Below are 288,358 nucleotides of genomic sequence, written 5' to 3'. Positions count from 1 at the left end.
GAAGAGTGAGTCCAACTGTCACGGCTCTAGCATATGTGTAAATAAACGTAATATAAACGACATTGCACGCTGTACATCGTAGAGAAGTTTACAAGTGCCACACATTAATACAAAATCATTTATAAGGTCATATACATTAGAAGTCCAGTTGAAATTAATGGACGAAACAATGTTAAGATACCAAAACTGTAGCACATAGTATTTGTGTACTCCGTTTTGTTTTATAAATAAATTTGGTTGCTATAGTTTCAAGTTGACTGTTGAAATAATAGTTTAACAAAATTCACGATCACTTACGCAAGTTGAAGAATTTTCACGACATGAAAAATACTTTAATAAAATTTGAGACTGAACTGAGGAACTTGGAATGTTTTGATGTGCTGAGAAAATTCTGACTTGATTTCAGATAACTCACAAATTTCAATATAAGATTGTAGTAGGAGAAATATGCTTACTGTCAAAGGAGATTTGAACCGGTTTACATTATAAGTTATTCAAGGCAACGTTAAGATTCTTCTGCTCTGCGATAGTGAAGCTTAAATTAGAAGACTGAGCTGTGTTTGGTTAGCAAAGTGTCAATACATTATATTCGAATTTCCATTCGTTTGAAAACAGACTGGAAGTATCATATTGCCAAGTAAAGGTACACTACTGGCCATTAAAATTGCTACACCACGAAGATGACGTGCTACAGACGCCAAATTTAAACCGACAGGAAGAAGATGCTGTGATATGCAAATGATTAGCTTTTCAGAGCATTCACACAAGGTTGGTGCCGGTGGCGACACCTACAACGTGCTGACATGAGGAAAGGTTCCAACCGATTTCTCATACACAAATAGCAGTTGACCGGCGTTGCCTGGTGAAACGTTGTTGTGATGCCTCGTGTAAGGAGGAGAAATGCGTACCATCACGTTTCCGACTTTGATAAAGGTCGGATTGTAGCCTATCGCGTTGCGGTTTATCGTATCGCGACATTGGTGCTCACGTTGGTCGAGATCCAATGACTGTTAGCAGAATATGGAATCGGTGGGTTCAGGAAGGTAATAAGGAACGCCGTGCTGGATCCCAACGGCCTCGTATCACTAGCAGTCGAGATGACAGGCATCTTATCCGCATGGCTGTAACGGATCGTGCAGCCACGTCTCGATCCCTGAGTCAACAGATGGGGACGTTTGCAAGACAACAACCATCTGCACGAACAGTTCGACGACGTTTGCAGCAGCATGGACTATGAGCTCGGAGACCATGGCTGCGGTTACCCTTGACGCTGCACCACAGACAGGAGCGCCTGCGCTGGTATACTCAACGACGAACCTGGGTGCACGAATGACAAAACGTCATTTTTTCGGATGAATCCAGGTTCTGTTTACAGCATCATGATGGTCGCATCCGTGTTTGGCGACATCGTGGTGAACGCACATTGGAAGCGTGTATTCGTCATCGCCATACTGGCGTATCACCCGGCGTGATGGTATGGGGTGCCATTGGTTACACTTCTCGGTCAGCTCTTGTTCGCATTGACGGCACTTTGAACAGTGGACGTTACATTTCAGATTTGTTACGACCCGTGGCTCTACCCTTCATTCGATCCCTGTGAAACCCTAGATTTCAGAAGGATTATGCACGACCTCATGTTGGAGGTCCTGTACGGGTCTTTCTGGATACAGAAAATGTTCGACTGCTGCCCTGGCCAGCACATTCTCCAGATCTCTCACCAATTGAAAATGTCTGCAACTGGCTCGTCACAATACGCCAGTCTCTACTCTTGATGAACTGCGGTATCGTGTTGAAGCTGCATGGGCAGCTGTACCTGTACACGCCATCCAAGCTCTGTTTGACTCAATGCCCAGGCGTATCAAGGCGATTATTACGGCCAGAGGTGGTTGTTCTGGGTACTGATTTCTGAGGAGCTATGCACCCAAATTGCGTGAAAATGTAATCTCATGTCAGTTCTAGTATAATATATTTGTCCAATGAATACCCGTTTATGATCTGTATTTCTTCTTGGTGTAGCAATTTTAATGGCCAGTAGTGTATATTTAATTGAACAGTATATATAGGGTATTTCTTATTAACGTTTAAGGGGGGTAGGACGTCAATCGGGCCGACTTGGAGCAGGAGAAGGACCACAGGACATTTTAATTTCCACTGTCTATACCTTTACAAGTAAATTCATAAAACCTTGTCAGCATGACCAGGAAGGATTCAGGATTCACACTCATAGCAGTGGAAGTGCAAAAACATAGCAAAATAATTTTTTCTTAGATATGAAATTTCATCATTTTTTTCACTTACTGTTGGCTGCATTTGTTGCTATAGGTACATTTTTCTTCACAAGTAAGAGAGATTCTTTGATGAATCTTGCACAGCATACAAACCATACTGACAGGTGTATGAAACTCTAGAATTTTCCAAATCTATTAAAAACTGTGGTAAAAATTGAGATAATTAACTACAAAATTTGATTTTTTTCTGATCACAAAGTTTAAAACGTAACAGCCCATTCATTTTTTCATAAATTAAATAGATTCTAGAGTTTCAGACACCTGTAAGTATGGTTTGTATGCTGTGCAAAATTCATCGAACAGTCTCTCTTACTTATGAAGAAAAGTTTTCCTGTAGCAACAAATGCAGCCAATAGTAAGTGAAAAAATGATGAAATTTCACATGTAAAAAAATTATTTTGTTATGTTTTTGAGCTTCCGCTGCTACGAGTGTGAATCCTGAATCCTTTCTGGTCATGCTGATAAAGTTTTATGAATTTACTTGTAAAAGTATAGACAATGGAAATTAAAATGTTTCTGCTGCTCCAAGTCGGCCCGTTTGACGTCCTACCCCCCCTTAAAACCTCCAAAGTGACGCAAATGGCGTAGAGACAACTAAGTTAACATAAGACACATGGGGTCGCAAATGGCGGGAAAAATGTTGAATATGCGACGTCACCAGATGGCGAACGTAACTGCAAGTGCAGCAGTTGAGGCTATCGGTCTTTCGTACCTGATCGTCCCAACACAAACCTAGTATTCACGTCGGTGCGGCTCTACGCCTATGTGGGCGACTTTAGCGCGTGGTGCTCATGTATTGAGTTCTGGCAGGAAGTATTTTTTCCATTGTGTTAGACAATATTGAGGTAAGATTTATCATTTTATTTACCGGTCTTGCAGTTTCCGTTAGTTCATTGCAAAGTACAATACGACAAAAACGTACAGTATTACGCCACAAATAAATGAGCATAAGCTTCCTAATCGCGCCGTTACCAGTAAATTTTAGGAAACAGCGGTCATGCGAAACACAGCTGGCCCTCTTTGTGCATGATATACAACAGGCTCTAGATACCGGCTCCCAGGTTGACGACATATTTCTCGACTTTCGAAAGGCGTTCGACTCAGTTCCGCACTGTCGCTTGCTACAAAAAGTGCGCGCTTACGGTCTATCCAATGACATATGCGGTTGGATAGAAAGTTTTCTAACAGACAGGGAGCAGTATGTCGTCCTGAACGGGATAGCTTCAACAGAAACAAGAGTAACTTCAGGTGTGCCCCAGGGCAGCGTAATAGGTGCTCTTCTTTTTACGATTTACATAAACGATCTGGTTGATGGTATTGACAGCGGCCTTTGACCGTTTGTCGATGATGCTGTAGTCTACAGGAAAGTAGTATCACATGAAAGTTGTGAACAAATCAGTGAGGATTTGCAGAAAATAAATGCGTGGTGTAATGACTGGCAGTTATCTCTCAATATTAATAAGCGTAACCTACTGCGTATAACAAGGCGAAAATCCCCATTAATGTATGAGTTCAAAATAAATTATCAGTCTATGGAAATGGTAACATCAATCAAGTATCTGGGTGTGACTGTTCCAAATGATCTCAAATGGAATGATCAGATTACACAAGTAACGGATAAGGCGAACTCTAGATTGCGGTTTATTGGTAGAATCCTGAAGCGATGCAGTCCTTCAACAAAGGAAATAGCTTACAATACGTTAGTTCGTCCAGTCTTAGAGTATTGTTCGTCTGTATGGGACCCTTACCAGTTGGGTATGATTCAAGAGATTGAGAAGGTCCATAGAAGAGCGGCAAGATTCGTGACTGGTACATTTAGCCATCGCGAGAGCGTTACAAATCTCAGTTTGAAGTGGGACACACTTGCAGGTAGACGACGCGCTAAACAGAAGGGGCTGCTCACTAAATTCCGAAATCCAATCTTGGCCGAGGATGTAGAGCCTATATTATTTCCACCAACCTTCAAATCGCGTAATGATCATCATTCAAAGATAAGGGAAATAAGAGCTCGTACTGAGGCGTTCAGACAGTCGTTTTTCCCTCGCGCGATTCGCGAGTGGAACAAAGGGGGGGGGGGGGGGCGGGAAATATGACTTTGGCGCGAATTGTGCCCTTCGCCACACACCGCTTAGTGGCTATCGGAGTATATATGTAGACGCAGAAATGAACTGGGATTTCTTTACTAAATAACGTCTTTAAACAAACAAGAGGGACAAAGGAAATAAACACAAAATGAGAACACCTTTTACTTGGTTACAGCGAGAACAATCATTTTGTAACTTTTAAATTTACAACACATCACGCATGAAATATTTTAGAAATTTGCACCGTTTCTCGAACGCAGGTATTGCATCATTCAATCATCCCTTCACGCCCAAGCCCAACGCTGGACGTGCAGTGAGATATATCATCGGTTGACGTTACACGTTCAATATATCTCAACCATTTAAGGTTATTTTGTGGTGTCACCGCCAGACACCACACTTGCTAGGTGGTAGCCTTTAAATCGGCCGCGGTCCATTAGTATACGCCGGACCCGCGTGTCGCCACTGTCAGTGATAGCAGACCGAGCGCCACCACACGGCAGGTCTAGAGAGACTTACTAGCACTCGCCCCAGATGTACAGCCGACGTTCACAGCAAAGGTTCACTGACAACTACGCTCTCATTTGCCGAGACGATAGTTAGCATAGCCTTCAGCTACATTTGCTACGACCTAGCAACGCGCCGTATTCAATTGATATTTATTATGTGAAGCATGTATCATCAAGAGAGATGTTCTACAATTGTGGATTAAAGTTAAGTATTACTTCATCTACGTACTTTATTTGCACTTCTCAAGATATTGTCCTGTTCCAGACCTTACGCCAGTCAGGGTGTAATTAAACGCGTGCATTTCGGCCTCCTCTAGAAAAACAGGCCGGTGAGCTTTAACTATTATATGACATGTCGGAAAGCACAGATACCATCTTCATATATCGATATGCTTCGTTTGCATGTCTCGAAATTGTACAGTAGAGGTGTATAAAATTATACGCACAACTAAACATAACAAATCAAACTCCTGGTGGAGACTTAGAAATTCCACATTACACGCGGGAGTCCCGATACTTTTGACCACATAGTGTAGAACTAGATTCTCCATGCGCAGCGACACGTCTACGCTGGGATTACGACGGGGCCTACGAGATACACAGGCCGTGCAGCGATTTGTGACGTCACACTAGTCGGCTTGTCCGCCACTCTTCGCGGACGCTCGGATCCGTGCTGTGCCCACAGGAAATCAATATTTAATTGAAAAGGTACCCTTTAAAGTTCTTAATTTTGTCGCGAGCTATCGAGAACTTGCATGCATTTAAATACGCGGTCGAGAATTATTAAAGTCGTCTGAAATACACTACTGGCCATTAAAATTGCTACACCAAGAAGAAATGCAGATGATAAACGGGTATTCATTGGAAAAATATATTATACTAGAACTGACATGTGATTACGTTTTCACGCAATTTGGGTGCATAGATCCTGAGAAATCAGTACCCAGAACAACCACCTCTGGCCGTAATAACGGACTTGATACGCCTGGGCATTGAGTCAAACAGAGCTTGGATGGCGTGTACAGCTTCAACACGATACCATAGTTCATCAAGAGTAGTGACTGGCGTATTGTGATGAGCCAGTTGCTCGGCCACCATTGACCAGACGTTTTCAAATGTTGAGAGATCTGGAGAATGCGCTGGCCAGGGCAGCAGTCGAACATTTTCTGTATCAAGAAAGGCCCGTACAGGACCTGCAACTTGCAGTCGTGTAGTGTCTGGCTGAGATGCAGAGTTTCGCATGGATCGAATGAAGGGTAGAGCCACGGGTCGTAACAAATCTGAAATGTAACGTCCACTGTTCAAAGTGCCGTCAATCCGGAGAAGAGGTGACCGAGACGTGTAACCAGTGGCACCCCGTACCATCACGCCGGGTGATACGCCAATATGGCGACGACGAATACACGCTTCCAATGTGCGTTCACCGCGATGTCGACAGAAACACGGATGCGACCATCATGTTGCTGTAAACAGAACCTGGATTCATCCGAAAAAATGACGTTTTGCCATTCGTGCTCCCAGGTTCGTCGTCGAGTACACCATCGCAGGCGCTCCTGTCTGTGATGCAGCGTCAATCAAACCGCAACCATGGTCTCCGGGCTGATAGACCATGCCGCTGCAAACGTCGTCGAACTGTTGGTGCAGGCGATTGTTGTCTTGCAAACGTTCCCATCTGTTGACTCAGGGATCGAGACGTGGCTGCACGATCCGTTACAGCCATGCGGATAAGATGCCTGTCATCTCGACTACTGGTGATACGACGCCGTTGGGATCCAGCACGGCGTTCCGTATTACATCTACATCTACATCTATACCCCGCGAGCCACCTTACGGTGTGTGGCGGAGGGTACTTATTGTACCACTATCTGATCCCCCCTTCCCTGTTCCATTCACGAATTGTGCGTGGGAAGAACGACTGCTTGTAAGTCTCCGTATTTGCTCTAATTTCTCGGATCTTTTCGTTGTGATCATTACGCGAGATATATGTGGGCGGTAGTAATATGTTGCCCATCTCTTCCCGGAATATGCTCTCTCGTAATTTCGATAATAAACCTCTCCGTATTGCGTAACGCCTTTCTTGAAGTGTCCGCCACTGGAGCTTGTTCAGCATCTCCGTAACGCTCTCGCGCTGACTAAATGTCCCCATGACGAATCGCGCTGCTTTTCGCTGGATCATGTTTATCTCTTCTATTAATCCAACCTGGTAAGGGTCCCATACTGATGAGCAATACTCAAGAATCGGACGAACAAGCGTTTTGTAAGCTACTTCTTTCGTCGATGAGTCACATTTTCTTAGAATTCTTCCTATGAATCTCAACCTGGCGCCTGCTTTTCCCACTATTTGTTTTATGTGATCATTCCACTTCAGATCGCTCCGGATAGTAACTCCTAAGTATTTTACGGTCGTTACCGCTTCCAATGATTTACCACCTATGGCATAATCGTACTGGAATGGATTTCTGCCCCTATGTATGCGCATTATATTACATTTATCTACGTTTAGGGAAAGCTGCCAGCTGTCGCACCATGCATTAATCCTCTGCAGGTCCTCCTGGAGTACGTACGAGTCTTCTGATGTTGCTACTTTCTTGTAGACAACCGTGTCATCTGCAAATAGCCTCACGGAGCTACCGATGTTGTCAACTAAGTCATTTATGTATATTGTAAACAATAAAGGTCCTATCACGCTTCCCTGCGGTACTCCCGAAATTACCTCTACATCTGCAGATTTTGAGCCGTTAAGAATGACATGTTGTGTTCTTTCTTCTAGGAAATCCTGAATCCAATCACAAACCTGGTCCGATATTCCGTAAGCTCGTATTTTTTTCACTAAACGTAAGTGCGGAACCGTATCAAATGCCTTCCTGAAGTCCAGGAATACGGCATCAATCTGCTCGCCAGTGTCTACGGCACTGTGAATTTCTTGGGCAAATAGGGCGAGCTGAGTTTCACATGATCTCTGTTTGCGGAATCCATGTTGGTTATGATGAAGGAGATTTGTATTATCTAAGAACGTCATAATACGAGAACACAAAACATGTTCCATTATTCTACAACAGATTGACGTAAGCGAAATAGGCCTATAATTATTCGCATCTGATTTACGACCCTTCTTGAAAATGGGAACGACCTGCGCTTTCTTCCAGTCGCTAGGTACTTTACGTTCTTCCAGCGATCTACGATAAATTGCTGATAGAAAGGGGGCAAGTTCTTTAGCATAATCACTGTAGAATCTTAAGGGTATCTCGTCTGGTCCGGATGCTTTTCCGCTACTAAGTGATAGCAGTTGTTTTTCAATTCCGATATCGTTTATATCAATATTTTCCATTTTGGCGTCCGTGCGACGGCTGAAGTCAGGGACCGTGTTACGATTTTCCGCAGTGAAACAGTTTCGGAACACTGAATTCAGTATTTCTGCCTTTCTTCGGTCGTCCTCTGTTTCGGTGCCATCGTGGTCAACGAGTGACTGAATAGGGGATTTAGATCCGCTTACCGATTTTACATATGACCAAAACTTTTTAGGGTTCTTGTTTAGATTGTTTGCCAATGTTTTATGTTCGAATTCGTTGAATGCTTCTCTCATTGCTCTCTTTACGCTCTTTTTCGCTTCGTTCAGCTTTTCCTTATCAGCTATGATTCGACTACTCTTAAACCTATGATGAAGCTTTCTTTGTTTCCGTAGTACCTTTCGTACATGATTGTTATACCACGGTGGATCTTTCCCCTCGCTTTGGACCTTAGTCGGTACGAACTTATCTAAGGCGTACTGGACGATGTTTCTGAATTTTTTCCATTTTTGTTCCACATTCTCTTCCTGAACCCGCCGATTCCATATTCTGCTAACAGTCATTGCATCTCCACCAACGCGAGCAGCAATGTCGCGATACGATAAACCGCAATCGCGATAGGCTACAATCCGACCTCTATCAAAGTCGGAAACGTGATGGTACGCATTTCTCCTCCTTACACGAGGCATCACAACAACGTTCCACCAGGCAACGCCGGTGAACTGCTGTTTGTGTATGAGAAATCGGTTGGAAACTTTCCTCACGTCAGCACGTTGTAGGTGTCGCCACCGGTGCCAGCCTTGTGTGAATGCTCTGAAAAGCTAATCATTTGCATATCACAGCATCCTCTTCCTATCGGTTAAATTTCGCGTCTGTAGCACGTCATTTTTGTGCTGTAGCAATTTTAATGGCCAGTACAATCGTCCCCCGTCGCAGACGGCTACTGGCACTCGTAAGGTCTGCAGTGTCACGTGCTGTGACGTACGCGCCACGGCCTGTCTTTCTCGTGGGCCTCGTATTACGCCAGTCTCACCGGACAGCCGCGATCGCATGCCCGCGGTTACGCTCCACGGTGGCGTCGTGTCGACGCGTCACAATCCGTGCCGTGGCGCCCCGGGCGCCCAATTTGGGGCTGTTGCGTGGTGCGGCGCGGGCTGTTATAGATTGAGAAACGCGCCGTGTCGGCGCAGCGGGCGTGTGTTTTCCATCAGCGCTTTAATTAGCTAATGCGAGGGCGTGGCGTGGCGTCTCATTACGGGCCTCGTTTATTTTAACGCGCGCCGACGGCCGTGTCTTGGCGGCGCGTGCCTCTTCTCTCGGCACAGCTCCGAGCGCCGGTGCTGGCCGCTGCGGCCTCAAGCTGCCCTGGCTCCACAGTACAACTAGGCTGACGCATGAAGTACAGGGTGTTTCAAAAATGACCGGTATATTTGAAACGGCAATAAAAACTAAACGAGCAGCGATAGAAATACACTGTTTGTTGCAATATGCTTGGGACAACAGTACATTTTCAGGCGGACAAACTTTCGAAATTACAGTAGTTACAATTTTCAACAACAGATGGCGCTGCAAGTGATGCGAAAGATATAGAAGACAACGCAGTCTGTGGGTGCGCCATTCTGTACGTCGTCTTTCTGCTGTAAGCGTGTGCTGTTCACAACGTGCAAGTGTGCTGTAGACAACATGGTTTATTCCTTACAACAGAGGATTTTTCTGGTGTTGGAATTCCACCGCCCACAACACAGTATTGTTGCAACAAGACGAAGTTTTCAACGGAGGTTTAATGTAACCAAAGGACCGAAAAGCGATACAATAAAGGATCTGTTCGAAAAATTTCTACGGACTGGGAACGTGACGGATGAACGTGCTGGAAAGGTAGGGCGACCGCGTACGGCAACCACAGAGGGCAACGCGCAGCTAGTGCAGCAGGTGATCCAACAGCGGCCTCGGGTTTCCGTTCGCCGTGTTGCAGCTGCGGTCCAAATGACGCCAACGTCCACGTATCGTCTCATGCGCCAGAGTTTACACCTCTATCCATACAAAATTCAAACGTGGCAACCCCTCAGCGCCGCTACCATTGCTGCACGAGAGACATTCGCTAACGATATAGTGCACAGGATTGATGACGGCGATATGCATGTGGGCAGCATGTGGTTTACTGACGAAGCTTATTTTTACCTGGACGGCTTCGTCAATAAACAGAACTGGCGCGTATGGGGAAACGAAAAGCCCCATGTTGCAGTCCCATCGTCCCTGCATCCTCAAAAAGTACTGGTCTGGGCCGCCATTTCTTCCAAAGGAATCATTGGCCCATTTTTCAGATCCGAAACGATTACTGCATCACGCTATCTGGACATTCTTCGTGAATTTGTGGCGGTACAAACTGCCTTAGACGACACTGCGAACACCTCGTGGTTTATGCAAGATGGTGCCCGGCCACATCGCACAGCCGACGTCTTTAATTTCCTGAATGAATATTTCGATGATCGTGTGATTGCTTTGGGCTATCCGAAATATACAGGAGGCGGCGTGGATTGGCCTCCCTATTCGCCAGACATGAACCCTTGTGACTTCTTTGTGTGGGGACACTTGAAAGACCAGGTGTGCCGCCATAATCCAGAAACAATTGAACAGCTGAAGCAGTACATCTCATCTGCATGTGAAGCCATTCCGCCAGACACGTTGTCAAAGGTTTCGGGTAATTTTATTCAGAGACTACGCCATATTATTGCTACGCATGGTGGATATGTGGAAAATATCGTACTATAGAGTTTCCCAGACCGCAGCGCCATCTGTTGTTGAAAATTGTAACTACTGTAATTTCGAAAGTTTGTCTGCCTGAAAATGTACTGTTGTCCCAAGCATATTGCAACAAACGGTGTATTTCTATCGCTGCTCGTTTAGTTTTTATTGCCGTTTCAAATATACCGGTCATTTTTGAAACACCCTGTATGTGACCATTTCCCTCTTGCATAAAAACGTTGCTGTCGAGACAAACTCAAAGCACCATACGAGGTGTGTGTGAAAAGTAATGAGACTCGTTTTGTATTGTAGCGTCTCCTGGCCAGTCGTCATAAAAAGCGTGTGATAGAATTATTTCCGTGTGTGTAAGATCAGTTAACATGTATCGATATAGTGCCACGCACACGGGGAAAGAGAAATAATTTAAACACGAATAAAGATGTTGTGTACATAGTTCCGCGTAGTCAGTGCGTACACAACTTTCCCACTAGAGCGCGCCTCGCTAAACACAACAGCGCAGGCGCAGCGCTCGTCCGTCTCCGCTCTACGAGATGGCGCCGCCATAAAGACGGACCAAATTCCGCTTCCGCCGATCCGCGTATTAATATGTAACGCAGCCAATGAGATTGCTGCTAACGTAGAACCTTTTCTCCTCGCGGACCACACTCGCGCAGTGATACATGAACGCGCGAGGTATTGCAACGAGTGTACAGACTTCCGATTAGTCAGTCTGCATCAGTCTGCATTAGTCTCCAGTCAAGTTTCAGTCTGCGCCTAGTGAGATTATGATATTCCTGTACATGGCCACGAAGAGAAATGTATAGACACTTTGTCAAGTATCAGACATATGTGAGAGTGGGATTGGCGTGCCAAGACCAAAGGAACTTCAGATTGTCAATTGTAAACAGCATCCAGAATCAAGATACGTAACGTCTACGATTTTAATTATTTAAATAAATGTGTGTGTGAAAATTAATCAAGTTCTGTTTAAAGTTGGTCACCGTCAATCTGCTACTCTAAGCGTGCAAGTGGTATTTCTGTCGTCTGACCTAACGGCGGAAGATAAACACGCCACAATAAGACCACAAGACATATTGCTGACACTCGCCTACTTCGTTAGAGCGACAAGTCAAATTATCTGATGGTGTGTGTACCGAAGGTCTTACAGTACGCACACCACAAAAGATGACCAAGTGAAGCAATAAAGCAAGACTGTGTAAACATTTAACGAATATATTATGTGTGTATGTAGAACATTCATAATTATTTGACGTTTTATGCATTTTTTAACTTTGAATCCATGACATATTATTATCTTTGACAATCGTATTCTTGTTAAATGAATTATTAATTATGATCTGTGCCTCAGATAAAAAGGACAATTCAGTACATGTATAAATAGTAAAAATCATTGTAATAATCTCTCTGTTCTGTTTGGGTTTCGTTACGAGTAACACTTGCGTGTTAAGCAAATGTAGATGCTGGCCGTGAGTCTTTTGTTCATGAAGCTTGAGATCGCCATTAGGCGAGTTGTTGTAAAAAGGTGTGTAAAATTAATGCATTTTTGTTTGAATATATAGAGTTTGAGCATATTTGTTTTTAAAATAATTTGTACCGTTGCCAGCCATTCGTCCCGTAAATAATTTAGACGTTTTCAGCATTTAATTTAGCGGAAGCTGCTGTACCAATCTGCGAGGACAACGGCCGCAGATGCGGCACATTTAAAAAATATTTATTTCAGGCATCGCAGTCGTCTCGACGGTATGCGAGGTAACATAATAATATTTAAGATTTTCTTACAGCTTCCAGACGCCGGCCGCGGTGGCCGTGCGGCTCTAGGCGCTTCAGTCCGGAACAGCGGGACTGCTACGGGTCCCAGGTTCGAATCCTGCCTCGGGCATGGATGGGTGCTTAGGTTAGTTAGGTTTAAGTAGTTCTAAGTTCTAGGGGACCGATGACCTCAGTTGTTAAGTCCCATAGAGCCCAGAGCCATTTGAACCATTTGAACAGCTTCCAGCAGAGCCGGCAGACTATATTATATTATTCAGTGCATTTCTCAGTTTGATTTGGAAGGTACTGTGCGACATGTTCTATGCGGGCACAAAAAATATAACGAATAACTGTGTTATGACTTTATCATTTTCACATTTTGTGGCAAGGTCTGCTCTGTGAAACTAAAGCAATATTTTACATTTTTTTCCCTGAGATTAAGAGAACGCGGGCTAGCCGCGCGCCTGTTCTAATTAACAGTATTCAAAAATCCACTGCATAACGTAACCAACATTCAGTGCTCTAACGATCATTTGACTTTCATTACTGACTTTTCTGAATACGATGCGAGATAGTGAGTTCAGATACAGTTTTCTGTCTTTCTTGATTACGTTACAGTAGCAAGCGAATGTTCCCTTCCTTGATTATCCAGAGCAGATGTGACTCATACAGCGAAAGTGAAATATTTACTCAACATTACTCAAAGTTACTTGCTTTTATGAAGAAAGAATTACCAAGTAAAGACAGTGTAATAACGTTGAATCAAAACCATAGCAACTTGTTACAAATAATTTTGTGCACTGCCATCAGCTCTCAGTTTCAGTTTTATATCAGTCTGAACATTGCAAATCTAAACTTTAATATTGTAAAGCAAAGTTACTAGTTACCATGTACCAACTTACTTGCTGCTACACATATATAACCATATCTAAATAAATAAAACCGCAAGCCGAATAAAATTAACTCCAGTAGTAAAAAAGTGAGAGGTGGGGCAAGGGAGACGGAATAGTATCTACCAAAGTTTTTATTTTCTTCGAAAAACAATACTGTCCCATTCAATGTAGTTTCCTTCGGCGGCTATACAACGGTGGCATCGTCGTTCCCATTGTTGGTAGCAGCGCTAAAACGCTGCAGCTGGTAGAGCCTTTAATATGTCGGTCAAACTCTTTTGAATGTTCTCTATAGTCCCAAAATGACCCTGTTAAGACATTTCGAAAAAAGAAAAGAGTCACAAGGACTCAGACGAAATGAACAGGGGGAGGGGGGGGGCGGCTGTAGAACAACCGGAATGCCTTTTGATGTCAAAAATTCCGTGATGGAAGTGGCAGTGTAATATCGTGCGTTGTCATCGTGCAGCATCCACTTGTCTGCAATGTCCGGTCTCACTCGATTCACCCTTTTCCTGAGCCAAATGGTTCAAATGGCTCTGAGCACTATGGGACTTAACTTCTGAGGTCATCAGTCCCCTAGAACTTAGAACTACTTAAACCTAACTAACCTAAGGACATCACACACATCCATGCACGAGGCAGGATTCGAACCTGCGACCGTAGCGGTCGCTCGGTTCCAGACTGTAGCGCCTAGAACCGCTCCTGAGCCTTTCAAGGACACCTTTGTAAAACACTTAGTTGAAAGTTTGTCCTGGAGGAACAATTTGTATATATACGATATCCTTACTGTCGAAAAAGCAAATCGGCATTGTTTCGCTCTTCGATTTGCTGGTTCGAACCTTTTTCGGTCGAGGGGATGTCTCAGTGTGCCACTCCCCACTTTGACGCTTGGTCTTAGGATCGTATCAAAAATCCAGGATCAATCACCTGTGATCGTACCACTGAACCATTCGTGGGTATTGTCAATCCACTCAAGATGATCAACGCACGCGTTTCTTCTTTTATCCTTCTGCTCAGTCGTGAGGCTCTTCGGCACCATTTTGGCACAAACTTTTCTCATGTGCAAATCATCGGTAGAAATTTGATGTACGGCGAAAGTGATTAAGTTTAACAGATCACCCGTCATTCTTATTGTTAAACGTCGGTCTGATTTCACAAAAGCATGCACACGCTCGACTTTTTCGTCGGTTTTTGAAGTTAAATCATGTGGACGTTTCGGGAAAACTGTTTCGTTTAGGTCCCACGAAAGAATGAAATCACATAGGTTGACATTTGGGGAGGCAACATTGTCCGTCATTGAAATGACCTGGAAATCTTAGTGAGATGACATGCATGTCAAAACGCTCGTGCAAGAAGTCCAACACAGTGCCCTTGCTCCACCTTGGATGAACCAACGCAGTAACAAGAAGCTGTTGAACGAAGTTAAGGAAAGGCAAACCTACGGTTCTAGCATTCGTAGACTTAGAGTAAGCTTTTGACAATGTTGACTGTAATACTCTCTTTCAAATTCTGAGGGTGGCAGGAGTAAAATACAGGGAGCGAAAGGCTATTTACAATTTTTACAGAAACCAGATGGCAGTTATAAGAGTCGAGGGGCATGAAAGGGAAGCAGTGGTTGGGAAGGGAGTGAGACAGGGCTGTAGCCTCTCCCCGATGTTATTCAATCTGTATATTGAGCAAGCAGTAAAGGAAACAAAAGAAAAATTCGGAGTAGGAATTAAAATCCAAGGAGAAGAAATAAAAGCTTTGACGTTCGCCGATGACATTGTAATTCTGTCAGAGACAGCAAAGGACCTGGAAGAGCAGTTGAACAGAATGGACAGTGTCTTGAATGGAGGATATAAGATGAACATCAACAAAAGCAAAACGTGGATAATGAAATGTAGTCGAATTAGGAAATGAGACACTTAGAGCAGTAGATGAGTTTTGCTATTTGGGGAGCAAAATAATCGATGATGGCCGAAGTAGAGAGGACATAAAATGTAGACTGGCTATGGCAAGGAAAGCGTTTCTCAAGAAGAGAAGTTTGTTATCATCGAGTATAGATTTTGTGTCAGGAAGTGAAACATGGGCGATAAATAGTTTAAACAAGAAGAATGTAGAAGGTTTAGAACCGTGGTGGTACAGAAGAATGCTGAAGATTAGACGGGTAAATCACGCAACTAACGAGGAGGTACTGAATAGAATTGGGGAGAAGAGGAATTTGTGGCACAGCTTGACTAGAAGAAGGAATCGGTTGGTAAGACATATTCTGAGACATCAAGGCATTACCAATTTAGCACTGGAGGGTAACGTGGAGGGTAAAAATAGTAGAGAGAAACCAAAAGATGGATACACTAAGCAGATTCAGAAGGATGGAGGTTACAGTAGGTACTTGGAGATGAAGAAGCTTGCAGGGGATAGAGTAGCATGGTGAGTTGCATCAAACCAGTCTCTGGACTGAAGACCACAACAACAAAAACATGAGAAAAAGTACAACTATACTTGTATCTTGAGAACATCTTTGTTCCATCATACGATTAGTTTCTGAGGCGCATTACCGTCATTCTCAGGACCCACCACAGCCTAAAGAGTATTTGATTTCCTTGGCGCATTTACTGAGGTATCCTTGTTACTAGCACACGTGGGCTAGCTTTCATCAGAAGTTTATGCTGGTGTCTAGTATAGACTGCTGATGGAAGCTAACCCACGTCTGCTAGCAACAAGGATCCCACAGTAAATGGGCCAAGGAAATCAAATACTCTTTAGGCAGTGGTGGGGCGTAAGGATGACGGTAGTGTGCTTCCGAAACGAGTCATATTATAGAACAAAGACGTTCTTAAGATACAGCTGTGGTAGTGGTAATTTTTCTTATATCATCAGCTTAAGTCCCTCGTCCATCCAATAATATGGACATCCACAAGATTTTGTGACATGTAGAGCAACTGTTTTCTTTTTGTAAATTAGTTTTTTGGTTGTGAGAAACCAATTACATTAGAAGAGCCTTATGTTAACTGTTGTACATTTAAATAAATACAGCAGTGTGTCGGCACTACCTTTATTTGTTTGTAATTTATATTTATTAGGGTAGGTGTTCCAATAATTTGTGGTGCCATTGTACCATTAACCCATTAATAAGTGAAGCAAGTACAAATTTTAGCTCCCCATCGTGAAGACTGCACTCACTCCTTCAGCCTCTATCGAAACAGCGCGTGCGGAATACCCTGCAGAACTTTCTCTACGTGAGCAAAGCGAGCTCTGCCCCCGATAGTGTTTTAAAGCGCGCGACACAGATTAATGCAAGCGCGTCGCACTTTACACTCAGGTCTGCGCTACACTCGCTGCCACGGAGGCAGCATTAGGCGGCTGTTGTCTGCGGAGACTCCTCCGGGCCGCGAGGTCACCGCCATCTCACGTGCAGGCCACGTAGCGCCGACATAAATCACAACAGTCGCGTTTTATGGGGGCGCGGTAAGCCGGCCGCGGTTCGGGTTGCGCTCCTTGTTAAAAATTTCGCCGACTCAGCCGCAGCCACAATTTTCCTCCCTTGTCTCGTCGCGAGGCGAGTTTCACAAACCCGTCACGCGCGGCGCGCCAGAGAAAACACGGCCGGTAACGGGGGACGGCGCCGGGCCCGCTTCCGAGCCAACGGCGACCCCACACCGAGCTGGTGACGGGCCGCGACTCGCGGATTTCGTGCCGTCGTTAACTGCATTTCTTTTTTCTTTATCGTTGTTCCATCCACCTCGCGCAATATGAGTGGGGTGGGGGGAAGGAGAGGCGAAGGGGGAGGAGACAGTCAGCGGTAGAAGCATCCAATTCTACAGCCAACGGATTTAATGCGAGGGAGGATCGGAAAGTAACATCTACATCTACATGGATACTCTGCAAATCACATTTAAGTGTCTGGCAGAGGGTTCATCGAACCACATTCACAATTATCCATTATTCCAATCTCGTATAGCGCTCAGAAAGAATGAACACCTATATCTTTCTGTACGAGCTCTGATTTCCCTTATTTTATCTTGGTGAACATTCCTCCCTATGTAGGTCGGTGTCAACAAAATATTTTCTCATTCGGAGGAGAAAGATGGTGATTGGAATTTCGTGAGAAGATTCCGTTGCGACGAAAAACCCCCTTTTTTTTTAAATGATGTCCACCCAAAATACTGTATCATTTCTGTGACATCTCTCCCATATTTCGCGATAATACGAAAATAGCTGACTTTCTTTGAACTTTTTCGATGTACTCCGTCAGTCCTATCTGGTAAGGATCCCACACCGCGCAGCAGTATTCTAAAAGAGGACGGACAAGCGTAGTGTAGGCAGTCTCCTTAGTAGGTCTGTTACATTTTCTAAGCGTCCTGCCAATAAAACGCAGTCTTTGGTTAGCCTTCCCCATAACATTTTCTGTGTTCCTTCCAATTGAAGTTGTTCGTAATTGTAATACCTACGTATTTAGTTGAATTTACAGCTTTCAGATTAGACTGATTGATCGTGTAACCGAAGTTTAACGAGTTCCTTTTAGCACTCGTGTGGATGACCTCACACTTTTCATTATTTAGGGTCAACTACCACTTTTCGCACCATTCAGATATCTTTTCTAAATCGTTTTGCAGTTTGTTTTGATCTTCTGATGACTTTATTAGTCTATAAACGACAGCGTCATCTGCAAACAACCGAAGACGGATGATCAGATTGTCTCCAAAATCGTTTATATAGATAAGGAACAGCAAAGGTCCTATAACACTACCTTGGGGAACGCTAGAAATCACTTCTGTTTTACGCGATGACTTTCCGTCAGTTACTACAAACTGTGACCTCTCTGACAGGAAATCACAGATCTAGTCACATAACTGAGACCCTATCCCATAAGCACGCAATTTCACTACGAGCCGCACACTTAATAATTTTATTCTCCCATGATGCTGCAACTGGAATATTTGAAGCTTGCGCTACAGAGGACACTTTGTTTTCATGCGCAACTCTAGCGAGAGAGGCCTCAAGTGCGAAACAAAAATGACACGCTTGTTACCGTCGTCAACTTTTGAAGAGCAGCAAAGTCTATATCGATATTCGTAGGCCAGAGGGCATAAACCGAGTGAAATTCACAGGGACATGCGTGGATTGTATGGGGATGACTGTATGGACGGTAGAATGCCTCCAGGTGGTGTGCATTCTTGAAAGAGTGCCGTGTGAACCTCAGTGATCCACTACGCTCCGGGTGGCTGGTAACAGCTGCAATGTCGCAGAATGTCGGAGCCACTGAGGCAGCAATTTTGAATGACCGGTGTGTGCAACTGCGAAACTTATCGTAGCAGTTCAACATTTGCTGTAGTGCGGTGCACAATATTGTTCATAGCTTGTTGGAATTTCGTAGAGTTAGTGGTCGCTGGGTGCCTAAGTATCTGACAGCCAACCACAAGGGCCAGCGAAAGATGGCAAGCTTGGATCACTTAACGCGTTTTCTGAAAGAAATGGTAACTGGTGATGAGTCGTGGACGTACCACTACAAGCCCAAAACCAAGCAGGCCTCTATAGAGTTGATGCATGCTGATTCCCCAGTACGAAAAAAATTCAAAGTGACTCAATCTGCTAGAAAAGTGCTTGTAACAGTGTTCTGGAACATGCATGGTTTGTTATTATTGGTGGACTTTGCTGAACACGGGACCAATGTGAATGCTGCAGCCTACATCAAAATTTTGGTTAAGTTGCGTCATGTCCTTCGTGACAAATGCCACAACATTAATGCTGACGGTGTCAAAAATGGCTCTAAGCATTATGGGACTTAACATCTGAGGTCATCAGTCCCCTAGACTTAGAACTACTTAAACCTAACTAACCTAAGGACATCACAAACATCCATGCCCGAGGCAGGATTCGAACCTGCTACCGTAGCAGCCGCGCGGTTCCGGACTGGAGCGCCTAGAACCGCTCGACCACAGCGGCCGGTGCTGACGGTGTCAAACTTCTGCACGACAATGCTAAAAAAATGGTTCAAATGGCTCTGAGCACTATGGGACTTAACATCTATGGTCATCAGTCCCCTAGAACTTAGAACTACTTAAACCTAACTAACCTAAGGACATCACACAACACCCAGTCATCACGAGGCAGAGAATGACAATGCTAGCCCCAATGCTGTTGCTCCTATTAGTGAGAACATCGCCAAAAGGAGTGGGAGATGTTTCAATATCACCATACAGTCCTGACCTCGCACCGTCGGACTGTTATCTCTTTGGTCCCATGAAGGAATTCCTGGCCAGCCAACGCTTTTCAACAGATGCGGAAGTGAAATCAGCAGTCTGCAGATGGCTGTGCTCCAACCAAAAGGACTTCTGCGAACAGGGCATGTTAAAAAAAATTGGTGCCACGATGGGAGAAATGTGTTGAGAACGTTGGTCACTTTCTAGAAAACTAGGTAAACTATGTAGTTCATTTGTGATTTTTTTGTTTGTTACCTATTAAACCTTTTGGTAACAAAATTACTGTGTATTACTTTCCGTTCCTCTCTCCTATTATTTAATAAAATCGAAACAATATCAACACTTATACATGTCATTAAAATTGCTAAAAGTGATTTTCATTGACGATATTAAAAACTAAATTGTTACATTGTATTCGGTTTTAGTTAAATAAACTCAAAATCTGTATACATAAAAATGTAAATGTTCGCCTGTTCAAAACCGTGTATCTCTGAAAGTTCTTGACTAATCAGTCAAGAACTTTCAGAGATACACGGTTTGAAACTTTTGATACAACATTGCATTCTAATACAGGCGTGTTTGTAGGTACCTAGTTTTTCAGTATATGATGTATAATATATACGTAACTTTTCAGATAGTTTGTAACAACAATTCCCTTTATTAAATTAAAAAAATATATTATATGTTAAAAAAATAGGTATGTAAAAACACGCGCGTATTCCAATGCGACGTTGTGTCAAAATTTCAAAACATTCTGAGATTGGCTGTTAGGAAAATTTAGTTTTTATGTAAGTATAAACATTTCGTTTCATCGAAATCTCAAATCCGGAAGTTCTTAATGCATTGCTTTGAAATTTTGACACAAAGTTGCATTCCACTATCCAAGTGTTTTTATACACCTGCTGGAACGTCAGATAGTACATCGTAATAGACATGTAATAAAACGGGAAACGTTATGAAATTGTAAATGTTGGTTTTGCAAATAAAAAACGCCTTCTCTCGCTGCACTGTATTTTACTTCTCCCAGACGGGTTTCGCCCTTTTTCACTTTAAGGCATCATCAGTGGAATCTAGAAAGTTACAGTTTTGTTTTGATATGTGTTGTTTGTAGACTATAGAACAGTTCACGTCTATATATGGAGTTGGCGAAATTCCTATGCCTTAAAGCGAAAAAAGGTGAAACGCGCCTGGTAGAAATAAAATACAGTGTAAGAAGAGAAGGCGTTTTTTATTTACAAAACAAATATTTTTATGCTTGCTGCGGAGGATGCACACGCAAACAAACTCTTATAAATGTTGGTTTGTTCAAAATCGTTAATCTCCGAAAGTTCTTGACCGACCACTTTGAAATTTTCACACAACGTTGAATTCTAATATGGGCGTGTTTTTAGGTTCATAGTTCTTTAGTACGACGGTAAGTCAATTATTATTCTCAATTTAGTTACATTCTTATTTATTTTGGTAGTACTGTCGTTTTCGTTGATGACACATGCTTTGTTTATTTGTTGTTACATCTTTGCAATTTTCAAGCTGCTACGTTAGTTTCGTTATCGCTGCCGTGCTGTAAATCTGGCTGCTCGGCTGTCTATTTGCACCAAAGAAGAGCAACGTTCAATGATCCGTTTTTTGTGGTCTGAAGGAGTATCAAGGGCCGAAATTCATCGAAGATTTTCCGTGGAGTACTGGAACAGTGTTTTGCCGCAACATAGTGTCTACGAATGGATTGAAAAATTCCGAAATGGTCGTACAAGTGTTACGCGCGGTGATGGAGCCGGACGACCGTTTACCGCCACAAATGAAGAAACATTTGAGCGTTCACGTGAAATGAGTCTCTTAGACAGACGATTATGTATTGACGAAGTGGCACATCGTCTGCAAATTAGTCACGGTTCTGCCTACGAAATCATCCACAACAGACTTGGGTTTCATAAAGCTTGTGCAAGATGGGTCCCAAAGCAACTCACATAGTTGCATAAACAAACGCGCTGGTACATCTGCAAAAAACATTTGGATCGGTATGGTAACGAAGGGGGGAAACTTCTTAGACAGGATCATTGCTGGTGACGAAACTTGGATCCATCATTATGAGCCGGAGAGTAAACAGCACAGCAGTGTATGGAATCCAAATGCACCGTGCAAGAAAAAGTTCAAGACCCAATCGCCCACAGGAAAACTGATGCTTACGGTATTTTGGGACGCACGAGGTCCAGTACTAGAACGTTGTGGGGAAAGGGGCACAACAATAAACAGTGTACGTTACAGTGAAATGCTTACTGCCAGGCTAAAGCCCGCAATTCGAAGCAAACGCGGAGGATTGCTGTCAAAACGTGTTGTGTTGTTGTACGACAATTCCCGTCCACACACTGCTGCCCACACTGCTAACGCTCCAGAAACTCGAATTTGAAGTACTGGATCATCCTCCATATACTGCCGATCTTACCCCTTCTGACTATAACTTGTTGGGTCTACTCAAACAGGCATTAAGGGGCCGTCGATTTGCCTCGGACGAAGCAGTGAAAGAAGCGGTGCATTCCTGGCTCGCAGCTCAACCGAGAACCTTCTTTTATGAGGGCATCAGGAAGCTTGTACAACGATGGACCAAGTGCGTTGAAAAATGTCGAAAAATGATGTTCTTGTAAGTTTCCTATTTGATTACTATAAAATTTTATAACTACTTTGCGGATAATAATTAACTTACCCTCGTATGTGTATACTTTAATACCTATAATGTATAAATATGTATATGTAATATGAAAAGAGAAAACATTGTTACCGAAAATCTCAATATGTACCTTTCCGATTTACTTCAAATTTTTACATGTTACTGTGATAAACGTTTAGACACATATACACTACATATTTTTAATATACGAGGTGCGACAATAAAGAAATGAGACTAATTCTCTTTGCAAGATGTGGCAACACTGCAGGCTTGCGTAGACACAACATCTTTGACCTTGGTCTATAAGCTGCTTCTACTCCAAGCAGCACATCATTGCAGCTGCTCAGTCGTGAGTTGTGCTGTAATAAGTTAACACGTGTTTGTGTCTTTCGTCACAGAAATGGAGTCCCATAATATTGTGCAACGGTATGTCATTTCTTTTTGCGTTAAATTGGGTGAAAACGCGAAGTCAACTTACGGTAAGCTTCAGAAGGCATTTGGAGAGGTGGTTATGTCAAGAGCTCAAGTTTTTCATTGGCATCAAATGTTTAGTGAAGGCAGAACGAATGTTGAAGATGAAGACCGCAGTGGACGACCGTCAACCTCACAGACGGATGTCAACGTGAACTCGTACGATCTGATCGAAGATTATCCGAGATAATGATTGCAGAAGAACTGAACATTAATCGAGAAACGGTTCGTCTAATAATAACTGAAGAGCTTGATATGAGGAAGATTTGTGCAAAAATGCTCCCCAATAATCTCACATCACAACAGCGAGACACACAGAAAAATGTGGCAGCCGATCTGTTAGAGCAAATGGAAATCAATCCAGAATTGTTGAACCGTGTTGTCACTGATGATGAAAGTTGGTTTTTTCAGTACGATCCAGAGACAAAACGCCAAAGTTCGCAATGGTGCTCAAAGGGATCACCCAGACCAGAAAAAGCTCGTTTGTCAAAGACAAAAGTGAAATGCATGCTTGTATGCTTCTTTGATTTCAAGGAAATTGTTCATAAGGAGTGGGTGCCTGTTGGACAAACAGTTAACCAATATTACTACAAAGAAATTTTAGAAAGACTTCGTAATAGAGTTCTTCGTGTTCGTGCCAACATTGCTAATAGTTGTATTCTGCATCACGATAATGCGCCGTCCTATACTGCTCTGTCAGTACAGCAATTTTTAACCTCAAAACAAATTTCAGTACTACCACAGCCACCTTATTCACCAGATATCGCATCCATGCGACTTTTTTCTATTTCCAAGAGTCAAAACGGCGGTCAAGGGACACCATTTTCAAACAACACAAGATGTCCAAAAAGCTGTGACGAGGGTCTTGGAGGATATTACAGAAGATGAGTTCCAGAAATGTTACCATCAAGGGCAGAAGCGCTGGAAAAAGTGTGTGCAATCAGAAGGGAACTACTCTGAAGGAGACAACACTAAACTTGACTAAAACGGTAAGCAACATTAGTTTTCGCATCAGTCTCATTACTTTATTGTCACACCTCGTATGTATAACAGTGGAACGTTGGTAGCAAACAAAAAAAAAGTTGTATTTACGGCTTATTTGCTTATGATTAGAATACTATAACAGCATCTGAATTTGCAAAGATAGTAAACCAGGCTCAAGGTCAGAGACAGGGGGGAAGGAAGAGGAGATGAATGGAGGGGGGTGGGAGGAAATGGACATAGAAAACGGGTAAGGAGGAGGAGGAGGAGGATATTGGTGTTTAACGTCCCGTCGACAACGAGGTCATTAGAGACGGAGCGCAAGCTCGGGTGAGGGAAGGATGGGGAAGGAAATCGGCCGTGCCCTTTCAAAGGAACCATCCCGGCATTTGCCTGAAGCGATTTAGGGAAATCACGGAAAACCTAAATCAGGATGGCCGGAGACGGGATTGAACCGTCGTCCTCCCGAATGCGAGCCCAGTGTGCTAACCACTGCGCCACCTCGCTCGGTAAACGGGTAAGGAGAGATGGACAGAGATAGGGGGCAGGAGGACATGGAGAGAGAGAGTCAGGGAGGAGAAGATGGACAGAGAAAGGGGGGAGAACATGATGGACTAAGAGAGGCGGAGAGAGAGGGGCCAGGAGGAGATGGAGAGGAGCAGAAGGTGGGCAGAGAGGGAGGGAGGAGATGATGGACAGAGAGAGGGGGGGGGAGGTGGGGGAGACGGGCAAAGAAAGGGAGAGGAGGAGATTACGACGTATATACATTTCCCATACATATTAGAAACGTGTGCTTTCTCCTTTCTTCTTTTAGATTCAAGCAAACTGAGCCATAGCAAAGTGTGGCCAGCTGGAGACAGTAAGAAATGAAAAGATGTTACAGACCAATGAAGAGCTTGAACTTGACTTGTCGTAAACTGTGAGAAATGTGGTTGCAGTAGACTTTATGGATTGTAGATTGAGCATAGAAACCAAAATGAAACTAATATTCTCCTTTAACCGTTACTAGTTTCATATTTATTAGTTAAGACTTCCGGGCTGAGAGGCCGTGGTCGATCTATAAAACTTCTTCTTCCAGACGTTTCGTTGCCAACTGCGGGCATCTTCTGAAGTGAGTCTACGACTGGACGACTGGCTGCCAAGCCGTGGAGGTCCCGTTTATATAGAGCGCATAGAGGGCACCACCATACGTCGTAGACAGTAAGTCTATCTCTGACTAAAGTCCTTATTCACGACTGTAAGTAATCGGTTGTCACGTCGTTGGTGCAAAGTAGACTACCATATCTTGTCTAACTTTAATCCTTCCTCTTTTCTATTAAAATTATTGTGGTGTTTCTGAGTCTCTATAGCTTTCCTATACGTACGTGCGTAATGCGATGTCCTGGCTAACTCGCTCGTCTCACTAAATTTTATTTCATGATCACCGTCATTAAAAACGTCAAGAAGAAGAAGTTTTATAGATCGACCACGGCCTCTCAGCCCGGAAATTTTAACTAATGAAAACGTCGGCCGTGAAAGTCTACACGTTATGAGTTTCATGTTTGTTAAAATCCATTGCCAGATGGTTCTAACAACATTTTATACGGGGGCCACGCTTTGCGCTCGTTAATAGTTTGGTCTTCTAAGGTAAACAAAAAAAGATTGCTTTTAATTCAGTACACAAATGCGAAATACTTTTAATTCGAGGAATCATATGAGATATATTCTTGAAGTTGATGAATATAAAATTCGCCAAAAATTTACTTGTTGTTCGTTCTTGAGCGATGCATTCATCGAATATTTCCGTTGTACTTTTATAGCATTTCTCTCTTTGCGCGTGCAGTAGATACGTTTTAACTGGATTAATAAGCAGCTTTCTAAGTACAGGGGCGCCACACACTACGGTCAACATTCGTGAAACGTGCCCCAGCTTCGCATGCGTAACGAAAACAGAAATATTATTTCCAAAAATATTAAAAAAGGTCGAATACAAAAGTACGGTACACAGAATATTTTATTTATTTATTTATTTAATTTGACAATATTAAGTCTGTCACGCTACCTAAAACATTTAAGCAGGGTTTCTACATATTTTACATTACTTTCATTACGACATGTATGTTATAAATCATATCTAATATCGAATACAACATTTAGAAATTACTGTAGTGGACTTAATAACACTTACGCGGAACTTATTCATTTTCTTCTGGAGTAATATTGCGCGATATGTGATTCTTACCAGATGGGATTGACAAAGGACATAAAATGCGAAAATATTTTGTTGACTCCTACCTACAGAGGGACAATTGTAATAAACGAAGAGAAATCAGAGCTCAGAATGTTCGGTTTACGCTTTCATTTTTTTTCCACACTCCATTCGAGAGTGGAACAGTAGAGAAATTGTCTGAAAGTGTGAATTGCAGAGTAATAATCTAGAAGTAGATGTAAGTATCACAGTATCATGGTCTTTCACAAACTAGGAATACTACTGCCACAAACTGCCACAAACCAAATACCGAGTGAGAATCAAGATCGACTATTAGTTGACAGTTGAAAACTCTGTAGTGAGTGAACTTTACGACTGCAAGTAACCTGGACCCCAACCATCAAGTTTACACGAAACCCAGAATCACTTTACGCAACAACATACATTCCAGCAGAGTTTCAAAATCAAGGAGCGGGTTCAGAAAGCAATGTAATAGCTGTGTTTGAGAGTCAGAGTAAAGCTGGTAGTATACGACACACCTAACATTTACGAGGTGCATTCAAGTTCTAAGGCTTCCGACTTTTTTTTCTAATTAACTACTCACCCGAAATCGATGAAACTGCCGTTACTTCTTGACGTAATCGCCCTGCAGACGTACACGTTTTTCACAACGCTGACGCCATGATTCCATGGCAGCGGCGAAGGCTTCTTTAGGAGTCTGTTTGACCACTGGAAAATCGCTGAGGCAATAGCAGCACGGCTGGTGAATGTCCGGCCACGGAGTGTGTCTTTCATTGTTGGAAAAAGCCAAAAGTCACTAGGAGCCAGGTCAGGTGAGTAGGGAGCATGAGGAATCACTTCAAAGTTGTTATCACGAAGAAACTGTTGCGTAACGTTAGCTCGATGTGCGGGTGCGTTGTCTTGGTGAAACAGCACACGCGCAGCCCTTCCTGGACGTTTTTGTTGCAGTGCAGGAAGGAATTTGTTCTTCAAAACATTTTCGTAGGATGCACCTGTTACCGTAGTGCCCTTTGGAACGCAATGGGTAAGGATTACGCCCTCGCTCTCCCAGAACATGGGCACCATCATTTTTTCAGCACTGGCGGTTACCCGAAATTTTTTTGGTGGCGATGAATCTGTGTGCTTCCATTGAGCTGAATGGCGCTTTGTTTCTGGATTGAAAAATGGCATCCACGTCTCATCCATTGTCACAACCGATGAAAAGAAAGTCCCATTCATGCTGTCGTTGTGCGTCAACATTGCTTGGCAACATGCCACATGGGCAGCCATGTGGTCGTCCGTCAGCATTCGTGGCACCCACCTGGATGACACTTTTCGCATTTTCAGGTCGTCATGCAGGATTGTGTGCACAGAATGCCAACTCTGGAGGCGATCTGTTCAACAGTCATTCGGCGATCCCCCAAAAAAATTCTCTCCACTTTCTCGTTCATGTCATCAGACCAGCTTGTGCGAGCCCGAGGTTGTTTCGGTTTGTTGTCACACGATGTTCTGCCTTCATTAAACTGTCGCACCCACGAACGCACTTTCGACACATCCATAACTCCATCACCACATGTCTCCTTCAACTGTCGATGAATTTCAATTGGTTTCACACGACGCAAATTCAGAAAACGAATGATTGCACGCTGTTCAAGTAAGGAAAACGTCTCCATTTTAAGTATTTAAAACAGTTCTCATTCTCGCCGCTGGCGGTAAAATTCCATCTGCCGTAGGGTGCTGCCATCTCTGGGACGTATTGACAATGAACGCGGCCTCATTTTTAAACAATGCGCATGTTTCTATCTCTGTCCAGTCCGGAGAAAAAAAATGGGAGGTCTTAGAACTTGAATCCACCTCGTACAAGTAAGGTGTAAACACTTGACGTGGGGGCCTGATACATTCTTTACAAAAAGTGGAGTATATTTCGACTGATCATCTTTTCTGTACTTGTATCATTGACAGCTTTGTAAAGGCCATACTGACGTCCGTTTCCAAGGCCCCAACGTCTACTATAGTCCGATAAAAATTACTTGGTAGTTGACATTTGTCACTTGCAGCTACAGTGTTTCCACGTTGGGTGCCGGCTACAGCTCGGTTATAGGTGACGAAAACACGTCGGATCACTTCACAAAGGCTGTTAGTGTATAACAAGGAGTAGTGCTGGAAGCGGCCGCCGGGAGGTTTAAGTGACCAATGACTGAACTGCGCCAAAAATGGTTCCAGCGGCTCTGAGCACTATGGGACTTAACATCTGAGGTCATCAGTTCCCTACAACTTAGAACTACTTAAACCTAACTAACCTAAGGGCATCACACACATCCATGCCCGAGGCAGGATTCGAACCTGCGACCGTAGCCGTCGCGCGGTTCCAGACTGAAGCACCTAGAACCGCTCGGCCACGAACTGCGACAGACGACCCGTTTTGTAGCCTTAAATGTACAAGGTGGAATCCAAAATTTTCGGGACTTTTGCTGCCATCTGGAAAGTAGGAGTATTAGATCTTCGCACCGCTAAGTGGCGAGAGCTGCATATCTGATGAGACAGTGGGCGGAGTGGCATTCAGCTGGGAGGACTTGCTGCGTGTCCATAGAGATTTCCGTAATACTCTGTGTTTGGTGTGTGGCGATTTTATGACGGATCCGCGAACAGAATAGCGTGTGTTGAAGTGTGCACGGACCTTCGTCAGAACGCATCTGATGATCCAACCTTCTTGTCACGGGTTATCACCGGTGACGAGAGCTGGATTTACGATTATGGCCCAGAGACATAGCAACAATCGTCACAGTGGAAGAGCCTGGGCTCTCCAAGACCCAAAAAAGCGAGACAGTTGAAGAGCAAAGTGAAGAGCATGCTCATCGTTTTCTTTGATACCAAGGGAATTGTGCACAAGGCTCGTCCCACCCAACCAAGCAGTGAATTCCGCGTACTACTGTAACGTTTGCGACGGCTCCGTGAAAACGTGCGGCGACGGCTCCGTGAAAACGTGCGGCGACGACGGCCCGACCTATGGCGTAAAGGGAATTGGCTGCTGCACGACGACAACGCGCCCTGTCACACGTCCTTCCTCACGAGGACCTTTTTGGCAAAAGACAACATGGCGGTTGTACCCCACCCACCGTACTCGCCAGATTTGGCCCCTTGCGACTTCGCGCTGTTCCCAAAACTGAAGCTCAAGTTGAAAAGCCGTCGATTCGACACTCTAGAGAGGATTCAAGAAGCATCGCTGGCGCTGATAAACACCCTCCAAGAACAGGACTTCCAGAAAACGTTTGACCAGTGGCTGAAGCGCTGGGACTGGTGTGTACGTGTGGATGGGAACTAGTTTGAGGGTGATGGTGACCATTAGTCCAAAGGTAAGGTTTTCAACAGATGGTAGCACCAGTCCAGAAAATTTTGGATAGCACCTCGTATACTTATATCCTAAGCTAACTACAACCTCGTGATGTGTAATGTGTTGTGACTTGGCAAGACAGCCAAGTCACTATGAGAGGAAGCCGAAAGGCACGCGTTTAAGCTCACGCAGGCTGAGGTCTGGAACAGGTAAAGTAATTGAGACTAGCAAATAAAGTACGAAGTTGCTGGAATACTTAACTTTAATCCATAAGCGGTGAACATAGCTCTTGACGGTACATGCATCACAAGATAAATAGCCTTGCTAGGTCGTAGCTAATGACGTAGCTGAAGGCTATGCTAACTATCGTCTCGGCAAATGAGAGCGTAATTTGTCAGTGAACCATCGCTAGCAAAGTCGGCTGTACAACTGGGGCGAGTGCTAGGAAGTCTCTCTAGACCTGCCGTGTGGCGGCGCTCGGTCTGCAATCACTGATAGTGGCGACACGCGGGTCCGACGTATACTACCGGATCGCGGCCGATTTAAAGGCTACCACCTAGCAAGTGTGGTGTCTGGCGGTGACATCACATAATGTATCCGAGAAAAAGGCGTTCAACAATCTGCGGTAGCGCTAAAATCACAATAGCTTTGTTTGCGACGACTAAAGCTAAACTCTACGAAATAACTCAACACAGAAAAAATCCGTTTCAGTGCTAAAAGCACACTGTAATTTCTCGCTATCGGTTGTTGCCCGAAATTATCCTCACACTGGCTACACGAGCTGCCGCGTTACCAACAGATGATCAGTCTTCGTTGGCATTTGGTTGCAGATTACAGGCGTCACAGGCAGATTCTAGACGAAAAAGGAAAGATAGGAAGAAAAATAAGAGCTATTAAAAAAGTCAGTACGATGATGAAAATGATGCGGCAAAGAATTATAAATGACAAAATTACATTCAAACCAGTTAACTGAAGAAGAATAATTTTCAAACTCTTGTGATTAGATACAAAAAAAAAAAAAAAAGTCGTTACATTTAACGCGAGTGGAACCTACGACCTTCTTTATTTCAGGTTAACAACCTAATCACCGCGCTATACCACAACACTGCGTGAAGTAAATATACTCGTATTTATGATTGTGATGATCCGGTCGCAACGATGACTTGCAGATTTCAAAAGTTCAGCCTCACGAAATGTCTTGCGAAGCTTATCGAACGTAAGCCGATCTCTGTGATTATGATAACTGTATACGTGACGCTGAACCACGTCTTTTGCGGAAGTTTCCAGTAGGGTTTGGTCTGTGCTGTGTATGAAACGTCTGTATTTCATTAGCATCGTTGTGTGTGTGTGTGTGTGTGTGTGTGTGTGCGTGTTGTTTAGGTGTGTTGATCATGTCTGATGAAATACGAAACAAAAGTGCCAGTCACATGACTTGGGATCCAAACACATCAAAGAATGCTGGACAAGGAACTGGAAGTGTACTGACCAAGTGCTGCGGCAGTTTGGCAACGGCGAACGGTTTTGTCTCAGACTCGTTACTTTGGTACATTAAATGTTAGTTAATGACGCAACGGTGGTGAAAGCCCTGAGGAGATGTAATATGAACTGTAATAACGGTCGAGTGTGCATGAATTCACCTTGGTTTCTGGTTAGACTGACAGATATAAAAGGTGTTACAAAGTGTGAAATAAGTTCAAATCTTACTGCAGGTACTTTTCTTTTTAATTTTTGCATTTGTAACATGTTCTAGGAGGTTATTATTAATGTAATAAATGGCTGCGACCGAAAAGACCACCAATGACATTTACATCCTTACTTGTCACAAATAACAGTTAATTTACGAATATGTTGAGATTCCCGGGGTAGCACCAACCACACCCTAATGAAAATCACACTTAAGTGCCTGGCAGAGGGTTCGTCGAACTCCTTTGCAATAATTCTCTGTTATTCCAATCTCGAACTGGGTGTGAAAAATAACGAACACCTATATCTTTCTGTGCAAGCTCTGATTTCCCTTACTTTATTATGATGATCGTTTCTCCCTATGCAGGTCGGCGTCAACAAAATATTTTCACATTTGAAGGAGAAAGTTGGTAATTGAAATTTCGTGAGAAGATTCCGCCGTGACGAAAAACGAAAACGCCTTTGTTTTAATAGTGTCCACCCCAAATCCTGTCTCATGTCAGTGACACTTTCTCCCCTATTTTGCGATACTACAAAACGCGCTGCTCCTCTTTTAACTTTCTCGATGTACTCCTTTGATCGTATCCAAGACCGGGCAGCACTACTCCAAAAGATGGCGGATAAGTGTATTGCAGGTAGTCTCATTAGTAAATCTGTTACATTTTCTAAGTGTACTGCCAATAAAACCCGGTCTCTGGTTTTCCTTCTCCACATAATTTTCTATGTGTTCTTTCCGATTTAAGTTGTTAGTAATTGTAATTTCTAGGTATTTAGTTGAATTCACGGCCTTTAGATTTGACTATAACCGTAGTTTAACAGATTCCTTTTAGCACTCATGTGGATGACCTCAGACTTTTCGTTATTTAGGGTCAATTGCCAATTTTTAAACCACACACATACCTTTTCTAAATCGTTTTGCAATATGTTTTGATCTTCTGCTCAGATTGTCTTCCAAATCGTTTAAATAGATAAGGGCCTATAACACTACCTTGGAGAACGCCAGAAATCTGTTTTACTCAATTTCTTTCCGTCAGTTACTACTAACTGTGACCTATCGGATAGGAAATCACGAATCGAGTCACATAACTGAGACGATATCGCATAATCACTCAACTTCACTACAAGCCACTTTTGTGGCACAGTGTCAGAAAGCTTCTGGAAATCTAAAAACACGGAATCAGTTTCAAATCCTTTGTCAGTAGCATTCAATACTTCGTTTGAGTAAAGAGCTACTTGTGTTTCACAAGAACGATGTCTTCTAAATTCGTGTTGCCTTTGTGTCAGTAGACAGTTCTCTTCGAGGTAATTCATAACGTTCGAGCAGAACATATGTTCCAAAATCCTGCTGCATATCGACATTAAAGATATGGGCCTGTAATTTAGTGGATTAGTCCTACTATCTTTCTTGAAAATTAGTGTAGCCTAGGCAACTTTCCGGTCTTTGCGTATGGATCTTTCGTTGAGCTAGTAGTTGTGTCTGGAACGGATTTATTAAGTGATTTAAGTTGTTTCGCTTCTCTAACGATATCTACTTCTAAGTTATTCACGTTGACAGCTATTGTTGATCCAAATCCTGGATTATTTACTTCGTCTTCTTTGGTGAAGGAATTTCGGAAGGCTGTGCTTAATAACTATGGTTTGACAGCACTGTCGACCATAGCTATCGCGCAGAGAAGGCATTGATTGAGTCTTGGCGCCAGCATACACTTTGCGATCAAAAGTATCTGGACACCCCCAAAAACGTACGTTTTTCATATTACGTGCACTGTGCTGCCACATATTGCCAGGTAGTCGATACCAGCGACCTCAGTAGCCATTTGACATCGTGAGAGAGCAGAATGCGGAACTCACGGACTTCGAACGTGGTCAGGTGATTGGGTGTCACTTATGTCTTACGTCTGTACGCGAAATTTCCACACTCTTCAAATGAAAATGTGTGTGAAATCTTATGGGACTTAGCTGCTAAAGTCATCAGTCCCTAAGCTTACACACTACTTAACCTAAATTATCCGAAGGACAAACACGCACACCCATGCCCGTGGGAGGACTCGAACCTCCGCCGGGACCAGCCTCACAGTCCATGATTGCAGCGCTCCACACTCTTAACATCCCTAGGTCCGCTGTTTCCGATGTGATAGTGAAGTGGAAACGTGAAGGGACACGTACAGCACAAAACAGTGCAGGCCGACCTCGTCTGTTGACTGACAGAGATCGCCGACAGTTGATGAGGGTCGTAATGTGTAATAGGCAGGCATCTATCCATACTATCACACAGGTCTGCATCAGAATCCACTGCAAGTACTATGACAGTTAGGCGGAAGGTGAGAAAACTTGGATTTCATGGTCGAGTGGCTGCTCATAAGCCACACATCACGCCGGTAAATGCCAAACGACGCCTCGCTTGGTGTAAGGAGCGTAAACATTGGATGATTGAGCAGTGGAGAAACGTTGTGTGGAGTGATGAATCACGGTACACAATATGGCGATCCGATGGCAGGGTGTGGGTATGGCGAATGCCCGATGAACGTCATCTGCTAGCGTGTGTAGTGCCAACAGTAAAATTCGGAGGCGGTGGTGTTATGGTGTGGTCGTGTTTTTCATGGAAGAGGCTTGCACCCCTTGTTGTTTTGTGTGGCACTATCACAGTACAGGCCTACATTGATGATTTAAGCACCTTCTTGGTTCCCACTGTTGAAGAGCAATTGCGGGATGGCGACTGCATCTTTCAACACGATCGAGCACCTGTTCATAATGCACGGCCTGTGGTGGAGTGGTTACAGTACAATAACATCCCTGCAATTGACTGGCCTGCACAGAGTCCTGACCTGAATCCTATAGAATAACTTTGGGATGTTTTGGAACACCGACTTCGTGCCATGCCTCAACGACCGACATCGATACCTCTCCTCAGTCGAGCACTCCATGAAGAATGGGCTGCTATTCCCCAGGGAACCTTCCAGCACCAGATTGAACGTATGACTGCGAGAGTAGAAGCTGTCATCAAGGCTAACGGTGGGCCAACACCATATTAAATGCCAGCATTACCGATGAAGGGTGCCACGAACTTGTAAGTCATTTTCAGCCACGTGTCCGGATACTTTCGATCACATAGTGTACTTTACATACGACCAGAATCTCTTTGGATTTCCTGCCTCGATTCAAGATAAAGTTTCGTTGTGGAAACTATTATAAGCACCTCGCATTGAAGTCCGCGCTACATTTCGGGCTTCTGTAAAAGATCGCCATTCTTGGAGATTTTGCGTTCGTTTAAAGTTGGCATGCATTTTCTGTTTTTTCTGCAACCGTGTTCTGACCCGTTTTGTGTACCAAGGGGGATCAACTCCGTCGTTTGTTAATTCATTTGGTACGTAAATCTCTGAATTGCCGTCAGTACTATTTCTGCACTTACATTGTTAATTTGGAAGGAGTGGAGATTGTCTCTTAGGAAGGCGAAAAGTGGATTATCATCTGCTTTTTTGGAATAGGTATGTTTTTCGTTTATTTTTGGAGAAACTCCAAGGTTACAATATTCAGTCTCGCTACGTCAACCCTGTGTTCACTGATCACTGTATCCGTTTTGATGCCCGTTATTAGCTCAGGATTGTTTGCTGCTAAGAGGTCTTCACAATCTTTTACTATTCGCCTGGGCTCATGAACTAACTGCTCGAAATAACTTTCAGAGAATACGTTTTGCACAATTTCGGATGATGCTTTATGCATACTTTTGGATTTAAACGTATTTCCGCCAACATATCGAGGGTAAATTAAAGTCACTACCAACTATAATTGTATGAGTCGGGAGTCGGGTACATATTTGAAACTAAACTCACGTTTTCTTTGAATCTTTTAGCAATAGTATCATCCGAGTTGGAGGTCGGTAAAATGATTCTATTAGTATTTTATTCGGGTTGCCGAGAATAACGTCTGCCCATGCTAACTCGCAGAAACTATCTACTTTAGTTTCGCTGCAAGATAAACTACTTCTAACAGCAACAACCACGCCACCGCCAACTGCGTTTAGCCTATTCTTTCTGAACACTGTTGAGTTCTTCACAAAAATTTCGGCTGAACTTATCTCCAGCTTTAGCCCGCCTTCTGTGTCTATAAACGAATGGAGCATCAGTGCTTTCTATTAGCGCTTGTAGCTCTGGTACTTTCCCAACAACTACGACAGTTAACAACTGTTATACCGATGGTTCCTGGACCTGCTCTTTTCCTGTGTTTGACTGGCACCCTTTGAGACAGAAGCCCTTTTTGTATTTTCCCGAGATACAGTAACCTAAAAAACTGCCAAGCCCACGACACACAACCCTTCCTACCCCTGTAGCCACCTATTTAGCAGAACCCGATACCCAACCACCCTATGGCGCAAGCCGAGGAATCTGCAGCCTACACAGTCGCAGACCGTCTGAGCCTCTGATTCACACCCTCCACTCGGCTCTGTACCAGAGGTCCGCAAATGGTCCTGTCGACTACGCTGCAAATGGTAAGCTCTGCTTTCATCTCGCAAGTAAGACTGGCAGCCTTTACCACTTCTGTTACCACTCGAGACCAGAGAGTACCTCTTCCGATCCAAACCGGCGCACATCGTTGAAACCGATGTTAGTCACCACCTGCAGTTGGTTGCACCCTATGCTCTTCATGGCATCCGGAAAGACCCGTTCCACATCTGGAATGATTCTACCCAGTGTGCACATGGAGTGCACATTGGCTTTCATCCCTTACTAGGCAGCCAGCCTAACACTGGAGCTCCCACCTACCAATAATCCCACACTCTGTGACTGCCAAGATTTTGTAGGCTGAGAGGTTTCCTCTGAAACAGTCAAACGACTGCAACTGGCCGAGGGACAATGTCAGCCACAGACAGCACCTGGAACCTGTTTGTCAGGCTAACTGGGGTGGCCTTAGGTGCGGCCCCCTGGGAAGTCTTTCGCCGCCTATCACGCCCCAAGGCGATCTCCCACACGACCATGTGTGAGGGGTCAACCTCAGTGCGAGTAGTAATTGTGCTTCCCACTGTTGTGGACCGATCGGAGGACTCAGACGCGCTGGACGTCCGTTGGATCCCCATGGCTGGCCCACAACAGTGACGCCCATCCACTGAAGCTTCAAGCTGTGTAACCGAAGCCATCACAGCCTGGAGCAGCAAGCAAAGTGTCACCAAATCAGCTCGCATCTGCACACAGCCATCACAGTCCCTGTCCATACTAAAGACCATGGAAAACTACATTACATAGACAAACACGGACTATCGACGCGCGCTACAGAATCTACTGTAGACACAGAGGAACACACAAGAACTGTGTCGAATAAATTAGATTAATATGCAGAGATTTAAAAACTGAACCACCAGAGCACTCAGGTGAGACTAAATAATTCGCATAATACAGTGGACAAGTAAATTTCATTTAACTCCAGTCCACAGCTAGTGACCACATGTGCACTGAATCACATGTTCACTGATGTTACATGCAAGTGTAATTATCAGTTACCCATATGTTTAATTTATCTAGTGATGATTTTCTCAGAGTACCCACACAGTAGTTACTCAAGTTGTTACTGTTATAGTGAGTTCATTTAAGTTTTTCAGGCTTCTTCTTGCCCTGGGGTTCCTGTAAGGTCCTAGCCTGGGAGATCACATCGAACAAAATAGTTTCCTTATTGTGTCTGTGGTCTATTTCCTTGCACTTCTTTGCCACTTGCTTCTGCCCAAGTTATTTTTTCCCAAGCAAACCAAATCACCTAACCCACAACTAAAGTAAATGACAGCTTATCAAAATACATTCTCTGCAGTATCTGGATCTCACTTGTACTATCCACGTTGCTTCACTACTGCTTATTTTGCTACGTGCTACGTGCTATTTTCGCAGTGGGTACTGTAACCCATATTAACGCTTCTACCAAAACGCCATACAGTACATAGCATGGCGTGGAAGATACGAGTGCAGCAAAGACCGTCAGCGTAGAAATGTAGTCCACTTTGTGAGAGGAATGGTTATTGAATGTTACGTGATGACTGAATACAGATTTGGTTCGTGAGGTACCCGATGTATGTTCTTTGTACCTTACTGCAAAATTTCAATCTGTTTGGCCAATATATATTTTCTCACAGTCTCTACATTGGATCTTATATACTCCTGATCTGGTAAATTTTTCATTATCTTTACTTATGGTGTGTCTTAATTTTTGTTGTAAAGTATTGTCACTTGTGAATGCTATTGTTATTCCAGAATTTTTGAATAAATTAGTAATTCCATCTGATATGTTTCCCATGTATGTCATCTTCATATATTTTTGATTACCTATTAACCATGTTGAGGGGACAGTAGAGCAGAAGCTAAAAGTTCTTAGTTATGCAAATAAAGGCTTACTTATGGATATCTTAGAAGAAATCGAGATATATGCTCATTTAAAAACCAAATCATTAATGCTGCTCAATGAACAATTAGTTTTTCGCGAAAAATATTTTTACGACCTTTTTGACGAAATTTTATAATGAAGATGCACCTACTCTTTTGTTTTAAAATATAAGATTAGTTATACCCATGGCAAAAGCTATGTATGAAAAATATGCTAAACAACGTATAACTTTTTTTATTAAATTGAGATTGATTATTATAAAAACTATTAGATCGATGAGTTCTAAATATCTAATCAGTGGTCTCATCAGTTATTCAGATATACAAAATGCGGAACGTACCCTTGGCTGCTACCCTACTGTTATAAAGAATGCCACTATGAAAACTACAGTTAAAGTAAGACGATTGTGCAACATCCATCAAAGATGCAATTGTGATGTAGACGACTCGGTATATCGATATATACCACAACTCCAAGGACTTTTACGTCTTTGATTTAACTGACACTGTAACAATAGTAAGGTTGCCCATAGAGGGCACAGCTATTACACATCGTAGTTTACCGTTTTTGTCTAAAATATAAATAAGTTTTACACATACTCTCTATCTGTTAATCAGACATTTTAAATGAATCAATTTTATGTTATTAGTGTATTTCGTACTTTTATACTTTGACGATAGCGTCATATTACGAACGCTGATTGGCAGTTGTGAGGTACTGTGAGAGGAAGTAGGCGGAACCTCTGCATATTTAAGCTCATTCTCAGCGCTCTTAACCATCAGTTGACTTCGTAGCAGCTTAGGAGAGCTCCGCCTACCATCCTCCAAGGAAGCCATGGGTATGATAGTTTTATTTTATGTTGTTGAAATTTTGTCGTCATTAGACACTTGTCATTTTATTTTAGGATTGGTCTCTAGTATTTTCTAAAACTAATTCACAGGTCTGAAGATGGTTATATAAATATAACCGAAACCGGTCACCTATGTTATTGAGATATAAGTGTTGTGATCAAGACTGAACTTTAGTTGAAATATAATACTTTATTGATCACTGTTGCAGAAATGTTTACCAAAATTGCAAAAAGATCTAATTTGGTTAGTATTTTAAAAGAATTCTGCTGAAAATGCAACTAAAGCAGTGATTTATTTTCGCCTGATTTTTTAACCATTTATAACTCTCATAGATGAGTTAGGAGTGGGTAATTTTGATTAAAACCCATGCCTCTTATTAAAATTTACTTCTTCTGCTAAAACACAGCGGAGTTTACACAACGTCACGTCACTAACAAATTGTGCAGATGCAATTCCGAGAGAACTCTGAAGCAGTGGTTTATTAACTGAGGAACTGAGGACAAGTAAGGTCAATAGCTTATGAAAAAGCACGTCCTCAGTACAAAAATAAACGTATAATGTCTTTATTTATGTTGCTCCAAAAACCACAGCATTTCTCTTATCACAAGCTATCGAAGGTCCTTGAACATTACATTCTTTAATTGAAAAAGTCTGCGTAGTTAGTGGAATAACACAGTAGATAATAAAGTTTCGCATAATAACCATATGGCGAAATACTGTCCTGTCTCAGTATTATCATTTCCCAAAATCTCTTTTAGATATCTCAAATCGTTTATAAAATATAGGGAATGTTATGGATATTTAATTCTGTTCCCCGTAGATAGTGAAGTTTCGCATAACAACCGTATGCCAAAACACCGTCCTGTCTGCGTATTATCATTTGCCAAAATCTCGTTTATATATTTCAAATCAGTTATGAAATATAAGGAACGTCATGGATATTTCAAAAATGGTTCAAATGGCTCTGAGCACTTTGGGACTTAACTTCTGAGGTCATCAGTCCCCTAGAACTTAGAACTACTTAAATCTAACTAACCTAAGGACATCACACACATCCATGCCCGAGGCAGGATTCGAACCTGCGACCGTAGCGGTTGCGCGGTTCCAGACTGTAGCGCCTAGAACCTCTCGGCCACTCCGGCCAGCCATGGATATTTCATTCTGGGTTTACGCTGGCGCGTGCGATCGCAAATGAGTGTGCTACATAAGATCAGTTTTCTCGAGAAACCTCCAACCAAGCCTAACGAAAAATTCAGCATGTAAGCTAAATTTCATGTGCAACAGCATACATTGTCGGGAAAAAAATAGTACACATGGAAAGACGATTAGATCCGATGATGGCGTATACCACCTGGAGGAGAGTAGATGTACTGATAAAGGTTTCAACGTCGTCCGCCAACAGATAGCTTAGTGCATAGCTACCAGAGTGCTATCTGTGTCTACCCTTTAATAGGGAATTCTTACAGCTAAAACGGTCAGTGTGCTGCAAAAATGTGAAGCAAGCAGGAAACAGAGACAGAAGATTTCTGCTTCTTACGGCCAACTGAGCGAGTTAGGAAGGGATCAAATTGCGGCCTTCTGAGTGGCGGGGTTGTAATGTTATGTGAGCCTCACTGCCCCCCTTTTTTTAACTAATTTGTGTCTGGTTTTATTCTGAGAAGCTCAGTAATGTGTGTGTGTAAATACCATAAATATAAATTTGATTCAAAAAGTACTTGAAGTGAAGTCAAGCGCAGCTAGACAGCAAGAAACTCTTTAGCGCGCAATCCCCGCAACGATAATAGTTGTGAATCTTTGAGTATGGGCTCTAAAAAAAAGACAATTGATTTATTTAAAAAAAAAAGAGAACTGTTAATCTGTAGCTTGCGGAAAGAGGATGTGTTAATGAAAATTGATATTTTAGTCATAAAACCGAGTAAAGTATGCGTAAGGGTTGTCAAACATTTATGTGTACAAATTTTCTGGAAGTGAAGAATAGAAATATCTTGTTTTTGGAAAAAGAGGTGAGTTTTATTGTCGTTGCTGTCTATCAATCGACAGAATTGTAGGTGTACAAAGTTCACTAAAATACAGGAAAAGAAATGCATTTTCTATAGTTTTCATTCAATACGTAACATCCTCTCGTAATTTCTTAATTACAGTAATTGGATTATGTTCTTGTACAATAGTATGGTGCTGAACTCCACTGACCAATTTTGATGTAGCAGGACCTGTAGTTTCAAGGAAGTTTGTGTGCTAAGCAATCTCCTTTTCTCACGAAAAGCCGTTTGCTGTTTGATCTTATTTACTTACAATAGTGGTCCCTCAGATATGAAAAGCTACGAAAACTTGCGCTCAAAGCTATCCGCAATACGGCCAAGTAACTAACAGAGTCGTATTTTAAACCTTAAAGAACAATAACTTCCTCCAAATTGCAATACGTCAACAACTGGTGCAGAAGCTGATCATTCAAGGAGGCAGCAACCAAAATTCAGGTACCAGTTGCGACTTAAAGTAAAAATCTCAATCAAAAATCAGTCTCTCTCTCTCTCTCTCTCTCTCTCTCTCCAAACACATATATAAATATTCATATTATTAAAAAAAAGGTCATTTTTATAGGGTGCTCCTTTTGGTGAATTGCCACACAAGTTGGACGTGCTGTGTCAGTTGTGCAACGATCCTGGAATCAGTGGTCACGTGAACATTCTCACATCCGTAGACGAGTTTCTGGATGTCCACGCTGCACAGACGACCGCCAGGACAGTCGTATTGTAAGGGCAGCAGTGGCAGATTGTATAGCGACCACAGTACAGATAAGAAGGCTTATGAGCCCAAACGTTTCAACACGAAGTGTTGAGGAAGAGTCACTATCAGTGGGACTAGGGCACGCACGCCTCTAGCCCGTCTTCCATTCACGCCACAGCATCGACGTGCACCGCACGGCTGGTGCCGTCAGAGGAACGCTTGGAAGACGGAACGGTGCGCCACGGTCTTCAGCGATGAAAGCGGACCCTGCCTGCACGCAGGTGATGGTCGTTTGTGCATATGATGTAAACCTGGTGAGTGCTGTCTCGTAGAGTGCATTTGTCCAAGACACACTGGTGGCCCCACCCCAAGCCTTATGGACTGGGATGCGATAAGCTACAACTCTAGTTCACCTTTGGTGTTTCTGGAGGGGACGCTAACCAGCTCTCGGTAGGTGCAGGATGTTGTTAGACCAGTTCTTTTGCCGTTCTTGCAAAAGGAGGTAATATGTTGTTCCAACGGGATAATACTCGCCCACACCCTGCCCATGACACTCAACGTGCTTTGCAAGAAGTGCAGCAACTTACGTGGCCAGCACGATCATCGGACTTATCTCCAGCCGAGCTCTTGAGGGATATGATAGGACAAGAAGTGCCTCGTCTGTCTCGCCAACGAACAATTCTTACAGAACTACATAACAAGGTCGAGCAGGTGTGGCATAACGTACCCCAGGACATTATTTGCCATTTGTGCGATCAACTGCATGCCAGTGAGCGCGTGCACCGCAACCTGCGGAGGCTACACCCCGTACTATTACGGGTTTTTCAGCATGGGTTGACACCTAGTACAGTACTGGCCATTAAAATTGCTACACCACGAAGATGACGTGCTACAGACGTGAGATTTAACCTACAGGAAGAAGATGCTGTGATATGCAAATGATTAGCTTTTCAGAGCATTCACACAAGGTTGGCGCCGGTGGCGACAGCTACAACGTGCTGACGTGAGGAAAGTTTCCACCCGATTTCTCATACACAAACAGCAGTTGACCGGCGTTGCCTGGTAAAACGTTGTTGTGATGCCACGTGTAAGGAGAAGAAATGCTTACCATCACGTTTCCGAGTTTGATAAAGGTCGGATTGTAGCCTATCGCGTTGCGGTTTTTCGTATCGCGACATTGCTGCTCGTGTTGGTCGAGATTCAATGACTGTTAGCAGAATATGGAATCGGTGTGTTCAGGAGGGTAATAAGGAACGCCGTGCTGGATCCCAACAGCGTCGTATTACTAGCAGTCGAGATGACAGGCTTCTGGCCGAACGGTTCTAGGCGCTACAGTCTGGAACCGCGCTACCGCTACGGTCGCAGGTTCGAATCCTGCCTCGGGCATGGATGTGTGTCGTGTCCTTAGGTTAGTTAGCTTTAAGTAGTTTTAAGTTCTAGGGGACTGATGACCTTAGAAATTAAGTCCCATAGTGCTCAGAGCCATTTTTGACAGGCTTCTTATCCTCATGGATGTAACGGATCGTGCAGCCACGTCTCGATCCCTGAGTCAACAGATGGAGACGTTTGCAAGACAACAGTCATCTGCACGAACAGTTCGACGACGTTTGCAACAGCATGGACTATCAGCTCGGAGACCGTGGCTGCGGTTACCCTTGACGCTGCATCACAGACTGAAGCGCCTGCGATGGTGTACTCAACGACGAGCCTGGGTGCATGAATGGCAAAACGTCATTTTTTCGGATGAATCCAGGTTCTGTTTACAGCATCGTGATGGTCGCATCCGTGTTTGGCGATATCGCGGTGAACGCTAGTTGGAAGCGTGTATTCGTCATCGCCCTACTGGCGTATCACCCGGCGTGATGGTATGGGGTGCCATTGGTTACACGTCTCGGTCTCCTCTTGTTCGCATTGACGGCACTTTGAACAGTGGACGTTACATTTGAGATGTGTCACGACCCGTGGCTCTACCCTTCATTCGATCCCTGCGAAACCGTACATTTCAGCAGGATAATGCACGACCGCATGTTGCTGGTCCTGTACGGGCCTTTCTGGATACAGAAAATGTTCGACTGTTGCCCTGGCCGGCACATTCTCCAGATCTCTCACCAATTGAAAACGTCTGGTCAATGGTGGCCGAGCAACTGGCTCGTCACAATACGCCAGTCACTACTCATGATGAACTGTGGTATCGTGTTGAAGCTGCATGGGCATATGTACCTGTACATGCCATCCAAGCTCTGTTTGACTCAATGCCCAGGCGTATCAAGGCCGTTATTACGGCCGGAGGTGGTTGTTATGGGTACTTATTTCTCAAGATCTATGCACTCAAATTGCGTGAAAATGTAATCACATGTCAGTTCTAGTATAATATATTTGTCCAATGAATACCCGTTTATCGTTTATCATCTGCATTTGTTCTTCGTGTAGCAACTTTAATGGCCAGTAGTGAGCTTGGGAACTGCCTGTGATATTGAGCTGTTCAAAAATGTTCAAATGTGTGTGAAATCTTATGGGACTTAACTGCTAAGGTCATCAGTCCCTAAGCTTACACACTACTTAACGTAAATTATCCTAAGGGCAAACACACACACCCATGCCCGAGGGAGAACTCGAACCTCCACTGGGACCAGCCGCACTATTGAGCTGTAAATGTAATTATTTTATGTACTCCATGAGCACTGTTGAATGAGCTGGAAACCTCTGAAAGGTTTACTGATTTTTTGTGTAGCAGTGTCTTATGTAATATGCACCAAACAAAATCGTAACGACCCCTATTTTTCATCGCAAACATTTTTTTTTTTTACTTAGCCGCAAATATCACAATAGCTATGACCATTAACGAAATGATGGGCACGTCATCACGCAAAACGTATTTTTTTACCGAATAGTTTCTGTAAAACCGTTTGAGAAAGATTGCACGGCGTGCGCCTAGATTCTGACGTCACAGCGTGTCGGCAACCGACTGAAAGCGGGCAAACAATATTGGCCTCCCATTCCGAACAAACGAATGAACTCGCCCAGAGCTTCAAACGAAAATAGGTCACTGCAATTGGGCCACAGTATCTCACCCAGACTCTATCCATCGACCGTGTCGAAAACTGTGGCTCCGCGCTAGTGTTCGCGCTATTGTCAGTGCGCCCCGTAGGTTTGTTTCCTGATGGCTGCCTAGGAGGTGCCTTAAAGAAACAGCCGCAAACCGGCTTTGGGGAAGCGCAAGGCGGAGAGCTGCCGGGTGCGTGGGATCTGTCGGCTGTTTATCTGCGCCCGCGGCAGCAATCCCAGGGAGGAGAGCAAGCGGCGGCGCGTGAGGGATGCAGCGACTGGCTTTTAACCGGCAGCGAAATTCAATTTGCGGCTGCGAGGCGCCTGCTGCCGCCCGGCTATACCTGCTGCGAGAGCTTTCACGTGTCGCGGCGGAGGCGCGCAGCCGGCTAACCCGCTCCCGGGGCGCGCTTTTAAGAAACTGTCTGCGGCCGCTGCTCACTCACTAACTTCCCCTGGTGATAACTGTGGCGCTGCAGGTTTGGTGTAAGGTGGACATCGCGATACTACGTCTTCTGTTTGGCCAGTGGCGTAATGAATAAGCTTACAGATGACGTAACTGACATGGTTGCTCGCTCAGTAATTTCTTCCGGCAAACTGTGCCGCTCCAAGACTGGGATGATGTGACGATTGCGATACATCGTGTTTAGTTCATTCAGTGATGTACTTAACAAGCCATCAAATGAGGAACCACCCAGGTGAGTATAGCGTCGTATGTCCGCTCGCCCACTAAGTCCATCTGGTGCAAACACAGCCGCTGTAAGATTAGAATAAACCGGAGAGTCCCATTTTGTTTGTTTTGTTTGGGCAGTGACGTAATGAACAAGCTGTCAGCTGACATAGCTAGCGTGACGAAGATGTCATCACTCGGCTGCTCACGAACTAATTTCCACTGGTGCAAACTGAGCCGCTGCGAGGTTGGGATGAAGAGGAGATTGCGATAGCAGTATTTTGTTCATTCAATAACGTATTGAATTAGCCGCCAGATGAGGTAACTACACTCATGCTCATAAATAAAGGATAATGCTGATATATGGCGAAACAACGCTCTGGTGAGCGGTTTGCGGGTTTAAATCACCTCGGAGTATGACCATGCGGTGCATTTAACCTCTTGTCGTCGCACGGTGGCGTCTAGCAGCAGTCCACATACGCAGAGGTTGAAACGTCCCCTTTGGAAAATTTATGAATTACTGTGCTGATAAGCCTCTTACGTCATTTGATTTTCAAACAGCTGAGCAAAACTGAACGTACTCAGACATTACTCTCTTTACTTACTCTGATCAACACTAAACTGACACACAATATTTTTAGCGCAACGCAATCTGCCTTTCAACAATCCCTACAAAAGAATGGCCGTGACTAACAATAACCTATACCTTTCACGAATCACTTACCTCACAAAAATCTTCGTTACTCGAACCACTGCAATACAGCGTGCGCCAATACTGCTAGCTAAATAAAAGATTCTAACTACTGAAGGCACTAACTACTGATAGGCATGGTTAGCAAATGAAAAATTTGATGGAGAACAAACAATGTATTTACCTTAATAGTGTTCAAAAGTCAACATATATATATCAGTTCATGATATCCAGTATTACAAATTTACTCTTTCTGATGGAAACACGTCCAGATCGACCGCTCTCAAAATTCTGCCATCTCTCTCCCACATCCACCACAGCTGGCGGCTCACCTCCAACCGCGCAACGCTACGCGCTGTTCACATCCAACTGCCCAACACTACAATAGCGAATATTCCAACAATGCCAACCAGCCACAGACTGTACACAGCACAGCCAGTGATTTTCATACAGAGCGCTACGTGAAGTTACCAACATAAAAACCTAAACAGTCTACTTACAAGGTGTGTTGGTGCATGTCAGAGTACAGTGCAGCGAGTAAGTGTGCAGACATTTTCAGACGTCCTAATGGTGACTGTGTTTTGAAAATGGCTCAAACAACATATATTGATGACGTTATGAGGGGTAGAATACGAGGGCGACTGGAGGCTGGTCAAACACAGCAGGCCGTAACACGGGCCCTCCGTGTGCCACAAAGTGTGAACTTAAGATTATGGCAAGGATTCCTGCAGACAGGAAACGTGTCCAGGCGCAACAGTACTGGACGTCCACAGTGTACAACACCACAAGAAGACCGATATCTCGCCATCAGTGCCCGCAGACGGCCACGGAATACTGCAGGTAGCCTTGCTCGGGACCTTACCGCAACCACTGTAACAGTTGTCTCCAGACACATAGCCTACAGACGACTGTACAGGCATGGCTTATTCGCCCGGAGGCCTGCAAGGTGCATTCCACTGACCCCTGGTCACAGAAGAGCCCGTAAAGCCTGGTGTCAAGAACACAGTACATGGTCACTGGAACAGTGGTCCCAGGTTATGTTCACGGACAAGTCCAGGTATAGTCTGAACAGCGATTCTCGCCGGGTTTTCATCTGGCGTGAACAAGGAACCAGATACCAACCCCTTAATGTCCTTGAAAGGGACCTGGATGGACGTCGTTGTTTGATACTGTGGGGTGGGATTATGATTGGTGCGCTTACATCCGCCCATGTCTTTGACAGAGGAACTGTAACAGGTCAGGTGTATCGGGACATCATTTTGCACCAATATGTCCACCTTTTCAGGGGTGCAGTGGATTCCACCTTACTCCTGACGGATGATAACGCACGGCCCCACCGAGCTGCCATCGTGGAGCAGTACCTTGAAACAGAAGATATCAGGTGAATGGAGTGGCCTGCCTGTTCTCCAGACCTAAACCCCATCGAGCACGTCTGGGATGCTCTCGGTCGACGTATCGCTGCACGCCTTCAAACCCCTACGACACTTCAGGAGCTCCGACAGGCACTGGTGCAAGAATGGGAGGCTATACCCCAGCAGCTGCTCGACCATCTTATCCAGAGTATGCCAACCCGTAGTTCGGCCGGTTTACGTGTGCATGGTGATTATATCCCATATTGATGTCGGGGTACATGTGCAGGAAACAGTGGCGTTTTGTATCATATGTGTTTCGGGACAGTTTTCTCAACTTATCACCAATACCGTGGACTTACAGATCTGTGTCGTGTGTGATCCCTATGTGACTGTGCTATTAGCGCCAGTTTTGTGTAGTGTAGGCGAGTGTAACATCGTATGTCTACTCGCTCACTAGGTTCCTCTGGTGTAAACACAACCGCTGTAAGATTGAGATAAATTGGAAAATGAGATACTGTGTCTTTTGTTCGGCCGGTGGAGTAATGAACAAACTGTTGGATAATGTAGCTCACATGGCGAATATAATGTCATATGATCGGCGATACTGACTTCCAAATCGAACAGACCAGTTTCGTTACGAAAACGTTATGCACAAGTGTCCAACTACATCGGCCATCCATTCGCCTCTTTTATTTCCTCTGCTAATTAACAAGGGTTAAAAAGAATGTAAGACAACAATGTAGTCTTTTGCCTCTACTGTTCAATCTCTGCAATGAAGAAGCAATGATGGAAATGAAAGAAACGTTGAAGAGTGGAATTAAAATCTAAGGTGAAACGATGTCGTAATAAGATTTGCTAGTGACATTGCTATCCCTAGTGAAAGTGAAGAAGAATTACAGGATCTGCTGATTGGTTTGAACAGTCTAATGAGTACAGAATATAGATTGAGAGTAAATCGAAGAAAGACGAAAGTAATGAGAAGTAGCAGAAATGACAATAGCGAGAAACTTAACATCAGGACTGATGGTCACGAAGTAGATGAAGTTAAAGAATTCTGCTACGTAGGCAGCAAAATAACCAGTGATGGACGGAGCAAGGACATCAAAAGCAGACTTGCACTGGCAAAAAGGACATTCCTAGCCAAGAGAAGTCTACTAGTATCAAAAGTGCTACCCTGAGATGAAGGAGTTGAGAAACCTAGCGCTAGCTGGCTACAGAACTAGGATGCATGGCTCCAAATCATGTCGGTACCTTTCAGAACTTCATTGACTCTCTTCCTGCACGTTTCGCGGCGGTCTACGCGCCAAAATGTGATTATTCAGGCTTTGGACAGGTGGTCACGTTGTAAGTTGTTTGCCTCTGTGATTGGCAGCGCTGTGCAGCGCTTTGCATTGGATCTCTGACTGCGCTTTCTTTGTAAGAGACTCTGTGGCTGGTCGGACTCGTTGTTGGAAGTTAATCGCCAGTAGTGTTGGGCAGTTGGAAGCTAGTCGCCAGCAGTGATAGAAATACTGTTGGGCAGTTGAGGTGAACAGCCATCAGTGATGGATGTTAGATGTGAGAAGTTAGCATTGATGGAGGGTAGAGGTCTGAAGTGAAGCGTAGGCTAACTTTCTGTACATGTTCGATTGGGAGATTGAATATTATTCATGATTATATATCTTTGTACTAGATGTCAATGACGATTTATGTTCGTGTTTGAACTGGATGTCACATTATTAAGGTAAAAAAATACATTATTTGGTTTGCAACAAAATCTTTCCTTTGCTAACCACATCCTTGTTAGTAGTTGGTGGCTTTAGTAGAGAGAATCTTTTATTTAGCTGGCAGTATTGACGCTCGCTGTATTGCAGTAGTTCGCATAATGAAGAGTTTTGTGAGGTAAGTACTTAATGAAATGTATAGGTTATTGTTAAGATTTCTTTTTAGTCAGGACCATTCTTTTGAATTAATTTTTTGAAGTCAGGTTGTAATTTTTTTGAGCAGTCAGATTGCGTTGCGCTAGAATACTGTGGGTCAGTGTTGACATGATAAGAAAAAGGAAAGAAAATGTAAGCTCAGTACGTTCAGTTTTACTCAGCTGTTTCAGAATCAAATAACGTAGAAGTTTCAACTTCTCAGTCATTTTGCAATTTAAGTACAGACACACTCATGTAGATAAAGAAGTTTCAGCGTCAATGTGACTGGCCATCAAGTGCGATTTGAAGGTAAGTGTTCCTGAGCGGCAGAATTAAGTTTCTAGAAGGGATAAACTTTGCATTAATCTTTCTGATAGTTGTCCTAGCAAAAATAACCCAGTAATGTGCCTCGCTGGGAAATCCAGTATCCAGTTGTAGCAGCGTGCGCGGCGGCGGCAGTATTACAGTGAGGCTGCCTACATGGAACGTCCGGAGCCCAAGAGTCAGAAGAAGAACTGCAATACGGGGGCGTGACGAAAAGTAATGCTTTTGAGTTTTTTGTGTGAAAATTTTTAAAAACTTTTTAAGTAAAACAGATGTTATTAAGATACCACATCTTCATTTCTACATATTTGCAGCCCTCTGCCGCTAGAGCACTCGGAATTGCACCGCGTAACCTGGCGGTGTGTAACGAACCGTGTCGCTGCCTGAGAAACAGCGTGCTGTAATCGAGTTTAGAATTCGTAGAGTTCGTCCACGCATGGAGCATCGTCTCCTTCAACATGACAATGCAAGACCACACACGAGCGCTGCGGCATTTGCAACTATCCAAAGCCTTGGGTTTTCTGTGAGCGATCATCCTCCATACACTTCCAACTTGGCTCCATCCGAGTTTCATTTTTTCCCCACACCTTAAAGAACACTTTCGAGGACTTCACTTTGATAGTAATGAAGCGATGCAAGCAGAAGTGATGTTGTGGCTCTGCCAACAGTCAAATATTCTACAGTGACGATATCAACAAACTGGTCTCTCGCTGGGAGAAACGTGTTCGTCGCCAGGATGTCTATGGTGAGAAATAAATATGTAGACATGAACAGTAAATATGTAGAACGTCAATTCATTGATTAATGTTATTCATAAAACTTTAAGAGTTTTCACACAAAAATTCGGGGGCTTACTTTTCAGCATTCCCTCGTAATTTGAACTGGATTAGTTAAAGTACAGACAGGAAAAGTCGTGGCGCATTGTCTGTATTAGTTATTTCAAGAATATACACTGATGCAAAAAAACGCAACACCAGGCTATAGTCAACCTAGAGTAATGAAATTTCGGGAATACATTTGTCTGTGTAGTAAATGTAACTGATTATCATTGCATAATGACAGGTTAATGTAAGCGCGAAATCGTCCATTGCAAATGTGAAATGCTTTTACCTTAATAATCGGTGCCACTGCCAGAACGTTGGATGCAAGCGTGCAGACGTGCATGATTTGTGTCGCACAGGTGCCGGATGTCAGTTTATGGGAAGGAGTTGCAGTTGGCCGGTCAGTAGAGGGACAGTTCGATGATGTTTCTGGAAGACAATTTAGTTAACGTTTCTGTACGTTTAAAACCAATTAACGCACATAACATTTGGTGACAGTTCATTGAATCATTTCTTAAAAGAATAGATAAAACTGTCCTGAATCCTAGGCCAGGTTTTAACACCAAAGTACCAGATGACCCAAAAGTCTGTTAACATACGCAATACTTCACGGAATAATGTAGGTAGAGACGTAAAAATTAACACAGATGCTTGAACGGACATAGGTTTTAGTGAAACCAAGGAGTTCACAAAATGACCGACAGATGGGGCTTCATATACAAAAGCAATAATTAGTATGACAATTGTGACTTCTGAAATTTTCCCGGCGTATTTCTTCTTCTAATAATTTTCGGGTATGCAGCCGGATCCCGTCGACATTCTGCCACGATATTTCGGCCCAGAGACGTCCGGCCATCATCAGGTGAGTACACAACTACTGAAGAGCCCAGGTGCGGTCGCGGTATTTATGCCGAATCTCGCGCATGCGAAATGTACTGGCATCCTACAGCGCATGCGTCAGGTGTTGACATGCGCGGCATAGCCGAGCTGTACGTGCTGCCCTCGGTGGTGAAAATAAAGTATCGAATGACACTGTCGATTCCGCTGTGACTGTATAATTTTAATAACAGGATTCCAATTTTTATCCAGCTGAAAGCCGTTGTCACGATTTATAAGATTATTGGCAAGACGTATTTCCACTGATTCCTTGATTGCGGAATCCCAAAAACCGGAAACCAGGGCTAAAATTTTTGTTCCATTGTATTCCATTGAATGTCCCAATGAAATACAGTGCTCTGCTACTGCCGATTTTGACGGTTGCCGCAGACGGGTGTATCTTTCATGTTCTATACATCGTTCATGGACAGTTCTTGTCGTCTGGCCAATATGTGCAGAGTCACATTCACAGGGAATTTTGTAGACGCCTGCTTTCTTCAGTTGTAAATCGTCTTTAACGGATCCAACCAGAAGTCACATCAAATACCTTTACGGGGAGGAGATTGTTCGGGATATCCACGTACTGGATAAATTACGTGAGAAAAGAGCTAGGTTGCTGTGTTCACTAAATTTTTTACTGAAATGTAGAGACAATAACTTGATTCCAACTTTCGCCAGAGTTGTTCATTTTATTAATAGTGTGGCCGCCAACAATATAAAACGCAAGGCGAGTCTGGATTTAGTAAGAGAACGAATCCGTTTTACGCGTCGTGAGTTAGACGCTGTCGCCAGGAATTTATATTATTTACATCTGAAGATTTCAGCAAGATGTTCTTCCCTTAGTTGGGACTGGATTGACGGTGGATTCTGGGCCAACGCAGACTGGGCTCACAGGGACAGTACGAACAGGCAAAATGCGAAGTTTAGCCAACTCGTAACACGAAAGCTGCAAGAAGCTATCTCTGGACGATCCGTGGTGAACCTCACGGAGAAATCTTTTGACGATGCGACGATGTCAGTGCTTGCGAAAGGTTTAAACTTCGCTCCTACACCAGCCTCACTGCCTTTAACGGATTTCATCAGTTCCATTGAGGAAGCCATTAGACGTCTCCCTGAGGATTCTGCAGACGAAATTCGACGTGAATCTTGCCGAACGTTGTTGAAATGTGCGCCACAACGGAGTAACATCTCGCCAGCTGAAAGAGCTGCTCTCCGCAGCCTGAGAGAAGATACTAGCACACTCGTACTGCCTGCGGATAAGGGTAACGCCACAGTTCTTCTGACAAGAGAAGCCTACAACGAGAAGATATATTGTCAGCTAAATGATTCTACGTACCGTAGAATTGAAAAGGACCCAACAAGCTGAATATCAAGGAAAACTGCTACCCTTTTGAACGACTGTTCTCTATCTGAACAAGTTATCAAGAGATTGAGACCACACAATGCAGTACCACCAAGACTCTACGGTCTTCCGAAGATACACAAGGATGGTGCCCCACTACGATTAATAGTGAGTAATATTGGTGCTGCGACCTATTCTACAGCAAAATATCTGGCCTCATTACTAAAGCCGTATGTGGGTAAGTGTTGCCACCATATACGTAATTCCGAGGATTTTGTCAGTCGCTTGAAGGAAGTTAAGCTTAGCAGCTCGGATTTATTAGTCAGCTTTGATGTGGTCTCACTTTTTACCAAAGTGCCTTTAATGGAATCATTACATCTTATTGGTAACTTATTCAGTGCAGAAATGACGGCCTTGTTTGAACATATACTCTCCTCAACGTACTTTTTATTCAATGACGAATTCTTTGAACAAACAGACGGCGTCGCCATGGGGAGCCCTTTGTCGCCTGTGGTAGCTAATCTCTTTATGGAGGACTTTGAGGAGAAAGCACTTGAGTCTGCTGTTTTAAAGCCTACGGTCTTCTGGCGGTACGTAGATGATACTTTTGTTGTATGGCCTCATGGCAGACAGGAACTGGAGAAATTCCTTCATCACTTAAACTCATTACATGACAACATCAAATTTACGATGGAGATTGAAAAAGGGGGCACTTTACCATTTCTAGACGTGCTAGTACGCCGTACAAATGATGGGTCATTAGGTCATTCTGTGTGCAGGAAACCGACTCACACAGATCTGTATCTCCAGGCGTCAAGCTGCCATCACCCAGCACAAACAGCCGGTGTTCTCAGTACCTTAATACATCGAGCGCATATAATATCGGATGATGAAAACCTCCACGCAGAATTAGAACACTTGGAGAAGGTTTTCAAAGAGAATGGCTACACTTCTCGCCAAATAAGGAAGGCCATGCGCAACTATCACAACAAGAAGCAACGCACTGAGGACGCAGATGACAACTTTAAATCAACTGCGTTCCTTCCATACGCCGGGAATGTGTCGTCGAAAATAGGCCGATTACTGAAGAAAAATAAAATCAAGGTTATCTTCCGTCCACCAGCAAAGAACCGGGCCCTGGTTGGATCCGTTAAAGACGATTTACAACTGAAGAAAGCAGGCGTCTACAAAATTCCCTGTGAATGTGGCTCTGCATATATTGGCCAGACGACAAGAACTGTCCATGAACGATGTATAGAACATGAAAGATACACCCGTCTGCGGCAACCGTCAAAATCGGCAGTAGCAGAGCACTGTATTTCATTGGGACATTCAATGGAATACAATGGAACAAAAATTTTAGCCCCGGTTTCCGGTTTTTGGGATTCCGTAACCAAGGAATCAGTGGAAATACGTCTTGCCAGTAATCTTATAAATCGTGACGACGGCTTTCAGCTGGATAAAAATTGGAATCCTGTTATTAAAATTATACAACCACAGCGGAATCGACAGTGTCATTCGATACTCAATGACTAGATGAACCTTTATTTTCACCACCGAGGGCAGCACGTACAACTCGGCTATGCTGCGCATGTCAACACCTGACGCATGCGCTGTAGGATGCCAGTACATTTCGCATGCGCGAGATTCGGCATAAATACCGCGACCGCACCTGGGCTCTTCCTTCCTCTTACCCAATGTGGCTTCCGGCCTTCCTTCTCTGCTGACGACCAGCTCCTTAACCTTACCCATCTTCTTTCCCTCCAACTTAACTCCCGTTGCTCTGCTATCTTTGTTTCCCTTGATCTCCAGAACGCCTATGACCGCGTCTGGCATCCCGGGCTCCTTTTCAAACTCCAGACCTATGCTCTCCCCATCAACTTCGTCCGTCTCGTTGCTTCATTCCTCTCCCATCGTCCCTCCTATGTGACAATCCCCAATTCCAACTCCCGTACTTTCTACCCCTCTGCCGGCGTGCCCCAAGGTTCTGTCCTTTCCCCTCTCCTCTATCTCCTGTACACTGCTGATATGCCCAAACCTCCCCCTCCTGTTCGTCTTCTCCAGTTCGCTGATGACACCGCCTTCCTAGCCCTTTATCCTACCCTTCAACGGTCCCAACGTACCCTCCAAACCCACCTTGACCAATTCACCGCTTGGTGCAACCAGTGGTTCCTCCGTGTTAATCCCTCCAAGACCCAGGCGATCATCATAGGCCGCACACCTGCTCCTTCCGCCTCCATGATTTCTACCTCACCATTTATGGCCGTCCTATCCCCCTCACTCCTACCCTCAAATACCTTGGCCTCACCCTCGACCGCCACCTCACCTGGACTCCCCATCTCCTTACCATCCAAAACAAAGCTCACAACCGCCTCCGCCTCCTGAAACTCCTGTCCGGCCGGACGTGGGGTCTGCATCCTTCCACAATCCTCCACACCTACAAATCCATGATCCGCCCCATCCTTTGTTATGCCAGCATCGCTTGGATTTCCGCCCCTCCCCGGTTCTATGACGCCCTCCAAATCCTCGAACGCCATGCACTCCGCCTCGCCTTCCGCATCCGCCTTCTGCCCCCCACGCGCATTCTCTATGACATCATCCCCTTCCCCCACCTTCTCCTTTTCCTTGAACACATCCGCACACTATATATTGTCCGCCGCCTTGATCCCCCTCACCCCCTGGTGTCTTCCTTCCTCTCCACTCCCAACCAGTTGCCGCGCCTTTACCGTTGTGTCCCTCCCTCTCTCCATCTCCACACCCTCCATCTCCTTTCCCACTACAACTTCCACCGTCTACCACTCCCGGATGATGAGCTTCGCCCTGACATCTACCCTTCCTACCAACTCTAACCCCCTCTTCCTGCCTCCTCCTCAGGGCTCCCTCTCCTCCCCCTCCCTCCTTCTGAGCGGATTTCCCCTCCTACTCCCCCTCCATCTCTTGTGCCTTCTTTCAGTGTCTCTGCGCTCCCTCCTGCCCTGTCTTCCCTTTTCCTCTCCTGCCCCATGTGTCTCCTGCCTCTTCATGAACCCACGGTTGCCCCTCCTCTCTTCATCCCGCCGCTTCCCCAGCTGCCCCATGCTCCCCTCCTTTTCCATCCTCTCTGACCTTTCCCTCGGCAGGTCCCACCTGGTAGTTTTATTCTTCGTCGTGTGTGCTCCAAGTGGGTTTTAAGTGTGTTGTTTCGGAGTGTTTTTAATACTGTGGCCAACTTTTAACCTGTGCATGCGTATCCAGTGTCTTCTCTGTGTCTTAAGAATCGCCAACTGTGTTTTTTAACTTTCTGGTGACTTTTTTAACTGTCCCCAATGAACGTCTACATTTCAGTGTATTTTTACCTCCATTTTCTCCCCTTACTCTGTTTTATGTTCCCCTTTTTTACCTCCTTATGTATGTATTATTTTATTCTTGTTTTAGTTGTCATGTCACTCGGCTGAAGAGCGGCGGATTGTGCTGCTGACAGCCCTGCCCTGCCCATATGGGGCAGGGGAATGAAATCACAATAAAGAAAAAAACTGGGCTCTTCAGCAGTTGTGTAATCACCTGATGACGGTCGGACGTCTCTGGGCCGAAATATCGTGGCAGAATGTCGACGGGATCCGGCTGCATACCCGGAAATTATTAGAAGTATGACAAGTGATTTTTAGCGAAGACGATGTTCTTTATAACAAATGCTCAGCCTGTCGGCCGTCATTCATCAACAATATCTGTAGTTGAGAGATAATGTTATGAAAGTGCTGTACAGCAAACCAATTTTTATGGTGAGAAACTGACGTCGGATATTGTGTTTTAGCATCCATAACGAGGTCAGACGATCACAGCACACTTGCGACTTCAGGTCAGGGTGCGATTTGTGCTTTTACCAGTGGGGGGGGGGGGGGGGGGGGGGATGTCTAAGGGGGTTAGTAGAATTATATATATAACTAGCTTGGACCGTGGCGTTTCGCATGGTTAAACAGCTATTTATAAATAGATGTTAATGCCGAAACTCACTATTGATGCGTATGCACTATCAGAAAAGCCATCCCTTGTAATATGTTTAAAAGTACATTATAGGTAAAGCTTATTTACAAAATCATCTACATATGGGTACAGATATACGAGGGGAATTCAAAAAGTAGAGGCACATTTGTGAAAAGTTGTACTTATTCTGATAACGTTGTTGTGGTCTTCAGTCCTGAGACTGGTTTGATGCAGCTCTCCATGCTACTCTATCCTGTGCAAGCTTCTTCATCTCCCAGTACCTACTGCAACCTACATCCTTCTGAATCTGCTTAGTGTATTGATCTCTTGGTCTCCCTCTACGATTTTTACCCTCCACGCTGCCCTCCAATGCCAAATTTGTGATCCCTTGATGCCTCAAAACATGTCCTACCAATCGATCCCTCCTTCTAGTCAAGTTGTGCCACAAACTTCTCTTCTCCCCAATCCTATTCAATACCTCCTCATTAGATACGTGATCTACCCACCTTATCTTCAGCATTCTTCTGTAGTACCACATTTCGAAAGCTTCTATTCTCTTCTTGTCCAAACTGGTTATCGTCCATGTTTCACTTCCATACATGGCTACACTCCATACAAATACTTTCAGAAACGACTTCCTGACACTTAAATCTATACTCGATGTTAACAAATTTATCTTCTTCAGAAACGATTTCCTTGCCGTTGCCAGTCTACATTTTATATCCTCTCTACTTTGACCATCATTAGTTATTTTGCTCCCCAAATAGCAAAACTCCTTTACTTCTTTAAGTGTCTCATTTCCTAATCTAATTCCCTCAGCATCACCCTACTTAATTCGACTACATTCCATTATCCTCGTTTTGCTTTTGTTGATGTTCATCTTATATCCTCCTTTCAAGACACTGTCCATTCCGTTCAACTGCTCTTCCAAGTCCTTTGCTGTCTCTGACAGAATTACAATGTCATCGGCGAACCTCAAAGTTTTTATTTCTTCTCCACGGATTTTAATACCTACTCCGAATTTTTCTTTTGTTTCCTTTACTGCTTGCTCAATATACAGATTGAATAACATCGGGGAGAGGCTACAACCCTGTCTCACTCCTTTCCCAACCACTGCTTCCCTTTCATGCCCCTCGACTCTTATAACTGCCATCTGGTTTCTGTACAAATTGTAAATAGCCTTTCGCTCCCTGTATTTTACCCCTGCCACCTTCAGAATTTGAAAGAGAGTATTCCAGTTAATGTTGTCAAAAGCTTTCTCTAAGTCTACAAATGCTAGAAACGTAGGTTTGCCTTTTCTTAATATTTCTTCTAAGATAAGTCGTAAGGTTAGTATTGCCTCACGTGTTCCAACATTTCTATGGAATCCAAACTGTCCCCGAGGTCGGCTTCTACCAGTATTTTTCAGCTGTGACTTATTAAACTGATAGTTCGGTAATTTTCACATCTGTCAACACCTGCTTTCTTTGGGATTGGAATTATTATATTCTTCTTGAAGTCTGTGGGTATTTCGCCTGTCTCATACATCTTGCTCACCAGATGGTAGAGTTTTGTCATGACTGGCTCTCCCAAGGCCATCAGCAGTTCTAATGGAATGTTGTCTACTCCCGGGGCCTTGTTTCGACTCAGGTCTTTCAGTGCTCTGTCAAACTCTTCACGCAGTATCTTATCTCCCATTTCATCTTCATCTACATCCTCTTCCATTTCCATAATATTGTCCTCAAGTACATCGCCCTTGTATAAACCCTCTATATACTCCTTCCACCTTTCTGCCTTCCCTTCTTTGCTTAGAACTGGGTTGCCATCTGAGCTCTTGATATTCATACAAGTGCTTCTCTTCTCTCCAAAGGTCTCTTTAATTTTCCTGTAGGCAGTATCTATCTTACCCCTAGTGAGACAAGCCTCTACATCCTTACATTTGTCCTCTAGCCATCCTTGCTTAGCCATTTTGCACTTCCTGTTGATCTCATTTTTGAGACGTTTGTATTCCTTTTTGCCTGCTTCATTTACTGCATTTTTATATTTTCTCCTTTCATCAATTAAATTCAATATTTCTCCTGTTACCCAAGGATTTCTATTAGCCCTCGTCTTTTTACCTACTTGATCCTCTGCTGCCTTCACTACTTCATCCCTCAGAGCTACCCATTCTTCTTCTACTGTATTTCTTTCCCCCATTCCTGTCAATTGTTCCCTTATGCTCTCCCTGAAACTCTGTACAACCTCTGGTTCTTTCAGTTTATCCAGGTCCCATCTCCTTAAATTCCCGCCTTTTTGCAGTTTCTTCAGGTTCAATCTGCAGTTCATAACCAATAGATTGTGGTCAGAATCCACATCTGCCCCTGGAAATGTCTTACAATTTAAAACCTGGTTCCTAAATCTCTGTCTTACCATTATGTAATCTATCTGATACCTTTTAGTATCTCCAGGATTCTTCCAGGTATACAACCTTTTTTCATGATTCTTGAACCAAGTGTTAGCTATGATTAAGTTATGCTCTGTGCAAAATTCTACAAGGCGGCTTCCTCTTTCATTTCTTCCCCCCAATCCATATTCACCTACTATGTTTCCTTCTCTCCCTTTTCCTACTCTTGAATTCCAGTCACCCATGACTATTAAATTTTCGTCTCCCTTCACTACCTGAATAATTTCTTTTATCTCGTCATACATTTCACCAATTTCTTCATCATCTGCAGAGCTAGTTGGCATATAAACTTGTACTACTGTAGTAGGCATGGGCTTTGTGTCTATCTTGGCCACAATAATGCGTTCACTATGCTGTCTGTAGTAGCTAACCCGCACTCCTATTTTTTTATTCATTATTAAACCTACTCCTGCATTACCCATATTTGATTTTGTATTTATAACCCTGTAATCACCTGACCTGTAATCCCCCCCCCCCATCCCCCCCTGCAAATCGCACACTGCTTCAGGTAACCACGTCTGTAGGTCTGGGGACCTGGAAGGCCAAAGGTGACGGAAGTGGCGGCTCAGCATGTGATACTCACCAACCGATGTACACAAGAGATCTTTCACATGTATAGCAATATGGGATGCAGCACCTGCATAAAGGTCGTACCTTCTAGCAGGTGTTTATTACCCAGCCTAGGAATGATACGATTCTGTAACATATCGGCGTACCTCGCATCAGTCACGATTCACACAAAGCGTCATTGATGTATTGCTATCCAGCGCCGTCTGTAGGCCGGGTTTTGCACTTGTCTTTGGTTTCAATGAAACCCCATGTCATTACAGTCATGTGCATCACGTTTTACTTCTCTACCTACATTATTCCATGAATCTGTACATTTTTAAATGTTAATAATCTACTGGGTCACCCTGTGCTTTACTAGTCGAGGTGTGTCCTAGCCTTCCTCCACCTTTGAACTGACTTACCCAGACAATTATAGGAGAACCCACAGTTTAACGGTGATTTTACTGACTTGCCTACCCAATTACAGGAGGACCCACAGTTTACCATTGCTTGGAACTGTCTTACAAAGCCAATCATAGGTGGATCCACAGTCTAACGATGTTTTGAACTTACTAACCTAGCCAGTTACAGGAGGATCCACAGTTTAACATTGGTTTGAACTGACTTACCTAGCCAGTTATAGGAGAACACATACTTTAACAGTGCTTTGAACTGACTTACCTTGCCAGTTATATGGGGACTCACATTTTAATGGTGCTCTGAACTGACTTATGTAGCCAATTATAGGGGGGACTCACGGTTTAATGGTGCTTTGAACTGACTTACTAGCCAATTATAGGGCGACTCACAGTTTAATGGTGCCTTGAGCTGACTTATGTAGCCAATTATAGTGGAACTTGCAGTTTAATGGTGCCTTGAACTGACTTACCCAGCCAATTATAGAGGGACTCATAGTTTTGCGGTGCCTTTAACTGACTTACCTATAGTGGCTAGCATGAAAATAGGGTTTCAAGGTAATCTCGCCGTCTTACAGCATTGCCAGTTTTTTTACAGTGATCATTTCAAATGTTAACAAAAAGTAAAAAAATTGGGAAACTATTTTTAGTCTAGAATATGATAGAGTACTTTACAAAAGAAAATTCTCAGTAGCTGCTAGGAGAAAAATGAAAACTAACGTTACAAGCAATTTTGGAGGAAAATAATTTTTTGCTTCAACCTGCGTTAGTAACAGAATCGCTAATGTAGTTGGACTGAAAAATATATGTGAATATCTTCAAAGCTTACAGATGCATATGCTGCGTCGTTTATTCTGGAAACATATAAGCATTCTGCGATAAAAAATAAAATATTATAATAGGTGTGAAACTGTACCGACTGTGTAGCGAAAAATGTAGTCGCTGATGAATTTTCGTTCTTTAGGACTGCGAAGAAAGTTTCCGCGAGAAAGTTGTTAAGAAAGGTACAAAATTATTTTTGGTAATGTTTCCGATATCATTATTGTATCGTATCACGTACAGAGGCAAATCACTTCCGCGATATTCCGTGCTCAGCAGCGCGTGAGTCGTTGTAGGCCGTCGCCAACAGTTTTGTTCGGACGGCTCGCTTTATTATGACCGAGAACATTCCCTACTTCCCAAAAATATTTTACTGGCTGCTAATACATATCCTTCGTCGTTGCATCCTTCACTCAAAACGAGAATATACGCTACGCAAAAGTAGTTGTGGTTATCTTGAAGCTAATATTTTCACTGAAATCGAGTAAAATATTTGTTCGAAAGGTTTTGTAAACCCAAGTTTTATCTAAATTTGCCGTAAGCCTACTTCTCAGCACGCAATACGTGCTTGGTACACAAAAACCTCGTTCTTACTACTGCAATGTCCCTGTCTTATGTTACAAATTTCGTCCATCATTACAGTTTCTGATTTAAAAACTAAGTTGATGGAGAAGACAGTGCATTGAAGTGACTGGCCAGAATAATCAATTTTATCACGGACATTACTCTCTGTTTCTCCAGCCATCGGATACTGTCCTCTGTCATACTAAAGTAATACAATTCTACATTCTAGCTTTTTGTAAAAGTCGTCAAATATCATAGATTTCTATGCTTTCCTCGGAGAGTCAGAATAGGTGCTGGGACTGTTCTGATGTTACTGCACTGTTTATATATACAGCCGATACATAACCACCTCAACGTTTTGTCATTTTATGAACTGCATTACCCTTACTACGAAACAGCCAGTAAATCCTTCTATGAAAAAAAGGAGTTAAATTTCGAATGTACAAGTAAACCGAATGCAGTAATATTATATCCAATGTAAAGACATTCGATACAGGTTTTTAGGAAAAACTGTTGTTAATTAATGCAGAGTTGACAATCTTATTTTAATTTACAGTTACTACTAATCGCCAACACTTGTGATAAATTTATCGGACGTCTACTGTAAGGGAAAAACATTCGCAGTATGTTCTCCAAACTGAAATGAATAGACAAACATTTAAATCAAGTCAGCTTCTTACACAGACGGCACTTACCTAAACTGAAGGATCTTCTGGCTCCGTGTCTTCAGATTCACTGTCACTTGTTTCAGCCAGGTGTATCATCACAGATTTCAGTATGGTGTCCCTTAAACCCTGACTCAGGAAATCAGTTTCTTGCTATGCTTCTGCTTGTTTTACGCACCTCTCCCAGTCCTGCCGAGTAAAATTGTCAAGAACTTCGTGTGTTGGCTTCTCGACATCAGCAAGTTTGAAAGTGGTATTTCTTTTTGCTGCTTCTCGCTTTACTTGGACCAATATCAATTCAAGGGTAGACGTGGGGTGTCCCATCTCGTTTGCCATTTGATCTAATTCGTAAGTCTTTTTGGCACCTACGATTTCTTTCTTAGACAGGAATTCAGCCTTCGTTTCATCGACTGAAAATGAAACATTCTTTCTCTTTAACCACTCCATAATATCTGCCTTGTGTCAATTTGAACGTGCAGCTTTTCTATCTGAATGGAGTGGTAGCTGGCGTAATCCATGATAATTGACCCTTCTTCCAGCGCAGACAACAGTCGAATAAACCAGTTCTTAAAAAACATACCATTCATTTCTGAATAGTAATCGGATTGGCAAGAACTTTTCCCACCACGAAAAACAAGTTTGGCTTCTGGTATGAAGCCTGTGGTTAATGAACCAGCGTGGGCGATGATTAATCTGCCACCTCTACCAGTAGGCACTTTCAAACCGCCGTTTCCTTTGGAGTCGTGTTATATGTACTTATTGGTGTGGTTCTGTGAAACCCAAGTTTCATCCAAGTAGACTACGGGCCTGGTGTCTTCAGCACGCAAGAAGTGCATTGTACGCAAAAGCTTCGCTGTTGCTGCTGCAATGTCTCTGCGTTCCATTAAGAATTTCCATCCGACATTACACTTCTTGAATCGGAAGCCAAGGGAGCGGAGAAGACGAAGAACGGAGGTCTCTGAACACGAGTAATTAATTTCTTCACGGAGGTCAGTCTGTATTTTTTTAGCCGTTGGATACGCTCCTCTCTCGTGGTATCCAAGTACAGTTCTACACGAGCTCTTTGTTAAAATCGTCCGAGTCGGTTGATTTCCGCTCACGTTCGTATCCCTTTCTTGGAGAATTGAAACACTCATTCATGTCTGGAGATTCTGCCAATGACACAGATTTGCTAATACAGCCTACAGTTGACTTGGAGATACCACATGTTTTAGCTGTAAGTTTATGAATTTGCGTAAAATTTTAGTCCTCGCTTCTTCATTGTCGCCCAGATCAATAAAAAACTTGAGTACATTCGATATGATAATTTTTGATTGTTTATGAATGTCTTCCGCCCTTTATGCACACCGACTGAAGGAGTACTACAAGTAGGCCATTGCTCGTGCTTTGTTGTTCACCACCGAACACAAGTCAAAGCACCTTTCTAAAGGCAGTAAGGCACTGAGATCAGACGTGAACACTCGAAATAGCATAGTAACACTGAGCTTTCACCTGCTCTGACATACGACTCCGATATCGGTACCTACATGGCAACAAAGCCGAGAGGCGGGCGAATCACAGCCCGCTGTCCCTGCTGGTGGCAGGCACCGGCCGTGACTTTGAGGACTCTACTTTTGTGCCGGCCACTATAGCCAATTATAGGAGAACACACACTTCAACGGTGCTTTGAGCTGACTTACATAGCCAATTGCAGGTGGACCTATAGTTTGACGGTGTTTTGAACTGACTTACCTAGCCATTTATAGGGGGACTCACAGTTTAACGGTGCCTTGAACTGACCTTCCTACCCAGTTATAGGAGAACACACAGTTTAATGGTGCTTTGAATTGACTTACAACTCAATTACAAGTGGATCTACAGTTTAACAATGTTTTGAACTGACTTACCTAGCCATTTATTGGAGGACCCATAGTTTAACATTGGTTTGAACTGACTTACCTAGCCAGTTATAGGAGGACTCACAGTTTAACGATGATTTGAACTTCCCGGCGGGGTCAGGGATTTTCTCTGCCTCGTGATGGCTGGGTGTTGTGTGATGTCCTTAGGTTAGTTAGGTTTAAGTAGTTCTAAGTTCTAGGGGACTGATGACCATAGATGTTAAGTCCCATAGTGCTCAGAGCCATTTTTTTTGATGATTTGAACTGATTTACCGAGACAATTATAGGGGAACCCACAATTTTGACAGTGTTTTGAACTGTTCTCCCTAGTCAGTTATAGGAGGACCCACAGTTTTAAGATGCTCTGAACATCGGTGCAATTCAGCATTTTTCACATTATAAAACCGCTGTCCACACAAAATGTGCAGTAATGGCCAGAAAAATTCTGAGATCCAACAAAGGGGTTTCGGTTCACTGTCTGATCCTTATGCGCTACGACAGTAAATCATTCACTAAGCTTGTTTTGCATGCGTATGTGTTGTGTACATAGTTCTGCGTCGTCAGCGCGTACACAACTTTCCCACTAGAGCGCGCCCCGCTAAGCACAACAGTGCAGGCGCAGCGTTCGTCCGCCTCCGCACTACGAGATGGTGCTGTCTTAGAGACGGACCAAATTCTGCTTCCGCCGATCCGCGTATTAATATGTAACGCAGCCAATGAGATTGCTGCTAACGTAGAACCTTTTCTCCTCACGGATCACACTCGCGCAGTGATACCTGAACGCGCGAGGCATTATAACGAGTGTACAGACCTCCGATTAGTCAGTACCAGTCTATAGTCAAGTTTCAGTCTGCGCCAAATAAGATCATATTCCTGTACATAGCCATGAAGATAAATGAATAGACACTTTGTCATGTATCAGAGATATGTGAGAATAAGATTAACGTAGCAAGACCAAAGGAACTTCAGATTGTCAATTGTAAATAGCATCCAGAACCAAGTTGCGTTATTTTTATGCTTGTTATTATTTTAATAAATATGTGTGAAAATTAATCAAGTTTTGTTTAAAGTTGGTCACCGTCAATCTGCTACTCTAAGTGTGCAAGTGGCATTTCTATCGTCTGACCTAACGGCAGAAGATAAACACGCCACGATAAGACCACGAGACCTATTGCTGACACTCGCCTAATTTGCTAGAGCGACAAGTCAAATAATCTGATGGTGTGTGTACTGAAGGTCTTACAGTACGCACATCACAGTATGCCATGTGCCTTACACAATTCAAGCATGGTATTTCCACAGCCTACATAGAAGCAAATGAGGAATTGCATAAAACATAAAAATGACAGTATGAGATCTATTAATTTTATTTATTTATCCATTCGCCCAGGAATCATCTGATAACGCAGTAGCTCAAATACAAGGATACATAGAGTAAATAAGGACATTGCATGGAAATGTGTCGACCATGATCTTGCTGGAGGAACAATTGTGACATTTGCCTGAGAAGATTTAGTAATACCACGGAAAACCTAAATCAGGATTGCCATATGTTGCGAATTGTATCCTCCTGAACAAGGAGTCAGTGTATTAATAACTGCACTGACTCATTCTGTTCATCCCTATTACACAGTCCGTGACTAGTCATCCTCCCCATTAATTTTATAAAGACACAATTGATTACAGTGCTTGTTTTGCTCTTTTTGATAACCTGGTATTATTTGTTGTAATCTGCTCTCTCCAAAATGAGTTATTTTTCTTTTACAAACATGATTTCATTTTGGATCGTTACCTATGTCTACCAAACATTGAAAGAAATGAGTTATTAGTGACATTTCTGTATGTGAATTTCATACCTTTATTATTGCCAGCACACTTTGGGGTATGTGTATTAACTGGGTTGCAGCTTTTGCACATACTCTGTATCTGTCCCCAGACATTAATTTCTACAATTCTTTTTGTTAAAACTGGGTATGGTTTCAGTAAATCAATCAGATGCTGCATGCGCTATACCGTCCAATTAAGCTTTTGCTTCAACGATTTTATTTGGTGATCCTAGGTTGTCTGGGAACTTTTCCAGAGGCAAATTAATTGCTTGGTATAATACATTCATTTAAATGAACTGTAATTTAATCAGAGTATTACAATAAAGTTTACAAAACACTTTTTGCCATTAATTTCAAGTACCTTATAGCACGTAGAGAATAATAAGAAACTCACATTCATTGCTAATCGCTGTAATGGTGATTCCAAAGTAGAACGAAATGACACATGGTGTAATATTATAATTTACACATGGAACTGAATATCCACACTGCTTACTAATCAAATAGTGTGTTTATAAGGTTGGTTGGTTGTTTTGGGGAAGGAGACCAGACAGCGTGGTCATCGGTCTCATCGGATTAGGGAAGGATGGGGAAGGAAGTCGGCCGTGCCCTTTCAGAGGAACCATCCCGGCATTTGCCTGGAGTGAGTTTATAAGGTCATCGCAGTAAGTAGTAATGATGTTCAGAAGTATATCTCAGAAAATTTAAAGGAAATAGAAGGCCATTTCCAAAATTTCCCTGTTAAAGATGGTATTTAGAATCACCTCATGGGCTTGCGATGGCAGATAACAGGCAAATAACAGGCTGATAACCGCTACGCATTCCCGCTGAATTTTGTCATGCAGCCATCGTTAGCGCACTCTGCAGTCCACTGTTTGAAGCAACGTCACTTCTTGGTGCCTGCTGACATCTAGTGGCACAATGATGAACTCGGTCAGCATATCATGCTCGACTCGGCTGCAGGACATTGGGACTTAGTTGCTGGTAACCCACTTGTTACTGCAAATAAGTGGTCATTACTGAGTAATTATGAGAAATGGGAGTCACGAAGGGACGAGTGGTGTATCAACTGTATATCATGAGGTTTTTGACGCTCATTTCCTCTCACTGGTCCAGGCTAACGGTACCGCTGTTCATTAAGTGATTCGGCCTACCTACAAAGCACTTAACGCTGCAGTCATAAAAATAAAGACTTGTGTGGTGCAGCTCTAACGCAAATCTGTGTAGTGTTAGTCTTAATACTTGCATAACTACTGCATCCTATACTACTTGAATACGCTCCCAGTATTCAAGCCTTGGCCTCTACACTTTTTGCCCTCACGCCCCCTCATCCACACTTCAGTATCTACATTTACATCGCTACATCACGAAATTAAATTTTGATGAAATGTCACATAATAATAGCAATCCAATGTTTATACGAGGGTTGGAACTTTAATAGTGACAACTATCTATTTATTTACATCTCGTAAAAAATAGATACGTGTTTCAAAGTTTTACTGATCTTCCAAGTAGTCCCCAGCATTGTTATAACCTGTTGGCAGCGATGTTCAAGTCGTAGGATACTCTTAGCCGTGCCAGTTGTGTTGACAGTTCGAGCGAGCCGGACGCTGGTGGCCGAGCGGTTCTAGGCGCTTCGGTATGGAACCGCGCGACCGCTACGATCGCTGGTTCGAATCCTGCCTCGGGCATGGATGTGTGTGACGTCCTTAGGTTAGTTAGGTTTGAGTAGTTCTAAGTTCTAGGGGACTGATGACCTGAGATGTTAAGTCCCATAGTGCTCAGAGCCATTCGAACCATTTTTTATTAACAGTTCGTGCGGCGTGGTCTATTGCCCGACGAATTTGTAGCAGTTCTGAAGCGAATGCCGTGAAGTAGTATCGTCAGTTTAGAAATTGAGTTGAACTTACGAGTGCTTAAGTCAGGGGAGTGCAGTAGGTGGTATAGCTCTTAGCAGCCTCATCAGTCAAACAAATCAGCAACAGCCTGCACTGTACGTGCGTGAGCATTGTCCTACAAAATGATGGTCAGGTTCTGCAGAAAGTATCATCACTTCTGTCTCTAAGCTGGTCGTAGGTTGTATTCCAAAAATGAACAGCATAGAGACAGAAGTGATGACACTTTCTGCAGAACCTGACCATCATTTTGCAGGACAATGCTCAAGCACGTACAGTGCAAGATGTTACTGATTTGTTTGACTGATGGGGCTGCTAAGTGCTGTACCACCTACTGCTCTCCCCTAACTTAAGCTCTCGTAAGTTCAACTAGATTTCTAAACTGACGGTACCACTTCACGGCATTCGCTTCAGAACTGCTACAAATTCGTCGGACAATAGACCGCGCTGCTCGAACTGTCAACACAATTGGCACAGTGTCCGGACAGTTGCCATGCCGGACATTTGCCACGATTTTACCTGCTCCGAAGGGTTCGGTCCCTTGTCTCCCCCTCCTCCTCTTCCTCCTCCTCCTCACCCGTCCGCCCAGTTTGCTTTCGAAGTTCCTAACGTGACATCAGTATGGAAGATATTACAACAAACAAGGGCAGGCCTCCTGCTCATTACAAAGGTTACTCGTATCTTAAACAGAGGGAATCTAAAGAAGGTGTTGTTACATGGATGTGCGTACGCCGAAAAGCGGATCATTGCAAGGGAAAGCTGCTTTCGAGGAACGTTAAGGGCGGAGAGAAGGTCTCGAGAAGAAACTACACAGTTATCGGAGATATTCGCAGATAAAATGGGAAATCTACATAATAAAGTTTATGACTTTGTTACAGTGATGCCTAATTCAGAATCTATGAAGAGAACCATGCGTCGTCGATGGACTCAAGAGCGGGGGAATCAACAAAACCCTAAGAACTCTAATGAAATTGATCTTCACGAACATCTATTAAAAATGGGAGATGGCAGCAGTTTTCTTCTGGAAGACGATAGATTAGAGGTGAGAATAATAATTTTTAGTGGAAGCAAAGGAAAAGAAAATTTAAAAACTTGTTCCCATTTTTTTATGGATGGAACATTTAAGAGATGCAGCAAGCAGTTTGTACAGATCTACACCATACACGTAGACTTAGGAGGCCTATTAAAGAAACAAACATTCTTCCACTGCTCCCTAATAAGAAGAAAGACGCATATTTTCGTCTGTTTCGTCTAATAAAGCAGGCAGTCTCTGAGTGGTGTCCTAAACAAGTAAAGGTAGGCTTTGAGGCAGCTGCGATATCGGCCATTCGTCAAGTTTTTCCCACAATTGAAATAAATGGATTCTATTTCCATATGAAGAAGAGTTTATGGAGAAGAAATCGAGTTCTCGGTCTAACTGAGGAGTACCGCTAGAACGAGGATTTAAGACTTCACGTCAGGATATGTGCAGCATTGGCAGTTGTAAAACCGGAGGACGTAAGCAGTGGATGGACTGAGATTCATGCAGAAGCTCCTGATAACGGAAGGTTCTCTCAATTTTTTGATTACTTTTTGGATACTGGCTAGAGAATGAGGATATCGCAGTAGAAATGTGGGACTGTTACGGAAAAAGGCACCGAACGACGAAAGCTGTTGAAGGGTGGCACAACAAAATAAATAGTATTATTGGAAACCCTCACCCTAGAATCAACTATTTGGTGGAGTGCTTGAAAAAGGAAGCAGAGCTCACAAACTGCATGTACATGAAATCGGAAATCAATCTTGTAGGTAAGAAGAGGAAGAAGAAGTACTTGAAGCTGGACGACAGGATAGAGAGAATCGTAAAGAGTTATGAAGAGACTGGCAACATTAGGCCTTGCTTGAAAGTCATTGCCCATATTCAGAAACTGGACTAAAATACGTTAAAAATAATGTATTAAAAAACTATGAAGACCACTGAGTCCTCGCAGATTATTGAGATAAAATTATCAGAACACTTAAGCAGCATTATCGGAGCTAATATTAAGTTGTAATTCTAAATTGAGTGTACATTAGTTCAACGTGTTTAGGCTAATTTTATGCACTCCACAATGGTAAATGGTCATTTATCATTTTGACAGCCCAAAGCCTGTGCAAAGTGTGAAGCGAATCAGCCTTTAATGTAAAAATTAAAAAGTTTTTCAAGCCTCACAAAAGTACCCCTATTTTTGTCACGTGAAGATAACTTTTTTCTACCTTCCAATATTATGGCCATACTATTAAATAATTGTGAGTTCTAAAACTATTTTCTGAAGCTTCAGAATCGCAACTATCACCTAAAATATGATGGTTTGTTAAACTGATAGTATACGCTTTTGTAAAAGAAAATGGGAACTGAACCTTTGAATTGCACCTAAAATTGACATCCCAAAACTGATCTGATCCTAAGGTTGACAATTTTGGCACCTCAAATATTTTTTATTTAAGTTTAGCTGCAAACATTTATAGCAGATGTAAATCTACTTAAGTACATTTAGATATAGTCCTTTAAAAATTAAAATTTCTTACTAAATTGTTGATTATCTTTAAACAGGTCAGTAAAAGCAAGGAGCTTACTACTGAAAATTAATTGTTACTAAAGAACATCAGAAACAAATATATTAGACCTACTTTTCTTATACATTAGAGACTTTTTGAAAAGATATTTGATCATTTCCTCTGTCACTGACAGTCTAATTTCAGTTGCTTTGCAACACTAGGGATATCTACTTCTAAATTAATTTTTCAGCTGTTCTCATTTCGAATTCAGGAATATTTGCTTCGTCTTCTTTGGTGAAGAAATTTCGGAAAATGCATTTACTAACTCCACTTTAGTGGCACTGTCATCAGTAACATTCCGTCACTGTCGTGCGGCAAAGGTACTTACTGAGCCTTTCCGCTGGTTTACTTAACATGGGACCAGTATCTCTTTGGATTATTTCTAGAGCGAGTTTCGTCGTGGAAACTATTAAATGCATCTCGCATTGAAATCCTCACCATATTTCGAGCCTCAGTAAAACTTCACCAATTTTGGAGATTTTGCGTTCGTCTAAATTATACGTGCTTTTGCGGTGCTCCTGCAACAGCTTTCTGTCGTGTTTTGTGTACCATGGGGGACCAGTTCCCTCTCTTATTAATTTGTTTGGTATGAATATTTCTTTTTCTTTGAACTTAAGCCACATCTGCTCTTCACTTACATAGTTTGAAAGAATTGGAGACTGTCTCTTAGAAAGACGTCACCAGAATTTTTAGCTGCTTTTATAAATAGATATATTTCGCGTTTAGTTTTGGTGAATTTCTTTGTTACGGTATTGAGCCTCACTACGACTGCGTGTTCACTAATTCCTGTATCCTTCGTGATGCTCAGGATTATTTGTGGCTAAGAGGTCAAGGGTGTTTTCGTAACCATTTACAATTTGAATGGCCTCGTCAACTAATTGTTAAAAATAATTTTAAAAAATTAGAACAATTACGGAAGTTGTTTTCTATTTACAATAGGGTATGAAAATTTATTTTTGTCAACATGCGGAAGGTAGATTGAAGTCACTGCCAACTATAATTGTGTGAGTAGGATACCCATTTGTGATGAGACTCAAGTTTTCTTTCAACTGTTCAGCAATTGTTTCATCTCAGACAGGGAGTCGGTAAAAGGGACCAGTTATTAATTTATTCCGGTTGTCGAATATAACCTCTGCCCATTCTAAGTCACAGGAACTATCTGCTTCAAAATGGCTCTGAGCACTATGGGACTCAACTGCTGTGGTCATCAGTCCCCTAGAACTTAGAACTACTTAAACCTAACTAACCTAAGGACATCACACACATCCATGCCCGAGGCAGGATTCGAACCTGCGACCGTAGCAGTCGCACGGTTCCTGACTGCGCGCCTAGAACCGCGAGACCACCGCGGCCGGCATATCTGCTTCAAAGTCGATTGTGAGCTTATACAGGGTGATTCAAAAAGAATACCACAACTTTAGGAATTTAAAACTCTGCAACGACAAAAGGCAGAGCTAAGCACTATCTGTCGGCGAATTAAGGGAGCTATATAGTTTCATTTAGTTGTACATTTGTTCGCTTGAGGCGCTGTTGACTAGGCGTCAGCGTGAGTTGATGCTAAGATGGCGACCGCTCAACAGAAAGCTTTTTGTGTTATTGAGTACGGCAGAAGTGAATCGACGACAGTTGTTCAGCGTGCATTTCGAACGAAGTATGGTGTTAAACCTCCTGATAGGTGGTGTATTAAACGTTGGTATAAACAGTTTACAGAGAATGGGTGTTTGTGCAAAGGGAAAAGTTCTGGACGGCCGAGAACGAGTGATGAAAATGTAGCACGCATCCAGCAAGCATTTGTTCTCAGCCCAGGAAAATCGACTCGCAGAGCTAGCAGAGAGCTGCAAATTCCACAATCAACTGTATGGAGAGTCCTACGAAAAAGGTTAGTTATGAAACCTTATCGTCTGAAATTGGTTCAAGCACTGTCTGCAGCTGATAAGATTAAAAGCTATCAGTACGCGTGAAAGGAATTTACCGTACAGGCAGAGGAATCTATATTTATACTTGGCAGAACTAATTACACACTGACATAATCGTCGGTATTGCTTTAGTTTTCCAAAAGTTATAAATATTTCGATTTCGGAAAAGAAGCTCTGTATTTGGCCAAGATTTCGAAGAAGACGGTCTCTTACATACTGGTTGTATCGAGTAAGACGTGGAGACGGCGTTTTGGAAGCGGACAGAGGTAATACGAGGAAGGGCGTCCCTTACCTGAGGGCTCGCTACTCAAGCTACCTGGCGAAGGGGCAAGTGTGGCAAATGTCCGGCGTGGCAAATGTCCGGCGTGGCAAATGTCCGGCATTCAACTGGGAATAACTGGCACTGTTAAGAGTATCCTACGACTTGATCATCGCTGTCAACGGGTTATACACAATGCTGGTGACTACTTTGAAAGTCAGTAAAACTTTGAAACACGTATCTATTTTGTACGAGCTGTAAATAAATAGTTTCCACTGTTAAAGTTCAAACTCGTATTTGTTGAGCTTAAACCAACTTCGTTGCAGTAATTTTTATTCTTTTGTTTTACGACTGATGTCGGCCTATCTCATCATCATCAGATACGTTTTTCTCGCTAAAACATAAACATCCTTTAGCCAAGACAGCACCTTCAAAAGATTTCGAAGAAGACGGTCCCTTACATACTGGTTGTATCGAGTAAGACGTGGAGACGGCGTTTTGGAAGCGGAGGAGTAGATACAATGATGAGGAGGAGGAGTAGATACAATGATGAACAGGGAAACGCAGCAGTGTGAATGAAAGTAAAATTGAATATGTGTGTGATAATAGTAATGAACTCGTGAAATATGTCAAAAAGGATAAGAAATATATCATATTGGAAAGTATAATGTAGGTGAAGTACTGCCAGGGCATACTTTTTCCTGACATTGTAGTACATCTGGCTTTACAGCCAACGTATTCAGCTACCAGAAGATCTTCTTACAAAGGAAACTCCCCATCACACGCCCATCAGATTTAGTGGTAAGATGGCTCAGTGGATATCCCGTCAAAAACTGAACGCAGATCTAATATAAAAACAAGAAGAAGGTGTACTGACCCGTGTAAAAAGAAGCAAAATCAAAACTGTGAACGGTCTAAGCTCAAGATGTACATTATCGAGAGAATTTGAAAACTCCTGACGTCGTGGTTATGTGCTCACGGTGTTGGTCCTCAACTGGGAAGATCCGTGTTCAAATTTCCGAAGTCCCCATTTTTTCTTTTTTTAACAAAATTATGAACTTTCCGTCCAGTCATTGATGTGTTTTACCCTGTATTGAAATTTATGTCTGTGTCGTGGTATAAGGAAGGCACCTCCTATTTGCTCCACACAAGTAACACACTCTTGCGTCCCCGTATTGGAAGTTTTGACTTTTTAGTTCCTTTGTTGTAACATTGTACTGTATTGTATGTTAACCGGGAGCCTAGAAACGCCGGAGAGGCTTCGTCCCCGCCGTAGCCACAGTGGTCCACAACCCCACGACGACTACCGCAGTCCACTTCACCCCTCCGCCGCCCCACACCGAACCACTCTTTCAAGGTTACTGTGCGGTTCGGCCTCTAGTGGAACCCCCACACCCCAGGGAACGTCTCACACCAGACGAGTGTAACCCCTATGTTTGCGTGGTAGAGTAATGCTGGTGTACGCGTACATGGAGAACTTGTTAGCGCAGCAATCGCCGACATAGGCGGAATAAGGGGAACCAGCCCGCATTCGCAGAGGCAGATGGGAAGCCGCCTAAAAACCATCCGCAGGCTGGCTGGCTCACCGGACTTCGGCTCAAGTCCGCCGTGCGGATTCGTGCCGGGGACTAGGCGCTCCTCCCCAGTCCGGAAAGCTGTGCGTTAGACCGCTGTGTTCGGAAGTAGTGCGTCAAATTGATAAACTTCTGTTATTAAATAGAAAAACTAAACAGCGAATTTACTTGCATTTCATATAAAAGCATCTCTGAGTACAAGGCTATCATTCCATTACTTAAAAAGTGTCAAGCACCAGTAGAATAATAAAAATAGCTAACCGAAAAGGTAGAAGAACTTCGGATATCTTCGGGTCGGGCCTAATTTGGATGGCGGGCGAAGTGGTTCGGCTGTCAGAAGAGAGCTCGATCGGTAGTCTTGGGCGACAGATGTGTTGTCTGCCGCGGTCGGTTTTGCTAAAGAACTTAATTACCAATCTCTACTTTTTGGATAGGTAATTGAGAACTAATTTGACACTAATTACACAAACACGTAATTCATTGTTTTCTTTATTCTCTGTGAAGGTGTGAAGAATGGGAATTATTTGAGATTGATAAATGGACTGTAATTTTGAAGTTTTTCAAATTCTGCTGATAAAAAGCGAGTTGCATCCAATTTAAACAAACCAGTTCAAAATTTAATTATTTATACATTAGCATTTCTTCGCTAACAGTTTATTACAGCATCAAGACAACGGACTCGCGACCTTCGTGGCGTTTCATGTCCAGGGGACAACAACTATAGCAGACTACAAATTGGTAAACATTATTCAGAACTTATGCATTCAATTCAGAGCGGTGGAAGCAAATAGGCAACTCGCGTGTTCTGCAGTCTTAGTACAAATGAGATCAGTGAAACGTCTTCTGTGGTGACACAGAGGAGGTGTGAACGAAGGAAATTTTCGAGGGAAGGGGTTGATTATACACACATAAATGCCTCTCGCCAAGTCTCTCTCTTTCACTTGTTGTTTTTGTGGTCTTTAGTCCACAGACTGGTTTGATGAAGCTCCCAATGCTATTCTAACCTGTGCAAGCTTCTTCATCTCCAAGTAACTACTACACCCTGCATCCTTCTGTATCTGCTTAGTGTATTCATCTGTTGGTCTCCCTCTACGATTTTTACCCTTCATGCTGCCCTCAAATACTAAATTGGTGACCCCTTGATGCCTCATAACGTGTCCTATCAACCGATCCCTTCTTCAAGTCAAGTTGTGCCACAAATTCCTCTTCTCCCCAATTCTATTCAGTACCTCCTCGTTAGTTACGTGATCTACCCATCTAATCTTTAGCATTCTTCTGTACCACCACCGTTCGAAAGCTTATACTCTCTTCTTGTCTAAACTATTTATCGTCCATGTTTCACTTCCATACATGGCTACACTCCATACTAATACTTTCAGAAAGAATTCCTGACACTTATACCCTTACTCTATGTTAACAAACATCTCTTCTTAAGAGACGCTTTCCTTGCCATAGCCAGTCTACATTTTCTGTCCTCTCTACTTCGACCATCATCAGTTATTTTGCTCCCCAAATAGCAAAACCCATACACTACTTTAAGTGTCTCATTTTCTAACCTAATTCCCTCAGCATAATCTGATTTAATTCTACTACATTCCATTATCCTCATTTTGCTTTTGTTGATGTTCACCTTATATCTCGTTTCAAGAGACTGTCCATTCCGTTCAACTGCTCTTCCAGATTGTTCTGACAGAATTACAATGTCATCGGAAACCTCAAAGATTTTATTTGTTCTTCAAAGATTTTAATTCCTACTCCAATTTTTTCTTTTGTTTCCTTTACTGCTTGCTCAATATACAGATTGGATAACATCGGTGGCAGGCTACAACTCTGTCTCACCCCCTTCCCAACCACTGCTTCCCTTTCATGCCCCTCGACTCTTATAACTGCCATCTGGTTTCTGTACAAATTGTAAATAGCCTTTCGTTCCCTGTATTTTACCCGTGCCACCTTCAGAATTTGAAAGAAAGTATTCCAGTCAACATTGTCAAAAGTTTTCTCTAAGTCTACAAATGCTAGAAACGTAGGTTTGCCTTTCCTTAATCTGTCTTCTAAGATAAGTCGTAGGGTCAGTATTTCTTCACGTGTTCCAACATTTCTACGGAAACCGAGCTGGTCTTCCCCAAGGTCGGCTTCTACCAGTTTTTCCATTCGTCTGTGAAGCATTCGTGTCAGTATTTTGCAGCCGTGACTTATGAAGCTAATAGTTCGGTAATTTTCACACCTGTCAACACCTGACGTCTTTGGGATTGGAATTATTACATTCTTCTTTAAGTCTAAGGGTATTTCGCCTGTGTCATACATCTTGCTCACCAGGTGGTAAAGCTTTGTCAGAGCTGGCTCTCCCAAGTACATCAGTAGTTGTAAAGGAATATTGTTTACTGCCGGGAGCTTGTTCCGACCTAGGTCTTTCAGTGCTGCGTCAAATTGTTTACGCAGTGTCATATCTCCCATTTTATCTTCATTTACGTCCTCTTCCATTTCCATAATATTGCACTCAAGTACATCGCCCTTGTATAGACCCTCTATATACTCCTTCCACCTTTTTGCTTTCCCTTCTTTGCTTAGAACCGGTTTTCCATCTGAGCTCTTGATATTCATACAAGTGTTTCTCTTTTCTCCGAAGGACTCTTTATTTTTCCTGTAGGCAGTATCTATCTTACCCCCAGTGAGATAAGCCTCTACATCCTTACATTTGACCTCTAGCCATCCCTGCTTAGCCATTCTGCACTTCCTGTCGATCTCATTTTTGAGATGTTTGTATTCGTTTATGCCTGCTTCATTTACTGTATTTTTGTACTTTCTCCTTTCATCAATCAAGTTCAATATCTCTTCTGTTACCCAGGGATTTCTACTATCCGTCCTCTTTTTACCTACTTGATCCTCTGCTGCCTTCACTATTTCATCTCTCAAAGCGACCTATTCGTCATCTACTGTATTTCTTTTTCCTGTTGCTGTCAATCGTACCCTAATGTTCTCTCTGAAACTCTCTACAACCTCTGGTTCTTTCAGTTTATCCAGGTCCCATCTACTTAAATTTACATCTTGTTGCAGTTTCTTCGTTTTAATCTACAGTTCGTAACCAATAGATCGTGGTCAGAGTGCACATCTGCCCCTGGAAATGTCTTACAATTTAAAACCTGGTTCCTGAATCTCTGTCTTACCATTATATAATCTATCTGAAACCTTCTAGTGTCTCCAGGCCTCTTCCACGTATACAGCCTTCTTTCGTGATTCTTGAACCAAGTATTAGCTATGATTAAATTATGCTTCGTGCAAAATTCTACCAGGAGCTCCCTGTTTTATTCCTTACCCCCAGTCCATATTCACCTACTATTTCTCTTTCTCTTCCTTTTCCTACTGTCGGATTCCAATTCCCCATGGCTATTAAATTTTCGTCTCCCTTCAGTATCTGAATAATTTATTTAATCCAATCATACATTTCTTCAATCTCTTCGTCACCTGCGGGGCTAGTTGGCATATAAACTACTACTACTGTGGCAGGCGTGGGCTTCGTGTTTATCTTGGCTACAATAATGCGTTCACTATGCTGTTTGTAGTAACTGACCGCGCTCCTGTTTTTTTTTATTCCTTATCAAAGCTACTCCTGCATTGCCCCTATTTGAGTTTGTATTTATAACCCTGCATTCACCTGACCAGAAGTCATGTTCCTCCTGCCACCGAGCTACACTAATTCCCACTATATCTAACTTCAACCTATCCATTTCCCTTTTTAAATTTTCTAAGCTACCTGCCCGATTAAGGAATCTGACATTCCACGCTCCGATTCGTAGAACTCCTTTTCTTTCTCTTGATAACGACTATATTATCTCCGGAATATTTTGCCCAAGAGAACGCCATCATCATTTAAGCATACAGTAAAGCTGCATGCCCTCGGGAAAAATTACAGCTTTAGTTTCCCCTTGCTTTCAGCCGTTCGCAGTACCAGCACAGCAAGGCCGTTTTGGTTAGTGTTGCAAGGCCAGATCAGTCAATCATCCAGACTGTTGCCCCTGCAGCTACTGAAAAGGCTGCTGCCCCTCTTTAGGAACCACACGTTTGTCTGGCCTCTCAACAGATCACCCCTCCCCCCCCCCCCCTCCCGTTGTGGTTGCACCTACGGTACGGCTTGCTGTATCGCAGATGCACGCAAGCCTCCCCACCAACGGCAAGGTCCATGGTTCATGGACTTACCGTAATATAAGTAGAGACAATGTAATTTTCTTTCTTTCTTTCTTCTTTCCTCCGGCGTATTTCGTAACACAATGGGAATGAGTTCGAATGAATATCCTAAAATATTATGACATTATAAAACTGCTTTTTCCCTCGGATTTGTAACTCTATAAGTTTCAGAACTGGTTGCTGAGCGCCTGCTGGAAGGTACCACTTTTACGCAGGATGGCGCTCCACCTCATATTGCTACACGTGAGAAAGATCTCTTGCTCACATCGGTTGATGAGGATCGACTGCTGAGCCGCCACTTCGTATTTGGCCTCCTAGGTCCCAAGACCTCAATCCGCGTGATTATTAGTTGTGGGGTTACCTAAGTTGCAAATCTACCGCGATCATCCGACCATATTTATTTATATAGCGTATAGCATTGCATATCAACAGCAACTAACAAATATGGATTACATAATTTTAGAAAATTTTTGAAAAATATATTAATTTCATGATTTGTAATATAAAAAATAAGTCTATAAATCAACATCTAATTTGTCGATCCATACAAGAGCTGCCTCTGTCACTTCAAAGAAATCTTCCAAGTTCCCATGGTAGTCTCTTGTGCTACAGCTTGTTATAATGTGATGGATCGTCTGGTGTTCATTTCCACAGTCACACTGAGAAGATGAAGCCCTTCCCCATCGGTAGAGGTTTTCAGCACAGATGCCGTGGCCTGTGCGGATCCGATTAATTGTTTTCCAGGCACGTCGCGTTAATTCCATACTGGCTGGTCTTGTGTCAAGTCTTTAGAGGGTCTGATGTTCCTCGTGGGCAGTAGTATTGCATATTTCTGTCCACTTTTTGTTGATACTGAAAGTAGCTGCCTGTAGTGATTCTGCTATTAGGACAGATGGTTGCCTAGCTTTTAATCGGTTCCCATTGCCTATCTCTAGTTCATACTCGTTCCACCAGATGGATGAAGTGATCTCCGCTGTGTCACTGGTTCAAATGGCTCTGAGCACTATGGGACTTAACTTCTGTGCTCATCATTAGTCGAGAACTTAGAACTACTTAAACCTAACTAACCTAAGGACATCACACACATCCGTGCCCGAGGCAGGATTAGAACCTGCGACAGTTGCGGTCGCGCGGTTCCAGACTGAAGCGCCTAAAACCGCTCGGCCACCCCGGCCGGCTTTGTCACTGGGCTATGACACAGTCATCTGCCCTCAGTTATCACTGTACTCTGTTGTGAAGATGTTCAGTTTTTCGTCTTGCTACGTTGTGTACGAATAAGGGGTTGATCAATGTTCTTGTAGAAGAGACTCCCATCATATGTGTTTGTCATGTTTTGATTGGTGTGATTGGGCAATAAGTATAGGCATGTTTCACTCTCAAATGTTGCAAGTACTTACCTAGTACATAGAGGTTCGCATGGTTGGCTGCTCCATGATGTTGGTTATGTTATTGTCGGTAAGCAGGCACCGTCCATTCCACACACAATTTATTTTTGTGGTGAATTTCAGAATTAAAACAGTGTTGGTGGCGACAAGTTTCCGTCGTAGCGTTGGTTTATCAAATCGGCAGTATGCGCGTGGCGTCCCTCTTTGCCCTGAGGCGTCGCTGTCAGATGGTTGGCTGGCTGCCGGACTCTTTATGTCTTAGGCGACACAAAGACTCTGGCAGGTGACAGCTCTGCTAAACCTTCTGGGAGGGGGCGGTGGTGTGCAGTGGCGGAATTCTCGACTGTGGAAAGGGATCTCTCCATAAAGAAGTATTTGTTTAAATAAAGTCTCAAGTGTTCTACTAATCGGTATAGAGTTTGGATTTAAACTTAGGGCAACAAGTCGATGGCTGTCATTTTTGTTTAAATAAAGAGGGAAGGGTTTGAATCAGAAGTTCAGACGGTTCTCCGACCGTGTAGGCTGCAGATTCTTCGACTTGCGCCATAGGGTGGTTGGGTAGCGGGTTCCGCTGAACAGGTCAGAGGGCCACTATACGCAGGAGGCAGCTACACGGGTAGCAGGGTCTGTGTGGCGTGGACTGGACTTTTTTAGGGTAGAGGGTCTCGGTAAAACACAAAAAGGGCTTCAAAGCGTGCAGGCCGAACACAGGAAGAACGTAGATACAGGAACCATAGGTATAACAGTTGTTAATTGTCGTAACTGTGATCGGAAAGTACCAGAGCTCCAAGCGCTAATAGAAAGCGCTGACGCTCAAATCGTAGTAGGCACTGAAAGCTGGTTAAAGTCAGAAATAAGCTCAGCCGAAATTTTTCCGAAGAACGTAACGGTGTTCCGAAAGGATAGGCTAAACACGGTTGGCGGTGGCGTGTTTGTTGCTGTTAGAAGTAGTTTATCTTGTCGCGAAATTGAAGTAGTAGATTGTTCCTGTGAGTTGGTGTTGGCATGGGTCATTGTTGGCAAACGGAATAAAATAATAATTGAATCCTTTCACTGAGCTCCCAACTCAGATGATACAATTGCTGAAAGGTTCAGAGAAAACTTGAGTTTGATTTCAAACAAGTACCCGACTCATACGATTATAGTTGGTGGTGATTTTGATTTACCCTCAATATTCTGGCGAGAATACATGTGTAACTCCGGAGGTGCGCATAAAAAATGATCGAAATTGTGCTAAACGCACTCTCTGAAAATTATTTCGAGCAGTTAGTTCATGGGTCCACGCGAATAGTAAACGATTGTGAAAACACGCTTGACCTATTAGCAACAAATTATCCTGAGCTAATAACGAGCCTCAAAACAGATATAGTGATCAGTGAACACAGGATTGTTGTAGCGAGATTGAATATTGTAACCCCCAAATCCCCGAAAAATTACGAAAGATATGCTTATACAAAAAAGCTGATAAAAATTCGCTTGGCGCCTTCCTCAGAGACAATCTCCACTCCTTCCAAACTAACAATATAAGTGTAGACCAGATGTGGCTTGAATTCAAAGAAATAGTATCGGCAGCAATTGAGAGATTTATACCAAATAAATTAACAAAAGAAGGAGCTGATCCTCCTTGGTACACAAAATGTGTCAGAACACTGTTGCAGAAACAACGAAAGAACCATGCCAAATTTAAACAGACACAATATCTCCAAGATTGGCGATCTTTTACAGAAGCTCGAAATTTAGCCCGGACTTCAATGCTAGATGCTTAAAATGGTATCCCCAACGAAACTTTGTCTCGAAACCTCGCAGAAAATCCAAAGAGATTCCGGTCACATGTGAAGTATGCTAGTGGCAAGACACAATTAATGCCTTCTCTGCACGATAGCAATGGAGATACTATCGAAGACAGTACTGCCAAAGCAGAGTTACTAAACAGAGCCTTCTGAAATGCCATCACAAAAGAAGAGGAAGTAAATATTCCAGAATTCGAATCAAGATCAGCTGCCAACATGAGTAACGTAGAAGTAGATATCCTCAGAGTAGTGAAGCAACTTACATCACTTAATAAAAGCAAGTCTTCTGGTCCAGACTGTATACCAATTAGGTTGCTTTCAGAGTATACTGATATAATAGCTCCATACTCTACAATCATATACAACCGTTCGCTCGACGGAAGATCCGTACCCAGAGACTATAAAGTTATACAGGTCACGCTAATATTCAAGAAAGGTAGTAGGAGTAATCCACTAAATTACAGTCCCATATCATTAACACCGATGTGCAGCAGGATTTTGGAACATATGTTGTGTTCGAACAGTATGAATTACCTCGAAGAAAACGGTCTATTGACACACAGTCAGCACGAATTTAGAAAACATCGTTCTTGTGAGAGACAACTAGGTCCTTAAACGCATGAAGTGTTGAGTGCTATTAACAAGGGATTTCAAATTGATTCCGTATTTCTGGATTTCCGGAAGGCTTTTGGCACTGTGCCACACAAGCGGCTTATGGAATATCGTCTCAGTTATGCAACTGGATTCATGATTTCCTGTCAGAGAGGTCACAGTTTGTAGTAATTGACGGAAAGTCATCGAGTAAAACAGAAGAGATTTCTGGCGTCTTAGATTGTTTGCAGATGACGCTGTCGTTTATCGACTAGTAAAGTCATTAGAAGGTCAAAACAAATTGCAAAACGATTTAATAAAGATATCTGTGTGATGCAAAAAATGGCAATTAACCTTAAATAACGAAAAGTGCGAGGTCATCCACAAGAGTGTTAAAAGGAATTCGTTGATCTTCGGTTACACGATAAATCAGTCAAATCTAAAGGCCGTAAATTCAACTAACTACGTAGGAATTACAATTACGAACACCTTAAATTGGAAAGAACACATAGAAAATGTTGTGGGGTAGGCTAACCAAAGACTGCTTTTTATTGGCAGGACACTTAGAAAATGTAACAGATCTACTAAGGAGACTGCCTGCACTACGCTTGTCCGTCCTCTTTTAGAATACTACTGCACGGTGTGGGATTCTTACCAGATAGGATTGACGGAGTACATCGAAAAAGTTCAAAGAAGAGGAGCACGTTTAGTATTATCGCGAAATACGGGAGAGAGTGTCACTGAAATGATACAGGATTTGGGATGGACAACATTAAAACAAAGGCGTTTTTCGTTGAGGAGGAATCTTCTCACAAAATTCGAATCACCAACTTTCTCCTCCGTATGTGAAAATATTTTGTTGACGCCGACCTACATAGGGAGAAACGACCTCCATGATAAAACAAGGGAAATCAGAGGTCATATGGAAAGATATATGTGTTCGTTCGTTCCGCGCGCTATACGAGATTGGAGTAATAGAGAATCGTGAAGGTGGTTCGATGAACCATCTGCCGGGCACTTAAATGTTCAAATGTGTGTGAAATCTTATGGGACTAAACTACTAAGGTCATCAGTTCCTAAGCTTACACACTACGTAAACTAAATTATCCTAAGGACAAACCCACACTCCCATGCCCGAGGGAGGACTCGAACCTCCGCAGGGTCTAGCCGCACAGTCCATGACTGCAGCGCCTGAGACCGCTCGGCTAATCCCGCGCGGCTTGCACTTAAATGTGATTTGCAGAGTATCCAGTAGATGTAGATGTAGATGTGGGAGGGGTTGGGGGGGGGGAGGGTTAATATTAATGGAAGGAAATCAAGGGACGATTACAGTAACCTACCTCGAATGGATATAGGTTGCAACAGTTTTGCAGAGATGTTGAGGCGTGCACAGGATGGACTCGTATGGAGAACTGTATCAAATCAGTCTTGGAACTAAAGGCCGCAACAACAGCAATATCTAATGGAATAGTTTTGTCGTGGTACGTTCTCACAATGATCTCAGTAATTCTTAGGAATGGTCGGCTGCGCTAGATGTTTTGTTACGACTTAGTTCTTTCAGTGGTTTGTCTAACTCTTCTCGCTAAGGAATCTATAACACAGAAATCTCTAATGTCTTAGGTGTCAACACTCATCTAACATGCATTGTTTTCGCTGTCTATAACATTGTTTCGCTGATGCAATTTCTGGCCCCGACGGAAAGAGGAAGTGGTCATTTTTCGCAGCTATAGCGAACGCTGTTTACACATATAAACTCACTGCAAACTACTCAAGAAAACAGTAAGCGTTCGTTAAAGTATGCCGATCTATACCTCTAAGCCACGGGTACCTGGTATTAACAATGGGGCCCTTGTCAGGTTAACGGACGAAATTTTAAGCGCAAACTACAACTGGATACGGCTATAAGGCTGAAGGCCTTTCATGCGTCACACCAATTTGTATGATGAAGCGTATTTGAAAGAGTCCTCATTACGCATGTGTAAACTGCAGATGCTTTGAGTTAATTACGGAGTGGAAATTACCGAGTCTGTGGAAGTGTGTATAACGTCCTGCAGAGGGAAATTCAATTTTATTACGAATGAGATAATTGCACTTACAATTACTCAGCGGTATCAGATAGTGAACGAAGAGCAGAATTTTTTTACAGAATGTAGGTGATCTTTCAGTGAGTTTGTGTAAATGTTAGTGTTCATGAGGTCATTACGACCATATTTATATAATCCATCGAAAAACCTGTACTGTTACTTGATCACTGACAGTACGAGTAAGAACGCTATTAGAATGAAACTATAGTTTCTGCGAGTTTGGAAGCTTTCATATCAACACGACAAATTCGCCAGCTCCTTAATCACAAATTTGACTGACTGTGGTGAGTGGAGAACGTGTTATACTATGTCATTTTATGACCATAATTGCATTGCTTTTGAATGTATGAGCGACGGTGAAATTTCAATATCATGACTAACACAGTGTTTGATCGATATCCCATGCGATTTGGAAATAATTAAAATTCACTCGGTAACTAATCCAGCCAGAAAGGTGTGCGCAGATATATCATGAATCCATTTATGTTTGTGAGCAGCTTCACGTAATGTGATTAAAGAATGCTAAATGTGGACTTAGTGGTGAAAGAAGGACTGCAGTGCCGTCAGTAATGGTAATACCAGTAAAGCGCTTGTCAACCTGAAGCAGTTTTATTCTCCAGGAAGTTGTAAAGAATAGGACTGTTGTCGATCGCACATCAGACCTGTGAAGTAGCTCGCCTTTGCCCTGGCAGTTATGGCATATTATACTATGAAAGCTCTGGGATTGAAAGAGGCTAGTTTTAACGCGCGGGAGGAACGGAATGGAAGATTAAAGCATTCCACAGTCCATTTTGTAAGTAGGCTGTTTAAGTTTTTATATTGGTAACGACATGTAGCGCTCTATATGAAAATCACTGACTGTACTGTGTGCAGTCTGAGGCTGGTCGGCATTGTTGCAATATTCGCCATTGTAGCGTTGGGCAGTTGACTGTTAACAGCGCATAGCGTTGCGCAGTTGGAGGTGAGCCGCCAGCAGTGGTGGATGTGGGGAAGTGAGATGGCGGATTTTTGAGAGCGGATGATCTGGACGTGTGTCCATCAGAAACAGTATATTGGTAAGAATGGTCGTCATGAATTGATACATATATTATGATTTTTGAACACTATTAAGGTAAATACATTGTTTGTTCTCTATCAAAATCTTTCATTTGCTAACTATGCCTATCAGTAGTTAGTGCCTTCAGTAGTTAGAATCTTTTATTTAGCTGGCAGTATTGGCGCTCGCTGTATTGCAGTAGTTCGAGTAATCAAGATTTTTGTGAGGTAAGTGATTCATGAAAGGTATAGGTTATTGTTACTCAGGGCCATTCTTTTGTAGGGATTATTGAAAGTCAGATTGCGTTGCGCTAAAAAATATTGTGTGTCAGTTTAAGCACAGTCTTGTACAATTTTTCTAAGGGGACGTTTCATAATTTCAAATAGCGTTATTCGCACAGGCCGACGCCGAAAAGGGACGTCATAGTCAAGCATCTCTGGGAAGAACGTTGTGATGTTGATGTTGATGGGGAGAGAGTGGCGTCGTCTGCGAAGATGGGAAGGTAACATACACTGCCTGACTAAAAGTGAAGCACACAGAGGGGGAAGAGGAAATGAAATGAAACTTCACAGAGGTTCGAGTCCTCCCTCGGGCATGGGTGTGTGTTTTCGTCCTTAGGATAATTTAGGTTAAGTAGTGTGTAAGCTAAGGGACTGATGACCTTAGCAGTTAAGTCCCATAAGATTTCACACACATTTGAACTTTTTTTTTTTTTTTTGAAGCTTCACGGGATGTGATCTTATTCAGTAACTACAAAATCAAATGAGATTTACAAAGAATTTGTTAGTATGAGTCCATTTATCAATATGACATTGCGTATTTTCTGATCTGTGTTCATGCGCTCATACAATTGGAAAGGGTGTCACAAAGCCATTCCATTCTCTCATGAGGTAAGCTGGCCTACAACTGTCGTAAATGGTCCTTTTTGTCGTCGTGGATACTCACAATAGAACGTTGTTGACGTCCTAGCTGGTCCGACATACACTGACAACCCAAAACGTTATGACTACCTGCTTAATAGCTTGTTTGCCGTCTTTTGGGACGAAATCTATCACTGATTCTGCGTACCACGGATCCGAAAGTATGTTGGCAGGTTTATGCAGGTATGGCATTGGTTCAAATGGTTCTGAGCACTATGGGACTTAACATCTGAGGCCATCAGTCCCCTAGAACTTAGAACTACTTAAACCTAACTAAGCCGGCCGTGGTGGCCAAGCGGTTAAAGGCGCTGCAGTCTGGAACCGCGCGACCGCTACGGTCGCAGGTTCGAATCCTGCCTCGGGCATGGATGTGTGTGATGTCCTTAGGTTAGTTAGGTTTAAGTAGTTTTAAGTTCTAGGGGACTGATGACCTTAGAAGTTAAGTCCCATAGTGCTCAGAGCCATTTGAGCCAAACCTAACTAACCTAAGGACGTCACACACATCCATGCCCGAGGCAGGATTCTAACATGCGACCGTGGCGGTCGCGCGGGTCCAGACTGAAGCGCCTAAAACCGCTTGGCCATAAAGGCCGGCTGGCATTAGATGTCTAGGCAAAGGTCATGTAATTCGCGTAAATAATGGGCCGCTGATTTGCGTACGCGGTGATGGCGCCGATAGCGTCCCAGATGGATTTCATAGGATTTATATCAGGCGAATTTGGTCGCCGAGACAGCAACGTGAGGTTACTACAATCCTCCTCGAACCACTGTAGCACTGTTATGGCTCCGAGACACGGACAATTCTACTACTGAAAGATGACATGGCGGTCGAGGAAGACATCAAACATGAAGGCACGCATGTGATTCGTAGCTGTCAGAGTGTCTTCGTTTACTACCAAGGTCCCATACAAGCGCAGGAGAATATTTTCCATAGCATAATACTGCCCCAGCATCTTGCGTCAGTGGCGTGCTGCATGTTTCGAGCAGCCGTTTGTGGAGACGACCGTCTTGTGTAGCAAAAATTTGATTCACCCGAAGAGCCGACACGTTTCCATTGATTGATAGTCGAATTCAGATGATGCAATGCCCACTGAAATCCTAATTGCGTCAACATGTGAACACGTCTGCTACGGAGCTACATGTTCAACAATGTACGATGAACGGTGTGCTCCGAAACGCTTGTGCGTGCACCAGCATTGTGCTCTTTGGGCAGAGATGCCACAGATCTCCATCGATCCTGGTTTACAGAGCAGACAATCCTCGAACCTCACGTTCTGTGAAGAGTCGTGGACGTCCAACCACATGGCGCCTAGTGGTAGTTTCACTGTCCTAAATCTTTCCGTAGATGCTCACGGCAGTAGCACATGAACATTTGACCAGCTTCGCCCTTTTCGAGACACTCGTTCACAGGCTCTGCGTAATAATAATCTTCCCTTTTTCGTAATCGCTTATTGCAATGGATTTTCCCACTTGCAGTCCATATCTTCGTTAGAGTGATCCCCTTCCGTGTCTGCTCCGTTTACATCCTCATGTTGCCGCGTCACGTGCCCGCAACGCCATTAGTCGGCGTCCAATGTCGCGGTGGGCAGTGGTTACAATGTTCTATCTTATCGGTGTATATGTATTGTTATGCGTTCCAGTTGGAGTTTGGAGTGACATCTTATGGCAGTGAGGGGAGCTACGAGCTTGTAGGCTGGTGGGAAAAACGGTAAAATAACAACAGCCAGAGAACAGCGAAACGTGGACGCAATCTCTCTGAGCTTGATGGTGCAGCAGCAAAACGACTGCCTGTAAAACTAAAGGCTTTTTACAGTTTCTGTTTTAACCTGCTTCATGATGTGGAAATTCATTAGAAAGGACACCTGATTCGGATTCCACGATAAACTCCAGGCCCTATTTCCCCTGTTGGTTAAATGGTGTAGGTTAGAAACACATAAGTCGTCGAAGTGCGGTCCAGTAGACAGACTTGCACCATGCCATTGAACAATACGAAATTGTTATTGCCGGTATACGCACATATTTTCTTCTTCTTCTGTACATGTTATAAAATAAAATCCCCAGCCACGTTTGTCTACCTGCATGGGAAGGCTAATCTCAGGAACTACTGTAGGGATTGTGATGAGGTTTTCACTAATAGGTAGACTGATTGACAAGGAATGTCAGCCGGCCGGGGTGGCCGAGCGGTTCTAGGCCCTTCAGTCCGGAACGGCGTGACCGCTACGGTCGCAGGTTCGAATCCTGCCTCGGGCATGAATGTGTGTGATGTCCTTAGGTTAGTTAGGTTGAAGTAGTTCTAAGTTCTAGGGGACTGATGACCTCAGATGTTAAGTCCCATAGTGATCAGAGCCATTTGAACCATTTTTGAAGGAATGTCATTTTACTAATTTATTGCCGTTACGCCCAGCCGTAGATACTTAGTGTTGTCCGCGCAAAGCCAGAGTGAATCGATAGTTGTACATAACATCCAAGCAACAACCGAATAGAAAACTCGGAAGTATATGCAGACGTCATATTCAATAATTTTCTAACCTCGCAGAATCCTACCAAATGGGATTAAAATCTTCGAACGCGTTGCGCTAAGCATCATAAAACGAAACTGATGCAGAAACGTTATTGTTTAAAGCGATTCAGACACACGTGTAGGTCAGGACATAAAGGAATTAAAGACATTAGCTGCCAGTGCGCGCTGATTTATACCAATGAGGCAAGTTGAAAATTTGTGGCGGACCAGGATTCGAACCTGGGTCTCCTTCTTACTAGGCGGATGCGCTGAACACTACGCCATCCGGACACAGTGGTCACTAAAAATGCACCGACTCCCCGAGCACGCCCCCCGCCAGACCCAAAGTCTCAATTTAAACTACACACTACTCATAAAGAAGTTTGTGGCACTTGCACGGAGACACACTTGTACGGAGAGGAAATGTGTTGACATTTGCACAGAGCCCAGGACACTGCAGGTAGTGGACAGTGTGTTCCAGAAGTAGGGTACAACGACCTATCCGCCGCCACCTTCTACGTTCTCTGGGAAAGGCCAAAGCCCGCTTCCTGCGCAAAGTTCCCTTTCCCCGCACCGGTTCGCAGTGTACGTGGCTTTCTTCCACAGTTCAGTACTGCAGTTGACCTCTGACTGGCAAGTAGCGGTCCGTGTTTTAGTGCTGAGATAATGAAGTTCACCGAGGCCACCAAAGGGCAGGCTTTACCGATTTACAACGGGCATAAATATATTGTGGATTATTCAAACAAACAAGAAGTGACTTACTGGCGTTGTGTAAACTTTAAAAAGAGTAACTGCAAAGGTAGACTATCCACAAAAAGTAACACAGTTTTAAGAGAAGGCAGAAATGTTTGTATTCCAGTTGAAGCAGCAAATGAAGTGCGAAAACATTTTGTCGGCGTAAAGAGCCAGGTAAAAGAAACAGACGCTACAGTTTCATCAGTTTATATTGAAGAAGTAGGACAGCTCTTCAATCGAGAATACGACTTAGTAACATCGTTACCATCACATAGAAATGCTTAGCAAACGTTACATTGCATTAGGCGAAAATTTATCTTCGGCATCTGTCGGTGTGCCATACCCCCTTATATAGTCCATATTTCAAACATTTCTTAGACGTACTTGAAATTCGAATACAGCCAAATCGTTTTTCGGTCTAAGACTAACACTCGAAAGATGTGAAATAGTCATTAAATTTATGTTGAAAAAAATTGGTTTTTGGGTGGAGTCTCCCCTTAAAATGGAATGTAGCTGTTTTCGGGTTAGGAATTTCAAAACAGACACGTCAACATCAATGTATCAGTTCAGGATGTCTAGTCTACATGTTTGCTTTATGTGATTGTATCTTGATTCGCTTAGTGTTGTATTAATGTGCTTCAGAACTTTGAACAACAACTTTACAATATCATCCTTGCAAAATATTATGGACACGTGGAAGGCGCACAGCAAGAAGCTGATGTGGAAAGAAAGGAAGGAGGAAAAAAAAATTTAAATGATATGACTGAAGAAAGTATTCATCATATGGCAGCAGAGAAATAAGGACCTCAATAGTTTTCCAACATTTTCACTACGAAAATACATATTTTGTTTTTTTGTGGAGGAACACTCAACGAATGAATCTGCAGTTAGATAAAGTTACGGTAAACTGCTTTTCAGCTTGCAGGGCGTCGCGCCCTTTCACTGATTTTCGGGTTATGCTGACAGTGTGGAAACTCGGCTACACCTACAACTTATTCTCGTGCAGTGTGACGTTTGGGTGATTAGAGTTTCATAGAAAAATTAGTCTCGTCGACTTCTGTTTCTTCGATGTATATTTTAACGATTTCAGAAGTCTGCAGGTACGATTATGTCGATGTTTAAACTTACAGTACACGTGATGAAGAGAACGAAGACCGCCCACATAAGCTCATTGGCAGACTTAAGAGCTTGGCATCGAATTAGCACTACTCGAAAAATGATACCAGACGTTGTTCCTTTAGTGAAAAGTAAAATAAGTGATATTTATTTATATTATATTCTGTGTTTAACGTTTAAATAAAATGGCAATGAAATATAAGTTTGTCAATTTAAATGTTGTCCTAAAATGACAGTCGTCATAAGGCAGCAACAGTTGTAAGAAAAGCCTTGTTTCTCACTTAGCTGGTCCCATTCATTGCCATTTCTCATTATGTTGAATTTCATTGCAAGTTCTCATTAATACAACATTCTTAAAAATAAATTTGTCACGAAACGCGTTAATGAACCGCCGTGAAGCGATACACAGTTGCTCAGTACTGTGATGTCGGCACAATCCAGCTCGCACGTGTAGCTGTGGTGAACTGCTAGACTTCTCGTTGCTGTACCTGTGACAAGCCGGCTACAGCCCCGTGCTGCGTGCAAGAGTCACTCCGTGCAAAGGTTACTCCGTGCGAGTGTTCCAACCCCCTCATGAAGTGCCGCTGCTCATTAGCCTTATTACTCGCAGCATTTCGTCGATTCATGTAAGACAGCGGTGGTCGACCAGTCCGTCGCCATGACTTCATGAGCCGATCTTTCAAATCCTTTGTCCGAAATCTGAGCTGTCTTTGCGAAAATCCAGTTTGTTGACAATTAGTTTCGCACGGTTTTTGTAAGCGGTAAATGTGACAAGCCTTGTCCCCGCCTCTTTCATCTCCGTCTGCATTTCATCGCTTTTAACGCTCGCACCAAGCAGTGCTCTTTTCACCTGCATGGTGACGTTAATACTTGCGAATTACAAATTAGGGCGCTGTGAGCGAGGTCAGAGGTCAGGGTTTGCTGCGGGACGAGGTGATATCTGCCGTGCGAAGGGAAACACCTCCGTCTCCAGGGCGACACAAACCTCTGTTTACGAGCTTCCACGAAACAACAATGTGCACGACGGAGATAGTGATCACTTAAATACTAGGTGTTGTCGAAACTGAGATTTCTGTTTCTACTGACATGTCAAGCTCCTGATCACTCACTTTCGAAACAATCGCAACGACAAACACTACAGCGACACCACAGTTTAGCGGCAATGAGGTCAACACCGGCGAACATTATGCCGTACAGTTGGCAATAAACATCTCCAAACCACTGCGGCGCGAAATCTCCCGAGCGCTGCCGAGTGCTACCGACTATAACTAGGGAGCTCACGTGCCGTGTTATAGCCCTCCCTTAGTAACGTGTTTGTGAAAATATGAATGCAGCTGAACATAGGAAAACACACTACTATCGTAGTGAGTGGGAACACAGTTTTTTGCTACGATGCATAAGGATAGGCGTATACGTTTTATATGTAATGCTACTTTAACCATACCTAAAAAGGGAAATACTTGAATGCCAATTTTGAACAGTACACATAGACTTCGACTCAGAAGCAGCTGTTGGTAGCGAAATGATGAGGAAGAAACTTTCTAATCCGAAACTTAAATTACGATCAAAGCAGTCGGTTTTTAAATCCCATACAAGAAGTCTTTCATCAGACATAGCATCATTTCGTGTGTCAGAAGTCTTGATTTAACACATTAAACTATTTGAGGATGGCACAGTTGTTAATGAATGCTTTCTGGCAGCTAGTGAGTCTCGTTTTCCACATTTAAAAACAAGTCAGAGACAATATCAGCCATCAGAGCCATGCATGTGTAAGATCTGCTACAAGAAAAAAAGTGGGATTAATAGCGTAAAATATAACAGTTCAACTGATAAGAGATTTGAAGTCCTGCTTGTGTTTGTCACTGTATTTAGATGAGTCAGTAGATAGAGTCCATACACCTGAAGCTATCAAATCGTTCAAATGGCTCTGAGCACTATGGGACTCAACTTCTGAGGTCATTAGTCCCCTAGAACTTAGAACTACTTAAACCTAACTAACCTAAGGACATCACACACATCCATGCCCGAGGCAGGAGTCGAACCTGCGACCGCAGCGGTCTCGCGGTTCCAGACTGTAGCGCCCAGAACCGCACGGCCACTCCGGCCGGCCCCTGAAGCTATCATTTTTGTAGGATTGATGTTAGGGTATTTCAGTTTAAAAGTAGACTTGCTTATAATTTTAACCTTGAAAGACACTACACAAGCAGAAGATATTTACAATGCAAGCAAACACTTCATTTCTGAACATATGACTTGCGTCGGTTACTAGTAATCGAGCGCCTTGCACGGTAGGCAAACACAAAGGATTTGTTACACTGTGTACAAACGACAAATGTATCCCGGTTTTCCTTTAAATAGCATTGTATCGTGCATCAGCAAGTTTTGTGGATTTATTTTGAAAACGGCACGTATTTGAGTATCGTCACAACAGAGAAGAAAGTTTAGAGAGCTATTAGAAGAACTGCATAGCCTGTATGAAGACCTGTTGCACACCGGAGTTCGATGACCTAGTAGAGGTATGGTTCTAAACAGATTTAGAGAACTTCTGTCAGCGATTAAATCTTTTGCATCTGAAAGAGAGGAAGATTACTCACAACAGTATTATTTGAACTGGTTGCTGGATCTGACATTTGTAACTGAGATGACAGTTAAACTGAATGAGTTAAAGAAAGAACTTTAAGGAAAAAACCATACCGCCATAATTCTTTTGCCTTCTATGAAGTGTTTCAAGCAAAAATTGACCTTTGGACAGAACAGTTACAGAAATTAAATGTGAAATACTTTACCCAAATATTGTCAGTACTGTCGGATCTACAAATCTCACTGGATCAAGAAGCTGCTAAGAAGCATACGACCGACCTGACAGCATTGGAGACAAATTCTGAAAAGCGATTTTCCGATTTTAAGGCAATGGAACCTGTTCTAACTTTCATAGATCAACCTTCAAAAAAGTGGATGTGGAAGATATTTCATGTAATGTGAAAACTCTATTCTCTTATAGCGAGAGCTGAAGAGGAAATAATTAGATTTCAAAATTAGATTTTCTTAAAGTCATAATAAAATGACGATAAATTTTGGAAATCAGTGAGTGTGAAAACCTACACTACCATTGTAAAAGTGGCATCATATGTTTTATTGTGTTTTGATCAACTTATCTATGAGGCAGTATTTCCAACGATGAACATAGTGAAACCTAAGTGTAGAAATAATCTGTCAAATCCTCATCTTTCAGACTGTGTAAGGTAGGCTTCGACAAAGTATTCTCCAAATTAAAATAAACTTGGCAATGATACGCAAATACAAGTATCTCACTAAACTTTTTTCAACATGTATGAACGTGTGTATTATATTTTTTTCACATGTGATATATATCGAAAATTGAGTGGTATGTCTACAACAACTCTTGATGAAGAGGAAATCACCTTTTATGTATTTTGTGTAATTAAAATGGTTAATTTTAGCTATACTGTTGACTTGTGCTTAAACCTTTATGAGTTTTTAAGTCAGTGATCTCAAAATGGGCTAAACTGCATGTAGTAAATCCAAACTGTAAAAGCTAGCGCTTCGTGTTGTAATCTCCTCCTCCCTCCTTTGTTATTATCACTATTATTGTCACTGGTAAGGTCTTCTCAAAAAATACGAGAGGAGTAATATTTACAATAAACTTATTACTTATCTTCTTTTGTCGTAGTTGGCTCCAGTTCTTAATGTCTAGGGGTCTGATTCTTGAAGTTGAAATTTTCACGTTTTAGGTTCTCATGTTCCAACTGACGTACTTAAATTTGATGAATGCTTGTGCAGATTTTTTAATTTTTTTAAATGTTTGTTTGCTTCACATTTTACTGGTTGGTTAGTTTGTGGGATTAAAGGGACCAGACTGCTACGGTCATCGGTCCCTCACATTTTACTATATAGGACTGTCTTTTGAATTTTCACATTAACGAATCCGAAATTACATTGTTTTTCCAAATTACAAAAACACGTCCGTTCACATCACACTTCCTCTCTGCGATAATAACAATATTCCAAAAGGGTTAACCAGTTTTCTTTACCAATAAATTTCCTTTAAATTATAAAGTGAATCCAGAAATAAACATAATAAACAGTACCAGATTGCGTAATTAATAATAGAAATTTTATGTGTGCCAAATATTTCGTAATTTCAAATGTTTCCAAAAAGAAAAAAAAAGAAAAGAGATAGTTTTAACTGTTCATACAGAGCTAGTATACATCGATTGTAACAGCGAAAATGAAGTAATTCGATTTTATATTTTTTAGCTTGAAATCTAACATATTGTGTATAAAACTGTACGATTTTTTTCAGATAAACAGTTGAGATAATATTGACCTGTCCAAAATTCGAAAATTGTTACTGGTGTTGAGGAGGGTGTCCCTTAACAGTGTGCATCTGCACTGAAGGAATCATTCGTCGTCATTGTTTTAATTATATATATATATATATATATATATATATATATATATATATATATATATATATATATCTTTCCTATCGCGCATGTCTGAAAACTCCTACAAGTGTAACATTTCCAAAAACGTGGAATACGAGGGAAATTAAGTTAAAAAAAAAGAAGTTAACAATGCTGCATTCTACAAGCGTCACCGATGTGCCGAAAGAGTAAAACTGCGCAGATCAAAGGCGCTCCTGGAGTAACGAGGTGTATGCGGTCAATTACGGCGCTGAAAGAATGGTCCGCGACCGAGGAAGTGTGGGGGTAAGGGGTCGCGGGTCGATTACGCGGGCAGTGCATAGTTTAGAGCCGGCCCTCCAGACGGCCGGGACGAGTAATCAGAGCGCGCGAAGTGGCGCACGCGCGCGCACGAGTGCCGCCGGCGGTGTAGAGTGTAGCGTGTAGCGTGTAGCGTGTAGTGTGTACTGGCAAACCACTCGCCGCGGAGAGCGGACGGCTCCTTCCCTCTCGCGGCAGCCCTCCACGCCAATCAGCGGGCCCATTGATTGCGTGACGCAACTGGCGCGCGCCCATGCGTGCCGCGCGCTCCTGTGGGTGTGGGTGTGGGTGTGGGTGTGCCCGGGGCGGGGAGGCTCCCTGGGGGAGCGCCCGTGCGGCATTCCCCCGTCTGCGCCGTCTCGCCACGGGGGCCAATTACGCGCGCGGCCAAACAGCAGCCGGCAAGTGGTGCGCTTCCTCGGGGGCTCGGCCGCGCTGCTGGCCATTTCGCGCGCTCTTCGCGAGGCGGCGGGGGCGGCCAAGACAGTGTGAACACCCACCTGATACAGGTGCTCCGTCTGACAGACCGAATCAACACCGGGTCGTAGCACATGCATTGATGTAACAAAAGACAAGGGATGGCAATATGCACATGTAGGACTGCGGTAGTATCGCGTACAGCACACTACTGCTACACCACGAAGATGACGTGCTACAGACGTGAAATTTAACCGACAGGAAGAAGATGCTGTGATATGCAAATGACTAGCTTTCCAGAGCATTCACACAAGGTTGGCGCGACACCTACAACATGCTGACATGAGGATAGTTTCTGATTTCTCATACACAAACGGCAATTGACCGGCGTTGCCTGGTTAAACGTTGTTGTGATACCTCGTCTAAGGAGGAGAAATGCGTACCATCACGTTTCCGACTTTGATAAAGGTCGGATTGTAGCCTATCGCGGTTACGGTTTATCGTATCGCGACATTGCTGCTCGCGTAGGTCGAGATCCAACGACTAGTAGCAGAATATGGAAACGGTGGGTTCAGGAGGGTAATACGGAACGCCGTGCTAGATCCCAACGACCTCGTATCACTAGCAGTCGAGATGACAGGCATCTTTCCGCTTGGCTGTAACGGATCGTGCAGCCACGTCTCGATTCCTGAGTCAACAGATGGGAACGTTTACAAGACAACAACCATCTGCACGAACAGTTCGACGACGTTTGCAGCAGCACGGACTATCAGCTCGGACACCTTGGCTGGGGTTACCATTGACGCTGCATCACAGACAGGAGCGCCTGCGATGGTGTACTCAACTACGAACCTGGGTGCACGAATGTCACAACGTCATTTTTTTCGGATGAATCCAGGTTCTGTTTACAGCATCATGATGTTCGCATCCGTGTTTGGCGACATCGCGCTGAACGCACATTGGAAGCGTGTATTCGTTATCGCCATATTGGCGTATCACCCGGCGTGATGGTATGGGATGCCATTGTCGCATTGACGGCACTTTGAACAGTGAACGTTACATTTCAGATGTGTTACGACCCGTGACTCTACCCTTCATTCGATCCCTGCGAAACCCTACATTTCAGCAGGATAATGCTCGACCGCATGTTGCAGGTCCTGTACCGGCCTTTCTGGGCACGGAAAATCGTCGATTGCTGCCCTGGCCAGCGGATTCTCCAGATCTCTCACCAATTGAAAACGTCTGGTCAATGGTGGCCGAGCAACTGGCTCGTCACAATACGCCAGTCACTACTCATGATGAACTGTGGTATCGTGTTGAAGCTGCGTGGGCATATGTACCTGTACACCCCATCCAAGCTCTGTTTGACTCAATGCCCAGGCGTATCAAGGCTGTTATTACGGCCAGAGGTGGTTGTTCTGGGTACTGATTTCTCAGGATCTGTGCACCCAAATTGCGTGAAAATGTAATCACATGTCAGTTCTAGTATAATATATTCGTCTAATGAATACCTGTTTATCATCTGCATTTCATGTGGTGTAGCAATTTTAATGGTCAGTAGTATAGTATTGCGGACACAAGGTATAAAAGGACAGTGCATTGGCGGAGCTGTCATTTGTACTTAGGTGATTCACATGGACAGGTTTCCGAAGTAATTAAGACAGCACGACGGCACTTAACAGACTTTGAACGAGCGATGGTAGTTTGAGCTAGGCACATGGAACATTCCATTTCGAGTATTGTTAGGGAGTTCAGTATTCCGAGGTGCACAGAGTCAACAGTGTGCCGAGATTATCAAATTTCAGGTATCCATCATTTTGATTTGCAGCTCCTTGTATTGGCCGTGTTTGCAGTTAAAATTGTTGAAAGTGAGGTCCGCTAGTTATGAAAAACACCGTTTGTCTCAGTACCCAAAAATGTTTCGACACCACTGTGCCATCATCAGTGGGTTTTCGTTTTTATTTATGCTTTACATTTGGTGTGCATGAATTTTCTGGTTCACCTGTGTATTAATTACTACAGGTAGCTTGTCATGTTTTCGTGTGGCAAGTACTTCCATTCTCCGCATAATACTGAGGTGTTGTGTTGCACACGGAACTACGAGTATAAGTATTTTTCACAAATAACGTAGTGTGGTCTGGTGAAGTGAAAAGTGTTTTACTACGTTATTTGTGAAAAATACTTGTTATAGTTACGTGTGCAACACAACCAACACAACAGCTCAGCATTATGCGGAGAATGGAAGTACCTGCCACACGAAAACATGACAAGCTACACTCCTGGAAATTGAAATAAGAACACCGTGAATTCATTGTCCCAGGAAGGGGAAACTTTATTGACACATTCCTGGGGTCAGATACATCACATGATCACACTGACAGAACCACAGGCACATAGACACAGGCAACAGAGCATGCACAATGTCGGCACTAGTACAGTGTATATCCACCTTTCGCAGCAATGCAGGCTGCTATTCTCCCATGGAGACGATCGTAGAGATGCTGGATGTAGTCCTGTGGAACGGCTTGCCATGCCATTTCCACCTGGCGCCTCAGTTGGACCAGCGTTCGTGCTGGACGTGCAGACCGCGTGAGACGACGCTTCATCCAATCCCAAACATGCTCAATGGGGGACAGATCCGGAGATCTTGCTGGCCAGGGTAGTTGACTTATACCTTCTAGAGCACGTTGGGTGGCACGGGATACATGCGGACGTGCATTGTCCTGTTGGAACAGCAAGTTCCCTTGCCGGTCTAGGAATGGTAGAACGATGGGTTCGATGACGGTTTGGATGTACCGTGCACTATTCAGTGTCCCCTCGACGATCACCAGTGGTGTACGGCCAGTGTAGGAGATCGCTCCCCACACCATGATGCCGGGTGTTGGCCCTGTGTGCCTCGGTCGTATGCAGTCCTGATTGTGGCGCTCACCTGCACGGCGCCAAACACGCATACGACCATCATTGGCACCAAGGCAGAAGCGACTCTCATCGCTGAAGACGACACGTCTCCATTCGTCCCTCCATTCACGCCTGTCGCGACACCACTGGAGGCGGGCTGCACGATGTTGGGGCGTGAGCGGAAGACGGCCTAACGGTGTGCGGGACCGTAGCCCAGCTTCATGGAGACGGTTGCGAATGGTCCTCGCCGATACCCCAGGAGCAACAGTGTCCCTAATTTGCTGGGAAGTGGCGGTGCGGTCCCCTACGGCACTGCGTAGGATCCTACGGTCTTGGCGTGCATCCGTGCGTCGCTGCGGTCCGGTCCCAGGTCGACGGGCACGTGCACCTTCCGCCGACCACTGGCGACAACATCGATGTGCTGTGGAGACCTCACGCCCCACGTGTTGAGCAATTCGGCGGTACGTCCACCCGGCCTCCCGCATGCCCACTATACGCCCTCGCTCAAAGTCCGTCAACTGCACATACGGTTCACGTCCACGCTGTCGCGGCATGCTACCAGTGTTAAAGACTGCGATGGAGCTCCGTATGCCACGGCAAACTGGCTGACACTGACGGCGGCGGTGCACAAATGCTGCGCAGCTAGCGCCATTCGACGGCCAACACCGCGGTTCCTGGTGTGTCCGCTGTGCCGTGCGTGTGATCATTGCTTGTACAGCCCTCTCGCAGTGTCCGGAGCAAGTATGGTGGGTCTGACACACCTGTGTCAATGTGTTCTTTTTTCCATTTCCAGGAGTGTACCTGTAGTAATTAACACACAAGTGATCCAGAAAATTCATGCACACCAAATGTAAAGAATAAATAAAAACTAAAACCCACTGGTGATGGCACAGTGGTGACGAAACATGTTTGGGTACTGAGAAAAACGGTCTTTTGCAGAACTGGCGGACCTCACATCAAACAAATTTCAGGTAATACCTCTCACCACGGACAACGTGATAGCCGACAGCCTACACTTAACAACCGTTTGCGTAGACTTGTCACTGCTAACAGACAAGCAACATTGGGTAAATAAACCGCAGCAATTAATGGCGGACCTGTGCAAGGTTCTTCATCTCCCAGCACCTACTACTAGGAACGTAGGTATGCCTTTCCTTAATCTATTTTCTAAGATAAGTCGTAGGGTCAGTATTGCCTCACGTGTTCCAACATTCCTACGGGTCCAAACTGGTCTTCCCCGAGGTCGGCTTCTACCAGTTTTTCCATTCGTCTGTAAAGAATTAGTGTTAGTCTTTTGCAACAGTGGCTTATTAAACTGATAGTTCGGTAATTTTCACATCTGTCAACACCTGCTTTCTTTGGGATTGGAATTATTATATTCTTCTTGAAGTCTGAGGGTATTTCGCCTGTCTCATACATCTTGCTTACCAGATGGTAGAGTTTTGTTAGGCCTGGCTCTCCCAAGGCTGTGAGTAGTTCTAATGGAATGTTGTCTACTCCCGGGGCTTTGTTTCGACTTAGATCTTTCAGTGCTTCAGTTAGGGTAGTGCAACGAAATGTGGCGTTAATGGGCTGTGGCAACAGATGGCAGACGCGAGTGCCTCTGCTAACAGCACGACATCGCCTGCAGCTCCTCTCCGGGGCTCGTCACCGTATCGGTTGGATCCTAGACGGCTCGGAAACCGTGGCCTGATCAGATGAATCTCGATTTCGGTTGGTACGAGCTGATGTTAGGGTTCGAGTGTGGCGCAGGCCCCACGAAACCATGAACCCAAGTTGTCAGCGAGGCATTGTACAAGCTAGTGGTGGCTCCATTACGATGTGGGCTGTGTTTACATGGAATGGAGTGGGTCCCCTGCGCCAACTGAACCGATCGTTGACTAGAAATGGTTATATTCGATTACTTCGAGACCATTTGCAGCCATTCATGGACTTCATGTTCCCAAACAACCATGGAATTTTTATGGTTGACAATGCTCCATGTCACCAGGCCACAATTGTTCTTGATTGATTTGAAGAACATTCTGGACAATTCGAGCGAATGATCTGGGCACCTATCGAACGTTTATGGGATATAACCGAGAGGTCAGTTCGTGCCAAAATCCTGTGGCAACACTGTCGCAATTATGGACGACTATAGAGGCAGCACGGCTCAACCTTTCTGCAAGAGACTTCCAACGACTTGTTGAGTCCCTTGAGTCCCTGCCGTGTCGAGCTGCTGTGCTACACGGGCAAAAGACGTCTGACACGATATTAGGACGTATCCTATCACCTTTGCGACCTTGTTGTGTTTTGTATCCCGCCTGGTAGGCGGCACAAGGGTTTCTCCTGTAAACTGAAGGGTAGGCCGAATGTAGGAAGCGAGTAGGAGCAGGAAAAGGTGAAATGCTTCGGTACTGCGTACAGGTTAAAACTCTTTTATTGAGGTATGAACATATACAACGGATACATAATGACGAGAATACCTAACTTTGCCTGAGGAGCACGTAGGTGCCAAGCCGGATCTATCAAAGTTCACAAAAGTTACACAGGCAAAATCTGTCGTGGCTCGCCCACTATGAAATAGAAACATTGTTGGTTGGTCGTCTACTCGGAATCAAATGGGCTGAATCTGGAGCGGCGCTCGTAGACCTATACAGCGCCGGCTAGAGGGCGCTGTCGTCGGTGTCTTAGTGCCAACCTAAGAACTTGTACCTATGCCGTGGCATCGTAGCTATCGATACCACAATGTGCACTAGCTGATCAAAAATATCCGGATACCAATACGTATTTTGGAATTCACCAATGTCACGAGTGATGTACTCGCCACTATGAAAGAAGTGGAGAGTTTTATGTTGCCAGAAGCGAAGCAGTAACAACAGAATGTGTCGGTCAGGAAAGCTGAGTGGCTTTGAACCTGAGTAACAAATCCATCAGCGACATCTCAATCCTTCTTAAGCTACGCAAGTCGGCTGTTGGTGCCTCGATTGTGAAGCGGAAAGGCAAAGAAAAAATCATAGCTGAACCGATACAAGGTAAACCTCATGTGCTGACGGGTAAAGATCTTCGAAAACTACAGAGTGCGGCTGTAAAAAATCGTAGAAAATCAGCAGAAGGAATCACTCGTGAGTTTCAAAATGCTGCCGACAGTATAGCTAGTAAAATGACTGTGTGTACGGAGTTAAGAAATGGGATAGAACGCTCGAGCAGCTCCTCATAAGTCATATTTCTGCAGTCAGTGCTACACGACGCTTGAGGTGATGTAAACAGCAGCGCCAGTCGACAGTGGATGACTGCCAACGAGTGATTTGGGGCGATGAATCCTCCCTATACCATGTGACAAACCGATGGAAGGGATAGGGTTTGGCGAATACCTGGAGTACGTTTCTGCCATAATGTGTAGCGCCCAACAAAGTGTATATTCAGGACACATACGAATTGAAAATCATTCTAGTGACAATACGGTTCCCAAGCTGTGATATCCACTGACAGAAGCAACCAAGACAAAATACAGGTTGCTATGTTCAGGCACCTCGGAAAGGGAAACCCGTAATCGGCAGGATGGTTGGCTGTTGGGGTGCTACTGCCATGAAGGAAGATGAAATAGGAGCAGGCGACAAGATATTGGAAATCCGCGCCTCATGACAGAACTTGGCTGCTGTAGGCCTGCCCGCTCTGTTAGGAAGAATGTGCAGCGACCTGTGACAGACAAGACGACAGAATACAATGCTGATGTACGTTCAAGTGTTTTGGAGCATATCCTTCAACGCACTGTGTTGCCTATCAGGCTCCGCAAAAGCAGTGCCGTATGTTCCCATCTTCACCTAACAACATCGACAATTACGAATGCAGAGATTGCGTCGGGGAACAACGGAAATGTGTGACCTTGTCGGATAAATGCAGTTTTTTCTTACACTGAGTCAATGGTCATGACCAGCAAACAGGCAAAATGCTGCTCAAAACATGCAGTGCGCCATGGAGACAAGCCAATGGGCTCTGGGGAACATTCACCTGAACACCATGGCATCTGAGGTAGTAATCGAAGTTGGAATGAGAGCTATGGATTACATGAACATGATTCCGTACCTAATGTATTTTGCAGCGGCGATGGCATCTTTCAGCACGATAACAGTCCGTGTCTAGGCCAAAATCGTGTCACAGTCAACTGGAGTTGATTTCTTAACCAGAACATTCACCTGATCTAGAAATTGTCAAAAGGGGAATGCCAAGGCTCAGTCTAGATATAGTGGTCGCCAGTGAAGTGAAATGGAAAGAAGACAAGGATTTCTGGTCAGAAGAGTACAGGGTAATATCAACAGCAGCGGAAAGCAGTATAAAAGGAGTAAGATTCGTTATAAATAGGAAGATAGGGCGGAGATTGTGTTACCCTGAACTGTTCAGTGACAGTGTTGTTCTCAACAGAATCGGCAGAAAACCAGTACTGACTTCGGTAGATTAGGTACACATTAGTAGTGGGACAAATTTTGTAAGGCCCCACTCTGCATTGTTACTAACTTTATTCAAGATGGACGATCCAAAATGGTGTCCATGGATGTGGCAACGTTGCAGTGACGTCATGGCGGCACATTCAGATATTGGCTGGAAAATAGGTCTGTTGGGCTACCTCCACTAATCTAACCCCCTCCCCCTCCCCTTCCCCACCCCTTCTCTCCCCCATCTGGAAATTGGCCAGGAAAGTACTGTCTTTGTCTAGCTGCAGGACTGCGAGGACGGATACAATTGTTTACTGTGTTCAATGGATGAGATGCCTGTGCTGGAGAAGGAGGACTATATTAGCTGTAGCCATGCGTGTGGGGACTGTGTCGATAGCAACGATATTTGGTGAAGACGAATGCCTTTCATGAAATAATGAAGACGCAGCAAGATGGGGATGAGCTACACTTTGCAGTTCATACTGATAAACGTGCGTGCTGTAACTGTAGATCATTCAATAGAAGTCCTGTCAGTCAGTCCACCGAGGCACAGGAGGCAAGATGTTGACCCAATCTGGCACATGGCCTCTTTCGATGGGTGCGCCAGCTCACAGCTCGGCCGGAAGGTAGCTGCAGGGCCGCGCACTAAGCACTTCTTGTCGCGTCGAAAATACCTGTGGCCCTCCTCCTTCTCCTTCTCATCCCTGGCGCACGGATACCCCTTCTCGTTGAACACGAACTGTATCAGGAGTTATTACATCGAGTGTTGCGAAATATTGACACTTACATAACTTGAAGATGTCACAGGGACTAAATATACCACTGCACAGAGAGAGAGAGAGAGAGAGAGAGAGAGAGAGAGAGAGAGAGAGAGAGAGAGAGAGGGAGGGAGGGAGGGAGGGAGAGAGACAACCTTGCAGGTGAAACGAGAATACTTAAACAATTGCGCGTTTTATCACGAGGCATGCCACCACCGTAACATTTGAACATGGTCTCTAAAAAGATCACTTGTGAAACCATCCCTGAGACATTTTGCAGGCTTTTGTGGAAAATTCCCTTGTCTTTGAGCACGAGCTGCTTCAGGAGTTATTAAATCCAACTGAATTCCTCTCTAAACGCACTTTCAAAAAGACTGCTACACAGTAGTTTGCTAGCTACGGTTTTGCGGTGTATATTGCCACAAAAAGATCGCGGCACGCTTGTGAAACCTGCCTGAGACACTTCACACACTTTTGAGGGAAACAGATCCCGAAACCGATATCAGCTGCAATATCTGATTTTACACTCCGGAACGACGATTTTTGGAAGTCGAAATAAATATCTCTATAACTCTAAACAACATGCTCACCACATTTTGATTCTTAGCTGCTTCTTTGAAGGTACTGCCAGAGAGAGAGAAAAATTTCTGAGTCCGACAATTGCTGTGTGTACATCACTTTTGTGAAACGTTGAGTGGGTTTAGTTTTGTACGAAGTTTGTCCAGAAAGTAAGTTTCGATCGGTCGCGAAATGGAAACCACAGTGAGAACCAGAAACGTTTTATTTGCAACAGTTAGGTACACCTTCCACCTACTTCTCCACATAGTCGCCGCTCCAACTTCGAGTGTTGTCGTAGTGTTGTATAAACTTTCCAATATCCTCGTCATAAAAATCAGCCGCCTGTGCTTTTGGCCAGTTATCTGCACTGGTCTGCAGCTCGTTGTCTGTGGAAAAATGTTGTCTTCATAGCCGGCAGTTCTTGTGAGCAGAGATAAGACTCAGGGGGAGCCAATTACGGACTGTATTATGGGTGATTAAACACTTCTCATCGGAAACGCTGCAGGAACGTCTTCATTGCCCTGCACTGAGCGGCCGAGAATTAGCGTAGAGAAGGAACTGCTGATAGTTGTGTTATGTGGGCTGCATGACACAGGCGAAATCTCTAACCAGGCCCTCATACTTGGCGGGAGACGCTATTCCCTACGCATCTTTACGTGCTCACTGTTCACTCAAATCTGAAAAGAGCGACGCAACATGGTCGACGGGCGTATTAGAGACACTGCCCAACACACTTGTCCAAAGCTTTACCGGATTTTCCCAGTAGTTTCCATTTCGTGACCGATCGGAACTTACTTTCTGGGCCGGCCGTGGTGGCCAAGCGGTTCTAGGCGCTTCAGTCCAGAACCGCGCGACTGCTACGGTCGCAGGTTCGAATCCTGCGTCGGGCATGGATGTGTGTGATGTCCTTAGATTAGTTAGGTTTAAGTAGTTCTAAGTTCTAGGGGACTGATGACCTCAGATGTTAAGTCTCAAAGTCTCATAGTGCTCAGAACCATTTGAACCATTTTTACTTTCTGGACAACCCTCGTATATGCTGCTGCTGGAGTCAGGGACGTTATTTTTTCCTCACTTCTCGATGCACACACTGGTGTCTTCTAAGCGCAGATGGGAAAATCAGAACAATTCGAAGCCTGTTCTACAGACGAGAAAAATGGCTGGAATTTTTGGTGTCCTACAGCTTCTGGTTTGGAAATTGGAAATTTGTGGTAAGTTCCTATGGGACCAAACTGCTGAGGCCATCAGTCCCTAGGCTTACGCACTACTTAATCTAACTTATGCTAAGGACGGGGGGGGGGGGGGGGGGGGGGAGCCACGGGAACTGTGGTAAGGCGCTTCAGACCCTGCGGCTACCTTGCACGGCTTTCTGGTTTGGAGATACTCTAAGGCCACAATGGCAGCTGAGGGACAGCATTGCGCCAGAGGTGGATGGGCTGCTTGGATGTGCCTCTGAAAACTCGAACAAAGAAGACATCACATAGATATCCCCATCTTGTTCTAACCAGGCTGTAGAGGCTCCCATGCCCCACATCAAGGATGTCTTGTGAATAAAACATTCTGATTGCTTCTTACTGAATTTACCCGCCACACTGCTATTCCTGCCGGTGTGGGAGCATTGTCTACTATTTTCTGCAGACGAGAGTTTCAACCACAAAACTATTATGTACGGATCGAAAATAAAAACATACAGCAGTCATAGTGCAGTGACAGTTAAACCCTGAAAAAGTGGTCTACAAATCATAAAATACGGAAATTGTACCAAATACACTTCCTCAATTACAGTGCTCTACTATTATCGAGGAAAGCTTGAATTTTTCGGTGTGAAACCTGCCAAACTGCTGTTGTTGTGGGTGTGGGAGCACTGTTCGCCGTATTTTTCTGCAGACAGACCAATAACGAGACTTTCAGTGACAAAACTATTTTGTACAGATCGGAAGAAAACATAAGTGAGCCATATTGCACTGACAGTTAAACACTGCAAAAGTGGTCTACTGATCGTGAAATACAGAGCCTACTGCCAAAGACACTTCCTCAGTTACAGTACTCTGCTATTGTTGAGGAAGCATTGAATATTTCAGCGTGAAACCAATCTCCCGCCTGGTTATATCACTACAGCGATGTAGTAAACACACAATTAGTACAACGCACCATAGAAAATCATCATTTGTGCAAGGCTGGGATGGTTCCCCTCGGCACAAAGGCGTTACTGTTTCTGGACCTGACCTGCTTGCTTGCTTGCTTACTGCCGTGCTTTCCACATCCATCTCCATACTCTGGGGTTACAAGAACACATGTATTTTCACATGGTTTGCCAGAGTATCATACCATTTATGTAACAGTTCTCGATATCAAGCACATAGCAATATAGCTTCCATAGCAGTATCGCATGCACAGTATAATTCCGAAGATAAAGAGTGGGAATTATTTCTCTAGAAACCCGAAACTCTGGGGAGGTGCAGCAAGGTTGAACGTGCTGCAAACCTCTGAGTAAGTAGAAACTTCTGTCATCTGCAAAAATCTTTACATGAAAACTCGAAAAACTAGAGGAAATGGTAATTCTACTCATGAATACTGAAGCCAGTGACAAAACAAATTCCACATCACCAATCTACTTTACAGAGTCAAGTAAGGCGTTTCCCATGTCTAGAGAACCAGCTAATCTCTCTTTCACCATCTAGATGCACACAAGACAAACCACAATCAATGTTGACTCAACCAAATAATGACAGGAAATGTGTAAAAGCAGTCAACCGGACAATTTACACGGGAGGGAATAACCGTCCAGCGCAAAACGCACTCATATTGCTTGTGTTTCCCATTGCATTTAGACGAGTCTGTAGATGGAGTTCGTACACCTCAAGTTATCGTTTTTGTAGGACTGACGTTTGGGGATTTCAGTTTAAAAGTAGAGTTGCTTACAATTGTGACGTTGAACTACACTACCCAAGGAGAAGATATTTACAATGTAGCGAAAATCCTTCATTTCTGAATATGATTTGCCAATTCAGAAACTTGGGTCTGTTACTACTAATGGAGCGCCATGCATGATAGGTAAACACAAAGGATTTGCTACATTGTATGCAAAGGACAAACCTATCCCGTCTCTCTTTAAGTACCATTGTATCGTGCATCAGCAACTTTTGTGGACATATTTTGAAAATGAGAAGAAAGTTTAAAGAGCTATTAGAAAAACTCGATAGCCATTATGAAGAGCTGTTGCAAATCGAAGTTCGATGACCGAGTAGAGATATGGTTCTAAACAGATTCAGAGTACTTCTGCCAGCAATTAATCTTCTGCATCTGAAAGGGAGGAATATTACTCTCAATTATATTACTTGAACTGGTTGCTGGATCTGGCATTTGTAACCGAGATGACAGTTAAACTGAATGAGTTAAACTCTTACGTCTTTTATAAAGTGTTTCAGGCAAAAAAATTGACCGTTGGACAGCACAGTTACAGAAATTAAATGTGTCAGAACTGTCGTATCAACAAATCTCATTGGAACAAGAAGCTGCAAAGAAGTATACTACCAACCTGACAGCACTGAAGACAAATTCTGAAAAGCGATTTTCAGATTTCAAGCCCATGGAACCTGTTCTAGCTTCCACAGATCAACCTTTCTAAAATGTGGATTTGGAAGATATTTCATGTAAAGTGGGTATTCCTTTCTCTTTCAGTGAGAGTTGAGGAGGAAATAATTCTATTACAAAATTACATTTCCTTAAAGTCAGAATAAAATAACGGTAAATTTTGGAAATTAATGAGTGTATAAACCTACCCTAACATTATAAAAGTGGCATCATATGTTTTATCGTTTTTTGATCAACTTATCTATGCGAGGCAGTGCTTTCAACGAGAAACATAAGGAAATCTAAGTGTAGAAATGCTGTCTAATCCTTATCTTTCAGACTGTGCAGATTAAAATAAACTTGCAAATGATACGCAAATACAGGTATCTCACTAAACTTTTTCAACACTATGATTGTGTATATTATATTTTTTTCACGTATGTTATATCTCGAAAACTGAGTAGTAGACCTACAACAACTTTTGATGGAGAGGAAATTACCCTTTCTGTAGTTCATGTAATTAAAATCGTTAATCTTAGCTACGGTGTTGTCTTGCGATTAAACCTTTATGAGTTTTTAGGTCAGTAGATCTCAAAATGGACTAAACTGCTCGTTGTAAATCCCTACTGTAAAAGTTCGAACTTCGTGTTGTAATCATCTCCCCGCTTCTTTTGTTGTTGTCACTACTATTGTCGATGGTGAAGTCTTTTCAAAAAATACGAGAAGAGTAAGATTTACAATAAACTTTACTTATCTTCTTTTGTCGTAGTTGGCTCTAATTTTTCATGCCAAGGGGTCTGATTCTAGAAGTTGAAATTTTCACATCTTAGGTTCTCATGTTCCAACTGACGTAAATAAATTTGATGAATGGCTGTGCAGATATTTTATTTTTTATGTTTATTTGCTTCACGCTTTACAATATCAGACTGTCTTTTGAATTGTCACTTTATCAAATCCGAGATTACATTGTTCTTCCCAAATACAAAAACACGTCAATTCACATCACAGGCGTGCCTTCTGCTACTTCCTCACTCTGCAGCAATAACAATATTCCAAAAGGGTTTACAAATTTTCTTGACAAATGAATTTCTATTGATCGTGAACCAATCTCCTGCCAGGCTATATCACCACATAACACAGTGCTGTAGTAAACACATAATTCGTACTCTGCAGCATTCAAAAGCATCACTTCTGCATCCTGCATATGGCTGTCGACGACCAGACTCATGTATATATACTGCAGAGACAGATAGATCTCAGTAAATAAATAAATAAATAAATAAATAAATAAATAAAATAAAACCTAAGCACATGCACCTTACATAGTCTGCACAGCACTAGCTATTTCCTCGCTGCGCGGGATTAGCTGAGCGGTCTAGGGCGCTGCAGTCATAGACTGTGCGACTGATCCCAGCGGAGGTTCGATTTCTCCCTTGGCCATGGGTGTGTGTGTTTGCCCTTAGGATAATTTAGGTTAAGTAGTGTGTAAGCTTAGGGACTGATGACCTTAGCAGTTAAGTCCCATAAGATTTCACACACATTTGAACATTTTAGCTATTTCCTGGATCAGAACGCTCTCCAAACTGTTGTACAAGGGCTCGGCTGGTTCCCCTCGGCACTTTAATGGCACCACAGTTTAAGATTGGAAAGTTAGATTCGGTGCAACATTTCTGAGTGCACAAGTTACAGCCAGGTGTGGGCCTGTTGACAGTTACGCTGACCTGTGGTTGCGAAGTAGAATGGAGGCCACAGGGCCATCGAACCACTGAAGAGAGTAAACGTAGCGGTTTGCATGCCGTGAGTTACAGGCAGAAGGGGCCCACTGGCGCAGCATAGGTGTTGTGCGTACGTGATTCGGAGTGGCGCGGTAGCAAAACAGAGGCGCACAGCCGCGTCTAAATAGGTGCTGGTTTTCTAACAAGGCATTCAAGTGTGGCAGCTCTCCTGGACGGCAGGGCATGTCACACCACCGGCTACACGCAGCAGCAGATGGGGCGTCAGTGTTCCAGTCCACGGTAGGTCGCTGGTTCGACCCTCTGAGGCCAATGTGGGGTCTGCAGTCAGCCAGCAGCGGGCCACACCACGGATTGCTACTGCGGGTAGACTTGCTGACTCCCAACACACGCTGGAGGCATCCCAAGGCGAGGGCCGCAGATTCGGACGTCAGATCGCAGGCGCTTGTCGTCGCCCGCGATCTGAACCACAATGGCGAAGAACCCTGCAGTGGGCCACCTGCAGCTCCCAGCGAGCAGTGCTAAGGCAGCAGGGGTGAAGACCAGTGAGTCAACTGTCGGCGCATCCTGACGTCGTGGTTGTACAAGGTCGACACACAGCAGTGCGTGCACAGGTCGCTGAGGCAGTCATTCTGCTCTAATCCATTTCGCAGACAGTGATGCGACGTCCTCAGCATTGCGGGACGGGTGACGCAGACCGTGAGGATTACGGCACTGTAGTTGGAAACAATAAATCACTTGGAAAGCTTAGACGAGTCTTAATATGGTGCGTTATACCTCTTCCCACTACATTTGGTGTTCCTGTTATATTTGGTGTCAGAAGTGGGATGTCATCTGTACAGTACGACGTTCAAGCCAACTGCTTGCATTACAGTGGTGAGTGTTGACCAATTTTTCTTTTTGAGTATTGGACGTTTTCTTTCTTCTTTGTGTTTTTGAGTATGGCTCAGGCAGGACATTTTAGATGTTTTGCATAGGCATATTAATTTTTTTTTTCAGAATAAGTGTTACTGTGTTTGTGGCAGTAAGATGCTGTTTTTCGCATTTAATTACTTTTGTATTGACTTGAGTAAGGTTTCACTGAGTATGATGATACTGAGTTGTAGGGAGCCAGGTTATTTTTGTACTTAATTGTTTTGTTTCAGGACTAACTGGGAATGAAAGCAACACAATGGTAGAGTCAGGGACACGAGACGTGTCGGAACCAGAAGCGGTATGGATTTTGATGGAAAAGGTAGCACAACTGACAGTGGACAATATGCAGTTTAGAAGTGAATTAACATCTAGAAGTGAGCAGGAGATTGATCCAGCTGCTGCGAGTTTGATTATTCCATTTTCTGGCAAGGCATCTGAGGATGCGCGTTCGTTTGTGGAGGACTTGGAAACTTCAGCTGTGATGAATGGTTGGTCTGATGAACAGTTGTTACATGTAGCCAAGATTAGATTAATGGGTGAAGCAAAGACATATGTTCTGAGGCCTTAAGGAAGGCAGGACAGTTTAAGCAGTTGAAGGAGGGGCTTTTACAAAGGTACAAGAAACAGAATAGCGCACGGTACTTCAGGGAGAGGTTGAGTACAATGACGAAGAGACAGCGGTAAATGGTAGAGAAATTTGCGGAGAGGATAAGAGAAATTAACGATTATAGTTACGAGTTAGGTCAGAGTGATGAAGCAAATGGCGTTCTGTTGCAGGAGGCCGAGCAAAGGGCACTTGATGTATTTTTGAGGGGGTTACCAGCGCTTATGTTGAGGAAAGTGCGTGAAGGATCCGAAAGATTTGTATTCGGCCATTCAGCTGACAATTCAGTGTGAGGAAATAGACATGGCAACGTGGGTACATGATAGATAAACAGTGTTTACAGCAGGTATAAAATGTTTGCAAGTGTGGTCGTATGGGACATGTGCAGAGGCAATGTACCCAGTCACCGAGGGATAGAGGAAGGGATGGAAATCAGGAGCATGGAGGATGAGGAAGTGGAGTTAGTAGAGGTGGACAACCGTTAAATGGCAGAGGGGGCCAAAGACCTACCTAAGGGAGCTCCCGTTTAATTTCAATGCTACAAATACGTATGCAGAAGTGGAATGTTCAGTGGTAGGATCCATACGAATCAAAACGTTTAAGATTTTGTTGGGACAGGGGCACAAGTGTCAGTAGCTGCTAAGAGTTTAATAGGACGAAGGAGTTAGAATCACCACGTTATAGGTTGCGTGGAGTGGGGGATAAGGAGTTCACACATTTGGGGTCAGTGACAGTTGACTTTCGGACAGGGAAAGTCCGATTTGACGCATGCATGGAGGTAGTACCATGGGTAAGTGAGGGCTACGACATGATCCTAGGAGTAGATTTCTTGCATCAACATCATGCGAAAATTGACCTTGGACAACGAACTGTGGAACTTGGTGGAATGTTATTTCAGCTAGGAGAAACTGTTGTTGATGCAGAGCTGTCACGAGGGGCGTTCAACGTAATGAACAAGCCAATTGAACCGCGTACATTAGCATTAAAGCTTAATTCGCATGAGTGTGTGTCTGGTGGCACCGGGAAGTCGCTTTGGGTAAGTGTGGAGTCGAATCTACCTGTGGATACAGTATGTGTTATTGAACCATTGGAGGATAATTAAACTTTTGGGTCCATTGGGTTGTTTTCTGAAACATAGTATTGTACGCGTACAGAAGGGGAACGACGGGCGAGTGGTTCCCGTGAACGTGGATAATTTTAGTGCTGTAGACGCAAATTTGAGAAAAGGAGTTTTAGTAGCAAATTTGGATGTGCCAGATGACGAAGACTGATGATCGAGAGGTAGGCGAGCGATCAACCACTAACTGCGGATAGAACTGCATTGCGTGACAAAATTAAGCATTTGAAAGGAGAAGAAAGAGAGCATATGGAAGAATTAATGTGGGAATTTAAGGATTTGTTTTTTCCGCAAGGACCGTTGCCAGAAACTCCATTACTTCAGCATAGGATACCAACAGGGAATGTAGCACCTGTTTACCGTAAACCATACAGAATACCGAGGTATTTGCAGCCGATTGTGGAGGATTCCATTGATCAGCAGCTGGTGTAGTAAGAGCAGATATGGACTCAAATCACAATTTAGTAATGATGAAGAGTAGGCTGAAATTTAAGATGTAGGTCTGGAAGAATCAATTTGCAAAGAAGTGGGGTGCGGAAATACTAAGGAATGGAGACACACGCTTGAAGTTCTCTGAGGCAACAGATACAGCTATAAGGAATAGCTCAGTAGGCAGTTCAGTTGAAGAGGAATGGACTTCTATAAAAAGGACAACCACAGAAGTTGGAAAGAAAACCAAAGGGACGAAGAAGGTAACTGCTACGAAACCATGGATAGCAGAAAAAAAATACTTCAGCTGCTCCACGAAAGAAGAAGTACAAAGATGATCCGTGAAATTCAGGAACACAGAAATATAAATCACTTAGGCATGAAATAAACAGAAAGTGCATCGAAGCTACGGCGAAATGACTGCATGAAACCGAAAAAGAGATGACTGTCGAAAGGACTGACTCAGCATATAGAAAAGTCAAAACAACCTTCGCTGAAATTAAAAACAAGGGCAGTAACATTAACAGTGCAATGGGAATTCCATTGTTAAATGCACAGGAGAGAACAGATAGCTGGAAAGATTACAATAAAGCCTCTATGAGGGGGAGAACTTGTCTGGCGACGTGATACAAGAAGAAACGGAGTCGATAGGGAAGAGATAGTGGATCAAAAGAGAATTGGACGACTTAAGATCAAATGAGTCAGAAGAGACAACATTCTACCGAAGTTTCTAAAATTATTGGGGAAAGTCGCGACAGATAAGGTCTTGTACAGCCACTGCTACCCATGGCACCGCCGCTTTGCCAGTTTTGTCACTTCCTCGTCGCACACCAAATTGCTCTCCATTGTCACTGACGGCTGTATGTCTCTTCATTTTGGCGTCGTGCTTGTCTGTTCTGTAGTTTCGTGCCTGTTCTGCGGTGGCGGTAATGCATCGCTAACGCTGGCGCTGGCGCCACCTGCCATTCAGGACAGGATTTTAACTGTGCCGTGAGTCGCTAATTCGCAGCACAAAAGATTCCAGCACGTCAGATTTTACAAGGATAAACTCTGAGGTGACAGAAGTCATGGGGAGCGATATGCAAATACACAGATGACGGTAGAATCGCGTACGCAAGGTATAAAAGGACAGTGCGTTGGCGAAGGCGTCATTTGTACTCTGGTAATTTGTGTGGAAATGACTCCGACGTGATTATGGCGTCACGACGGGACTTAACAGTCTTTGAACGCCAAATGGCATTTGGAACTAGACACATGGACATTCCATTTCAGAAACTGTTAGGGAATTCAATATTCCGAGATCCACAGTGTCAAGAGTGTGACGAGAACATCAAATTTCGGGTATTAACTCTCACCATGGACAACACAGTGGCCTACAGCCTTCACTTAACGACCGAGAGCAGCCGCGTTTGCGTAGAGTTGTCAGTGACAACAGACAAGCAACACTGCATAGAAAACCGCAGAATCAATGTGGGACGCACAACGGACGTGTCGGTTAGCACAGTGCGACGAAATTTGGCGATAGAAGGCTGTGGCAGCAGACGACCGAACGAGGCCGCCTGCTGCGCCGCTCCTGGGCTCGCGACTACATCGGTTGGTCCGTAGACGATCGGAAAACCGTGTCTGGGTCACGTGAGTCCCGATTTTAGTTGACAAGAGTTGATGTTAGGATTCGAGTGTGACACAGACTCACGAAGCCATGGATTCAGTTTGTCTACAAGGCACTGTGCAAGCTGGTGGTGGCTCCGCAATGATGTGAACTGTGTTTGCATGGAATGGAGTGGGTGGTCTGACCCAACTGAACAGATCATTGACTGGAAATCGTTATTTCCACTCTCTTGGAGACAATTTACAGCCATCCATGGACTACATGTTCCCAAACAACTATGTCATGGCACCTGGTCACAGTTGTTCGCGATTGATTTGTAGAACATTCTGGACAATTCGAGCGAATGATTTCGCAACGCAGGTCGCCCGACATAAATCCCATCGAACGTTTATAGGACATAATCGAAGATCAGTTCCTGCACATCATCCTGCACCAGCAACACTTCCGCATTTATGGACGGCTGTAGGGGCAGAATGACTCAATATTCTGTAAGGGCTCCCAAGGACTTGTTCTACATCTACATCTACATCTACATCCATACTCCGCAAGCCACCTGACGGTGTGTGGCGGAGGGTACCTTGAGTACCTCTATCTGTTCTCCCTTCTATTCCAGTCTCGTATTGTTCGTGGAAAGAAGAATTGTCGGTATGCCTCTGTGTGGGCTCTAATCTCTCTGATTTTATCCTCATGGTCTCTTCGCGAGATATACGTAGGAGGGAGCAATATACTGCTTGACTCTTCGGTGAAGGTATGTTCTCGAAACTTTGAAAAAAGCCCGTGCCGAGCTACTGAGCGTCTGTCCCGCAGAGTCTTCCACTGGAGTTTATCTATCATCTCGGTAACGCTTTTGCGATTACTAAATGATCCTGTAACGAAGCGCGCTGCTCTCCGTTGGATCTTCTCTATATCTTCTATCAACCCTATCTGGTACGGATCCCACACTGCTGAGCAGTATTCAAGCAGTGGGCGAACAAGCGTACTGTAACCTACTTCCTTTGTTTTCGGATTGCATTTCCTTAGGATTCTTCCAACGAATCTCAGTCTGGTATCTGCTTTACCGACGATCAACATTATATGATCATTCCATTTTAAATCACTCCTAATGCGTACTCCCAGATAATTTATGGTATTAACTGCTTCCAGTTGCTGACCTGCTATTTTGTAGCTAAATGATAAAGGATCTATCATTCTGTGTATTCGCAGCACATTACACTTGTCTACATTGAGATTCAATTTCCATTCCCTGTGCACCATGCGTCAATTCGCTGCAGATCCTCCTGCATTTCAGTACAATTTTCCCTTGTTACAACCTCTCGATACACCACAGCATCATCCGCAAAAAGCCTCAGTGAACTTCCGATGTCATCCACAAGGTCATTTATGTATATTGTGAATAGCAACGGTCCTTTGACACTCCCCTGCGGCACACCTCAAATCACTCTTACTTCGGAAGACTTCGCTCCATTGAGAATGACATGCTGCGTCCTGTTATCTAGGAACTCCTCAATCCAATCACACAATTGGTCTGATAGTCCATATGCTCTTACTTTGTTGATTAAACGACTGTGGGGAACTGTATCGAATGCCTTGCGGAAATCAAGAAACACGGCATCTACCTGTGAGCCCGTGTCTATGGCCCTCTGAGTCTCGTGGACGAATAGCGCGAGCTGGGTTTCACATGACCGTCTTTTTCGAAACCCATGCTGATTCCTACAGAGTAGATTTCTTGTCTCCAGAAAAGTCATTATACTCGAACATAATACGTGTTCCAAAATTCTACAACTGATCGACGTTAGAGATATAGGTCTATAGTTCTGCACATCTGCTCGACGTCCCTTCTTGAAAACGGGGATGACCTGTGCCCTTTTCCAATCCTTTGGAACGCTACGCTCTTCCAGAGACCTACGGTACACCGCTGCAAGAAGGGGGGCAAGTTCCTTCGCGTACTCTGTGTAAAATTGAACTGGTATCCCATCAGGTCCAGAGGCCTTTCCTCTTTTGAGCGATTTTAATTGTTTCTCTATCCCTCTGTCGTCTATTTCGATATCTACCATTTTGTCATCTGTGCGACAATCTAGAGAAGGAACTACAGTGCAATCTTCCTCTGTGAAACAACTTTGGAAAAAGACATTTAGTACAGGGTGATTCAAAAAGAATACCACAACTTTAAAAATGTGTATTTAATGAAAGAAACATAATATAACCTTCTGTTATACATCATTACAAAGAGTATTTAAAAAGGTTTTTTTTTTCACTCAAAAACAAGTTCAGAGATGTTCAATATGGCCCCCTCCAGACACTCGATCAATATCAATCCGATACTCCAACTCGTTCCACACTCTCTGTAGCATATCAGGCGTAACAGTTTGGATAGCTGCTGTTATTTCTTGTTTCAAATCATCAATGGTGGCTGGGAGAGGTGGCCGAAACACCATATCCTTAACATACCCCCATAAGAAAAATCGCAGGGGGTAAGATCAAGGCTTCTTGGAGGCCAGTGATGAAGTGCTCTGTCACGGGCTGCCTGGCGGCCGATCCATCGCCTCGGGTAGTTGACGTTCAGGTAGTTACGGACAGATAAGTGCCAATGTGGTGGCGCTCCATCCTGCTGAAATATGAATTGTTGTGCTTCTTGTTCGAGCTGAGGGAACAGCCAATTCTCTAACATCTCCAGATACTGTAGTCCAGTTACAGTAGCACCTTCGAAGAAAAAGGGACCAAAAACTTTATTGGCTGAAATGGCACAGAAAACGTTCACCTTAGGCGAGTCACGTTCATACTGAGTTCTTTCCCGCGGATTCTCAGTGCCCCATATACAGACATTGTGACGGTTGACTTTCCCGTTAGTGTGGAAAGTTGCTTCATCGCTAAACACAATCTTTGAAACGAAAGATTCATCTGTTTCCATTTGAGCAAGGATAAAATCACAGAAATCGATTCTTTTAATCTTATCAGCTGCAGACAGTGCTTGAACCAATTTCAGACGATAAGGTTTCATAACTAACCTTTTTCGTAGGACTCTCCATACAGTTGATTGTGGAATTTGCAGCTCTCTGCTCGCTCTGCGAGTCGATTTTCCTGGGCTGCGAACAAATGCTTGCTGGATGCGTGCTACATTTTAATCACTCGTTCTCGGCCGTCCAGAACTTTTCCCTTTGCACAAACACCCATTCTCTGTAAACTATTTATACCAACGTTTGATACACCACCTATCAGGAGGTTTAACACCATACTTCGTTCGAAATGCACGCTGAACAACTGTCGTCGATTCACTTCTGCCGTACTCAGTAACACAAAAAGCTTTCTGTTGAGCGGTCGCCATCTTAGCATCAACGGACGCTGACGCCTAGTCAACAGCGCCTCAAGCGAACAAATGTACAACTAAATGAAACTTTATAGCTCCCTTAATTCGCCTACAGATAGTGCTTAGCTCTGCCTTTTGTCGTTGCAGAGTTTTAAATTCCTAAAGTTGTGGTATTCTTTTTGAATCACCCTGTATTTCGGCCTATAGTCTGTCATCCTCTGTTTCAGTACCATTTTGGTCACAGAGTGTCTGGACATTTTGTGTTGACCCACCTACCGCTTTGACATAAGACGAAAATTTCTTAGGATTTTTTGCCAAGTCAGTACATAGAACTTTACTTTCGAATTCATTGAACACCTCTCGCATAGCCCTCCTCACACTACATTTCGCTTCGCGTAATATTTGTTTGTCTGCAAGGCTTTGGCTATGTTTATGTTTGCTGTGAAGTTCCCTTTGCTTCCGCAGCGTTTTCTAACTCGGTTGTTGTACCACGGTGGCTCTTTTCCATCTCTTACGATCTTGCTTGGCACATACTCATCTAACGCATTATGTACGACGGTTTTGAAGTTTGTCCACTGATCCTCAACACTATCTGTACTTGAGACAAAACTTTTGTGTTGAGCCAACAGGTACTCTGAAATCTGCTTTTTGTCACTTTTTCTAAACAGAAAAATCTTCCTACCCTTTTTAATATTCCTGTTTACGGCTGAAATCATCGATGCCGTAACCGCTTTATGTCGCTGATTCCCTGTTCTGCGTTAACTTTTTCAAATAGTTCGGGTCTGTTTGTCACCAGAAGGTCTAATATCTCCACGAGTCGGTTCTCTGTTTAACTGCTCAAGGTAGTTTTCAGATAAAGCACTTAAAAAAATTTCACTGGATTCTTTGTCCCTGCCACCCGTTATGAACGTCTGAGTCTCCCAGTCTATATCCGGCAAATTAAAATCTCCACCCAGAACTATAACATGGTGGGGAAATCTACTCGAAATATTTTCCAAATTATCCTTCAGGTGCTCAGCCACAACAGCTGCTGAGCCAGGGGGCCTATAGAGACATCCAATTACCATGTTTGAGCCTGCTTTAACCGTGACCTTCACCCAAATCATTTCGCATTTCGGATCCCCGTCAATTTCCTTCGATACTATTGCACTTCCTATCGCTATAAACACGCCTCCTTCACTGTCCAGCCTGTCTCTGCGGTATACATTCCAATCTGAGTTTAGGATTTCATTACTGTTTACGTCTGTTGAATTCATATCACTCCGAGTTACTGAACTACGCCGGGGTAAAGGAAGTCCGGAACGATTTTAGGAAGTGTATCACGACTTATGTCCTGTCAGCGTTAATGGGTGTACAGATATATGGAAACACGACAAACACAACAACTTACCATCATCAATAAGATGTAGGAAAATGGTTGGCATTCAAAAAAGCTTCCAGTCTTCTTGAAATGGGTGTACACATGTCCTGTACTATTTTCGTGTGAAGTCTATACATTTCTTCCTGCAAAATAGCGGAAAGTTCGGGTAACGAAATGGATGGGATTGCACACCCTTCTCTCAAAAGTAGGTCACAAAGGCTCAATAATATTGGAATCTACCTACTTTGGTGGTCAGGGGAGGTGCGACAATTCATCCCTATGCTCACAAAACCAGTCCTGGATGATATGAACTTTATGAATAGAGGCCCTGTCGTCTTGGAACACATCATCACCATCGGGGCACAAACATTTTACCATGGGACAGGCCTTATCAGCGTTGGCAGTAATATGATGCTGCAAGTGATCATGGACACCATGCAATATCAAAATATGGCTTCCTAAACCATTACCGAATCCTCACCGTGAAACAAGACTCATCTGACCAAATGACACCCTTCCATTGCTCCATACTCTAAGTTTTATGGCTTCGGCATCACATTTTCCGTAACAGGCATTTGTATCAGTGATGTGTTGTTTTGGAATTCCAGCACGCCCTACAATAACCAGCTCCTGGAAGTCTCTTCGTGTTGTGTTGGTTTTGACAGTGTTCGCAAGTGTGATATTCAGTTATGCAGTGACTTTTGCAATTGCTATCCTCTTATTATTCGTCACAATCCTCTTCAATGGCGGTCTGTCACGATCACTTAAGACACACTTTCGTTCTCGTTATGACTTAGAGGATGATGTTTTTCCACTTACTCTGCATGAGGTATAATCCTTTGATACGGTGCCTCTTGAAACACCAAACATGGTTGCCCTGATTACGGAAGCAGCCACCATAAAAGCACCAAGAATTTGCCCGGTTCACATTCTCTCAGTCCTGACATAATGCACTCGCGACTACACAGAACTCTGTTGTCACCTCAACTGACACTTGCAATTTACTAGGACTTTGCAAAGGTGCCGTTCACAATCAAATACAACAGCACAACGTGCTGAATTCATACTCAAAAACACGTTTCTCGCGGTTTTTCCGTGTTTTTATTTCCAACTCCTGGAGCTTTTAAATGTATGCAGATAAAATTTTGGAACACTTTTTACGGTTACTTTTACGATCGAAGATTTCATTTATCTTTCATGTATTTTCAATGTTCCCTGGATTAGATGCACTCCAAACATCCAGGCTTTAGTCAAACTTGCCCCAGATTTCTTATAGAATGGAGTTATCGGATTTACTGCTGTTGCTATACAGCATCGCAATTTGCCCAAAATCGTCCGAAGGAGAAAGTGATGATAGATGGAGCCTTTCATTAAGCTCCGCAAAAATAAATTGCATAACATGAGGTGGTACAATCTTGAACGTCAGTGAGGCAATATGATTTGAAAGGCTACAGGCGGCCCTGCGAGTAACCACTTTAACTAGTAACCTTTCATTTGTCTACCTGGCCCATGTGTCTGCAAAATTGATTTTGCCCTTAGACAGTGGTTGTTATTTTAACCTGTATTTAGAGGATATTACGTTTATCAGAATCTAAATGAACTTGAACGCTGAAATAATTTAATGAAATCGTGGCCCTGTCATTACTGTAGTCAATTATTGATGGCTGATTAATATATCAACATAGGATTGATTTTTTACAAAAAATTATCGCAAAAGTTTATTGATCATAAAATAGGACAAACAGTACAAGTTAATCATTATGGTAAATAAATCATGAACTGATGGCAGCAGAAATATGCAACAGCACTTAACACCTCCATGTCTGGTCGCTAGTTGACAAAGACTAAGGTTTGACTGACTGAACTATTTACTCTGCCTCAAAACATGGATAACGCCATTTGAAATTACCTAACGCTGAATAGACTTTGATGGATTTATTCCACCCATATGTTATACTACGTTAGTGCAAAATGGTTCAAATGGCTCTAAGCACTATGGGACTTAACATCTGAGGTCATCAGTCCCCTAGACTTAGAACTACTGAAACCTAACTAACCTAAGGACATCACATACATCCGTGCCCGAGGCAGGATTCTATCCTGCGACCGTAGCAGCAGCGCGGTTCCGGACTGAAGCGCCTAGAGCCTCTCGGCCACAGCGGCCGGCTACGTTAGTGTAGCTGAGAACAAGTGGCGAGACTGTGATTCTGTCTGGCCTAACAAGCCGAATTAGCAATACTACACCCCTTTCACGATGTGTAGCTCTGTCTCAGGTGATGGTCGTGGTGCGAGCATCTGTGGAGTAGCGATGTGTTTCGCCTGCTATTTGTTATCGCGGGCACAAAACACGCAAAGTCGCTGCTGGAGATCTTCTAGACGGATCGCAATTACTCTCTGTTGGAGCCCTGAAATCTAGGCAGATTCCAGCATGGAACAGTCCCATTCGCCAGTCATATCATGGAACAATTTGACTCACATATACGGCAGTGTGCATAAGGAGATCAAATGTCAAGTTGGTGGACCTGACACAAATAAGATTGCCCTCAGCACAGCGAGTTGTCCGAGATGACTGAGATCTACACTGTCAGTACAACAAAGCCCTCACCACAGACTCCACAGTCAAGACCAAAGCCAATGTGATGTCATGCTCAGGATGAGTATCCCAAGTGCAACCCACTCATAACAAGAGTCAAAACCAGAAATCTCCCCAGACTGAAGCCTGTTCAGAAGACCAAGTTTCTCCATTCTTCACTTTCCACCAAACCTCTGTAATCTCCCCAAAAGCACTCATGCAACTGTTCCCACAAGGTTTCGTGCCAATTACAAGACTCCATGAACTTCATGTCTCCCCTCTAACTCATCTGTTCTACCCATCAGCCAGTTATAATCAAAGTTATCAGTATTGGAGAAGCAGCCAATCTCTGACTCATGAATTACCTTGCAGAGAGGAGGAGACGTTGTGCTTCCGACTTGTTTTTTTCCCATGGCCACTTTAGGCAGCGTGTTTTGAGTTTCTGTTGAGCCCCAGAGTGAACAACACATTTATCACAGGGATCATTATCTGGACAGGCCGAACGTTACAGTATGTCCAACCAGGGGCCTCAGCTAATCTAAGAGAAGTGCGTTTGTGTACCATCATAGACCATTTAAGAGCCACCATAAATCTTGCATTACATTTTAAAATTCTTTCAAAGGTCTGAGGTTTTCCAAAAAGCTCAGGAGGCAGAGGGACAACAACAGTTGATGGCTCCCTCGATAGTGTCTGATCCATGGCGAACATGGAAACTCGTGAATTTTTATGGCCGCAATTCCTGTTCATAAAGGGCATTTACGACACTGTCGAAATTCCTTGGCTAGACAATCCAAATTTCTCTTGCGACCCTGCACTTTTTTCATCTCTTCGGCCAAAATCATTGTCTGAACACCGGTGTCAGAAATTCTTGGGACCAGCGTTCTTTCCCCAGTAAGTGTTTTGAGATGTTCCTGTCCCTAATATGGCTTCCAAGCCCCAAACGTCCACTGCAAGATTTACTGTTAAATGACCAAACTGACTGCTTGTTCTCAACTCCAGAAAATACTGATCGAAGGAAAGCCACCATAAAGATCCTGCACGCATTAGCAATGTACATGCCCTCATCAGTGCCTGCTCATGTTGATAATTTCCTGTCGTCTCACAAAAATAATGTCTTGAGTGTAAAATCAACATTAAAGAATAGTTTTGAATGTGAAAAGTAGTGAGAGTGAATTGTCCTCTCTCAAGATACGTACGCTCTTTATGGCATATCCTTCGTTGAGGCTGCATGGAGATGCCGTACTGCACTCTCTAGGAGAATCGCACCGCACTTTTGTAAGTGAGTTGCACCTGCTGGATCGGAGAATACGAAACGGCTTTTGTTGCTATGTTATCGTCATTTCGACGCAGTGCTCATTGGATAACGGAGGAGTACGTGAGTGATATAGCTGTACCACAGAGGCCCTCACCAGCAACTACATGAAGTGGCAGCTTACAACTGGCACCAAGGTAAACTTTTATTTTTGATGTGTCACTTAAAATGCACCCCAAGTTTGTTTCGTGTAGTGGACTGAATCTGTTAGAAACACCCTGTGTTATAGTACAATGCTTCCAACCTCTGGAGACTTGAAAACTGCTGGATCAACACCACTGTTTCACCAGTGCGAAATACCTCTACTTCACCTGCTTCAGTGAGCTTTGTGAGTGGCAGATTGCACTCCGAAATTCAAACGCAATAAAAGTTACGCAACGTATATAATTCATATATGGGAAGAGGGTTACCCTAACGTTGATTTCCAGATATTGGTATTCCCATAATTTACTCTAAACTAACTTCGTGAAAGGCATTTCCTAATTACAAGGCAAAAGCTTGGCGTAGGTAAATCCCAATGTTGTTGTTGTGGTCTTCAGTCCTGAGACTGGTTTGATGCAGTTCTCCATGCTACTCTATCCTGTGCACGCTTCTTCATCTCCCAGTACCTACTGCAACCTACGTACTTCTGAATCTGTTTAGTGCATTCATCTCTTGGTCTTCCTCTACGATTTTTACCCTCCACGCTGCCCTCCAATACTAAATTGGTCATCCCTTGATGCCTCAGAATATGTCCTACCAACCGATCCCTTCTTCTATTCAAGTTGTGCCACAAATTTCTCTTCTCCCCAATTCTGTTCAATACCTCCTCATTAGTTACTTGATCTACCCATCTAATCTTCAGCATTCTTCTGTAGCACCACATTTCGAAAGCTTCTATTCTCTTCTTGTCTAAACTATTTATCGTCCACGTTTCACTTTCATACATGGCTACACTCCATACAAATACTTTCAGAAACGACTTCCTGACACTAAAATCTATACTCGATGTTAACAAATTTCTCTTCTTCTGAAACGCTTTCCTTGCCATTGCCAGGCTACATTTTATATCCTCTCTACTTCGACCATCGTGAGTTATTTTGCTTCCCAAATAGCAAAACTCACTTACTGCTTTAAGCGTCTCATTTGCTAATCTAATTTCCACAGCATCACCTGACTTAATTCGACTACATTTCATTTTCCTCGTTTTGCTTTTGTTGATGTTCATCTTATATCCTCCTTTCAAGACACTACTGTCCATTCCGTTCAGCTGCTCTTCCAGATCCTTTTGCTGTCTCTGACAGAATTACAATGTCATCGGAGAACCTCAAAGTTTTTATTTCTTCTCCATGGATTTTAATTCCTATTCCGAATTTTTCTTTTGTTTCCTTTACTGCTTGCTCAATATACAGATTGAATAACATCGGGGATAAGCTACAACCCTGTCTCACTCCCTTTCCGACCACTGCTTCCCTTTCATGCCCCTCGACTCTTATAACTGCCATCTGGTTTCTGTACAAATTGTAGATAGCCCTTCGCTCCCTGTATTTTACCCCTGCCACCTTCAGAATATGAAAGAGAGTATTCCAATCAACATTGTCAAAAGCTTTCTCTAAGTCTACAAATGCTAGTAACGTAGGCTTGCCTTTCCTTATCTATTCTCTAAGATAAGTAAATCCCGATATTTATTGCAAATTATTAGCGTGCACAAAATGATAAAGAACATTATAAGCTTCGTAAAAAAGCACACAAAAAATGTCGAAGTGAGAAACGAAATTATGTGATAGTAAGCAATGGTGCGGATAGTAAAGATAATTTGACAGGAATGGGTTTTATGAAAAATCAATTTCCTGACGCACTAACTCTGCACAAAAGTACCACGAAATGAAGCCAGTGATTGCATGGTTGTGCCAGAAAGAGAAAATGAGATTATACTAACGGTGCCTGTCCGCCTGATCATGAAAAGCCAGCGTGATTTTTATTGAAATGGTAGCAAACGTTTAGCTCTGTTCGGCCCCGACCATACGATGCTGCACGATATTCTCACCATTATGCACGGATGGACGAGTAGACTCGTTGTTGCAGATGGATGCTTCGTCCCAGTCTGCTCCGCAAGGGAACTCTGTCTGTCTACCTATATGTCTGCAAAAAGCTGTCTGCAATCAGAGTGCCATCAGGATGAAGTCTCCTATCAGAGAGAAGTCTACTTCAAAAATGCTGATAGAGAATGAGAAGAGGACACGTCCCCTGTGCATGCTTTGCTCAGTATCACCAAGAAAAACATCACCTATCAATCAGCACGAAGTTCGCTTCAGGCTAGCCCGTGTTGTAATTTTTTATATCGTTAAATTCTATCACTATTGGCTGAGTAAAATCGTTCTCCAATCGTGCATTCTCCCACCTGTGCCGTTTCGAGAATTACACAGAAAAGCAGGCCTTCATCAGACCCTCGTGTCTTTAGCTACCAATCAGTAGTCTCCCTTCACAAAAACTTTTGGACAGTGGCCAGTGATCTCCATTTCTTAGATGTCTTTCCCAGCAAACACTAGGCATAGCTTTCATGACCGCTGAATAAAGTTTTACCGTCCGCTTCCGTAGCGTAAGGGCAGCATTACCGCCTGTCACACAGAGGGCCCGGGTTCGATTCCCGGCAGGGGACTAAGTGTTGTGTGATTTTCATCATCATTGACTGGCAAGTCACCGGAGTTGCGTCAACTAAAAAGGACTTGCAATACGGCGGCCGAACTCCCCCGAATGGGGCCTCCTGGCCAACAATGCCAGACAATCATTTCATTTCAAAGTTTTATCTCATTCCATCTGCCTTTCGTGAACTCGCCAGTCAGCGCACTGCCGATTGGTACACACTGTAAAACATCTATCACTATGGGACGCAAGAAATGGTTAAAATGGCTCTGAGCACCATGGGACTTCACAGCTGAGGTCACCAGTCCCCTAGAACTTCGAACTACTTAAACCTAACTAACCTAAGAACATCACACACATCCATGCCCGAGGCAGGATTCGAGCCTGCGACCGTAGCGGTCGCGCGGTTCCAGACTGAAGCGCCTAGAACCGTTCGGCCACACCAGCCGGCATGGGAGGCGAGTCGCCACAGCTGTCTTGTTAGTGTATTCGCTGTGTCCATCACTTTCCAGATTTCTCGGAAGAAGACTGCTGCCTCTAGCAACGCGGCGCCAGAGTGACAACGCAGTTCCGAACAGCTGCGTTGGATGGCCAGGAGCACCACCGCCTTGGTCCAGGTCCTGCCTTTTGAGTTGCCGCATGGGTCCCCTGGGAGCAACAGGCAGGGAGCACCAGTCACTGTCCCTCGTGTCCTGTTAGCGCCAGCTGTTCACATCTTCAACTTTAGCGAGAGCACTACATTCATACTTCAAGTCCCAGTTAGTAGACAGAAAAGAATAGAAAAAAAAAACAGCTTGACCTACACAGTCATTTTTGCAATCTTCAAATCACTGGTTACAAATTTCCGACTGGTACTCAACGGCGAGATCATTTTATACGCGACTGTGTTGTCGGTAGGGAATTGCTAATAGGCACTGATCACCGAGAACATAATGACCATCTACCTAATAGCCGGTATGTTCACGTTTGGCACGGATAACAGTGGCGACGCTTCGTGGGATCGACGCAATGAGGCCTTAGATAGTTGCTGGAGGGAATTGGTACTACACAGGTCAGCTAATTCCGAGTAAATTCCCGGGAGGCGGCGATGAGCTCTAACGCCACGTTCAGTCACATCACAGATGTGTTCGATCCGATTCAAATCTGGTGAGTTGTGGGGCCAACAAATCAATTGGAAGTCACCACTGTGTTCCTCGAAACAATCCATTACACTCTTGGCGTTGTCACGCGGCGCATTATCTTGTTGAAAAATGCCGCAGCAGTCAGGAAACATAAACGTTATGAACAGGTTACGTGGTCTGCAACCAGTGTACGATGCTCCTTGGTCGTCACCGTGGCTTGCACGAGCTCCACTGAATCCATGGATTCCCACGTGAATGTTATCTAGAGCATCATGGAGCCGCCGCCATCTTGTCTCTAATCCGCGGTACATGTGTCAAGGAGCTGTTCCCATGGAAGACGACGGATTCGCTCCCTCCTATCGGCATGTAGAAGAAAGTATCAGTATTCATCAGGCCATGAAACGCTCTACCACTGCACCAACGTCCAGTGCGGATGGTCACTTGCCCATTTCAGGCGTAGTTGCCGATGTCGTGGTGTTAACACTGGCACATGCATGGATCGTCGACTGCAGAGGCCCTTCGTTAGGAGTGTTCGGAGCATTTAATGTTCAGACACGCTTGTACTATGTCCAGCATGAAAGTCTGATGTTAGTTCCACCACAGTCGGCCGTCTGCCCTGTTTTACCAGTCTGCCCAGCCTACGACATCCGAAATTTGTAATGAGGTGTGGCTGCCCAACCCTAAGTGCACTGAGTTTGATTAGCCACAAGTTCTTCGAGTCAATTAGTCAATCACATATTACTGTAGATATTTCTTATGCCCGTACCAGGCCGCAAGGGATTAGCCGAGCGGTCTAGGGCGCTGCAGTCATGAACTGTGCGGCTGGTCCCGCGGAGGTTCGGGCATCGGTGTGTGTGTTTGTCGTTAGGATAATTTAGGTTAAAAAGTGCGTAAGCTTAGGGACTCATGACCTTGGCAGTTACGTCCCATAAGATTTCACACACGTTTGAACATTTGCTCATACCTGCATCTCTCTATAATGAGGTACAGTGTCAAACGCCTTTCGGAAATCTACTAGATGCCCAATCGCAGACGATGAAAGATTAGCAATCTTACCTGTTAAATTTGCTTGCCCGCGTTATCAGACTCTCTCTAGAGAGCCAGTCCCTTGCACAGCGAAAGAGATCGGTTTCAGTCAAACTACTTTCCAAAGTTATTTGTCTGGGATCATACAAATAACTTTTGAAAGTAGTTTGACTGAAACTGATCTCTTTCGCTCTTTGTCCAAACCTGTTTCCGATTTTTTCGTTATTTAATTTTCCATCTGCTGCCTGAATTTCGTCTCATAGTCAGCCACCATGTATTCGTATCTTTGTGGTCAGCAATAAGTTTGATAGTTTTCTTCAGATCTCTTTTACTTACAGATTGAAGCAATGATAATGGTTTTCAAGTGGCCATATAAGGATCAGAAAGTTCTCCATACAATAGACCAGAAATGTTCACAGGAGACTCAAGTGTCTGATATGGCCTAGCTTCGAAGCATCGAAATAGTTGCTAAGTAGCTATATGCCGATTGTATAAACGGTCCTGACTGGATATCAGTTTTGGTGTTAGTTCACAAAATGAACCCAGTTCACCAACACGCTGTGTTGTACACACATCAAAAAGTGTTTTGCATCACCTCGGTTCCGAGAGTTTCGGAACATGTACGGTACAGAAAACTGGAATAGAGGTCAACATAAACATCATTTCCGCCCTTTTTACTGCTCATGAAAACCACATGTACCACTATAAAGCAAGACCTTCAGAGGTAGTGGTCCAGACTGCTGTACACACCGGTACCTCTATTACCTAGTAGCACGTCCTCTTGCATTAATGATGCCTGTATTCGTCGTGGCATATTATCCACAAGTTCATCAAGGCACTGTTGGTCCAGATTATTCAACACCTCATCGGTGATTCGACATAGATCCCTCAGAGTGGTTGGTGGGTCAGATCGTCCATAAGCAGCCCTTTTCAATTTATAGCAGGCATGTTCGACAGGGTTCATGTCTGGAGAACATGCTGGCCATTGTAGTCGAGCGATATCCTGAAGGAAATCATTCACAAGATGTGCACGATGGGGACGCGAACTGTTAACCATGAAGACGAATGACTCGCCAGTATGTTGCCGATATGGTTGCACTATCGGTCGGAGGATGGCATTCACGAATCGTACAGCCGTTACGGCGCCTTCCATGACCACCAGCGGCGTACGTCGGCCCCACATAATGCCACCCCAAAACAGCAGGGAACCTCCACCTTGCTGCACTCGCTGGACAGTGTGTCTAAGGCGTTCAGCCTGACCTGGTTGCCTCCAAACACGTCTCCGACGATTGTCTGGTTGAAGGCATATGCGACACTCATCGGTGAAGAGAACGTGATGCCAATTCTGAGCGGTCCATTCGGCATGCTGTTGGGCCCATCTGTACCGCGCTGCATAGTGTCGTGGTGGCAAAGATGGCCCTCGGGAGTGAAGATGCGCATCATGCAGCTTATTGCGCACAGTTTGAGTCGTAACACGACGTCCCGTGGCTGCACGAAAAGCATTATTCAACATCGTGGCGTTGTTGTCAGGGTTCCTCCGAGCCTTAATCCGTAGGTAGCGGCCTGAGCGAGGCATGTCATCGACAGTTCCTGTCTCTCTGTGTCTCCTCCATGTCCGAACAACATCGCTTTGGTTCACTCCGAGACGCTTGGACACTTCCCTTGTTGAGAGCTCGTCCTGGCACATAGAAACAATGCAGACGCGATCGAACCGCGGTATTGACCGTCAAGGCATGGTGGAACTGTAGACAACACGAGCCGTGTACCTCCTTCCTGGTGGAATGACTGGAACTGATCGGCTGTCGGACCCCCTCCGTCTAATAGGCGCTGCTCATGCGTGGTTATTTACATCTCTGGCTGGTTTAGTGACATCTCTTAACAGTCAAAGTGACTGTGTCTGTGATACAATATCCACAGTCAACGTCTATCTTCAGGCGTTCTGGGAACTGGGGTCACGTAAAACTTTTTTGATGTGTGTATAACACTAAACTTAGTTCAGCTGCATGAGGTTCGATATTGGCCTGAATTAGCACAAGACACACTTCGCAACACCATTAAGTCGTATTGACACTTCATATTTTAATCGTACATCGTAGATAAGATGTAATTAGCATTGAAGGGTTGGTGTCGTAAACATGGAAGAATATAAGCGGAAGAAACATCTTTAATTTCTTCAGGATACTTATCTACAGTCAAAAACATTGAATTAGTCTGGTACCCATACAGTAAACGAAATGAAAAACGTGATTCTCGGCGCGTAACGCTCTTGAACAGAGAATTCTGGCACTACAGCGTTGCAAATATCAAACATGTCGAAGGTAACAAAAAATACTTCTGTTGGATCCATTCAACCACTTCTCCCTATCTAATCTGTTCTCCCTTACCTCTTCATTTCCCTCCATTAACAAACAGACCATTGTTTAATGTCTGAGGATGTGTCCTTTCAACTTCTTGTACTGAAGTTGCACCATGAATTTTTGTTCTCCGCAATTTGATTCCGCCACTGCTTGTTTGTTATCCAGTCAATTCTTCAGCATTCTATGTTTCATGACGCTTAACAACTTGTTCATTGTACAGACTGAATAACATCGGGGATAGGCTAATTATCTGTCTCTCGCTCTTCTCATTTACCGTTTCTCTTCCGTGTTCTTTACCGAGAGAGGTGCTGCAGTGGTTAGCACACTGGACTCGCGTTCGGGAGGACGACGGTTCCATCCCGCGTCCGGCCATCCTGATTTAGGTTTTCCGCGATTTCCCTAAATCGCTCGAGGCAAATGCCGGGATGGTTCCTTCGAAAGGGCACGGCCGACTTCCTTCCCTAATCCGATGAGACCGATGACCTCGCTGTTTGGTCTCCTCCCCGAAACAACCCCTCTCCCGTGTTCTTCGATTGTTAAAACTGCATTCTGGCTTTGTACAAGTTGAAGATTACGTTTCGCTCCCTCTATTTTATCCCTGTTTCCTTGGAAATTTCAGTGAACGTGTTCCAGGCAATATTGTCAAATGCTTTCTCTAAATCTACAAATGATATAAACGTAGATTCGCCTTTACTCAACCTTTCTTTTAAGATAACTCGTACGGTCAGTATTGTCTAGCATTGTTCTGCATTTATCCGGGACCTGAACAGACCTTGCCCGAGGTTGGCTTCTACCAGTTTTCCCATTCTTCTGCGAATAACTCATGATTTTACAGTCATGATTTACGAAATTGATGGTTAGCTAATATGCTCACCTGTTAAGGTCGCCTTCTTTTTAAATGAAATTGTTACATTTTTTTAGAGTCTGTGGTAATTTCATCTTTCATATATCTTGCACATAGGTGGAATAGTTTTGTGAGTGCTAGTCTCATTCACAATGAAGGGAAAACCCTACTTACACCCCCTAGTGGTGGGGAGCGGGCAATGCTTCAGCTGGCCAACATAGCTGGGGACTCAATGCCTCCTGGAATAAGGAGTCAACCGCTAGCAAGTGCCAACGGTCTGCTTGGAGGGTGGATGAACGGATAGAGGCAGGGCAACCTCTTGCCTCTGGAATGGGAAACTATCCAAGAAGACGGATGAGCCACCAATATCAACTGCAGGGAGATATGAAAAGCATTACATATCCCATGTTTAGCAGCGATGGCAGAATCTAATAATTTATGTGTCCTTACCGATCTTTGGTTTCCGATACCAAGCTCCGGCAGGAGAAGTGGTGAAGCTTTTCTGGTCGTCGTCCTTGCAGTGAAGGGGCAGAAAGACCAGGAAAATAAGGAAAAGATAAATTTAACATTGGAACATCCAGGGAAGAACTGAGTAGCTATTGTATTAACAAAGAAATTTATGCATAATGTATTGAACTTCTACCACGTGACAGGATATTAATGATGCAGTTAAAAGTTATCCCCGTTGAAATAACAATAATTCAAGTATGTCACCGACAAACAGTAACGATGAAGAAATGGAAAAAAATTAATGTAAATGATAAATATGAAAGACAGTATCTCATGGGAGATTTTAATCTGCGAGTAGTCATGTAAGAAAGCCACAAACGTACTGGGAAGTTCGTATTGAGATGAATAAAGTCAAGACAGCAAAAATTTGTTATGAAGCTCCAGAGAGAAGAAGCTACACATGGGAAGCACCTGGTGGTAATGAAGGTATATGACTTACTATATAACAGTAAGGTAGAGGTACAGGAACCCAGTGAAATCGAGTCATAGTTACCCAAACGCTAATATAGATAGTGACCATTCACGTATGGCAAATTGCAATACTAGTTTTAAGAAACAACAGTTAAAGTATTCAAAAAAATGGACATTACATAAATTCAAGGATGCAGCGATTGTACAGGAATTCAAGCATGCAGCACTATAATCATACAAGGAAGAACGAGTTGGCATATTATCAGGTCAAATATACGAAGGCAGCCACAGACGTACTGGGAATAACGAAGTTAAAGCCTAGGAAGCCTTATATGACCTCATAAATATTATAACTTATTGACAAAGGAAAAAGAAGGCTAAAAAAAGCCCTCATCCGTATAATGCAATAAAAAACAGCATATCGACAATGTGCCGCTTAATTGAAAAAAAGTGGCTAGCAAAAATTAACAAAGAAAAAGACGATTTTAAATAGGGAAAACAGAGTGAAGCTTACTCCAAGATTAAACATTTGCAACATAGCCATAGAACCAAGAATAACATAGTAAGAGATAGAAATGGGAAACTTATTTGACATAAAAGATGTAACTGATAGATGAAAAGAGTATATTGAAGACCTGTACAGCGCTGCTGAAACTGGTAATTTAGACAAGTGTATTGAAGATGAAAAAATAATTGATGGAAACAATAAGTGATCACCAGTGATAAAAGAGGAGTTCTACTGTGCACTAAACAGGTTAAAATCAAATATAGCAACGGGTGTAGATGACATCCCTGCAGAGCTCCTACAAAACAATAGTGACGAAATCAAAAGTAAATTATTTACTATGGTATCTAAATGTTGTAAGAAGAGCATCACACCACCTGACTTTATGAAAAATTAGAACTTTTCATTACCCAAGAGGTAAAATGCAAAGGAGTCATGCATCAATAATATTGTTGTCGATTCTTAAAGAGAGAATTAAAAAGGAGATAGATTGGTACTTAGCCAATGGTAAATTTGGCTTCAGGACAGAGAAAGGAACGAGAGAAGCAATATTGGCACTTCGTCAGATACTGAAAAAAATGTTAGACGTAAACAGAAAGACATGTACATCATTAAGTCAAAGTATTGAGCTGAATGTAGCTGGTAGCAAGAAATAAGCAAACAGCAATAGGGTAGTAAGACAAGGGTGCCCTCAATCACTCTACCTATTTAATATGGTCATCGAGGAGGCAGAAATAACAATGAAAGAAAAGACTTATGGAATCAAAGTTTATGGTATTCATATGCACCACAGCAACAAACCACTCGAGGAAGTAACCGAGTTTCGCTATTTCGGTAGTAATGGGGAAGAAAACAATAGATGTCTCAAGAAAACCAAGAGAAGAAACACGGGCCAAGAGTGCCTACCAAAATGAGAAGAACCTTCTACTGAATAGGCACATCAGCTACTACACTAAGAATGCATTTGTGAAGACGTTTGTGTGGTGGACCTAACACTCAGATGTGAAACCTGGACGTTTGCAAAGTAGATGAAAGTTCGCCTCGAAGTTGCAGAAATTTGGCCGGCCGAAGTGGCCGAGCGGTTAAAGGCGCTACAGTCCGGAACCGCACGACCGATACGGTCGCAGGTTCGAATCCTGTCTCGGGCATGGATGTGTGTGATGTCCTTAGGTTAGTTAGGTTTAAGTAGTTCTAAGTTCTAGGGGACTTATGACCACAGCAGTTGAATCCCATAGTGCTCAGAGCCATTTGAACCATTTTTGCAGAAATTTAGTTCTAGAGGAAAATTACAAGAACTAGCAGGACTGACAGAAAAACGAATGAGACGGTTCTGCAGGAAACAGGAGATAAGAAAGAACTGCTGGAAATTATAGACCAACGCAAAGCAAGACTCGCTGGACGTTTAGTCAGGCGTGGCATTCTTCTTCAGTAGGTCTTAGCGAGGATAGCGAGGGGACGATCAAGGTCACCCATTTTTTTTTTTTTTAAAGTGATAATTGTGTTGGGATGTCTCTCATATATGGAGATGAAGCTGACCACTGAAGAGACTAAGCTGTGGCTATAGAGATGAGGCTCAGCCTTTTGAAAGAAGAGGCTCTCCCAAGGACTTCAATGAATCTGAGTCTATTCCAGAGGCCTTATTTCTTGATCTTCCAGCGCTCTGTCAAATTCTTCTTGCAGTACCGTGTCCCTCCTCTCATCTTCGTCTGCTTCCTCTTTTCTTTCTTTAAAATTAGCTGGAAGTTCGTTTGCCTTGCGTAACTCTTCTACATTCAAGTTCCAGTTTTCGACATTATCTTATTTGCCATTTAAACTCTTAATATTTGTAAAGGTGCTTCTCTTTTCCTCAAAGGCCTCTTTCATTTTCCTATAGGCTGCATTTATTTTTGCAGCAGTCATGTAACATTCTACAGCCATTCCTGCTTTGCCGTTCTGCACGTCTTTTCAATGTAATTTTTTTACATGTCTTGTTTTCCTTCTGATCGCTTCATTTGTTGCGTTGTTATACACTGAAGCGCCAAAGAAACTGGTATAGACATGCGTATTCTAATACAGAGGTATGTAAACAGGCAGAATACAGCGCTGCGGTCGGCAACACCTATAAGAGACAAGTGTTTGGCATAGTTGTGAGATCGGTTATTGCAGCTATATAGGCAGGTTATCAAGATTTAAGCGAGTTTGAACGTGGTGTTATAGGCGGTGCACGAGCGATGGGACACAGCATCTCCGAGGCAGCGATGAAGTGGAGATTTCACGAGTGTACCGTAAATTTCAGGAATCCGGTAAAACATCAAATCTCCGACAACGCTGTGGCTGAAAAAAGACCCTGCAAGAACGGTATTAAAGACGACGGAAGAGAATCGTTCAACGTGACAGAAGTGCAACCCTTCCGCAAATTGCTGCAGATTTCAATGCTGGGCCATCAACAAGTGTCTGCGTGCGAACCATTCAGCGAAATATCATCGATATGGGCTTTCGGAGCCGAAGGCCCTCCCGTGTGCTCTTAATGAGGACACAAACGCCTCGGCTGGGCCCGTCAACACCGACATTGGACTGTTGATGACTGGAAACATGTTGCTGGTCGGACGAGTCTCGTTTCAAATTATATCGAGTGGATGGACGTGTACAGCTATGGAGACAACCTCATGAATCCATGGACCCTGCATGTCAGCAAAGGACTGTTCATGCTGGTGGAGACTCTGTAATGGTGTGGGGTATGTGCAGCTAGAGTGGCATGGGATCCCGATACATCTAGACACGACTCTGACAGGTGACATATGCGTAAGCATTCCGTCTGATCACTTGCATCCATTCACGTCCATTGTGCATTCCGAAGGACTTGGGCAATTCCAGCAGGACAATGCGACATTCCACACATACAGAATTACTACAGAAGGGCCCCAGGAACACTATTCTGAATTTAAACACTTCCGTTGGTTCTCAAACTCTGCAGAGATGAAAATTATTTAGCCTATCTGGGAAGCCTTGCAGCGTGCTGTTCAGAAGAGATGTCCATCCCCTCGTATTCTTATGACTTTATGGGCAGCCCTGTAGGATTCATGGTGTCAGTTGCCTCCAGCACTACGTCAGATGTTAGTCGAGTCAATGCCACATAGAGTTGCGGCACTTCTGCGTGGTCGCGGGGGCGGTACACGATATTGGGCAAGTGTACCTGTTTCTTTGGCTCTTGAGTGTATTTTCTCCGTTGTCAACTAGATACAATATATCACGCATCCCAAGAATTTCTATTGACCTTGTCTTTTACCTATTTTATCATATGCTGTCTTCGCTGTTTCACCTCTCAAGGCTACCTATTCCCTTTCTGTTGCATTTCTTTACCCTGGTTCGATCAGTCGGTACCCAACGCTTCCTTCCAATCTCTCAATGACGATATTGGTAACTCCTTCTCTAGAAGAATTTCCTTTAGTGGTACCTGTGAGAGTAGTGTGTAGGGATTACTGACTCGCATCTTTGGCTCGTCAGTAACAGTGTGCGGTGAGGTATGGAAGGCGACAAGAAGAGAAAGAAAAAGAAAGGAAAAGAAAAGGACGTGTTTTTCTAACTCACATCTTTTGTATTTTTGAAACAAAAAGTGACCAATACGTAGCCACATTTCCAAAATAATTGTGATGCAATATGGAGTATCGTCTCAGTTGTGTGACTGGATTCGTGAATTTCTCTCAGAGAGGTCACAGTCCGTAGTGATAGACGGTAAATCATCGAGTAGAACAGAAGTGATATCTGGCGTTCCGCCAGGTAGTGTCGTAGGCCCTCTGCTGTTCCTGATTTACATAAATGATCTAGGTGATAATCTGAGCAGCCCCCTTCGATTGTTTGCAGATGATGCTGTAATTTACGGTCTTGCAAAACATCAGAGGATCAATTCCAATTACAAAATGATCTAGAGAGAATTTCTGTATGGTGCGAAAAGTGGCAATTGGCACTAAACAAAGAAAAGTGCGACGTCATCCACAAAGGTACTAAAATAAATCCGATAAATTTTGGGTATAAGATAAATTACACAAATTTAAGGGCTGTTAATTCGACTAAATACGTAGGAAATACAAGTACGAGCAACTTAAATTGGAAAGACCACATAGATAATATTGTGGGGAAGGCGAAACAAAGACTGCGCTTTGTTGGCAGAACACTTAGAAGATGCGACAAACCCACTAAAGAGACAGCCTGCATTACACTTATCCGTCCTCTGCTGGAATATTGCTGCGCGGTGTGGGATCCTTACCAGGTAGGATTGACGGGGGTCATCGAAAAAGTGCAAAGAAGGGCAGCCCGTATCGTGTTATCGCGCAATAGGGGTGAGAGTGTCACTGATATGATACGCAAGTTGGGGTGGCAGTCACTGAAACAAAGGCGGTTTTCTTTGCAGTGAGATCTATTTACGAAATTTCAATCCCAAACTTTCTCTTCCTAATGCCTAAATATTTTGTTGACACCCACCTACGTAGGGAGAAATGATCATCATAATAAAATAAGTGAAATCAGAGCTCGAACGGAAAGAGTTAGGAGTTCCTTTTTCCTACGCGCCTTTCGAGAGTGGAATGGTAGAGAAGTAGTATGAAAATGGTTCGATGAATCCTCTTCCAGGCACTTAAGTGTGAATTGCAGAGTAACCATGTGGATGTAGATGTAGATAAAATGGCATCATTACCATTTATCGTGCAAATGATCAATGGAACATGAAACTATCTAACTAAATAAGTAACTTTGGTTCTTCCCATAGATCCCGTCTCCTCAACGGCTTGCAAATTAATGCCATTTTACAGCTATCCCTTGTGCTGAGGACAGTTTTGTTTAGATTACCATGAAGTGCGACCTCGACGGAAGTGGCGAAACTGCCGAGTCAAGAGTAGACACACTTGAAGAGAGGGAAAGTCGCAGGCAGGGCGTACGCTATATCTCTCTCAAATCGGGTTCCGCTTATGATTTTGAACAACAGGAAAGGGGATTTAAACGACGCGCTCGGGAAGCGGTTCTCGTCGGCGGGGTGGTTAACAGAGATACAGAGGAGCGCAATTGGAGGATTGTCGCAGCGCGCGGCGGCCGTGTCGTCCCATTTGGCACGCGGGCCAACAAACACGCCGGCGGCACAAAAGGGCGAGGCGCGGGCAAACAGCTGCGCGTAACAAATGAAGCGGCGTGCCACTTGACGGCGACAAAAACACGCGTAAATCAGCGCTCCGCTGAATCAGCGGCCGCCGCCATTGTGGGCCCGCTCTCAACACGTGTTTCGACACACGCGATTTGTCGGCGGGCCCTCGACGCCCCTGGCTGACAGCGCCTGTGCCCGGCACTCCTTGTCGAGAGGGGACCAAACAGTCGCACAAAACGCGCTGCCTCGGCCGATAGCCCGTGTAGTGTAGGTGCCACCGCGCAGCCACCGCCACCGCCTTTCTGAAGTCGCGCTTTCAACACGCCGGACAAAGGAGGCGACAGATGGAGACGTCGCTCCTTAGTAGCCAGCTGCGCTCGCCTCCAGCGGGCAAAAGCTGCAGTTCGTAGTTCTTCGCAACAGGTATCGGATTGACGAGGTTAAAAGTTGATGTGTATTGGTACCGAGCCCTTGTAATAGAATCTTGTGATCCGAATTTTAGGCCTTTCCTCCTAAGACCCTTTCCCAAGAGATGTCTGCGCAATGTAGCATACTTAAAGTTGCCAGATACCCGTTTTTTTTGGGGGGGGGGGGGGGGGGAGGGGGAGGGGCTGTCATAACACGACCCGTCACGCGTAAGCCTAACACCGGACTCCATGTCAGTACTTCCAGACACTGCTGTCTATGTTCACCATAAGAATAAACCTGATGTAAACATTACACTATGTATTCTTCTGACTTTGGTGGAACCTCACTGGATTTAGTTTCACGTGGAGCGGAAGCGAAACTGACTTGAGTACAGAAAAGTACGGCAATAAGGGTACGTTTTACGCTGTGCGTTACGTGTACGTCGAAAATAATAATAATAATAAAAAAAACACGACGAGCAGAGAAACAATATAGCTTCGAATGTCATTTAATTTTTAAAGAGAATGAAATAATATTCGGCAAAATTCCAGCAATCCCGCAAGCTTCTTAGGGGACCAGACACAGAGAATAACTTGCTCTCGTTCTTAGATAACATAGCATTCTAATTAAAAAAGAGAGTGATTGAAATTTCTAACTTAAACACAGTTTAATATTTCTGCGAGAGATACGTGTGATGCAAAAAAGTATTGCAGGGATTTCGCCGTATAGTTAAATACTGAAGCCACTGAAGAACTACTTACAGCCAATCGTCTGGTGTTAATTCCTTCCATAACCGAATCCGAGCAATACATTTCTGTATTGGAAATGTCATGTGCCGCATTGATAACAAGTAGTAAAAACAGTGGAATCAACGCAGCCATCCTAGCTCCACGTTTCCTCCTTTACAATGGGCGGTTCAGTATCCCGCCAACGTTGGGCAGCGATGTATGACAAATCTTCGTGCATTACTTACGGTACTTTTGGCAGCTAAAATGTCTTCTTATTTCTCTTGACAAATCCCTCCAGATTAGTTCTGCTGTGTTCATATTAAGGTGGTAAAAAATGCAGCATTTGAATGATGTGCCCAATGCTGTGAAAATTTTTATTGTCCTCATTTCCACGACGGTTACTACTCTGACCCTTGTGACACCACAACTGTGATATAAAATGCTGGACATAGTCCAAGTAACGATTATCTGATTTTTCAGTTTTGTCCTAAAAATTTAATTTATGTTTTCTTAATTCAGTCAACCTTCATTAACAGTCTTATAGAAAATATCGATAATCAAGAATTTTTATTTGCAGTAAAAACTGAAATTTTGAGTGCAGTATCTAATCGGAAACAAGAAGACTCATATCTTCAATTAAAATGATGATTAGATATGTGTTAGTTAACATATATTTGGCGAAATTTACGTTTAAAAGCCGTAGGTATTCCAACTTGAACAAAAAAATACAACGACCAGAGCAATGAATTGTACGGGATTAGTATTCTACAACGCTACCGATTCAACTGCACGTCCCGTATACTAAGCTTTCTTATCCAAACAAAGTTCCTCGAAAAAACTCAAAGCTGAATCTATTTCTCTGTAAACTAGTGAAAAACATTAAGATCAACCTGTTTTTCGTACTTTTTAACGGAGTTCCATGTGCGTGTTTCACTACGGAGCAAGCAGCAGCGTCAGCCATTTTCATACTTCTTAACAGCGCGCCATCAGAGCACAACAGTACAGAGACTGCTATTGTACAAGATGTTCGAAATAAAAACTGCACAACTAAAATATGATTAACAAAGAAGTTAGTTTCATCTACCATAAGACAGTAATATTTAATACACTATGTGATCAAATGTATCCGGACACCCCCAAAAACATACGTTTTTCATATTAAGTGCATTGTGCTGCACCCTACTGACAGGTATTTTATATCAGCGACTTCAGTAGCCATTAGACATCGTGAAAGAGCAGAATGGGGCGCTCTGCAGAACTAACGTCCTTCGAACGTAGCCAGGTGATTGGGTGTCACTTGTGTCATACGTCTGTACACGAGATTTCCACACTCCTAAACATCCCTAGGTCCACTGTTTCCGATGTGATAGTGAAGTGGAAACATGAAGGGACTCGTACAGCACAAAAGCGTACAGGCCGACCTCGTCTGTTGACTGACAGAGACCTCAGACAGTTGAAGAGGGTCGTAATGTGTAATAGGCAGACATCTATCCAGACCATCACTCGGGAATTCCAAACGGCATCAGGATCCACTGCAAGTACCATGACAGTTTGGCAAGGAGGTGAGAAAACTCGTAAGCCACACAACGCTCCGGTAAATGCCAAACGACGCCTCGCTTGGTGTAAGAAGCTTAAATTGGCTCTGAGCACTATGGGACTTAACTGCTGTGGTCATCAGTCCCCTAGAACTCAGAACTACTTAAACCTAACTAACCTAAGGACATCACACACGTCCATGCCCGAGGCAGGATTCGAACCTGCGACCGTAGCGGTCACGCGGTTCCGGACTGTAGCGCCTTTAACCGCACGGCCACTCTGGCCGGCTAAGAAGCTTAAACATTGGACCATTGAACAGTGGAAAAACGTTGTGTGGAGTGACGAATCACGGTATACAAGGTGGCGACCGGATGTCAGGGTGTGGATATGGCGAATGCCCGGTGAACGTCATCTGCCATCGTGTGTAGTGCCAACAGTAAAATTCGGAGGCGGTGGTGTTATGACGTGGTCGTTTCCATGGAGGGGGCTTGCACCCCTTGTTGTTCCGCGTTGCACTGTCACAGCACAGGCCTACATTGATGTTTTAAGCACCTTCTTGCTTCCCACTGTTGAAGAGCAATTCGGGGATGGCGATTGCATCTTTCAACACGATCGAGCACCTGTTCATAATGCACGGCCTGTGGCGGAGTGGTCACACGACAATAACATTCCTGTAATGGACTGGCCTGCACAGAGTCCTGACCTGAATCCTATAGAACACCTTTCGGATCTTTTGGAACACCGACTTCGTGCCAGGTCTCACCGACCGACATCGATACCTCTTCTCAGTGCAGCACTACGTGAAGAATGGACTGTCATTCCCCAAGAAACCTTCCAGCACCTGATTGAATGTACGCCTGTCATCTAGGGTAAGGGTGGGCCAACACCATATCGAATTCCACCATTACCGATGGAGGGCGCCACGAACTTGTAAGTCATTTTCAGCCAGGTGTCCAGGTACTTTTGATCACATAGTGTATATAAATAGGATATTCTCTCAAGTGCGTAACAACACCTGTGCAAGTGTGCTACAGCTGTTGACCAATCTTCATGTTGGCGTTTGCTTAACTCCGTTTTATTCTTATGATGTGCAGAGTAATACACTGCCGAAGAAGAACTGCAACTCCCTCACGCACAAGGTCATTTTATTGACGAATGACAGGTAGTTCATCATCGTAGCAGTATCCGATAAAAAATTCAGTCCAAATGAAATGCACATGTCACAGTAAAGGATGCCCAAACAGTCGCACCAATATAAAGTGTACCCTTCTCCACCCCGCCGCCGCCCCCCCCCTCCCCCCCCCTTCACCCTGCCACCTCCTCCCTTTGACGACAAAGCAAGTTTGTATTCTTGCTTGGAAACTGTCATAAAGGTTCCGAGTGGCATCCTGCGATAGACTGTCCCAAGCATCTTGCACTTTCCTTTCAATTCGACAATGGTGCCTGCAGACCAAAGAGAACGAGTAAATTTCCGATTTATCATGTCCCATACATGTATAATTGGCGAGTGGACCATGTCAAAAATTGTACGCCATGACGAGCTAGTTGCATCGTAACAGCCGTACGTGAGCGCGTATTGTACTGCCGAATAACAGCTTCCTGACGAAGAAACGGCAGTAGCACGGGGATAACAGCCTGTATAGTCTGTTTATTTATTTATTTCATTAACATTAGCCCTCTGCTTTGAAATGTACGGTGGGTCGGATGATATTAAATCTTATAGTAAAGACTTCTTATTGTTACAAACTTACTGGTATGATGTTGTTAATGCTATTTTAAATAATACAAAGAACGTAATATTTAAAAATTTCCTTAAGTTTACAGAGAATTTAATGCTTTACGATTGTTAAATTTGTTCTCTGTAATTTGTTTTTCCTTAGTTGAGGACAATGTAATTTATATAATGCAACATCAAAAAATGTAATACAATAACTGTGGTAAAAATAAGTTGCAATATGTATAGGGAAGTGATCTGCTACATTTAGATGTGTAATATGGACTAAGTAGCTTGTTAGTTTATCTATTTCAACGTCAGAAAGTCTCGGTAGATCCTCGAGCTATTCTCATTTGAAATGGTGTGTGTTTATGTATGCTTATTGTGTTCGCGTGTATTGATTATTACGTGGAGAGTTGCATCTCAGGACATTACATGGTATTGCTTAGTTGTTTGTTTGTGTAATTGGTGCAATTGTTGGTAGCTGTGGTATATTCTTTATGATACCTTAGATACGTAGACACCCAGTGTTATACATATTATACACCAACTGAACATTTGATACATGGAATACATGAATTTTAACTTTACATGAAGAATAAACTTATGGTTGTAAATTTATTAGTAAAAAATAGAATATAGTTGAGTGCAGTGTTCTTTAAACAACTTAATACATTACATTTCTAGTTTTATACATGGTTTATAAAGAAAATACGTGTGATATATAAAATACATTGATTTTAGCTTTACATAATGGAGAGAATATAGTTCTGTCTACACATAATAAGACGAATAAGGCATTACTGCTTGTGTGCAGTATACTATAAACAATATGCGATGTATCGTTAGGAAGGAGGAGCCTTCTACCAAGCGACGTCACCTTATTACTAGAGTGTTCGTATGTGGTGTCAATGCTTGTGTCGGTGCTTTGTTTATTTTATGATTCTCACTGCCTGTTGTGTTGTTTGTGGCTGTTTTATGGCACCCAGTGTCCTGTGTTGTTGGCTTGGATGCCTTAAATATTGATTCCCTCTGAGTCCTGTTCACTTAGTGTTCCTTCCTCGGTTTCGGAACCTGTGGTCGTGCTTGCGTCCTCCCATGTGGTTTGTTGTGTTGTTTGTGCTTGTGTACACCTTCCTCCATACTGGTTTTGTTGTTTGTGTTCTTCGTGCAGTGTGTTCCATACAATATCGGCTGAGCTATTCATTGTGTTCCACACATGGGACCAAATCAAATGGCTCTGAGCACTATGGGACTTAACTTCTGAGGTCATCAGTCCCCTAGAACTACTTAAACCTAACTAACCTAAGGACATCACACACATCCATGCCCGAGGCAGGATTCGAACCTGCGACCGTAGTGGTCGCGCAGTTCCAAACTGTAGCGCGTAGAACCGCTCGGCCACTGCGGCCGGCTCAGTCATGGGGATTGCGTATTATTCTGACGATGTCATTGTCGTTCTGTTTAGGTCTCACATGTGTGAGCGTGTTACATTGCAGTGTGACATATAGGGTTCCAGTTTCTCCGCAAATGCATATTTCATTGTTAGTTAATACCGTGCAGTTTAAGAGTAACGGGTCGAGGACAACATACTTCTTTGACAGCCTGCAATGGCGCACCGCGTAAAACGGTTTCTGGAAATCTAGAAACATGGATCCTGCCTGTTGCCCTTCATCCATAGTTCGCAGTATATCATGTCAGGAAAGAGCAAAAAAACTTGCTGATTCGTGGACATAAATTTATTATATTCGAACTGAGAACATGTTCAAGCATTCTGTAGCAAAGAGATGTTAGGGATACTGGTCAGTAATTTTAGCGGGTCTGTTCTTTTGCTCTTCTTATAGACTTATAGAGTCACTGCTTTATTCAACGTGCTTGGGACTTCTCGTTGGCAAGAAATTCGCGATAAATGCAAGCTAAGTAAGAGGCCAATGCCGTAGAGTACTCTCTGAACAAACGAGTTGGGATTCCATCCGGAACTGGTGACTTACCTATTTGTTTTCAAATCCTTCAGTTGTTTCTCTACGCCATAGACGCTTATTACTTCGTCATCCATTCGGGATTCGATGGTCAAACGACGGTGTGTTTGTATGATTCTCCTGCCTGCACGATTTCTTGAACATGAAATTTAAATCTTCATCTTTCGTTTTGCGATCTTCAACTGCCACACCAGTCTGGTCAACAATTAACTGGATGGAAGCCTTATCTCCACTTATCGATTTTACATAGAACCAGAAATTTCTCGGGTTCTCTACCAGATCTTTTGCTATGGTATGACGGTGGTAGTTGTTGTATACTTCGCGCATACATCTTTTTACAGACGCACGGCTCTGTACTAACCTTTGCGTGTCGCCATTTGCGCAATACCTGTTGAACCGAGAGTGCAGCAGCCTCCAATTGCTCGGCATTTTCCCAGTCTCGTTATTAAACCATGGTGGGACTTTTATGTCCTTAATCCACATACTAAGTAGATAATTCTCATCACGATTTACAATCTCCTCAAACTTTGCTCATAATTCCTCTACGTCCATCTTACCGGAACTAAGTGATGTCAATTCACTGCCTAAGTGAGATGCTAACAACTGCTTATGTGCTCTTTCTAGCAGAAACACTCTCCTAACCTTCTTGATTGATTTATTAACATTCGTAACCATAGTTAGTATAATGACATCATGATGGCTAATACCCGCTTCTATATGACGTTGTTGGTAAGACCCGGCTTGTTTATAGCCACACATTGATCAGCCAGAACCTTATGACCACCTACCTAATAGCCGGTATGTCCATCTTTTGTACGGAAAACAGCGGCGACGCGTCGTGGCATGGAACCAATGAGGCCTTGGTAGGTCGTTGGAGGGAGTTGCACTACATCTTCACATAAAAGTCACCTAATTCTCAAAAATTCTGGGGAGTGGAGCGATGAGGTCTGACGCCACGTTCAGTCACATCGCAGATGTGTTCTATCGGGGCCAGCTCATTGATTGGAAGTCACCATTATGTTCCTAGAACCATTCCATCACACTCTTGGTCTTGTGACATAGCGCATTATCTTGTTTAAAAATGCCACTGCCGTCATAAATGGGTGTACGTGGTCTGCAACCAGTGTACGATACTTCTTGGCCATCATGGTGCCTTGCACGAGCTCCGCTGGACTCATGGGCGCTCCAGTGAACGTTCCGCAGTAGAGGTGTCAATGAGCTGTTCCCCTGAAAGACGACAGATTCATGCCCTCCCATCGGCAGGATGAAGAAGGTGTGGGGATTCATCAGACCACGCACCGCTCTGTCACTGCACCAACGCCCAGTGCCGATGGTCACGTGCCCATCTCAGTCGTGGTTGCCGATGTCATGGTGTTAACATTGGCACATACACGGATCGTCGGTTGCGGAGGCCCATCGTTAGCAGTGTTCGGTGCACTCTCTGTTCAGATACACTTGTACTCTGCGCAGCTTTAAAGTCAGAAATTAGTTCCACCACAGGTTCGCTACCTGCCCTGTTTTACCAGTCTGTCCAACCTACGACGTCCGTCATCTGTAATGAGGGGTGGCCGCCCAACACGATGACGTCTGGATGTGGTTCACCTTGGGTGTGTTGAAGACATTGACCACAGCATTCCTCGAACACCCGACAACTCGTGGAGTTTGCGAAATGCTCGTGCCGAGCCTCCGGGCGATCACAATGTGACCTCGGTCAAATTCAGATTTATGTGGCGCCTTCCCCATTCTTCACACGGACAGCACGCTCACTGATACTACATGCATCATCGTGCGTGTGTCTGGCTAGCAGTCATTCCTCGCCAGCTGACGCTACTATCGCCTGGAGAGATTTATATCGTTAGTTGGTCGATGGTCATAATGTTCCGGCTGATCAGTGTGTTTCCATTGCGTGTGGGCAGCCGAACTAGCTGCTCAAGACAGTTTTGAGAAAACGTGTTCAAAAGTACATCATATGACTGTTTGTCTGTACTCCCTGCAGATAATTCATAGACCTCCTAGTGTATACTCGGTAAGTAAAAGTCGCCTCCAACTAGTAATGCATGATTTGATCATAGACATTATTTGAAAGACTGTCACAGTATTCATTCAGATATTACTGGAGCTACAGCAGCCTTCTGTGGTTTGTGAATGCTAATTTTCGAACACAGTGTATGTCTTATTATTACTGGAATTTAATTCGGAGTCGTTTAAATGTTCAGAGAACAATCTACCGTTCTTTGGAGGCGATCTCAGAAATTGCAAACAGATACTTCCAGTTTACAATAACTTTGTCTAAGGAAGCAGCTGTTTCGTTGGAGTAGCGGAGTATGTGTGTTTATGACAGACGTGGTACACCAGCCTTTGCCATCTATCAGTGAACTGAGTAAATGTTGGGGAACATTCCCTTGCAGGCGACTAACGATTTCTAAATGGCCCGACACGGTGTTTTGAACGTATGAGAAGGTGAAGAGAAGGAAGCGCTTAGTTTGGTGATGCAGAAGGTGTATAGACGGAATAGATCAAATTGAACGTATGAGGAGGCGGCTGCGGAACCGATTAGTTGCTTCAGACTGATAGCAGTTGCAGTGCCATGTTCGGACGTTTCAGGAGAACAATTGGATTTTGTATGCTTTTCCGAGCGGTCTAAGGCGCTGCAGTCATGGACTGTGCGGCTGGTCCTGGCGGAGGTTCGAGTCCTCCCTCGGGCATGGGTGTGTGTGTTCGTCCTTGGGATAATTTAGGTTGAGTAGTGTGTAAGCTTAGGGACTGATGACCTTAGCAGTTGTCCCATAAGATTTCACACACATTTGAACATTTTTTGTATGCTTTTAAATATCATACAGCGGCAGTCCTGTAGTTATGGCAGGTGGAAATATGGAGCCTACAATGTAGCTAGTCAAGTTAATGAAACTGCATTGTTAACTAAGAGGATACTACGAGTAATAAACGAGAACATAGAAGGTGTGTACCAGATAAAAGGCCTGTCAGTGTTACAGGGAATAACCTATTCTTTTGGCAATGCATCGCGGATGGAAAGAAGCACATGATAAGAGGAACGGGGATCAGGCAGTGAGGGTCAGCCGTCTCTGGGGGCGTGGAAGGCCAGGATCGAGCCAGCCCCCACACGTCGCAGACGGCGGCGGCGGAGGAGAGCCGTGTCGAAGCTTAACCTGAAATCTGAACCTCCACTTCTAACAGCTTTGTCCTCCGGGATTAACAAAAGACGAACAGCAGCACGAGACGACTTCCACTGCACGAGAAGTCCTTCACTCGCAGCTCGGATGCTACTCGATGCAGAACACTTTCATAATGAGTTCCTCTGATGACAGCATGAACACATAGTACACATTGTGGCCTACGATCTGGGACGCTAACTAGACAATGCAGTAGTGTAGCTGGCGTAGAAATACTCATTTTTGTTTTAATAAATATTAAAAACAGTTGCCGCAATATTATATCATTTACGCATGCAACAACTAGTTTGGCATCTTGGTAATATTGTCATCCAAAAATTACTACAGGAGGTATAAAAGTCTTCCTAAAAATAATTTGGCGTATTCTTAAGTCATGCTGTTGGGTAAGAGTACGCAGTGCGCATTTGTACATCCAACTGAAGAAAGGATGACAAACAATCACATTGAAAAACAAATTAAGGACTCTTCATTTTAAATAACACATAACATAATTACTTTATAATTAGTACACGCTTTTATGTAATGCAGTTCAACAAACTAAAACTAAAGTTAAAATCTTCTGGGTTATTAGGCCACGTCATGTTTTCTCTAAAATAATCCTCCTCTGGGATCTTCCTCAGGATCTTCCAGTCTCCACTGTTGCTGTAACACTGCCAGAGACCAGTGTCGCCTTCTCTTATAGAGGGGGGTATTCCCGCGATCTTGCTGGAGAAGTGGTTAGTATTGGTTAAAATTCTTGTGGCTACCATTGGTGCGCCATCGTCATAGGCTAATATTGCCGCACTGATGCAGAAGAAGGGGCGTTGTTGGCTAAACTCTTGTGGATACTGTTGGTGGCCCATCGTCATTTGATAGAAAGGCACTATTCCACACTTACGCTGGAGAAGGTTCATACGACGACGCCTAATAACCCGGAAGATTTTAATTTCAGTGACAATGGCCACGAAAGCCTGCAGACTTAGTTGAAACTGAAACTAGTTGACTAGTAAGGGTTATTGGGCCTAACTTTGAACATTGACACAACTGGTAAGGACAATGAAATAAAATAAAAATCATCCTAATGGAACAATGGAAATGAATTGAGAGGAGCCATTTTGCAATTAAGAAACTTTAAGGAAATATAAATGGGGATAGTAGAAAGAAAAGATGATACCTACGCAATGACACTTTAGTAAACAGGTAAGTGATTTGAAAATAGCAACACAAATTTGCCGAAACTAGTCTTTACTGTAAAAGCAAATGCGATTTTGGCGAATAAAGTGTTCGTATTAGAATATTTCAAGTTTGACACATTTTTGATTTTCAGATTTTGGAATCTCAATATGAAATGCCCCCGTGATACGGAATGCCTCTCCTTGTAGCGCCTTTCATTGGAGTTTGTTGAGCAATTCCGTAACGCCCTCGCGCGTTTTGGAATTCTTAGATCGTTGGTTGGTAGGTTGGTATGGAGCATGTATTTGACTAGCAAAATTAAAAAAAAGACAAAAATGCACAGGAAGGATGATGTAGTAAACAACGAGTATTGGAATAGAATAGCAGTGACAAGTTTTTTTTTTTTTTTTTAGTCCTCAGTCTTCTGACTGATTTGATGCAGCCCACCACGACGAATCCCTCTCATGTAGCAACCTCTTCATCTCAGAGTAGGACTTGCAACCTATGTTCTCTATTATTTGCTGGATGTATTCCAGTCTCCGTCTTCCTGTATCGTTTTTGCCCTCTACATCTCCCTCTAGTATCTTGGAAGTCAGTCCCTGGTGTCTTAACAGATATCCCATCATTCTGTCCCTTCTTCTTGTCAGTGTTTTCCACATACTCCTTTCCTCTCCAATTCTGTGCAGAACCTCTTCATCCCTTACCTTATAAGGCCACCTAATTTTTAACATTCATTTGTAGCACCACATCTCAATTGCCTTGATTCTCTGCTGTTCCGGTTTTCCCACAGTCCATGTTTCACTACCATAAAATGCTGTGCTCCAGAGGTATATCCCCAGAAATTTCTTTCACAAATTAAGACCTACGTTCGACGCTAGTAGACTTGTCTTGTCCAGGAATGCCCTTCTGCCAATGCTGGTTCAAATGGTTCAAATGGCTCTGAGCACTATGGGACTCAACTGCTGAGGTCATTAATCCCCTAGAACTTAGAACTAGTTAAACCTAACTAACCTAAGGACATCACAAACATCCATGCCCGAGGCAGGATTCGAACCTGCGACCGTAGCGGTCTTGCGGTTCCAGACTGTAGCGCCTTTAACCGCACAGCCACTTCGGCCGGCTCTGCCAAGCTAGTCCGCTTTTGATGTACTCCTCGCTCCGTCCGTCGTTGGTTATTTTCCTGCCTAGGTAATAGAATTCCTTAACTTCATCTGCTTGGTGACCATTAATTTTGATGTTAAGTTTCTCGCTGTTCTCATTACTTTCGTCTTTCTTCGATTTCTTCCCAATCCGTATTCTATACTCATTATAGTGTTCATTCCATTCAGCAGATAATATAATTCTTCTTCACTTTCACTCAGGATAGCAATGTCATCAGCGAATCGTATCACTGATATCCGTTCACCTTGAATTTGAATTCCACTCCGGAACCTTTATTTTATTTCCATTGCTTATTAGATGTACAGATTGAACAGTAAGGACGAAGTACTACATCCTTGTCTTACACCCTCTTTAATCCTAGCACTTCGTTCTTCTTCGTCCACTCGTATATTCATCCTTGGCTCTTGTACATATTGTATATTACCCATCTCTCCTTATAGCTTACCCCTATTTTTCTCTGAGTTTCGAACATCTTGCACCATTTTACATTGTCGAAAGCTTTTTTCAGGTCGAGAAATCCTATGAGTGTGTCTTAATTTTTCTTTAGTCTTGCTTCCATTATCAACCGCAGCTTCAGAATTGTCTCTCTTATGCATTTACCTTCCCTAAAGCCAAACTGATCGTCATCTAACACATCCTAAGTTTTCTTTTCGGTTCTTCTGTATATTATGCTTGTCAGCAACTTAGATGCATGAGCTGTTAAGCTGATTGTACGACAGTTCTCCCACTTGTCAACTCTTGCAGTCTTCGGAATTGAGCGTACGATATTTTTCCGAAAGTAGGGTGGTATGTCGCCAGACTCATATATTCTACACACCAAAGTGAATGGTCATTTTGTTGCCACTTCCCCCATTCTGACAATGTTATCTATACCTTTTGCCTTATTTGATTTTAAGTCCTCAAAAGCTCTCTTAAATTCTGATTCTAATACTTCATCTCCTATCTCTCCTAAATCGACTCCCGTTTCTTCTTGTATCACATTAGACAACTCTTCCCCCTCATAGAGGCCTTCATTGTACTTTTTCCACTTATCCGCTCTCTCCTCTGCATTTAACAGTGGAATTCCAATTGCACTCTTAATGTTACCACCCTTGCTTTTAATTTCACCGAAGGTTATTTTGGCTTTCGTACATGCTGAGTCGGTCCTTCCGACAACCATTTCTTTTTCGATTTCTGCACTTTTTCACGCAGCCATTTCGTCTTAGCTTCCCTGCAATTCTATTTATTTCATTCCTCAGCGACTTGTACTTCTGTATTGTGAATTTCCCTGAATATTTTTGTACTTCCTTCTTTCATCGATCAACTGAAGTATGGCTTATCTTACCCATGGTTTCTGTGGTGTCACCGTCAGACACCACACTTGCTAGGTGGTAGCCTTTAAATCGGCCGCGGTCCGTTAGTATACGTCGGACCCGCGTGTCGCCACTGTCAGTGATTGCAGACCGAGCGCCGCCACACGGCAGGTCTAGAGAGACGTCCTAGCACTCGCCCCAGTTGTACAGCCGACTTTGCTAGCGATGCTACACTGACAAATACGCTCTCATTTGCCGAGACGATAGTTAGCATAGCCTTCAGCTACGTCATTTGCTACGACCTAGCAAGGCGCCATTACCAGTTTATATTGAGATTGTAATTATGTAACATCAAGAGCGATGTTCTCCAATTATGGATTAAAGTTAAGTATTCAAGCAACTACGTTCTTTATTTATTAGACTCAACTCCTTTAATTGTTCCAGACCTCGCGCCAGTCTGCGTGAGCGTAAACGCGTGCATTTCGGCCTCCTCTAGCAACACGGTGTTGGCTCTTCTGCCAACACATCACAGTTTCTTCGCAGTTACCTTCTTTGTACGTATGTTTTTCGCCGCGCGGGATTAGCTGAGCGATCTAGGGCGCTGCAGTCACGGACTGTGCAGCTGGTCCTGGCGGAGGTTCGAGTCCTCCCTCGGGCATGGGTGTGTGTGTTTGTCCTTAGAATAATTTAGGTTAAGTAGTGTGTAAGCTTAGGGATTGATGATCTTAGCAGTTAAGTCCCATAAGATTGCACACACAAACATTGTTCCTATGTTTTCCCTTCCAGGTTCTGTGATTGCCCTTTTTAGAGATGTCCATTCTGTAAACTGGCTGTTTAGGTTTTTATGTTGCTAACGCCACGTAGTGCTCTGTATGAAAATCTCTGATTGCGCTGTGTGCAGTCTATGGCCGGTTGAACTCATTGTTGGAGTATTCGCTTGTGTAGAGTTGGGCAGTTGGATGTGAACAGCGCGTAGCGTTGGGCAGTTGGAGGTGAGCCGCCAGCAGTGGTGGATGTAGAGCGAGAGAGATGCCAGAGTTTTGAGAGATTACTATGTGAGCACGATCTGGACGTGTACCGTCAGAAAAAGGAAATTTGTTTAACTGGATTTCACAAAATTATATGTACGAGGTGCGGCTAGAAAAAAACCGGACTGATGCTGGAAAAAACATTTATTTACAATTATTTACAATTTCATGTTATCTCCTTCAATGTACTCTCCTCCTCAGTCTCTACACCGCTCCATACGAATTTTCCACTGTTCATAGCAATGCTGCAGATCATTTTCGGTAAATCCATACATTACTTCCGTCGCTTTTTCTTTTACTGCTTCAACAGTCTCAAATCTAGTTCCTTTCAAAGCTGACTTGACTTTAGCGAAAAGAAAAAAGTCACAGGGGGCCAAATCAGGTGAGTAGGGTGGATGATCTAAGATGGGAATGTTGCGTTTTGCCAAAAACGTCTTCACTGAGAACGCACTGTGAGCTGGGGCATTGTCTTGGTGAAGGATCCATGACTTTTTTCTCCACAGATCGTTCCGTTTTCTCCGTACTCGCTCACGTAGGGTAGCCAGGACGCTAATGTAGTAATGCCGATTCACTGTTTGTCCCTCTGGTACCCAATCAATGTGCACAATCCCTTTGATGTCAAAAAAAAAAACAATCATCATTGCCTTGAATTTCGATTTTGACATTCGTGCTTTTTTTGTCGTGGAGAACCAGGAGTTTTCCAATGTATCGATTGGCGTTTAGTTTCGGGATCGCAAGTAAAAAACCACGATTCATCGCAAGTAATAACATTTTGTAAGAAGGTGGGATCACTTTCAATGTTTTCCAGGATGTCAGAACAAATCATTCTTCGGCGTTCCTTCTGTTCAATTGTGAGACACTTTGGAACCATTTTTGAACACACTTTGTTCATGTTGAAACTTTCATAAAGAATCTGCCTAACACTTTCCTTGTCAACTCCTGTTAACTCAGACACTGCTCTGATTGTTAAACGGCGATCTTGTCGAACAAGTTTACCGATTTTTTCAATGTTTGCATCAGTTTTTGCTGACAATAGTCTGCCAGTGCGAGTGTCATCACTGGTGTCTTCGCGGCCCTCTTTAAATCGTTTAAACCACTCAAACACTTGTGTTCGCGATAAAAAATCATCGCCGTACACTTGTTGTAACATTACAAACGTTTCACTTGCAGATTTTCCTAGTTTGAAACAAAATTTGATGTTAACACGCTGTTCTTTCTGTACACTCAACATTTTCCGACGCACAGACAAAACGTCAACTACTTAAAACAGACGCCACGGGCAGACTGAGTGCAGGAGGCAGATGAAACTCGAGCAGTAGGCGGAGCGAGAGGCACGTGACAGGCCACGCGACTTTCAGCCTTATTGCATTCGTTTTATTGTTTCACCAGTACTAGTCCGGTTTTTTTCTAGCCACACCTCGTATATGATGACTTTTGAACATTATTAAGGTAAATACATTGTTTGTTCTCTATCAAAATCTTTCATTTGCTAACGATACCTATCAGTTGTTAGTGTCTTCAGTAGTTAGAATATTTTATTTAGCTGGCAGTATTGGCGCTCGCTGTATTGCAACAGCTTGAGTAACGAAAATTTTTGTGAGGTAAGTGATTCATGAAATGTATTGGTTATTGTTAGTCAGGGACATTCTTTTGTAGGTATAATTGAAAGTCAGATTGCGTTGCGCTAAAAATATTGTGTGTGAGTTTAGTGATGATCAGAATAAGTAAAGAGGAAACTGTTTGAAGAAAATGTTCAAATGTGTGTGAAATCTTATGGCACTTAACTGCTAAGGTCATCAGTCCCTAAGCTTACAGACAACTTAACCTAAATTATCCTAAGGACAAACACACATACCCATGCCCGAGGGAGGACTCGAACCTCCTCCGGGACCAGCCACACAGTCCATGAATGCAGCGCCTTAGAAACTGTTTGAGTACGTTGAGTTTTGCTCAGCTGTTTGAAAATCAAATAACGTAGAAGTTTACCAGCACAGTCACTCTTACTTTTTCTAAGGGGACGTTGCAATTCCTCTTCAACTGTGCTGCCTACAGAGCTATTTGTTATTGCTGTATCTCTTCACGTAACACAACACAAAAGAGACTGGGTATCCATAGTAATGATTTGATGTAGCCTACGAGCATAAAAGCAGTAAGGAGAACGAAGTGAAGTCCGCAACGTTGTCCACGGTTTGGATCACGGACCAACGAAATCTGTATCGTGGCTAGTATGGATAAATGGCCGTAAAATACAGAAATATAAGAGAATACTCTATTTTCCTTCGGACGATACTGGAAAAGACGAAATAGTCAGAAATTCCTGGAAGGGGTACAGGAGTAGTGCCAAAAATTTGAATTAAAAGCAATAAGGCAAATTGACAGCAATTATTCGCTTGGATAATGTCGAGAACTATACGAAGATTAAAATAATTTAGTGATTCACAATTCGGCGAGCTATTAGCCACTAGCTAATTGTAGTTCCTTTCGGAGAATCATGTGCTCGCAATGCCTGTTTTGTTGGTGCATGCAGCACCTTGTCAAGCTTGGCTGACTGTAACCCGAAAACGATGCCGCCCACAGCTGTAGTTTGTCAGTTGCACAGCTAGTTTCGTCGAAGTATATATTGACTTGGCGGTATCTGTGATGAATTTTTTGAGGTCTGGTGCGTGATAGGTTGCGATGGTTAAGCAAAAGAGAAGGTGTTATAACGTTGAAGAGTAGTGGAATAGTATAATTGAGACGAGAGCTTCGGCATATGCGCTGTGAAGAACAGACTGATAAAGATGCAATGAATTGTCTTAAAGTCATAGCCTGACTGGACCTCGGGAACACCAAAGTGACAAAAACAGGTCACATTATCCCGAAGCATTTGAGGCGTTGCAGTAAGTAAAGATGAATAACGCTACGAAAGGAAAGCAATATAGTCGTTCAGAGGGATATAATTACATGATAGTCCCTGAATACCTAGAGAAGATGTATTGAACTGAACTGAGAAGGAAACACGACTTCGAAAAAAAGAATGGGAAGATTGTTAGGACACACCTTGATGCAACAAGGGAAGGCTGCGATGGTTAATCAAAGGAGAAGGTGCTGATAAAGATGAAAAGTAGTGGAAGTGGAAGGAGGCTCGTTAGGTAAAAATTATACAGAAAGGCCAAACACAGAATACGATAAGCAGGTTCAAACGGATTTAGAGCGGTGTAGCTATACAGAGAGTGAGGGACTTGCAGAGGATAGGTTAGTGTGGAGAACTAAATGAAACCAGCCTTCGGACTGAAGACTACAACAACAATTAAAACCTGAATATACAACGACGTTTACAGAGATTTCATGTTATTTTTTGGAAAGGGTCTAATGTGAATAATGTGAAACAATTTCCCCTGCATTGAAAGTTTAGGGAAGCCAAAAGAAGAAAAGGTGAATCGTGGGACAGACTGGAATAATATGTAACTCAGCAGTATAATACTAAAACTCACCACAATACTAGTGAAAGGACCATAGAAATGAACGTTTTCGTTTGAACGTAAAGGAAACAAATACACAGTAGTTAGAACAGTATTAGAGCTGATACAAGACGTTCTACAATCACTCTGGGAAAAACTGTTGTTGACTGGATTTAAGAAAGTCAGCTTAACTGGAGCATGTAGAAAACACTTTGTGTTCTTATTCGAAGAGGAATTATTCCTGAGGAACTTTCCGTAGACGGGCGGGGTGGGGGTAATAAAGCAAAGCACTTGTATTATAATGCTTAAATGATAGAATAGAAAGACTGGTAGAATCGAATGTAAGGAAAGATCAATTTGGGTTCCGGAGAAATGTAGGAACACGTGAGGCAAACTGACCGTACGACTTGACTTATCGTGAAACATAGATTGAAGAAAGGCAAATCCACTTTTATAGCATTTGTAGATTCAGAGAAACCTTTTTACAATGTTGTCAGGAATACGATCTATGAAATTCTGAAGGCAGCAGGTTAAAATACAGGGATCGAAGAGTTACCCACAACTTGTAAAGAAACCAGACTGCAGTTATGTCCATGCACAATGTACAATGGACAAGGAGTGAAGGAAGCGAAGAAGAAATTTGGAAAGGAAATGTGAACAAAGAAATGAAAAAGTTTGAGGTTTGCCACTGAAATAGTAAATTTGTCAGAGACGGCACAGGACTTTGAAGAGCAGTTGACTAGAATTAACTATGTCTTAAAACAATTTCGTGAACGTCAAAAAGAGTAAACGACGAGTAATGGAATGCAGTCGAACTGAATCTGACGATGCCGAGGTATTTATAATAGGAAATGAGACGCAAGAAGTAGTAGGTGAGTTCTGTTATTTTTGTGCAGCTAAATAAGCGACGATAGTCAACGTAGAGAGATGTAAAACGCAGAGTGGTAATAGCAAGCAAAAGTATTTGAGAAAGACCGGAAATTGTTAACATCTTACACAAATTCAAGTGTTACCAAGTATTTTCTGAAACTCTCAAGCGCTCGTGTACAGAAGTGAAACGTGGGCGATAGACAGTTCAGACAAGAACAGAAGCTTTTGAAAAGTGGTGCTACAGAAGAGTGGCGAAGATGAAATGGGTAGATGGGATAACTAATGTGAAGGTTCTGAATCGAACTGGGCAGAAAAGCAATTTATGGCGCAACGTGGCTGAAATAAAGGATCAGTTGAAAGGTTGTATCCTGATGCATAATGTATGGATTCGTATGCTGAAATGAAGCGTGAATAGGAGTATCAAACCTGTGTTAGAAATGAAGACAAGAAAAATAACAAAAGGGTTTTGACTAGTCCACCTTCGAAGTCAGTGAGTTCTGCTGACTGATCCTTTTTACTGTAACTACTTCTCTACTGGATACGCAATATTCCCCGCCTCCTTTTGCGGTGGCGATTCCGCTTCTCGTGACAACTAGCGGTCAATTCCGCATCCCATAGAGCTGTCTGGATACTTTTGATTAGATAGTGTGTATGAAGAGATTCGAGCTCAACAGTCTTCTCATACATCATTCGTGACTATAGCACAGGTGGGTGGGAGGGAGGAGGGGGAGCGGGGTTTGATATTTGTGATAGTTACACTCTATATACCTTCCAGCACACAGCAGGATGTGGCTTGTGAAGTACTGTGAGTTTCAAACTCTCCATATACAAAAATAGTGCATTACTCCAATCTTCGACGTAAGTTGTGTAGATGATGTCAAAATGTTTCTGAGACGTTTAAAGGAGAATATTAACTGAAAACAAAACTTAGTTTTTGTATACAACCGCATCGATTTTCATTTTTGTGTTCTATTATAGTCTTTTCCAGGGTGCATTGTTCTATATGTCAAGAATGATTTTGTTGTTGAAACTTCCTGGCAGATTAAAACTGTGTGCCCGACCGAGACTCGAACTCGGGACCTTTGCCTTTCGCGGGCAAGTGCTCTACCAACTGAGCTACCGAAGTAAGACTCACGCCCGGTACTCACAGCTTTACTTCTGCCAGTACCTCGTCTCCTACCTTTCAAACTTTACAGAAGCTCTCCTGCGAGGAGACGGAAGGTAGGAGACGAGGTACTGGCAGAAGTAAAGCTGTGAGGACGGGCCGTGAGTCGTGCGTGGGTAGCTCAGTTGGTAGAGCACTTGCCCGCGAAAGGCAAAGGTCCCGAGTTCGAGTCTCGGTCGGGCACACAGTTTTAATCTGCCAGGAAGTTTCATATCAGTGCACACTCCGCTGCAGAGTGAAAATCTCATTCTGGATTTTGTTGTTGTTGATGTTACAAATAAGATACAACTTTCTTTGAATACCTTTTCACATCAGTTTCTTTTATTTATTCTCATTCGTATTCGCATTAGCTATACAGTACATTCACGACTATTTTCGTCTCACAAAATATGGAAAATTATGACGGAATAAAGTGCTATTTGAATCTTCCTAAAATGACAAAGACATGTTAAAAACATCAAAAAATGAAAACGTTGTCGAAACAAATCATTCTAAATCATAAGTTAGCTTCAAAGTATTGATTTATGACTCAGTTGCATTAGACAGAGTCGCTTCTGCTTATTTAACATACTGCAGCGCACGACTCTCAAATTGCAAATTATCAATAATGATGGACATACGGTTCTGCCTTGAGCAGACAGCATGGTACTTAAGAGTAACATTGCTGAGCAGCTTATGGACATGAATCACAGAGTAAAATATATAAATATTCAACTAAAAATTTTTAATTGCCATAAAGCCGCCACAGAAATTTATAATAGAAGAAAATTACAACATTCGAAAATCCATTGCAAAAAGAAAAAATCTGATGAATGACTATGTGACACTGTGCAATAGAACACTGTCCTCAACTGCAGGCATGATAAAGAGGAATGAGGCAAAAGTTTATATAACAAAATGGTTCAAATGGCTCTGAGCACTACGGGACTCAACTGCTGTGGTCATTAGTCCCCTAGAACTTAGAACTACTTAAACCTAACTAACCTAAGGACATCACACACATCCATGCCCGAGGCAGGATTCGAACCTGCGACCGTAGCAGTCGCACGGTTCCTGACTGCGCGCCTAGAACCGCGAGACCACCGCGGCCGGCAGTTAATATACCCATCTTACTTACACAGCCCGCCCATCCCATTCATCAAGTTACAAAGCTTATTCATAATCAACATATCTACACAAATTTCCGAAAAATAGCCTATTACTTTAGCTGACAAACGATAGTTAAAGAGCGAAACAACAACTCAGTGCTGACGGCAGATTAAAATACAGTGGTAGCACTATACTCTAACTTCACTTAACACAGTATTGGAAAATACTGACTGTATATACTGGAACAAAATATCAACTATGTGCGAGTGTCAGAGTCATATAAGCATCAGTAGGTGACACAAAGATAGATATTTTTCTGTTAATAATTTTATGAATGCAATTTATTGATCTGTTATTTGACATAAAATAAATGAACCCTCTGACGATGGTGAAACTTCACCGAAACGTGTGTTTGCTCAACGCAGAACCATATTTCCACGATAGACAAGAAGAATTTATAAAATGGAATTTTCACTTTGCAGCGGAGTGTGCGGCGATATGATACTTCCAAGCAGATTAAAACTGTGTGTTGCAATGGGACTCGAAATCGGTACCGAAGTTTTAAGAAGACTTTGTGTTTTCTCAAGGCAGAACGATATTTCCGTTACTATACATGATGTCTCAAACCTTCTAGGTCAAACTGAAGCAGGTGATAGTGGGTCTACTACCGATTATGTTGAAACAGGGAACCAATGATCGTAAATCTACATTTATTGTGTTATGGACATACAGAGCGTACACCGAATTAAAAGAACGTAGTTCATAGTAATTGTTCAAAGCAAAGACAACCAGTCTCAATGCATGTATTGGAGAGGTGCATGCAGTTCCGCCTCACTCTCGCAAAGATCTTGGATGTGTGTTGTACATTGGAACAGGCAGCGCGGGATAAATAGCGACCACCTCTGACCACCAGACATACTGTACACAACTTAACTCACAGCATGAGTGTCATGAGACGACCATATGCATTGCAGCGGTGGCTTAACCTGTGCTGTACGCACGTCACTATCCCTGGCGTCAATTGAGCATTGCATCAGACAGCCTGTGGTGTGCCCATGGTGAGGTGTGTCATTGTGCATAGTCCATGACGCGTAGTCAAAGATGGAACGTTACTCCTCACGATATTTGGCAGACATCCATTTAATGTACGATGCGGCAGATGTGGCGCCCATAAAGCAGAACCAATGTACAGAGAGCTCTTTCCCAACAGGCGTCATCCTAATTTGGAGAAGATTATCTCCGTGGATGTCAGCTTACCAGAGACGGGGTCGTTCACGCCACATAGAGCCGGCCAAGGTTCTCGCCAACGACATGTCCGAACACCAGACGATGTTGGATCATGTGACTGATCAGCCAGCAATAGACACCCATCAACTCGACAGTGAAACGCACACTTCGAATGATGCGATGTGGAGTGTAGTAGTGGAAGGGGTATTACACCCCTATCATAAAGAAAGTGTACAAGCACTGGGACCAACGGATTTTGAGCTTCGCGTTCATTTCTGCCAATGGACACCAGTGTTGTAGTGCTCAGCTTTGTACCGTTTGTATTGCTCTCTTCCAACAGCTGCAGCAGCCATGTCTGGAGTGAGGACCACATTGGTGACCACCAGCAACGATTCTCTCTCAACTTATGGGTGGGGGTTGTCCAAGGTTACTTAATAGGACCATATTTGCTGCCTCCCCGTTTGACTTGGCCACGTTACCTGGTGTTCCTGCGAGAATTGCTGCCGTAGTTCTTGGAGACTGTACCCCGTATTGTCCACGAAAAGATGTGGTTTCAACACGATGATGGACCAGCCAAGTTCTATGTTAATGTCCATGATCACCTGAACAATAAGTACCCTCATCGTTGGACTGGAAGGAGAGCTCCTGTGCAATGGCCAGAGCGATCGCCGGATCTCACAACTCTAGACCTTTTCCTCTAGGGTTACGTCAAGACGTTGGTATATGAAATCTCTGTAGAGACGGATGAAGTCTAGCTTCCTTGGGTTTAAGCTGCCTGTCTCCTGGTACCACAGACACAAGAGATCCTTGAGAGAGTGGGGCAGAACAGCATGCACCGTCCCCGTGCTTCCATTGATACTGTGAGGCGTAGCGCCGTATACCGATCCTGCCTTGGAGGCGGTTAAGTGGGAGATGTGTCTCAGAGGTAGATAGTGACAGATGGTGATGCGAGACTGGACGCGCACGTAGTTTATGTATCAGCCGATAGAGGACAGTATTGGATAGGGGAACTGTGATTTTAGTTTCGATTGTGCCCAATAGAGTGCACTAAAGTAATAGAATGTTTTTCATAAAGTGTTCTAGTATTTTCATAAAGTGTTATTATGTCTTTTTGTGTATGTAAAATGTCGTAAATGTGTTTTAGCAGTATGAATGATGCGTGAGTATGGTTTAAGGTTAATATGAAGATAATTGTTTAACGAGTTGTGTAGTAGAATTTAGTGTGGGAACATTTCGAAGAAGTGTGGATATGGACAAAGGGGATTTTTGTAGAATAGATTTGTAAAGTAAGTTTATGGTAAAGGGAAAGTTAATTCAGGTATAAATAACAATAGTAACTAACTTTATGCATAAACAAAACTTCAGCATATTAGGTAATTACGTCGGTAAAAAGTGCAGTCGTTAGGTTTACTATTTTGCGATTGGTTACTGATGAAAAGCGCCAATTGACGCGGCAGAATGTTGTTTTGCTGTTGGCTGTTGAGTAAACTGACCAATGGTAAAGCAATATTCTTCGTGCGCCTTTCTCTGCTGGTAGAGAAGACTTAGAGTATTGTAGAGAAGAGTGGGAGCCTAGCCATGAAACAGTTCGGACGTGTGTAGCAGTAGTTCCGATGGAGACGATCCGGATCTAGCAGTGTTTCATACATCAGAAGTGTTGGAAAGTGACGGCATAATTATTCCGATGGGCTTGTAGAAATTTCGGAATTTTTAAGTGAATTTGGTGACGAGAAAAGACATATATTCCGCGTGGCGTATTGAGCAGGACGGTGGCTAAAAACTGTGCATTTGGTACCGACAGACTTAATATTTGGCGATCATTCTCAATCAAAAAAATCAGTATTTTTTGTAGCTATTACGTTTTCGGGAAATGCAACACCATAAACTTGCTAACGTGAGTGAAAGGGATTGTGAGTGACTGTGTTAAGACTAGCACGGGCTTGGCAGTGATACTTGTTCACCTAAGTTTCAAAATATATTAATTGAGGACAAAATTTCCAACCTTTCATTTCGTGTGAAAACTTTCTCCCGAAACGTAGATTAGTGATTTTAATTGCAGCCTCGTTCACGTCGAAGTACAGTAGGTTTCGCTCGGCTTCCCTACTGATGATACGCTGAGACAATGTTCACAGGTAGATCCAGGTACGTCGTAAAAGGACGGAAAGAACCGCGCCGCCGAACTGGCGTCGTCACTTTGAACAGCTACTAGCTACGTTGTTGTTATGTGGTGTACGCTGTATGTCCATAGCACAATAAATATGGATTTCCGACCGTTGGTTCCTTACCTCCTTATAATCTGTCGTGGACCCACTATCACCTGTTTCAATTTGCCCCAAATGTTTGATACCCTGCATATTAGGGAGCAACTGCAAGGTGAATGTAAATGATCTTTTCAGTGCCCACCTCCCTATTTCAAAAACTAACTTAGTTCCTCTATTCCCCAAATCTCTACAATCTAAAAATGGTCTGACATCCCTGATTGCAAATGGTGCAGACAAATGCAAGTTTTGCAGTTAATAAATGCACTTAAATATAAATTAGCTACTTAAGCCGAGTGGTATAATGTGTACATCACGATATAAAATTTAGCACCCCAAGTATTCCTCAACAAAGCAGCAGTACGGTGCTTTGATAAAACGTGTTTAACGAGTTGTTTGGAGCTCCATCCGGTAGCGGGTTGCAGGGGCCGTTAGGAATGCCTCGTTGGGCCCACAGTGTGGGCGCGCAGTAGCGAGCAGCCGGTGTCAGCTGGCGTTCCGCTACCTGAGGGACGGAGGCGCGTGTCTGCCGGGCAGACGCGGACGCCGGCTCCCCGCGGCGCCGCCCCCAGACATTAGAATATATATTGTGGGCGGCGTGACGCGGGGGCCCGCCGCCTAATTGAATTCCAGCGCGTTGCGCCGGCTACCTGTCAGCTGCCACCGGCTGCTCTCCGCTGTGCACGCCGCAGCGCCGCGCTGCGTGCGTGTCGGGCGTCACCGCCTCCCCCCGGCACTGCCATTCACCAGCTGAAGGCAGCGCGGCGTCCCGCACATAACAGTGGGCAAGGTCTAGAGGCAAGCTTCTGTTCTTCCTCAACGACTTGCCCGAGTGCAGCATTTCTTGACTTCCGAAGAGCAGGGAGTGGCAACTGACCGTTAACATAGACAAATTGTAAGTAGGCTGCTTAGGTTTTTATATTGGTAACGCCATGTAGCACTCTATATGAAAATCACTGACTGTGCTGTGTGCAGTCTGTGGCTGGTTGGCATTGTTGGAATAGTCGATATTGTAGTGTTGGGCAGGCCAGCAGTGGTGGACGTGGGGAGAGAGATGGCGGAGTTTTGAGAGCGGATGATCTGGACTTGTGCCCGTCAGAGACAGTAAATTTGTAAGACTGGATGTCATGAACTGATATATATATATATATATATATATAAAATGACTTTTGAACACTATTAAGGTAAATACATTGTTTGTTCTCTATCAAAATCTTTCATTTGCTAACTATGCCTATTAGTAGTTAGTGCCTTCAGTAGTTAGAATCTTTTATTCAGCTGGCAGTATTGGCGCACGCTGTATTGCAGTAGTTCGAGTAACGAAGATTTTTGTGAGCTAAGTGATTCGTGAAAAGTATAGGTTATTGTTAGTCAGGGCCATTCTTTTGTAGGGATTATTGAAAGTCAGACTGCGTTGAGCTAAAAATATTGTGTGTCAGTTTTAGTGTTGATCAGAATAAATAAAGAGAGTAATGTCTGAGTACGTGCAGCTTTGCTCAGCTGTTTGAAAAACAAATAATGTACGAGGTTTATCAGCACAGTAATTCATTAATTTTTCTAAGGGGACGTTTCAAAATGTAATGTATTGCGAATACATAGAAAGAAGGATCCTTTATTGTATGATTATATAATAGCGGAACAAACACTGGTAGCAGTTACTTCTGTAAAATATCTGGGAGTATGCGTACGGAACGATTTGAAGTGGAATGATCGTATAAAATTAATTGTTGGTAAGGCGGATGCCAGGTTGAGAGTCACTGGGAGAGTCCTTAGAAAATGTAGTCCACAAACAAAGGAGGTGTCTTACAAAACGCTCGTTCGACCTATACTTGAGCATTGCTCATCAGTGTGCGATCCGTACCAGGTCGGGTTGACAGAGGAGACAGAGAAGATCCAAAGAAGAGCGGCGCGTTTCGTCGCAGGGTTATTTGGTAAGCGTGATAGCGTTACGGAGATGTTTAGCAAACTCAAGTGGCAGACTCTACAAGAGAGGCGCTCTGCATCGTAGTGTAGCTTGCTGTCCAGGTTTCGAGAAGGTGCGTTTCTGGATGAGGTATCGAATATATTGCTTCCCCCTACTTATACCTCCCGAGGAGATCACGATTGTAAAATTAGAGAGATTCGAGCGCCCACGGAGCTTTCCGGCAGTCGTTCTTCCCGCGAACCATACGCGACTGGAACAGGAAAGCGAGGTAATGACAGTGGCATGTAAAGTGCCCTCCGCCACACACTGTTGGGTGGCTTGCGGAGTATAAATGTAGATGTAGATGTAGACGTAGCATCTGACTCAGTACCTCACCAACGCATGCTAACAAAAGTTACTCTATAGGACCAAAAATGTACTAACACCCCTGTGTAATGCGAAATTGACCTCTGTATGTCACGAGAAGCGGACTTCCTTGTACACTAAAAGGCACGGAGTATTGTCAGTATAAAAGCAGTACCAGTAGAGAGGGCCAGTCACGAGAGCTCATGGACTTCGAAAGTGTCGTAGTCATTGGACGGGTGGATGGCACCTGAGTAACTAATCCATCAGGGACACTTCAACACTTCCATTGTCACGGGGGTCGACTGTTGGTGATGTGATTGCGAAGCGTAAACGAGAAGCAACAACCTCACGGACCGTCAATCATTGTGGGGGTGGTTGTAAAAAATGCATGAAATCAGCGGAAGAAATGACTCATGTGCTCCAAGGTGTTAGCAGCAGTTGAGCTGGCACAATAAATGCGCATGTTGAGTTTTAAAAAAAGGGATGCACTAGACTAACGACGCTTGAGGTGGTGTAAACAGGGCAGTGGATGACAGGAAACAAATGATTTAGAGATGGATCACGCTATACACTGTGACAATCCCATCACTGGGATGAGCCCTGATTAGCTGATGTATAAGCATTGCTTTGTTTATAACCTCAAAAATACATATAAAGATGGCGACTCCGCTTGAAACGTCCACATTAGTTGAACAACGTTCTGTTATTCGTTTTTTACTTGTTGAAAGCGAGAAACCAGTGAATATATACCGTAGAATGTCTAAAGTTTATGATGAAGGTTGTATGAATAGTGCAAATTTTTACAAGTGGGTAGAGCAGTTCAAAAATGGTCGTGACTCAGTGACTGACGAACACCGTTCTGGACGACCAGTTGCAGTTTCAATACCCTCACTTGAAGGTCGAATTCATAACATTATTCGTGCCGACCGCCGTGTGACTGTGGAAATCATAGTTGATAAGGTTCAAGTTAGTACGGCTACAATTCATAGCATTATCTGTAACAGGCTGTAGTACCGCAAAACATGTGCAAGATGAGTCCCAAAGGAGTTGACGCGGCTACGCAAGGAAACAAGGTTTGTGAGTGTCCACAGAGCTAAAGGAACATTATGAAAGAGGAGGTAAGCACGTACTCAACAAAATTTTTAACTTACGATGAAACTTATGAGACAGAATCAAAAAGTAAAGCATGGAGTACAAGCACACCAACTCACCTGCCAAGAAAAAATTCAAAACCCAAGCATCAGCAGGAAAAATCATCTTGATGGTGCTTTGGGATGCTGAAGGTCCATTTTTTGTGATTATCTCGAAGAGCAGCGTACATCGAACAGCCAATACTATTAGGATTTGCTTTTAAACAAGGTGAAGCCAGCCACGAGAGAGACGTCGTGGATCTCAGAGGAGAGGTGTGATTCTCCAGCAAGATAATTCACGTCCACATATTGCTCAACTAACCCGTGAAACCCTCGACAAAATGGGCTGGGAAGTACTGCCTCATCCCCCTTACAGTCCAGATTTAGCACCTAGTGATTTCCATTTCTTTGGTGCACTGAAGGAGGCATTACATGGGAAGAGGTTGCAGGACAACGAGGACGTGAAAAAGTTTGTGGGAAATTGCTTCAAACATCAAGATAAAGAGTTCTCTGCAGCCGGAATAAAAAAAGCTTGAACCCCGTTGGAACAAGTGCATAAATGTTCAAGGGGATAATGTTGAAAGGTAGAAAAAATATTGTTTTGTAAAAATAAACATTTTTTTCCTCCAGAACAATTTGTTTCTTTAATTATTGAATGACCCTCGTATTAGCACCGAAATGGGAACTAGCTGCGTGTTTGCTATCGTGCGACCCTTAACTGTTAGGGGACAGAAGTTAGGGGACAGAATCACGATGTTACACAAATCACACCCAAGTGGGTTTTTTATGAATCTACACAAGATGTGTAACACGATCTTATAATGGCCCTGATATAAATCCTACGTGGAGTGGATAGCCTCTCATACAATTTATTCACTAATTCATTGCAGGCCGGAGTGACCGAGCGGTTCTAGGAGCTACAGTCTGGAACCGCGCGACCGCTACGGTCGCAGGTTTCAATCCTGCCTCGGGCTGGATGTGTGTGATGTCCTTAGGTTCTAGGGGACTGATGACCTCAGAAGTTAAGTTCCATAGTCCTCAGAGCCATTAAATTAATTGGTCAAAGTTCCCCTCCAAAAATTATGACGGGAGCGTATTCCGTTGAGTTTAACTGTTTAACAGGCCGTCCTAAAAATTTACAAGTGCGTTTATTCTCTTTAAATCGATCCCAAAATTGATCATGACTTTCTGCAAGAAATAATCATGAATATTAAGGTAAATTAAACATGTAAATAGTTCTCACTTGATAGAGGTGTTGGCAAAAACCTAGTACAAACGACACTTTAGGGAATCTAGTGTGTTTCTTTACTACAAGAAAGGGCGGCAAAGAAAACACGTGAAACATATAACACTGATAAACAAGTGGATAATCGGATGCCCCCCTTCTTGCAGCGGTGTACCGTAGGTCTCTAGAAGAGCGTAGCGTTCCAAAGGATTGGAAAAGGGCACAGGTCATCCCCGTTTTCAAGAAGGGACGTCGAACAGATGTGCAGAACTATAGGCCTATATCTCTAACGTCGATCAGTTGTAGAATTTTGGAACACGTATTATGTTCGAGTATAATGACTTTTCTGGAGACTAGAAATCTACTCTGTAAGAATCAGCATGGGTTTCGAAAAAGACGGCCATGTGAAACCCAGCTCGCGCTATTCGTCCACGAGACTCAGAGGGCCTTAGACACGGGTTCACAGGTAGATGCCGTGTTTCTTGACTTCCGCAAGGCGTTCGATACAGTTCCCCACAGTCGTTTAATGAACAAAGTAAGAGCATATGGACTATCAGACCAATTGTGTTTGGATAGAGGAGTTCCTAGATAACAGAACGCAGCATGTCATTCTCAATGGAGAGAAGTCTTCCGAAGTAAGAGTGATTTCTGGTGTGTCGCAGGGGAGTGTCATAGGACCGTTGCTATTCACAATATACATAAATGACCTGGTGGATGACATCGGAAGTTCACTGAGGCTTTTTGCAGATGATGCTGCGGTGTATCGAGAGGTTGTAACAATGAAAAATCGTACTGAAATGCAGGAGGATCTGCAGCGAATTGACGCATGGTGCAGGGAATGGTAATTGAATCTCAATGTAGACAAGTGTAATGTGCTGCGAATACATAGAAAGATAGATCCCTTATTATTTAGCTACAAAATAGCAGGTCAGCAACTGGAAGCAGTTAATTTCATAAATTGTCTGGGAGTACGCATTAGGAGTGATTTAAAATGGAATGACCATATAAAGTTGGTTGTCGGTAAAGCAGATGCCAGACTGAGATTCATTGGAAGAATCCTAAGGAAATGCAATCCGAAAACAAAGGAAGTAGGTTACAGTACGCTTGTTCGCCCACTGCTTGAATACTGCTCAGCAGTGTGGAATCCGTACCAGATAGGGTTGATAGAAGATATAGAGAAGTTCCAACGGAGAGCAGCGCGCTTCGTTACAGGATCATTTAGTAATTGCGAAAGCGTTACGGAGATGATAGATAAACTCCAGTGGAAGACTCTGCAGGAGTGACGCTCAGTAGCTCGGTACGGGCTTTTGTTAAAGTTTCGAGAACATACCTTCACCGAAGAGTCAAGCAGTATATTGCTCCCTCCTACGTATATCTCGCGAAGAGACCATGAGGATAAAATCAGAGAGATTAGAGCCCACACAGAAGCATACCGGCAATCCTTCTTTCCACGAACAATACGAGACTGGAATAGAAGGGAGAACCGATAGAGGTACTCAGGGTACCCTCCGCCACACACCGTCAGGAGTATGGATGTAGATGTAGATGTAGATGAATACCACGATATCACCTAAGGAGGCGAAGGGGTTCTATGGATGCCACCACTAAAAATGTAAACGTCGTGTGACTAGGGCCTCCCGTCGGGTAGACCAGTCGCCGGGTGCAAGCCTTTCGATATGACGCCACTTCGGCGACTTGCGTGTCGATGGGGATGAAATGATGATAATTATGACAACACAGCACCCAGTCCCTGAGCGGAGAAAATCTCCGACCCACCCGGGAATCGAACCCGGGCCCTTACGATTGACATTCTGTCGTGCTGACCACTCAGTTACCGGAGTCGGACGATGCTACGACTCACAGAGCTTAAATTCGAATTTTGGGCGGCTGAAAAATCAACTGAAATCCTACAGGCCGGTGCTGCGTATATTATCGACAGTAAGGGGCTAGGTGGTGTGCAGTTGGCGCCTGCTGCTGGTGGTCGGCTGCTGCAGTGAGATGGGCTCCGCCTTGGAGACCGGGTGAAGCGCGAGCGCGAAAAAACATTGAATGTGTTTGTCCGGGTGGCTGGACAAGTGAAACTACGAATGAAATGCGCCAATGGCGGAGAAGTAGGCGACCGAGACCTGCGGCGGCTGCAACCAACTCTCCTCTCAATTCTGTTCTGCCACGCTCCCAGAGAGCTACCGCTCGGCTTGTGCCAGAACTTGACCAACTTCGCCGACAAACGAAGCTTTCGCCAGTTATAGCTTTACAACAAATTCATCCACACTCCTTCTACTGTACTCCAACAACCTAGGCGCCAATACCCCTCCTTCGCGCCAAATCCCGATTAGGACTACAAACATGTGCCGATGTGACAGTCTCGCCGCCTATCATAGCCTCAGCGAGGATTTTGCGGGGAAAGCTTACTGGGGACGGGCGCCAACGGAAGATCTACATCTACATACATACTCCGCAATCCACCATACGTTGCGTGGCGGAGGGTACCTCGTACCACAACCAGCATCTTCTCTCCCTGTTCCACTCCCAAACAGAACGAGGGAACAATGACTGCCTATATGCCTCTGTACGAGCCCTAATCTCTCTTATCTTATCTTTGTGGCCTTCCCGCGAAATGTAAGTTGGCGGCAGTAAAATTGTACTGCAGTCAGCCTCAAATACTGGTTCTCTAAATTTCCTCAGTTGCGATTCACGAAAAGAACGCCTCCTTTCCTCCAGAGACTCCCACCCGAGTTCCTGAAGCATTTCCGTAACACTCGCGTGATGATCAAACCTACCAGTAAAAAATCTAGCAGCCCGCCTCTGAATTGCTTCTATGTCCTCCCTCAATCCGACCTGATAGGGATCCCAAACGCTCGAGCAGTACTCAAGAATAGGTCGTATTAGTGTTTTATAAGCGGGCTCCTTCACAGATGAACCACATCTTCCCAAAATTCTACCAACGAACCGAAGACGACTATCCGCCTTCCCCACAACTGCCATTGTGTGCTTGTCCCACTTCATATCGCTTTGCAACGTTACTCCCAAATATTTAATCGACGTGACTGTGTCAAGCGTTACACTACTAATGGAGTATTCAAACGTTACCGGATTGTTTTTCCTATTCATCTGCATTAATTTACATTTATCTATATTTAGAGTTAGCTGCCATTCTTTACACCAATCACAAATCCTGCCCAAGTCATCTTGTATCCTCCTACAGTCACTCAACGACAGCACCTTCCCGTACATTACAGCATCATCAGCAAACAGCCGCACATTGCTATCCACCCTATCCAAAAGATCATTTATGTAGATAGAAAACAACAGCGGACCTACCACACTTCCCTGGGGCACTCCAGATGATACCCTCACCTCCGATAAACACTCCTTCTTCTGTACTCCATCGACCTAGGCGCCAGTACCTCTCCTTCCCTCCAAATCCCGATTATGACTACAAACATGTGCTACTGTGACAGTCGCGCCGCCTATCATAGCCTCCGCGAGTACTTTACGGGGAACGCTTAGTGGGCACGGGCGCCAACGGAAGATGATAATTGAGGTGTTACGTGTGACAGCGTTCGGTTCTGTTATGTCTATCCTGTGGAGCGCGGCGAGCCTTTCTCCGAAACGTCCCAGACAAATGCACAGCTGTGGTGCGAAGTTCCTGCCGAAAACATAAGACTAATGCGAAAAAAACTGCCCCCAGCCATTGTCAAAATAGCAAGCGTTCGTGGCATTGGCCCCTTGAGACCCAACACCATAAGAGAAACCTTCAGCCAGACTTCGAGATTCTGTCCATAATTCCCGGTGACCGGATGTCCCCCCCCCCCCTGCCCCCTCCTACCGCCCCCGCCTCCCCCTCCTCACAGCCCAAACTTTCTTGCTCGTCTCCTACGTGAAATGAACAGAATTATGATATGCTTGCATTCTACTCCCGATAACGCACATACCGGAACACAGCATCCAATTACCTACTTTGCATGACGGTGTAAAACAGTAGCGAAATGGCATTAATTGTCATCAGAAATGCAATGTAGGCTGATTTGATGGCCCTTAACAACTGTATGAAGAGACCAGATGGCCTACCGCCTGGCCACAATGTACCCTTTCACAAGGCAGCACCTGTGAGGCTACGGTTCGTAGTGGACAGTAACATTCCTGAAACGGATTGGCCTGCCCAGAATCCCGACCTCATTCCAATGGAACACTTTTGCAACGTTTTAGAATGTTGATTTGCCTCCAGACCCGAACGTCCAACATCACTACCTTCTCTGATTTCGGCTCTTGAGGAGAAGTGAGGCGCCATTCCTCCACAAAAATTCAGACTACACATTGAAAGCGAAGGGGTAACCAGCTTTAGAAGAAGAATCTATGAGTATACTACCACCCCTATACTAGGTTGTGTTCCAAAAATGAACATCATGGGGACGGAAGTGATGACTCTTTCTGCATGACCTGACCATCATTTTGCAGGACAATGGTCAAGGACGTACAGTGATATATCTGACTGTTGCGGCCTCTAATTGCTATACCACCTACTGCACTCCCCTGACTTAAGCCCTCGTAAGTTCACCTCGATTTATAAACATAAGGAAACACTTCACGGCATTCGCTTCAGAAGTGCTACAAATTCGTCGGGCGCCGCTCGAACTGTCAACGCATCTGGCACTGCTAAGAGTATCCTACGAATTCCACATCGCTGGCAACGGGTTATACACAATGCTGGTGACTACTTTTAAGGTCAGTAAAACTTTGAAACACATATCTACACTACTGGCCATTAAAATTGCTACTCCAAGAAGAACTTCAGATGATAAACGGGTATTCTTTGGACAAATATATTATACTAGAACTGACATTACATTTTCACGCAATTTGGGTGCATAGATCCTGAGAAATCAGTACCCAGAACAACCACTTCTGGCCGTAATAACGGCCTTGATACGCCTGGGCATTGAGTCAAACACAGCGTGGATGGCGTGTACAGGTACAGCTGCCCATGCAGCTTCAACACGATACCACAGTTCATCAAGAGTAGTGACTGGCGTATTGTGACGAGCCAGTTGCTCGGCCACCATTGACCAGACGTTTTCATTTGGTGAGAGATCTGGAGAATGTGCTGGCCAGGACAGCAGTCGAACATTTTCTGTATCCAGAAAGCCCTGTACAGGACCTGCAACATGCGGTCGTGCATTATCCTGCTGAAATTTAGGGTTTCGCAGGGATCGAATGAAGGTAGAGCCAGGGGTCGTAACACATCTGAAATGTAACGTCCACTGTTCAAAGTGCCGTCAATGCGAACAAGAGGTGACCGAGACGTGTAACCAATGGCACCCCATACCATCACGCCGGGTGAAACGCCAGTATGGCGATGACGAATACACGCTTCCAATGTGCGTTCACCGCGATGTCGCCAAACACGGATGTGACCATCATGATGCTTTAAACAGAACCTGGATTCATCCGAAAAAATGACGTTTTGCCATTCGTGCACACAGGTTCGTCGTTGAGTACACCATCGCAGGCGCTCCTGTCTCTGATGCAGAGTCAAGGGTAACCGCAACCATGATTTCCGAGCTGATAGTCCATGCTGCTGCAAACGTCGTCGAACTGTTCGTGCAAATGGTTGTTGTCTTGCAAACGTCCCCATCTGTTGACTCAGGGATCGAGACGTGGCTTCACGATCCGTTACAGCCATGTGGATAAGATGCCTGTCAACTCGACTGCTGGTGATACGAGGCCGTTGGGATCCAGCACGGCGTTCCGTATTACCCTCCAGAACCCACGGACTCCATATTCTGCTAACAGACATTGGATCTCGGCAACGCGAGCAGCAATGTCGCGATACGATAAACCGCAATCGCGATAGGCTACAATCCGACCTTTATCAAAGTCGGAAACGTGATGGTACGCATTTCTCCTCCTTACACGAGGCATCACAACAACGTTTCACCAGGCAATGCCGGTCATCTGCTGTTTGTGTATGAGAAATCTGTTGGAAACTTTCATCATGTCAGCACGTTGTAGGTGTGGCCACCGGCGCCAACCTTGTGTGAATGCTCTGAAAAGCTAATCATTTGCATATCACAGCATCTTCTTCCTGTCTGTTAAATTTCTCATCTGTAGCACGTCATCTTCGTGTTGTAGCAATTTTAATGGCCATTAGCGTATTTTTTACGAGCTGTAAATAAATAGTTGCCACTATTAAAGTTCCAACTCTCGTGCATATAAAGATACATCCTGGGCTGCGAGTAGACGTTTCACATTGGTAGGAAACTGTTGTGCACTGCGTACCGGCGTTCTGTGACTACGTAATTTGTCGATTGGAAGTATAAAGCAACTGTTGTTCTGAAGCAGAAAGGATAAGATACGAAGGGAATAATATTTAGAATAACTGAGAACATTACGTCTTTACCTGCCACTAAAAGTGAACTCCGACTTACAGCACTTCTTTTATATGGAGAAGTAATCTTGCAATTAGTCTGTGTATTAATCTATGGCCGTTTTTTTCCTGTCTTCTCGTCCTAAAAAGGACGAAAATGTTTGTGGAAAAACGTGTTGATGTGTTCAAATGGCTCTGAGCACTATGGGACTCAACTTCTGAGGTCATTAGTCCCCTAGAACTTAGAACTAGTTAAACCTAACTAACCTAAGGACATCACACACATCCATGCCCGAGGCAGGATTCGAACCTGCGACCGTAGCGGTCTGGCGGTTCCAGACTACATCGCCCAGAACCGCACGGCCACTTCGGCCGGCTGTTGATGTGTGTTGAGTATTTTATTTTGCATGCTGAAGGACGTTTCACTCCACGTTAAAGTCTTCGGACTATTTTATGTTCGCTGAAAATGGGAAAGACCCTGTAACATTCTAATGTAGGTATTCTGATAGTATAAGTACCGCTCTAAATAAGAACAACTTTCATTCTTTTAGTACTTTTCCCAAGCAGTAACATTCTCGAATAATGATTTACACAAGGAATCACTATTTTTTTAAAATATCATATTAGATGCGTAATCAAGCGCAGAAAAGACGGTTTGTTCTACAGAGACGTCCATGGACACAAACCACAGCATCCGTCCACCGAAACGGAAGATGACACAGAGAAGTCCAAGCCACCTAAAACGGAATGATCACATAAAACAAACTGTAGAAAGTCAGATGCCAGACTGCTATTCTTTGGAAGAGTCTTACGGATACATGGTTTATCCGCCATAGAAATGGCTTTCGATACATTCGTTCGATCTTGTCTTGAGTACTGCTCATAAGTCTGTGATCCTTGCCAGAAGGATGGAAGGAAGACTAGGGTTTTGCGTCCGGTCAACATCGACGTCATTATAGATGGAGCATAAACTGGGAATGTTTTAAGGACGGGGGAGGAAATCCGCTGCGCCGTTTCAAAGTAACCATGCTGGCATTTGCCTGAAGCTATTTTGAGAAATCACAGAAAACCTAAATCTGGATGGCGGGATGCGGATTTGAAACGTCGTCTTTCTGAATGCGCTTCCAGGGTGCTAACCAGGTTGAACTACTAGAAGAGGCAGAAAATATTCCACAAAGGGCAGCGCTTTTCTTCGCAGGGAAGCTTAATATGCGCTAGGGTTTTATGGAGATTGAGAGTTGGCAATACTGTCTTAGGATTTAAATGTTGGCTACAGCGCGCATACACAAGCTCTGGAATCTAAGATATTGTTGTCGCGCTTCGCAGCGCACGGATTAATGAGTGGCAGTTTGGAAGCCAGTGTAGGAGCCCGCCTGCTGTGGTGCGCACGAGTGTTGGGCGAGGGGTCGTCGCCGAGCTGCCGTACTGCCGTGTCCGCCAGCAGCGACACAGGATTTGGTATTTAGTTGATATTTTTTATAATTTGCAGCGCGCTTATTAATTTAAAGAAAAAGGTTTGTATATGTGCGTAGGAGCAGACGGTAATTTTGATAATGATAGGAGTTGAATTCTTAAGGGAAACCATTGTTAGGCGAATAGATTAAGTATTGATTTTTGTCATTGATTTCTTTTGTAATTGTCAGGGAATTGTTTCACTATGTATTTAATTGAGAAGTATTTCAGTCTATCTCAAGAGTTTGATTAATATGTAATAATGCTTTAATGCCACTGGAGGCAGATTTACATACAAAGCGATTGTTCAAAGAGCTTCTAGCGTTTTGTTAATTGAATGAGAAAGAATCGCTTTCAGAATACAGTTTTTGAAAAAAGGAATTACTTTTTTGGGTTATTATTTATCGAGTTTAGATTTGACCAAAGCCTTTCTCTTGAATTATATGTAGTTGCAATAAGCAGCAGCAGCCGCAGCAACAGGAGGAGCCGCCATACAGAACATGCATTGCACTCAGCACGAATAATAGGTTTTTTTATGTTTTTGTTAAATTATGGAATGCAGCAGATCAAGCAGTGGCAGCAGAAAGACCAAGTAAGTTATTTGTGCCGGCCGAAGTGGCCATGCGGTTAAAGGCGCTGCAGTCTGGAACCGCAGGACCGCTACGGTCGCAGGTTCGAATCCTGCCTCGGGCGTGGATGTTTGTGATGTCCTTAGGTTAGTTAGGTTTAACTAGTTCTAAGTTCTAGGGGACTAATGACCTCAGCAGTTGAGTCCCATAGTGCTCAGAGCCATTTGAACCATTTTTAAGTTATTTGTTGCGCACAGGACCAATTTAAAAAAAATAAAGTTTAGGCGATCCCCTGATAGTAAAGTTAACAAGAGTACAAGCACGAGATTTTCAGTAGATTACAGGAGATAAGAAGATAGAGCTCTCGACTTTCAAGATATTATAAAAAATCCGTAGGCAGACCCTACGAGAAGGGCATTGTGCATCACGGAGAGGTATGCTGTTGAAATTCTGAGAACAATACCTCCAACTACGTACGTCGGCCGATACTGACCACGAAGAGAAAACCAGAAAAAAAAGTCGTTCTTCCCACACGCCATTAACACACAAGTAAGGAAGGAAATGGATCTGAGCATTACGGCACTCAACTTCTGAGGTCATCAGTCCCCTATAACTTAGAACTACTTAAACCTAACTAACCTAAGGACATCACACACAGCCATGCCCGAGGCAGGATTCGAACCTGCGACCGTAGCAGTCGCGCGGTTCCGGACTGAAGCGCCTAGAACCGCTCGACCACAACGGCCTGAAATGGAAAAGTACGGATTAGATGTAGAAACGAACCGCTGGCGATCGATAGCTCGCGCCACGTTCCTAGAACACAATCTTTGGCGTGAAGGTGGAGTGGCGCGTTTGCCGCGAGCCCCGCTGAGACCGTTTTCCGGGTATGGACAGAAAGTGAAGCAGCGCGGAGAATACAGGTCTGCGGAGCAAGAGGCTGGCTGTTTATTCTGCCGCCGTACCGCCCGTGTGACTTCCGTGTGCTGAGCAACTCTAGGGACCTGCACTGGAAACGAGAGTGGACACATTATTCCTTTGGCTTGCCAAGTCTGGAGACGAGCGGTGGGTCGTCGTCATCCACACGTCTCGTGGCAGCTCCAAGTTTTTCCACTGTTTGTCATCCCACAGCAGCTTTGTACGCTCGGTGAGCTACTTACTTCGCTGCTCCGGTGCCGAGACGTAAAAGCGTAAAGACTGATCTTGCTCTCCGCTGTGAGCGTGATAACTGCAGCTGTTTCACTTCCTAAGCGTGTTGTTGCCCTGCTACTTCTATATGGGACTCGGTTCACCTTTTGTTGTTGTTCTCTATTCCTGCGTCTGGCCAGGCAATTTGAGGAGCGTGTCGCTCGTATCAAAACATTATAGTATCCATTTGGTTGAATAGAGATTTTATTTGATGGCGTGTTTTAAATTATTGGGATTTAGTAAATGGCTTTAATGTTTAATGCGTCATTATTCCCGACGTTCGAAGTATTTTCTTGTTTGGTACGTTGTGCACTAAATCGCCAAGTCGCTTTTTTAGTTATTTGGAGCCCGGAAACGTATGTGCCTTACTGGGGTTGTTGCATGTATTTTAGTGGGTTATACTTCCAAGCCAGCCTTGAGTGTCCATAGATGAGGTTCTTCAACTAACCGTTCGCGTCTTCCTTCCACCTATGTTTTACCGTTGCTGCCTCGTGGCGTGATTTGAAGCTGAACGTAGGTTGGTCGCTGAACTACTTCACTATCATGTGTAAAAATGAGGGGGGGGGGGGGGGGGGAGGAAGGGATTGGCCGCGCGGGATTAGCCGAGCGGTCTCAGGCGCTGCAGTCATGGACTGTGCGGCTGGTCCCGGTGGAGGTTCGAGTCCTCCCTCGGGCATGGGTGTGTGTGTTTGTCCTTAGTATAATTTAGGTTAAGTAGTGTGTAAGCTTAGGGACTGATGACCTTAGCAGTTAAGTCCCATAAGATTTCACACACACTTGAACATTTTTTTGGGGAGGGGTGGTTGCCTTCACTAGTTACCTCATTATCTTTTAGCAACTTTTCACAACTGTTTTGTCCGCAGTGCCAGGGTGTAATCTGATTACTTACGTTATTACTCGTTTTACTTAAAAATTACTTGTCTGTTCGTCAGGCTATCAGTGGATGTTTGTGCCTCGGGGCGTGGTCCCACTGGTTGCTAGGAAAAGAAGTGTGCTGAGCAACATATCGGGCCTGTCCTGAGTAATTTCGGGTCCATTCATCCGGACCCCATTGACCGACGTGTGGTGGTTCCATATCAAGGAGCTTTAATTGTTTTTGTTCCCTTTTAATGAAACTCTTTTTAGGTAAACTCAATTATATGTTGTATTTTAATCAAACACATTCAAGAAATGTTTGTGGACTACCTATTTGAAGACTGTTTTCTCAGAACCTTTGAAAAGATTGTTATGTAACCTTATTTGCTGAAATATTGTCTTGCTTCTCTTATTAAAAACCAGCTGTAAAAATATTTCAGAAATAATAATCAGTAGCACACAAGATTTGTATGCATTTTTTTTTTATAAGGAGAATAACATTGATGTAAATTAAAATTTTCATACTTCATGTTCCTTTCATTGTCTCATGTATGGTTTTTGGAGAGTTGACAGCAATTATTTGAATTAACACTATAACCTTATGTTAATTTGATCTCTTTGAAGTATTTGATAAATTGTTGATCGATTAACAGTAATTATCTTACATTGTTTTATTCAAATTAACAATTTTGTCGTAATATGTCAAGGTCCCGTTGGTCTAATTAATAAAATTATTTTTCTGGCAAGTGTTAATAAAAATTTTCATACAAATGATGTTCAACCCTTCTTTGGCTCCATCCTTCCACTCCTAGGCAACCTTACACCAGTAGTGCGTACCAAGGAGGATGTATACAAGCGTAAAGTGGTCACTTGTTCTTGTTTAGGGAATACGGTGCATAGCGGAGAGTAACCTGTGCTACGGCTAGCCATTTCCTTTCCCGTGCCACTCGCAAGTGGAGCGAGGGAAATGTGACTGTTTATATGCCTCCGTAGGAGCCCTAATTTCTCTTATCTGCGTGGTCCTTGTGCGACATGTTCAATGGCGGCAGTAGAACTGCTCTGCAGTAAGTTGCAAACCCAGATCTCAAAACTTTCTCAATAGTGTTACGCGTAAAGAACGTCTTATTTCCTCCAGGAATTTCCATTTAAATTCACGAAGCTTCTCCTTCTTACTTACGTGGTGATCGAATATATCATATCTGAATTGCTTCCATGTCTTCCTTTAACCCGACTTGACGAGGGCCTCCCACACACTTGAGCTGTAGTCAAGAACTGGTCGCACTAGTGTTCTATAGGCGTCTCTTTTACACATAGCTACGGTTTCCTAAAATTCTTCCAATAAGCCGAAGTAGACCATTCCCTATTGCCGCCCTTGCGTGCTCGTTCCATTTCATATCATTTTCAACGTTAAGGCTAGACATTTAATCGACACGATTGCGTCAAAAGGCAAACTACTAATGCTCTATTCGAACATTAAGGGATTGTTATTCCTACTCATCTGCATTACCGTATATTTTTTCACATTTACAGCAAGATGCCACGAGAAACACGGTCTAATTCGTCTTGTATCCTTCTACAGTCATCAAAAATTTTAGACTAGTGTATGTTCTTCTTCTCTAAGCTATCTGTTGAAGGTTTCGCTTTTCTGACCGTATTTAGATCGAAAAGGAAGTATTTCGTAAAAGGCCGGTAGTCGCTAGTTTTGTTTACGGTTTTTAGGCGGTAATTTCGCGCGAGTGTACATTTTAGTTTTTGACTAGAGTTATCGCTTCAAAGTCAAATTAATTCGTGTCGGTCATACAGAGTTTAGGTAGTTAAAACTTTCGGAAGTAAGTTTAAAAGTTTGTTTACATTAGTGTTTATTTACGGATTAGTAGGCTACAGGTTACGAAACTACTGTAGTCTTGTGCCAACTTATTTTCTGCTTTTGTGTTAAGTTTGTTGAACCGTGTGTGTCAAATGTAGGGTTTGTGGAGGTCTTTCAGCGCCATGATCAGCCCTGGGTAAACACTGCTATAAGGCATGTTAACACTGAGCTGAACATGATGCTCCAGACACCAGCAAAATCTCACATAAGAGTTGTTCCAGTAAATGCTATTGGTGGGTGAGGTACACTACAGATGGGCTGCAGCTGAACAGGATGGGGAAAAATAAGTTAGCATCTCTATTAGCAGAATCTGTAAGGGGGTCCATAGTCACACAAGAGGTGATCCCAGTGGTTAATGGGTCCAGGCAGACAGGTTTTTTAGGTTAAAGCCAAAGTCCAGACAGATGACAATCAAGATAAATAGAATAAAAGAACCTTCATGTACAGTAAATAGGGGTAAAGCTAAGGGCAGTATCAACTTACTCCATCAAAATATCAGGGGAATAAAAAATAAAGTAGATGACCTATTAGTGTGTTTATATGAACTAAAAAATGAGAATGAGATTGATATACTCTGTCTGTCTGAACACCATGTAACTGGGGGCATGGGTAGTGTCAGTATAATTCATCATCTTACACTTGTAGATCTAGGATGGATAAAGGAGGAGTTACCATTTTCATAAAACAAGGGTATAAATGCAAAACTGTGTAAGTAAGCAAATTTTGTGTTGATCACCACTTTGAGGTTTGTGCATGTGAACTTCACCTAGATAATGTAGTATTGATATTAGTAACAGTGTACAGGTCCCCATTAGGAGACTGGAAGCTGTTCATAAAAAAGTTTGACTCCCTATTATGCTGTCTGTCAGACAAAAAGAAGTAGTTATTAATCTGTGGCGATTTCAATGTAAACTTTCTCAGTAACTCTGATAGGAAAAGTGAACTAGAAGTGTTACTAACAATATAGAACTCAGAATCAGTGATCAATTTCCCTACACGTATAGCTCAAGACAGTAGCATACTAATAGATAATGCATTTGTTCAGAAAGAGGATGTAAAACAAACACATGCTTTCCCTGTGGTAAATGGATTGTCAGACCATGATGCACAACTCATTAACTTCCAAAACCTAACAGGATGTACAGTTCGGAAACCATTAAGTAAAAGTGTATGGTCGCTCAAACCCGTATCTGTAGAGCACTTCAGAGGGTGCTTGAGAAATGTTGATTGGGGAGATGTATATAATGAGCCAAAAGCTAATGATAAGTGCAACATATTTCTTGATAAATTTATATCCCTTTTTGAACATTGTTTCTCAAAGAAAATTACTAATTGTAACACCACACACTTTTCAAAGAAACCTTGGATTACTACAGGTATTAAAGTGTCTTCAGAAAGAAAAAGAAAGCTGTATGAGACAGCAAGATCTAGTAAAGATCCAGAAGTAGTTTTACACTATAAAAATAATTGTAACATACTGAGAAAAGTTGTAAGGAAATCAAGAAATATGCATGTTAGAGAAGAAATTAACAACTCCAGCAATAAAACAAAATCAATATGGAGTGTTGTTAGAAGGGAGACAGGAAAAGTAACCACTGGGGCAGGTAGTATTACTATTAAAGAGAACGAGACCATCGTAGCCAACAGTACACAAGTAGCTAATGTATTTAACAACCATTTCTTAAGTGTAGGAGAAACAATTGGTGAGAACAGTTCAAAAGAAAAAGGCAGGCAGTACATGGAAGAGTCTGTTTGAAAAAATTTTGTCAGATTGAGTTTCACCTAACAACCTCTTGTGAAATAAGTAAAATTATTAAATCTTTGAAAAATAAATGTTCTGTTGGAGTAGATGACATCTCTAATAAGATACTAAAACAATGTGGAGCAATTACAAATGGCTCTGAGTACTATGCGACTTAACTTCTGAGGTCATCAGTCGCCTAGAACTTAGAACTAATTAAACCTAACTAACCTAAGGACATCACACACATCCATGCCCGAGGCAGGATTCGAACGTGCGACCGTAGCGGTTGCTCGGTTCCATACTGTAGCGCCTAGAACCGCATGGCCACTCCGGCCGGCGGAGCAATTACAGCTGATGTTCTGAGTCACATATGTACCACATCACTAACCGGAGGTATTTTCCCAGACAGGTTAAAATATGCCACTGTCAGGCCTCTCTACAAAAAGGGGGACACCACAAATGTCAATAATTGTCAGGCAGTACCGTTGCTTACAGCATTTTCAAAAATCTTTGAGAAAGTAATGTACTTAAGAGTGGTTAGCCATCTCAACAGCAATGGGATACTTAGTAAATCACAGTTCAGATTTAAAAAAATGCTGTTCCACTGAGACAGCAATATGCAATTTCACCGTCCACATAGTAGAGTCTTTAAACATTAAAATATCACCAATAGGAGTTTTCTGTGACTTGTCCAAAGTATTTGATTGTGTGAATCATGCCATTATGTTACAGAAATTACATTTCTATGGTATAAATGGAATAGCATATGAGTGGTTTAATTCATACCTACAGAACAAGAAGCAAAAAGTTTCCTTGTGTTGGTCTAGTGATTTAAATAAGTTATCCACTTCATATAACTGGGGTGAAATAACATTAGGTATTCCACAGGGTTCAACCATGGGTCCCCTTCTGTTCTTGATATATGTGAACGACCTCCCATCCTGTCTGAAACAGGAAGCTGTACTGACATTGATTGCTGATGATGCAAGTATAATTATTAATCCAGCAAAAGAAACTCCAATTGAAAATGATACAAATAAGGTCTTTGAAAATGTAATTAATTGGTTTTCTGCAAATGGGCTTACTTTAAACTTTGAAAAAAACACAGTTCATCCAATTTTCTACTGCAAAAAGTACAGTTCCTTCAATAAATATAACACATCAACAGAAGTCAGTAGACAGGGTAGAGCATAGTATGTTTTTGGGTGTACATATAGATGAGAATCTTAACTGGGAAATTCATATTTTGGATCTTCTAAAGCGACTAGGTTCAGCAACTTTTGCAATCAGAATAATTGCCAATTTTGAGGACATGGAAATTAGTAAGCTAAGATACTTTGCATACTTTCACTCTCTGATGTCATACGGAATAATATTTTGGGGTAACTAAACATTTAGACAAAAAGTATTTACTGCTCAAAAGAAAGTGGTTAGAATAATGTGTGGGTTCATAGTCGCACATCTTGTAGGCTTCTTTTTAAAAGATTCGGAATTCTTACAACAGCCTCACAGTACATTTACTCACTAATGAAATTTGTTCTCAACAACATGGACCAGTTTAAAAACAACAGTGACATTTATGATTATAATACCAGAAAAATGGAAGACTTACACTATTCTTTACTCAACCTACCTTTGGCACAGAAAGCGGTAAAATATACTGCTACAAAAAAATAGCAGATGAAATAAAATGTCAGACAGACAGCAGTAATAGCTTCAAATATAAATTGAAATCATATCTCCTTGACAACTCCTTCTATACCATATATATATAATACTATAAATATAGTATATGCATTTTGTGCCATTTAAAGGAATGGGGTAAATAATAGAAATATTAATCTTCAATTCTGTATGTGCATTTCTTCTGCCCTTGACACATTCCACATCATAGCGGCTACTGTACCTTGCGATTGATCAATGGAACACGCAACCAACTAACTAACTAACCAAACAACGATACCTTTCCGTACACTACAATATTATCAGCAAAGAACCACAGATTGCTGCTCATCTTGTCCGTCAGATCATTTATGTAGGTGGAGAATAACGTCTGTCCTCTCACAACTCCCTGGGGCACTTCTGACGTTACCCTTGCCTCTGATGAACACTAGCTGGCTGCTCATATGTCTGGGAATCTTTCCGTATGCTCAGACCATCACTAACAGCCTGCAGGGGTGCATCGTGTCAAGCGCTTTCAGGAAATCTAAGAATAGACTGTAGAGTATGCCTGTTGGTCTTGATCTATTTGCAGTATGCCACGTGATAAAAGGGCAAGCCAGATCTCGTACGAGCGATGCTTTCTAAATCCGTGCTGATTTCGGGCAGAAGCTTTTCTGTCTCATGGAATTCTGTTATATTCAACTCAGAATATGTTCATGAATTCTGCAGCAAACTGATATTAAGGATATTAGTCCGTAATTGTAACTACGTAACGAAACATGACAATGTCTTCTGAGATTAAAAAAACCTTGGTATGAGGTACCGCTGGGTACACAGCACGATCACCTCAAGTTCACACAGCTGGTTATTTGCACAGCAGCCGTTATATTTATGACGTGATGATTATGCCCTATATTCGGGGTCTAACAAGGAGACGGTACGACCGTGGGGTCGGGGATTTGTCCGCAATTTTGTGTGGTGAAAGAGGACCCCTAACACCTCACGTGGTTAAAATATTAGGACGCACTACTCGGAAAATCCCGAGAAAAATCGATCCAAAGTGATTTGGTTAATGGGCAAATATACAAGTTATGTTTTTAACAATATTGGGAGCGATGAACATATTGAATACAAGATGTATATGGAGAATGAATTCGATAAAATACTTAAATATCAGAATCACAACAAGAAATATAGTAACATGCTCCGAAATGTCTTCAATAGAATGGGTATAGGTTAGGAACTGGATTCCTAGTAGAGAGGGAATGGGTTGGGTCACGTTCCCGACCCTAACCTCAACTGCAAGTCACACATGAAAAATAGATCAGTAGTACAGCAGATACAAGAACATGGCGACAAACATCTGGTGTCTGATATAAAGGAAGATCTTGAACTCCCTATGGATGCGTTTAGAAGGCTGGGACTGACAAAAATAACAAGGCAGTGAAGTATTTTGCGATGTCGCTGTTCGGGACTGCTCTTCTGTCCATGTAATTTACCCTGGAAGGAACACACATCAAGGATTTGCTGAATGATTAATTTGGGTCTGGGAAATGATGATGAGGAACCGGCTGCAGAAGAAGAAAATGTGCGTGCTGATCTGCCACCAGTTGAAGGTGACAGTGATGGTGCTAAACTGTGCTACTGCTAAAGACTCTTTTTTTGGATACTGTAAATTACTGAGTCCAAATGCTTCAGCCAGGAAAGAAGTGTAAATTTTTAAGATCAAAAAGATGTCCTCTCCAGTGCCTTAACACAACACCAAATGCAATCATAGAGCAACGAATTCCGCAGCGCATTTCGCCTGACTGCGCAATAGCGTATGAACCTGGAGACACGAGAGCTACTTTGTTTCAGTCTTAGGCTGTCAAGTCTATTCTACCGAGCAATTTTAGCGTGCGTCTAGAACATTTCTCACGTTCATCTAGTCGGTTATAGGCCTTAGACTACACTTTACATCACCAAGCCAAAAAATCTATTTTTCAGAATATAGCTTCTTCAGTTTTAATTATACCAGTCAGCATCAAAAAATATAAAATACGAAAGTGATGAAATAAAACCATTAACGCGATTGAGAAGCATTTTTAAGGAAAGAAAGTGCTGTAGGAGACGTCAAATCTATAAGCCTTTTCTTTTTTTTTTTTTTTTTTTTTTCAAAGTTTACAATCTGTTGTTCCACTCTGAGGAGTATTAATGTTGATTATGTCATTTGAAGTTCGACAGGATTTTCTCAGTCATTCTGACTTTTTCATGTTTCAGATTTTTAATTTTTGTTTAATATCATATTCTAATCGAGTAGCCACGCGGGATTAGCCGAGCGGTCTAGCCCTGCAGTCCTGGACTGTGCGGCTGGTCCCGGCGGAGGTACGAGTCCTCCCTCGGGCATGGGTGCGTGTGTTTGTCCTTAGGATAATTTAGGTTAAGTAGTGTGTAAGCTTAGGGACTGATGACCTTAGCAGTTAAGTCCCATAAGATTTCACACACATTTTTCTAATCAAGTAATTTTTGTAAGCATTTTATGCTTTATTCCATAACTCGTTGGATATCATGGATTTAATCACATGAGAATGAAATTGCAGATCAGTGAATCTAAAAGTTTATGTCCATATTCGTTTTAACAACATTAAACATGTAATTTGTGTATACGATTCTTAAGATATCAAAGTAATCTGCCTTAAAAATATTTATTAGGCAACTATGAATCGTTTGAGGTGCGATAAGTTTTGTGTACTTCCTGTCAAATTTTGTTTTCCAACTCACCGAAACAGTAACATAAAAAATGGCAAATTCATAATTTTGTCCCCTCTTGGAAAAATTCCTGCGGACGCCCACGGTAAGAACACGCAACTATGAAAGGCAGTCAAATAAACCCCCTAATTACCGCCACAGTGGGACCATGGAATGGTTGTACTCAGAAGTAATCACCAAGATATTTATCCCACTGGCAGACGAAACGATCAATTTGTGTTTCGTCGAATGCGGTCGGCCGCTGTCGGACCCATAACCGCATCCACTCTCGCACTTCCTCGTCCAACTGAAACTGACGTCCACCCATGTCTTTCTTCAGGGCGCCACCATGTCGAGCCGGAAGGCAAACGGTAAAGCCCACAGTGGAAACAACGCAAATCTCCCCATCCAAACAAATCCAAAGCTTGTTCACACAAAGTCCGGTAAGGTCATGATAACCTCTTTCTTCGGCTGCAGGGGCCCTTTGTTCGTCGAGATCCTCGAGCGTGGAACCACAACCAATGCACGGCACTATGAAGACACTTAGCAGGAACTGCGACGCGCTATAAAGTACAAACGGCCAGTACTGCTATCGGATGGAATCATGCTATTGCATTATGACACCTGTCCCCACGCTGCCAATCGGACGAAAACTACGCTTCAGCGATCTGGTTAGTACACAATGCAATATCCTCAGTAAAGCCCAGATCCTTCATCGTGTGATTTTCACCTCTTTGGCGACCTGAAGAAAGATATGCGTGGACGTTGATTTCAGTCAGACGAGGAAGTGCAAGAGTGGGTACGGTTGTGAATCCGTCAGCGGCCGGCCGCGTTCTACGAAACAGGAATTTATCGTCTCGTCTCAAAGAGGGAATTATTCCATGGTTCCATGAGGAGACAAAAGTCGTGGGGTACCACCTAATATCGTGTCAGACCTCCTTTTGCCCGGCGTAGTGTAGCAACTGGACGTGGCACGGGCTTAACAAGTCGTTGGAAGTCCTCAGCAGACAAACTGAGCCATGCTGCTTCTATAGTCGTCTATTATTGCGAAAATGTTGCCGATACAGTATTTTGTAGTTGAAAAAACCTCTCGATTATGGCGCATAAATGTTAGATGGGATTCATGTCGGGCGATCTGGGCAGCCAAATCATTTGCTCGAATTATACAGAATGTCATACTGTGGAGCAACTAGCAGCAAGTTAGGGCGTCTGCTGCAGAAACATGGGCTACGACCAGCGTTCCGGCCCGCCCCCAAGATACGAGATAGGTTGCGCCCTGTTAGAGACGACATTGCTCTTCGAGTGTCCGGCGTGTACGGTGTGCCCTGTGAATTTGGCAGCATGTATATCGGACAAACAATTCGCACGGTTGCGGAGCGTTGTACTGAGCACAAGCGCCATATAAAACAAAGGGAGTTTGACAAGTCGGCCATAGCGGAGCATTTCCTAGAAAACGGACGTAAAATACAGCTCGAAAATACAAAAGTGTTGGCTCATGCACCTACATATTGGGATTCCGTTATAAAGGAAGCGGCCGAGATTCGTTTAAAAATCAACAATTTAAACAGAGACCAGGGGTACACACTCAGAAGCGCATGGGGGAGGGCGTTGGGCATCGAAAGAAAGCAAAGACAGATGAGCGACGCGGGAGCGGCAGTTTCAAATGTGGCGCCTGCCCCTGGCATCACCTGACCTCACAGGTGCTGCCACAGGCAATAGCTCCGCTAGCTGCCCGGATCGACTTACGCGCGCGCGTGCGCCACAGTGGGTCTACCTGATTGGTTGCTGATGATGTCATCAAGCTTATATAAGCGAGAAACCGTAGCAGCACCGGCAGTCAGTGAACTCCTGAAGATTATAGCGGAGATGGTCATCGAAAGCTCGAGGATTTTATTCGAATTGATGCGGCTTGATGCCGTCGCGAAAGACTCTGAGGACACATATTCAGAATGTGCTTTTAACTAATCGCGAATAGTTGTGACCCAGTGACATGGCGCGTTGTCATCAATAAAAATGCTATCGTCGTTCGGCTGAAAATGATATTCAAGTAGCCGAACGTAACGGTTTACAGTCAACGAGCGGTTCGATTGGACCACAGGGCCCAGTCCATTCCATGTAAACACAGCCCATATTATTATGGCCCCACCATCGGCTTGCACAGTACATTGTCGACAACTTGACTCCACGGCTTGGTGGAGCCTGCACCACTCTCAAACCCTACCGTCAGCTCTTACCACTTGAAATGGCGACTCATCTGACGATCTCACGGTGTTACAGTCTTCTGGGATCCAACCGATATGGTCACGAAGCCATGAGAGGCGCTGCAGGCGATGTCGTGTTGTTAACGAAGGCACTCACATCGGTCGTGTGCTGCCGGAGCCCATTAACTCCACATTTACTTGCACTGTCCTAACGGATTATTTCACGCAGTGTTGCTTGTCTGTTAGCACAGGCAACTCTACAAAAACGCCGCTGCTCTCGGTCGTTAAGTAAATCTCTTGGGCACTGTGTTGTCCGTGGGAAGAGTAAAGACTGAAGTTTTATATTCTCGGCACGCTCCTGACACTGCGGATCGTAGAATGTAGGTTTTCCTGACGACTTACGTTATGCTACGCTCCGTGCATCTCGCTCCAGGTACAATTACGCGTTCAAAGTCTGTTAGTTCCCGTCGTGCGGCCATAAGCACGGCGCACACATTCTCGCAGGAACCACCAGCCTGCAAATGACAGCACTGATACTACCGCCACCTGTACATATGCATATCACTATCCCACGACTTTTGTCACCTTAGTGTAAATTTGTAGGCGATTTAGACACATACAGGATTTGAAACTTAGTACGCCGAACTGCCACCTTTGGCAGTAACATTGACTTTAACCCAGTGGGGCATCGAATTGAACTGAGTTTCGACGACTAATACTGATACGGCATTCCACGCCTCTTCAACTACACTCCTGGAAATGGAAAAAAGAACACATTGACACCGGTGTGTCAGACCCACCATACTTGCTCCGGACACTGCGAGAGGGCTGTACAAGCAATGATCACACGCACGGCACAGCGGACACACCAGGAACCGCGGTGTTGGCCGTCGAATGGCGCTAGCTGCGCAGCATTTGTGCACCGCCGCCGTCAGTGTCAGCCAGTTTGCCGTGGCATACGGAGCTCCATCGCAGTCTTTAACACTGGTAGCATGCCGCGACAGCGTGGACGTGAACCGTATGTGCAGTTGACGGACTTTGAGCGAGGGCGTATAGTGGGCATGCGGGAGGCCGGGTGGACGTACCGCCGAATTGCTCAACACGTGGGGCGTGAGGTCTCCACAGTACATCGATGTTGTCGCCAGTGGTCGGCGGAAGGTGCACGTGCCCGTCGACCTGGGACCGGACCGCAGCGACGCACGGATGCACGCCAAGACCGTAGGATCCTACGCAGTGCCGTAGGGGACCGCACCGCCACTTCCCAGCAAATTAGGGACACTGTTGCTCCTGGGGTATCGGCGAGGACCATTTGCAACCGTCTCCATGAAGCTGGGCTACGGTCCCGCACACCGTTAGGCCGTCTTCCGCTCACGCCCCAACATCGTGCAGCCCGCCTCCAGTGGTGTCGCGACAGGCGTGAATGGAGGGACGAATGGAGACGTGTCGTCTTCAGCGATGAGAGTCGCTTCTGCCTTGGTGCCAATGATGGTCGTATGCGTGTTTGGCGCCGTGCAGGTGAACTCCACAATCAGGACTGCATACGACCGAGGCACACAGGGCCAACACCCGGCATCATGGTGTGGGGAGCGATCTCCTACACTGGCCGTACACCACTGGTGATCGTCGAGGGGCCACTGAATAGTGCACGGTACATCCAAACCGTCATCGAACCCATCGTTCTACCATTCCTAGACCGGCAAGGGAACTTGCTGTTCCAACAGGACAATGCACGTCCGCATGTATCCCGTGCCACCCAACGTGCTCTAGAAGGTGTAAGTCAACCACCCTGGCCAGCAAGATCTCCGGATCTGTCCCCCATTGAGCATGTTTGGGACTGGATGAAGCGTCGTCTCACGCGGTCTGCACGTCCAGCACGAACGCTGGTCCAACTGAGGCGCCAGGTGGAAATGGCATGGCAAGCCGTTCCACAGGACTACATCCAGCATCTCTACGATCGTCTCCATGGGAGAATAGCAGCCTGCATTGCCGCGAAAGGTGGATATACACTGTACTAGTGCCGACATTGTGCATGCTCTGTTGCCTGTGTCTATGTGCCTGTGGTTCTGTCAGTGTGATCATATGATGTATCTGACCCCAGGAATGTGTCAATAAAGTTTCCCCTTCCTGGGACAATGAATTCACGGTGTTCTTATTTCAATTTCCAGGAGTGTATGTGCCAGAGTTTATGATTCATAGTGCCTGGCGAATGGTGGTGTGTCCGTCTGTCGACCGCAAATAACCAGTGGTTTCAATGGATCAGAGGTCTGGAGAACTTGATGGCCGAGGCAACAGTCGCACACAGTAAGTAGGTAGGCCATGACAGCGGATGGCATGCAGTCTTGCGTTATCTTGTTGAAAGATAACGTATCTTACAAGGAGACGGCACGACCGTGGGATCGGGGATTTGTCCGCGATTTTGTGTGGTGAAAGAGGACCCCTAACACATGAAGTGGTTAAAATATTAGGACGCACTACCCGGAAAATCCCGAGAAAAATCGATCCAAAGTTTCTTAGGTGACTTATGAGTATAAAATGTTAGTATAATGCCGAGCCGCCGTCTGGCCTCGGTGTTTAGGGTTCGGATTCTTACGCCAGAGGTCTCGTGTTCGATTCCTCCTCTGGCACCTTTTTTTTTCTTCTGTTTCATTTTCTTTGGTTATTCCACCAATTATTCAGAAAGTTTCCCAAACCTACATTATCTTTAACAAATTAGTTACATTATTGAATAAAAATTGTTTTCTTTTTGTCCAACAACACAATTCATGGCGGTGGGTTTTCCATTTTTCATTGTAAAGTATATGAGGAGAAACACTGCCTTTTTAATCAGAATAACAAAGTCGATTGGGGAACACTCAATTTTTATACATATAATATTTACAAACAAGTACCGCAGTGGTAATATCGTAAAAACAAAGAAAGCAATAATTTTTGCGACATCTTGCGCAACATATAAAAGCGGATTTTTTACAATCACAGGGCGTTTGCAATAAATCTGCACAAAAACATGCCCCATTAACATTTACGAAAATGTTTCGAGTTTCTGACAATTTTGAGGCAAACCAGACATATTAAATCATGTCTCGGAATATTGGTGACGATAATTAATGGTGAATTGTAGAATGAATTTTTATACAATCTCCCCGGGAATTAATTTCACGATTCTTCTGTAACAATGCGCTGCAATTTTGCAAGCAACAGAAGAAAAAAAAAGTGCCGGAGGAGGAATCGAACCCGAGACCTCTGGCGTAAGAGTCCGAACGCTAACCATTGTTTTTTTTAATTCCACAAAAACAGCAACAAGAATGGCTACAATGAAATGACATAAATAAGGTGACAGATAATTACTGAGGAAGCTGGTAACTGTCACAGGCTCGCATACTACTGCCACACGCATGTAGGAGGAACATGCACAGAAAAGATTGGCGGAAATATTTCAGCGCTATTCTGTAAAGGTTCACATCCATCTTGACTGCAGAATAACGCCGAACTGTCACCGCTACAAGGAATCGGCATACTTTTTCGTAACATCGTAATAACGAAAACAAATCCCAAAACAGGTGCCGGTAGTCCCTGATGAAGTCACAGTACTTCCCTCGCTCCACGCGATGTTTGTCTGTAGTTTAGCACCATCGCAGGCAAACAGTGCTGGAAATTCGAGTGTATTCTGTAATGAATTTGAAGCCTACATTAGGTTACAGGAAGCATTGCCTTTTGTTGTTAGTATGGTATTAGATTGGTACCTAAGTTCGTAGCGTTTTTGTTTTGCATGTTGGTGTTCCGTTTGGTAGGGGTTTATTTATCAATTGTTATATTTTATTTGTAGTTCACTACTGCTATTTGAGTTCTTTTTTACATATTGTCATCTTTTAATTTGGAGACAGTGTGTAGAGTTGTGGACGCCAGAAAATGGAGTGTTTGCATTCATTAGATAGGTGACAGCAGAGGAGACAGCCACTAACATTCGCGCCTGTACCAGGAGGATGCCATTGGACAGAGCACGGCAAGAAAATAATTTTCTCGTTTTAAGGAGGATCGTTTTGACATTAGTGACTTTCTACGTTCAGGAAGAACTTCGAAGTTTGACGAAGATTGTTTAAACGCGTTAATCCACAGTGTACTCGAGAACTGTCAAATGTGATGAACTGTAATCATTCCACGATCGTGCGACGTCTGCATGCAACGGGGAGGGTTCAAAAATCGGGTGTGCGGGTAGCCCATGCTCTAATTCAGACTCACAAAAACCAGCTGGTCTCCATATGTGCATCTCTGCTTGCTCGTCATCAATTGGCTCGTGAGCAACACCGACCATTGCTATCTTGCATCGTTACTGGTGACCAGAAATGGTGTCTTTATGATAACGTTAGAAAAAGAAAGGAATGGTTGAGCCCAAACAAAGCAGAAACTCCCAGTGCAAAGGCCTGCGTGCATCCACGAAAGATAGTGTTATGCATCCAGTGGAACAGCGACGGCGTGATGTACAACGATTTGCTTCCCCGAAGTGTAATTGTGGTGTCACCGCCAGACACTAGGTGGTAGTTTTAAATCGGCCGCGGTCCGTTAGTACATGTCGGACCCGCGTGTCGCCACTGTCAGGGATCGCAGACCGAGCGCCACCACAAGGCAGGTCTCGAGATACGGAATAGCACTCGCCCCAGTTGTACGGACGACTTTGCTAGCGACTACACGGACGAAGCATCGCTCATTAGCCGAGCAGATAGTTAGAATAGCCTTCAGCTAAGTCAATGGCTACGACCTAGCAAGGCGCCATTAGTAACATTGCATGTATCTAAAGAGTCTCACTTGTATCGCCACAATCTCCAGATGTACCAAAAGGATGGATTAAAGTTAAGTATTCCAGAAGCTACGTACTTTTCTTTATAGCATTCATTACGTATCCTGTTTCAGACCTCACGCACCCTGCTTTAGCTTAGCGCGTGCCTCTCGGCTTCCTCTCATTGTGTCTAGGCTGTCTTGTCTAGACACAACAGTAATCATCTCTGCTGACTTTTATTGTCAATAGCTGAGACGTCTTGGAGATGCATTCCAAGAACGACGAGGAAGACTGCGTAAAGTGATGCTATTCCACAATAATACCCACTCGCATTCTGCTAGATCAACAAAAACACAATACAGAAATTGGGTTGGGAAGTCATTCCGCACCCACCTTGTTCACCTGATCTTGTGCCCGCAGATATTCACCTTTTCCGCTCTCTATCGATCAGCTTTCAAGGAACTTCCTTTCCGTATGAAAATGCGTTCCAGTGTGGATCGACGAGTCTTACACCTAAAAACGCGTGATTTCTACACTCACGGAATCGAAAAGTTGCCCCAGAGTTGGCAGACTGTTGTAAATATTGAATATATTGTTGATGACTAAAGTCTCTGTTATGTGCTGTTGTTGTGGCCTTCAGTACAGAGGCTGGTTTGATGCAGCTCTCCATGCTACTCTATCCTGTGCAAGCTTTTTCATCTCCCAGTACCTACTGCAACCTACTTTCTTGTGAATCTGTTTGGTGTATTTATCTCTTGGTCTCCCTCTACGATTTTTACCTTCCACGCTTCCCTCCAATACTAATTTGGTGATCCCTTGGTGTCTTAGAACATGCCCTACCAACCAATCCCTCCTTCTAGTCAAGTTGTGCCACAAACTCCTCTTCTCCCCAATTCTATTTAGTACCTCCTCATTAGTTACATGATCTACCCATCTGCTCTCCAGCATTCTTCTGTAGCACCACATTTCGAAAGAATCCATTATCTTCTTGTCTAAACTACTTACCGTCCATGTTTCACTTCCATACAAGGCTACACTCGATACAATTACTTTCAGAAACGACTTCCTGACACTTAAATCTATATTCGATGTTAACAAATTTCTCTTCTTCAGAAACGCTTTCCTTGCCATTGCCAGTCTATATTTTATATCCTCTCTACTTCGACCATCATGAGTTATTTTGCTCCCCAAATAGCAAAACTCCTTTACTACTTTAAGTGTCTCATTTCCTAATCTAATTCCCTCAGTATCACCCGACTTAATTCGACTACATTCCATTATCCTCTTTTTGCTTTTGTTGATGTTCATGTTCAAAAATGGTTCAAATGGCTCTGAGCACTATGGGACTCAACTTCTGTGGTCATTAGTCCCCTAGAACTTAGAACTAGTTAAACCTAACTAACCTAAGGACAACACACACATCCATGCCCGAGGCAGGATTCGAACCTGCGACCGTAGCGGTCTCGCGGTTCCAGACTGCAGCGCCTAGAACCACACCGCCACTTCGGCCGGCGATGTTCATGTTATATCCTCCTTTCAAGACACTGTCCATTCCGTTCAACTGCTCTTCCAAGTCCTTTGCTGTCCCTGACAGAATTACAATGTCATCGGCGAACCTCAAAGTTTTTATTACTTATCCATCGATTTTAATTCCTACTCCGAATTTTTCTCTTTTGTTTCCTTCACTGCTTGCTCAACATACAGATTGAATAACACCGGGGATTGGCTACAACCCTGTCTCACTCCCTTCCCAACCACTGCTTCCCTTTCATGCCCCTCGACTCTTATAACTGCCATCTGCTTTCTGTACAAATTGTAAATAGCCTTTCGTTCCCTGTATTTTACCCCTGCCACCTTCAGAATTTGAAAGAGAGTATTGGTTCAAATGGCTCTGAGCACTATGCGTCTTAACATCTGAGGCCATCAGTCACCTAGAACTTAGAACTACTTAAACCTAAGTAACCTAAGGACATCACACACATCCATGCCCGAGGCAGGATTCGAATCTGAGACCGTAGCGGTCGCTCGGTTCCAGACTGTAGCGCCTAGAACCGCTCGGCCACTCCGGTCGGCAAAGAGAGTATTCCAGTCAACGTTGTCAAAAGCTTTCTCCAAGTCTACAAATGCTAGAAATGTAGGTTTGCCTTTCCTTAATCTGTTTTCGAAGATAAATCGTAGGGTCAGTATTGCCTCAGGTGTTCCAACATTTCTACGGAATCCATACTGATCTTCCCCGAGGTCGGCTTCTACCAGTTTTTCCATTCGCCTGTAAAGAATTCGCGTTAGTATTTTGCAGCCGTGGCTTATTAAATTGATAGTTCGGTAATTTTCACATGTGCCAGCGCCTGCTTTCTTTGGGATTGGCATTATTATATTCGTCTTGAAGTTTGAGGGTATTTCGCCTGTCTAATACATCTTGCTCACTAGATGGTAGAGTTTTGTGGGGCCTGGCTCTCCCAAGGGTGTCAGTATTATCTCTCGTATTTATTAAACTTATGGGAAAACGCTACGAACCTAAGCACGTCAATAGGCAAAATTTTATTATTTGTTATATTTTCTGGTGTCTTAATTGTGATGACCAGTAGTGTAGATCTGTGAGTAAGTAGAGACGTTGCGCACTCCACGTAACGAGAAACATACATCTCACTTTACATATTCTACAAAAAGGGAGTTTATCTCAATTTCCTGTTAAGTGCAAGCACCTTTCCTGTAGCTGCGCGCTCTCTGTTTACAGAAACCGTGTCAGACTGATACGTGAAGTGGAAACATATGGCGCTCTGATGCAGCGCGAGATGTGGGAAACAGCCGCTGCCTGTTCTCGTGCCGCTCAGAGACGGCCGCCTCTGTTTCGATGAAGGGGGTCTTGTCGGCCTTCGAGCGCTCCCGTTTCTCGTGCCTCCGGCGCCCGCAACACTTGCCGAGTTCAACGGCGTAATTCTGTGCTGCGTCTTATCCTGTGTAATCCGATTTGGTGTTCCTCTGAGGGGAAAGTGATGTGAATTCTGTATAACGCCAGCAGTATCATTAAGTGACAGAGAGCCTCCATTTACTCATGACTTGGACAGGATTTGTGATTGGTGTAAAGAATGGCAGCTAACTCTAAATATAGAAAATGTAAATTAATGCAGATGAATAGGAAAAAGAATCCCGTAATGCTTGAAGACTCCATTAGTAGTGTAGCGTTTGACACAGTCACGTCGATTAAATATTTGGGCGTAATATTGCAGAGCGATATGAAGTGGGACAAGCATGTAATGGCAGTTGTGGGGAAGGCGGATAGTCGTCTTCGGTTCATTGGTAGAATTTTGGGAAGATGTGGTTCATCTGTAAAGGAGACCGCTTGTAAAACACTAATACGACCTATTCTTGAGTACTGCTCGAGCGTTTGGGATCCCTGTCAGGTCGGATTGAGGGAGGACATAAAAGCAATTCAGAGGCGGGCTGCTAGATTTGTTACTGGTAGGTTTGATCATCACGCGAGTGTTACGGAAATGCTTTAGGAACTCGGGTGGTAGTCTCTGGAGGAAAGGAGTTCTTTTCGTGAATCGCTACTGAGGAAATTCAGAGAACCAGCATTTGAGGCTGACTGCAGTACAACTTTACTGCCGCCAACTAATATTTCGCGGAAAGACCACATAGATAAGATAAGAGAGATTAGGGCTCCTTCAGAGGCATATAGGCAGTCATTTTTCCCTCGTTCTGTTTGGGAGTGGAACAGGGAGAGAAGATGCTAGTCGTGGTACGAGGTACCCTCCGCCACGCACCGTATGGTGGATTGCGGGGTATATATGTAGATGTAGATGTAGATGTTTCCCGTAGCACTTTATACTTATGGGTATCAACATCCTAATTTAATAAAGCTTCAAGTTCACCCCTCATAGTTTTGTAGTGCGTGCTGGTTGTTCCCTACCGTCAAAAACATAGCTTCCTTACAAATAATGAAGGCGCGATTGAACGGACCACCCAGTTCCCAATTTTGTTCACAGCTGTCCAGGTGTAGCCCTGTCTTTATATTCGTCCAGGTTTCGATAATATATGTAGCAAAATGAAATCGTAACGAGAGAGAGAGAGAGAGAGAGAGAGAGAGAGAGAGAGAGAGAGATGCATTCATTAATGTTTGCTTGTATGTTTGTTCACTGCCGCTCAGTTCCGATTCTCAGTACAAGTCTTCCAGCAACTAGCTGGGTAAATGTCTCTAATATGTCGTCAGAGGGTAGGTTCTTACAATGTCCACGTAAGGTGGTGGGTTGTAATGTATCATATATTGAATAGTAAAGAATTTAAAAAAAATGCACGTTTTAATTAATACGGCCATTTCTGACCATTTCTGATCTGAGCAATCTTCGAGTTAGTGATGGTTTTCATTTCATTCAGTGCACAATGAAATGCAGCCCAGTTGTTGTTGGATGGTAACTGAGTTACCTTCGTCTTGTATAGGCGGTACAATTGCTTTTAGTTGTGCAGACAGAAAACTCTGTCGTAAGTAACGAACCGCATTTTTATAAGCGGTAGGTACAGCTGCTCCAAGTCCATACTGGATACAGGCCTCCTCTACGGTTTACCTGGAATTGTTATTCTTACACTCATGTTCAAAGAAAACAGATGTTGAACGACTAGAGATAGGACGTTGTAGTCACAGGACATGTATGTGAGTATGTTCTGCAGAAACGATTAGCATTTAAACCATGTAGGCCCGCTGGTTCAAGGTCAACATCGATATCACCGCGCAACAAATGGCTCAAATGGCTCTGAGCACTAAGGAACTTAACATTTGAGGTCATCAGTCCCCTAGAACTTAGAACTACTTAAACCTATCTAACCTAAGGACATCACACACATCCATACCCGAGGCAGGATTCGAACCTGCGACCGTAGCGGTCACGCGCTTTCAGATTGAAGCGCCTATAACGCTCGGCCACACTGGCCGGCGCAGCGCAACAGCACCTACCGATAAAATGTCCCTGCGGATCTCATTGTCGCTATAAACCCGGAAAAAATGGGCCACAGTGACCCGAGCAGTCGTGAAGGATGCCTCGCAGACGTAAGCGCTAACGGTACCGTCAAATCAGTGAGTTTGAAAGAGGATTATAGGCACGAGAGAATGTGACTCATCCATCCGGGAAATTGCTGTTCGCGTGAGTCGCACCACACAGACCACCTAAACGATCGACACGTCATTCGAAAGGCATTGCAGGACAGATCTGCGTCCTCCTCGGCTCTGGCGTAACAGTGGAACGATGTAACACATCGTACACTATCAGGGGTGACAGTCCGTCGCCGTTTATTAGGGCATGGGTTACATGCGCGTCGTCCACTTCTCCGCCTACATTTGACGAATCTCTGCGTACCTTTGACGAATGTGCAGAAACATGCTAGACGGCAGTGGTGTATGGAACGACGTCACGGGGCGTAGAATGGCATGAGTTAGTGGTTTCGGACAAGTCCAGGTTCTGACCGCATTTTGGTTCACCGCAGACGGGGGGGGGGGGGGGGGGGGGCATCACAATGACTGCATTCGCACACAGCGCCAACTCAAGGCCCTATGGTGTGAGGTGCTATTGGGTACAACTGCAAGTGACGGGTAGTGCGTCTCCAGGGCACTGTGATCAGTGTGACCTACGCGCGTGAATGACATCCTGCGATCCGGTGCCATACCCTTTCCGCACAACAAAAATGGCTCTGAGCACTATGGGACTCAACTGCTGGGGTCATTAGTCCCCTCTTGTCCGCACAACAGCCCAGACGTCATTTTTCAGTGAGACAATGCACGACCACATGTTGCTGCACGAACACGTGCCTTCTTGGTGTGACAGGATGTCAGCCTTTTGTCCTAGCCCAGACTTGTCGCCAAACGATAATGTGTGGGATACGGTGAAACGACAGGTGCAGCACAGCACTGTGACCCTGTGCCAACCACCACAGATGTACTTTGGAACGAGGTGAATGCACCATGGATGGCTATACCACAGGACGCCATTCACGTCTTATACATGTCAAGCATGGAACACGTTATCAGGGCCCATGGCGGACCCTGTGCCTAGTAGGTAACAGGACACATACTGAACCGACGTGACTGAAATGCTGCAGGAGATACTAATGTACATGTCCCGTGAATATGAACGTCTATCTGTAGTTGTTCAAGGAGTTCTGGTTTTTTTTCTGAACATGAGTGTATTATTATTATTATTATTATTATTATTATTGCTTCTGTTGTTGTTATGGTCTCGAGCCTATTGACTGATTTCATGTGACACCCCTCGGCAGTAAATCCTGTGCAAGCCTCTTCATGTCTGCATAACTACTGCAACCTACATCTATTTGAACCTGCTTACTGTATTCATTCTTTGGTTTTCCTCTACAATTTTTATTCCCCACAGTTTCCTCTGTTACCAAACTGACTATTCCTCCATGCTTTAGGATGTGACCTATCAATTGACCCTTTTTTTTTTAGTGAAAATGAGCCACATACTTCTTTTTCCTCCAGTTTGATTCAGTCCATTAGCTACTCGATCTACCCAACTAATCATTATTCTTCAGTATCACAACATTTCAAAAGATTCTGATTACTTGTTTTAATTGCATCTCGTCTCTTCCATACGGGGCTATACTCTAACTTCAGAGAAAGACTTCACAACTCTTAAATTTACTTGTGGTCTTACAAATTTCTTTTTTTATGAATATATTTATTGCTATTGTTTGCATTTTGTATCCTTGCTACTTCGGCCCTCATCAATTATTTTGTTGCCGAAATTGTGTAACTCATTCACTACTTTTGGTGAACCATACCATAATGTTATTCCCTCAGAATCACTAGATTTAATTAGACTGTATTCCAGTACCCTCGTTTTACTTCATCCCACAACAATTTTTCAAGACACTATCTATTCCGCTGAACTGTTCCTCAAAGTTCTTTGCCACCTCTGACAATCACAATGTCATCGACAAACCACGAAGATTTAATTTATTGTCCTTGAACTTCAATTCTCTTTCCATATTTCACTGTTGATTCTCTTTACTGCTTGCTAAATTCCTTGCATTAAAACCTTAAGTTGTGCATGTCCATGTTAGTCCTATGTGTTTCCCGTAATCTACCCAAGTTCTGTTAGGTCGTAGTTTCTGTATTTTTTCATCTCTTGAACTTCAGTAACAAAGTTCTTGATCCAGCTAGTGCCCATTTGTCTGGCTTCCTTACCTATCCACCTCCATTTCAGTTTCATTGTGTTCATAACTGCATCTCTCACTTTAATCTATTTGTTTTACGGTCACTCCCAGTAATTCCCAACATACACCCTTCCATTGGTCACAAAGATGAAACTTTTCAAAAACATCGGAATCTTGTCTTGAAAACCCAATTTAATTCACAGAAAATGCTCCATGTTATTAACATGGTTCCACTTATTTTGCTCTCTGTCCAGTTGTTTTCCAGTGCTCAAAATACTAAAACTCATCAGTTGGTTATATCTGTTCATTGTTTATTTGTCCAATTTATAGTATTTAAAGTGATTTATATGTCAATGTGCCCTCCTGTTTATACACCTGGTCAACGTTTCTTTTTCTCATACGTTCAGATACAGGAGTATTGGTGCAACATCTCCACGAACATGCGAGACAGACTGCTCTTTGTGGGCGGGGTGGAAAGACACAGCATTCTATTTCCATGCAGTCATAAAATGCTATACATTTTTTCCTGGTTATTTTTCTTGTACTGTGTAATGTGACAACATGCTGTCTAGTGAATGCCAGGCATAGTCAAGGCGCAACGGTAGAGAAAGTGGACGCTTATGCCATCTGTGGGGCAGAATCGAAGGCAAAGCGGAAGTGCTTCCGTCTGGTGGCAGCTAAATTAAAGAACGCTATACGGGAGACAGTGTCTGGATTGTGCTGCACTCTGACAGCGAAATAACATAAGAATTAATCTAAATAATATTGTTATGTGTAGTAAAAATATAAATGTAATCTTACTTTAATATATGAAAATGACTGTAATTGAATATTATAATGCTATGGTATGTTTAATTGAAAACAGAGAACTTGGCGTAATGTAAAATAGTGTTTAGGTGTGGGGGGGAATCCCTGAGAATGAGAACAGTGTAGAGGATGGCGTATACTATTGGCGGTAGAAGTAAGTTGGCGTAGCTCTGAGGCAGAACAAGTGTTAAGTGGCGTAAAAGTGACTGCCGGTGTGAGCTACAGTACGTTGCTAACAGACTGTTTATAAGTGAGCTGAAAACAGATATGGACTTCGTTTATCGTATGGCTACAAGCTAAATGGGCACTAAGGCTTGTAAGACGCGGTATTTCGACGGAGATGGGCTGTGAGCGGCAAAATAGTACGGTTTCCCGCTCTGAGATACATGGTACTGCATGGTGCAATGCTGAGTTAATTGCGACGAGTTGCTTGTGCCAACGGCGAGGTGTGAAGGGACCAGTAGCCGCATCCAACGGCATATTGTGGTCTCAATAACTGATGAGGTCCATTGGTGAGGTCACTTCGGTAGCAACGAACTAGAAGTTATCTTACAACAGTATTATAATGAACAGTGGTATTTATACTGACGCCATTACCAGTACATTTATGTTTTGTGAATAAGTTTGTGTAATAGTCAAACCAAGTTCTCTACAGTGTGTAAAGCTTAGAGGCAATAATAAATTTGTGGTTTAAATTGCATTCCCCGAATGTAATCAATTATTTAAAGGAAATAGCTCATTATTACCCCATATCCAGTGATTTCTATGTGCTGCAACACCAGTGAAAAGTTATGGTACGTGAGTATCGGCGTAGCTATATTACAAGGGGAAATAGTCGGAATTAACGCCGAAATTCCCAGCAGACGCCACTTTATGCATAGTCAAAAATTACTCGGTTCCGTCCGAGCAACGCGATTCTCAATTAGTGTTTTCAGTAACTATATTGACAAGCGGATCTATTTTGTTCTTTAATTAAGCGTTCAAGGAAATTGCTGCCACCACAGTACACATTGTGCCTTCAGCATGCAAGCTCAGTAACATAAATTCAGTAATTACGTTAACCTAAAACGAGTTCAAGTATTTATCATGTGTGTTTATGTATTGTGAAACGAGTTCAGGCTGTGGTATTATTTTACATGAATAATGTCCCCCTGGTAGACAATATCAAACATACAGAATTAAGTGCTCCCTGTTCAGTCACTTCAAAGAGATTGTCAGTGCTACTAATAATCAAATATAGACACAAAAATAAGTTTGTTACACGCCATTATCATTATTTATTCCAAAAATTCCATGTAGCAGATGGATCACCATAGGGTGTCTACTCAAACCTATTAAACGCGAGAGCCGCTTTCCGGAAGTCCGATGCCACATGGTCTAGTAATAATACAGCAAATTCGGGTAGTGGCATCGCAACTGCACAACAACAGTGCATGGAACACCAGCTGCACACCTGTCTTCTGCAAGCCCAACAAAACTGCACTTGACAGTTGTTACGACCAAAAACAGTGAGGGGTAGAAGTTGTAAAAATTTTATTACAACTCATGCACACTGCCACAGACAAAATCAAGTTATATCTAACACATAGCAGAAGCAGAAAGCGAGCCAGTATGTTACAAATGAGTCAGGTTGTCAATACATTTACGACACCGTCTGTCGAGTGAGGATATCCAATCAGTAGAAAGAAGACTGCTACAGGAGACAAAAGGAAGCGAGACAAGCTTATTCGTTAGCTCATAAGCCTTGTTGCAAGAAACTCTCCTTCACAGCAGCATATAGCGAGGAACTGGCGCAGTAGTTAAACAGCTGAATGTAGCAGATAAGGATGACACATGCTGTCATCAAGAATAGAGCCTTCTAACACAGCCTCTTTTTTTTGTTTCTTTATTGTTATTTTAATACCTTATAAAAGGTAGTCCGGCAGCAACCTATCTACGCCGCTCTTCGGCCACAGAAAAACAGACAGTAACATGGAGACAGAAAAACAGACATACATGAATGGTAAAAACAGGAGACATACATGAGAAATGACATGAAGGCGTTCGCGGAAGGCACTGGTTATACAAATAAGTTCAGCAGTGCACACAAACGTAGACAAACAGTTTCACATGGGAACAACGGAGCACACTGAGGAAGAACACTGATGCACTGCCGAAGGGAACACTGTAGCACATTGGTGATGATCTTCGGCACACTGAACACACTGAGGAGATGGGGGGGGGCTGCCACTGGGTGCAGGATATGGGCAGGGGGGAAGGAGGGGGGGATGAAGCCAGTAGGAGAAAGAAAGGGTGAGGGGAAGCGAGAGGGCAGGGTCAGTTGTGGAAGCCTGAGGAGGGGGGGAGGAAGTGGAAGAATTGGGAGAGAGGAGGGGGGAGGGGGGAGGGAGAAAGGAAGGTGGGAAGGAGAGAGGGAGCCCTGGAGGAAAAGGAAAGGGGAAGGAAAAGAAGGGGAGGATTAAAGCTGATAGGAGGGGTATATGGAAGGAACAAGGACATCATCAGGAAGGGGGAGTTGGCGGAAGCCACCTTGGGCAAGGGTGTGGAGAGTGTGAAGATGGAGAGCAGGTGGGACACAAGAGTACAGGCGTGGCAGCGGGTGGGGGTGAGAGGATGGGCGAGACAAGTAGGTGGGGAGGATCAAGCTTACGTGAGGTGTGAAGGATCCATATCCATTTGAGGAAAAGGTGGAGGTGCGGGAAAGGATTCAGGTCATAAAGGATCTGTGTGGGGTACGGGAGATGGATACAATAGGCGAGGTGGAGCACATGGCATTCAAGGATTTGAAGGGACCTATAGTAGGTGGGAGGAGCAGATATCCGGGCGGGGTGAGCATAACAAAGGATGGGGCAGATGAGGGACTTATAAGTGTGGAGGATTGTGGAGGGCTCCAGACCCCATGTTCGGCTGGAGAGGAGTTTGAGGAGGTGAAGATGTGTTCGTGCCTTGGCTTGGACTGTCTGGAGATGGGGGGTCCAGGAAAGGTGGCAGTCGAGGGTGATGCCAAGGTACTTGAGGGTGGGGGTGAGGTTAATGGGGTGGCCATAGATGGTAAGATAGAAATCCAGGAGACAGAAGGAAGGCGTGGTTTTGCCTGTGATGATTTCCTGTGTTTTGGAAGGATTGACCTTGAGCAACCACTGGTTGCACCAAGTGGTGAACGTCAAGTTGGAATTGGAGAAGGCGTTGGGAGTGTTGAAGGATGGGGGCGAGGGCAAGGAAGTCAGTCTCATCGGCATATTGGAGGAGGTGGATGGAGGGTTGGATTGATGGCACGTCTGCTTTATAGAGAAGGTAGAGAAGACAGGAGAGGACGGAACCTTGGGGCACACCAGTGGATGGGTAAAAGGTGTAGGAATCCATGTTATGGATGGTGACGTAGGAAGGACGATGGGAAAGAAAGGAGGCGATCAGTTAACAGGAAGGGCGAAGGTTTGGAGCTTGACATTGCCTCACGCTAGCTCCCTTTAAATACCACAGTTCTGCAACTCTCGTCATGAGTTGACAATTGTTGTCTATGGAATTCACAGTAATAGCACTCGATTTTATGATTACGAAGCTGTAGTGAGTTTATACTGATCGGTCAGAACACTATGACCACCGACCTATCATCTACGTAAACCTGTCTAAGCGAAATCAGCCTCACCTGGTGAGCAATGACTGCTAGTCAGACACACGCACGTGCTTGTAGTATCAGTGAGTGTGCTGTGCGTATGCAGGATGGGGTTCAAATGGTTCAAATGGCTCTGAGCACTATGGGACTTAACATCTATGGTCATCAGTCCCCTAGAACTTAGAACTACGTAAACCTAACTAACCTAAGGACAGCACACAATACCCAGCCATCACGAGGCAGAGAAAATCCCTGACCCCGCCGGGAATCGAACCCGGGAACCCGGGCGTGGGAAGCGAGAACGCTACCGCACGACCACGACATGCGGGCGCAGAATGGGGAAGGCACGCAGTCAGTCTGACCGAGGGCAGATTGCGATGGCCCGGAGGCTCGGCACTAGCATTTCGAAAACTGCACGACTTTTCTTGTGTTCGAGCAGTGTGGTGGTGAATGTCTTCAATACGTGACGAAACCAAGATGAAACCACGTCCAAACGTCGTGGGGCTGGGCGACCACCACTCTTTACAAATGTCGGACGTCGTAGGCTGGGCAGACTAGTAAAGTAGGACAGGCATTTTGCTGTATGCGTGTTATTGTCGACGCTCGGAAATAATGCGATAGATATAACTTTCTGAATACGGGCACCAAGTGCTGGAAATCGATAAAGAAATTAAATTTCTTTTATGCAAATGGTTGCTTATTATTTCGTTATATGCGACTACAGTTGCTGAGGATGGATAAAATACTAAAATGAAAGAGGTACGTTTCGAGAACGTGGCTCTTGTTTGAACAAATATAGAGGTTTGGACCACACAGAGAGATTCATTAAACAAAGATCAGGGAGGTAGATAATAATTTTGCAAGATGAACATTGTTTATATAGATAATAACATCTGTCATGGATAAATACAGTTCAGCAGACCATGTGCTTTTACACGCCCACTGGAAACGACAGAGAAAATAAAATTACAAAATATTATCATTAGTTCCTGAAACACTGTGAGATAAGTCGCTTGAAACTTTAGATGATTAGAAATGCTACGTGTTCTAAAGAAGTTGGGGATCCCACCAAAGACCTAACATTCCTCACGCTGAATACGACCGAAAAATGTACGTATTGTGCACAGAAATCCGATTCTCCATGGTCTGAAAGGTCACGTAATGTGTAATCACGTAAATGCACAGTAAAAGTGCAATCTCAGGAAAAATCTCACCATGGTCCAGAATGAAGTCGAATGATTGTGGGCATTTCACTACTACAGGACGAAAACCAGCACGTCCAGTAATCGCTGCAGCAGGGAGAAAGGGTGAGTACCTATGTGTGTGGGCCACGAGGCCTCGCAAAACAAAATCTGATGCATAGCGTTCCTATTGGGCGGCTTCATTTAAAGCACACACGACCCATCAAGCCATGCCTTACGGTTTCTACACAGAGATGCACTGGTCTAGCAGAAATAGGTGACTACAGCTCTTTGAAGCTGACGAACAACTATCATAGCGCGCATGAATACTCGAAGTGGAAGACGTTTTACAGTGGCTGAAGATGGTATTTCCACCAGTCATTCTATGGTTTACGGGCAAGTCAAGATATTCATGCAAACCACTCAGTTCACCCCTGCACTCTCTGAGGACTTGTTATTTCGAGTCTTCGTTGCGTGGCATTTAATTTTAATAATTAAACGTTTAACTTCTAAGCAATGTGGATTTTCTGCCTCGTCGCTTGCTATGTTTTAGGCTAAATGAAGGGTAGGTAGATGGCCGTGGTCATTTCAAATGCCAATAACAAACACTTATACACAAAAAACTGGAAAATTTACAGATATTACTTCATATATTCATAAAAAAAACAAAATAAGACTTCGTTCACAAAATTGAATTTCAAACGAATTACGAATTGTTTTTTAATTATGTAACACCTGGCCATTTCATCCGTATATCGCGGTCAGATGGCCAGATGCGCAACGGATGGATGTCCAGCTGACGAAATACTTCAGAAACAAAGATGAAATCCTATTAAAAACGAATCCAATAATCTTAACACGTTTTATTAAACTACTTGTTACAGATAAATTGTGAAGAAAAAATTATTTCAGGTTTCCGTACATACAGATCAGGATGTTTAGACAAAAAATCTCTAACCATTTTTTCCTGATTTCTATTTTTCAACATTAAATTTATGTTTTAGGTGAAGCTGTATTGAAAATTATAAGCCAAACTCCGTAGGCTCAGATTTCGCTCATACATATCACGATTAATCAACATTTTTTACTTTATTAAAAGCAATTTGAAGATCATCTTACCTACATCTGGCTCTAGTAGATTCAGTCTTAGAAACATATTTAGTTGATGTATGCAAAACAAAAAAACTGAAAATTGAAAAGGGTGGTTAACTATTCCAAAGATGGTATGGTTCTCCGAATCGGCAGGGAGATATGGCCATAGCGCATCATTAAATATAGCAGACGAGGACGCAGAGGACCACCAGGACTGTATCTAGCTAGACCTACACAGTCCTGTAATGTAAGTTTCCGTAACTACTCACAGCCTAACATACGGGAAAATTGAAAAGTATTGGCATGCTATATAATTTTAAGATGTATTACAAACTAAAATTGTGAGAAACATCTTTTGTTGAAATAAAGAGTCAAGGGAAGCATCAACGTGTCACTCACGATGAAGACTCACTGTCATGTGGCCGGCAGAGCTGTAAAGCAAATGGTTGGAAAACTACAGCAGTCGGTCATCTCTCCATTATGGCCATCTATCCCTGTTTTACCCAGTTCTTAGACGCGGAAGGTTTATCCCAGACTGGTGCTGTTATGCTACTGTTATACCTTTCACGCGTACGTATTGGACTCTGCCCGCATCTCGTGGTCGTGCGGTAGCGTTCTCGCTTCCCACGCCCGGGTTCCCGGGTTCGATTCCCGGCGGGGTCAGGGATTTTCTCTGCCTCGTGATGGCTGGGTGTTGTGTGCTGTCCTTAGGTTAGTTAGGTTTAAGTAGTTCTAAGTTCTAGGGGACTGATGACCATAGATGTTAAGTCCCATAGTGCTCAGAGCCATTTGAACGTATTGGACTCCACGGTATATTGTCGTGTCAAGTGGGTTTTAATTCAGCCACCGACTCACCTTGAAGACGATTGTATGGTTAACAGCTGAAATATCGAAAGATACTCCTAACCCGGATGCACGCCCAAGAGATGATTGAACAAGACACTTTTCTTTTTCTTTCAGTTCTCAGTATCGTGGAGAGTTCAACTTAGCAAACAACTTCGTCAAAAACTTCACTCCGAATTTTGCTTCCACAATTAATGAACTCCATTATCACTGAGCACAGATGTGTTCATACTGTGAAGAGTTTTCCTGGCCGACATTACTAAAAAGGTTCACACGAGCGATGCTTTCTAAAACCATGCTGATTCGTGGACATAAAGCTTTCCGTTCTCTAGGAAATTTATTATACTGGAACTCCAAATATGTTCTAGAATTCTGCAACAAACCGATTTTAAGGATCTTAGCCTGTAATTTTTAGGGGGCGGTCTTATACCCTTCTTGTACACTGGTGTCATCGGCGCATTTTTACAGTCGATTATGACTTTGCGCTGGGTGAGAGATTCGCGATAAATGTAAGCTAAGTAACTGGCTGGTGCCGTACAGGACTCTTCGCAAAACCAAATTGGGATTCCTCCGGACCTGCCGGCTTATTTATTTTCAAGTCTTTCATTCATTTCTGTACTCCATGGATCTTTACTACTGTGTCGTCCATATGGGAGTCTGTTCGAAGGTCAAACGACAGTATGTTTGTAAGATTCTACCGTGTGAACGACATCTAAAATGCGTAATGTAAAACTTAGTCTTTCGATTTGCTGTCTTCAGCTGCCACACCAGACTCATGCGGCATTCAGTTTCATGGCGGGTAGTGGTCATAATTTGTTGGCTTGTAAGTGTACAGTGATTAGCAAAAACATTATGACCACCGACCTACCATCGATATAACCCGTTCACGGGATAGCAGCGTCACCTGGTGACGAATGGCTGCTAGTCAGATACACACGTAGCGCGTAACATCAGTGAGCGTGCTGTCCATGTGTAGAATGGGGAAGGTGCGCGATCTATCTGAGTTTGACCAAGGGCAGATTGTGATGGCACGGCGGCTCGACACGAGCGTTTCGGAAACTGCACGACTTGTCTCGTGTTCGAAGAGTGCTGTGGTGAGTGCCTCCAACACGTGGTGAAACAAGGATTAAACCACGCCCAGACGTCGTGAGGTTGGGCGGGCGTCCATCATTAGAGATATCGGCCGTTGCAGGCTGGGAATACTGGTAAAACAGGACAGACGGCGAACTATGGTGGAAATAACAACAGACTTTAATGCTAGACGGAGTACAAGTGTATCTGAACACAGAGTGCACCGAACACTCTTATCGATGGGTCTCCGCAACCGACGATCCGTGCATGGGCCAGTGTTAACACCACGACATCGGCAACCACGACTGAAATGGGCACGTGACCATCGGTACTGGGCGTTGGTGCAGTGGCGGAGCGGTGGACGGTCTGATAAATCCCCACACCTTCTTCATCCTGCCGATGGGAGGGCGCGAATGCGTCGTTGTGCAGGGGAACAGCTCCTTGGCACCTGTACTGTGGGACGGAGGCGAGCTGGTTGTGGCTTTATTATGCTCTGGGGAAGATTCTTGCGGGCATCCAGGAGTCTAGTAGAGCAAGCGCAAGGCACCGTGACGGCCAATGTGTATCATACACTGGTGGCAGACCACGTGCACCCTTTTCACGGCAGTGGCATTTTTCAACAAGATAATGCACCGTGTCACAAGGCCAGGAGTGTGACAGAGTGGTTAAAGGGACACAGTGGCTAGTTCCAATTCATGGTGGCGAGTTCCAATTGATGTGTTGGCTCCCCACCTCACCAGATCTGAAGTCGATCAGACACATCTGGGATGTGATTGAACATGGAATCAAACCTTCCCTCCCCGGAATTTACGGGAATTTGGTGGCTTGTGTGTTCAGATGTGGTGCCAACTCCCTCCAGCGACCTACCAAGGCCTCATTGCTTCCAGGGCACTACGCGTCGCCGCTGTTATCACTGCCAAGGGTGAACATATCGGCTTTTACGTAGTTGGGTGGTCATAATGTTCTGGCTGAACAGTGTACGTAGTATGCCTGGTTAGAGCGCCTGATGCCCCTAATCTTTCTGCGTTAAATAAATAACGACATCACCGTGTAATGTCATGAGTCAGTACGCAATCGGTTCTAGGCGCTCAGTCCGGAGCCGCGCGACTGTTACGGTCGCAGGTTCGAATCCTGCCTCGGGCATGGATGTGTGTGATGTCCTTAAGTTAGTTAGGTTTAAGTAGTTCTAAGTTCTAGGGGACTGATGACCACAGATGTTAAGTCCCATAGTGCTCAGAGCCATTTGACCCATCAGTACGCAATAGCATTTTACTGCAGTAAGCTGCTTTGAAGTACGGGCTCGTAGCTTTGGAGCCGTTGGCGGTGGCAATATACAGCTGCTGGTATCTTAGCGTGACTCACTCGAACCTGTCGCTAGCCTAGCCGTGGGAAGCGCAACCAGTGTTAGGTCGAGCGACAGAATATTCAAGCCCCTAAGAATCTAAATAAACAGTATTAAATATTATTGAATTTTGTTAAAAGTCAATATACAGCCCCTTGTTATTAAAAGGAAGGTTTTATTAAATCCCAGCTATCTAGCTGAGATACTTTCAGATTTAGAGACAATTACCTAAAACACCAAAAACCAACACTTATAAGATTAAAGTCGGTTAGGATTCATAGCAGTTTGTCTTTTGGTATCATTTGGAATTATTACTGAAGTTCACTAAATGGCAGAACGATTTATTAAGATTTTTTATAATTAAAAACTTCCACTGTTTTTCATTTTCATGACATAGGATTTGGAAAGGATTAATGTTTATTTAATAACTATTTGTCTTGTTATGTGAATAAATGAGAGTGAGTGAGAGTGTATTGTGGGTCATACGCAAAGATTCAGTATTATCTGATGTCAAACATTATGTAACTATGTCATGGGAAAGTGTGAAGCAAGCAGTTGCAATGAAAGCTGTAATTTCCCTACCTTGCTGATGACGTATGTCCAAGGGCACTTGCTTTTGTAAGAAGGCAGTCAGAATAGCCATTTGCAGAGTAATAGTTTTCTTAAGTTATTTCAAGATTAGTTTTCTTTTCGTTTGGTTTTGTTAAACATGTTATTAATATTGGCATGACGAAGCGATGTAAATGCATGTGTGAATAGTGATTGGCGTAGGACAGTTTTTGCGCGAGAACAATCTCGAAGGATAGTTCTGATTGGCTAATAATTTCGATCAACCATTCAGAGCTAGGTAGTTCCCAGGTACTGCTAGACAGATATGCTGTGGTAGAAGCAGCATCCAGGGAGTCGCTAGTCAGCTATCGAACGTGCAGGTCATGTTGAACCTTTCCGTCTTTATTACTTGTAAAATGAAGAGATAATTGGCTTCTCGTGTCCAGATTGTGTGGCCGTAATAGCAGTTGAATTTACGGACGGTTTTGTGAAGTTTGGAAGTTTATGGATTGTTTTGTTGGAAAGAGAAACGCGCGTGAACTTTCGGCCTTAGTAAAAATTCCGCGTGGCATGTTTCGTATTCGGTTATGAAATATATGGCGAGCAGTTTTTTTTGATAGAAATCCACTGAAAAGGACAGAATATGAAACTCATGTACAGTAGCGGAGTATTTGACTGTAGATTACGTAATAATTCGGGTCAGACTTAAGTGCATTTCTGACTACTTTGCGTGTGAAATGTATTGCATGACTGTGAACTAAGAACAGTGATCTTGTTAGTTAAGTAAATTCGGGCTGATGGCAGGTGTTTTTTGTTGAACTAAGAAAATAAAAACACTCGTTTCAGAATTTTGACCTTTTACTAAAGAGATGAAGTACTCGCCCTCCACGCGAAAATTGTTATATTACAGGATAGTTTGCTACTAGAGTTTACACGGACTTTGCAACGTGAGTATCGATAACGTTTTTCATCAACGCTGATTTTAACGTCGTCTGAACAATACCTACGTATGCAGAGAAACGGGCTGGTGATCAGACGCCGGACTTAGGTAGGTGGAACTTTTTTAGTGAACAGTACGACGAAAGACAGTGAACAAACATTTACGACGCAATATTCTCATTACCCGCTCCGCCGCAACCGGCGCGACAGCAGTCAAGACGCGAAATAAGTGTATTTCAGAACAATATTAACAGTTGTAATCTTGTTGCATTAATTTGTTCTGAAAGCGGTGCTCATATTCAAGATAATAAAAGCGGGTTAAAAGCCGTGAGCTACCTGGTCTCACAAAGTACACCCCACGTGGGTTGAACACAAAGAAAAGTTGCTATATTGAAAAATATTGTCAAGATGAGACGTTATAATCTCACGCACATTCCCATTTAAGATTGATGATCTTAATTAGAGTTACGGATCATTCACACCTGGTTACACTTTACTCACAAAGTAGTGACAAAGCAACTACTGGAGGATATTCTGAACTTCACACTCGAATAACACTGCGTTGCAATTTAAGATAACATTAGATATTTTAGATCTAAATCTGAAATAAAGGTGATTAAATTTTCAGTTAGGCTGAACTTAAGAAATCCATGGTCCTACGGACTTAGCAGGGACGCGCTTAGCCGGAGATCTTACCATTTCAGACGCTCGCCGCGGACAGACTGCCTGGGCCCCTACCGAGGGTGCTTAACAGATACGGAAGTGACCAGAGAGGCAGCTTCCTATACCAACATGACAAGGAACGGACAGGACCATACTAAGAATAGAAACCTCTCTGCTTTTAGAAAGCGTAGCTACCTGTTCCGACATTGGTCCTACTGTTCTCTAGCAGACAGGCTTGTCTGCTACCATCAAGCATGCAACTAGAAATACATTTGCTCATTCATCCTCTCACACAGAAGGGTAGGGGGATGACAGTATCTTATCATATACAGTATATAAAAGAAAGCGGATGTAGTTTCAGCATGAGACTGTGTGACATGAATTACATATAAACTGTGTTTTAAAGTGTAGTAGTGTGACAGATCGTTCTTGTTTACGTGTAAAAGAAACACGTTCCACTGCTCAGTCTCCTCCCAGATAGTCAGAAACACCACAGTAAATTTAGAAGAGGAATTTATGCCGTAAATGGCAACAGATTTAAGAAATTAACATGAAAGGAATCCAACAGAGACCTTTCACAGTTAGGTAGTGGTCCTGAGCAAGTGCTAGGTACTATACATAGGAGTGGAGTGAACACCTCGCTGCAAGTTGGGCACATAGTCTGGCCCAGAGGATGGCCCTGATGACAGCATGTCTACTTGTCGCGTTCGGCCAGGATATCGACCGTTCCGCGCCTGGGCTCGAAGCTGCGCGCTGCATAATGCCGGGGCCGTATTTTACGGTCTGCGTGGGGTGTCGGCGCGACGCGTGTCGGGCGTTATCTGGCCGCGCGTCAATTTCCGAGCGGAACGCTCGCGCGCCGGAAATCAGTCGTAACTCGGCGCCGGCGATGCAATGCACCGCTCCGTCCGTACCTGCCGGAGTGCGCCACGGCGCGACTGGCAGCTGGTACCGGCTGCAGGCACGGGCGGCGCAAACACTGCGCCACGTGCTGTAGCATTCGTCGTGTGTGTTCGGGTCCTGTGGACACCGTTCCGTGCTGGCATTTTTTTCTGGGCACTAGAGTTGTATATCTACTGTAGGCCACCGTAGACTACGTAAGCAAGCGCAGACTACGGTTGTTTTCCTAGTAGCTGTGGTCGCCGGCCTCTGTGGCCGAGCGGTTCTAGGCGCTTCAGTCCGGAACCGAGCTGCTGCTACGGTCGCAGGTTCGAATCCTGCTTCGGGCATGGATGTGTGTGATGTCTTCAGGTTTAAGCAGTTCTGAGTCTAGGGGACTGATGACCTCAGATGTTCCATATTGCTTAGAGCCATTTGAACCATTTGAAGCTGTGGTCAGTCAAGGTTGTAAGGTGTTACATGTCCATTAAGTGTGTTGCATACCTATCAGGCGTTACCTGATAACGATTGCTTCTCTATGAATGCAATCAGTGTGTTACTAGATTCCCCTAAAAACCAGAAGTGGTGTACCATCCAGAATTTTTGTCAGGATATACGGGGCTTTCGGAAACTCTCGTTACAAACTTCTACGACTTTTAAGGGGGGTGAGTACATTATATTTCGAAAAGGAACCCATGTCCAGAAACGTACCCTGTCAGTTTGTAAGTAGGCTGTTTAGGTTTTTGTATTGGTAACGCCACGTAGCACTCTGTATGAAAGTCACTGTCTGTGCTGTGTGCAGTCTTTGGCTGGTTGGCATTCTTGGAATATTCGCTTGTGTGCTGTTGGGCTGTCGGATGTGAACAGCGCGTAGCGTTGTGCAGTTAGAGGTGAGCTGCCAGCAGTGGTGGATGTGGGGACAGAGATGGCAGAGTTTTGAGAGCGGATGTCATGAACTGATATATATATTATCATTTTTGAACGCTATTAAGGTAAATACATTGTTTGTTCTCTATCAAAATCTTTCATTTGCTAACTATGCCTATCAGTAGTTAGTGCCTTCAGTAGTTAGAATCTTTTATTTAGCTGGCAGTATTGGCGCTCGCTGTATTCCAGTAGTTCGAGTAACGAAGATTTTTGTGAGGTAAGTGATTTATGAAAGGTAAAGGTTATTGTTTGGTCAGGGCCATTCTTTTGTAGGGATTATTGAAAGTCAGACTGCGTTGCGCTAAAATATTGTGTGTCAGTTCAGTGACGATCAGAATAAGCAAAGAGAAAACTGTCTGAGTACGTTGAGTTTTGCTCAGCCGTTTGTAAATCAAATAACGTAAGAGGTTTACCAGCAAAGTTATTCATAATTATTCTAAGGGGACGTTACCAATTCTACGATGGTTTCAGTTCAGACGTATAACGCGTCCACGTCTGCTTAGGCAAAGAGAAAGTCTCAGAGTTGCTTACCCTAATGTGTTATAGGGAAGACAAGATGACGTGTACTAAGCCAGATGGACACTTGATATCACTTAACATCTGCCTTGCTGCGAGACTGTTTTGTATGTACAGTATGTTGGATTCTTTCTTGCTTTGAAGTAATCTTGAAAGGTAATGTTTAAAGCGATAATAAAACAGATGTGCTTAATTTATAAACGAATGCGATTTTGTCATATGATGACGTGGTTCGACATCGTGGCTGTTATTTGAAGGCAAATGTTGATGGTTCTGAGACAGCAACCAGCCACAAATTTATTTTAAGTTCCTACATTCAAAGGGCAGCGTTACCGGTTTCGAATCATTATGATTCATCGTCAAACTGCTTTCATGCTTTCGTTACAACGTATGCTGCATTTTTTCTTGATTTGTTATCCTAAAATATAAATAATACATAATTATAAGCACGTCACAAAGATGGCTGAGTTACAGATTTGCATTGGGATGTGACTCACTTGAAATGTCGGTTTGGAGTACTTGTTTTCATCTTTTTCGTCCAGCAGACAACGTTTGTAGTTTTCGCCGTATTCACATCATGTTAGAAGTCCGTTCTGTGACTAAGCTGAATTCCTCATTGATACAAATTTACAAGTGAAATGATAGAAATGTGGTGTAAATGCATTCAGTCACAAATTTGAAGCGCTCAATTATGAAAGTGTATGTGTACAATGATGCGAATACGGCGAAAACTACAAACGTTGTCTGCTGGACGAAAAGTATGAAAACAAGTACTCCAAACCGATATTTCACGTGTGTCAGATCCCAATGCAAATCTGTAACTCAACCATCTTTGTGTCGTGCTTATAATTATGTTTTATTTATATTTTAGGATAACTAATCAGTGAAAAACGCAGCACATGTAATGAAAGCATGAAACCCGTCTGACCAAGAATCGTAATGATTCGAAACCGGTAACGGTATCCTTTAAATAAAGGAACTTAAATTTGTGGCTCGTTGCTGTCTCAACACCATCAACATTTGCCTTATAAATGAATGTTTCTTTCGGTTTTATTTAGAATTTTTACCTAATAATTGTACTGCATCACATCTAATTCAACCCCTCAAGCAGAAGTGGATGAATGATACATAATATTTTGAATAGAAACCCATACCTGAAAATTTTCTACAGTGGTTTCAGTTCAGACGTTTAACTCATCCACTTCTTCTTGGGGAAATGAATTAAGCGTGATGCAGTACAGTTATTAGCTAACCGTTCGAAAGGAAACATAACGATGCATCCATTTATCACTTAAGCACATTTGTTTGTATTAACACTTAAACGTTATGTGTCTACATTATTCCAAAACAAAGAAGAACCCAACATATTGTCCACACACAATAGTCTCGCATCAAGTCAGACGTTAAGTGATATCAGGAGCCCATCTGTCGTAGTATACATCATCTTCTCTGCTCTATTACATAGCAGGCCAAGCAACTCCGAGACTTTCCTCTTTCCCTCAGCAGACGTGTGCGCGTTATACATCTGAATTGAAAACGTCGTAGAACGGATACGGTGCGTTTCCGAACATGGGTTCCTATTCAAAATATTATGTACTCACTTCCCTCTTCAAGTCCTAGAAGTTTGTAGCGGGAATTTCCGATCACTCTGCATAGAGAGCCAGATAACCTATGAAACATTTTTGGTCTACGTAGTTCTCCTCCTGTCTGTTACTTAAGAGCAAACAGTATTTACAGCAATAAAGAAAATGTCAATGTTTAATTCTGGTGTTATTCGAAAATGATTGATTTGTAACGGGAAACGAACTAGATGTATCATATAGCGCTAGAAAACTCGATTTCCTCAACAAAAATGTGAAATTAAAGAATACACAAACCAAAAATATATCAAACATTGCTTCAGTACTTCGTCGAACTTATATAAAACATTTTCTGTTATCCATAAACGACTTTCGCATTTGTCAATAACAAATGCGAAACTCTTGCCTTTGATCATGATGAAGAACGTTCTATTGAGAACAAAATAACAACAATAACTATATGTTTTTATCATTGTGCATGTAAACTGTACTTGCATCAAAAGAAATTACTCTGCTTACGTAAAAGGGCAGACGTAACGCGATCAACTAATTTGTGTTACTCATAAAATGCGATTTACATTCTGTAAGGATATAAAATACGCAATGGACTTACCAAACGATATGCGGTTTCGATATGTGCAAAACAAACAAACAAACAAGAAACTAAGAGAAATCGTCGGCTCCCAGTTTCTTTCTCACAGATTCATTTATGTTTCTTTCTCTACTAATTCTACCAATACTACGGGTAATCCTACCATTTCCTACGTCATTTATGTACTGTACCAAAAACTCCCGAATCCTAGTTTTGGTACGGCGCAACTCTAGACATGACTAAAGCTGGATTTCTACAGTCAGCTTACTTGCAGACTGACATGCCAACTCGTAACTTACGCATAAGTTACGAAAGTTACGTAACAGACGTTTAACACTCTCGCACGATGTCGCTTTCCCCACCATCGTCTGCGAGCTTCAGCAACTGCCAATCGGTGGATACTCTCATTCTGCTATGGTTCGTGCGACAGCACAGATCTAGAATCGTTTGTTTATGTACACGAAAAGTTAGTGTAATGGCAAAATAATGAGCTTAATCTTTAACTATGTAAATACGTACTTTCTAAAGTGGCAAAACTTTCTTCAACACTGCTTTAGGAATATCATTCTAGCACTCAGAAACCCCTTATAATCGCTTATTTGTAACAGGGTAACACGCATCGTTTGAAGTGACGAAATGGATTAAAAGTATTGCTTCTGAGTGTGTGAACTTGCCGAGGTTAGTAATACTGCGGAGCATATAATACAGTAAAGGTATTTTTTATTGCAGTATGGTAACAATTTTTATGTTATTCATTTACTGTGAATATTACCTTGAAATGGAGATTTATTCGTGACTTTGGAGATTTGAATCTACTCTTGACCCTCATTATGTAAGTATAACAGTTTTCGTATTGACTCTATCATTCAGTAATGACTTCTCTGACCAGTAGTACAAAGTTTCGTTACAAAATTAAGTACTGGTCCGGTAAAACAAACGTATGTTTTCTTAGCACCTGTGACCTATCAGAACCTTCACTAACTCTGAAATAAAAAGAAAGGTGAACCGTTGAGGCAAAAACTATATTTTCTGATACACCTTAGTGGATTGTAGATATAAAAAAAATTTAGAAGTAGTGATTTTCAGAATGCAACACTCACATTGCAGTGACCTCAGTTGCTAGATATTTCGGTATTATTTGTAATTTAATGCTACCCATCACGGAATTTCGTACACGTTTCTTAGACTTTTGCACGTAGCCAGAAATATGGCTCAAAAATATTTCAAACTTGAAAATTCGGAAGTGATTTTCGAACGAAACGTCGTTCTCGGCAGATAACCTCCTTATTAACGTATTGGATGTTCCCAAACGATTACTACGAGATTCCCCTTTCCATACCCAACATTTTTGTGGCCTTTTCTTCTTCGTCAAGTTCTTTGGCTCAAAAATTGAACAACTCCAGTACGAACAGTTTCACTTGTCGCCATCTTGAAAGTTCGGTAAGAAACGTTTCCCGCCGCGGCGTGTGGAAACCCAACCTGCATGTAAGGATAGTGGTGTGAAAATGCACGCATAAGAAATTAATGCCTGTGGAAACCCAGGTTAATAGAAAATTTATGTTACTGTTGTTGGTTAATGTGCAAAAGAGACAAGTGTTGTGCGATTAGCTTACATTTTTGCTTAGGCAAAAACATAAATCAGAAACACAGATACTGATTCGTTCACTATTTTGATATGAAATAGAAAGCACGATATACTTGTAACCACAGTCATTCCTACAGATAAAGACTGGTATGACAGTTCAGACAAGAAGTGAACAAAAGCATTTGGAATATGGTGCCACAGAAGAATGCTTGAGGTTAGATGGGTAGATCGAGTAAGTAATAAACAGGCACTGAATCGTATCGGGATGAGCAGACGTTTATGGTACAATTTGATTACAGGAAGGGCTACTACGACACATTTCTAGGCATCAATGAAGAGCTAATTAAGTAATGGAGGGACTGCGGAGGTTAAAACTGCAGAGAGAGACTAATGCTATAATATGTTGAACCGGTTCAAACACATGTAGGGTGGCGTAGTTATACAGACTTGCACAACGTAGACCGGTGGAACAGCGGAATCAGATCACATTTTAGGCTGCAGAGAACCTTCGACACTCGACTGAGGCTTTCGTTCAGCTCAACTGCTGGTCATCCTGATCTTTTTATTATACGCATTCCCCCTTTTAGCAGCAGTTTATTACACGTTGCTGGAGCAACAAGGGGTATCGAGCGAACCTTTTTTACCAAAAAGATACCGCAGCAAATTCCTGCTTCAGAAGTGTCAACGAACAGATAAACACTCGAGCGATTCCAATTTCTTCCATGCCAATAAAACTGAATTTGTTTTAACTTTGTCTCGTCACTAGCCTTCCGCACCACCGATACAAATAATTCTAGGCCTATAAGCTGACCCAATTAGGACACCTTGTCTAGGGATAGCTTCACTGGTAATTAAAAAAAACTATGGGTACCAGATTCGATAAGAGCTATTGCTTAAAGTATGACTAAAAATCATTAGCAATGGTGCCCAAAGACTTCTAGTATAAGGAGTCACCCTCGTACTGCAACAGCTTGTCGAAAGTGGCGGAACTCTTGTCTTTTAGGTGGGTACCTGCCCCTAAAAGGTGGAAAGATCAACACTGACTAACGGCAGGAGGATAGAGTCGGCAAAGGAAACCACTGCGTTTAGGAAACGTGAGGTGTATGCATAGGTCAAGTGTACTGTAACTGCGAATGTATCATGATGATACCATAATTCTCAAAATATCTAGGCAACTCTTTCTTTGGACCTCCACTAGGGGACTGCCAACGGGAAGAAACGATCAGAAAAAAAGATGGAATAACCAACAAATGGGTAACACACGAGTCACAACGTGGAGTATACAAAGTTTCAATGTGGTAGGGAAGCTCGAAGATCTCGAAAGCGAAATACAAAGAGTCAGTCTTTATCTTGTGGGGGCAACGGAAACATTGAAAGAAGATTAGGATTGATGGTCAGACGAATATTGATTAATATCAGTATCAACGGAAAACGGAATAAAGAGAGTAGGGTTCGTTATAAATAAGAAGGTAGGGCAAAGGATGAGTTTCAGCGAACAGTGCACTGATAGAGCTTTTCTCATGAGAATCATAGCAAACGAACACCAAAAACAATAGTTCAAATGTATCACAGAAGATGAAGAGATACAGAAAGTATATGAGGATATTGAACGGTTACTGTAGTATGTAAAAGGAGATGGTAATCTAATAATCATGAGTCAGTGGAACGCACCAATAAGGGGAGCTTCGGCAGAATAGGGGCTTGGTGGTAGGAATAAGAGACGATAAAAATTAATGGCATTCTACAATAAATTTCAGCCAGTAATAGCGAATACAGAGTTCAAAAATCACAAGAGTATAGTTGGAAAAGACACGGGAAGATTCCAGCCAGATTTCTCCATGGTTAGATAGAAATTCAGAAATCAGTTTCCAGATTGTATGGCGTGCCCAGGAGCAGATATAGACTCGAATCACAATGTAGTAATGATGAAGAGCAGATTGAAATTTAAGAGAATCATTCTCAAGAGTCAATGTGAAAAGAAGTGAATACTGAAGTACTGAGGAATAATGACAGGCATTTGAAGTTATCTGAGGCTGTAGAAACAGGGGTAAGGAAAATCACTATAGGCAGTTCAATGGAAGAGGAATGGATATTTCTAAAAAGAGCAGTCACTTAATTTAGACAGAGGAATGTAGGTACAACGAAGTTAACTGCGGAGAAACCTTGTATAAGAAACGAAATATATGGATTGATGGACGGAAGATAAAAGTAAAAACAAACGTTCAGGGAAAGACAGGTATACAGCAATAAAGCCCACCAGCCCAAAAAGTTTCGAGACTGGATTAATATCAAATGCAGAAAAGTTAACGTGGTGGTTTTAATGTTTCAAGTGTTCTGTGTAGTCTTCCCCCTTCCTGCCCCCTCCTCCCTCCTCACACAAACACATTTTACACAACTGGGCATTAAAATTGCTACACAAAGAAGAAATGCAGATGATAAACGGGTATTCATTGTACAAATATATTATACTAGAACTGACATGTAATTACATTTTCACGCAATTTGGATGCATAGATCCTGAGAAATCAGTACCCAGAATCACCACCTCTGGCCGTAATAACGGCCTTGATACGCCTGGGCATTGAGTCAAACAGAGCTTGGATGGCGTGTACAGGTACAACTGCCCGTGCAGCTTCAACACGATACCACAGTTCATCAAGAGTAGTGACTGGTGTATTGTGACGAACCAGTTGCTCGGCCACCATTGACCAGACGTATTCAATTGGTGAGAGATCTGGAGAATGTGCTGGCCAGGGTAGCAGTCGAACATTTTCTGTATCTAGAAAGGCCCGTACAGGACCTGCAACATGCGGTCATGCATTATCCTGCTGAAATGTAGGGTTTTGCAGGGAGCAGGGATTGAATGAAGAGTACGGCCACGGGTCGTAACACATCTGAAATGTAATGTCGACTGTTCAAAGTGCCGTCAATGCGAACAAGAGGTGACCGAGACGTGTAACCAATGGCACCCCATACCATCACGCCGGGTGAAACGCCAGTATGGCGATGACGAATATACGCTTCCATTGTGCGTTCACCGCGATGTCGCCAGACACGGATGCGACCATCATGATGCTGTAAACAGAACCTGGATTCATCCGAAAAAATTACGTTTTGCCATTCGTGCACCCAGGTTCGTCGTCGAGTACACCATCGCAGGCGCTCCTGTCTGTGATGCAGCGTCAAGGGTAACCGCAGGCACGGTCTCCGAGCTGACAGTCCATGCTGCTGCAAACGTCGTTGAACTATTCGTGCAGATGGTTGTTGTCTTGCAAACGTCCCCACCTGTTGACTCAGGGATCGAGACGTGTCTGCACGATCCGTTACAGCCATGCGGATAAGATGCCTGTCATCCCGACTGCTAGTGATTCGAAGCCGTTGGGATCCAGCACGACGTTCCTTATAACGCTCCTGAACCCACCGATTCCATATTCTGCTAACAGTCATTGGATCTCGACCAACGCGAGTAGCAATGTCGCGATACGATAAACCGGAATCCCGATAGGCTACAATACGACCTTTATCAAAGTCGGAAACGTGACGGTACGCATTTCTTTTCCTTACACGAGGCATCACAACAGTGTTTCACGAGGCAACGCCGGTCAACTGCTGTTTGTGTGTGAGAAATCGGTTGGAAACTTTCCTCATGTCAGCACGTTGTAGGTGTCGCCACCAGCGCCAACGTTATGTGAATGCTCTGAAAATTTAATCATTTGCATATCACAGCATCTTCTTTCTGTCGATTAAATTTCGCGTCTGTAGCACCTCATCTTCGTGGTGTAGCAGTTTTAATGGCCAGTAGTGTAAATATGGCAGGTGGCGAACCACTTTCTGGTCACTTTGCGGCCAGTGAGTACGGCGTCCTCCCACGTGGACGGTGCATGCGCCACAAGACAGGCCGCTAATGCGGCTAAACGCGACAATTAGGGCAGCGTCGCGGCGGCGGGCGGCGGCCGGCGGGTAATTACGGATTCCTGGCTGGGCGGGCCACGGCGACGCAGAGCCATCGATCATCGGTGGCCTTGGGGCCGCCAGAGGCGCGTGGCCCGCCCCCCGCTCTGCCGGCGTTTGCTCTGCTCTGCGTCCACCTCACAGCGGGCCTAGGATGCCCGGACGATTCCGTAATGTGCTACGTCAGTGGTAGTCAAACTTACCCGCTCAAGAGCCAATATTGACATTCTGGGGCGGCACCCTAGCTAATGGAAAGTGCTAGGTGATCCACATAAGCTGAACTGCCGAAGAAACTGGAATAAGCATGCGTATGCAAATACAGAGATATCTAAACAGGCAGAATACGGCGGTGCGGTCGGCAACGACTATATAAGACAAGTGTCTGGCGCAGTTGTTGGATCTGTTACTACTGCTACAATGACAGGTTTTCAAGATTTAAATGAGTTTCAACGTGGTGTTATGGTCGGCGCACGAGCGTTGGGACACAGCATCTGCGAGGTAGCGGGTGGGGATTTTCCCGTACGACAATTTCACGAACACCAATAGCTGCGCAGCAACACGAGAAAGAGGACGGGCAAGCGTAATAATAAAAAAAAGTCCGAACAGACCTTGCAGACCCAACGTTACCCGAACGGCTGCCGTGTTATCCTCTGTAAAGTGTTGAGTTTCCCGTACGACCATTTAACCAGTGTACCGTGTATCTCAGGAATCCGCTAAAACATCAAATCTCCGACATCGCTGCAGCCGGAAAAAGATACTGCAAGCACGGGACCAACGACGACTGAAGTGAACCGTTCAACGTGGCAGAACTGCAACCTTTGCTGCAGAGGTTTCAATGCTGGGCTATCAACAAGTGCCAGCATGCGAACCATACAACGGAACATCATAGATATGGGCTTTCGGAGCCGAAAGCCCACTCGTGTACCCTTGATGACTGCACGACACAAAGCTTTATTGGGCCCCGTCAACACCGAAACTGGATTGTTGATGACTGGAAACAAGTTCCGCGGTCGGACGTGTCTCGTTTCAAATTGTATCGAGCGAATGGACGTGTACGGGTATAGACACAGCCTCATGAATCCATGGACCCAGCATGACGCAGGTAACTGTTCAGGTTGGTGGAGGCTTCTCTAATGGTGTGAGGCGTGTGCATTTGGAGTGATATGGGACTCCTGATACGTCTAGATATGATTCTGACAGCATACTGTTTGAGCTCCTGCATCCATTCATGTCCATTCTGCATTCCGACAGACTTGGGCAATTCCAGCAGGACAACGCGACACCCCACGGGTCCACAATTGCTACAGAATGGCCGAACATTGTCGAGCTTATCTGGGATGCCTTGCAACATGCTGTTCAGAACAGATCTCCACGCCCTCGTACTCTTACGGATTTATGGACAGCCCTGCAAGATTCGTGGTGTCAATTCCCTCCAGCACTGCTTCAGAAATTAATCAAGTCCGTGCCTCGCCGTGTTGCGGCACTTCTGCGTGCTCGTGAGGGTCCTACATGGTATTAAAGAGGTGTACCAGTTTCTTTGGCTCTTCGGTGTAACTCCTAAAAGGAGTCCGTTAAACTTCGGTTACACGACCAGTCATTTAAATGTAAAGGCCGTAAATTCAAATAAATTCCTAGGAATTACAATTACAAACAACTTAATTTGGAAAGAAAATGTTGTGGGGTAGATGAACCAAAGACTCCGATTTATAGGCAGAACACTATAAGTAGGCTGTTTATGTTTTCTTATTGGTAACGCCACGTACCGCTCTGTATGAAAATCACTGGCAGCGCTGTGTGCAGTCTGTGGGTGGTTTGCATTGTTGTTGGCTATTGTAGTGTTGGGCAGCTGGATGTTAACAGCGCGTAGCGTTGCGCAGTTGGAGGTGAGCCGCCAGCAGTGGTGGATGTAGGGAGAGAAATGGCGGAGTTTTGAAATTTGTAAGACTGGATGTCATGAACTACAATATATATTATGACTATTAAGGTAAATACATTGTTTGTTCTCTATTAAAATCTTTCATTTGATAACTATGCCTATCAGTAGTTAGTGCCTTCCGTAGTCTGAATCTTATATTTAGCTGGCATTGCAGTAGTTCGAGTAACCAAGATTTTTGTGAGGTAAGTGATTTGTGAAACGTATAGGTTAATGTTAGTCAGGGCCATTCTTTTGTAGGGATTTTTGAAAGTCAGATTGCGTTGCGCTAAAAATATTGTGTGTCAGTTTAAGCACAGTCATGTATAATTGTTCTAAGTAAGAGGACGTTTCATATGTCGACCCTTAGCCGAGGATACCTCACTGGAACCTTCTGATTTTTTCTTGTAGTTTGTGTAATTAGTGTAGCTTTAGTTTATTGCTAGCGCGTAATTGTAGAGAGAATCTCCTTTGTAGTTGCAGTCTTTCATTGTTGTACAGTAAAACAGTTGTGGCATGCATGTAAATTTGCACCAAGTATTTCGCAGCTGCACTTGCAATTAACTAGATATTTTTTCAGTGCTATGTTAATGTGTTCTCTTATTTTTGCTCTTCAAATTGTGCTTTTCTGTGTTATCGTGTGAAATATTGTGACAATAATGGCGTGTGAAAAACGTAACACTAGGCTCCAAAGTGAACTGAGAAACAATAGTGACGACGAGCGTAGCTTACCAGCACCACTGTGTAATGAATTAACAGACATTCAAAGTAGTAATTTGGTAATTGTGCATAGGGAAATGGAGCGGGCGGCAAACAATGGCGTAGGCAGTGAAGCAGGTAGTGAACAGGGAAGCATTATCGATCGATCGGTCGGCAACAGCTCGCCTCAGGTATCCGAAATGACAGAACACAATATTGCAAATACTGTAGACTCAGGTTTTGGGTCCTCACCGTTTTCTCAAATAAGTCAAGACACATTTTCTGCTCGTCAAAATGTAAATGCTGCCGGTGCAAATGCACTGCCGAAAAGCATAGAGGAATAGATTCCAGACACTAACACATTATTACTGCAATTAATGCAGCAAATGAAACAAAATCAGAGACAAACACAGCAACAGTTAGACACAATGGAACAAAATCTTCAAAAGTTAGACACAATGGAACAACACCAGAGACAAACACAGCAACACTTAGACACAATGGAACAAAATCAGAGACAAACACAGCAAAAGCTTCAAAAGTTAGACACAATGGAACAAAAGCTTCAAAAGTTAGACTCAGTGGAATATACGCTTGAACAAACACGTGAAGATTTAACTACTGAGTTACATAAAATCGAATCGAAATGTCAAAAAGTCTGTAATGACGTAAAAACACAAATTTGTGAGCATTTTCAACCTATTTTTTCGCGGCATGAAAATGCATTACAGAATCACGAAGCAGCCATAAAAGAACTGCAAACTATTGGTCATGAAAGTCATAAGACCTTGCAAGCTAAAATTGACTCAGTTGCATCTACCGATTCGGTTACGCAACAGGCAAAAACTCAGGAAAACTTAAAGGACACAGTAGATACTCTGAAACTTGGTTCAGAAAGACACATGGAGGAAATTAGTTCACTATCAGAGAAAGTAGTCAAACTTTCGGATCAGCTAAATAATTTATCTACGAAGGTAGATGATAATGTGAATGACGCAAGATCGGTAGTCTTTAATGACACAGAATAGTACAAACAAATTAGAAAATTCAAACAAAATCAGAATCAAATTAATACTCAACACCATAGAGAAATCCAGGAAGTACAAGATCAGCTGACATAGGTAATACAAGAATTACGTACTTCAGAGGACGCTCGCGCTCCAACATGGGAAGAGGGACTTAGAAATACAGAAAAGCCGCAAAATAATAACACAGGGCATTTCGGAAATTATGAAATAATTTGGCAAGGTGCACCGAATTTTGAGATGGAACCGCCGACACGACGTAACAATGACCGATATGCTACTCGCCGACACGGTGATTTTGACTATAAGCTGTTCATTACTACACGTAAATTCAAAACATTTAAGAATTCTGGCAACGACATTCATCCACAAGCGTGGCTCCATCAATACTCTCATTGTTTCCCCCCCAACTGGTCATTAGAGCACAGATTAGAATTTATGTGTGGCTATTTAGAGAATGAACCAGATGTAAGAATGCGATTGGTCATTCACGATTGCCACAGTGAAGGAGAATTTTATCATGCCTTCCTCTCAGCATATTGGTCTCAAGTTACACAAGACCGAGTAAAACATAGCATCATAATGATGAAACATTTCGAACAGTCTGAATTTTCCAGTCTTGTGAAATATTTTGAAGACATGTTACACAAGAATCAGTACCTGTCAAACCCATAAAGCCCCTCAGAACTCATCCGCATTTGCTCAATCAAACTACCTGAACATTTACGACATATTATTTTGGCAGGACGTTGCAAAGACGACATTGAAGCTTTTCAGGGACTCTTACAAGAATTAGAAATTGACACTGCCAATCGCGGAACGCGAAAACAGGAACACAACAATTACAAGTCACATCCGTCGCAATTCCGCAATGAAAGAAATAATAACTGGACACGACAAGGCTATTCTCACAACTCAAATCGTGACCAAAACAGACATCACCCGTATGACAACCGTTGGCAGAGTAGTAATAATTACAGAGAAAGATCACCTCTCCGCGGTAGTAATGAATATGACAGAGACAATCATAGAAACAGACAATTTGGCAACCAGAACTATTATTATCACGGGAGACAGAATAACTTCAGACGCAACGGTCCACCATGCAGTGATAATTCAGGGAGAAATTCTGCACCACTTAACCGACAAGAAAGAAACTACAGGAACTACCGACATGATGACAGACGATGTAATCGGAACGACAGACCTGAATTGCATCAGAACTGGCGGGATTCAGATAGGGCAGGGCCCTCTCGACAAGGTGAATTTGTGGAAGTTAGGTCTCCTAATCCCGATAACGACGCGCGCCAACGAAGAGTCAGACAATGACTCGCGCCGTAGGAAGCCACGTGCGCCGGCTGGCTCAACGAAAAATAACATAGACGCTAATCTTGAAAAAAAAAATTAGCTTTCCTTACTGACGTATACTGCATGATAATTGCATTCAAGTTGAAACTCTGAGTACTATGAAGAGCAAAGGATTGCACTACACTTCACATGTAAAACCGCTTATTGAGAGATAATCTATTTTTTTAACTTAGTTTTTGCTATAAAATTTTTTACTTCACGTTACTAATATGCTTTGTCAGACTTAGAAACTGTTACCATGCAACAATGTTTGAAGTTAAATATCCAGTCAAGAACCAAGAGAACTTATTTAAACAGAAATTACGAATGCATTGTTATAGTGAACAGATGACACAGTGTTGCTTTTTGTACATTCTTGCTTGTTAGTTGCACGATTCCGTAACGACTATCAGGCTTACATACTCAGAACATATACTACTAATGGGATTTTAATGTAACATTTTGGTTTACTTGAAAAGACATTCTTTATTTAAAGTACTTTCTGAGAGATACCAGATGACACAGTGGTTAGTTTATTTGATAGCTACATTATTATATCATGACGCTACTAATGTGTGACACAATTTACATTGTTGCTTTTGCGGTGTATCTGTTTTATATCTGCACAGTTTTTATGTATTATTCTGGAAAGTAAAACATGTTTTAGTAGTAACTTTTGTGGTATAGCTACAATGAGACAGCCGTTTCCCTAGGACAACAATACGTTACATTATAGTACTTTCTTGATCACAGTAATGTATGTAACAACTACAATATCTATACCCATAGCATTTCACTTTTGTTTATGATGAGGTAAGTACATTGACTTCTGCAGAACTTAGATTTCGGAGGACGATAACTACGACACTTCCACAGAATTATCTTACAGCAAGACGCACATTTAGCGCTAAAGGACACGTGTTTGAGTGATTAATTTTGTACTTAAAACATTTATTTTTAAAGATTTTTGAATTTCAATGATACAAAGGTTTTCCCTGATACATTTCATTCCATTGCTGTAATCTGTAACACCTGAGTGTATAATTACATTAATCCTCAGGGGGGTACACGCTTACTTTGTGTACCATGTGTTTGGCAAGCACAAGGAGCCCTAGCTAATATGGTATTTGCTTATACAACATTACACATCGGTACCATATTTTTCTAACACACAAATTACACAGTTATCTGATCATTTAACTGAGAGATAAACATTTTTTTTACTACATCAGTGACACATGTTTACGTAATTACACAGTTGGATAAATTCACACTTATGAAATTGTATTTTGTCTGTACTTTGTGAACTGTTCATATTTTTTCGGAACCATTGTGATACTATGAGAGCTTTGAATGATGTATTTCGTAAGGGAGCATGATTTTAAAGTACATTGGAGGTAGATGACACTATTGAAATGAGCAGAGAATTTTTTTTAGGTTTTGACATTATTGCAGAAAGCTACGACGTTTTTGAGATTTGACTGAGGTGTTATGATGTTATTTTTATGACGACGATGTGCATTATGCTGTTGGGTATGTTTATGATCAATAAGATGATGCTACTGTATATGAGGAATTTGATTATGCTACGTATTTATTATGATGAAATATTGAAGAAGTGTCGACGAATACGTATATGAATAATGAGTAGTGGTTAGGGACTCTGATTTGTGGAAAAGGATGTTGGAAACCAAGAATCGTGCTTTAAGAGTTATGAAATGCATGTAAATGCGTGAATGTATCACAATGCCGACGAAAATGTTTTGAACACTGTTATATTCATAGGATTTTGTTTCTACACATTTGCAACGCAAATTCTCGACCTGTGAAATTGTTTATATGAGACTGTCACTCTAATGCAAACTGGTGTCGTAAATATTTCAGTACGAAAGTTAAGTGACCACCTCCACGTAATGAGTTGTGGGCACCCAGCTGCGCGACAGTCACCTGGAAAAAAGCCATTAGTGTGTGCCTTTCAGAGGCACAGGTGGAGAAAAAAAAGGAGGCCATTATCCTCGCTATTGACATTCCTATGTAGAAAGCATCGCAAATACGATACGCTCAAACTTGAAAACATATGATTATACTGTGGAGCTCTTAATTTATGATATTTACTAAAATGCCTAATGAAACGATGAGAAACATTTCACGGCTATTGTCTTGCTAGTTGAGAGAAATGTCATATGGCCTGCTTTATGTATGTATTTACTCGTTTTGTTTAATATCTAGTTTCTTGCTGCACTGCAGCATTGGTTAAAATAAAATTTAATAGATGTACTAATATAGTTATTTTATGCCTACAGATCCAGCCAATAAGAAATTTATGATCTACTTCCATGAAAAACTAGGGCACTTAAATAGACATTTCCCTTCACAGGAATTGCATAAATAATTTTTATACGATTTGGTGACTTATCTGCTAATATAAGTTCTCGTGATGCATCACTCTAGTGTTAAGATGTGACATAAGTATTAAACATGGCCATTTTTACTGTAATATTTTTTCTGCTTGAGCTATGTCATGTTTAGATATAAGTTATTGCATTTGCTGCTGCTGTTTGCCAGGCATAGTGCTACTAAATTTCACTTTACGTTACTCTGTTAAGCCAGTTTTACTACTGATTTATTTTTCCTGTTTGCTGCTCATTGCCTTATATTAGTTGCAATATTGCTGCTTGCTTTGCCAATTTGCATTTTTTTGTCATTGCCATTTGTGTTAATTGTTTTGTGCTGCTGCATTGCCTCGTCCCTTAGTTTAGCATCTGAGCTCAGTAGATTTAAGTTAGCTTAAGATGGGGTAGGTCATATAAGAGAACAAGTTGTGATGAATTGGAAGAAATGCATTGAGAGGCTATAAGAAAATGGTTTGGCCAAAAAAGTATATTGAAAGAGAATATGAACAGAAAAAGTAGGGTTTAGGGACAACAGGTTTAGGTAGGATTTTCTTGGAAATAAATGATGAGGTAAGATAATGGAAAATAAATAATGAGGTAAGAAATGTGTGAACATATAAATACAGAAAGCATGCTTGGATAGAATTTTTCTGGTGGAAATAAATGTTGAAATAAGAGGAAAGATATATGGAATGAAGTTTTGGGGTGGACTGCAGTACCAAATGTCACACTGAAAACAAACCTTGTTCTGTATTTTTGTGTTATTACACTATGTGAATTTGTGTTTTTACTGTCTTAATGTGTTTAGCTAATAAGAGTTACGTTGTAGAATTTTTCTGATAATATGTTATTTTCTTTGTAAAGATGTTTAGACATTATTTATTCTGTTCTGTTTTAATGCTCATGTTTGAAGTTGACGTTTCGAAAGTTATTCTGATCTTTTATGTGTGTACTCATTATTTTATATATTTACTTATGTCATAATTTTTGTAATACTGATCTGCATGTTTATTTCTATTCTTTTGTAAAGTCTGTGTTACTACAAATGTTATCTGTACTGTTATGTTCTTTAATGATGTATTTTGTATCTTTGTTATTCTATTCTTATGTATAAAATTGGAATTGACACCAGTTCATCAAATTAAGTATCATTTCACTGCGCATGTTTCCGTTGGTCATAGTATATGGACAATATGTGAGAAGTAGGGACTGGTAGTGTTTGCACGTGTGTTAATAATTCAGCAAGGGACTGGATAACAGCATTGCTGTTTCTAAAGACAAGTGCACAAGTGGTGGTTCATGGACTTGCTACATAGTACAAGACTCCTCGATGGTAATTGTGCACCTGCACAGTCGCAACAGATGGCTGCTGGCTGTCTCTACATGCACTACAGTGGATCTGCATCTTTGATGGCCCACCAATACCATTATTTCTACAAGGACTACAGTGGGTCTGCACCTCTGGTGGCCCACCAATACCGTAATCTCTACCAGGACTACAGTGGGTCTGCTCTGTGATGACCTACCTACCAGTATTCTTCAAAACTTCGACTGACTCTGCTGTGGGTTTGCTCTGTTGTGGCCCATTACCTGTCTGCATGTCGAGAGTCAGCACTGTCTTTCCGTTGGAAGGACACCGCTACTTCTTCAAGACTGCATGGAAATCCACTACTTCCATGTGCATTTTCTTTTACTGCTGAGACTTTGAGAAAACACTGGAATTTTACTGTGATGAACGATCAGGACTGTCTTTATGGACTGTGAGAAAATTTTAGATTTTGACCAACATTGTATCAATAAGTGTGTGCATTTGATATCTTTGTTATTGTAATTATGAAAAATTTTTTCAAATCTGTATTGGCCACTGCCCAAAACAATTTGTAAAATTTTTTGTGAGGAGCAGGGGGCTATGTAAGTAGGCTGTTTATGTTTTCTTATTGGTAACGGCACGTAGCACTCTGTATGAAAATCACTGGCAGCGCTGTGTGCAGTCTGTGGCTGGTTTGCATTGTTGTTGGCTATTGTAGTGTTGGGCAGCTGGATGTTAACAGCGCGTAACGTTGCGCAGTTGGAGGTGAGCCGCCAGCAGTGGTGGATGTGGGGAGAGAAATGGCGGAGTTTTGAAATTTGTAAGACTGGATTTCATGAACTACAATATATATTATGACTTTTGATGACTATTAAGGTAAATACATTGTTTGTTCTCTATTAAAATCTTTCATTTGATAACTATGCCTATCAGTAGTTAGTGCCTTCCGTAGTTTGAATCTTATATTTAGCTGGCAGTAGTGGCGCCCGCTGTATTGCAGTAGTTCGAGAAACCAAGATTTTTGTGAGGTAAGCGATTTGTGAAACGTATAGGTTAATGTTAGTCAGGGCCATTCTTTTGTAGGGATTATTGAAAGTCAGACTGCGTTGCGTTAAAAATATTGTGTGTCAGTTTAAGCACAGTCATGTATAATTTTTCTTAGGGGACGTTTCAACACTTCTCCTCCGTATGTGGAGGTGATGCCTAAGGACCGAGGATAACACGGCAGCCGGGTGGTACCGTTTTTTTTTTTTTTTTTTGAGAAGATGAAACAGATCTACTAAAGAGACTGCCTACATTACGCTTTCCCGTCCTCTTTTAGTGTGTTGCTGCGCAGCGTGGGATCGTTACGAGGTAGAATTAACGTAGTACATTGAGAAAATTAAAAAAAAAGCACGTTTTGTATTATCCGGAAATAGTGGAAACAGTGTGTCATGCACATGATACAGGATTTGTAGTGGACGTCATTAAAACAATGGCTTTTCTTGTTGCGGCGGGGTATTCTCACGAAATTTCAATCACCAACTTTCTCTTCCGAATGCGAGAATTTTTTTCTTTGACGTCGATCTACAGAGGGAGAAACGATCATCACAATAAAGTAAGGAAAATAAGAGGTAGTACGGAAAGATACAGGTGTTCGTGAAATGGTCGTGCGGGAAAATCCCCACCCGCTACCTCGGAGATGCTGTGTCCCATCGCACGTACGCCGACTATAACACCACGTTTAAACTCACTTAAATCTTGATCACCAGCCATTGTAGCAATAGTAACCGATCTAACAACTGCGCCATACCTTATATAGGCGCTGTTCATAGAATAATAGAGAATTATTGTGAAGGTGGTTCGATACAGAGATATCTAAACTGGCAAAATACGGCTTGCAATCTAGAGGCTAACCCTCCAGCTGCAAGTTTGGAGGGAGACCTAACTTCGTTTCAAGCTCTTCTATTTGTGGACTACTTCAAGGAGATCTCGTTTAGTACACCATCAACACTCTGCTATCCTTTGTAATTACTTAACTCTAATCACAACCAGACGGAATGCAAAAGTACGAATTGCATGAAAAACAGAGCGCACAGAGTAAAACCAATTTCAGATTTCAAATCAGCTTATCAAAAACATTAAGGGTCAGTAAAAAAATGTCATGCAACTTAGATTTCGAAAAAATTTTTTGACCAGTGTCAACTATAGTAAGGGCGCAATGAATTGACTGCTGATCACTAAGTACTGATCGTTAAGAAAACGGAACCCTTGGTGCAACTGTTATCTGTTTCAGATGGCTGTCATCCTCTGCGACTCCAGAGTTGTGACACTGTAACTGCCTGACGAAACGTTGTTGCGTTGTCTGTCTCAACAGATGATTAAGTGATTGATTAACACTTTAACTGCCAGCCACGTAAAGCTTGGTGTTCCTCAGAATGCAGTCCGTTCTTTACGGTTTTTCAATAGCGATCATTTAACTATGCTTCTAACCTTTTACGAAAGCCCGAAACTGCTTCTTCTGGACTACATATATAAATTGTTACACATTTGGTTCACATAGCATAATCTTTTGTGTCGTAGACTGTGAAACAAGGTTACTTGTACACGGTTATTTTGCACTCCGTGCACTGGTACATAGTGTCCTTTCTTGCAGCCTTTTCCGTTTGCCTGCAACAAATACAAAAATATTTGAGGTTTAAGAAAATGAAGAAACAGAAAGGACGCAACGTCGTAATGAACGTTTTAAGAAATCAAAACGAGAAAATACTCATTTGAAGTTTGAGAGGGCTTCTCGCACAAAGTCAGTATTATCATCTGAATCATGGATATCGTCATCCTCACTGTCATTATGAACAAAATCTTGCTCCAATTCATGCAAAATTTCGTCGTCCGTAAGACAACACAGAGACATGTCTTTCGTTTCTTTACGTACTGCACGAAAAGCTGCCCCTCTCCATCAGCTTCACTTCATACAACAAACGGCTGTTGCAGAAACTACATGTACCTCGCAATGCAATGGAGAACGATCGAGCTCATCACTATACATGGTTTCGTATTTAAAAGCAGAAGAAATTGTACCCCGTCTGATGTCGGGATCAGCAGTCTACTGAAATTTTCACGTCCCATCAGTTGACGTGATTGGCAGTCAGAATATTAATAACAATCACTTTACTTATATTTAAATGCAATATGAGACACAATCACAAATGTTGGCTAAATGTTTTGAATATTATTTTTGTGCTACTCATTGCGTTGCATTATAACAGCCTTTATTAATTTATTTTTTGCTACAAACGTGTATCGTGTTTGAAGATGACCGTCTCTGCCATGCGCATTCACGAATTCATGTTACTTCGTGGTCCGTGCAGTCGCACTATCTTCTGTGCCCTGGGTGACTCAGATGGATAGAGCGTCTGCCATGTAAGCAGGAGATCCCGGGTTCGAGTTCCGGTGGGAACACACATTTTCAGCTCTCCCCATTGATGTATATCAACAACACCTGTCGGCAGCAAAGGGTTTCGATTTAATTATCATTTTAAATGTCTGCAGTCCTGGTAACCTTTGAATTCCTCACACCACAACAGCCTGACACACCGCTGGACGACCCAAAACCAAATTGCACAACCCACTGATGTAAAGTATCTGCCCAGAAGTCGCTGGACACCTATTAGTGGACAGTAACACGGAGTGTGTCCCTCCCTTCGCCCTTACTACGGCCTGAACTCTGGTGGGAACACTTTCAATGAGGTGTCTGATTGTCTGTACAAGAATGGCAGCTCATAAGAGCCGAAACCAAAGAAGGTAGTGGCGTTTGACGGATGAGTCTGGACCGAAGTCGACGTCCTAGTTCATCCCAAATGTGTTCCATGGGGTTCACGTCGCGACTCTGGACAGGACAGTCCATTTCAGTAATGCTGTTGTCCAGAGTACATTGTCATGCTGATATAAACAATCATCCACTCCACCTTGTTCCTCTGTCGTACACAGTGCTGTGAAATGAGTTCATACCCTTCCACATTTAGGATTTTCTTAAACGCAATGAGGGGATCACCTCCTTACCACGAAACACCCCGCCCCTGTACCGTACGACGGTTCGCATCTGGCGACCGTTAGTAGTTTATGTTTTTTCCATGGTCATCGTAAAGATATTAGCATTTACAAAACGATATTGCTGAGAAGTCAAGTTGATTATGTATTTGTGCAAATGTTGCTAAAGAACTGTTGCAGAGAACCATTTATTGTAACGAGTCAAGCAATATCCATACATGCTGAATAAGGTGAAGCCTGAGCGATGGCAGCAGGGCGACAATACCGGCAGCCGAACAACGTCGGGACGCCACTGCTGCTGAAATACAAGAAACTCTTACTTTATACGTGAAATAGTTATACCATACTGTACTCCTGATAGAATGAAGTGAATCACTTATTTTGCGTCAGGCCTCTTTTAATTGAACTAACATTGTATTTGAATTACCTGAAATGCTTGAGATATAGTTTGGGACATACGAGGCGTTGTACCTGTACTGTTTTGTGGAAAATACATAGGTAATATGTTACAGCGCTATGTAAGTTTTTCTTCATAGCTTGAAGTGATTGTGTGTTGAATCAGAGCCGTGACTTTGGTTTATTAGTTAATATTCTCCAAAGCAGTTCATCTCTTTGAAAATAATTACGACGTGTGTAAGACTCTTACTCTTTGGAACTCTAATTATTCTCGGAGAACTTTTACATTACGCGTAAAGGAACGAACATCAATTTTACGCCGTCAGATGCAGATATTACTCAGCGCCATCATTTTCATTTGCCACGGCGCATTCACTGAGGATTTGTATTACGCCCCTGTTGTGTGTGACCTCACCGGGAGTGGACTTGACAATCTTTACGCTTCGGGGATCGGGAATGTGTGAAGAGAGAAAGAGAGTGTAAGGACGTTCACCTCTCGACAGGCAGACCGCCAGAACCGTAGCATCACTTTCTCCGCACTTAATTGTTCTCGCTACACATGATGGCATCAAACGTTCCGTAGGCATTCACCAAACGGATTGGCACAGGGTATTGCGTGATTCATCACAGTAAATGATTCGTTTGGTTTCATGTAGTGGCGTAGCTCCTTACATCATCTCAAACTTCGTTCGTGAGGAGAACAGGCCAAATGCCATAACCGATTTCCCACAAGCTTCGTTCAGTGGAAGAGGGGTCAAAATACGCGAACATGTATCTCAGCTTATCCTTAGATGTTCAACTGTTTCTGAGAAAGTTTTCGAGCTACTTTATGTGCCTTTTAGGGAGAGAACAAGGCAAACCACGTGGTAGCTAGTGGCTGGCGTTACGGATTGACGTTTTTCCGCCCCGAGTTCAAAACCCGGTTATTATTTTTACTTTTGTTTTCCATTTATCTCCACATGTCCGCAGAAGATTCAAATGGTTCAAATGGCTCTGAGCACTATGGGACTTAACATCAGAGGGCAACAGTCCCCTAGAACTTAGAACTATTTAAACCTAACTAACCTAAGGACATCACACACATCCATGCCCGAGGCAGGATTCGAACCTGCGACCGTAGCAGTCGCGCGGTTCCGGACAGAAGCGTTTAGAACCATTCGACCACCGCCGCAGAAGATTACTTCACGAATGTTTTCCAATATACACTATGTGATGAAATGTATCCGGACACCTGGCTGAAAATGACTTACAAGTTCGTGGTGCCCTCCATCGGTAATGCTTTAATTCAATATGGTGTTGGCCCACCCTTAGCCTCTCGCAGTCATTCGTTCACTCAAGTGCAGAAAGGCTTTTTGAGGAATGACAGCCCATTCTTCACGGGGTGCTGCACTGAGGAGAGGTATCGATGTCAGTTGGTGAGGCCTGGCACGAGGTCGGCGTTTCAAAACATCCAAATGATGTGCTATAGGATTCAGGTCAGGACTAAGCGCAGGCCAGTCCATTACAGGGATGCTATTGCCATGTAACCACTCCGCCACAGGCCGTGCATTGTGAAAAGGTGCTCGATCGTGTTGAAAGATGCAATCGCCATTCCCCAATTTCTCTTCAACAGCGGGAAGCAAGAAGGTGCCTAAAACATCAATGTAGGCCTGTGCTGTGATAGTGGCACGCAAAACAGCAAGGGGTACAAGCCCCCTCCATAAAAAACACGACCACACCATCACACCGCCGCCTCCGAATTTTACTGTTCCACTACACACGCTGGCAGATGACGTTCACCGTGCATTCGCCATACCCACACCCTGTCATCGCATCGCCATATTGTGTACCGTGATTCGTCACTCCACACAACGTTTTTCCACTGTTCAATCGTCCAATGTTTACGCTCTTTACCCGAGGCGAGGCGTCGTTTGGCATTTACGGGTGTGATGTGTGGCTTATGAGCAGCCGCTCGACCGTGAAATCCAAGTTTTCTCACCTCCTGCCTAACTGTCACAATACTTGCAGTGGATACTGATGCAGTTTAGAATTCTTATGTAATGGTCTGGATAGATGTCTGCCTGTTACACATTACGACCCTCTTCAACTGTCGGCAATCTGTGACAGTAAACAGACGAGGTCGGCCTGTACGCTTTTGTGCTGTACGTGTCCCTTCACGTTTCCACTTCACTATCACATCGGAAACAGTGGACTTAGGGATGTTCAGGACTGTGGAAATTTCGCGTACAGATGTATGACACAAGTGACACCCAATCACCTGACCACGTTCGAAGTCCGTGAGTTCCGCGGAGCGCTCCATTCTGCTCTCTCACGGTGTCTAATGACTACTGAGGTCGCTGATATGGAGTACCTGGCAGTAGGTGGCAGCACAATGCACCCAATATGAGAAACTTTTGTGTTTGGGGGTGTCCGCATACTTTTGATCACATAGTGTATATTGAAAAAAGTTGCCCCTATCAGTTTACTAATTTTATGTCTGGTGAATGAAGTTAAAGAAAAGGAGAAAAAGAAAAACAAAATAAATGAATGGAAAAATTATTTGAAATTGTTTTCGGTGACATTCCTGTAGTGTATCGTGATTCATAGTCAACTGAAAGCGCTACTTTTCGGAAAAGTGACTCGTTACGCGTGGTTCGCCGCGAAATTACTGCCAACGAGTGAAATCTTGAGCAGTGTTAACTGTGTTGGATACCTCCATCACATAATAACTATCAACGCTTCATTGGTGCAGTAACAGCAACAGCTAAAAAGTGTATGCCAAGAGGATGCCGAAAAGAATATGTTCCAGGATGGAATGATGAAAGTGAAACACTGTACCAACACTTCCAGCAAAGTGGTGACCCAGGGATAGCTACGGAACTATTGTCCAGCTTGGACATGTCTCGGAGGCATAAATGGGCAGAAACAGTCGAAAATATGGATTTACCCACTCGAGCAGGAAAGCATGGAGTCTTCTGAGAAAACTGGGAGGAAGTGCACCAGCATGCAGAAAAAAGTCCGAAGTAACACCAGACCAAATTGCTTCCCACATCATTACTACCTCAAGAGTACCTCCTGACAAGAAACACACAAGACATATCAGACGCCAGCTTCGTGACCTGAAAAAGAAGGCATCTCCCTCATCTGAGTATACCCATCCCTTCACAGTTTCAGACATTGACTCTGGACTGAAGGACCTCAAACCTCTTAAAGTGCCTGGATTCGATGGTATCCATCCAGAATTCATGATCCATATGGGGCGAAAAGCTAAGAAATGGCTGGCAGAATTCTTCACTGACATCCTGCTGCCTGGTCAACTTCCATTGGAGTTTAAAAAGGCGAAGATAATATCTGTTCTGAAACCTGGCAAACCCAGCAACAAGGTAGGAAACTATCGCCCCATTGCCCTACTTAGCTGCTGCTACAAGCTTTTTGAAATGCTAATATATAACAGAATAAGTAGCGCTTTCCTAGAGAACGTTCCAGTTGATCAGGCAGGCTTCAGACCAGGGCGTAGCTGCTGCGACCAAGTATTGTCTCTCACATCCTTCATTGAGTCAGGATGCCAAATGAAGCAGAAAACATCTGTGGCATTTGTTGATCTAACTGCTGCCTTCGACACTGTGTGGAGGGAAGGCCTTATCTACACATTTCTCCACATCATACCCTGCAGAACAATGGCTCGACTGATTAACAGCATGCTAAGTGGTCTGAAGTTCCAGGTAATCACTGGAAGCAACATAAGTAAAGAGAGGAAGCTGAACAACGGATTGCCTCAAGGATCGGTTCTCTCACCCTTACTGTTCAACCTGTATCTATCTGATCTACCTGACACCGCTATGCCGATGACCTGGCTCTAGCCGTAAAACGCCAGGAAAGGAAGACGACAGAAGAGATTCTAGCCAATGACGTGTCTGTATTAGGTAATTACTTCAAAATCTGGAGACTCCAACCCAGTATGAGTAAAACAGAAGTGTGTTGCTTCCATCTAAATAACCGGTTGGCGAACGTAAAACTGGAAGTAAGTTTCAAAGGCAGAATTCTTCGTCATAATTGGAACCCAAAATATCTTGGTGTCATCCTGGATCGTACACTATGCTTCAAACAATACCTTTTTAACTTAGATCAAAAGTTGAGGACTCGAAACAACATCCTCCATAAGCTATGCGGAACTACCTGGGGATCTTCAGCATCCACCCTGCGATCTGCAGCTCTGGGCTTGGTGTACTCAATTGCTGAGTATTGTGCAACTGTTTGGACGAACAGTCATCATACAAGGCTTGTTGACACCCAGCTGAATACGACAATGCGCATAATATCTGGCGCAATCAGATCTACTCCAGTTTATTGGCTTCCACTGTTAACCGGTATAATGCCTCCTGATCTACGCAGATGTACTGCCCTTATGAAAGAATTTCACAAGATCTCCAGGAATTCTAACCTACCCGTGCATAGCGACCTGCCACTTTTAAATCGCAAGAGACTGAAATCACGCCATCCAACTCTGTGTGACGCTGCTGACATGGTTGCTAAGAATTTCAAACCTCTTGAAAAATGGAAAGGTCGGTGGGAAGCAGTGACAGATGTGCACCTGCATAACATCTTCTCAGGTGCTAAACTTCCACGTGGATTCGGCATACCACGCAAGACCTGGACTACTCTCAACAGAATCCGTACCAGCCATGGCCGATGCAGGGATGCTTTCTTTAAGTGGAAGAAGTTGCCTGATCCAGCCTGTGACTGCGGGGCTCCATACCAGACTGTTCACCACATTGTCAGTGAATGCAGGATTCGAGCCTATCACCGCGCCAAAGAGGACTTCCTGCTAGCAACTCCAGATGCAGTGCGCTGGATTGAAGGACTGGATATTCAGTTGTAAAGACAAACTTAGGTTTCTTGTGTCTCAATATGTACATATGTATATGTAATTTATTTTCATGATATATCTGTATTAGCCATATTAGCCATACGCTAAATGGGTTTCTTTTCCATTGAAATTCATTCGAAGGAATGTTGCTGCGGCACACCTGCCCTTGTGGTGTTCGGTATTTCTATGTTTAGAATGTTTCTGCGATCGGTATCATCAAAGTGAGAGCGCCAAATATTCCAGAAGAATAAGTGTGAGAATAAAGAATACGAGTTGAGAAATGATATAACAATGAAATATAAGAAAATGATAATTTAGAAAGGTAATCCCTGAAAATACAGTACACACATATATTATATAATAAATGTATGACACTTATCGTGATACCTAGTTGTAATTTCACAGTTAATATATCGCCCTTGTATCCCCAGACTTGAAGACAAACATTTGCGTAGTAACCTTCTACGGACTTGAGTAGATAAATGAAAATAAAGTAAATGAAAACAATTACTGGGTGTCGAACACGGGACGCTACCCACTATGCCAGCAGAGCGACTGAGCACAAGCTTCCGCTAAAGGGCATCTAAAGTACGTCGAAAACTTTGACGGTCGTTTTCTCAGAAAAGGTCGAGTATCTACGGATAAGCCGAGCCACGTATTTGCTTATTTTGGCTCCTCTTGACCGAGAGAATTTTCTGAGAAATCGGTTTTGGCACTTGCCGTGTTCTCGTCGACATTGACGAGAGAAATATGTGACTTACGAAGTACTGATAGATCATCGTTCGCCATTCATTTAACTCTCTACGTACAGTTATTGTGCTAAGCGGACTGTTGGTAGCACTCTGGACTTACGAGTGATTCCTTCACTGATTTCATGCGATGTTTTTTATAATCAATTCCCGAAATACTCGACAGCCCCTATCTGTCAGTACCCGAGGGCTACCTTGTTAACTGTGGTCGTATTTTCTTCGTAATCATATCATCAACAACCGACTCGGGCAGTTTACAAGGCTTGAAACGTCCTTGATCGATGGTATCCATTCACTAGTCCACTTTCGAAGCCACTGAGCTATCCTGACCGACTCACTCTGCTGTTACAGCTTCTCCACTGACAACACAATACTGAAACACTCCATGCCGCGTTGGTGGAAGTGTACGGCAACGATGAACCGTCATATGGCTCGTTGGTCGCGTGGCACAGACTTTTACAGCATGGTCAAACAAATCTGAATGACGAAGAACGAAGTCGCAGACAATCTCTATGTGAAGAACAGTGAATCGCAAGAGATGTGAAGGCCCTGATGGTGGAACAACATCTTTTCACAATCGAGGCGATAGTGGAAAATGTTAAAATCAGCCGAGGGTCAGTTTTCATCGTCTTCCACGCCATTTTGAAAGTGACAAATGTCGGCGCTTGCTGATTACCGCGACTACTCACAGCAATTCAAAAAAGACCGTCGAACCAAAGCATAAATGCTGCAGCTGTGTTGGGCCAATCGGTATGAGGTCTTTATTTGTCTAATTAGCATGGACACGAGTTCCAGATGTCTCACAAAAACCCTGTGACAGAGAATGAAGCAAACAGAGGAAATGCACGGAATCATCACCTCTGAAAAAAGCGAGTCCATCTGTCATTACACAAAGTGGAGGAGGCGGAGATTAGTGTTTAACAATGAGGTCATTAAAGTCGGAGCACAAGCTGGGATGAAGGAAGGATGGAGAAGGAAGGCGGCCGTGCCCTTTCGAAGGAACCATCCCGACATTTTCCTTAAGAGAAAACCTAAATCAGGATAACCGGACGCGGGTTTTAACCGTCGTCCTCCCGCATGCGAGTCCTAATCACTGCGCCACCCCGTTCGGTATTGAGCAGAGAGAAGCTGCGTGTTGAGGCCGCCACGGTGTGGTATTTGTTGAGGATGTCGTGGTGTAACGCTTACAGAATATGCCCGGATGGGACAAACAGAGGAGCATCCTACCGAAACCCCCTGTCAAGATCATGGTGAGTTGTCAAGACTCAGCTTTGACAATACCCCAGTTTATTCCACACGAGACACAGCCAAATATGCTCCCTCTTTAGGCTGTGAAATTTTTCCTTCTCACCTCTTTCTCCTGACGTGGCATCCAGTGTCTACTTACCATTTCCTCAGATGTAGAAACCATTGCGTGGAGATCGTTTCGAGAAAGACGACGAGGTGATTTTCGAGGTGGAACGTTTCCTGAAGAGACAGAAGAGCACTCTTATTAAACTAAGGTCTCCGCCAAGTCATTCATCGCCGAGGAAAATGTGTCGCACTGAAGGGTGTATATAATATAGCGAAGGGCTGAAACCAAGATTCAGGGTCACAGCTTGAATTTGCCGAGGCGATAACTATTTATTAGTGACTACTGTTCGTAGAAGAACGACGCATCATTAAGGAATTATCCGAATGGGACTGAAAATTGTACAGACAAACAAATGATTACAAAAATTGAGCGAGTCAGTAAAGCGTTGACCCATCTCTGACCGTTATGCAGGCAGTCATTCGCCTCGGCATTGATTGACAGAGTTGTTGGATGTACTCCTGAGGTGTATTGTGGTGAATTCCATCCAGCTGATGCATTATATCGTCAAAATCTCGAGCTGGTTGGAGAGCCCTGCCCATCTCCAAACGTTCTCAATTGGGGAGAGATCTGGCGACATTGGTGGCTAATGTAAGGTTTGGCAAGCAAGAAGATAAACAGAAGAAACTCTCGTCGTGTGCAGGCAGACATCTTCCTGAATGTAAAACTAGGATGGCTTGCCATGAAGAGCAAAAAAACAGGGCATAGAATATCGTCGACCTACTGCTGTGTTGTAAGGGTGTTACGGATGACAAAAAAAGGGGTCCTGCTATGAAAGTAAATGCTACCTCTGACCATCACTCCTGGTTTTCGGGCCATATGCCGGGCGGCAGTCAGGTTGGTATCTCACAACATACGGAGATGTCTCCGGACAGGTCCTCACACGTCATCGGGTCTCATTTCGAAGGTGGACTCATCACTGAAGACAATTCTACTCCCGTCGATCAGATACTAGGCCGAAGACGTGTCTGGAGACACCCTGGACAGGGATGTGATACCATCCTGACTGTCGCCCACCGTAGGGCCCGACAGCCATTATTGACGGTCTGAGCTGCGATTTCTTTTCGTAGCAGGATCCCTTTGGTTGGCACCCGCGGCAGCCTTACAGGACAGCGGTATGTCAAAGATATTCTACGCCCCGTTTTGTTGCCCTACATGGCAAGCCCATCCTATGCTTGCATTTCAGGAAGATTACGCCAGCCAGCACACTGTGAAAGTTTCTATTGCTTGTCTTAGTGCTGCCAAACCGTACCTTGGCCAGCAAGGTCGCCAGATCTCTCCCCAATTGAAAACATTTGACGTCTTATGGACAAAGCCCTCCAATCAGCTCGGGATTCTGACGATCTAACGAGCCAATAGGACGAAATTTGGCACGGTATCACTCAGGAGGATATCCAAGAACACTGTCAATAAATGTCAAGCCGAATAACTGCTTGCCTAGGGGCCAGAGGTGGACCAATGCGTCAATGAATTGCTCAATTTTTGCCGGCCGCTGTGGTCGAGCGGTTCTAGGTGGTACAATCCGGAACCGCACTGCTGCTACGGTCGCATGTTCGAATTCTGCCTCGGGCATGGATGTGTATGATGTCCTTAGGTTAGTTAGGTTTAAGTAGTTCTAAGTCTAGAGAACTGATGACCTCAGATGTTAAGGCCCATAGTGCTTAGAGCCATTTGAACAGTTTTTTTTTTGCTCAATTTTTGAAAGTCTTTCTCTTGAATAAATCGTGCAGTTTTACTGAAACTCTAATCATTTGTTTTTCTGTACATGTACACCGCATCTACCGATTTCCGTCCAATTTGGATAATTCCTTTGTGGTGCGTCGTTTTATTTTTCTCTCTCCCATTTTTGTTACATTTTATATAGTATGGCCAACGGCTTTGCCGCAGTGGTAACACCGGTTCCCATCAGACCACCGAAGTTCAGCGATGTCGGGCTTGGCTAGCACTTGGATGGGTGACTGATATGCCGAGCGCTGTTGGCATGCGGGGTGCACCCAGCCCTTGTGAGGCAAATTGCCCCTCCATGACCGCGTCCAGTGACGTCTATAGGCTGAGGATGACACGGCGGTCGGTCAGTCCCAGTGGGTCTTCCGAGTAATATAGTGTCTCCGTAGATCACTTTTTTTATGATACTGGGCTGCTCATGGTAGCGTAACACACCGTCTTTGGCTTTGACCGATTGATCCGTGTTCTGATTTGGTCTTCAGTTCGAAGATAAGACATACAAAAGACAAAAAAAAGAGACATACAAACCTATATTTAAACATATGTATTTGTTACTATCGTTTTGGTAGTTTGGGAGCCGTGTTCATGATTTAGATCATTCTAAAATAGATAATAGTGAAAGTTACTGCGTATCATTAGTGCGCCTGAGAAGCTTCTAAAAAAAGCTCATTACCACTGTCACAACTTTGTCATTGAGTATGTTCTGCCCACGTTTTCTGTTGTGAATAAAAATTTCAACTTCCTCATAGAGGTTCAATTTGTGCCGTTTGTTTAGTCTATGAAACATTACTATATTATTATATATCATGTCAAAAGCATAACTTCTGTCGTTAAATTGAGTGCCTATAACAGATTTATTGGAGCTGTTGCACCTGGACGCAATTATGTATGCCTTAAATCTAGATCGAAAACTTCGTTCGGTCTGACAAACGCACTGTACTGGGCGTGCATTGCACTTTATCTTGTAGACGCCTGAGATGGAAAGTTTGTCTTTGTTGGATTTGATGTTGTATGACAGTCTATTACACAATTCTTGTTGGTGGAGAAAGTGTATCTTACATTATATGGTATCGATACATCAGCGGCCGGCCGCAGTGGCCGAGCGGTTCTAGGCGCTTCGGTCTGGAACCGCGCGACCGCTACGGTAGCAGATTCGAATCCTGCCTCGGGCATGGATGTGTGTGATGTCCTTAGGTTAGTCAGGTTTAAGTAGTTCTAAGTTCTAGGAGACTGACGACCTTAGATGTTACGTCCATAGTGCTCAGAGCCATTTGAACCATTTTTCGATAATTTTCTGTGAATGACACCAAAGTATCTCGTCCTGGTGTCTGGTGTCTATACTGGCGCTTAAAAACTTACAGCTCTAGACTGACAAGAATGCGCGAGGTGGCGGCTGAAGGCATATGGCAGAAACCATTCCGACATCTTCCTGAAGTAGTTTAGTGGAACCACAGGAACTCTGAATCAGAACGGCCAGATGGGTCTTACCGCCTCCAACTCTCCAATACATCACCCGTCCTATAATGAAAGTGCCGTATCGTTCGGTTTATCTTTGGAACATAACGCTGATTGGGTCAAAAATTATTGCAAAGAAGTTATGTTATAATGCAAAAGGCTAGTGCTAGATCGGCGTTGACGACACTTTGATTGAACGTGGCTGTCTAACTCGATTGAAGTGCGCACCCCATTTGTGGTGTCGCACGGATAAATATAGGTCCTATACGACTTTTCTCTTTGAAAAATAGTGAAGCTGATGGAGGTGGATAGCGATCAAGTAGCCTTACCTCCAAAGTAGACTATAAAGGTTCAATGATACTGAGATCTGGTAAATGAGTTGGCTATGATGCGACAACTCATCTTCCTGCTCGCAAAACCAGTCCTGGACGACGCCAGCTCCGTGTACGGGGGTCTTGTCGCCTTGGAACGCAGCATCACCGTTGGACGGGACGGACCTGATCAGCCAAAATGGTCCTTGGCAGTAATGCGATTTTGCAGAGTACCCATGGATCCCAGGAACTACTACACACATCATCCCCATGCTCCTGGGACACAAACTCGACCCCAAGTTTGAAACAGTTTGCAGCAAGACTCATCCAGTCAAACGACTTCCTTCCATTGCTCCATAGACCAGGTATTATGGCTTCAGCATCACGATTTGCTATTATGGGCGTTTGCATCACGGAGTTCAGACAATGTCGCAACGTAAGTATAGGCAGAAGAAGTGCTCGCAATTACTGAACGCTGCACACTCAACGACGACTTCCAACCTGGAGGTGAAGTCCAGAAACTTATATGTTCGCAACAGTACAGTGCCTAACTGTTCTAACTATAAACCCTCCTGAGAGCAAAGACAGCAAGTCCGTCCGCAGCAACAAAGCTGATATCGAGCGACCGTCACACACGGGCGCTCACAACGGAAGACCTCATCTCTCCAGCGCTGGCTTCCCAGCAAGGCTCGGCCCCCCACCCTCGTATTTCCGAAAACGAATCATATTCTCGAAACTACGGAATATTCTCCCTCTCTACAGATTCTTACGCCGACGAAACATATTTTAGTCTTTTGGCGTCCAGCGCAGGAAGTTTGCGAGGAAAAAGCTATACTCGTACAATGGTACGCTTCTAAGTAAAACTTGGAAATAACCCAGCCTGCGTGTTTTCCGAGGTGTTGCTTCATCGTTCCTCTCAGCTGCGTCCAAGATTTTCCTAGTTTCGAAGTATAATCCTCACCGTCCGACTACAATACCGCCCAGCCGCGACTCTATTGTGCTTCAGCGCTCAGCTGTCCCAACGTCCGTCTTGCTACTTCCTGTGTTTAAGCAGGACCAACACACCAGTGTGGGCGTTCCACCAAGGGGTTGAGTTTCGCCTGCCGTTTCATTTCCACTGTCGTTCCAACCTCTACTATTATAGGCAATCATTCATAACGCCGTTCTGATAATAAAGACACTCCGTCACCTTTTATGCAATAAGCGTTAACAATTACTTACAAGGCGCACGTGACAACGTCGGTCTCCTTTATATATTCATACATACGATGTACAGCCTATCACATGATACCTAATTGTAGTCGGCCGTTGTGACCGAGCGGTTCTAGGCGCTTCAGTCCGGAACCGCGCTTCTGCTACGGTCGCAGGTTCGACTCCTGCCTCGGGCATGTATGTGTGTAATGTCCTTAGGTTAGTTAGGTTTAAGTAGTTCTAAGTCTAGGGGACTGATGACCTCAGGTGTTAAGTCCCATAGTGCTCAGAGCCATTTGGACCATACCTAATTGTGTCTGTAGATCACGGCAAAGTATATGGACGAGTGCTTGTAAGGTGCGAAATTATGGCCACCTTACAAGTTTAGAGCAAGTATTTGAACTAACTTTTTTGTTATCTGATCTCACTGAAATATTCGATAACATTCTTGATCGATTATCAGTAATTTTTCTTAAATTATTTTATGTAATTACATAGTTCAGTCTTAATATGTCAAGATCCTGTTGATCTAATTGGTAAAGTTATTTTTGCTGAGGAGTGCTAATAAAAATCTTGATACGAATGATGTTCAATTCCTATTTGATCTGGTCTTTCCACTCCCAGGCAACCTTACGCCAATAGTGGGTGCCAACCCTGAAAGGGCTAAATTTCCAAAAATGTTGAAACTCGTACTTATTTAATTGTGAACGCGATACTAAATACCAATTTTCGTAGGTCTAGCTTGAAAATTGCTTTTATAACGACATATTTTCAAAAAACCTCTCATTCCTTATTTCATCGCCTTAGGGGTGGTATTTCAACAAATATCTTGTTAAATGTTACCTGCGGTATAAGATCAACATCATCTCCAATTTTCAAGATCCTGTCCTTAACGGTTTGTGCTTAGCGATGATGAGTCCACTAGTCAGGACACTGCCTTTCATGTACCAGGTGGCCCACGCAAGCCGTCCTCTGTAGATCTGTGTTTCCCGCGTATGTTAGTGCCTCGTCGTTGCTGTCCAGAGGGGAAGCGCACGTAGAAGCGAACGTCCACCGAGCTGTGCCGCCATCGGATAGCGTTTTCCTCCTGGCTCTGCTCTGATTAGGTCGCATGGGCGTCTGCCTGTAGTTCGAGTCAGGTCTTACAGTCAGACAGGTAACAGCTGCAATGTAATCCAGCGAAGACTATACCGATATGACACTGATCTATGGGGAGACTCACCGCAATGCAGCTGCAGCCCAAAGCCTTATTCACAACGTTTCCCAACACGACGTCTACCTTCTGCGCGAAGTGGTTCTCTTGTGTGCGTGCTCGGTCCCACGCTGAATTCTACGATCACCCTTGACGACCCATCCGCGATGCACCTGTTGTCGGTGGTCGTGTGGCTGGTTGATCTCCTCCCTACCCATGGTAGGCTGGATCTGAGGACTATGGGCCTTAACATCTGTGTTCTTCAGTCCCCTAGAATTTAGAACTACTTAAACCTAACTAACCTAAGAACATCACACACATCCTTGCCTGGGGCAGGATTCGAACCTGCGACCGTAGCGGTCACTCGGTGCCAGACTGAAGCGCCTAGAACCCCGCGGCCACACCGGCCGGCTCCCATGGTACGGTTCAGCACCAAAGGTGCCTGAGTGTTGAACAGGAACGTGGACCCCAAGGGGCCCTGTTGCTCGCTTTTGCATTGAAGTCTGGTATTGGCAGCACTTTACGACGTGGTGTTGTCGGAAGACAGTTTCTCCATAACGCCGGGTCGGCGAGGAGCACGAAGTTCATCCGATGAAGACCATCATCTTGAGTACATATTCGGCTAGTTCATAGGCTGTGCTGGAGCACCTAGGACATAGTTCACTATAGTATTGTAATCATGAAATCGAGTGCTATTAATGTGAATGCCATCGATCTCAATGATCAACTCATGACGAGAGCTGGAGTATTTAAAGGAAGTTAGAGTGAGACTGTGACTCAAAGTTCGGTTCGTAATGACCGAATATGTCCTCCTCATTCTGCTACATCCACTTAACAGGCTGTTAACTGCAGTGTCGTTCCCTTGATATGTGCGCTTGTGAAATAGATACAGCTTCTCGCAACATGCTTTACAAGCTACGAATATTATTGTCTCGTTTCCTTTGGTTTTCCGTCCTCTTTTTTGCTGAGTGCTTATTCCTTGTTAGGCAGACAGTGGTGTCGATTTGACCCACTTGTGACGTAATGGCTCGATTGCTGGTTCCTCCTCTCTCTCTGTGCATGACTTGAGTTTGCATGAGCAAATATGAGTGATTTTTTTCTAATTTCTGCTCCATACTATTCGGTACCGAAACAACTATATAAATGAATGGAGTTCAGTTTCTATCTAATAAATGGCTCTTAAATGTAAATGAAGCACGTGCTATATGTGTCACGTGGTAGCTGCTCTTAGGAAACAACCGACATGGTGAAGAGAGTAGGGCTTACAGAAGCATGTCGATGGTGTTTTCAATACTTATAATGAAGTAACTGATTTGTCTTTTTGTGATTCAGAGAGCCGCAAGCAGTAGTCCAAAGCGAATATAGTTCTGAAGGTAGTGGTGAACGTGACGATAATGCTGGTGTGTATCGGCCCGTTTGAAAGTTTTTCGTTGGTACAGGAGGCACTGTCAGACAAAACAGAAAAGACGTGCTCGAGCAACCATCAGCGAGTGCCACGCCTGTGAGACTTTGGGAGAAAACAACGCGCTCATTTTCAGACTCGTGTGCCCCTAATTGAGGAGAAGAAAAAGTCCCAAAAAGGTATGTTATGTGCTACTCCAGCGGAAAAAAGTGCAAGTGTATGGTAGTGTAAAACTGCGGTGTTGCTCTACAGTTAGAAAACATGCTTTGAAATCTGAATTACCCAGCAATCGTGCTAAGTGCTATGTATTAAATCTGATTTCACAGCAACCAGTAGAGTATTTAAATACAGTCCCACAGTGTTAATTACTAATTTCTTTCATTAATATCTCAGTACTAAAGTTGAAAAGAAACTTTTATTCTCTATCTTATTCATGTATGAGGATTCAGCTTCTTCTACGAAGTCGAGAGTTGGTTTTCGACATTGTTGCCCAAAGCATCGTGTTCAGACTTCAGGTTAATGTGGAGTGGGATAGGATTGTAGCAAATTTTACTTTCCGACAAGTTAGTTTCGTCCAAATGTGAGGAAGAGCGGAGAATGCTGAAGGGAGTAAAAATGGAGGTAGTTGTGTCTTTGCCTGTTGACGGGGTCTGAGCGTATTCTGTCGACCTTTACGACTCTAGCGCAGTGAGAACAAAGAGTGCCAGATGACTACATAGTATACGCTTTTCTGCCGTAAGTAACTTTTGCGTTGACGATGCAGATGTTAGAATGTTGAAGCTGACTCAATAACGTAACCAAGTGAAGTGTAAGAGTCAAAGAACTGTTGTGATCTGATAAAAAGGCAACTTTTGCTACAGTTGGTGGGTTATAGATGGCCATTTAAATTTCTCAATCATTAACAAACGTTACAATTGGTTCGTTTAGTAGATTTGAAGCATCACAGAGAGAAGCTCTTCCAGTTCTAACAGCAGGCGTTACAACAGGACATATTGTACATGATTATGTGATTTATTTAGAATTTCCGTGCGCTTACTTCCCGAGAAGAGTCAATTAGTATGTTGCTTCGTCCTGCCTATGCACAACGAAAAGGCCACGAAAGAAAAATTGGAGAGATTCGAGATCGCACGGAGGTTTGTTAACGATCGTTCATCGAACGCACCATTCACGACTGGGACAGAAAGGAAGGAAGTACACTGGCATTCAAATTGCTCTATTTCCACACACCATAAGGTACCTAGCAGAGTATAAATATGGACGTATATAAAAAGCTCGTCTCATTGAAGTAAACGTTACAGTTCGTGTTCCCTTGAATAACGCCCTGCACTGTAGAAAGTACAGTCAAATGTTTGGGAATAAATTGAGAACACTCAGTGTCAATAGAGATTTAATTGCTATGAAGAAAAAAGCGTAATTCACTTGTTCCGAAAAAAGAGAAAGAACATTTCAGAAACAGTGCTGCGCGCAACACAAATACGCCTTGTTTGGACGAGCGCGGTTAATACGATGTTTGTCAGCGCAGATCGAGGGTTAGCAAAGACAATAACACGGTATTTTTCTTGTTGCTTTCGACTCCGGGAAATAATTTTTTGTCCTCTATTCACCTCCTGCGCAAAAGCGACACGAAAAAGATCAGCTGTTATATAGAGCTTGTGGACGCTAATATTTGTGTCCAGCGAACAGGCTGTTCTTCACAGTATACAGAAGTATCCATTTCGACTGAACATTGTTTCGATAAACAGTAAAACTGCAGAGCTGATGTGCTTATATTTTCCAGATATGGATCCTTCTAGCTACGCGTATTATGTTCGGTAAGTGTTGGCGTCTGTGCTGAAAAATTAGTCAGAAGGGCTACTTTCTGACAACGCATTTCTTACCGTCTTATTACGTCTATGTTGAATGTATCCAAGTCCGCAGCTAGTGGTCGTGCGGTAGCGTTCTCGCCTCCCACGCCCGGGTTTCCGGGTTCGATTCCCGGCGGGGTCAGGGATTTTCCCTGCCTCGTGATGACTAGGTGTTGTGTGATGTCCTTAGGTTAGTTAGGTTTAAGTAGTTCTAAGTACTAGGGGATTGATGGCCACAGATGTTAAGTCCCATAGTGCTCAGAGCCATTTGAACCATTTTAATGTATCCAAACCAATGCTTAAAAAGCTAACCTGGGCGTTTATCAATGTTGCCCTATCAATGTCTCCAAGGATACACATTCCCTTCATCGATTACACTGCTCCTATCCCTTTGAAAACTTACAGACTTTCTTAATCGAATTATCCATTTCTTCATACTGTGCTTGTTATGTATGTAATGCCACCAGCAATAAAACGTAATTTATTAATTATTTATTAATTTCTCCATCGCGTAATTTAACGCCTGTTATATGTTAAGAACAATCCATCACAAGAGACTTTTATTTTCAACCAGTAACTGATTGCAATATAATACTGATTATTTCTCGGGTTTTTATGTATATTTACAAAATAGAGTAAAAATTAAAGTGTATATATACACTTTAATTTTTACTTTACTGTGGTGAATGTCTTCAGCACGTGGCGGAACCAAGATGGAGCCGGCCGCTGTGGCCGAGCGGTTCTAGGCGCTTCAGTCTGGAGCCGCGCGACCGCTACAGTCGCAGATTCGAATCCTGCCTCGGGTATGGATGTGTGTGATGTCCTTAGGTTAGTTAGGTTTAAGTAGTTCTAAGTTCTAGGGGACTGATGACCTCAGATGTTAAGTCCCATAGTGCTCGGAGCCATTTGAACAATTTTTTTGAACCATGATGGAACCGCGTATAGACGTCGTGGGGTTGGACGGCCACCCCTCATTACAGATGTTGGACGTCGTAGGGTGGTCAGACTGGTAAAACAGGACAGGTGGTAAAATGAGGCGGCCCTAACATCAGACTGTAATGCTGGGCAGAGTACAAGTGGTCTGAATGACGACCCATGCATGTGTCAACGTTAACACCACGACATCGGCAACAACCACTGAAATGGGCACGTGACCATCAGTCCTGAACGTCGACGCTGTGGCAGAGTGTTGCATGGTCTGATGAATCCCGATACCTCCTTCACGATCCCCATGGGAGGGCGCGAATTCATTGTCTGCCAGGGGAACAGCTCCTCGACACCAGCTGGCAGCGGCTGCATTATGCTGTGAGGAACATTTACGTGGGCATTCGTGGGTCCACGGGAGCTCGATCAAGGCTCCATGACAGCCAAAGAGTATCGTACACTGATTGCAGACTATGTTTACCCTTTCATGACGATCATGTTTCCTGAAGGCAGTGGCGTTTTTCAACAAGATAATGTACCATGTCGTAATACCAGGAGTGTGATGGAGTGGTTCGAGGGACACAGTCGAGAGTTCCAGTTGATGTTCTGGCCCTCCAGCTTGCCAGATCTGAACCCGATCAAAAGCATCTAGGGTGTGTTTGAACGTGACGTCAGAGTCCATAACCCCCCCCCTCCCTCCCGGAATTTACGGGAATTGGATGACTTGTGTGTGCATATGTAGTGCCAACTTCGTCCAACGACCTACACCAAGGCGTCGCTGGTTCCATAACACGACGTGTTGTCGCTGTTATCAGTGCCAAAGTAGAACATACCGGCTATTAGGTAGGTGGTCATAATATTCTGGTTGATCAGTGTATACGAGTGGACACACCAAAGCCAGTCCTAAGCCCGTTGAAAAGAAAAAGAAACGGTATATTTACTTTCTCCTGTCACGCACATTTGATCTGCTTGTCATACGTGTAACACCTACATGAACATTTGAGTAACAGCTATTACACATTAATGTACTAAATAGAGGGAACAATCAAACAGTCCCGAGGTAATGTTCACTTGCTCTGAGAGTCTATGCACTCTTTCCACCCATTCGCTCTCTCCTCTGTCTTCAACAGTGGAATTCCCATTGCAGTCATAATGTTGCTGCCCTTGCTTTTCATTTCTTTCACTTTTTGACTTTTCTGTATGTTGAGTCAGTTGTTCCGACAGTAATATCTTTTTCGGTTTGCTTCACATTTTCATGACGCCATTTCGTCTTGGCTTCCCTGCACTTAGTTTTAATTTAATTCCTAAGTGATTTATCTTGTCTTTCCTTGAAAATTTTTTTACTTTCTTCCTCTACAGCTACATCCACACTCCGCAAGCCACCTGACGGTGTGTGGCGGAGGGTACCCTGAGTACCTCTATCGGTTCTCCCTTCTATTCCAGTCTCGTATTGTTCGTGGAAAGAAGGATTGCCGGTATGCTTCTGTGTGGGCTCTAATCTCTCTGATTTTATCCTCATGGTCTCTTCGCGAGATATACGTAGGAGGGAGCAATATACTGCTTGACTCTTCGGTGAAGGTATGTTCTCGAAACTTTAACAAAAGCCCGTACCGAGCTACTGAGCGTCTCTCCTGCAGAGTCTTCCACTGGAGTTTATCTATCATCACCTTAACGCTTTCGCGATTACTAAATGATCCTGTAACGAAGCACGCTGCTCTCCGTTGGATCTTCTCTATCTCTTCTATCAACTCTATCTGGTACGGATCCCACACTGCTGAGCAGTATTCAAGCAGCGGACGAACAAGCGTACTGTAACCTACTTCCTTTGTGTTCGGATTGGATTTCCTTAGGATTCTTCCAATGAATCTCAGTCTGGCATCTGCTTTACCGACGATCAACTTTATATGATCATTCCATTTTAAATCACTCCCGATGCGTACTCCCAGATAATTTATGGAATTAACTGCTTCCAGTTGCTGACCTGCTATTTTGTAGCTAAATGATAAGGGATCTATCTTTCTACGTATTCGCAGCACATTACACTTGTCTACATTGAGATTCAATTGCCATTCCCTGCACCATGCGTCAATTCGCTGCAGATCCTCCTGCATTTCAGTGCAATTTTCCATTGTTACAACCTCTCGATACACCACAGCATCATCTGCAAAAAGCCTCAGTGAACTTCCGACGTCATCCACCAGGTCATTTATGTATATTGTGAATAGCAACGGTCCTATGACCCCTGCGGCACACCTGAAATCACTCTTACTTCGGAAGACTTCTCTCCATTGAGAATGACATGCGGCGTTCTGTTATCTAGGAACTCCTCAATCCAATCACACAATTGGTCTGATAGTCCATATGCTCTTACTTTGTTCATTAAACGACTGTGGGTAACTCTATCGAACGCCTTGCGGAAGTCAAGAAACACGGCATCTACCTGTGAACCCGTGTCTATGGCCCTCTGAGTCTCGTGGACGAATAGCGCGAGCTGGGTTTCACACGACCGTCTTTTTCGAAACCCATGCTGATTCCTACAGAGTAGATTTCTAGTCTCCAGAAAAGTCATTATACTCGAACATAATACGTGTTCCAAAATTCTACAACTGATCGACGTTAGAGATATAGGTCTATAGTTCTGCACATCTGTTAGACGTCCCTTCTTGAAAACGGGGATGACCTGTGCCCGTTTCCAATCCTTTGGTACGCTACGCTCTTCTAGAGACCTACGGAACACCGCTGCAAGAAGGGGGGCAAATTCCTTCGCGTACTCTGTGTAAAATCGAGCTGGTGTCCCATCAGGTCCAGCGACCTTCCTCTTTTGAGCGATTTTAATTGTTTCTATATCCCTCTGTCGTCTATTTCGATATCTACCATTTTGTCATCTGTGCGACAATCTAGAGAAGGAACTACAGTGGAGTCTTCCTCTGTGAAACAGCTTTGGAAAAAGACATTTAGTACTTCGGCCTTTAGTCTGTCATCCTCTGTTTCAGTACCATTTTGGTCACACAGTGTCTGGACATTTTGTTTTGATCCACCTACCGCCTTGACATAAGACCAAAATTTCTTAGGATTTCCTGCCAAGTCAGTACATAGAACTTTACTTTCGAATTCATTGAACGCCTCTCGCATAGCCCTCCTCACACTACATTTCGCTTCGCTTCCGTCGGTCGATTGATTTCTTGTGTTACCCAAGGTCTCTTCGCAGTTACCTTCCCTGTAGCTATGTTTCCCTGTCCAATTTCTATGACTGCCATTTTCAGAGAAGTCCATTTCTCTTCAACTGAACTGCGTACTGTGGTTTTCTTTACCACTCCATCTACGTATTTAGTGAGCTTCAAAAGAGTCTCATCTTTCCTCAGTACTTCAGTATCTCACTTCGGTCCACACTGATTCTTCTGGACTATTCTCTTAAGCTTCAATCTACTCTTCATCATTACTAAATTGTGATATGAGTCTACATCTGCTCCTGGGAACGTCTTACAATCCAGTATCTGATTTCGGAATCTCTGTCTGTCCACGGTTCTCCCCAGCTGGAATTTTCCCGTGCCTCCGGGCCCTTTCCAAGTAAACCTCCTCCCCTTGTGATTCTTGAATAGAGTATTCGCTATTACTAGATGAAATTCATTGGAGAACTCAATTAGCCTGATTCCTACTACCAGTACCGCATTCTCTTGTGACCCTTTCTTCTGCTGCTTCCCCAAAATTGAAATCCAATCACCCATAATTATTAGATTTTAATCTCGCATTAAAGACTGAATTACATGTTTAGAATCCTCATATACAGTACAATCCGTATAAACATGAACAGCTGTAATGAGTCTTAACATCACAACGAATAGTGGAACACGTTGGCCATTTTTGGAGATGATAATACACAACTGGGAGACTAAATATATATATACCTAAATAGAAAGTCCTTTACGCAAATGTTTGGAGTGCCCTCCACCAGCGTCGGTGCACAACTGTATCGGTTCACCATATTCCGCGACGAGAAGTGTATCCTCGCCAATGTTGCTTATTTCGTGTGTTACGGCATCACAGAGTTCTGGAGTTGTCCGTGTTCTATTTTTTGTACACTCGTCTTTTAAGGTACCTCACAAGAAAAAAAATCCCGAGGAAGGCACGAATTTTTTGAGTCACTAAAGGAATTGGTTATAAGTTGCATGGAAGCTTTAGACGTGTGACACGTGCTCCATTTTGTTAGAAATAACCTTATGTAAGTTCGACAATGTTGACTGGAATACTCTCTTTCAAATTCTGAAGGTGGCATGGGTAAAATACAGGGAGTGAAAGGCTATTTACAATTTGTACAGAAACCAGATGGCAGTTATAAGACTCGAGGGACATGAAAGGGAAGCAGTGGTTGGGAAGGGAGTGAGACAGGGTGGTAGCCTCTCCCCGATGCTATTCAATCTGTATATAGAGCAAGCAGTAAAGGAAACAAAAGAAAAGTTCGGAGTAGGCATTAAAATCCATGGAGAAGAAATAAAAACTTTGAGGTTCGCCGATGACATTGTAATACTGTCTGAGACAGCAAAGGACTTGCAAGAGCAGTTGAACGGAATGGGCAGTGTCTTGAAAGGAGGGTATAAGATAAACATCAACAAAAGCAAAACGAGGATAATGGAATTTAGTCGAATTAAGTCGGGCGATGCTGAGGGAATTAGATTAGGAAATGAGACGCTTAAAGTAGTAATGGAGTTCTGCTATTTGGGGAGCAAAATAACTGATGATGGTCGAAGTAGAGAGGATATAAAATGTAGACTGGCAATGGCAAGAAAAGCGTTTCTGAAGAAGAGAAATTTGTTAACATCGAGTATTGTTTTAAGTGTCAGGAAGTCGTTTCTGAAAGTATTTGTATGGAGTGTAGCCATGTATGGAAGTGAAACATGGACGATAAATAGTTGAGACAAGAAGAGAATAGAAGCTTTCGAAATGTGGTACTACAGAAGAATGCTAAAGATTAGATGGGTAGATCACACAACTAACGAGGAGGTATTGAATAGAGTTGGGGAGAAGAGGAGTTTGTGGCACAGCTTGGCTAGAAGAAGGGATCGGTTGGTAGGACATGTTCTGAGGCATCAAGGGATCACAAGTTTAGCATTGGAGGGCATCGTGGAGGGTAAAAATCGTAGAGGGAGACCAAGAAATGAATACACTAAGCAGATTCAGAAGGATGTAGGCTGCAGTAGGTACTGGGAGATGAAAAAGCTTGCACAGGATAGAGTAGCATGGAGAGCTGCATCAAATCAGTCTCAGGACTGAAGACCACAACAACAACAACAAGTTCGACGCCATTCAGCTTCTCCAGAAATGTAATGACATTGCCTGTATAAACTGTGGTATCCACGGTCGTATGCAATGAGGCCGACAATACTGGAAGCTGACACCGAGCACCACACTCCAACCTTTTTACCGTGCAGTGTTGTTTCATGGATAATATGGGGGTTTCCAGCAGCCCAGTATCTGCTATTTAGTGTGTTAATGCAACCTGACAGAAGGAACTACGCCTCACCCGTAAACCAAGTTATGGAGAGAATGTCTGGACGTTGAATAAGAAACTCCTGAAACCATCGGAAATAACGCATTCTTTTCTCACGATTTGTTTCCTACATCATGTGCAGTCTGAGTGGTCGCAGTGACGATTTCTTCGCTGCTCTCTGACATGTGCCATGTGCAATTCCTGATCCCTGCTCAGTCGATGCAACGATTCCTCTCCAAGCGTCATCGAAAGTTACCAGTAACCTCTGTACTCAATGATGGTCTACGTTTACCACTGTCACTATTTAGTACATCAGTTGGTCTGCTGTCGATCCTGACGAAACCAACACACCTAGTCCAGGAAAACGAAGTTCCGTGTACTTGCAAACAAACAAAACTTCAGTTACGTAATTTGTTATTATCGAAGTGTTAACCAAAACTATATGACTACCCTACGTGGAACGAAGTCTGCTATAGGTGGACGACAGCCGAGGTGCTCTTAATGGTTTTTTTTTTTTTTTTTTTTTTGTTGAGTAATCAGTCTCTTGACTGGTTTGATGCGGCCTGCCAAGAATTCCTCTCTTGATCCAAACTTTTCATCTTAGAGTATCACCTGCAACCCACGTCCTCAATTATTTGCGAAATGTATTTCAATCTCTGTTTTCCTCTACAATTTTTACTCTCTATGGAAGTTATTCCCTGATGTTTTAACAGATGTCCTCTCATTCTGTTCCTTTTTCTTGGCAGTGTTTCTCATGGACTCCTTTCCTTGCCGATTATGCGAGGGAACACCTCGTTCCTTATCTCATCAGTTTTCACTATTCCTCTATAGCTTCACATCTCAAATTCTTCGTACTCTTCGGTTATGGTTTTTCCACAGTCCACGTCTCACTGCCATACAATGCTGTGCTCCAGACCTACATTATCCGAAATGTCTTCCCCAAATTAAGACTTGTTTTTGATACTAGAACAATTCTCTTGGCCAGGAACACCGCTTTTGCCAGTGCTAGTTTTTTTTTTGTGTACTGCTTGCTCCATGCGTCATGGGTCACTCTGCTGCCTAGGTAGAAGTGTTCCTTAACTTCAACTACTCCGTGATCCACAACTATGATATTAAGTTACTCGCTTTTCTCATTTCTGCTACTTCTCATTACTTTTTGATTTTTTCGATTTACTCTCAATCAATAGTCTTTGCTGATTAGAGTGTTCATTTCTTTCAACACATCCTGTAGTTCTTCTTCAATTTCACTGAGGGCGTTAATGTCTTCAACAAATCTTAACATTGATATCATTTCACCTTGAATTTTAATTACACTCTTGAACCGTTGTTTTATTTCCGTCATTGGTTCTTCGATGTACAGATTGAACAATAGGGGTGATAGACCCCGTCCCTATGTAATCCGAGAACTTCGTCCTTGGTCCCCCATTCTTATTATTTCCTGTAGGTGCTTGTACGTATTGTGTATTTCCCTTCTTTCCCTATACCTTACCCGTATTTTTCTGAGAATTTCGAACATCTTGCACCGTTTGGCATTGTCGAACGCTTTTTCCAGGTCGACAAATGCAATGAACGTGTCTTGATTTTTCTTAAGTCTTGCTTCCATTACCAACTTCAACGTCAGAACAGACCCTCTGATGCCTTTATCTTTCCTAAAGCCAAAGTGATTGTCGTCTAACAAGTCCTCAGTTGTAAGCAACTTGGATGCATGAGCTGTTAAGTTGATTGTACTATAATTCTCGCACAGAATGAGAGGACGAAATTGTATGGATGACGTTTTTTCCAAAGTCTGATGGTACTTCTCTAGTCTCCTATATTCTACACACCAAGGTGAATAGTCATTTTGTCGCCACTTCCGCCAGTGATTTTTAAAATTCTGATGGAATGTTATCTAGACCTTTTGCGTTATTTGATCTAAAGTCATCCAATGCTCTTTTAAATTATGACTGGATCCCATATCTTTTCCCTACCGACTTCTTCTTCTTGTTTTATAGCGTCATCAGAAAAGTCCTGCCCCTCGTAGAGATCTTCTACGTACTCTTTCCACCTATCCGCTGGAATCTGAAAGTTGTCCATATTCGCAATTGCGAATACATTTAGTGGAATCTTACCGTGTTCCCGGGTCTTTTCCAAGTACATCTCCTCTCCTTGTGATTCTTGAACAGAGCATTCTCTATTACTAGCTGAAACACTCTTTTTCCTGTTACCAAATCCGTATTCTCTTTCAACCGTTCATCCTACTACTTTCACTACAATTGAATTCCAGACTCCCCCCCCCCCCCCGATTATTACATTTTTATCTCCTTTACATACTGAATTACGAGTTGTATATCCTCATGCACTGTTCTGTGTCTTCATCCTCTGCATGCGGTGTCAGCATATCTGCCTGAACTATTGTTGCTGGTGTTGGTTTGCTGTCAATTCTAACGAGAAGAACCCACCTGTCTGGGTAAACGAGATTCCACTGTACTTAAAATAAACAAAACTTTAAATGTGTAATTTGTCTTTATTGAAGTGATAATTAAACTTCATGGCTACCCCTCGTGAACGAAAGTCTGCTACACAGTGAGGTGACAAAAGTCATGGGCTAGCGATATGCATATGTACATATGACGGTAGTATCTCTTACACAAGGTATAATAGCGTAGCTCATTGGCGGAGCTATCATTTGTACTCAGGTGATTCATGTGAAAAGGTTTCAGGCGTGATTAAGGCGGCACGACGCTAATTAACTGACTTTCAAAGCGGAATAGTAAGTTGTAGCTAGAAACATGGGACATTTCATTTCGGAAATCATTAGGAATTACAATTACGGCGAAATGTAGCATTAATGAGCAGTGGCAGCGGGCGCCCGACGCGAGTGCCTTTGCTAACAGCACGACGCCGCCTGCAGTGCTTCTCCTGAGCTCGTGACCCTATCGATTGGACCCTAGCCGATTGGAAATGCGTGGCCTGTTCAGATCAGTCCCTATTTCAGTTAGTAAGATCTGATGGTAGGGTTCGAGTGTGGTGCAAACCACACCAAGCCATGTACGCAGGTTGACAACAAGACACTGTGCAAACTGGTGATGGTTCCCTAATGATGTGGGCCGTATTTGTTATGGAATGGATGGGGTTCTCTGGTACAGCTGAACCGGTTATTGACTGGAAATGGTTCTGTTCAGCTATCTGGAGACCATATGAAACCATTCATGTACTTTACGTTCCCAAACAACGATGGAATTTTCATGGATGATAGCGCGCCATGTTAGAAAATTTTAGACAATTTGAGCTAATGATTTGGCCACAAAGATCGCCCGACATGAATCCTGTTGAACATTTATGGGACGTAATCGAGATGTCAGTTCGTGCTCAAAATCCTACACCGGCAACACTTTCGCAGTTGTGGACACCGGTAGAGGCAGCTTGGCTCAGTATTTCTGCAGGGGACTTCCAACGACTTGTTGAATCCACGCCACGTCGAGCTGCTGCACTTCGCCGGGCAAAAGGAGATCCGATAGGATATTAGGAGGTATCCCATGACTTCTGTCACTTCAGTATAGGTGGACGACAGCCGTAGTGCTCTTATTGGTACAGTTGAAGGAGGCGGGGCAGTGCATCGGCTCTTTTTCGTGAGTGACCAAGGAGTGAATAAGGAATAAGAAGAGGCAGGGAGGCGGCGTCCCTGCGCAGGTGTCCGGCGGCGGCGGCCGGTGTCAGCGCGTGTCGCGCGGCGGTCCGTGACACCGGCCGCGGTAAGCCTTCTAGGGTTACGCCGCGGCGGCATTAGGCCGATAAGCCGCTCCCGGCAGCCCGGCTCGCCGCCTCCGCGGTCATCGATCGCACGAGCCTCTGGCCAGACGCCGGCTCCGCCGTGCCGTCCAGCAGCAGTGCGAGAGCAAGGAAAACCAGTGCAAATTATCAGACCTACCGATATCTCCGCCGTTTCCAGCACAAGGCGCGACGTGAGTAAGTAAAAAGAAGACGAAAGTCCCGCATTCTTGCCCTAGACGGGCCAATTCGGAACCGACCGACCGCCATGTCATTCTCCGCAAATGCCGTCGTCGGATTCGTACGGAGGGGCATGTGGTAAGCATACCGCTCTCCCAGTCGATGGAGGGTTTCTTGAAGTTGGAACTGTTACTGATCGGTCGAGTAGCTCCTCAGTTGGCCTCACGAGGCCGAGTGCACCCTGTACCAGTCCTCCCACCAAGGAAAAATCCCTCGCAGTACCGGGAATCGAACCCGAGTCTCCCGCACGGGAGTGAGCTATGCTGTGCTCCGGAGGCGGACGGCGAAGTGGGTACCAGTTCCGAGCCAGATGCCATGTAGCGTGCACTTCATGGACGCCAAACCACTGCCATTTGCGTCTTTACTGGTGTCAAGCGAGAGTTCATTGATGGGCAGGGTGGAGATCTGCTGTGTTTCCTGAAGAAAGCTAGTTCTGCATCGGTGCCAATGATGGCCGTGTGTTGGTTAGGAGGCGGCCAGTTGAGGGCCTGCAACGAACCCGTTGTGTGCTACATCTGGACCTACATCTGGGGTATGGTCTGTGATGCGATTTCGTATGAGCACTCTGGTGGTTATCCCACGCACCCTGACTGCAAATTTGTAGCCGGCCGGAGTGGCCGTGCGGTTCTAAGTGCTACAGTCTGGAACCGCGCGACCGCTACGGTCGGAGGTTCGAATCCTGCCTCGGCCATGGATGTGTGTGATTTCCTTAGGTTAGTTAGGTTTAAGTAGTTCTAAGTTCTAGGGGACTGATGACCTCAGTAGTTAAGTGCCATAGTGCTCAGAGCAATTTGAACCATTTTTTTAAAAGAAGTAGGAAATTTTCAGTATACACTAACGGAAAAAAATCGCAACGCCAAAAACTAAGTAATGTAGAGCAATGAAGTTTCGGGAATACATGATTGTGGGTAACACACGTGTGGTGTGCGTACTGTAAGACCTTCACTACACACACCATCAGATTATTTGGCTTGTCGCTCTATCGAAGTAGGCGAGTGTCAGCAATATGTCTCTTCTGCTGTTAGGTCAGACGTAGAAATGCCACTTGCACGCTTAGAGTAGCAGATTGACGGTGACGAACTTGATTAATTTTCACACACATTTATTAAAATAATAACAAGCATAAAAATTACTTAACTTGGTTCTGGATGCTATTTACAATTGACAATCTGAAGTTCCTTTGGTATTGGTACGTTAATCTTATTCTCACAAATATCTCTGATATTTGACAAAAGTGTCAATACATTTATCTTCATGGCTATGTACAGGAATATAGTAATCTTATTGGGCGCAGACTTAAACATGACTATAGACTGGTACAGACAAATGTAGAACTCGTACAGACTGTTGCAGACAAATGCAGACTGACTAATCGGAGGTCTGTACACTCGTTATAATACCTCGCGCGTTCATGTATCACTGCGCGAGTGTGATCCGCGAGGAGAAAAGGTTCTATGTTAGCAATAATCTCATTGGCTGCGTGACATATTAATACGCGGATCGGCGGAAGCAGAATTTGATCCGTCTCTATGGCAGCGCCGTCTCGTAGTGCGGAGATGGACGAGCGCTGCGCCTGCGCTGTTGTGCTTAGCGGGGCGCACTCTAGTGGGAAAGTTGTGTACGCGCTGACTACGCGGAACTATGTACACGACAATACGTAAGTCATTAACATCGTAACATCACAATATAATGTAAGAGCGATATAAGCCGTCGCAGATGTTAAATACTAGAACATGAGTAACCGGTGTAACCGCCAGAATAATTAATACAAGTATGCAAGCGTGCATGCACTGTGTTGTACACGTGTCGGATGTCAGTTTGTGAGATGGAGTTCCATGCCTGTTGCACTTTGTCGGTCAATACAGGGACGGTTAATACTGTATTTGGATGATACTGGTGTTGTCGTCCGATGAAATGTACTTGACTGGACACAGATCTGATGATCGAGCAGGCCAAGGCAGCATGTCCACACCCCGTAGATTATGTTGGGTTACAACAGCGGTACGTGGGCGAGCGCTATCCTGTTGCAAAACATCCAGTGGAATGTTCTTCGTGGATGGTAGCACAACAGGTCGAATCACCAGACTGATGTACAAATTACAAAAAAAAAAAAAAAAAAAAAAAAAAAAAAAAAAAAATGGTTCAAATGACTCTGAGGTCATCAGTCCCCTAGAACATAGAACTACTTAAACCTAACTAACCTAAGGACATCACAAACATCCATCCCCGAGGCAGGATTCGAACCTGCAACCGTAGCGGTCGCGCAGTTCCAGACTGTAGCGCCTAGAACCGCTCGGCCACCCCGGCCGGCCTACTTCTTTTTAAACTAGAATACTAAAAATGTTATATATACTCGTATATACAGGGTGGTCAGAAAATGTGTGAAATGCTTGTAGGGATGTTACAGGGCAGGCTGTACTGAGACATAAATGTTAAGAAAGAAATTCGATACGTTGCTCCGTTTCCGAGTAATTTAGCATTGAATTTAGCCAATCGGGGCGTCGCGCGCTCAAATTCAAGCGCCTTGCCAGGGGCGGTGTTGCCCAACGAGTGCTTTGTCTCGCTAGCTGAAACTTGAATTTACGCGCGCGACGATCTGATTGGCTAACTTCAATGCTAAATAACTCGGAAACGTGGCAACGTATCGAATTTCTTTCTTAACATTTATGTCTCACTACAACCTGCCCTGTAACAACCCTACAAGCATTTCACACATTTTCTGACCACCCTGTATATACGTTCAAACTGTGACGCGAGTGTCGTCTTGAGGTGTTTAGGAAGCTTGTTTTCCTCAACCCCGTCGTCCATACGGACACTGCAGCCCCACTGCCCAGCGAGCCACCAGCGTTCGCTCTCCATAGGCGTACATTTCGCTCGTCATAATCCTTTAATCCTTATGCGATCAAGTCTCGAAATACGTCAGACTGTTCACCGCTCAGTGCTGCAGGACGTGCTTACCTTTTCTTTTCTTTCATATTTACTTTAACAGATCGGGAGACGACTAGCGCTGTAAGTTGTAAGCAAAATAAAGCGCATATAGTATCAGTTACTTTAGATATTTGTAGTAAATTACATTTCTTTCTGCGGACACTTCATGTGTGGTATAAATAAAAGCAGAACGTAACGTAACCAGTCACTAAACTATTTTTACGGAATGTCTCGGAGCCTCTTCTCCATCATTATGTGGCACTACCGGTGTTTAGATCAGATGCATTGTCCCTGCGAAACTAGCAGTGTGATAATAGCCTCAGTCCTGCGCATTTATATTCTGTGCTTTTCTGTACAACACTTTTTTTGAGGTTAGCACTTTCACTGTTCACTGTAAACATACACACTGACGCGAACACTGTGTACTGAGAAACGTAGCTGTGACTGCTGTTATTGTAACTGTTAGTATTTCTGTGTTATTACTAGTATGGATTCATTTACAATTAGTTATATGATAAACTGTTCATAAGCTTATGCACATATCTCAAGTCTCGCATATATTGTATGTGTGCATATTTTTTTATATCGGAAACCTCTTTCTCAACATTCTACATCTACATCTACATCTATACTCCGCGAGCCACCTTACGGTGTGTGGCGGAGGGTACTTATTGTACCACTATCTGATCCCCCCTTCCCTGTTCCATTCACGAATTGTGCGTGGGAAGAACGACTGCTTGTAAGTCTCCGTATTTGCTCTAATTTCTCGGATCTTTTCGTTGTGATCATCACGCGAGATATATGTGGGCGGTAGTAATATGTTGCCCATCTCTTCCCGGAATGTGCTCTCTCGTAATTTCGATAATAAACCTCTCCGTATTGCGTAACGCCTTTCTTGAAGTGTCCGCCACTGGAGCTTGTTCAGCATCTCCGTAACGCTCTCGCGCTGACTAAATGTCCCCATGACGAATCGCGCTGCTTTTCGCTGGATCATGTCTATCTCTTCTATTAATCCAACCTGGTAAGGGTCCCATACTGATGAGCAATACTCAAGAATCGGACGAACAAGCGTTTTGTAAGCTACTTCTTTCGTCGATGAGTCACATTTTCTTAGAATTCTTCCTATGAATCTCAACCTGGCGCCTGCTTTTCCCACTATTTGTTTTATGTGATCATTCCACTTCAGATCGCTCCGGATAGTAACTCCTAAGTATTTTACGGTCGTTACCGCTTCCAATGATTTACCACCTATGGCATAATCGTACTGGAATGGATTTCTGCCCCTATGTATGCGCATTATATTACATTTATCTACGTTTAGGGAAAGCTGCCAGCTGTCGCACCATGCATTAATCCTTTGCAGGTCCTCCTGGAGTACGTACGAGTCTTCTGATGTTGCTACTTTCTTGTAGACAACCGTGTCATCTGCAAATAGCCTCACGGAGCTACCGATGTTGTCAACTAAGTCATTTATGTATATTGTGAACAATAAAGGTCCTATCACGCTTCCCTGCGGTACTCCCGAAATTACCTCTACATCTGCAGATTTTGAACCGTTAAGAATGACATGTTGTGTTCTTTCTTCTAGGAAATCCTGAATCCAATCACAAACCTGGTCCGATATTCCGTAAGCTCGTATTTTTTTCACTAAACGTAAGTGCGGAACCGTATCAAATGCCTTCCTGAAGTCCAGGAATACGGCATCAATCTGCTCGCCAGTGTCTACGGCACTGTGAATTTCTTGGGCAAATAGGGCGAGCTGAGTTTCACATGATCTCTGTTTGCGGAATCCATGTTGGTTATGATGAAGGAGATTTGTATTATCTAAGAACGTCATAATACGAGAACACAAAACATGTTCCATTATTCTACAACAGATTGACGTAAGCGAAATAGGCCTATAATTATTCGCATCTGATTTATGACCCTTCTTGAAAATGGGAACGACCTGCGCTTTCTTCCAGTCGCTAGGTACTTTACGTTCTTCCAGCGATCTACGATAAATTGCTGATAGAAAGGGGGCAAGTTCTTTAGCATAATCACTGTAGAATCTTAAGGGTATCTCGTCTGGTCCGGATGCTTTTCCGCTACTAAGTGATAGCAGTTGTTTTTCAATTCCGATATCGTTTATTTCAATATTTTCCATTTTGGCGTCCGTGCGACGGCTGAAGTCAGGGACCGTGTTACGATTTTCCGCAGTGAAACAGTTTCGGAACACTGAATTCAGTATTTCTGCCTTTCTTCGGTCGTCCTCTGTTTCGGTGCCATCGTGGTCAACGAGTGACTGAATAGGGGATTTAGATCCGCTTACCGATTTTACATATGACCAAAACTTTTTAGGGTTCTTGTTTAGATTGTTTGCCAATGTTTTATGTTCGAATTCGTTGAATGCTTCTCTCATTGCTCTCTTTACGCTCTTTTTCGCTTCGTTCAGCTTTTCCTTATCAGCTATGATTCGACTACTCTTAAACCTATGATGAAGCTTTCTTTGTTTCCGTAGTACCTTTCGTACATGATTGTTATACCACGGTGGATCTTTCCCCTCGCTTTGGACCTTAGTCGGTACGAACTTATCTAAGGCGTACTGGACGATGTTTCTGAATTTTTTCCATTTTTGTTCCACATCCTCTTCCTCAGAAATGAACGTTTGATGGTGGTCACTCAGATATTCTGCGATTTGTGCCCTATCACTCTTGTTAAGCAAATATATTTTCCTTCCTTTCTTGACATTTCTTATTACACTTGTAGTCATTGATGCAACCACTGACTTATGATCACTGATACCCTCTTCTACATTCACGGAGTCGGAAAGTTCCGGTCTATTTGTTGCTATGAGGTCTAAAACGTTAGCTTCACGAGTTGGTTCTCTAACTATCTGCTCGAAGTAATACTCGGACAAGGCGGTCAGGATAATGTCACAAGAGTCTCTGTCCCTGGCTCCAGTTCTGATTGTGTGACTATCCCATTCTATACCTGGTAGATTGAAGTCTCCCCCTATTACAATAGTATGATCACGAAACTTCTTCACGACGTTCTGCAGGTTCTCTCTGAGGCGCTCAACTACTACGGTTGCTGATGCAGGTGGTCTATAGAAGCATCCGACTACCATATCTGACCCACCTTTGATACTTAACTTAACCCAGATTATTTCACATTCGCATTCGCTAATAACTTCAGTGGATATTATTGAATTCTTTACTGCTATAAATACTCCTCCACCATTGGCGTTTATCCTATCCTTGCGGTATATATTCCATTCTGTGTCTAGGTTTTAACCAACTTTCCGTTCCTAATACTATATGCGCACTATTTCCTTCAATAAGAGATACTAATTCAGGAACCTTGCCCTGGATACTCCTGCAGTTTACCAATATTACGTTAACTTTTCCTGTTTTTGGTCTCTGAGGACGGACGTTCTTTATCAACGATGATAATGTCCTCTCTGGTAAGCCGTCAGGTATTTTATCGTTTCGCCCAAGGGGGGGTCCCTCTAACCTAAAAAACCCCCGTGTGCACGCCACACGTACTCTGCTACCCTAGTAGCTGCTTCCGGTGTGTAGTGCACGCCTGACCTGTCTAGGGGGGCCCTACAGTTCTCCACCCAATAACGGAGGTCGATGAATTTGCAACCATTATAGTCGCAGAGTCGTCTGAGCCTCTGGTTTAGACCCTCCACACGGCTCCAAACCAGAGGACCGCGATCGACTCTGGGCACTATGCTGCAGATATTAAGCTCAGCTTGCACTCCGCGTGCGATGCTGGTTGTCTTCACCAAATCAGCCAGCCGCCGGAAGGAACCAAGGATGGCCTCAGAACCCAAGCGGCAGGCGTCATTCGTTCCGACATGTGCTACTATCTGCAGCCGGTCACACCCAGTGCGTTCAATAGCTGCCGGAAGGGCCTCCTCCACATTACGGACGAGACCCCCCGGCAAGCACACCGAGTGCACACTGGCATTCTTCCCCGACCTACCCGCTATTTTCCTGAGGGGCTCCATAACCCGCCTAACGTTGGAGCTCCCTATAACTAATAGGCCCGCCCTCTGTGACTGTCGGGACCTTGCCGGAGAATCGGCCACTGGCCCAACAGGCGAGGCATCCTGTGGTGGCTCGGAAACGATGTCATCACCACTAGGAAGCACCCCGTACCTGTTGGAAAGGGGTAAGGCAGCTGCCACGCGGCCAGATCCCACCTTCGCCTTTCGGCCAGGCACGCGCGAGCCCACCACTGTCCGCCATTCACCCTGGAGTGATGGCTGACCAGTAAGATGCTCACTGCCGGAAGACGCAGCGACATCAGGGGTTCCATGTGATTCCAAGGCCACCGAAGTAGGCATAGGTCTCACCACAGTTGCCCCAACGCCACTACGAGCCGACGCCTGCGCCTCGAGCTCGATGAGCCTAACATTCTCCTGACCACCGTAGATACCTACGTACATCAATGTCTGTATGGAGGATATAGTAAGCTTGCATTCTTAGTGCGACTGAGCTGGCCACAGCGCACTGTGTGTCAGTCGTGAAACGTATGGTGTGGCTTGTGTAGGCCTGTAATGTTGACTCTGTCAACATTCCTCAAAGGGTCGTTTCAAGCTTGGGCCCCAGGTATATTATCACTTTATGGCAATAACAGCTGTCAGCACGAGAAATTCATCGACAATTTTCGTACGCTACAGTGACTTCATTCAAATATTAAATCTCTATGTAGAGACGCCAAGGTCTGCTCCCGTACTCCCAGTCAAAAGCACGAACTGATGACGGGTAGCTTCAAAGTTCGTAGGTACCCCCGAGGAAACTAGAATAAATCGTGCATTACATTTTTGGAGACACCTAGGGGAGATATGTCGGTCCAGACAGTGTACGATCGCTCTAAACGATCAGCTTATCCTCTAACCATTCATTACAACCTTGCAAACTTACCTCCTACTTCTTGTTTCTATTTATCCTTGTGGCTGCGCCTAATAAACTCACAACTTATTCTTCCTTATTGCCTCTCATTTATTTTATTATACGTTGTATGGGCATCAGTGGGTTTTATTTAATGTTTTTTTTAATACCCAGAATGAATACAATGATACGCAACGGATAACACTCCCTGGATCTGTGTATAGCCAGAACAAGCAGAATAGCGAGGGAGGGGGGGGGGGGGGAGCGGGTGCGGGGGCTGAGAAGTTTTTGCTTTCGCCCATTATTAATCATTTGATTTTCCTACTGCATTTGATTATTATTATTATTTTTGGATTCACCGCGTTTCAGTGACACTCTTCCCCCTATTTTGCGATAATACAAAACGTGCTGCCCCTCTATGAACTTTCTCGAAGTACTCCGTTAATCCTATCTGGAAGGATCCCACACTGCGCAGCAGTATTCTGAAAGAGCACGGACAAGTGTGGCAGTCTCTTTAGTAGATCTGTTACATTTTCTGAAGTAAACTGAACCAAACTCCGTCCGAACAGACCTATGAAGGCCCAACGGTGCCGAATGACCGCCGTGTCATCCTCTCAGCCCCGGGTCGTCACTGGATGCGTATACGGAGGGACATACGATCAGCACACCGCTCTCCCGGCCGTTGTCAGTTTTCGTGACTGGAGCCGCCACTTCTCAGTCAAGTAGCTCCTCAGTTTGCCCCACAAGAGCTGAGTGCACCGCGCTTGCCAACAACAGACCGGATGGTCATCCATTCACATGGTAGCCCAGCCCGACAGCGCTTAACTTCGGTGATCTGACGGGAACCGGTGTTACCACTGCGGCAAGGCCGTTAGCCTACATTTTCTGTCAATGAAACACAGTCTCCAGTTAGCCTTCCACACGACATTTTCTATGTGTTCCTTCCAATTTAAGTTGTGCGCAATTGTAATTCCTAGGAATTTAGTTGAATTTACGGCCTTCATAAAACTTCCGAAAATAGCATTTATTTACGTTAAACTTCTAATAATAGTGTTTATTTACGTTAGAACTTCTGATAACAGCATTTAACTGAGATAAAACGTCTGATGATATAATTTGTTTACTTTATTACAAATTTTTTTCCCAGTGGGGAGTTTACATGGTCTTCTAGTGCAAGAGTGTCGTCAAACTATTAGGAAATGGAGGAGGGTTTACAGAGAAATATCGAATCGCACTCATTCCATTCGACACTCATTAGCATGTAAAACAATCTTTAGATTAACCACTACCATCCAAGTATTACTATTAAGTGGCTGACTAGGCAACGGAGACCAGAAAATTTCCCCACTGCGTGTCACTGGAGGGCCGTCTGTGCGAGCAAGAATTCATTCAGATTGCTTTAATAAGGAGCTGATCGCTGTTTTCATTTTACTGATTGCCATGTAAAGAGTAGATGACCACAAAAATAGCCATTAGATCACTCTCATATTTCTTCACCAGCCCCTACTTATGGAAATAATTGGAGTAACATGCAAGATATACTCTGCTTTCGTATAATCTTTGCCGTGATATACTTAATGTAGCTGAATCAAAAATTAGGGCGATCTACCTTGAGCTAGTCAACAACATAGTTACCGAATCAAGTCAGTTACTGTAAACACACAGAATTTAGCCACTACTTAAATCACCACAACTCCCGAACTTCTGACATTTAATGTTCCTTACCAACTTGTGATATGAACCGTTATGCAATCCAAAGCTACAAAGAAAATCCCTCCCGGCACCACTCTTAGCTGTGCACTTACGACGAGCTAGTCACTCAAAAGAACAAAAATCATTTCAGGCGTTTCACTCTCAACTGTAATTTTAATTAGAACGTTATGAACCCGATCAGTGATGATGTAGGTCCATTGCACCCCAGGTGCAATGGGCACCTGACGATGGGACATCTGCACTCTGGGCCCTCCGCCGAATAGTGACGAGTTTGGCGAATCCCGGGGCTAACGTCTCCCCGATTTGATCCTCCCCGAAGAAGACGCCTCTCTCTGACTGAGCGACCTCCCTCCCTCTACACTATCGATACCTGTGGAAGAACTGTGCTACTCTCTTTTCCACTGATCTTTCTTTGCAAACCACCACCTTCTAAACATCTTTGGTTTGTTTTTGCCTTCTGCTATCTGTACAAAACATTTTCAACAACTTATACATTTGAGAAGAAAGGAAAGATAGGGTAAAGGAGATGTGGCTGAAAGAATAAAACACTGTTTGTTAGCTTTTTCATATCCCAGTGGCCGCAATGCGACGAGATCTTAACTTGTAGCTTCTCATCGTGATACCATTAACCACTATAACCAGTACTGTAATCATCCCCAAAGACTCAAATAGAGTGCACTATCACTACCACTTCAAACCCCTGGCGCGCGAAGATGCTGGGTGAGAGAACACCTGAATTGGACCTTGGATCAATGACGTCTGATTTCCTCTATCGACGGCTTTCCAGAAGAGGACGAAAAAGCGTGCTATAGGCGGTCTCCCTGGTAGATTTGTTGCATCTTCTGACATTGAGCCACTTAAGTGGGAGGTCGCATAGGGCCACTGATGTTTACGGCACCCGACATCTTACATATTGTCTACCATGCAACCACAACAATGGCTGCTGTGGCAACAGGGGCGTGAATGGAGCTATTCTACGGTGAACACAGCATGATGCTACGGAGCGTAGCTGAAATGCTTAGTCGACTACTAACTCACCACAGTACTAGCCGGCCGGTGTGGCCGAGCGGTTCTAGGAACTGCAGTCTGGAACCCCGCGACCGCTACAGTCGCAGGTTCGAATCCTGCCTCGGGCATGGATGTGGGTAATGTCCTGAGGTTAGTTAGGTTTAAGTAGTTCTAAGTTCTAGGGGACTGATGACCTCAGATGTTAAATCCCACAGTGCTCAGAGCCATTTGAACCATTTGAACAATAGTACTACAGTGCTAGTGGTGTTTATACAAAGCAAAGGAATAGCAACGATAAACAAAGCAAACATTGCATTACATCTATAGCAAAAGTTTCCGAAGTTGAAATTCCGTCAGAAACGAACCCAAGAAATTTCGTAGAGTGAAAAAGAAGTGTCAGATCAGTTATTTGTGTTTGTATAACATGACTCAGAGGAATGTGTGGGGTCGTAAATACACTCGACTGCGCGGAAAATGTACATAAGGAGTATAGTGATGACGGTACGTGCTTAAAAAGTGAAAATGATATTGACACAAATGTCGAGTCATGTAATTCATCATCATCCTTGTCGGACAGGGAGCCACAAATTCCATCCCCGGTGAAACGTAGTAAAGGATAGTCGTTGTCCAACATGGAAGATCATCCGCAGCATAGTAAAAAAAAAGTTAGAAACAGATTTCGAATAAGTCCGCAGCACTATGACAGTGTAGTGGATAAGAAAAACTTAGGATATTTAAGGGGGACAAAGCGCACTTGCTGTAAAAATTGTTATTTTCGGGTTTCAATGATGCTCGATATAATTTATAGTTCGTGCGTGACAGTGGCATCCCACATTATGCGCATCAGATTGCGCGCTACCTATTTAGAGTCTTTCAAAGGGAACCAGTGGATTGATGCATAATTTGAGAGGGTGTTACAGAATTGGAAGACGTAACATAACGAAGTTCAACTTGACGATGCACAGCAAACTGCGGAATTGGCCCGAAAGTTTGTAGTTGAGATAAAGAAACTTATTCCATCGCCCAGTAAGGAATTTATTTTTAACTCCGACCAATCAGGATTTGAAGAGAAGATGCATGTGAAAGGAACCCTGGAAATCAGATGTACCAAGACAGTTGTATCAAGATCAAGTAACTTCAATTCCTCAACGCATTCGTTTACAATGAAGCCTACCGTTAATCTGGATGGAAAATTCGCTGGAAAGTTATTTATTGTGCTGCGAGAAGTTGGAGGTGCTCTACCCCCAACGATTCCAAACTTCAGAGTGAAAATTTCACTCTGGAAACATCGCCCAGGCTGTGACAAAGCCATGTGTCCGCAATATCCTTTCTTCCAGAAGTGCTAGTTCTGCAATTTCGCAGGAGAGCTTCTGTGAAGTTCGGAAGGTAGGAGACGAGGTACTGGAGGAAGTGAAGCTGTGAGGACGGGTCGTGAGTCGTGCTTGGGTAACTGAGATGGTAGATTCCTTGAAACAGATTCTTCTGAATCACTATTTTGTGTGATATGTTGATCAAAGACAGATTTACTGCTTGCCACCCCTGAAGAATGTTCACGAAATATAATTCCGCCCTGTTTGTCCAATATAAATGTTGTCGCATTTGTCGCAGATTATTTTGGAGGCCCCAGAATTTGCATCCTTATTGTGATGGTTATTAGTGGTGTGTCTAAGTCTAAACGGCAAGGCATTGTCAGATGCGAAAGCCATAGTTAATTCTGTATTGTTAAACTTCTTTTTATCAGATATACTATCTAACTATATCATTTTAGTAATTTAATAGTTATTGTTAACGTTAGCGATAGCGAATTCTGATAGGATATTTATAAATTTTTGAATAAACGACCAATGTCATCAGCTTTATAATCGTTGGCTTTAGCTATCTGATTAAGAATATTAATCTCTCTGAATCATTTCATGTTCTAATGGCAGTTTCACAATTCTGTGAATCATACTCTGAAGAATGCTCTTTTAAATATTAGGAGATGACATGAATTACCATTGATAACCATGTCGTTGTTGTACGCGTCCTATAAATTCAAATTTATGTTTACCATCGTGATTGGTAATTGTATATAGGGAACTGATACTCTTTTGGATTTCTTGTTCAACTGTAAACAATAGTTCTGGATGCATACTTCTTAATACAGTAGTTAATATATCGATTTCATCTTTAGATCCGCTGTATAACATGAAAGTGTCATCGATGCATCTTTATAATTATCCTAGCGGTGACTGCATTATTTTTAAAGTTCTGTGTTTCTATGTAACTTAAGAAAATGTCTCCAACTGTGCCTGCCAAGTAATTCCCCACAGCAAGGTCATCTCGTTCAAATTTTTCCGTTAAATGAAAATGAATTGAAGGCGATCGATGTCTGAAGTTGTTTAATAAACTCAGACATTTCTGCTTCAATCATCATTTTGTGCCTAACCAAATTAGCCCATTTTTATGCTATAGTTAATTACAATGCAAGCCAAAGTTTTATGACTGGCCAGTGCTTATTTATGTTCTGAATACTGGTTAGATTGATGAAATAACTTTGGTTACCAATATCAGCACATGTTTCATGCTGAGCGCACTATATATTCAGGAATATTGTTTTTGACCACAGGATAGTTCACTCCTTTTGAATTTGACGTAACACAATGTATTTTCATTTTACAAATCACGGTGTAACACTGCATAAACCAAGATGTAATAGCACGTCAGTGTCTACTGTGTAATGAGTATACATTGATGTTTTTGTTGTTACTAGAGTACAGGTGACGCATTTTCCTAATCATCCTTACCTAAGGTATGTTTAAATTTCCATTGTGGACATTTGATGTTAATGTCAAAGATTTAATTCAGTTTATTTATGTATTATTCCATTGAGGTACTTTAAAGTTTTAAACGTAATTGTATACTATATGGATAATTAATGCCTTACATCTAATGTTGTATATAATATTAAGAATAGGAACAGATTGTGGAGTTCGCTGTGTTATTCAGTGGTTTGGTATTTAACTAATTTGTAAATGAAAATGATAATGTTATTTCATTACAGTGACTAAATACAAAATTAAATATTTGGTCAAGTTGCTAAAGAAATCCAAGTTAACGTTGTGTTAAAGTGTTGTCTGTAAGTTGTGTGTCACTAAATCACAGTTCATACAAAAGATTCTATACAACTATTGATTATTATGGAAACAGTTCTCTTCAGCAAAGTGATCATTAAAACCATCGAATATCAGCCGCGCACAACACTGACGTATGTTACCTGAAACAATATTCTTCGCAACTCGTGCGCAATTAATTTCGGCTCCATACATCAGCAAGAAAAAGTTTGTTATATGGATCCTGCTAAGAGCACTGTTTTTAAACAACCAATCTGATTCGAATTATTTTCATTAAAATGAGTTCAGGACCACCGGTGCACATTTATTTTTACACATTTTTATTACCTTCGGCATTTATGTCTGCAGAGTTATGTAATTTGAATTTGCCGCTGAGATAATTGTTAAGGTGGCGGCAGACAATTGACAGAGACTTTCTATTGTTAGAGGAAATTTCCTTTTAACAGGATAAGTATCTGAACTAATGCCGATCAAACTTTACTTTTATATTGTGCACTATTTAGGCTAATTTTCATCAAGCAAACCTTTGATACTTTCGTGAGAAACACAGATAAATATGCGATACAAACCGCTATCATCAATGGCTGCGCTCCTTGCACCGGAAAGAAATAATTAACACAGATAATGCTTATGAAGAGAGGAATTAAAGTTACAAATAACTATTCACTCATATTTATAATAATAATGAACTCTATTCTCAAGTAATAATTAACAAATAATTGCAATTTCTTAACAGACCTTAGTTTGATATGCCTCTTGGGTCCACAACCTACAAAAGCCAACCAAAAAAAGGCAAACACAAAGGAAGACAAACGCAGACGATAAAAGGAATTTACAATTATGATTTGTATGGTACACATCGATATGTCCAATTAGATCATAAAATATTATATAAATAATTAATATTTATCATCGTTTTGTTCTATTTCACTGTTTTTCCATATGTCGGATAGATAATGTTTAAAACTGTTAGAGGCATAATTTCCTCTCGTCGCACTGTAGCTAAAATTTATCTCGTGAATGTTACAATATCGAGCTACATACCATTAGCATTATTCTAGGTAATATTATCTCGCCATCTATACCTGACATGTGCTATGTGCTTTTCCCTATAGAAAAGCACTAATGTTTTACATTTTAATAATTGTTGCATCTAACTTCTTTTAGTAGTTAAAGGCCATGTTAATTTCGAATGTATTTGTGACAGAAATAATTTTCAACGTACAATAACCATTTTGTTTTCTAATCGGTCGTATTAAAGTATCGATCTTGATGATGGTAGCTTGATTATTGGCGAGCCATAGCTTGTAATCCAATACTGATGTATCTTTGATGTGTAGTCGGAATAAATCGATCTTCAGAACGTTACCGAGATTATTGGTGGCTTCCCTGCAAAACATTTTTACCTCATGGTTACTACACAAAGGGCCCTATAGAGAGCACCATGTGCATTCTTTTACGTTAATATCTTGTTTTCTTTCTTTTTACTCAATTTTAAGTTTTACATTATGGTTTGATACAGCTTATTTGTATTTTCGATACAGCTATGGCCTGTGCGTAAATATTGTACACAAATAATTGTATTTAGACTTTAACGTGTTTTACGGTTATTGGCCTACAATGAGAGACAATGGGAGACGTTCCGCTGTTTAAGCATTGTAAATTTTATGTCCTGCAGCAGTGTTTATACGCCTCCTAGAGTGTCGCTTGCTCCTCGCCAGCTTAAGCAGTCTGCCTTGGGTATGGCTGTATTTCTTTTATGTATTTGTTGATGTTTTATGTTTATTTTTGTGCTTATAGTTTGCATTCCTCTAAGTACATTCACGTTACTCTTATCACAGGGTAAGCGGTCGGATGATGACCAGAAAAGTGGTCGAAATTGGTCACTAGTAAATAAATAAATATCTTTATGTGGTTGGGACTGTTCTATTATGTAGAATTTTTTAAAATAACTGGTGACTTTCCAATAGAAACAAGATAAAATTTTTCAAAAAAATTTTAGTTAACACAACACTTGCAAATGATCCTTACTTAAGATTGCACTTGGGATCTCGCACTCATGGGGTTCCTTGTAAGTGTTCCGCCAGTAAAACGAATTCCTTGGTTCTCTAGTCCGCTATAAAAAAAAAAAAAAAAAAAAAAAAAAAAAAAAAATGGCTCTGAGCACTATGGGACTCAACTGCTGAGGTCATTAGTCCCCTAGAACTTAGAACTAGTTAAACCTAACTAACCTAAGGACATCACAAACATCCATGCCCGAGGCAGGATTCGAACCTGCGACCGTAGCGGTCTTGCGGTTCCAGACTGCAGCGCCTTTAACCGCACGGCCACTTCGAGTCCGCTACATTTTCTGTGTGATGGTTCCAATTTAAGTTGTATTGCCTAGGTACGTAGTTGAATCTTAAACTTTTAAAGTTGTGATATTTGTGATGTAACCAAAATTTAATGGATTTTGTTTAGTAATCATGTGATTGACCTTACACTTTTTACTGTTTAGGGTCAACTGCTATTTCAGTACAAATATATTGTCTAAATTATTTTGCAGTTAATTTTGACCATATGATGCCTTGCCCATTGACAGATTTTGATACGACAGGTGACTGTTTTCAAACGCTACCCTCATTTTCATAATAGTATATGCAAGGGTTAAACTTTCATTTCCTGATCTTCTTGAATCTAAGAACAACCACGTCCACTGAAAATTAAGTGAGGTGAAATCTTTCTTCGAAACGTTTATTACATTTTTTTGTATTCAGTTCTTAGGGAAAATAACTTCAAGAAGCGTGCTAGGTTTGATTAAGGGCTTTAATTCTGAAAAGTTGTAAGTAGGCTGTTTAGGTTTTTATGTTAGTAACGCCACGTGGTGCTCTGTATGAAAATCACTGACTGTGCTGTGTGCAGTCTGTGGCTGGTTGGCATTGTTGGAATATTCGCTATTGTAGTGTTGGGTAGTTGGACGTGAACAGCGCGTAGCGTTGCGCAGTTGGAGGTGAGCCGCCAGCAGTGGTGGATGTGGAGACAGAGATGCCAGAGTTTTGAGAGCGGACGACCTGGACGTGTGTCCGTTAGAAAAAGGAAATTTGACTTTTGAACACTATTAAGGTAAATACATGTTTGTTCTCTATCAAAATCTTTCATCTGCTAACTATGCCCATCAGTAGTTAGTGCCTTCAGTAGTTACAATCTTTTATTTAGCTGCCAGTACTGGCGCATGCTGTATTGCAGTAGTTCGAGTAACGAAGATTTTTGAGAGGTAAGTGATTCATTGCTAGTGAGGGCCGTTCTTTTGTAGGGATTATTGAAAGTCATATTGCGTTGCGCTAAAAAAATATTGTGTGTCAGTTTAGTGATGATCAGAATAAGTAAAGAGAGAAACGTCTGAGTACGTTCAGTTTTGCTCACCTGTTTGAAAATCAAATAACATAGAAGTTTACCAGCACAGTCATTCATAATTTTTCCAAGGGGACGTTACACGATTAAGTAGGTATATACGTAAATATAAAGGAAGCCGAGTTTTGTTACGTATATCTCGTCGTTTATATATCATTTCTCAACTTAACAACCATTTTTCTCAGCACATACTAATCGCACAGGGATGATTAAGGTACAGTTAGAAAGACTTTTTTATCGGCTTCTAACACTCCATATAGATTTTGCCCTAACACCTACTATTTATGGACAATTTTAATATAAAAGAGACTTTTAACTAGCAATAGGCAAAAGGAATCATGGTGCCAGCTTCAGACCTATATTTTTCGAAGCTAACTTATTGATCAAGAATAAGAGACTCTTTTTTTCATATTATCTTGTTACAAATACCATGATATTTGTTTTAAAGTACTTACTGAGTGAATAATTTATATGCGGGATTGTCATAGATAATAACCGTGTCTACTGCGGTAGTCTCTTATCTCTGCTCCTGTCACTTAAAGAAAATGAAAAAAGTACACGAAGCTTACATTCTTACGTCAAATATCGTTTACAACGAGGTACTCTAATGCTCTGTAAAGAATTTTGTTCAAAATTATGAGCATAGAAATATATATACATGGCTGTACCATAAATTCATGATTATTGTTTCACGTCATTCGATTCATTTTTAAGGATGTTTTCTTTTAATTCCCACAACTATCCTTATCCCAACGACTACACTTATTCCAGATACTGTCATTGTTTACAACAATAAAAGTGCAAAAGGTTAGCACGGGTCTGTGGTTAATAAAATAAACGACGATCTTTTGAGAGGCAGTCTGCGTCACAGGCAGGAGGTCGGAGTTCCTCCCGACCCGCCGTGTTTACGTGACGGCGCGGAGAGGAAGCAGCCTGGGAGCCGTCGACAGCAGTGGGAGGTCGCGAGGGGCAGCCCGGGTCAAGCCCGGGGGATTCCCCGAGTTACATTGCGATGATGTGTCCTGTCTGAAGAACGACTCCCACACTTAACTTCCACGACACGAGGCATCTTTCCTTCTCGACATCGGAGGAGGAGCGAAGGCAGCTAAGAAAGACCGTGCCCAGCAGTTTGAAGAAAGCGCTGGTCACACCTGTATGCAAAAAGGGCAGCAGCAGTGAACTAAAAAATACTATCATCTAATATCCTTGGCAACTGTTTGTTATAGAACCTTGCGCAGCGGCTTCGTATGTTCTGGTAACACACACACTGTAACAGGCAGCCAGGTTATTAACCAGCGGTGACAGCAATTTTTTCCCACAGCGAAAAACTATCAGTCCAGAAGATCTAAACAAGGACATCGCCAGAGAGTGACCAACAATCGTTTCTGCAAAAATTTCTATGTGAGGTGCACATAGACACCACTCATTCGGCAGAGACTGAGTGAACCACAGGCTGCTCGATGTAAAGGAGCTTTCAGAGGGTTCGTATTAATGTTTGCAATTGTGAAACTTGTTGATACAGCCCCAAAATACCCAGCGAAGAACTTCCTTTATGTTAATGCACCAGTTTATGCTTTTGGAGTTAATCTTCAGTTAATTATCAAACTGAAATAAAACTGGTAAGCCGGCCGAAGTGGCCGTGCGGTTAAAGGCGCTGCAGTCTGGAACCGCAAGACCGCTACGGTCGCAGGTTCGAATCCTGCCTCGGGCATGGATGTTTGTGATGTCCTTAGGTTAGTTAGGTTTAACTAGTTCTAAGTTCTAGGGGACTAATGACCTCAGCAGTTGAGTCCCATAGTGCTCAGAGCCATTTGAACCATTTTTTTTAAAACTGGTAAGATTAAGAACAGACTTAAACATTCAGACTGACGCGTTAGCAACGTCCGTCAGTATCCACTTCAAAATGGGCTTTCGGACGGTTTGGAAGCGTGTCTGTACACAATGAATTTTGTATAGGCAGAATGGTTGATTATTTCGGTAGATATTACACTTCTAACTTTTGAATGTGCAGCTAATTTGCGTTGTTAAAGCGTATTTTAACACTTTTCGGTTTATCGTATCGACATTCCTTTAGCAGCACTGAATCACTGCCACATCCCGGTTTTCATTTCAGGCATCGCTCCAAGATTCAGCGACGTGTGGATTCTCTCTGCAATATAAAATCATCTAAAGAAGAGGCGAGGTTAGCTCTGACCTTGCGGCACTTGTTGAAGACTCCTTACGCTACGCTGACCGCCAGCGTGTAGCCACAAGTGACGATCACTGTTGGTCACACTGCAGTTAAATGCGTGGCAGTGACCAGATGTGGTTATCTCTGCGCTACGAAATCATCTGCAGAACACGCGAGGTTAACGTGGATTCTCCGGCACCTGTCGAAGAGTTATTGCCGTTGCTACGCTGACAGCCAGCGTATAACCACAAATGACGCTCACTGCACATCAAAACGAGGTGGCGTAGTGGTTAGCACACTGGACTCGCATTCGGGAGGACGACCATAAATGCCTGGATGGTTTCTTTGACAGGGCACGGCCGACTTCCTTTCCCGTCCTTCCCTAATCCGATGAGACCGATGACCTCGCTGTTTGGTCTCTTCCCCCAAATGAACGCATCCCAACATTGTTGTTATAATCTGGATGCACCAATGTAGTTACCTGCTGCGAAGTGAATGGATAAGAGTGTCCATGAATGCCATTCAGTTGATAGTTGATGGTTGGGGGCACAACATCACGGTTTCACTGTTGTTTATACTGATGGCTCCAAACAGGAGACTTTCCTTGGCTGTTCTGTGGTGTTCCCTGACCATGTTACCCGGATTCGCCTCCCTGCTGAATATACCGTTTTCGCAGCGGAGCTCCACGCGATCGTGAAGGCACTGGAGGTGATGCGTCGTGTTCGGGGCGATCGATTTCTTCTCTGCTCCGATTCTCTTAGTGCCTTACAATCAGTGCAGAACCTATACCCGACTGAGGAGATGGTCCAGCTGATACATGACCAACTGTACTTGCTCCAATGGCGGGGTAAAGCGGTATCCTTCTGCTGGGTGCCTCGTCATGTCGGCATATGGGGCAATGAACAGGCTGATCGGGCTGCCAAGGAGGCCTGCAGAGAGCAGAATGTGGTCCAGTGTCCTATCCCCTTGCAGTCAGTCATCGCTGCACTCCACAGGAAGTGCATGGAGTTGTGGGAGGACGAATGGCTGGCGGTGACGGCCAATAAACTGCGGTCGGTAAAGTCAACCACTCGGCCGTGGCGTTCCTCCTGCCGGCTGCTCAGGCGGGAAGAGGTGGCCCTCACACGTCTTCGGACCGGGCACTGTCCTCTGACGCATAGCTATTTATTACGGCGGGAGGATCCCCCGTTTTGTGATGCTTGTGGTGTGCACATATCTGTCCGGCACATTTTAACAGATTGCATTTTATACCGTGATGCAAGGGCAGAAGCACAAGTTTATGGGAATCTGCCTTGTGTTTTAGCTAACGATGAGACGTGTGTGTCTAGGGTTTTTAAGTTTTGTGATGTGTCTGGACTCTGGCCTAAACTTTTAGGCTGGAGGTTTTAGTGTATTGCAGAGTGGCTGACTCCTCCCAGTTTTCCTTGCGGTCAGCCAGCCACTTCCATCTGCTACATTGTTTTAGCTCCCTCTACCATTTTCTTCCTGTGTTGTCCATGTTTTACTGCTGACACCCTGCTTCATCCCACGCTTCGGTGTGGGTGAGCACATATTTTTCAATGATTGTTCCCCGTGTTTTATGTTCCGTTTTATGTAACTGTTCTGAGTTTTTTTTTCTTGACACCCGTCTCACTATGTTACTGATCGGGCGCTGAAGACCTTGCTGTCGTGCGCCCCCAAAACCCCTCTACTACTACTACTACTTGCTACAGGTAGTCTGCGAAAACCAGTAATAGATGTTGGCTACTGATGGAATCGAGTGTACGACTGGAGTTAACCCCCTCAGCGTCAGTTAAGGCCTGAAGATGGTGTACTGAAGCACCGACACTGGCAGCCATATAATGAATAACATCGTAGGGAGTTCTGTAGGTGTTCCATTTTTATTACATTGAGTACCCGCGTCAAACAATAAAAACTACACGAAATTTCGGCCAAGCACTTCTTGGCCGTGGTGAAGTGTATGGCTGCCAATGGGCTGTTGCTGCGCTCCTTGTATACACCAGCTGCCAGTTGTGACGTCACTGATACCCGTGTCATCGCCATAGACGAGCATATGTTGACTCGGCATTCGATGCACCCGCTTCAGCCGCACAACCACTAGATCCGACCCCGCCATGACCTGCGGGTCACCTTCTCTGTTTAGGGTGTTACCGGTGATTATCTCAATGGATTCTTTAATTAAACAATGCCAGAAGCCACGTGCGCGAGCCGTCCACAGGCAACGTGTTTACTTTCACTTTTTTTGGCGTCGTGATTTCGTGTAGATCGGAGAGGCGGTACGTCTGGTTTCCAGGATCCGCTTTTCCGTCACTAGCTATTTATTTGATGGATTTGGTTGAGGTAGAACATCTCTACATTTTGTGTCAACCGATTCTTAGTTTTTAATTTTGGCCCAAAATTAGGTCTTAATTGTTTTCATTTATGTTCTACCTACCAATGGATCACTATAGTTTGATTTGTTTAGGAAGCATCCGCTATAATGGAATCCGGTTGTTTTATTCTACGACATACCGCCTTTTAGCGGTGTTCTGTTCTGATGGACAACGAATGTTGGGTAAAATGGTTCGGAGCTTTTCCGCTCTATATTATGTGAGTGCTACCATTTTGGTATTCTCATATAAAACTTTTTAACATTTTTTTTAAATTTTAAATGTTAAAATAATTTACCATACCATTGTATACAGAGTGGTCCATTGATAGTTACCGGGCCAAATATCTCTCGAAATAAGCGTCAAACGAAAAATCTACAAAGAACGAAACTTGTCTAGCTTGCAGGGGGAAACCAGATGGCGCTATGGTTGGCCAGTTAGATGGCGCTGTCATAGGTCAAACGGATATCAACTACGGTTTTTTTAAATGGGAACCCCCATTTTTATTACATATTCGTGTAGTACGTAAAGAAATATGAATGCTTTAGTTGGACCACTTTTTTCGATTTGTGATAGATGGCGCGGTAATGGTCACAAACGTATAAGTACGTGGTATCACGTAACATTCCGCCAGTGCGGACAGTATTTGCTTCGTGATACATTACCCGTGTTAAAATGGACCGTTTACCATTTGCGGAAAAGGTCGATATCGTGTTGTGTGTGGCTATTGTGATCAAAATGCCCAACGGGCGTGCGCTATGTATGCTGCTCGGTATTCTGGACGACATCATCCAAGTGTCCGGACCCTTCGCCGTTATTTAAGGAAACAGGAAGTGTTCAGCCACATGTGAAACGTCAACCAAGACCTGCAACTAATGATGATGCCCAAGTAGGTGTTTTAGCTGCTGTCGCGGCTAATTCGCACATCAGTAGCAGACAAATTGAGCGAGAATCGGGAATCTCAAAAACGTCGGTGTTGAGAATGCTACATCAACATCGATTGCACCCGTACCACATTTCTATGCACCAGGAATTGCATGGCGACGACTTTGAACGTCTTGTACAGTTCTTCCACTGGGCACAAGAGAAATTACGGGACGATGACAGATTTTTTGCACGCGTTCTATTTAGCGACGAAGCGTCATTCACCAGCAGCGGTAACGTAAACCGGCATAATATACACTATTGGGCAACGGAAAATCCTCGATGGATGCGACAAGTGGAACATCAACGACCTTGGCCTGTTAATTTATGGTGCGGCTTTATGGGAGGAAGGATAATTGGCCCCCATTTTATCTATGGCAAGCTAAATGGTGCAATGTATGCTGATTTCCTACGTAATGTTCTACCGATGTTACTACAAGATGTTTTACTGCATGACAGAATGGCGATGTACTTCCAACACGATGGATGTCCGGCACGTAGCTCGCGTGCGGTTGAAGCGGTATTGAATAGCATATTTCATGACAGGTGGATTGGTCGTCGTAGCACCATACCATGGCCCGCACGTTCACCGGATCTGACGTCCCCGTATTTCTTTCTGTGGGGAAAGTTAAAGGAAATTTGCTATCGTGATCCACCGACAACGCCTGACAACATGCGTCAGCGCGATGTCAATACATGTGCGAACGTTACGGAAGGCGAACTACTCGCTGTTGAGAGCAATGTCGTTACACGTATTGCCAAATGCATTGAGGTTGACGATATCATTTTGAGCATTTATTGCATTAATGTGGTACTTACAGATAAGTGAAACATGGACGATAAATAGTTTGGACAAAAAGAGAATAGAAGCTTTCGAAATGTGCTGTTACAGAAGAATGCTGAAGATTAGATGGGTAGATCACATAACTAATGAGGAGGTATTGAACAGAATTGTGGAGGAGAGGAGTTGTGGCACAACTTGACTAGAAGAAGGGATCGGTTGGTAGGACATATTCTGAGGCATCAGGGGATCACAAATTTAGCATTGGAGGGCAGTGTGGAGGGTAAATATCGTAGAGGGAGACCAACAGATGAATACACTAAGCAGATTCAGAAGGAAGTAAGTTGCAGTAAGTACTGGGAGACGAAGAAGCTTGCACAGGATAGAGTAGCATGGAGAGCTGCATCAAACCAGTCTCAGGACTGAAGACCACAACAACAACAGGTAATCACGCTGTAACAGCATGCGTTCTCAGAAATGATAAGTTAACAAAGGCACATGTCTCACATTGGAACAACCGAAATAAAATGTTCAAATCGGCCTACGGTCTGTGTTTTAATTTAAAAAACCTACCTGTTACCAACTGTTCGTCTAAAATTGTGAGCCATGTGTTTGTGACTATTATAGCGCCAGCTATCACAAAGCGAAAAAAGTGGTCCAACTAAAACATTCATATTTCTTTACGTACTGTACGAATATGTAATAAAAAATGGGGGTTGCCTATTTTAAAAAACGCAGTTGATATCCGTTTGACCTATGGCAGCGCCATCTAGCGGGCCAACCACAGCGCCATTGGTTTCCCCCTTCAAGCTAGACAAGTTTCGTTTTTTGTTGGTTTTTAGTTTGACGCTTATTTCGTGGGATATTTGGCCCGGTCGCGATCGATGGACCACCCTGTATATCAGGGTTGTTATTCCTTCTGGATTTAATTGTTACACAGATGTTCACCTGAAGATATGTCTTTTGCAGCCACGAAACCGGTATTGATCCAATAATAAAGGACTAAATACAACTGAAGCGGTTTATTAATACACAAGATGATTACTCATGACTGTTGTTGCCCTGACTGAAAGGTTGTCTGCACAGGTGCGAAGGCATGGCGAACGCGGTCGTCAACGCACAGTGCATACACTGGGGCTTGAAGAAGAAGCGTTAGCACTGCTGGAAAACACACCCTCAACAAGCTCGCGGCGTGTTGCACGGGAAATGGGTGTAAGCCACTCCACCACTTAGCATGAAGATGATCTGCACACCTACCGGCTTCAGAAGGTTTACGCCCTTAACCCAGACGATTTTCCACGTCGAATTGAATTCTCTCAGTGGCTTCTGGAAAGGCGTGCCATTCATTAGGACCTTCCGAACTGTGTACTTTTTACGGTAAGACATTCTGTGCACGACAGGGTAAGTTCAACAGCCACAATCAATACGTGTGGGCTCTGGAAAACCCGCCCGCCGCCTTTGTTCGTGGTGATGAAGATCGCATCGTTGTCAAAATTTGGGCCGGCTTCGTAGGCGACAATCTGTTTGGTCCATTTATGTTCAAATGGTTGAAATGCCTCTAAGCACGATGGGACTTAACACCTGAGGTCATCAGTCCCCTAGGTTTAGAACTACTTAAACCTAACTAACCTAAGGACATCACACGCAGCCATGCCCGAGGCAGGATTCGAACCTGAGACCATAGCAGCAGCGTGGTTCCGAACTGAAGCGCCTAGAACCACTCGGCCACAGCGGTCGGCCCATTTACGTTCCTGTGGCAACTACACGCAAACAGATACTTTAATATTTTGACGAAAAACTCTGCCAAAGTTTTCGGAACATGTTCCACTCGACGTGCAACAGCGAATGTGGTGCGAAAACGATGGTACAGTTGCGCACTTCGCACATGCAGTGCGAATGCATTTGCATGAGACCTTTGGTAAGAATAGTATAGGGGGCGGTGGGCCGGTGCCATGGCCTGCACATGCCACTAACTTGGTGACCATCGACTTTTTCTACTGGGGGCCTACTGAAATCTGTTGTCTATGAAACACTCATTGAGACTGATGAAGAGCTGATAGCGCCATTATGATAACCTATGATGCAATTTCCACTTTCCCTGTAGTATTTGAAAGAGTGCGACAGTCACACCACCGCCGTTGCATGGTGTGCATTCAAGCAGCAGGGCGTAATTTCGAGCACTTTTTGTAACTGTTTTCAAACAAAGATCATAAAATTCACCCAGACTTTTCATTTGCCCTGCAGACCTGCTACGATGACGGCTCTGATGGCATGTCGTGTGCCTACGCTCTTGGCGGTGCGTGAAGCCATTCAGTGACGCGTAATGCCTTACGCTACGGGGTGCGGGCATGGGTTGTTATATGAAATATTTATTTATTTACTTATTTATTTAAACTGATCAGATTAGGGCCATCAAGCCCTCTCTTACATCGCACCAGTGTTCCACACATGCAGCATTTCACACATCGGAGTTACATCATGACAATAGTTTAAATAAGAAAATTAGATTACTCTAGTGACAATATGAATAAAGAGTAATGACTGAGACCTAATAAAGTAAATGCTAGCAGTATTTTTACAACAGGTGCTACACATACAAATTATGATAAAAGCAATAATGACGGAGTGCTATAGTGCTAATAATAATAACAGTAAAAAAATCAAATCATAATGATAAACATGAGAAAAATTGGCAATAGTAATGAAGATTTGTGCAGATGTTCATTAATATCTTGGCGTGTAAAGCAGATGTTTACTAGTATAGCGAGTTTTCGGTTCAAAAAATGGTTCAAATGGCTCTGTGCACTATGGGACTTAACTCCTGAGGTCATCAGTCCCCTAGAACTTAGACCTACTTAAACCTAACTAACCTAAGGACAACACACACATCCACGTCCGAGGCAGGATTCGAACCTGCGACCGTGGCGGTCTCGCGGTTCCAGACTGCAGCGCCTAGAACCGCGAGTTTTGGGGAAGGGAGATTTAAGGAGGAGGAAAGAGGGAAATAATGAGGTGAAGTGCATTCATGTACAGAGGAAGGCATTACTGTTGCTAAAGCAGATACGTCATTAACTGTTTTTTGAAGCTGGACATGTTTTTAAGTTCTCTAACATAACGAGGAAGGATATTCCAAAGTCGGGTTCCCGCTACTGTAAAGGACTTGGAGAAAGTGACTGAGCGATGCAGTGGAACAGAGAGGATAATATTATGATGGGAACGTGTGTTTCTGTCATGTTGTTCCGACATAAGCGTTAAGGACGAGGAAAGATATGACGGACAGTGTACATTTATAAGGCAGTAGATGAGACAGAGTGTATGAAATCTCTGCGTTTGTCTCCACGTACCCAGGACAATTTTGCATATGCTGGTAAAATGTGATCAAAAAGTCGAACGTCACAGATATATCGGACGCAGGCATTCACGACCAGTTCCAGACTTCGCGAATTTTCCTGAGAGAGGCTTTGTAGGATAATATCGCTGTAGTCAATGATTGGGAGTATAAGCGTTTGTACTAATTTCTTTTTCAGATCGAAAGGGAAGAGTTTTTTATATTTTTGCTTGTTACGACCCCCTCTATCAGCCCTCTGTTTGACACGCGCCCTGTATATGTAGACGTAGACGCAGGCCCTGTGCCGCCCTCTGCTGGCCAGGGACACAGCTCGCCGGCCTGGAGCACGTTCCCCGGGCCCCCGCCGGTCGTGACGCGGCGACCACCCGTGCGGCCGGCCGGCCATCCATCTCGGCCGCGACACGCGCCGCTAGAGACCAAAAAGAAGTGCGACGACTAGCCGGCCCCGTGCCATCGCCTCCCACAATCGCCTAACACGTCCTGTCCCTCCTCTAAAAGCCACACTCCCGCTTTCCCACACTTCTGCCTCCGCCGATGCTCTTTCTGATTCGCTCTGCTTTTGTTGTTATTCTTTTTGCCCTGTTTTTCGGTCCGTTCTCTAAAGTACCAATCTGTTTGCTTTTGTTCTGCAAGGCGCTTCATCTCTTCATTGCTACTGCAGTCCACATACGAGGGTCACTCCAAAAGAAATGCTCACTATTTTTGTAAAAACACAGTTTTCTGTTGTACAGTGTGTAGATACATCCTTACCGCTTGTTTTCAAACTTAGTTCAACCTGTTCCCGTGAGTGGCGCCGTTACAGCATGTCTTCAAGGTGGCTGCTACACTTGACGTTCGTCAGAAGCAACGTGCTGTCATAGAATTCCTGTGCTGTGAAAACGAGCCAGTGGGAAACATCCACAAGAGGCTGGAAAAAGGTATATGGAGGTGCTGCTGTCGATCGCAGTACAGTTAGTCGGTGGACAAGCAGGTTACGTGATGAAAGCGGGCACGGCAATATTGAGGATTGTCCTCACAGCGGCAGGCCTCGTACTGCACGCACTCCAATGTGCAGAGAGTTAACGAATTGGTGACTGCTGACAGACGCATCACAGTGAACGAATTGTCACGCTACGTTGGGGTAAGGGAAGGAACCGTTTGTACAATATTGAAAGTGTTGGCATTAAAAAAGGTTCGTGCCAGGTGGGTTCCAAGGATGTTGACAGTGGGTCACAAAGAAACAAGAAAAACGGTATGCAGCGAACTTTTGGAACAGTACGAGAATGGTGGAAACGAATTTCTTGGAAGAATCGTGACAGGTGATGAAACATGGAACCATCATTTTTCACCAGAGATGAAGAGGCAATCAATGGAGTGGCGTCATGAAAATTCACCCAAGAAAAAAAAAATTCAAAACTACACCTTCTGCTGGAAAAGTTATGGCTACGGTGTTTTTCGTTTCCGAAGGACTCTTGCTTGTGGACATCATGCCAAGTGGAATCACCATAAATTCTGATGCATATGTGACGACACTGAAGAAACTTCAAGCTCGACATCGGCAAAAGCAGGATGTTTTGCTGTTGCACGACAATGCACGGCCACATGTCAGTCAAAAAACCATGGAAGCAATCACAAAACTCGGATGGACAACACTGAAACACCCGCCTTACAATCTTGACCTGGCTCCACGTGACTATCATCTCTTTGGGAAACTGAAAGACTCTCTTCGTGGAACAAGGTTTGAAGATGATGACTCCCTTGTGCACGCTGCCAAACAGTGGCTCCAACAGGTTGGTCCAGAATTTTACCGTGCGGGTATACAGGCGCTGGTTCCAAGATGGCGTAAGGCAGTTGAGAGGGATGGAAATTATGTGGAGAAATGAAAATATTGTTCCTAAAGGATGTATCTACACACTGTAAAACTTTCAAACATGTAGAATAAAAGATGGATTAAAAAAAAAAATAGTATGCATTTCTTTTGGAGGTACCCTCGTACATTTCAGAACGTTCTTACTGAAGTCAAGCCTTGGTCGCTCTCTACAAGTCTTCTTTATGTGAGATACAACTTCGAGAATATATTATAGGCACAATTATAACGAGAGTAGCGGTAACTGTGCTTTA

This window comes from Schistocerca serialis, chromosome 7, assembly GCF_023864345.2.
Source record: "Schistocerca serialis cubense isolate TAMUIC-IGC-003099 chromosome 7, iqSchSeri2.2, whole genome shotgun sequence".
NCBI lineage: Eukaryota > Metazoa > Arthropoda > Insecta > Orthoptera > Acrididae > Schistocerca > Schistocerca serialis.
This window is presented reverse-complemented; position numbering follows the sequence as displayed.